General features: G+C 50.8%; 4 protein-coding genes and 2 non-coding genes across 8 annotated transcripts; 3 read left to right on the plus strand and 3 right to left on the minus strand.

The window, feature by feature from the left end:
• The first annotated feature begins 5,148 nt into the window (after positions 1-5,148).
• On the plus strand, positions 5,149-5,222 carry TRNAI-AAU. The gene has a single exon. It is a non-coding gene; the product is annotated as a tRNA-Ile (tRNA).
• Positions 5,223-14,139: 8,917 nt separating this feature from the next.
• On the plus strand, positions 14,140-22,356 carry ZNF839 (zinc finger protein 839). The gene is made up of 7 exons (XM_036244879.1): positions 14,140-14,969; positions 15,367-15,552; positions 18,073-18,165; positions 18,788-18,937; positions 20,161-20,298; positions 20,445-20,574; positions 21,329-22,356. The coding sequence occupies exons 1-7, from the start codon at positions 14,169-14,171 to the stop codon at positions 22,225-22,227; spliced, it is 2,397 nt and encodes a 798-aa protein (XP_036100772.1). The 5' UTR covers positions 14,140-14,168; the 3' UTR covers positions 22,228-22,356.
• Positions 22,357-28,763: 6,407 nt separating this feature from the next.
• LOC118636923 (cyclin dependent kinase 2 interacting protein) lies at positions 28,764-45,139 on the minus strand. 2 transcript variants are annotated; one of them, XM_036271878.1, is made up of 5 exons: positions 45,114-45,139; positions 38,366-38,534; positions 35,942-36,071; positions 30,929-31,058; positions 28,764-29,733 (listed from the first exon to the last, which is right to left on the minus strand). In XM_036271878.1, the coding sequence occupies exons 1-5, from the start codon at positions 45,118-45,120 to the stop codon at positions 29,531-29,533; spliced, it is 639 nt and encodes a 212-aa protein (XP_036127771.1). In that variant the 5' UTR covers positions 45,121-45,139; the 3' UTR covers positions 28,764-29,530. The 2 variants fall into 2 exon arrangements, with proteins under 2 accessions (XP_036127771.1, XP_036127761.1); XM_036271868.1 differs by having other exon boundaries at positions 35,942-36,116.
• A 190-nt stretch (positions 45,140-45,329) lies between these two features.
• TECPR2 (tectonin beta-propeller repeat containing 2) lies at positions 45,330-139,767 on the plus strand. The gene is made up of 20 exons (XM_036264929.1): positions 45,330-45,374; positions 51,398-51,638; positions 75,681-75,809; positions 76,121-76,252; positions 80,227-80,384; positions 86,330-86,642; positions 88,452-88,584; positions 91,222-91,539; positions 93,557-94,539; positions 96,726-96,909; positions 98,631-98,804; positions 102,313-102,493; positions 103,888-104,029; positions 106,131-106,371; positions 107,316-107,405; positions 108,870-109,103; positions 116,816-116,964; positions 136,767-136,908; positions 137,394-137,543; positions 137,883-139,767. The coding sequence occupies exons 2-20, from the start codon at positions 51,420-51,422 to the stop codon at positions 138,032-138,034; spliced, it is 4,224 nt and encodes a 1,407-aa protein (XP_036120822.1). The 5' UTR covers positions 45,330-45,374; positions 51,398-51,419; the 3' UTR covers positions 138,035-139,767.
• On the minus strand, positions 69,039-69,145 carry LOC118621349. Its single transcript, XR_004957677.1, has one exon. It is a non-coding gene; the product is annotated as a U6 spliceosomal RNA (small nuclear RNA).
• Positions 139,768-146,017: 6,250 nt separating the features above from the next.
• Positions 146,018-148,816, minus strand: ANKRD9 (ankyrin repeat domain 9). 2 transcript variants are annotated; one of them, XM_036276789.1, is made up of 3 exons: positions 148,697-148,816; positions 147,680-147,755; positions 146,018-147,103 (listed from the first exon to the last, which is right to left on the minus strand). In XM_036276789.1, the coding sequence occupies exon 3, from the start codon at positions 147,048-147,050 to the stop codon at positions 146,103-146,105; it is 948 nt and encodes a 315-aa protein (XP_036132682.1). In that variant the 5' UTR covers positions 147,051-147,103; positions 147,680-147,755; positions 148,697-148,816; the 3' UTR covers positions 146,018-146,102. The 2 variants fall into 2 exon arrangements, with proteins under 2 accessions (XP_036132682.1, XP_036132691.1); XM_036276798.1 differs by having other exon boundaries at positions 146,018-147,164.
• Between the last annotated feature and the right edge of the window lie 65,105 nt (positions 148,817-213,921).

The raw sequence follows: 213,921 nt of genomic DNA on the forward strand, positions 1-213,921 counted from the left end.
TTCCCAGCCCTGGTTGGGTCGTGTGGGTGGCAACCACTCGGTGTGTCCCTTTCACATCAATGTTTCTCTCTCTCTCTCTCCTTCCCACTCTATCTGAACAAAAAAAAAAAGGAAAAATGTCCTCGGGTGAGGATAAAAAAAAGAACAAAAACAAACAAACTGCTGCATAATATTCCATAGTATGGATATACTCTGAATTTTTAGCCACTTCCCTATTATATTTCCTATTTTTACTCTTACTAACAATGCGTTACAAAATATCTGTGTGCAGGTTTTTGAACACACATGTGACTGTTTCTGTAGGAAATGATAGGCTAAAAGGCATCTACAATATAAATGTGGACTGATCTTAAATCACTCTCCAAAAAAAGTTTATCAGGACACATAGAGATTTACATATTAATTCTCTTCTCCCCACGTTGCTTGGATGCTAGATATTATTTCCTAAGACTGAGAAGCCATTCAGGAGATGACTGGAACATGAAATTTTATTTCATTACAGTTCCCAACCCCCTCTCTTGTCCTCCTTCCAGAACACCATTCATCTTTCCTCCTCTTATGGAAGCTTCCTCCTTTCTAAACCCAGAACAATTCTCTCCCCTACAACTGTTAATAAGGCTTAACACTTCCAAAGCTGACTTCACCATTTTTCACCCAGACCTGACTTCCTGGGATCCCTTCTCAGCTAACAGCAAAACCACTACCCAGGTGCACCCTACCCCCCTCACCCCCTATAAACCCCTCAGTTTCTGGCAGACCTCTTCTTTTTCTATCCACTTCACCTCTTGCTGGTCCCAGCCTCCTTCTTCCAGCTCCACAGCAACCAAGTCTCCCCAAGGGCCTGTGACAGATAAATCCAGATTCCTCACCCCATATACAATCTCCTTCCACCTGAAATCTTCAGGCCTTAACCCTCAGCCTACCCCATCTTCTCACCTTCCTCTTTCTCTCACACCTTGGTGCCAAATTGATTTTGGTTTAGAAGGTTATTTTTTCCTCCTCAAACAATGCCAGCAGCCAGATGCTTAGTCCATGCTCGAGATGCTTGTAAAATGGAACCGCCTTGCATCTTAGATGCTCAGCTTTTAAACTCTGCAGAAACACTAAGTATAGCCACTCAAGCTTTTTTTTTTTTAATAAATGACTTATTTAATTTTTTCCTTTATTGATTTTACAGAGAGAAAGTGAGAGGGAGACAGAGATAGGAACATCGATGAGAGAGAACATCCATTGGCCGCCCCCTGCATGCTCCCCACTGGGGATTTCACCTACAACCCGGGCATGTGTCCTTACCGGAATCCAACCGGCGACCTCTTGGTGCATGGGTCAATGCTCAACCACTGAGCCACACCGGCAGAATGCCACTTGAGCTTTTGACTCATTCTAAAACTTCCTCAGATAGTTCATCATCAGCTTTTCCCTATTTTCCAGTGTCAAGGGATTCAGACATTAGGCTCTGTTTAGCAGACAATCTGTTTCCTTCCAAGCTAGGGGATGATCTGTTAACTTAGACATCATTCAACTAACCTTGATCACCACCTACTATGTCTTTATTTTCATACAGGTTCCAATCTATAAACAGAATGACAAATTTTATAAGTTGCGGTAAAACCACTTAAAATCCAAGGTTGCTTCAGGCACAAAAGTCCCCCTCTCGAACATTTAAAAACCCCAGTAATAACACTCTGTACCGTTTAATTCTGCTCATGTATGCTTCTGTTTTCTTAGCTCAAAGAATGAAAACTAGGACTTGTTTGTCTTGGAAGAGCTAGCTGTAAGACAGAGTGAGAACTGGCGGCAGAGGTCGGAGGAGTTAGGAGAACATCAGTGCCTGGCAAGCGCCGGGTGCTCCATCGGTGCGGCCAGGGAGGAGCCCGGGCATCCAGATGCGGAGCAGACCTTGCAGGTCTCGGGCGCCCCCTGCCGTCTATCTTGAGTCGCTGCGTCTCCCAGACCAAGGGTCCCCGCCTCGCCGCCTCGCCACCTCCCCGCCTCCCCGCGGCGTAGGCCTGGCGCGCCCCCCGGCTCAGGAAACGCAGCTGGAACTCCGGCTGGCGTGTGTCAGGGCTAGACCTCTAACGAATGATCCACCGACTTAGCTTCACTGAACAAGCCTCGATCGCCACATCACTGTTCTATATACCAGTCACTGTTCCAGGTGCTGGTGATGCCAAGTAGAGATTGGTGTCCCCCACCTCTCTCAGTTCACGAAATTAGCAAATCCTGGAGGAAATAAAGCAGGAACGGCAGGGTTCTGAGTGTGAGTTGCGATGGTAAATACAGGGGTCAGGGAAATTCTCTGAATAAGTGACATTTAAGCAAAGACCTAGAGATGAGGGAGGCGACCTTGGCAGTGTCTGGAGGAAGAGGGGCCAGGAAGCAGGAACAGAAGCCCAAGGCAGCTGCGTGGCCCGGAGAGCAAGGATCAGGAAAAAGGGTGGAGGGGCTGTTGAGAGGGAATAGGGGAAAAGTGCAGGTTAATGGGTCTTTCCAAGGCTGCTCCTCTGGATGTAGGGTTGCCAGATACAGTACAGGACTCCCAGTTTAAGCTGAATTACCAGTTTAGTATAAGCATGTACCAAGTATTATTATATAACACATATGAAATGATTTGCTAAATCTGGCAATCCTATCAGGGCCCGGCCGGAAGGGGAGAGTTTAACAGAGAAGTTACTTTGTTTGAAAATGTAAGATGATTTTGGAATTAGCTGATTCATCCATCTGACTCCTATTATTAACCACATACTATTCCATACAGTGTGCTAGGCTCTGGGCATTCAGGTGTAAGCAAATGGACAGGATGCCTGCCATCACCGGCAATTCCCACTGCCCAGAGGGCTCTACCCACTTTGGTCTACACTTATCCACCCTTGACCTTCAGAACACTGTCAGGTGTCCCAGTCCCAGGAACCTGCCCAACGCTACATGACCAGTATGCTTTACATGAACCCAGCACACCTGAGCCTCTCCACTCACTCTTTTTTTTTTTCTTTATTGATTTTAGAGAGAGAAGAAGGGGGAGAGAGAGAGAGAGAGAGAGAGAGAGAGATAGAATCAATGAGAGAGAACATCTACTGGCTGCTTCCTGCATGCTCCCCACTGGGGATTGGGTCCTCAACCTGGGCATGTGCCCTGCCTGGGAATGGAACCAGCGACCTCTTGGTGCATGGGTGGATGCTCAGCCACTGAGCCACACCAGCCGGGCTCCACTCACTCTTAACACCTATCTTTGGGCCTGGCCGGTTTGCTCAGCAGTTAGAGTGTCAGCCTGCGGTCCAGAGAAACCTGGGTTTGGTTCCCACTAGGGGCATGTGTACCTTGGTTGCAATTTGTGCCGGCCCTGGTTGGTTGTGCGGATGGCAGCCACTCGATGTGTCCCTTTCATGTCAATGTTTCTTTCTCTCTCTCTCTCTCTCTCTCTCCCCCCACTCTATCTGAACAAAAAATGGACAAACACCTGTCTTTGCTAAACTGGGAGCTCCCAGTGGACAGGATTAGGTCTGTTTTACTCACAGCTGGTTCCCTGGGGTTAGGGCACTATCAGTCTTAATGGCTTTTTTTTTTTAAATCCTCACCCAGGACATTTTTGTTCAGATAGAGTGGGAGGGAGAGAGAGGAAGAGAAACATCGACGTGAAAGGGACACATCAAGTGACCGCCACCGGAACGACCAACCAGGGCGGGGGGGGGGGGGGAGGGAATGCAACCCAGGAGCGTGCCCCCAGCGAGAACCGAACCCGGATCTCTCTGGACCGTAGGTCGACGCTCTAACCGCTGAGCCAACCCGGCCAGGGCTCAATGGCTATTTTTGACTGAGCGGCTGTTGTCTAAACATGGGTCTCTAGCCCGCTGGTGTAGCTCAGTGGATTGAGCCACGTCCCATGGACGGAGAGGTCCCGAGTTGATTCTGGGTCAGGGCACAAATCCGGGCTTGGGGCTCGACCCCCCACCCCCCAGTAGGGGACGTGCAGGAGGCAGGAGGCCGCTGATTTATGTATCTTTCTCACATCGAGGTTTCTCTCTCTCTCTCTCTCTCCTCTCTTTCTAAAAATGTCAATAAAAGCATATTTTAAAAAATCTTTAAACCTAGGTCTCCAGCCTTCCTGGTGGTGGGGTGCACTACCTAACTAACACCCTTTCAACTAAATCTGTTGTTGAGATGAAACATGGCTTTTTCTGCCTGCAGCAGGGAACCCTGATGATACACTGGCTGGGGAGCAGTTTTCTGGAGCATTCAGACAAGAGGAGTGGACGGTGTGGAAAGCGGGTTGTTCCCCTCTCCTGGAGCACCTGCCACAGCAGGCAGGTGGTCAGGGCCTCTCAGAGATGGTGCCCTCTGGGACATACAGGTTGGGGAACCGACATGTTTGAGTTTTGTCTTCCCAACATTTCTTTCTCCTTTATTTTATTGCATACAGACCCTTAGGGTGAATACTACCGATTGCCCATCCAGCAGCTAGTTCATGATTAATTCATGTGCAAGTTAACAGAAGGCAAAATGAAGACATTTTCCAGACATTAAAAAAGGAGGAAGAGACACGGAAGAACCATTTAAAATGACATTTGCAATTATTTAGGGATAGGCTTATGATACAATATTAAGTACAAAAAGCAAGATTAAAAATTATATTCTTTTAAACAAGGTTACATTGAACTATATATACCTGTACAGTGAAAAAAAAAAAAATTGTCAGGAAGGATGCCAAGACCCCAGCGGCGGTTGTTATTGAGCGGTGGTTAATTCGGTGGTTCTGTTGTCCTTTCTCCGGTTTTCTGATATTTAATAATAAGCTTTATTTAGCCATACCCAAAGTGCTGGGTACATGAAGTTTCCAAGCTGCAAAGGTTCTGAGATAAAAATAGCACTGAGTTGCAATATTTGAAAATCTTTCTCCCCAGTTAAGGCTCCAAAGTTCAACTTTCACTGGCCCCGTGGAAGACTCCTATTTGTTCTAAGAAACCGCTTCCTTTCTTCTTGAAAACCCCAGCGTCTTAAGTTTTTCAGCCGGCCAAAGGGAGTGATGACAGCGCTGCGGGAGCCCGGTGGAAACCTGCGTTGCAGAATCAGCCTGGTAACGTTTGGCCAGCTTGCGGCCGTGCGCAGGCGTAAAATCCTCATAGATGCAGTGGCGGCGATCAAACGCCGGGTGGCCGGTTAGCTCAGTTGGTTAGAGCGTGGTGCTAATAACGCCAAGGTCGCGGGTTCGATCCCCGTACGGGCCAGAGGCTCTTTTTCTTTCTCCACTTTTTTTTTTTTTTTTAAATGCCATTACTAATTCTTTTTAGAATTATTTTAAAATAGGCTTTCCAAGAGCTGTAAGCTGCGTGCAAACAGAAGAAAGTCGTAGAATCATTCCGGACTCCGCCTCAAAGTTGTCGCAGGCGGCCTGTGGGGACAGAAGGCAGGATCCCGCGCACGTGCGGGCCGTGACTGGTTATCCCAACTCCCCGGGCCGCACCCCGCAGCCTCCCTTGGGGTCTCTCTTAGGATGCTCTCAGAGGTTACCGACTTTTACTTCCCAATGCAGATCTTCTGAGGGCCCTCGGTGGAGAGCACAGTTTTTTGGAGTTCTTAGACTTGAAATCCAGGCTTGGAATTAATTCATTCCGCAGATATTTGTGGAGAGAGCCTAGGGCGTGCCCCGCACTGTCTAGATCTGGAGCAACACAGTAAGTAAAAGGCACAAATGCCAACCCACCTTGGAGACAGTGACCCGACACTGACTGCCATGTTTTTAGTGAGGTGATCTGGATGTGGAAGCCTCGGAAACCTCTTGCTTTTTTTTTTCAAAATTTTTATTTATTGAGTTTTAGAGAGCCTGTATTGGGGAATCGAACCCTTAACCTTGGTGTATCAGGATGATGCTCCAACCAACTGAACTGCAGGGCCAGGGCCTCTCGCTCTGTTTTTGCTTTTCAAGAAGATCTTAGGCTTCACATTTCTTCTTCTTGGTTCTGCAGTTTGGAGCCAGACGGCAGTTGAATTAATTTCTCACTCATGCTTCAAGTCTGCAGGTGTAGGCAGGCGTGTTTAGCTTAACAAAAGCCAGCTTTTTAAGGTCAGTGTTGTTTTATATCCGGGTCCAGCAAGGGCTTCAGCCGTCTTTGAAAAATCTCCAGTGAGAACATGTACTAAATTATTCTTTTCTCAAATATGTGTTAAACTCCGACTTAAGTTACAGCTCAAGCCCACAGGCCACAGGCAAAGCCTTGACCAGTGATCAGCGTGTAGTACAGCTGCTCACTAAATGCCAGTGATGGGCCTGTCGTTACTATGAGCAGTTAGAAGGAGAACCTGGGGCTGCTGACACCCAGAAGAGATCCCTACACACCAGCCACATGTCACATTGTGGATGTCTGTGTCAGACTCCTTGTCAGATGCAGGGACACCACGGAGGAGGAGATAGCGAGACTGCTGCCCTCAGAGTGCACATTTTCCTGAACAAGGCCTTGAATGGGTCCACAATATGCCTCTGTGACATAAATATTTTTAGCAGAGGGCATTTGAGTTCCTGTGACATAAATATTTTTAGCAGAGGGCATTTGAGTTCCTGAACATCTTTTCTGCCTAAAAGCAGAGCCTTCCAAAAGAACTCAAAAGAATTCAGTTGTCATAAATTGCCTTGCCTGGGAGCAATCAGGGAAAACATTCATCACGGGAGAGAAGCTACCATCACACCTAAACAGGCATTGTCACAAAACGATCACAGCCCTCATCTACTCTAGGTAAGAGCCTATTTATCTTTCCTCAGTTATTTGTTTTCCCCTATGTGCCCCCTCTCCTCCCCTTCCCTTGTTAAGATAGTATATAAGCCCCACATTCTAACTGCCTTTTTTTCTTTTCCAATCCTCACCCCAGATGTGCTTTTTATTGACTTTAGAGAGAGGAAGGGAGGAGACAGAGAGAGAGGGAGAGAGAGGGAGGGAGAGAGAGAGAGAGAGAGAGAGAGAGAGAGAGAGAGAGACATTGATCAGTTGCCTCCCATATGCACCCCAAACCCACAACCTAAGCGTGTGCCTTGACCAGGAATAGAACTTGCCACCTTTTGGTGTACAGGAGGATGGTCCAACCAACGGAGCCACATGGGCCAGGCCTCTAACTGCCTCTCTGAGCCACATTTTTCTGTGAACTCTGGCAGGTACCTTAATAAAAGCACATGATTAAAATTAGTCTTTTATCTTGTTAATCTGTCTTTTGTGAGTTTAAAACCCCCCAAACCGAATATAAATGGTAGAGAAAAAATTTTTCCTCCCCAATAGGTTTGGAAAGATGACAAAATGGGGTCCTGGATGAAGGGGGAAATTCTTGGCTTAGGGGTCAGAGGAAAACTTTCTGACATCTGAGGATGGGAGGATGAGAAGAGCTTAAACAATTGAAACAAATTTCACAAATCTGACCTCCCTCCTGACCAATAGTTAGTGAGGATCCTACTGAATTAAGGTAGAGCACTGCAGAGAGCACAGTAAATGCAACACGAATATTGACAATGGTGAAGATGATGATGGTGATGATGATGGTCCTGTGGAGAGAAAAATGATCAGAAAGTCTTCCAGAACGTTCTCTGCCACTAGCCTGGCCCCCAGCCTCTCCCTTTAGGAGCATGACGGCACTCATCATTTTATACTGTAAATGCCTGTTTCCTTTTTCTGATTCCTGCTTAAACTGATATAGGGAGGGCAGGACACCCAACAGATGCTTAATAAGTGTTTGTTGACTTATGGCCCTACTGCTATCCTTAGGAAGAGGAGCTGAGGTCGGTGCACGCAGAGGCAGCTACAGGACACAGAGCCAGGAGAGCAAAGTAGGAGAGGAGAGAAGGAAATGCTGGGCTGAAGGAGAGGAGGCGGTAGGGCTGAGGACCCAATGTGAAGAGGGGTGAGAAGCCTCCTTAGTTTGTTCGCTTATTCATTCCTATTCATCCATCCATCCATCATTCATTCATTCCCTGAGCGTGCACTCTGGGTTGGGGCCTGCGTTGGGCACTAAATTACTAAACTGTCACCTTCACCCTGAAGGTGTGCCTAATTTGGGTGAGTGGGTGGGTGGGTGGGGGTCTTTCTGGGAACAGTTTGGGGAGTGGGATCACAGTTGTTAAAAATGCACATTTTGACCGCCCACCTGTGTGGCTCACTGGGCCAGTGTGGCTCAGTGGATTGAGCATCAGCCCACGGACTGAGAGGTCCTGGTTCGATTCCCTGATACCCACCTGGTTTGCGGGCTCGATCTTAGTGGGGGTTGTGCAGGAGGTAGCTGATCAATGTTTCTCTCTCACATTGATGTTCTTTTCATCTCTTCCTCTCTAAAAAAAAAAAAAAATTTTTTTTAAAGAAAAATGAAACTCCTCCCAGACACCTATTAACTCAGAACGTCTGGAGGTGGGGAGCAGGAATCTACAAGTCCAGACTCGATCCTCAGGTGACAGGTGAGCATTTGGATAGTGTGATGACAGGCCTGAGGCTCTGCAACCCCGAAGATCTCCGCCCAGGAGACCCTGGACAGCTCCTGGAGCAGGTGACGTACTTCAAGTCCACGACTGGCATTTCTCGGTTGGCTGATTCTGTCTTTGGTGAAGCGGTGGTGGGGCGGGACCAGCCGAAGTCCCGCCCACCGATCCCGCTCAACCTGCGGTCGCCTTCAGGGGTCTCTTGGCCTGCCGGGCACCCGTAGCCGCCCCTTTCCCAGGTGACGCGCATTTGAGCCGCCGTCGCTCGGCGGCAGCGGTTCGAGTCCCGCCTCGGCTGCCATGGCGGGCGCAGAGCCGGAGGCTGAGGACGGCAGCGAGGACGGCGGCGGCGCCCGGGCTCCCCCCGGCCGGAGCGGCAGCGCCGTGCGCGTGGCTCCGCTGGGCCCCGAGCAGCTGCGGCGGGTCCTGGAGCAGGTGACAAAGGCGCAGGCGCCCTCCGAGCCGCCGCCGCCCTTCGTGCTGCAGGACGCGGTGCGGCGGCTGCGGGATGCGGCCCGGCAGGCCTCCCTGCAGCGGGGCCCGGGCGCCGAGCCCCCGCGCCCGCCGCGCCTGCTGCCGCCCCAGGTGAGGCGCCGGGAGGGACTGGGGAAACCGAGGCCGGCCGCGCCTCAGCGTCACCGCATCGGCCCGAGAGGCCAGTCCGCCCCGTTCAAACTCCATGTCCCCCCACACTGCTCTCGAGGGGCGGCACGCCAGCCCCGCCGCCACCGCGCGTTGCAGCTCCTCCAGCGCGCCTCGCCTAGGAGCCCTGCCCTCGCTGGCCCTCGGCCTGGGGCCCTCCTGCCGCCGCTGCGCTCGCGGCCCCTCCTTGCAGGCCCTTGCCGTCCGTTCCGCACTTCTGGGCACTTAACCGTGTGCACACCATCAGTGAGGAACACGGGTTCAGGGAGCGACCAGGGGCCGCTGTCGAGTGAGCCGCCCTAGGCCGGACACTGGAGCTGAGACTGGATGGATTGAAAGGAACCAACGCGGAGAACTTTTCAGGTGGCAGGTGCTGCGACTCGGGGCAGAATTAAGTCCGTTCTGATCACCGTCAGGACACCGCGCCTGCCATGCACTTCATGAATAGGGAAAGCGTTCTGCGTACCACAAAACCTCATTTCTCAGCGCCACTATTTCCAGTGCCACACAGCTCTTGGTTACTAGGAGGTTGGGAATTAAACAGGGTCTCCCTCTGGGCCCAGTGTAGCGCCCGAAGCCCAGGTCCCCTTTCAGCGCTGGGGTTGAAACGACCTGATGCTTCTCACCCCAGCTTGCCAGACTGGAAGAGCTAGGCAGACAATAGACTCAACAATCATCATTGTACCCCTGCCCCCACTGGGTGAGGTTGGCTCCTCACATTTGTACCCAGTTGATCATCAAGACTGGAAAGGTGTCTTATTAAAGTCTGAGAAGACAACTACTTCCTAAAGGTGTGACCTTGGGTAGCTCAGCCTCTTTGGCCTTTGGCTTCCTTGTTTGCAGGAGGATGGCTCATTGTATGCGTTTTCTGGCTCTTACTCTGCTGAGGAGACATGCCTCCCGCATAAGCCGAGCACAGCAAGTCTTGAAGTCAGAAGGGGGACGGTGGCCGCTTTGCAGAGACACTGCCCCTCACCTGGTACTGTGCTGGGTACGGTGTAGTTCTCAGCAGCCACACAGAAGTTTTGTACCAGCACTTTACAGATGAGGAACAAGCTCAGAGAGGTCGACTGACTTTGCCCAGGGTGCTCCAGGGCCTGTTGAAGGTGGCCACGGCTTTTTGGGTTTGGTGTGGCAACTTAGGAAGAAGTCCAAAAGTAAAATTTTCCATCAAATGAAAGCAAACGATTAGAGTTAGGGGGTACGATTGTGTTCTATAGCTAATTTAATTGGGATGATGTAAATTCTACCTGAATTCACAATAATGGAATCGTGCGGCCTATTCAGCTAATACTCTCTGAGCCCCAGCTGTGCCTCGGAGGCCACAAAGGCAAACCAGATGTGTACTTTGCCCCTAAGGAGGTTATAATCTAACCAGGGAGGTAAAACAGGACTCAGATAAAGTCTGAGTGCGGTCAGAAAGCTGGAGACACCGGTGAAGAACTAAATGCATTTAGAGAAAGAGGTTATTTCTGGCTGAGGGGATCAGAAGCAACTGTGGAAGAGGCCACATCTGAACTAGATTTGGAAGGGTGGGTCCCAGTTGAAAATGCGGAAAAAGAGAGGCATTGTTGGGGATGGGGTGGGGGTGCATTTAGAGAATGTGGTACTCTGTGGGGGTGGCATGGATCAGAAGGCACAGACCAAGTGGACACCCACTCCCACTAGTCAGATTTTGGTTCCCATCCTTCCTGTTCCTGCCCCACAGAAACATTTCTGGTTTTCTCTAATATGTCGTGCTCTGTTGTTTTTCATTACACCTAGAATACCTTTCCACCTGGCAAAAATTCTACTCAGCCCCCCAGGCCCCATCGGAGGCCACCTCTTCTGGGAAGCCCACCCCTCCTGGGCTGTCCCTGCCTCCTGCCTCTCACTGCACCTGTTGCACCACGGTGGCACTTCCTGTATGCACTCCTTAGGGAATCTAGTGTGCCTTCAGAATCTGCAGCCGAGCTTTGAAAGTGCAGATTTCCCAGATTTCGGGGCCGGAGGTCCTGATTCAGCAGGTCTGCAGGTGACTGAGGCAGGGCAGGGGAAACTACCCACCTCCTTAAGGGCGAGGCAAGGACTTTGCTTTTGTTTCTGTGTTGGCACCCAGAGATACTTAATGAAAGTCTGCTAACTGAGGATGTAACAAAGTATCGAGTATAATACCCATGTGGTAAACTAGTGTCCATAGATTGAAATCTTGCCATTTTTGCCACTGTGGTAACCCTACACAATAAGGTTTGGTGCATGCACATTAGTGTGTTTGTTTGTGCTTGTGTGTGTGTGTGCATTCCTGAGTTTAAAGGCATTATCAGGCAATATCCCAAGACCTTAGAGAAATATAAGTAACTGATAGTAAAATGAAACAAATATGATTCTTATTTATTTTTTAATATTTAATTTATTATTATTTTTTTTATTATAGATGTTCCTCCTTTTTCCCCATCTGATACTCTCCTCCCTGCTCCCGCCCCCCACTTTATCACACTGATGTCTGTTGTGCATATATGCATATAAATTCTTTGGTTTATCTCTTCCCTCTGAGGTTTGTTCCGTACTTCCATGTCTCTGGATCTGTTTTATTCATCAGCTTATTTTGTTCATTATATTCCACAAATAAGTGAGATCATGTGGTATTTATCTTTCTCTGATTGGCTTATTTCACTTAGCATAATACTCTCCAGGTCCCTCCTTGTAGTCTCAAAGGGTAAGAGATCTTTCTTTCAAATGTGATTCTTAAAAGATATGTAAAGTTGCCCTGGCCGGTTTGGCTCAGCGGTTAGAGTGTCGGCCTGCGGTCCAGAGAGACCTGGGTTCGGTTCCCGCTAAGGACATGTACCTCGGTTGCAGTTTTTCCCCGGCCTTGGTTGGTCGTGCGGGTGGCAGCCACTCGATGTGTCCCTTTCACATCGATGTTTCTCTCTCTCTCTCTGTTCCTCTCTCTCCCTCCCACTCTACCTGAACAAAAAATGGAAAAATGTCCTCGGGTGAGGATAATAATAATAAAAAAAAGATATGTAAAGTAAATCAAATTGTAATTTGTATTGACCCTCCATTTGGTAAAAGATTGAGTCTAAAAAGGGCCTGTTGTTGGTGGCCCCAAATCAGTGGTTTTCAATTGGGAGTGATTTTGCCCCACAAGAGACATGAGACATTTGGCAGTGTTTTTATTGTTGCAATGTGGGGGGTGCTACTGGCATCTCGTGGATAGAGGCAGGGGTGCCACTTAACATCCTGGAGTGCACAGGACAGCCCCATGACAAAGAGTCACTGGTCCGACATGTCAGTCATGCTGGGGTTGAGGAAGCCTACTCAGGTTGGTGAGCTTGTTTCTCTTCTGTCCCTGGAGAGAGATGCTCTTTATTTCTGCTCTGTGAGGGCAGGAACTTACGTTGTTGAAGATATGTAGCCCCACTCCTAGGTGTGTGCCCTGGAGAAACACATGTGCATACACGCACATCTGTGAAGTTTCAGAGTGGATTGGAGAGCAGAGGATTGGAGACCATCTGTCCATCAGTGGGAGTGTTGTCATACTGCAGAGAAAATGAACCCCCGAGAGCTACACACCTCAATATTCATGCATTTCACAAGCAACAGAGCCATTAAAGTCTCACCAAGTTGTAGAAGATGATAGGCACTTATATAAAGATTAAAAACATGTCAAAACCGAACTACATGTTTTTAGGGATATCTACATACATAATATAAAAAGTGCCTGAGGCCAGGCCAGTGTGGCTCAGTGGTTGAGCGTTGACCCATGCACCAAGAGGTCGCCTGTTTGATTCCTAGTCAGGGCATATACCCAGGTTGTGGGCCAAATCCCCATTGGGGGGCATGCAGGAGGCGGCCAATTGATGTTCTCTTTCATCGATGTTTCTCTCTCTCTCTCTCCCTCTCTCCCCCTCCCTCCCCCCCTCTCCCTCCCTCTCTCTCTCCCTTCCTCTCTCGCTAAAATCAGTAAAGGAAAAAAAAAAAGTGCCTGAGAATGGTAAACAGCATATTGGGGCAGAATGAAAAAAAGGGCGTGCGGATTGGGAGAACTGCAAAGGGCTAGCCTGTACTAGTGATGTGGTGTGTCTCAAGGTAGGCGGCAGGGACCTGGGGTACATTGTTCTCACCCGAGGACACTTTTGCATTTATCTTCAGATAGAGTGGGAGGGAGAGGGGGGAAGAGAGAAACATCGATGTGAGAGAGACACATCGACTGGTTGCCACCCACATGACCCCAACTGGGGCTGTGGCCAAACTACAACCGAGGTACGTGCCCTTAGCAGAAACTGAACCCAGGACTGGTCACGGGGCGACGCTCCAACTGCCGAACCAAACCAGCCAGGGCGGTACATTGTTCTTTATGGCTTTTCTGATTTCCAGAATTTCATTAAAAACTTAAAAAGTGAGCCTACATACTGAATTGAGTCCACTTGGGCGGCTGCTTTTTTTTTTTTTTTTTTTATCCTTACACAAGGATATTTTTCCATTTATCTTTATATAGAGTGGGAGGGAGAGAGAAAGAGAAACATGGATGTGAGAGAGACACATCGATTGGTTGCCTTCTGCACAACCCCGACCAGGGCCAGGGACTGAACTGCAACCGAGGTACATGCCTTGACTGGAATCGAACCCACCACTCTTAAGAGGGCTGGTGCTCTAACCATTGAGCCCCCGGCCAGGGCAGGAAGGCTATTTCTTAACAGGTCATGAAATCAATGGATTATGACTAGTCTTTTCTGAAAAGGAATGTGAAATAGATACTCTCAGAAGACACTAATGTAGGAATGCTAAGTAGTTTCATGAACTTTTAATATTTATGTAAGCAAATGTTTCCATACTAACCTATGGATATGATGTAAAATATATCACTGTGGTCTGGTCAGAAAGGTTCAGAAACATCACTATAAACAGTGTAGATACATTACACAGGCTTTTATATATGTGGGATGCGTTTTATAATTTAGGAAAAAATCCAATAGTGGATTTAAGATGAGAGCAGAATTGCAGAAACACTGATGAGCTAAATGCTTCTTTTTCTTTTAAGCAACTGGAAACCATCTGTGTCAAGGTAACACCTGGAGAAACGAAAGGCCAGGAAAGGCCGATGCCCCCACTGGCCGCCATCCAGCCCAGGACAGCCAGGCGGAGCCAGCCGCTCGGGAGGTGCTGCAGCATGTTGGGGCTCAGCATCGCCAGCCCTCAGCTGCTCAGGGCACAGCCCCTCCTGAGCACCCAGCCGCAGCCGAGTGTCCGGAGTAACTCCCCACAGCCCCCTGGTCAGGTGCTGGTACAGAGGCCGCTGCCCGCCCTCCGACCAGTCCCTGCGAAGAGAGCCATCGCTCCCCAGGCTCGGAACGGACTGGCCACCACCTTGGCCCCTGGGTCAGCCTCTGCCCTGCCGGCAGTCACATCCGTTTCATCCAGTTCAGCAAATTTATTTATTTCCAACGTGCATACAGAGCACACTGAGAAACTAAAAAAGTCTTTAAAAGTGAAAACACGCTCCGGGCGGATATCTCGACCTCCCAAGTATAAAGCCAAACATTATAAATTCATAAAAATGGAGGATCTGGCCGACAGTCACCTGTCCGACTCTGACGATTACTCAGAACTGAGTGTGGAAGAAGACGAGGAGCAGAGGGAGCAGCTGGCGCTCTTCGACTTGGCGAGCTGCTCCCTGAGGCCCAAAACCTTTAAGTGTGAGACGTGTGAGAAGTCATACATAGGAAAGGGGGGACTGGCCCGGCATTTTAAACTTAATCCGGGCCACGGCCAACCGGAGCCCGAGATGTCGCTGTCTGAGAAAGCCAATGGGAGCGTGACCCAGGGCCTGCCATCCCCAGGGCTGGCCACACCAGCTCTGCCAAGTGAGGACGGGGCCTGGTCAGCACGGGGTGGCCTGCAGGTAACGTTTCTATCTGGTGGCGATGTCCTTGTTGCTGCTCATCGTCCTTAAAGTAGCCTGTGTGGTGTTTGAGGGGGTTCAGGCAAAGGCTCGAGCAGAACGCAAGTCATCGTGTTGGGGGAGCTGAGACCCCACCTTGTTGGCCCCACTGCCAGCTAAACGAGGGGTGTCTTCTGTCCCGGGCAGCATGGCTCAGGGAGCATGTTCACTGGGAACACGGCCAGTGCTTCAGCTCTGGTCAGTAAGCTGCTCGCAGTGTACCCTGGGCTGACGTGACAGTGGGTCTCGGTAAAGGTCGGGTTTGGGGGCAGCCGTCCACAGGGGTGCTTCCTGGGGCACTGGCAGTGACACTCTGGGCATGTTCTCTCCCCGTTTTGCCCCTTCCGACACCATCTAGAATGGTCAGTCTGTAGAAGCTGAAGAGGCGTTGGTATCCGAACCAGCAGGTGGAAGTTATTCAGCCCTCATGGAATCAGAGAGACACCCAGGACCTAAAAGGGGCTGTTCCACGACCCCCGCGGAGCCCAGCGCAGCCCATCTGGAGCAGAGCCGAGTGGCCAGGAGCAGAGCCAGGCTCACGGAGGTACGTCGCTCTTAGACCCTGTTCTGGAAACCTGTTCGGCATGGTACGTGGCCATTCGCGACTCGGCTTCTGAATTTACCCAGATAACTAGATAGAGTTCACCTGGAATGTAATTGGCTGAAGTATGCAGTAAATTCAAGGGTAGTATTACCTGAAGTCATTTCAGGTTTACGTACAAAATGACCAGAGTGCCTTACCTATAGCAAGAGCTGCTTGCCTTGATAAGTTTTGGAAAAATTATAACCTCTGTTTTCTTGGAAGCCATTAGAAAACAGCAGAAATAGTTTTTGTGTTTTTTATTTATTTATTTATTTATTTATTTATTTATTTATTTAATCCTCACCCGAGGACATTTTTCCATTTTTTGTACAGACAGAGTGGGAGGGAGAGAGAGGAAGAGAGAGAGAGAGAGAAACATCAATGTGAAAGGGACACATCGAGTGGCTGCCACCCGCACGACCAACCAGGGCCGGGGACAAACTGCAACCAAGGTACATGCCCTTGGTGGGAACCGAACCCGGGTCTCTCCGGACCGCAGGTGGGCGCTCTAACCGCTGAGCCAAACCGGCCAGGGCAGTTTTTGTGTTTTGTAAAAAGTTTCAAGGTATAAGAGCATGTTTCAGGTTTTGAGCCCAGGAATCTCCACTGCAGCCCCTTGAAAGTAGGTGTACTGAACTTAGTGGGATTGACTTGGGAAAGTGGGACTTGCTGCGGTTGCCCTTGGCCAGGACGCGTTTGTTTGCCTGGCAGTGGCCGGGTGGACGTCTACGCGGGAGAAGTGAAAGCTGGCAGAGAGCGCGAGGTCAGTTAGTGAGTCGACCGGCCCCGAGAGCGCCATCGGGCCAGGTCCTGCGAACTACACACAAGGGGAAGTGGGTTTCTTGGAAAGCTCCATGAGGTTACGGGTTCTAGCTTTGGGTCGTGTTAATTAGGAACAGAAGGTGAGGTGGTCCTTGGCTCGACTCACTCATCAGCATCAAATCAGCCGCCATCTGTTGGGGTTCTCCCCGTGGCATCTCAGCCCCCAGCCCTGCGCCTCATGCTAAGGAGCACCTCATTTCACTGGTTCCATGATAATTACTATCTCGACTTAATGGCCCGAGAACCTGAAACTCAGGCTGATAACTTGCACAAGGTCACCCTGCAGGTGGCAGATCCAGCATCCGAATCCTGGGTGTTGGTGTCTGTGTGTGATGGAGCACCTGAGACCAGTCTGCTCGGTATAACAGTGACTCGAACACGACGACCCACTGGCTGGTTTAGTTGTATCTGGCACCCGGAGAGCTGAGGGCTGTTCTGAACAGCACCGTGCTGACTCAGGAGAACCCCCAGAAGCGGGCGTTAACGTATGCACCAAATGTCCGTCAAGTATCAGGCTCCGTCCTGGGTGTGGAGGGGACCGTGTGCACAAGACAGACACGGCCCACCCTGGGGGAAAGATGACAGCCAAACCAGTCAGTGACAGCAGTCGGGCGGGCATGAGTGTGAAGCAGAGAACTGAGGAGGTGCCCTATCTGCTGCAGGCCAGGGCCTGGGGAGGTAACACCCACATTCTGACCTCCCACACGTCATGGAGCTTGGTCATTTTTCTCTAAGGGCTTTTGCAAGTCATAGTTAAACACCTTGTCTTGCAAATGAAAGGTCTTCCTTTGGCTTTTCTGTTTCCTCACCATCTGCTGCTCTTTGAACCCCTTCCAGCCCTTGCGGCTCCTCAGTGATTGCTCCTCCAACGTCCCTGAGCCCCATCTCCCTGAGCCTTGTGCACCTTTCAGTTTAGGGGCTGTCTGCGTCCCCTTACCTTGCTGTCCTGGATGATCTCATCCATCCTTCTGATTTCTCAACCCATCTTCCCTCTCCTGACTCCCACGTTCATACATCCTGTTCAGACCCCTCCGGAGCTGCAGCTCCGAGTTCAGACATTCCCCACAGCTGGCTGCCTGACCCACCCTACCTTGTCAAGGGTCTGCCTGGAGATCAGCTGGGAACTCACAGCATCCCTGGCTCCCCTTTCCCTTTCACACCCCCTTCTCCATATCCAGCGGTCACTAAGCCTCGAGGACTATGCCCTCCGTGTCCCTCTCGCTGATACCCACCCAGCCCTGCTGTCACCTGTCACTTGGGTCCTCCTCTTCTCCCACCTGTACTTTGGCCCTGGTGTCCTGACTGTGGCTGCCTCGGGACTTGTTTGCATTTTTGTCTCTGGCCCTGGCTGGTGAGCCCTGGAGCCCCGGAGAGAAGGGAGCGCGTTTCCCCAACGCTGCGTCCTTATCCAGAACCTGGTATCCGCTGCGTGCTCAGGGCTGTCACGGGGGAGTCAGACTCGAGTCCAGATCTATCACAGGACTTGGTTAACGGTGAACAATTGAGATATTTAATGCAGCAGAACGATTCGAGTTTAGAGTTGCCTCATCGCTGAGATTTTGGGGGACTTTGTCTTTCATGTTCTTTGTTGAACCTACTTATTAGCTAATGGGAGATTCTTGGGGGCTTCCAAAGATGTAAAACACTTTCTTCTGGTAGTTTCTTCACCAGTGTGACCGGGAGGATCTGGTGGAATTGGTTCTGCCTCAGCTGGCTCAGGTTGTAACCGTATATGAATTTCTTCTGATGAAGGTGAGTCTTCTTCATGCTTCTCAATGATCTAGGGATGATGAGAAGTTATTTCGAAAGGCAGCCTTCATTTAGAAAGAGGTGGGCCTTCTGGAATCATTTCCCTTTAGGACAGAGCTGAAGGGAGGTCCTGCCAGAGGCCTGGGCGTCTCAGAAAGGCCCCTCATGGACTACCCTGACAGCTTGAACTTGACCTGCCCACGGCCTCGGCATCCACGCACTCACCTACCCTTGATGGGCTCTCCCACGCCGGGCTCTGCTCCCCGGTGAGCCCACTGTGATGATGCAGCCCAGGCTACCTGTGCCCACATGTCACACTTCCAGCTGGTGCCCGCACCGCTGCCCGTGGTGGGAAGGCCCGGCCCTCCTCCCACACACAGGCCTGGGAACGTGCCTGACCTCAGGCCTTTCTGCCATCCCCCCTCCCCAGGCCCATTCTGGTGCTGCTCACCAAGCACAGTCTGGGCACACACTGGGCTCTCCCCAGGGACTGAAGGACACGCCTGCCATTGGCAGGCCTAGGCTGCAGCCCCAGGGACGTTTCCTTCCCTCCTTTAAATGTCTCACTGTTTTCCACCTTGTTGCCTCGGGCTTAAACATTTCTGTCATCTTTATCTTCACTAAGGTTGAAAAAGGTCATCTAGCAAAGCCTTTGTTCCCAGCCGTATACAAGGAGTTTGAAGAGTTGCATAAAATGGTTAAGAAAATGTGTCAAGATTACCTCCGTAGTCCTGGCCCGGGTTCTCAGGAGCCCCTGGAAATAAACGATTACGAGGTAATAGTTCCACGGAAGGAGTCTGCTCATAGAGCTGCCCCCGAAGGGCGTCCGATCACAAGGAGGATGTGTATTTCTGTAGTGACATCTTCATTTTCAGCCGCTTTTCAGCTCTCTTCCCGCCAAGGGCAGGTGTTTCTCTGCAGGTGAGGGTGGGGAACGCTTTCTTCAGGGAACTCAGAAATGCAGATAAGCTAAATGAAAGTCGACACCTCCCCCTCACTGATGATCAGAGTCAGTGCCTCAGTTAATAGGGTTCCCTTCATTATGTAGGTTTTGGGGGCATGGGCTACACAGAGACCAGCAGTTACTGTTTGTGGTTGTTTTGACAAATTTCTCATTTCAGTGTCATTGTCATCATCAAATTGCCTTTAGCTATATTGGGTCCTTGATAGAAATGTTTTAAAAAAGACACGGTTTGACTTATATGGATAAACTCCTTTGCTGGGCGTAGCATGTGCCACACTGTTGGATCACGCAGGGGCCCCTCTCTGTGCCCAGCCGAGACTCGGGTCCTCATCCCCACTGTCCATGCAGTGAGCATTTCACTGACTCTGACAGAGTCCCCACTTAGTTTGCAAGGGGACGCTCTCTGGTTGGTAGGTGCTAAACGTGCCAACCCCCATTCTCTCCTCTGACCTTGATCTGCACTGGCTTCCCTGCCCTGCCCCTCAGCTCTTGGTGCTGTCTCCATGGTGTCCCTGCATGAATCCGACAGCTGCCACATATGACCTTTACACCTGCTGCTTCGCATATGGAATCTGACGTAACCTGCACAAAGGCTGGAGCCCCAGATGGGGGCTGCCAAGGTCACCCAGGAGTGAGCAGAGAAGCTGGGAGCTAGCTGGGGCTCCCGGACTCCCCAACCCATGTCCTGCCCACCGACTGGGGAAGGAGATGTGGCTCCGGAATAGGCAGGGTTATGTTTCTGAAGGTACCAGAGAGAATTCAGACCAGGAGGCATCGTGGGCAGGAAGGCGACCTTGGTGTCGGACTGACATTGTTGAGCTTGTGCTGACAGTGGAGGGAGCATTTAGACTGTAAACCTGTCCAGTGTCCCCCACAGACACAGCCTGCCCAGCTTGACCACGAGCTGTTTCGCCACCTGCTCTCCATCGAGCTTTGTCCTGCTGGTCATGTCTCTCAGTGTGAGGCACCGCCTCACTGTACGGAGGGTTCCGAGCCCACCGCAGGCCTCGCGTTCTCTCCCGTGCCCTCCTCAGGTCGCCGAGTCATTAGGAATCACAGAGTTCCTGGGGGAAACAGCAGCACACACGGATCGCCTTCCACACGCGTGCACCTGCCGAGACATGGACGGGGAGGAGCTAGAGGCAGCCGGCCCGAGGAAGAGGGAGAACGAGGTGGGCATGGCGCAGGCGTGCCGGTCACTGCCGCTCAGTGCCCATTATTGCGGTTTGACTTTGGCTCTCAACACCTCTTCAGGAGGAAGAGGCGCCAGTCCGCCTGCTTCTTCCTGGTCTTAGCTGATTGGGTCCTCTCTTCCTAGACAGCAGACGAGGGGCTGGCCTCAGTGAAAAGGACCAGAAGGGCCCCTGTGCCCGAGGAGCCCCCTGAATCTTCTGCCTGCAGTGGAGGCCTGCAGAAGCCAGCCGGGTGTGCCCCAGCGGCCAGTGAGGGTAAATGCGTGTCATGGTGGCGCCCCCTGGCTCAGAGCCCTCTGGTTTCTCAAGAGTGTTGTCCCAGCTTCCCCACGTTCTACTGTTCCATGTTCACCCCCGGGAATCTTAGGTCTTTGAGGTTCTCTTGGGTTCCATATTGAAATGAAGAGCCGCTGCGTGGCGATGGGTGGTGGGTGAGAAGGGGCCCGAGAAATTGGGCAGAGCTGAGCAGGGCTTCGCCGCAGGACGCCTCGGGTCTATGGTTTGGCTTTCATGAGACTCGTGTCTAAGTGCCAGCTAAGCCTTAATGTATGAAAACAACACACATTCTGGCTTTTATCCCTGCTCTAAACAGAGCCTGTCGATTAGACACTTTGAACATAGGGCATATTGAGAATGATAAACTTTCTAAAACTTATGACGGCCTCCTGAGCCTGATGCCCTCCCTGGCGCGAAGGTCTCTGACTAAAGAGGCATTCTCCACTTTCAAATTATGACTGAATTCTGTTTGGGGACCAGGTTTATTCGTGAGAACAGTGGAGACTCGGACTTGTGCGAACCCAGCTCCCCTCGCCCGCGGGTCTGGACTCCCTCTTGTAGCTTCATTGCACCGGGACGCTCTCAGTCCAGATAGCAGGGGGAGTTTATGCTGTCCCTTTTCTTGGCTTTTCTTGCAGGGAGATTAATTTGGACAGCTTGTTTTGGGTAGTGAGTGCAGTGCACAGGTCATACCGCAGCACACACGTGATTACCTTTTTCCCACGCCATTCAGGTTTTGCCCCTCGAGTAAATGGGAACACCTGTCAGCATCCTGAAGAAAGCTACGCGGTGCTGGGTTCTGATAGCGACACATGTGCAGTGCAGGCGGGTCGGCAGCTGGAAGCACTTGGTGACTTAGCAGCCAGGAGTGGATCTGCAGAACCTGCCCTCTCCTGTCGGGGTGTCCATGGACCCAGTCTTTGCACTCAGCAGGGACAGCCCAGGAGGCTGGCCCAGGAGCAGGTGGCGGCCTTACCCACAGAGGATGCTCAGGGACACTGTTCAGACCTGAATGCCGGGGGCAGCCTATGGAGCCCGGGACTCTGCAGCAGCTCGATGTCCTTGGGAGGAGTGGCATCCCCGCTGCCTGGTGGGTCTGGAAACGCCGAGACGGGAGAGCTCCACCAGGTGCCCGGCTCGCACGTGAGCGGCCAGCCGTCCAGCTCCGGCGAGGCCCTGCTTCCAGGGCCTGCAGCCCCTCCGCTGGAGAAAGTCCTGTCCCTGCACACTGCATCAATGCACCGTGCCCGCGGCACCGTGTCCGAGCCGGGGCCTGAGCTTGGCCTGCGTGGATCGCTGTCTGCGGAAGGGGGTCTTGGGAGCCATGCGGGGGGCTTGGACCAGTTTCCATGTGGGACCGGGACACACGCTGACCAGAGAGACCTGGAGAGCGTCGTTGCTGTGGGTGAAGCCGTGGCTTTCGAAATCACCAACGGGTGCCATGAGCTATTGTCTCAGGGACAGGAGCAGATATTTATTCAGACTTCCGATGGGCTTATCTTGTCCCATCCAGGTTCCATCATGTCCGGGGAGGACATCGTCATCCTGACCGAAGCGGAGGGCACTGCCCTGCAGACCGGCCCACTGAAAGGGGTTCCTCTCGAAACCATGGAGGCAGAGCCCTCACAGTGAGATGGAGTCAGAACCGCAGCCCTAGATTTGTATTTATTTTATCCAAAGAGGGCCTATGTCACATAGTGTATATTTTTCTAATGTGAATACTGACACAGGTGAACATTTTATTTATAAAGAATAATGTCTCTTCCCACCCCCACGATCTGCCTTTTTCTGTCTTCTCATTGCCGTATCGGCCAAGGGTTACCTGGGGTGAATCCCTCCTGGACGTCCGCTCTCAAGCTGCGGACGACTGCAGTTAGTGCCATCACCGTTACTGTCTCCCTGCTCCCAAATGACTGTCCCCTTTCTCCTCGGCGATGAGCTGCTTTTTCACCAGACTTGGTCCATACTAGAAGCTTCTGGGTTCAGTAAAACAGTAAATAAGCCAGCCATCTTGAGCAGCACTTTATTGGGAAGTAGGAAAGCAAGTTGTCTTCACTTGCATTGTATGAATGAAGAAAGTGAGGCATAAAGATAGAGCTCCAGTCCCTTGGTGACCTCTGTTGGTCAACTAGCATAACAAGCCAGGTCAGAGCTGAGGCCTGCTGAATACACTTATTTTCCATTTATAGGACATCACTCAATTGACTACCCAGCGCATCTTAATTCCACCCTTGTGTTTGTGCCGCAGTAAATGGGTAGCGAATTTAACGATGGAATAAACAATACCCTTGCTGACCCAAAGATAGTTGAAAACGCAGGGGGCTCTGACAGCAGCAACCACAGACGAGCTGGACATGTGCTAGCGGCCTGCTGGGCACAGGCAGGTCTGACAGCGCCTCTGAGCCCTGTGCTGGTGGGGAGGGCCCGTGCCTGGGGAGCCCATGCCTGGGGGCTTATGCCCGAGGAGCCTGTGCAGGAAGGGGGGGGGCAGGGGCTTATGTCTGGGGAGCCTGTGCCTGGGGGGCTGTGCCTGTTGGGGGGGCCTGTGCCTGGGGTGGGTGGCTGTGCCTGGGGGGCCTGTGCCTGAGGAACCTGTGCCTGGGGTGGGTGGCTGTGCCTGGGGGGCCTGTGCTGTACCCACCAAGGCAGTGTTTGCAGGGCCTTGAATTCTGAGACCAGTCTGTAGCACGGCTTTGTCATCATAGCACCACACTGACAGACATGCCCTTGTTACGCAGAAAGCAAGTGGACGTTCCCCTCACCTCAAGAACGTTCTCGTCTACCTCGTACTTACAACTGAGATACTGAGTGAAGTGGCCTCGGAGTACACGCTGGGATACATGCCACCCGGATGACTCCACAGGGTGGCCGCTGTGGCCCTCAGTAAGGACCTGTTTTCAGCACTGATCACGGCACCCAGTCCGTGTTCAGCAGCTGCACCCCCATCGGGCTCCCGAGGCACCAGGTCCATCCACATCTATCTCCCCACGTCCACCAGGTTTTGGGGGTGGAAACAGCTGAACAGGAAGAGGAGGGCCCTGGAAGTCGGTCTTTAATGTCCTCTGAGGTCCATTAAAAAAAAAGTTTTTACTGATTTTTAGAGAGGAAGGGAAAGGGAAAGAGACACATCAGTGAGAGAGAAACATTGATCAGCTGGCTCCTGCATGCCCCCAACTGGGGATTGAGCTTAAACCCTGGGCATGTGTCCTGACTGGGAATCGAACCAGTGGCCTCTTAGTGCATGGGTTGATGCTCAAACACTGAGCCACATTAGCCGGGCTGAGGTCCTTTTTTTTAAAAAAAATTTATCTTTATTGTTGAATGTATTACAGATGTCCCACCCCACCCCCTTTTCTCCATTGACCCCTCCTCCCCAATCCCACCCTCCTCCTGCCTTCCCCACACTCTTGTCTATGTCCATTGGTTATGCATATATGCATAGAAGTTATTTGGTTTATCTCATCCTGCCCTCCCTTCCCCTTTCCCTTTGAGGTTCATCAGTCTGACAACCAATTTGTTCTTAATTCCCTCATCTTTTCACCCAGCCCCCCAGCCTCCTCCCATCTGGCAAGCAACAAAAAGTTCTCTGTATCTATGAGTCTGTTTCTGTTCTGCTTGCTCATTTTGTTTGTAGATTCAATTGTTGATAGATATGTATTTATTGCCATATTATTGTTCATATTTTTGATGTTCTCCTTCAAGAAGACCTGTCAACATTTCATATAATATTGGTTTGGTAGTGATGAACTTCTTTAAAAGCTTTTTCTTGTGTGGGAAACTATATGTCCATCAATTGTAAATGATAACTTTGCAGGATAGAGTAATCTTGGTTGTAGGTTCTTGCTTTTCATTACTTTGAATATTTCTTGCCACCACTCCCTTCTGGCCTGCAAAGTTTCTTCTTCTTCTTCTTCTTCTTCTTTTTTTTTTTTTGGTATGTGCCCCTAGTGGGAACTGAACCCGAGACTCTTTGGTCCACATGCCAACGCTCTAATCGCTAAGCCAAACCGGCCAGGGCTGGCCTGCAAAGTTTCTTTTGAGAAATAGGCTGATAGTCTTATGGGAGCTCCCTTGTAGGTAACTAACAGCCTTTCTCTTGCTGCTTTTAAGACTCTCTCTGTCTTTAACCTTCTGCATTTTGATGATGATGTGTCTTAGTGTGGGCCTCTTGGAGTTCATCTGTTTGGGACTCTCTGTGCTTCCTGGACTTGTAGCTCTGTTTCCTTTACCAACTTAGGGGAGTGTTCTGTCATTATTGTTTCAAATAGGTTTTCAATTTCTTGGTCTCTCTCTTCTCCTTCTGGCACCCCCATGATGCAAATGTTGGCATGCTTGAAGTTGTCCCAGAGGCTCCTTACACTGACCTCATTTTTTTTTTTTTATTCTGTTTTCTTTTTGATGTTCTGATTGGCTGTATTTTCCTTCCTTATATTCCAAATCGATGATCTGCTTCTTGGCTTTACCTATTCTACTTATTCCCTGTAAATTATTTTTTATTTTAGTTAGTGCATCCTGCATTTCTGACTTGTCCTTTTTTAGGTTGTTGATGTTCTCACTAAGTTCCTTAGAGATCTCCTTAAGTTCCTTGAAGTTCTCACTAAGTTCCTTGAGCATCCTTATAACCAGTGTTTTGAACTTTGCATCTGATTGATGGTTTATCTCCATTTGTTTAGTTCTTTTCTTGGAGTTTTGTTCTGTTCTTTCATTTGGGACATATTTGTCTCCTTATTTTGGCTGCCTCCCTGTGTTTGTTTCTATGTATTAGGTAGAACTTCTATGTCTCCTAGGCTTTCCAGGGTGGCCTATTGTTGGAGGTGTCTTATAGGATCCAGTGGCACAGACTCCCTGATCACACTAGCTGGGCCCTTGAGGTACACCCCTTGTGTGGACTTTATACCCTTCTGTTGTAATTGAGTCTTGATTGCTGTTGGCACTTCAACGGGAGAGATTTACTCAGGCTGATCAGCTCCAAGGACTGGCTGTGCCCACTGACCACTGGCCTCTGACTACCTTGGAGAATCAGCTATGTAGGGGCCCATCACACAGAGCAAGACTTACTTCATCAGGGCTCTGGTACCCACTGAGTGCACTCCTTGAGTGTGTTGCTTATGGAGGTGGTTGGGTGGTGGTGCTTCACTGTGGTCTGAAGCTGTCCACTGGGTGAGTTAGCTCTGGGTCAAGGTCAGCCACTGCCTGTGTTCTACCTGGGGCCACCAGGCATAAGCTACAAAGTGATCTGCAGATGGCTGCTGCTTTTGCTGGGCTTAGGGGTGCCTAGGCAAAGCCAAGTTGTGAACCAAGGCTGGCAGCTTCTACTGCCAGGCCGGGGGCCACTTAATGAGCACTTAATGAGAGTTATGGGGCTTGCTGAGACCAGATGCTGCTTGTTTGAGAGAGGAAGCAGGATCTAAGACAGGCCAATCCTATGGTAAAGCCACTGGCATTGCTTGGGTGGGGCGGGGCCTCAGGGAGTCACCAGGGCGGGGCAAACAGTGTGAGCCAGGTTGCTGCAGTCCCAGACATGGCAGCTGTCTGCAGCCCCGGGGAAGGGCTCACCAAAGGATCAATGACCTCTGACAGCAAGTCTATCCAGGAGAAAGCTGCCTTCCAGCTCTCGCCCCAATGCCAAACAACTCAGTTCTTCCCCATATGTCTCTAGTGTCTTTCAAGCTTTCTCCCTCGTGCTGGAGCCTGGAGAGGGTGAGTCGAGTACGTCTGTGCATGGGCCCTTTAAGAGGTACTGCCTGGGCTCCAGAAGCCTCCGCCTCCCTCAGCCTCAGTTCCCACTGGTTTTTACAGCCAGAAGTGATGGGGACTTCTTTTCCTGGCACTGGAACCGAGCTTGGGGGCCTGGTGTGGGATGGGGACCCCTCACTTCTCAGGGAGAACCTTCACAGCTGAGGTGTCCTCCTGATTTTTGTCTACCACACATGGGTGTAGGACTAGCCCATCCACCTCTGCCCCTGCTACCAGTCTCCATGTGGCTTAATTCTGTAGTTGTAGGACTTCCATTCTGCTCAACTCCAGGCAGTTCTGTTTTTGTTTGTTTTGATATTTTGTTCAGATAGAGTGGGAGGGAGAGAGAGAAACATCGACGTGAAAGGGACACATGGAGTGGTTGCCACCCGCACAACCCAGCCAGGGCCGGGGACAAACTGCAACCGAAGTATGTGCCCTTATCCAGGCAGTTCTGAATGATGGTTGTCCAGTAGTTCGGCTGTAATTTTGATGTGGTTGTGGAGGAGGTGATACCGCATTTACCTATACCACCATCTTGACTGGAAGTCCCAGATCATCTGAGGTCCATATTTTTAAGATCAATTTTTATTTTCATCTAGGGAACAGCATGCCCATAGATTAAAATGTCAAGTGCTACCAAAAGGCCTCAATGAGCAGTGACAGCCCCAAACTCAGCCCTCGATTCCCTTCAGCCAAGGACCACCTTTCTCTATCTCCACGTGTCCAAACCCCAGCTATCTTGCTACGTCCTTGATTTGTTCATATTAGGTGTTACCCACGGGCAGACACTGAGATGCGGGGACCTGGCGCACATGCCTTCCCTCTGCACTGCTGTCCGAGACGGTGCAGCACATCGGTGTTGTCAGTACTTGCTTCGTACACTGAAGTGTAAAGATTGTTCACGGTGAGCCTGTGCACGATGACATTTTCTTGTACTCTTGTTTTTCCTAGAGACAATTGTCAGGGTTTTCTTTCATTTGCTTAGTTTTTTCTTTTTTGCTAGTTTTTATTTTTAACAAAATCATACATTCATATAAAGTATCAATTTTCTAAGACTTAACTTTTAAAAAGCAGCCCTCCCTCCTTATGACATGCAGATGTCCACAGCTGAACTTTGTGTGGTATGTTGTGATTACTTTCATGCTTTTGTCAAAGCTTTTGTTTCCTGGAATTTTATGTTTTTAGTGTTAATTAAGGGTACTTATTATGAATTCATCCCCAAACTCTTCCCCAATCCCATTCTGTTTTGTTGGTACTTTTATATTCCTTTACTGTCTATTGAGCAAGATTTCTGGAGGCAGAGAACTGTGGTTAAGCCACTATGGTGAGAAGTCCAATGCCGGTTCTCTTACGACGTCGCTTCTTTCAGATAGAAATTGTCCTGCAGATTATTTCTACAGTTGTGTTATGATTGGAACTCAGCAAAGTCAACAAGCAGAGATCATTTCCACTAATTTGACCCCTCTTCTGTTTTGTGACAGATCTCTGGGCAAATGCCACTGGATTTGTTCCTCACTTAGCTCTTTTACTTGTTTGTCCTTTGCAGTATTGAACCTTTCCGTTAATTCTCCAGGGCAACTTGGGTGTCCAGGATGAGGCATCAAGAACATGAAATGTCCTAAAAAGGCCTGGAAATCATTCAGTGTCTCCTCTGAAGAGCATTTATTTTCCAAATGCCTCCCAAACATAAAAATGACTGCTTCCCTGGCCAGTTTGGCTCAGCGGTTAGAGTGTTGGCCTGCGGACCAAGGAGTCGCAGGTTTGATTCCTGGTCAAGGGCATGTACCTGTTACAGGTTCGATCCCCGGGCCTGGTCGGGGTTATACAGGAGGTGACCAACAGATGTGTCTATCTCACATCAATGTCTCTCTCTGTCTCCCTCCCAATCTCTCTAAAAATCAATGGAAAAATATCTTCAAGTGAGGATTAAAAACAAGAAAACTGACTGCTGATGACCCGTGCCTCCAGGGGCCCTGGGCTCATGACAGCGCTTACTTCCTGAATGAGCAGGGGATTGCGCAGCAGGACATCATTCCCGCCAAACACCAACCTTGCAGTTTCCAGTCTGCTTTAATGTGGTTACATTTGAGCAAATACGGCCAAGGCAGAGGCACGAGAAATTCTAAAAATTGTTGCCTTTAAATGCTTTAGATAGGTTAACTTGCACAGTGAGAGAGCCCAGCTTTTTCTCAAAATAATTCCTGTCATTTATGAAGCCTTTTATTTTTATTTCTTTATCCTCACCCGAGGACATTTTTCTACTTTTTGTTCAGACAGAGCTGAAGGGAGAGAGAGGAAGAGAGAGAGAGAGAGAGACACATCGACGTGAAAGGGATACATCGAGTGGCTGCCACCTGCACGACCAACCAGGGCCGGGGACAAACTGCAACTGAATCACACCCGGGTCTCTCTGGACCACGGGCCGATGCTCTAACTGCTGAGCCAAACCGGCCAGGGCTGAAGCCTTTTATTTTTGCTGTATTTTCTTTCCTTCCCTGGGCAGCACTTGTTCCTGGGATGCTAGAACTTCAGTTTCATGAGGTGACACCCCATATTCCAAAGCACAAAGTTCTTAGACTTCTGTTCCTGGGGAGTATGGCAGAATTGATCCCCCTGATGTCCGGAGGCAAAGACCACCGGACTATAAGATTTATGCTAGAAGAATGACATGGAAGAAACAACACCTGGCCGGTCACATCCTCGGCATGCAAACAGGCAATATTTTGCTAGGGAGTTTCATTTCCATGATGCCATCTTTGCCCAGTTAACTCTATGGTATTTTAAAATAGCTGTAATCACAAAACTGATAGTCTCAAAAATTCAAACAATACAGCTAAGTATAGATTTCCTACGCAGATGTAACCATGTAAAATACATCTGATGCACACAAACAGGACCATGCCAGCATTCTGTTGAGGATCACTTATTTCACGCTGAGGTCCCCATGGATGACAGGTTCACAATGATGTGGATGACACTGAGTGGCACGAAGCAGTTAACGAGTGTGTCTGGAGAGGCTGCAGGGAGCTGGTGAGATGGTCCAGTCTGGACAACCCTAAGAAGGTCAGCATGTGGCCTGCCAGAGTCCGAGGCATGACGCTAGGGTGCGGCCCTGGGTCCCACATGCAAGACTGTCCACTGTGGGCACTGTGGAAGCCCGTGGAGCAGACAAGGCCGAGCTAAGCCGTTGGAGGAGTCACAGTGCTCGGTGCCCCGTTTCGAGCAGCATGCTTTCCAGAAGCAGTTTGCTGTTGCTCTGCACATAGGGCTGGTGCAGCCACAGAGACAAGTAGGTCAGGGTGAGGTCGTGGTCCGTGGTGTGCGCCAGCTCCTCCACGATGGTGCGCTTCAGGAGGAGCTCCGCCCCGTACATGTCCGAGAGCTGGCGGGAAGCCTCGTCTGTAAGAAATGCGGGTCTCCCTTTAATGGCAGTGACTCAAGGAAGCACCCTGACTGGGAAAGACTGCCACCCTGAAAAGCTCCTTGCTGAACACCAGAATCAGCAACAGAGCTGAGACCAAGGATCGATGGGTGTGCACACACCCTAGCTGGTGCCCATTAGCAGGAGGTAACACGATGCATCCCATGAAATGAAAAAGTAACTAACCTTTCTCAACTAAGAACCTGCAACGATTACAAATGGTAGGTTAACCTCAAACTGACATTTCGATACACATCACATTAGCTGATTTCACCCTCTTCTCCCTCACTTAGAAGTGAGATCTCAAATTAATATCAAATAGCTTAGCCTTTATTTTGAACTAAGAAAGCTAAAAATAACCTCATCTTCCCTGGCCGGTTTGGCTCAGCGGTAAGAGCATCAACCTGCAGACAGAAGGGTCATGGGTTCAATTCCAGTCAAGAGCATGTACCTGGGTTGCAGGTTCCATTCCCCGGCCCTGGTCAGAGTAGTGTGGGAGGCAACCAACTGATGCTTGCCCCCCCTACTCTCTTTAAAATAAGTAAAACAAATAGCCTTATTTCATAGAGCTTATTAAAGTAATGGGTTCCATTTCCTAAGCAGTCTTCTTCCGTGAGGTTCACTGAAGTTTTATTAAACAAAACAAAACAGCCCTGGCGGTGTTTCCCAGTGGTTAGAGCACTGGCCTGCACACCAAAGGGTCACAGGTTTGATTCCCTGGCCCTGGTCAGGGTGTGTACAGGAAGCAACCAATCAATGTGTCTCACATCAATGTTTCTCTTTCTCTCTCTCTCTCCCTTCCTTCCACTCTTTCTAAATCAATGGAAAAAATGTCGTTGGTGAAGACTGACAAAACAAAACAAAGAAACAAAACATCTTTCTTAAAAAAAAAAAAAAAAAAAAAGAGAGAGAGATTTCTTCATTCTACCCACTGGTTTTAAAGGGACAAAAATGGCAACCGTTTCATGGGTCTCTAATTACATTTTTCATATACTTTGCTGATTAGGTGATTAAAGCCAAGAATAAATGCTCTATTTAAGATGCTCCATCTCCTTTCCTCCGATGAATGCTCCTGAATTAAATTTCAAAGCCCGCCAGCTTCTTAGCATACCAGACCTTAATGGTATCAAAGGCCCTTCTAACCTCCCCTTGAACCAATGAAGGAGTACTTACAAAAATGGGCTGTGGGCCACGTGTGAAACAGGAGGGGCCTCTTGCTGTCCTGCCCATAATGGTAATTTTCCAGTTCACAAACTCCCTTGGTAGTTGAAGACAGCTTTTCCATTTTCACCTGTATTTTGGTCTAAAAAGATATTTATTTTGAATATGAGAATAAGATTTAAAATCTATTTCAGTCCCAGATTCAATAACTCTAAGATTTCAAAGCTAAGAAATGTTAATCTGTCGAGACCAAAAGTCCAGTAATTCAACACTGTTAACTGTGTACAGCAACCTCCCAGGCAGATGGAGGTAGACAGTCGCTATGATTTCATTAATCTGGATTACTTCAGTAGTCAACCGGATTCCCAGTCCCGAAGACAAAGTCTGCTGTGTCCCACCTCACTAAGACTTCCCAATGGCACTCATTTTTAGCACGAAAGACCAGGAGGAATCAATTGCAAGGCAAACTCCTGCTTTTGTGGAAGGAAAGATGGGAGAGTCATTAAATGAGCTCATTTCTGATGCTTTTATTAACTGCCTGAGTTTGCTGAAACCTCTGCAATTCTGTGGTCTTTCTCTGAAAAACCCACAACCCCAGTCAAATCATGAGAAAAACATTGGGCAAATCCCAACTGAGGCACAATCTACAAAAGACCTGCCCAGTCCTCCAAACTGTCAAAGTCATCAAAACAAGGAAAGTCTGCCCTGGCTGGTTTGGCTCAGCGGTTAGAGCGTCGGCCTGTGGTCCGAAGAGACCCGGGTTCGGTTTCCGCTAAGGGCATGTACCTCGGTTGCAGTTTGTCCCCAGCCCTGGTTGGTTGTGCGGGTGGCAGCCACTCGATGTGTCCCTTCACGTCGATGTTTCTCTCTCTCTCTCCCTTCCTCTCTCTCTCCCTCCCACTCTATCTGTACAAAAAAATGGAAAATATCCTCGGGTGAGGATAAAAAAACAAACAAACAAGGAAAGTCTGGGAAAGTGTCCCAGCCAAGAGGAGCCTAGCGCGGCGTGAAGACCATGGACTGTGCTGTCCTGGATGGAGCCTGGCACTGAGTGAGGACTTCAGGGCAAGGTGAAGAATCTGGGTGAACCCCAGCCTGAGTTCCTAGCCACATGCCCATGTTGGGTCCTCACCTATGACACGTGGAGCACAGTGAAGTGAGACAGACTGGGCAATGCAGGGAACGGGTGGGTTGCAAGCCTGGGACTCTGAACCATCTGCTCCACCTTTCTGTGAACCTGAGTGTCCTGAAAAAAATACATGAGTTCACTGGAGCGGGCACTTGGGTTAGGGAGACCGTGGAGACCATGGGGTGACCTTACCCCCAAGTGTGGGAACACAGCAGGCAGGGCACGACTAGCCGAGGCATTAACAAGCTGAGCCAGGTGAGGCTGCTTCCTGCTGCATTCCCCTTTCCACTCTGGCTGCCGGTTTGCCTCTGCACCTCACCAGTACTCGCCTTTTTAAGAAAGTGCTCCTGCTGGCACCGGGGGTCTTCCTCTCTCCGAGGCCTCATGAAACCAGTGGACTGGTACCTTTCCCCCGGACAGCCTGCCGACTGTGATGGCAGCTGTGATGTCTACCGCTCCCTTTCCTGGGCTAACGCTCCAGTTCCTCCAGTTACTTCTCTGTGCCATGTCCTGGCCCCCTTCGGGTACCCATCAGTCCCTGCTAACATGTACCCATGCTGTCTCTGTCCATGTCAACGAGGGTGGGAGGGGCATCACTCCTCGGCTCTCATGGACGCAGCCCAGGCTTTATCTGAAGAGCTCACCATGAGCAGCAGTCACCTAAAACTCAGCGGCCACTTTCAGCTGGCCTGCCAGGTCACGTGCCCTCACCCTGGGCCTGTGCCGTGGGCTGGGGGGACCAAGGGCGGGCGCTCCACAGTTCATCTGGTACGGCTCCGGCCATCGGGTCTGCCGCGGGCCCTTCACTCGACCTCCTGACACCTCCAGGCTGTCCCTCCTCAGTGCGGGTCAGTGGGGCTGAGGAAGGAGTCCCATGGGACCAGACCGCCACTTAACGGGGAGAACCAAAGATGGCCAAGCAAAAGCAAGCCATCAGTCGCTCCTGACAAGCCTGACCTCACCTCTTCCCCATCAGCCTTCCGAATGGGGCCAGCACAGGGCAGTCATAAATGAGAAGGTGTGAGCTAAAGAAATGCCAAACGGCATCAAATAAGATTCCTTCCCAAGGTTTTTTATATTTTATTTTAAATGTTTTTTATTAATTTTTTAGAGAGAAACACTGATGAGAGAGAAACATGGATCAGCTGCCTCCTGCACGTCCCCTACTGGGGATCATGCCCACAACCCAGGCATGTGCCCTGACCAGGAATTGAACCGGGACCTCTCAGTTCATGGGACGGAGCTCAATCCACTGAGCCACAATGGCCAGGTGGTTTTCTACATTTTATAAAAGTCACATTAGCCTGGGGCGGGGAGAGGAGGGATCGGGAGGAAGGTGTCTGGGGGGGAAAAAGAAACATCTGTAACAAAATAAATAAATTAATAATAATTTAAAAAGTCACATTAGGCCCTGGCCGGTTTGGCTCAGCGGTTAGAGCGTTGGCCTGCAGTCCAGAGAGACCCAGGTTCGGTTCCTACTAACGGCACCTACCTTGGTTGCAGTTTGTCCCTGGCCCTGGTTGGGTTGTGTGTGCAGGAGGCAGCGACTCGATGTGTCCCTTTCACATTGATGTTTCTCTCTCTTTCTTTCTCTCCCTCCCGCTCTATCTGAACAAAAAATGAAAAAATGTTCTCGGGTGAGGATTAAAAAAAAAAAAAAGTCACATTAGTGTATATCAGAAATGTTTCTCATTCTAACATGGCTTTGGGATTCTGTGAAGCATTTTGTACCAGAAAGAAACACAGCAGGTCAAGGGTGAAGTGTTTCCGGTGGGACCTGTGACACATGGGAATGACAGACGACCAGGCAGTCAGTGCCTCACTGTACCTGACCTCAGTAGTGGGTATTCAGCCCTGCTGGCTGTTTAGATGAGTCCAATACAGGAACTTAGCCACCCAGTTCCTTCTCTTTCAGGAGCAATACGTACACCTGCTTTTTTGTCCAAACAAAAACACTTGCCATAATGGAATGGGTTAATTTAGGAAAAAACAAACAAAACAACACAAGTGGCCAGTTTTCAGTAGCTTACGACTATGTAAATTTCAATGACTTATCCTATCTATGTTAATCCCCATTGGTCCAGAGTCCATGTCCAGAACTCGCCTGCCAGAGACCCAGTGTGGATGTGGAGGTAAAGCAAAGACAACAGCTATCACAAAGCCCACACACTTTGTCCAAAGTACTGATGACATGCCTTGGTACCTGCTCGGGGCAAGTGTCTCCTAACACAGCACAACCTCCTGGGTGAGAGGGAAGGCAGAGTCACCAGACAGACAGGACAATTACCAAAACCAATCATTTAGAGGACACAAACCATGGCCATCAAAAAAAGCCCAAATGCCTGGCAGGCTCAGTGGTTGAGCATCAACCCACGCACCAAGAGGTCGCTGGTTGGATTCCCGGTCAGGGCACATGCCCAGGTTGTGGGTCTGGTCCCCAGTGGGGGGGCATGCAGGAGGTGGCCAATCAATGTTCTCTCGTCGATGTTTCTCTCTCCCCCTCTCCCTTCCTCTCTCCCTAAAATCAATAAAGAAAAAAAAATTTAAATAGCCCAAAGTCAGTATTACATTTCAATGTGAAAGAAAAGGCTAAATTACTGAGACGTCCCCAATGCACCATTTATTTACTGATTTCAGTGTTTCTGAAAACATTCTGCATCTTACAAGTGATGTGCTATTGAAAAGGGTTAGTGCTGTAATCTGAAAAACTTTCTTTTTTTTATCCTCACCCGAGGACATTTTTCCATTTTTTGTTCAGATAGAGCGGGAGGGAGAGAGAGAGAGAAACATCGATGTGAAAGGGACACATCGAGTGGCTGCCACCCGCATGACCAACCAGGGCCGGGGACAAACTGCAACCGAGGTACGTGCCCTTAGCGGGAACCGAACCCGGGTCTCTCAGGACCGCAGGTCGACGCTTCAACCACTGAGCCAAACCGGCCAGGGCTGAAAAACTTTTTCAAACCCAGTTAAGCCTATGAAGTCTGCCTTATAGCAGATGGAATCCTACATCTGAATGAGTGGTATCCTGAAGAAATGTAACAATATTCAACATATTCTGTTTAAAATGACAAGGAAGCCCTGGCCAGTTTGGCTCAGCTGTTGGAACATCAGCCGATAGACCAGGGAGTCCCAGGTTCGGTTCCCGCTAAGGGCACATACCTCGGCTGCGGTTCATCCCTAGCCCGGTTGGGGTCGTGTGGGTGGCAACCAGTCACTGTGTCTCTCTCACATTGATGTTTCTCTCTTTTTAGAGAGAGATAGAAGCATTGATGTGAGGGAGAAACATCAATTGGCTGTCTCCTGCACTCCCCCTACTGGGCATGGAGCCCGCAACCCAGCATGTGCCCTGACAGGGAACGGAACCAGGACCACTCAGTCCGCGGGACGACGCTCAGTCCACTGAGCCACACTGGCTGGGCGGGTTTTACATTTTTAAATGGTTGAAAAAATAATCAAAAGAATATATTGTGACATGTGAAAATTATATAAAATGCACATTTCAGTGTCTGTAAATCAATTTTGGTTGGAACACAGCCACAGCCATTCGCCTACATATTGTCTCCGGCTGCTTCGGCGACACCTGGCAGAACTGAGTGGTGACAAGAGAGGCTGGAGGGCCACAAGGCCTTAAAATATTTACTGTGGAGCCCTGCAAGGGGAGAAATTGCCCCGACAACACACAGAACAAAGGTCTAGGACAGCATCGTGGGGACATGAAGTCTTACGGGACAGGTAGAGGAGAGAGACCAACAGAGGAAGCTGAGGAGGAAAAACCAGTGTCTGGGCAGGGAAGACATGCACGGTGTTGAACGCTGCAGAGAGCCGGCCAAGCTCCACAGACGCCCCTGGGAGTCAGGGCCGTGAGCACAGGCGGCTGGGCCTCTGGACCTTACCAAGCCATCTAAGGTGGCCTGCAGCTCCTCGCACAGCGCCTCCAGTTCCTTACTATATTCCCGAGGCCTCTGTTCGGCATTTTCATCGAAAGCCGGGCTGCTGCTCTCTAACTCTATCTTGTCGTCACTCCTGGATGAAACGGGAGTGGGAACAAAATACATTCCGTAAGCTCGCCTGGGTGGGTTAGGATAAACAAGAAAACACAGTATCCACGTAATTTTGCAAAAGTATTGTTTCGTGTTGGTAAACGTGTTGACTCATTTATACATACAGTGAATATATCTGTTGGTTACTCAATTTTGCACTAGAATAAGCCAGTTACCTTCAGCCCTGTGGCATCCTTGGTGGAGGGTGCAGTGCTGGGTGACATGACATAGACATGGAGCACTCCCGAGTTCACAAGCTACAAATGCATGTTGTAAATGGAAGGTTGTGACCCATGGGGAAGAAACTGATCTAGTGGGGTCACAGTCAACACTTAAGGAGAAAATTCCACATGAAAGTAGAGCATGCTGGGCCTCTCGTGGGACTGGTTGAGCAGGGTTCCACCAGGAAAAGGCAGCGGAGGCCCAGAGCACTGATGGGTTTGAAGTAAGTGGTGCCAGCGGACAGGCCAGGAATTAAGTCTCTAGACTCTGGCCTGTAGACATAGGTCAGCTGGAGGGTATATGTGTATAATTCTAACTCTGAGAAATTGAAGAAAAAAAATATATAAATGGGATCTAACCTGGAGACAGCATGAGATCCCACAGGTGAAGGGCTCAGTCCCCAAGAGTGACTCTCTCAGGAGTCCAAGCTGTTACCTGTACTTCTGACAGGCTATAAATCAGAGTGCCACAACCCCATCTCCGGGTTCAATTAATTTACTAGAGTGACTCACAGAACTGAGGACACCAGCTTACCAATTAGGTTACTGGTTATGACAAAAAGTATTAAGGAATGTGGAAGAACAGCCTGATGGAGAGGTACGTGGGGCAAGGTCCAGAAGGGGCCCAAACAGGAGCTGCTGTCCTGATGGGGTGTGGGGACACCCTCCCAGCACATCAAGTTGTTTACCAACTTAGAAGCTCTCCAAACCCATCCTTTGGGTTTTTATGGAGGTTGCATTATACAGGTGTAATGAACTGAACCACTGGCTCCTGGTGATTGATTCAACCCCTCCCCCTCTCGCCTCCCATTGGGGTGATGCTGAAGGGGTGGTGCTGAAAGTTCCCTCTAATGGCTTGGCTGGTTCCCCTGGCAACTGGCCGTCATCCTTAGAGACTTTGTAAAAGTCACCTTGTTAATATAAATGCAGGCATGGTTGAAAGGGACTTGTTATGAGTAAGAAGCTCCTTTAACCTTTACCACTCTGGAGCTATTCAGGAACTGGAACTATTAGAGGACAAAAGACTAAACATTATAACCAGAGATTCTCCCATTGCTCTTATGAATTAGGAAATTATAAGGATTTTAGGAGCTGTGCATCAGGAACAGGGAGAAAGACCAAATAGATATTTCTTTTTTTCTTTTTTTACCCTTACCCGAGGACATTGTTGCATTCATCTTCAGATAGAGCGGAAGGGAGAGAGGAAGGAAGAGAGAGAGAGAGGAACATGGATGTGAGAGAGACACATCGACTGGCTGCCGCCCACACAACCCCAAATGGGGCTGGGGACAAACTGCAAATGAGGTATGTGCCCTTAGCGTGGATCCGAACCTGGGACTCTCTGGTCCGTGGGCCGACACTCTAACCGCTGAGCCAAACTGGCCAGGGCTAGATGTTTCTTTCTTTTTTTTTTTTTTTTTATCCTCACCCGAGGACATTTTTCCATTTTTTGTACAGATAGAGTGGGAGGGAGACAGAGGAAGAGATAGAGAGAGAGAAACATCGATGCGAAAGGGACACATCGAGTGGCTGCCACCGCACGACCAACCAGGGTCAGGACAAACTGCAACCGAAGTACGTCAGGACAAACTGCAACCGAAGTACGTGCCCTTAGCGGGAACCGAACCCGGGTCTCTCCGGACCGCAGGCCGACGCTCTAACCGCTGAGCCAAACCGGCCAGGGCTAGATGTTTCTTATTATTAAATCACAATAGCATAAGATAAAATGCAACCTTATGAAGATAAAGTCCCATTTACCTACCACTCCAATACTCATTCTCCCTGGAAGAGACGTGTATCATGAACTAAGCCTGTATCCTTCCAGTCTAGTTTATAATTTCATACAGACATAACCACGAAGAATTTGTAGTGCAATATGTATTTAAATGTACATAAACAGTTCATACTTGCATACATCATTTTACCACTTGCTTTTTTGCTTAATATAACTTAATTTATTTATGTACACAGAGACCACCCTTCCCCACTAAAAGACTCCCGGGAAACTCGTGCTCAGCCAGGGTAAAGTGCTCAGAGGAGCTCCAGCTGTACTTACAATAAACTGATTTTCGTGTTGGCAATATTATTGGCAGTAGCAAATCCTGCGTCATTGAGGGTTTCCCACTTCAGAATTAAATTATGCCAATCGGCTGCATTGTCCTTAATTTTTCTCGCACTGACAGATAAAACAGGTTTTCTGGGCGTTGCACTTCCAAGAGTCTTTGCTGAGAGGTAGTAAAACAAACAGAATTATTATGGAATTCATGATCATAGTTGGAAGGTAAATATGTCCTTATAACTCTCAACAGTAAAATAATCTGAAATGCTACATCTATTGGACAAATAAGTGATGTGGAAACTAAGAAGAATGGATGATTGGGCAACTTCCCAGAACAAGAGAAAAAAATTTGTTTTTATATTTTAAGATTCACCAGAGATGCTGGATCCTTTCCCAGCTTAATGGTTCCATGAATTTTACCTTAAGCACTCTGACCACTTTCAATGAATGTCTTTACTTTTTATTATTATTACTGTTTTTTTGTTTTGATTTTTAGAGAGGGAGAGGGAGGGAGGGAGGGGGGAGAGAAAGAGAAAGACACACACAGACAGACATCAATGTGTGAGACAAACATTGATCAGTTGCCTCCCACATACACCACAACTGGGGATCAAACCTGCAACCTAGGTATGTGTCCTGACCAGGAATCGAACCCACCACCTTTTGGTATATGAGGCAACGACATTTCAACCAACTTAGCCACCAAGCCAGGGCACTTTGACTACTTTCTTTCATTCTTTTTTTTTTTTTGTACGTGCCCCTAGTGGGAAGCGAACCCGGGACTCTCTGGTCCCCAGGCCGACACTCCAACCGCTGAGCCAAACTGGCCAGGGCTTTTAAAAAAATTTCTCTTTATTATTGAATGTATTACAGCTGTCCTTCCTTTTTCCCCTATTGACCACCTCCTCCCTGCTCCCGCTCACTCCTGCCTGCCCCATACTTTTATCTGTGTCCATTGGTTATGCATCTAAGTTCTTTGGTTTATCTCTTCCTGTTCCCCTACCCCTTCCCTTTGAGGTTTGTCAGTCTTAACAACCAATTTGTACTTCTTAACACCTTCACCTTTTTTCACCCACCCACCCCCATCTGGCAACCAACAAAAAGTTCTCTGTATCTATGGGTGTGTTTCTGTTCTGCTTATTCATTTTGTTTGTAGATTCAATTGTTGATTTATTGCTGTTTGATTGTTCATATTTTTGTTGTTCTCCTTCAGGAAGACCCGTCAACATTTCATATAATACAGGTTTGGTGGTAATAAATTCCTTTAGCTTTTTCTTGTCTGGGAAACTCTTTATATGTCCATCAATTCTAAACGATAGCTTTGCAGGATAGAGTAATCTTGGTTGTAGGTTCTTGCTTTTCATCACTCTGAATATCTCTTGCCACTCCCTTCTGGCCTGCAAAGTTTCTTTTGAGAAATCGACTGACAGTCTTTTTTTTTTTTTTTAATTCCTCACCTGAGGACATTCTTGCATTCATCTTCAGATAGAGTGGGAGGGAGGGCAGGAGAGAGAAAGACAGAGAGAAACATCGACGTGATAGAGCCACATCGACTGGTTGCCTCCTCCATGACCAGATCAGGGCCCGGGGAAGAACTGCAACCAAGGAACGTGCCCTTGACTGGACTCGAACGCGACTCATAGGTCCACGGGCTGATGCTCTAACCACTGAACCAAAACGGCCAGTGCTCAGCTGACAGTCTTATGGGAGCTCCCTTGTAGGTAACTAACTGCTTTTCTCTCGCTGCTTTGAAGATTCTCTGTCTTTAACCTTTTGCATTTTGATGATGATGTGTCTTGGTGTGGGCCTCTTGGATTCATCTTGTTTGGAATTCTCTGTGCTTCCTGGACATGTAGGTCTGTTTCCTTCGCCAAGTTAGGCAAGTGTTCTGTTATTATTTTTTCAAATAGATTTTCAATTCTTGGTCTCTCTCCTGCTTTTGGCACCCCATGATGCGAATGTTGGTATGCTTGATGTTGTCTCAGAGGCTCCTTACACTATCATTTTTTTAAATTCTTTTTCTTTTATCTGTTCTGATTGAATGTGTTTTGCTTCCTTATATTCCAAATTGATAGTTTGCTTCTTGGCTTTACTTACTCTACTATTGATTTTCTGTAAATTATTCCTTATTTCAGTTAGTGCCTCCTTCATTTCTGACTGTGTTTCCCATTTCTGACTGGTCCTTTTTTATGCTCTTGAGGTTCTCACTAAGTTCACTGAGCATCCTTATAACCAGTGTTTTGAACTGCATCTGTTAAGATTGCTTATCTCTGTTTTGTTTAGTTCTTTTCCTGGAGTTTTGTTCTGTTCTTTAATTTGGGACATGTTTCTTCGTCTCCTCATTTTGGCTGCCTCCCTGTATTTGTTTCTATGTATTAGGTAGAGTTGTTTCCTAGGATGGCCTATTGTAGTAGTTGTCCTGCAGGGTCCAGTGGCACAGCCTCCCTGGTCACCCCAGCTAGGCCTTGAGGGGCACCCCATCATGTGGACTGTACACCCGTCTGTTGTAATTGAGTCTTGATTGCTGTTGGCACTTCAGTGGGAGAGATTTACTCAGGCTGATCAGCTCCAAGGACTGGCTGTGCCCACTGACCACTGACTTGACTACCCTGGAGGATCAGCTGTGCGGGGGCCACCACACAGAGCAAGACTTACTTCAGCAGGGCTCTGGTACCCACTGAGTGCACTCCTTGAGTGTGTCGCTTATGGAGGTGGTTGGGTGGTGGTGCTTCACTGTGGTCTGAAGCTGTCCACTGGGTGTGCTGGCTCTGGGGCAAGGTCAGCCACTGCCTGTGTTCTACCCAGGGCCATCAGGCATAAGCTACAAAGTGATTTGCAGATGGCTGCTTCTTGTGCTGGGCTTGGAGATACCTAGGCAAAGCCAAGCTGTGAACCAGGCTGGCTGCTCCTAGTGCCAGGACTGAGGCCACTTAGTGAGAGGTACAGGACTCACTGAGGCCAGATGCTGCTTTTTTGAAAGAATTGAAGAAAATCTGAAACAGGAGCCAAGAAAAGCCATTCCTATGATAAAGCCACTGGGAACAGCTTGGGTGGGCCTGATAGTTGGGTGGGCGGGGCCTCAGGGAATCACCAGGGCGAGGCAAACAGTACGAGCCAGGTTGCTGGAGTCCCAGATATGGCGCCTATCTGCCTGCCCTGTGGGGGAAGGGCTCACCAAAGGAACAATGGCCTATGCCAGCATATCTGTCCAGGAGAAAGTTGCCTCTCCAGCTCTCGCCCTGATGCCAAACAACTCAGTTCTTCCCCGTATGTCTCTGGTGCCTTTCAAATTGCCTCCCTACAAGCTATGGCCTGGAGGGTGCAAGCCCAAGTAAGTCTGTGCTCAGGCCCTTTAACAGGAACTACCAGGGGCTCCAGCAGCCTCAGCCTGAATTCTCGCTGGTTTTTACAGCCAGAAGTTATGGGGACGTCTCTTCCTGGCACTGGAACCCTGAGCTCAGGGCCTCGTGTCGGGCTGGGACCCCTCACTCCTCAGGGAGGACTTTCACAGCTAAAGTATCCTTCCTGATTTTTATCCCACAAAGATGGGTGTGAGACCAGCCATCCACACCTCCACTCCTCCTACCAGTCTCCATGTGGCTTCTTTAATTTCACAGTTGTAAGGCTTCCATTTAGCTTGATTTCAGGTGGTTTTGAATGATGGTTGTTCTGTAGTTTAGTTGTCATTTTGATGTGGTTGTGGGAGGAGATACGCGTTTACCTATGCTGCCATCTTGACCGGAAATCCTCTGACCATTTTCAAAGGTTAGGAATAAGGTCAAGTTGTGACTTCCTGCTAAAACCCTCTCACGCCCCAAGCCCAAGCACTCTCATCACCTGGTCTCAGGCACGCTGGTGCCTCACATTTGTTCAGAGCTTTGTGACTCACAAGTGCTTTGTGGTTCTCCGGGCACTAGCAAGGCTGGGCCTAGAGATGCAGAGATGACCTCCATGCTTAGGACACAGGAGTAAGTCCAAAGTCCTCCAGGACCTGGCTTCCTCTCCACCTCAACAGTCATGTCAACCCTCACCTCCTGGAATCCTCTTAATCTGCAGCTAAAATGAACTACTGGAGCTCCTGAAAAGTGGAGCCAGCTCTGGCCAGTTTTGCTCAGCGGTTAGAGCACTGGCCCATGGACCAGAGAAGTCTGGGTTCGGTTCCTGCTAAGGGCACGTACCTTGGTTACAGTTTGTCCCTGGCCCTGGTTGGGGTCATGTGGGTGGCAGCCACTCGATGTGTCTCTTTCACATTGATGTTTCTCTCTCTCTTCCTCCCTCCCTCCCGTTCTATCTGAAGATAAATGCAAAAATGTCCTCAGATGAGGATAAAAAAAAAAGTGGAGTTGCCTGCAGCCTTTGCACATGCAGGTCTTTCTGCTAAAACGTTCTTTCCTTTCCTGAGCTAGTTCTACCCATGCTCCAAGATTCACAAAGATCCCAGCTCCTGTGGGAAGCAACCCCCAGACCACCAAAAGCCAACTCAGGCTGTTTGGGCTCTTTCAGCCCCCCTGTGCCCTCTCTCCTTCCCTGCTTAGAACCCTTCAAAGGCTTCTCAGGGTACACAAGATAAAGTCCAAATTCTGTGAGAGGCCCCTTCAGGAGTCCAGCACACACACAGTTGTGCAGTCTTGGGCAAGTTAATTCACCTCTCAGAGCCTCAACGTTCTCATCTGTAAAACAGGGATGCGATGTATCTACTTCAGAGTTGATGTAACAATTAGACAATACATGTAAAGCTGAGAGGGCCTGGCACATGGCAAGTATCGAACACAGTGTCTGTTATCACAAGGACTTCTCCAATGTGTGTTGTTTTCATCACCACCAAGCAGTGGACTAAATTCTGACACTGTTACCTGAAGAGAGCATCGGATCCCACAGGTTAAGGGCTCAGTCCTACATGCCCTTCCACTTCAGATGCCAAGGGAAAGTCCAGGAAAACATTTTACTTTCTGGGTTACTGGCTTATTATTACAGGATGTAACCCAGGGAACAGCCAGATGAAAAAGATGCATGGGCAAGGTACATGGGAAGGGTGCTCTGTTTTCTCTGAGCGCTCCATTCTCCCTGAAATCTCACCAACCTAGTTCTCCAAACCTTGTCCTTTTGCTTTTAAGTTTTTAAGGACCCTTCATTACATAGGCATGAGTGATTAGATAACTGGCCATTGATTCAACCTCCAGCACCTCTCCCTTTCCAGGAGGTGGAGGTTAGGGGGTGGGACTGAAAGTTCCAACCCTCTAATCACAAGGTTGGTTCCCAGACAACCAGCCCCCATCCTTAGGTGACTCAGAGCCACTCCAAAAATCACATTAACATAACAAAAGATACCTTAACTACTCTCATCACTTAGGAAATCCCCATGTTATCAGAGAACCCCTGAGAAGGCGTCATTTAGGCTGAGACCTGAATGAATGGTCAACCGCATGGGCCCTAATGTGAGAATAAGCTTGGTGAGTTTGAAAAAAAATAATAACCAGTGTGGCTAGACTGAAAGAGAGAGAGGGAGGGTGTAGAAGGTGGGAGGTAGTCAGGCAACTAGAACCTTACAGGCCAAGATAAGTCTGGATTTATTCCAAGTCAATGGAAAGTGAGCAGTAAGCTTTGTGTAGGAAAGTGACATCATCTGATTTAGGTTTTTAGAAAGTCACTTCCACAGAAAGTTTTCCTGGATCTCCAAGTTGGGTTAGGACTCATTGCACTAGATATCTGGTACACCCTGTATTTCAGTCATTATGACACTTCCCAGTGTAGTATATTTGCTTGTTTAATGTCTATATTACCCATTAGACTATAAATGCCAGCAGATTGGGGATGATGTTGGTCTGGTTCCCTCTCATGACCTCAGCACATAGTAGGTGGCGAATAAAACGTGTTAAATGGAGAAATAGCTCTTACCACCTGTACTGCATAATCTTCTCGCAGTGGTTCTCAACCTTCTTAATGCTGCAACCCTTTAATACAGTTCCTCATGTTGTGGTGACTTCCAATCATGAAATTATTTTCGTAGCTACTTCATGACTGTAATTTTGCTACTGTTATGTCTTAGGCGACCCCTGTGAAAGGGTCGTTCAATCCCCGAAGGGGTCGCGACCCACAGGTTGAGAACCGTGTAAGGGGTTCTCTTTCCCAGTAGGGGCTCCTTAAGGACGAGGACCGCATCTGATTCATCATCTGTCTGCCCCACCCCCAGCACATACTTAGGAACCAAAACCAGTTCTGACTTCAAGACAGTCCCGGGATTAGTAGGAACAAACAGTAACAGAGTCGGAGGACAGGGCAGAGGTGAAGGATGGGCCTCCCTCCCCAGCTGTTGATATTAACTACTTCAAGGGACCGCTGCGAGGCCCAAGAGAGCCGAGCCCCGCAAAGTACTACGAACACTGCTCGGCACACCACGAGCCCTCGCTGAGTGACAGCTTTCAGTCCAAGCGGGAAGGACGGTGCCCGGCAATCCCGACAGAGGGGAGTTCAGGGACAGTGCTCCGCTAATGCGAACTTGCAATGACAGGTGCAATCTGCCTGCCGGGATCTGCTGACACTTTTTGGCGGATATCATCTCGTTCTACACATGCAAACAGGGACGCTCGGCCAACCTGGCTCCCCGGCCGACCGCAGAGCCCGCGCGGGCCAGCGGGCGGGGCTGGGGCCACGCGCGGACCCCACTCGATGCGGGAGGCTCCCGGCCTGGGGCCAGCACGCACCACTCACCACCCCGCCGCCCGGGAAACCGGGCCGTCTCACGCACCTTCCATATGGTCTGCCCGCTGATATCCCAGGAAAGAGACCCGAGGCCCCACCCACACCGCCGGAAGTTACGTCACTTCCGTCGCCCCTCCCGCCGCCACTTGTGGCGCTGCCGCTCTAGCCCCTGGAGGAGCCGGCTGTGGCTCGGCGGGGCGGGCCGGTGGCCCAGGGAACGGACTCCCGGCAGCCCCCGCGGCCCGGCCTCCGTCCCCGCCTCCTCCGGCCGGTGGGGCCGACGAGTCCCGAGGGGCTGCCGCGGGAGGTGAGTCCGGCGACGCGGCGGGCGGCGCCGCGCCCCTTCTTCGGCCTCCCGGGCCGGCGTCCCCTCGCCTGAGCGTCTCACGGTCGCCCTGCCCGATCCGCCCGTTTCCCGCTCCTGTCTTCGCTAACACGAAGCGCTCGCCTGGCAGAAAGCAGCGGCCCGCCGAGCGCAGCAGCTGTCGCCCTCCCTCCTCGGCTGCACGGGTCCACGACCCGGTCCTCGGACCCCGCCTCGCGCGCCCGGCTCCCCTGGCTCCGCCCACCCTGCGCCCCTCCCCCCGCCGCCCCGGGCTCCGGAGCCCCCGGGCGCCGCAGCCTGGCCCCGACCTGACGCTGCGCTCTGTCCCCGACCCTCGTCGCCCACCAGACCTTGGCACGTACCCAGTGGGTGCCCAGTAAGTGGTGGTTCAGTGCGCACACGAACGACGCCCCTCTCAGTCCCGTTTTGAGGCGTGGGAGGCGGACGGGGTCGTGCAGGTTAAAGAATGGGCTCAGGTCAGAGCGCGGCGGCCCCTTCCTCAGCTCTGCGCCGGCGAGGGCATCGCCGCTCTGAGCTCCGGTTTCATCAGCAGGAAACGGGAGGCGGCCGTAGTTTCTGCCTCTGTCTTGGGAGGATTAAATGGGTCAGTGCAGGAAAAGTGCAAAACCCGGTGCCCGGCGGGTGGTGCGTTTCCACGAAGGACGGCGCTACTTCCATGTCTCTTCCCTGCTCTTTGTTCGTCCCACTTTTCTCGCCGACATTCGGGAGTGTTTTTCTGTTCCATCTGTTGGTGGAATGTGGGGTACCAGCTGGAGTGCACACACTTACCTTATCTGCTGGAGTGAATAGTTGCACTTGGAGTGGACATCCTTGTAGCCAAGGTCTGTAAACTTGAAGGAAAGGAGTTGTGGGAGATCCCCGTACCCAGACCCCAGCATGTAGCCCCTTGTCTCCAGTGACTCCTGGGGTGCCCTGAGCTGCAAGGGTTTCCACACTTCTGCACTCCCAACTACAGTGCACCTCGATAAGCCTCTGACCTTCTGGGTTTTGGTAACCCGACTTACATCCCATGTTTGTTCATTCAGCAGGTAGTTATTTGGGGTCCACTGTATGCAGCCACTGTCCCAGGCTCTAGGGATGCTGTGGTGGACCAGACAGCCCCAGACCCCACCCTCAGGAGCTTCCAGCCCGGAGAATCAGCAGGTACAGGCAATAGAGGATGCTCTCCTTAAGTTCTCTGGCTTGGAGAGGGGTGGGAGATGGGATAAGGATAGTCCTCTTCTGAAGCAGTGACTAGGAAGTAGCTTTTGTGGGGTTTAAGTTGTTTTGTAGCCACGTTGTCTTTAGGTAGAAAATTGGCTCCTGCTGGATTTGCAGTCTTCTCTTAGAGAAGTTACACTTGGAGTTTGAGGAAGGTGGCTCCTGTGTAGTTGGACAGGCGGCTTCTGGAACTTTGTGGGAAAAGGAAGGAAACACATCACGCGGCACTGGATTGGTCTTGGAAAAGGGAAGAGCAGGTCAGGAAACAGTCACACACCTAATGAAAACCAGCTTTGGGGTCAAGCATGGGAGATAGATACAGCAGAGCACATGGAGCTCAATGGAGTCGGGGGAGGGGTTGATGACTGAACTGCTCAGGTAGAAGTGAGCTGTTGTTCAGAGTGCGTGTCCACTTGTGAATGATGGGTACTTTGGATCTGGACATAGGACCAATGAATTTTTGCTTAATGATGGCTGCATCTGAGGTAGAGTGGTCTTGTATCTTTGGCTATTGTATTTGGGGAATTCTGGCAGTGTTTTGAGAGAGAATAATTCAACAAAAACGTGTTGAGCGTTGGTTGTACCACACTCTCTCTTGGTCTTTTGAAGCCCCACAGACTATACAGACTGGAAGGATGTGGGCAGAGACTGGAAGAGGTCCATGGAAGGCGATAGAAACAAGCGGTGATGGTGCTGTTGGTAACTGCCCTCAGCGTTCTGTAAATGCAGAGACCAGCCACCTGACAGAGGGAGTCTGAAGGCTTCCTGCTGGAGAGCTAGTTCTTGTAGGGGGTGGGGGATGGGAAGGGTCATGCGTGCTCAGGGACAGGTGGAAGCTCACGGGGCTGCAGAGTGGAGTGTGGGAAGCAAGAGCGGCCTGAGATGAAGCTAGGTCCAGAGCACTGGCTGGCCCACAGGCATGGGGCCGGGAAGTGATGTGGTCTCATCTGGAAGAGAGATGACTGCCTTAGTCTCATTATGTTCAGCCATAAGATTTTAACACTGAAAAATACAGTAGATGTTAGGACCCCAGCCGGGAAGCTCAGTTGGTTAGAGCATTATTCCGATTCACCAAGGTTGTGGGTTTGATCCCCAGTCAGGGCACATCCCGGTCAGGGCACATACAGGAATCAACCAATGATTACATAGATGGGTGAAATAACAAACCGATGTTAAAATATAATAGATGTAGCCAGAGTTTAAAAATAGATCGTACAGTAGGAATACTAATTGTCACTTCCTAGAGATTTTGGGGGGAATCCTTAAACCATTAGAGTTGTCAGATTGTTCTGTCGACTTATGGTCACTGTTCAGATAAGGGAATGATTTAGACTAGATACTATTATTCTTAGCTCCACTTTTGAAAAACTGCACACCAAGGTGGCATTAGGGTGCTGTTAGCCCCTTCTGGTGTATGGGGTTGATGGTACGAATGAGGGAGGGGAGCATCCTGACCAGAGGAGGAATGCTGTGAATGGGATTTTGTGGTATTTTTGTTGTTGTTGTTTATTGATTTTTAGAGAGAGAGAACGGGAGGAGAGAGAGATAGAAACATCGATGAGAGAGAACATCGATTGGCCGCCTTCTGCATGCCCCCCCACTGGGGATTTGGCCCACAATCTGGGCATGTACCCTGACCAGGAATCGAACCAGCAACCTCTTGGTGCATGGGTCAATACTTAAGCATTGAGCCACGCCAGCTGGGCAGGGTTTGTTTGTTTGTTTGTTTGTTTTATCCTCACCTGAGGACATTTTTTTCCATTTTTTGTTCAGATAGAGTGGGAGGGAGAGAGAGAGAGAAACATTGACGTGAAGTGACACATCAAGTGGCTGCCACCTGCATGACCAACCAGGGCCGGGGACAAATGGCAATCGAGGTACGTGCTCTTAGTAGGAACCAAACCCGGGACTCTCTGGTCCGCAGGCCAATGCTCTAACCGCTGAGCCAAACCAGCCAGGGCAGGGTTTGTGTTTTTAATGGAAGTATTTGTGACCAAGGCAGCATTATTGACTGTAAAGGTTGGGTTGATTGTTGAAATGGGAACAGTTTCCTCATCTGTAAAATGGAGGTGGCAGTGGCGCCTACCTCACAGCTGTTTTGTAAGGATTTAATAACTGTGCTAAGACAGCTTCTGTTAGTAACAGTGGGAGCTGTTACTGCTGTTGCTATTGTTACTGCTGTTATTTTGGTTCTCGTGTTCAGCGTCCTTAATGATCTGCATGCTTTCCCCTGGTGTCTGTCAGAAACCTTCTCATTGGAGTTTGCTTCCATTTGATTTTTGGGTCACGTGGGGCTTGCCCACCTTTCTGGAGCACTTGCACAAACCCAGACTTGGTCTTGCCCTTAAAAAGTTATAAAGCCCTGGGCGGCTTGGCTCAGCAGTTAGAGCGTTGGCCTGCGGACCAGAGTCCCAGGTTCGGTTCCGACTAAGGGCATGTGCCTCAGTTGCAGTTTGTCCCCGGCGCTGGTTGGGGTTATGTGGGTGGCAACCAGTTGATGTGTCTCTCTCACATAGATGTTTCTCTCTCTCTCTTCCGTCCTCTCTCCCTCCCGCTCTATCTGAAGATAAATGCAAAAATGTCCTTGAGTGAGGATAAAAAAAACAAAAACCAGCATACATCGGCCTGGTTACTATCGCACTAAACACTTAAAACTGTGTGGCCTTGGGCAAATTTCGAAACCTGCCCAAGCTTCAACTTCTGCTAAAAGAGGGTGGTCAGTGTTCTCAACCATCACGGAGGGATAGGGTGATTATTATTACCCTTAGGAAACTTCTCTGAAGTTACCCTGCTTACCTGCCTGTATTGGCCATTGTGATTATAAGCAACATAGGAATCTGAAGCTTGGAAAACTGGATATGCGACACAGATCTGGGGGACTGCTATTCCGGCACTGAATCGTGACCGTATTGGAGAAAAGACAATATTTTGCTGTTCTTCCCCTCTTGTCACTCATTCCTTCCTTGGAAATTTTCCTTTTTTACAACTCATTCATTCAGTCAGTACTTACTGAGTGCACCAGATGTGCCCCACCCTCTTGTAGGTGCCGGGCTGGAGGGATGAGTGAGGCAGATGGGTCTGCTCCTGTGGGGCTTACAGACTGGTGGTGCTGGAGGGGTCCACGCAGAGCCGGCAAAGAAAGCGGGAGTGTGAAGGGAGGAAAGGGTAGAGAGGATGTGATGCAGGGTGCTCAGTGAGCCACTGTCGGGGGTGATCAGGTGAGGCCTCGGGAAGGACGGGGGACATTCTAGCAGAGACTGCCTGTTGAGAAGAAGCAAAAACTGAGTGACACCAGGAGAAAGAGCATTCCAGGTAGAAGGAGCAACCAATGCAAGGACCTCTGGCTGGGTTTCACTAGAAGAAGGCTTAGAAGTCAGTCAGTCAGATCTATAGAAATAGAAAACCCACAGTTGAAACAGGCTATAAATCCAGCATGCTAAGAAGTTTCTCCTAGAGGGGCTTGAAAATCTCCATGGACCTAAAGGGCTGAAATGTCCCTCAAGGCCTAATCAGGTACAAAGCATCCACCTGTTGCTGGTCTGTCAGCTGTGACTGTGGGCTTGGAAAAGGCCCAGAACTTGGAGTACATAGACCTAGATTCAAGTCTCAGCCTTGTGGTCTTGGGCAAGTCTTGTGAGCCTCTGGCCTTCAGGACCTTCATCTAAAATTTGGGGACAGCCCTGACCGGTTTGACTCAGCAGTTGGTGTGTCGGCCTGCGGTCCAGGTTGACCCAGGTTCGGTTCTCTAAGGGCACTTATCTCAATTGCAATTTGTCCCCAGCCCTGGATGAGTCGTGCGGATGGCAGCCACTCTATGTGTACCTTCCACATCGATTTTTTTCTCTCCCTCCCACTCTGAACAAAAAATGGAAAAATGTCCTCGAGTGAGGATAAAAATAAATACATAAATAAAATTTGGGAACAATGGAGGAGCAGAGCGTTGGGAAGGGGAGGAGGGTGTCAATGGAGGAAAAAGGAGAAACACCCGTAACAAAAATATATTAATTAAATAAAAAAATAGATGTTGGGGACGATGCCACCCCCTGTCCTATAGAGTAGGATAAGGATTAAATGAGCGACTGAGCACTTGGTAAATTATGATGTGCTATGTATGGATTATCTATTGAGGGAGGCTTTGGATCCAAAATGCCAAGAGGTATGGGTCTCAGGGAGGAACGGGCAAGAGGCGCTGTGTAGCTGAGGCTCCGAGCACTGAGCAGGCTGCAGCCTCCAGCCGGGGACCATCTCAGTGCAGCATGTTGCTGCGCCTGGGGTCCTCCTAGCACAGTGTCTTTCCTGTTTCTTTCACATTCCATCCTTCCTGGCGGGCTTCATAGTTCAGAGTGTTTCCAGCAAAGCCTTTCCCACACTGTAATCCACAGTGCTCTCTACCTCTCCTCATCAAGACCCACAGATTCACCTAATCCCATGTGGTTTTGGATATTTTCAGTTCCTTTTGCCTCCCTGGCTAGTTCATAAGCTAATTGAGAATAAGAACTGTTTTTAATATTCTTTCCGCCCCTCCATAGTATTTATCATAATATAAATTACAGGGGCCAATACATAATTAAGTGCATTTTGAATTAAAATGCTAAAAGAAAGTGGTCTGAATAACAGCTGGTTTACTTTCTCTGTTTAAGCTCCAGCTATAATTTTTACCCACTTGAAAGTTCCCATTTACACTATCAAACATGACTCCTCTTTGGCATGACCAGATAGGGGAAGAATTGTAGCCCCCGTTTCCCTCGATGCCTGCCAATCGACATTCCTTTTCCTTCCTGAAGGTCATCCGTGGGGACCGTGGCCATGGCATCCACGTCAGAGCCTGTTACATTCAGGGAGTTCTGCCCTTTGCACTATCTCCTCAACGCCATCCCCACAAAGATCCAGAAGGGTTTCCGCTCTGTGGCGGTCTACCTGACAGCCCTGGACACCAGTGGGGACTACATTGCCGTGGGCAGCAGCACCGGTATGCTCTACCTGTACTGCCGGCACCTCCACCGGATGAGGAAGTACAACTTCGAGGTGAGTCCTGCTGCCCTCTGTGCCTTGGCATGCTGGGCCCGGGGTGATGCTTAACGTGCTTGTGAGTCCCACCGTGGGACAGTTTCTTCTACTGATTTACCAGAATATGGCCTTAGATTCTCACCCAGATAATACTTTAAAACCATCTTTAATTGAGGTGGCATATAAAAAAATCGGTGTTTAAAACTTTTTTTTTCCTGCCTCAACAAAAATCTAGCATCACTCTAAAAGAGAATATTTTGGTGTTTAATACTTAGCAGACCCCTGGCCGGTTTGGCTCAGCGGTTAGAGCGTCGGCCTACGGTCCAGAGAGACCCGGGTTCAGTTCCCGCTAAGGGCACGTAACCTCGGTTGCAGTTTGTCCCTGGCCCTGGTTGGGTCGTGTGGGTGGCAACCCCTCGATGTGTCCCTTCCACGTCAGTGTTTCTCTCCCTCCCTTCCTCCCACTCTATCTGACCAAAATATGGAAAAATGTCCTTGAGTGAGGATTAAAAAGAAAACTTTGGAAGTAGGTATTTTTTCTGCATGTTGTGTTTCTCAAAGTACTTTGACAGACTTACTCAAATAATCTTTAATTATTCTGTTTTGTTTATTATGAAAAAAGGACTAGTGTCACTCTAGGCTAGCTACCTGAACATGCACACCTTAGATAAGATCACTGCCTTAGAGCTTCGCTGTGGGCCCCAACCAGCCTCTGTTCTGTGTTGGTTGACTTGAGCATGTCTGTGTATTGTAGATGGGGAGCACCGAGTATCAGTGGACCGTCAGTTAATATACCCATTTAGTTAGTATCTGTGGCTGTTTGTTTGTTTTTTTTGAGAAAGACTCAAGCATGACTGAGTTGTGGCTTCTACCTTGTGGCCTTGTGGACTCGACTCTGTCTGTGGTTGGTGGGCTTTTATTGACTAAGAAAAGGCTTTTGTGTTTAAGACAAATGTTTCCAAATATCTGTATTTTAATCAAAATTCAACTTATTAAAGTCTTACTTTAAAAAGTTAGTTTTTCTTAAGCTTCTGTACTTAATTTTAAAATAAAAATGGGTCGCATGCATGTAGGAGCTCTTACTATATGCTAGTAGCTCTTACTTATTTAACCTTTACATATATGTATTAACTCATTTGTGCTCACAAAAACTGTGTGTAGTGGTGTTATCCTTGTTTTACCAGGGAGACAACTGAGGCACAGAGAAGATTAGGGAATTCCCCAAGGTCAGGAGTTAGTAAGTGGTGGCAACACTATCCGAACTTGGACAGATTGGCTCTAGAGTTTATAGTAGTATTTTTGTATAAAAATTAAAGCTACTTGCCCTGGCCGGTGTGGCTCAACAGTGAGAGCATTGGCCTGTGGACCAAAGAGTCCTGGGTTCGATTCCAGCCAAGGGCACGTACCTCAGTTGCGGTTCATCCCCGGCCCTGGTTGGGGTTGTGCAGGTGGCAACCAGTTGATGTGTCTCTCACATTGATGTTTCTCTCTCTCTTCCTCCCATTCTGTCTGAAGATAAATGTAAAAATATCCTCAGGTGAAGATTAAAAAAAATTCAAAGCTACTGCTATTTCTTTTCTTTGATTAATAGCTTATGAATTTGACTTGTCAAATTCCCCAAGTATTTAAGACCATTACATAGTTAATCTTTACAACTATAGTTTTGCATTAATTTATCTGAAATCTCTCAAATACTTCAAACACTTAACAAGCAAGACTTATTAATCTGACAGCGAACCCCTAACGGGATAAACCAAAGAAATCCGTGCCCAGACACATCATGATTAAACTACTAAAATGTAAAGACAAAGAACAATCTTAAAAGTAGCCAGAGAAAAATGACAGATTATCTGTAGGGAGGGTTATTGAAATGACTGCAGATTTCTCATCAGAAACCATGGAGGCCGGGAGACAGTGGTACAGCATTCTAAAGTCTATGAGGAATTCTTTACCCCATGAAAGCTGATCTGTCAGGGAAGAAGGTGAAATACGAGTATTCTTAGATAAAGGAAAACTAAGCAATCTGTTTCCAGCAGACCTGTTCTCAAATCATTGCTGCAGGAAGTGACACCAGAAGGAAACTTGGAGCATCAGTAATGAAGGAAGAATAGTAAATACCTGGATAATTACAGTAGGCGATTTCTCTTCTCTTGAGTTCTTTAAAATATTTAACAGCAAAAATTAAAAGACACATTGTCTGGTCAGGTTTTTAATGTGTGTGGTTGTAGTAACACGTAGACAACGTTAGCATAAGAGGAGAGAGAGTAAGGGAACTCTATGGTGGTAAGATTTCTACAGTCTACTTGAAAAGGTGATATTGTAATCCCTAGAGCAACCACTAAGAGCCTGTACGACATGGTGCAGTAAAAATGACTATAGACTTAGCAAGTGGAGTTTTAAAATTGTACACACTAGCCCTGGCCGGTTTGGCTCAGCGGTTGGAGCGTCAGCCTGCAGACCAGAGAGTCCTGGGTTCTGTTCCCGCTAGGGGCACGTACCTCGGTTGCAGTTTGTCCCCACCCTGGTTGGGGTCGTGTGGGTGGCGACCAGTCGATGTGTCTCTCTCATATCAATCTTTCTCCTCCCTCTCCCACTCTATCCGAAGATAAATGCAAAAATATCCTCTGGTGAGGATTAAAAAAAAAAATGTACATACTAGTCACAGGAGCGCAAGAGAGTGGAAAAAGAAGGAAAAACAGAAAACAAAGGCAGTGTTAAACCTAAATCAAAATGTACCAGTAATTATATTAAATGGAAGTTATCTTACATATCAACTGAAAGAAATTATTCGAATGGAGAAAAATCACCTTGTCTATAAGAAATTCAGTTTAGCCCTGGCCGGTTTGGCTCAGCGGTTAGAGCGTCGGCCTGCGGTCCGGAGAGACCCGGGTTCGGTTCCCGCTAAGGGCACGTACTTCGGTTGCAGTTTGTCCCCGGCCCTGGTTGGTCGTGCGGGTGGCAGCCACTCGATGTGTCCCTTCACGTCGATGTTTCTCACTCTCTCTCCCTTCCTCTCTCTCCCTCCCACTCTATCTGTACAAAAAATGGAAAAATATCCTCGGGTGAGGATAAAAAAAAAAAAAAAAAAAAAAAAAAAAAAAAAAAAAAGAAATTCAGTTTAGCCAGACCGGTGTGGCCTAGTGGATTGAGCATCGTCCCATGGACTGAGAGGTCCCAGTTCGATTCCCAGTCAGGGCACATGCCCGGGTACCAATCCCCAGTAGGAGGCATGCAGGAGGCAGCCAGTCGATGGTTCTCTCTCTAAAAAAATGCCCTGGCCGGTTTGGCTCAGCAGTTAGAGCATCGGCCTGTGGTCCGAGAGACCCGGGTTCGGTTTCCGCTAAGGGCGCGTACCTTGGTTGCAGTTTGTCCCCGGCCCTGGTTGGTTGTGCGGGTGGCAATCACTCGATGTGTCCATTTCACGTCATTGTTTCTCTCTCTCTCTCTCTTCTTCTTTCTCCCTCCCTCCCACTCTACCTGAACAAAAAATGGAAAAATGTCCTTGGGTGAGGATAAAAACATACATACATACATACATACATACATGTGGCTGAGTGCTGGAACCTATCCCTGGGCGGGTCAGCTCAGGACCCTGTTGGGGCCATGTGGTAAAGGGCCTGGGGGCCCCTTAGTGTGTTCTATGGAATTTATAATCGCTTTCTTTTATAAAACGTGTCTCATTAATCACCACTTTATTTTCCTTTTTAAAAAAGTAATTGATTCTTTCACATTTTTTAAATATATATATATATTTTAATAATATGTATTTATTTATTTACTCATTTATTTATTTAGTCCTCACCCGAGGACATTTTTTTTTATATATATTTTGTTCAGATAGAGTGGGAGGGAGAGAGAGAGAGAAACATTGACGTGAAAGGGACACATCGAGTGGTTGCCACCCACACGACCCAACCAGGGCCGGGGACAAACTGCAACCGAGGTATGCGCCCTTAGTGGGAACTGAACCCGGGTCTCTCCGGACCGCAGCCCGACACTCTAACCACTGAGCCAAAATGGCCAGGGCTATTTATTTATTTTTTATCCTCACCCGAGGACCTTATGTTTTTGTTTTTTGTTTTTTTGATATTTTTTTGTTCAGATAAAGTGGGAGAGAGAGAGAGAGAGAGAGAAACATCAACATGAAAGGGGCACATCGAGTGGTTGCTACCCACACGACCCAACCAGGGCCAGGGACAAACCGCAACCGAGGTACGTGCCCTTAGCGGGAACCGAACCCAGGCCTCTCCAGACTGCAAGCCAACGCTCTAACCGCTGAGCAAAACTGGCCAGGGCTATATATTTTTTAACTTTTTTTTTTTTATCCTCACCTAAGGACATTTTTGCATTTATCTTCAGATAGAGCAGGAGGGAGAAAGGGAGGAAGAGAGAGAGAGAGACACATCTAGTGGTTGCCACCCACATGATCCCAACCAGGGTGGGGACAAACTGCAACCAAGGTACATGCCCTTAGCAGGAACCAAACCCAGGACTCTCCGGTCCGCGGGCCGACGCTCCAACCACTGAGCCAAAACGGCCAAGGCTTTAATATATTTTTATTGATTTTTGTGTGTGTATGTGAGAGAGAGAAACCTCGATTGGCTGCCTCCCACATTCTCCCCATAGGGATTGAGCCCGCAACCTGGGCATGTGTGCTGCTTGGGAATTGAATCTGGACCTCTTAGTTTATGAGACGACGCTCAGTCCACTGAGCCACACTGGCCAGGCTTATTGTCCTTTTTTAAATATAACTATATTTTTAATTTTTTGTTATGCCTCACCTGAGGATATTTTTCCATTGATTTCTAGAAATAGTGGTAGGGGAAGAGGGAGAGAGAAAGAAACATTGATGTGAGAGAAACTCATAGATTGGTTGCCTCCTTGACTGGGGCCAGGGATCGAACCCACAACCCAGGTACATGTCCTTGGCCAGGAATTGAACCTACAACCCAGATATGTGCTCTTGGCCAGGAGTCAAATCCAAGACCTTTTGGTCCACAGGCTGATGCTCTAACTGCTGAGCCAAATAGGCCAGGGCTATATAACTATTTTAAAAAATTAGGCATTAAACTAAAAAAAAATACTTAAGGAGCCCTGGCCAGTGTGGCTCAGTTCGTTGGAGCATCGTCTCCCATACACTGAAAGGTGGTGGGTTCAGGTTTGATCCCTGGTCAGGGTGCATACAAGAGGCAACCTATTGATGTTTCTTTCTCACATTGATGTTTGCCCCCCCTCTCCTCTCTCTCTCTGCCCCCCTCTTCCTCTCTCTGAAGTCAGTTTTTTAAAAAGTTTAGGAAACAAGAGTTTAGTGCTCCCCAGAATATAATTACAAATGACATCTGACTGCTAGTTTTGTAGTTTTACCAAGAATTAGTTTTGTATTTATCATGTGATGCACCCTTTTGGCTCTGAAGGGATGTGATAGGTTAGGACGGCCTCTGCGGGGACCACAGAGTTTAGAGGAAATTAGTACAGATACCTGGACCCGGCAGACTAGAAGGGGACTCCAGGAAAAAAATCCCATGTATATGTTCTTACTTGGGGCCCAAATCCACACTTGGCAGCCCAGAGTATCAAAAACAGTTGTTTGAGCCCTGGCCAGTTTGGCTCAGCGGTTAGAGCATTGGCCTGCGGTCCAGAGAGTCCTGGGTTCGGTTCCTGCTAAGGGCACATACCTCAGTTGCGATTCATCCCTGGCCTTGGTTGGGTCGTGTGGGAGCAGCAACTCAATGTGTCCCTTTCACGTCGATGTCTCTCTTTCTCTCTCTCTCCCTCTCTCTCTCCCTCTCTCTCCCTCCCACTCTATCTGAATAAAAAATGGGAAAATGTCCTCAGGTGAGGATAAAAAATAAAAATTAAAAAAAAAGCAAAACAGTTGTTTGAACATCCACTGAGTATAAAGTACACACTTATAATTGTGGAAAATCACAAAGAAAGGAAATAAAAATTCTGTTTTAGAAAGAACATAGAATTTGAAGTTAGAATCTTAGGGTTTTCTTTTTAAAAATAAATTTACTTATTTTAGAGAGGAAGAGAGAGAAAAAAACATTATTTGTTCCACTTATTTCTGCATTCATTTGTGAGGGATTAAACCTGCAACCTTGGTGTATCAGGATGATGCTCTAACCAACTGGGCTACTAGGTTTGAAAACAAAGCTGTATGTAAAACACATCGGCTCTCTGGAGGAACACTCCCAAACTATTCCTCATGATTACCTAACCCTAAGAGGGGGTTGAGAATGGGGGAAGGTGCAGAAGGGGTACGAAGGGGAAGTTGTTTTTTTTTGTTTTTACTTTAACACTGTGGAACTATTAGCATTTTTTGGTAATAAGAACATATTCATATATTACTTTTATGAACAAAACAACACAAGGACAACGCTGCCAGCCTTAGTGTGCGATCCTATAGGTGAATTAAATATTTATGTTGTCATTATTGTCAGTTTCATCTTCAGAGCTGGCTGAGTCTCAGAATCATTTGGTACAATCCCCATGTAAACAGTAAGTAAGACTCCTGCTCCAGGCCACATAGCTGGCCACCTGACCATGGTGTTCAACCCGGCGAGGGAGGGCGGGGCCTTACAAAAGTCTCCATATGGAGCACAATAGAAGCCAGGTTCAAGGTCTCTGGAATTTCCAAGGGAAGAGTGAGAGATGTATGAACTGGTTTAATTTAGGGAAAATCTAAGACTTTATGGAAAGGTAAATAAAAAAAGTTAATTCACCCTCTAAGAAATCCGGTGTGGCACTGAGAGAGCATGTGTTTCAGTGAAGTGTGTTCCTGAAGAAGAAGCAGAACTTCTACATGATAAAGAGCCTGGCATGTGTTTTCAAGAGTAATGCTTTTGGAAACCTTTTCTTTTTCTACACAAGTTAGGAGAGAGCAGATGGCGACGCAAGAAATTCTTCCTAGGGAGTGCCAAGAGCACGAAGAAATGTTGTGAGGAGCTATTAATAAGTACACAAATGTTATAGACTTGTTCAACATACAGTTTGACATATGTAAGAATAGAGGAGAAAGATGACCTGAGTTTCTCATTTTCTGTTTTGAAATTAAATGTATGATCTTGCTTGTTAACACTCAGCAAGTTGTTGAAATTCCATGGCTTTGCTTTCGGAACTCTTTGCCCCAACCACAGCCATGCTGGTCCTCATTTATGCCCCTTTGCCACACTCGCTGTCCCAGTGTGCTCATCCAGCAAGCATTTGTCCAGTGCTCACTGTGTGCCAGGCTCATCTGAGGTCCCGGAGATATATTAGAAAGTGCAACGGGCCAAGTTCCTGCCCGCACGGAGCTGGATCTAAGGCGGAGAGTCAGAAACAATACAGACAGGTGGGCACGTGCTGAGGGGAGGGTGGACCAAAGACGGACAAGGAGTGCCAGCAGTTTTAAATAGGAACTTCAGGGAAGGGCTGACGGAGAAGTGACAGCCGAACAAGACCTGGAGAGAGTGATCAACACACCATGCTGCTGTATCTGTTAGAAAGCTCATGCTGCAGAATGTTGTGAATGTTCTAACGTACACCCAGTGTATTTTTTTTTTGTTTTGTTTTTATCCTCACTCGAGGATATTTTTCCATTTTTTGTTCAGATAGAGTGGGAGGGAGAGAGAGACAGAAACATCGATGTAAAGGGACACATCGAGTGGCTGCCACCCGCACGACCAACCAGGGCCGGGGACAAACTGCAACCGAAGTACGTGCACTTAGCGGGAACCGAACCCGGGTCTCTCCGGACCACAGGCCGACGCTCTAACCGCTGAGCCAAACCGGCCAGGGCCACCCAGTGTATTTTTTAAAGTGATGCAGAAATGGGAGTTTTTGTCTCACCATATCAGCCAAAGGTGCATTTCCTAATGCTTCCTTTGTCTTTCCTGTGGAAGGCACCCTGAAGTCCATTGACTAGCATCCTGAGATCTAAATTCTGGTGTGTCAATGGCATCACAATACAGGGTTTCACAATACAGGGTGCCCTTCTCTGCGTGGATCGCTTCCGATCATTCGTCGCAGAGTTTAGCTTTCAACTGTTTTTTGCAGTAAAAATTATATCTCATTACATGTCCATTCTCCCTAAATTGACCTAAGTTCAATTTAATTCCAACAAGTTTTTCTTAATGGTGATTGATGGTGATTTAAAATATATATGAAACAGCCCTGGCCAGTTTGGCTCAGCGGTTAGAGCGTCGGCCTGCGGTCCGGAGAGACCCGGGTTCGGTTCCCGCTAAGGGCACGTACTTTGGTTGCAGTTTGTCCCCGGCCCTGGTTGGTCGTGCGGGTGGCAGCCACTCGATGTGTCCCTTCACATCGATGTTTCTCTCTCTCTTTCCCTCCCACTCTATCTGTACGAAAAATGGAAAAATATCCTCGAGTGAGGATAAAAAAAAAATAAAAATAAAATATATATGAAATTGTAATGAGTCAAACAAGAGATACTAGTGGAAAAAGAAGAACAAGATGGGAGAAGTTGCTCTCCTGGGTAATAAGATCTATCAAGCTTCAGTAATTAAGGCAATGTGGTATTAGCACAAGAATGCATAAATAGGTCATTGGACAGAATAGGGAAGTCAGAAGATCCACATGTCTGTATGAACGCTTAAGTAACTGCAGACATGTTTGTCTGAAGAGTGACATGTGACAGTGGATATGAATATAGAGGAAAAATGAAACTGGATCCCTCCCTCACTTCATGGTTATTCTGTCTCAGCACTTCAAAGCTGTTACTCCATTGTCTCTTGACTGCTGAGACTTCTGCTGGCTGTCTGTTTTCCTTTATGAGTGATCTGCCCTCTGTCTCGTCACTAGTGATAGAGTCCCCGGCCCCAGGGACTTCCTTCCAGTGCACTGGACAGTCCCTGCTCCACTGTGTACTGTGAAGTTAAGGACATTAGTCCAGAAAAGCAGGTGCCTTTATGTAACTTTAGATCATTAAAAGTTGTATAAATATCCTGTCTGATGTGGCTAAATTGGTTGAGCATTGTCTTGTGCACTAAAAGGTCACCAGTTCGATTCCCAGTCAGGGCACATGCCCAGGTTGCTGCTGGTTCAGTTCCTGGTTAGGGTGTTTGCAAGATCCAACCAATCAATGTTTCTCTCTCACATCAATGTTTCTTTCTCTTTCTCCCTCCTCCTCCCTTTCTCCCTTCCTTCTTTCCGCTCTCTAAAATCTATAAAAACATATTTTTAAAAAAAGTTGTATAAATATTCAAACTTTAAACTGTGGTTCTTTGTTAGTAAAAGAAGGAAATAGTAAACAATTCTTGTAAATTTAATGAATTAATATCTTATTTGAGTCTTCTTAAATATTTCAAAATATTCAGATCTGTTGATTATTTGACAAGCCGAAAGTTTCTACTGAAGGCTGACCTTGCTACATCAGAAGAGGCTCATGAAGAAAGCTTGTCAGACCTCCCAGTTTGCATGATCCTGTGTACAGAGAGCACTCCACCCCCCTGCACTTTTGTCCCCTGCTGCACTTTTGTCTTGTGCATAAAGGGAAAGCTGCCTGCCCAGAGCCTAAGAAGGTGGGCTGCATGCTATCCCGGTGGTGACATGTTTGTCCAGGAAACCATCCCCAGCTCCTTTCAAATTAAACATTTTCTCTTAAGTGTTTTGTTTATTGGCTTTCTGTTTGAGGAAGTTAAGTTGCCACAATGAAGCAACAAGAAGTGCCCCCAAGGAAGTTGGGAATGAGGGAAACAGAAGAGCCGATCACACAATAGATGAGGTCTGAGATGGACAGAGTCTCCTGACAGACAGAAGAGCGGCTCCCAGGCCAGAATGAGACTGAACTGTCCCTTTATCAAAAGAAAAGAGGATGTAACGGAAGGAAGTGGGTAGTCTGCTGTGGAACAAGCTGAATTCCCTGTGCAGCTGGGTCTAGGGGTCCCTGTGGGAGCCGTGACCTTGGGATACTGGCTCTAACGCTCCAGTGGTCTCATCAGAAATTGCTCCCTGCTTGTCAAGCAGCGTTTTGACTAAAACTTGCTGCCCATGTACATTGGCTGTGGAGGAGGGATGTATAGTTTGTACCTACATGAGCATTCTGGTTTGTTCGACTGCTTATTCACTCTAAAATAATAAGTTGGCTTTTTGGCTTAAACTTCCATTTCTTGTGCATTAGATGATTGAGAGACAGACTCCTTGGGCTGATCAACAACAGACACTAAAGAGATTGAGTATCTGAGGCAGGGAGGTTGGGGGCTACACTTCCATGTGCTGATGGACCACATCCTTCTGGGACCACCTGCATGTGTGTCAGTGCCCATAATCTCGGTCCCTGCTGATGGGTCTTGTGCCTTTTCCCAGGTGGAGACCCCCTGAAAGTGACCCAGTTGTTTGTGTCCCCTGCACTAGGCACAGCAAAGCCGTCAGTAAATACTTCCTGCTTAACCCCGCTTCATTGTCCACCCAATTTGAAACCAGCAATTATTTGATATTAGTGAGGTCCATCTCTATTTGTAGACTTGTGTGAAAAACAATACTAGATTGGGGTTTTAATGAAGTTAGTGCAGTAAAATTCCCATTTTAAGGTAATGCGTTAAATGAGGAACTGGTTTTATGAAATAGAAATTGCTAAAAGAGATATTAAGAGTAGATTTTAGCCTTGAGTGTTTGAATATCCTAAAAGAGGTTTTGTGCATGAAAAGTAACCTTCAAATATTTGATCTCTTTAAATAAAATAGAATATTTGTCGATGTCTTTTTTTCTCTGTATCACTTGGTAAAAACCTGATCTCAATTACTCACCTGCTCTGGGGACCATAGTTGATGGGCAGTCAGTCCATCACCATGCATGTTCCAAGACCACATTTCCTATTGGATGCTCCCAGCCCATGATTGAGTGCTGCTGGAATCCTGGGCAAATTAGGCCTGTGAAACAGATCGCTCCTCTGACAAGTGACTTTAGCTTGGGTGTTCCCGTTGGCTTGACGAGAACTTCCGTAAACCACGCTGCAGTCTGAGATTGACCTTTCAGTCCCTCCTCCCTGCCATCTCCCTCCCAGCTTGCAGACCCCACATTGTGATCTGACAGTTCTTCTTGCCTCCTCCAGGAGCTGTCCCTTTTCCCTCACAGGTGTTTCCCCAAGTAAATGTGTTACATGTAGATTCCAGCCTCCAGGCCTGCTTTTCTGTGGACACAAACGGATGCAGCAGTACAGTCAAAACTCCTGTAGCCTTGCTGGTTTCCTTGTTGATTGTTACCTGAAGATATTCTCCCATTGATTCTTAGAGAGAATGGAAGGAAGGGAGGGAGAGAGAGAGAGAGAGAGAGAGAGAGAGAGAGAGAGAGAGAGAGACAGACATTGACATGAGAGAGACACATCAATTGGTTGCCTCCTGCATGACCCCACCCTGGGCCAGGGATCAAACCTGCAACCCTTGACCGAGAATCGAACCCATGACCCTTTGGTCTGCAGGCTGACACTCTAACCACTGAGCAAAATCAGCCAGGGCAAGTATGTTCTCTTGGTTATTGTTTTCTTTTCTTTCTTTTTTTTTTATCCTCACCCAAGGATATTTTTCCATTTTTGTTCAGGTAGAGTGGGAGGAGAGAGAGGAAGAGAGAGGGAGAAACATCAAGGTGAAAGGGACACATCAAGTGGCCGCCTCTTGCATGACCCCAACTGGGGCTGGGGACAAACTGCAACCAAGGTATGTGCCCTTAGCGGGAACCAAACCCGGGTCTTTCTGGACTGCAGGCCGACACTTAAACCGCTGAGCCAAACCGGCCAGGGCTTTATTTAATTAAATTTTTTTTTATCCTCACCCAAGGACTTTTTTTTTTGCATTTATCTTCAGATAGAGTGGGAGGGGGGAGGAGAGAGAGAAACATCGATGTGAGAGAGACACACCAAGTGGCTGCCACCCACACGACTCCAACCAGGGTCCGGGATGAATCGCAACCGAGGTATGTGCCCTTGATCGGAATCAAATCTGCAACTCATTGGTCCACGGGCCGATGCTCTAACTGCTGAGCCAAACCGGCCAGGACCCTACTTATTTTTTATACCTGTTTTGTTTTTTCTTTTTCTACTGCCTTGTGGATTATTTTTGCATATTTCTTAATTTTTTTTAATATGTTTTATTAGGCTCTGTTTTATTTTTATAGTAGTTTTTCTAGCATTTGCAATATGTGTCCTTTAAGTTATCTGCGTTGTGAAATACTAAGAAAAAGTATGTATACACACACACACACACCCACACATACATATATCTGCTGCTGCTTCATGGCACAGAGTTCCTAAAGCCCTCATACATTTCTAAGTGATAAGAGCACCAGGAGCATCTCTTTTTCTACCATTTGGTCTTTGACCCCATTCCTCACACAGGGCTTCTAAAACTCTTGTAAGTTCCCAAGTGATAAGAGCACTGGGAACATCTTTTGTTCTTTGAGGTGAGTCTGAACAGGCTCCTGGGAAAGGACTAGTCACCAGAAAGACCAAGCCGTGATTAGAAACTTGGAAGTAAGTGTTACCCTGAGGTCTGTGAGCCACTCTAGCAAATTAATCAAACCCGAGGAACCTCCAATCTGTATGTCAGTTAGAAGCACTGGCACCCGAACGCGGGGCACTGTGCTGTGGGGACTGAGCCCTTGACCTGTGGGATAATATGCTATATCCAGGTAGGTGTTGTCAGAATTGAGTTAGATTGTAGGGCACCCAACTGGTATCAGACTTGCTTGCTACTGTGGGGAAAACCCCACACACATTTGGTGACCAAAAGTGTCAGAAATGAAGTGCCTGTGGAAGTGAAGACTCACAGGTGGAAAGCATCAGTCCGCTGTCAATTATCCTGTCACTGCACAGGTAATACAAGAACTATACACCGGACTTCCGGTCAGGATGGCGGGTAGGTAAACACGGTATCCGTCCTCCCACAACCACATCAAAGTTACAACTAAACTACAGAACAACCATCATTCAAAGCCACCTGACACCGAGCTGAAGGGAAGTCCTACAACTACACAATTAAAGAAGAAGCTGCATTGAGACTGGTAGGGGCAGAGGTGTGACGGGCTGGCCCCACACCCACGTGTGGCAGATAAAAATTAGTATACCTGTGAAGGTCCTCCCTGAGGACAAAGGGGGTCCCTGTCCCACACCAGGTGCCCCGCTCAGGGTTCCAGTGCCAGGAAGAGAAGTTCCCATAACTTCTGGCTATAAAACCAGCGGGAACTGAGGCTCAGGCAGCTGGAGCCCAAGGCAGCTCCTCTTAAAGGGCCCGCGCATGGACTTATGGGACTCACTCCCTCTGAGTTCAGAGGGGAGGCAGCTAGAGGGGCGCCAGAAGAACTGAGCTGTTTGGCATTGGAGCGAGGGCTGGAGAGGGGGCTTTCTCCTGGACAGACATGCTGTCAGAGGCCTTTGTTCCTTTGGCGAACCCTTCCCTGGGGCAGCAGACAGCCGCCACATCTGGGACCGCAGCAACCTCACTCACACTGTTTGCCCCGCCCTGATGATTCCCGGAGGCCCAGCCCCACCCAACTTTGGGGCCCACCCAAGCTGTTGCCAGTTGCTTTACCATAGGATTGGTTTGTCTTGGATCCTGCTTCAGGTTTTCCTAAAATTTTTCAAACAAGCAGCATTTGGTCTCAGCTAGCCCCATACCTCTCGTTAAGTAATACACAGAAACAAACACAGGGAGGCAGCCAAAATGAGAAGACAAAGAAATAGTCCCAAATGAAAGAACAGAACAAAACTTCAGGAAAAGAACTAAGCGAAATGGAGATAAGCAACCTAACATATGCTGAGTTCAAAATGCTGCTTATAAGGATGCTCAATGAACTTAGTGAGAACCTCAGCGAACTTAGTGAGGGCCTCAAGAGCATAAAAAAGGACCAGTAAGAAATGAAGGAGGCACTAACTGAAATAAAGAATAATTTACACAGATTCAATAGTAGAGTAGGCAAAGCCAAGAAGCAAACCATCGATTTGGAATATAAGGAAGCAAAACATGGCCAATCAGAACAGCAAAAAGAAAAAAGAATCCAAAAAAGTGAGGATGGTGTAAGGAGCCTCTGGGGCAACTTCAAACATGCCAACATTCACATCTTGGGGGTGCCAGAGGGAGAAGAGAGAGAACAAGAAATCAAAAACTATTGGAAACAATAATGGCAGAAAACTTCCCTAACTTGGTGAAGGAAACAGACATACAAGTCCAGGAAGCACAGAGAGTCCCAAACAAATGAACCCCAAGAGGCCCACACCAGGACACATCATCATCAAAATGCAAAAGGTTCAAGACAAAAAAAATTTTTTTTTTATCCTCACCCAAGGACATTTTTCCATTTTTTTGTTCATATAGAGCAGGAGGGAGAGAGAAGAAGAGAAAGAGAGAGAAACATCGACATGAAAGAAACACATTGAGTGGCTGCCATCTGCACTACCCAACCAGGGCCAGGGGCTGCAACCGAGGTACATGCCCTTAGCGGGAACCAAACCCAGATCTCTGGACCTCAGGCCAACACTCTTAACTACTGAGCCAAACCGACCAGGGCGTTCATGAGGGATATTGGTCTGTGAAGTTGACCGTTGAACAACATGGGTTTGAACTGCCTGGGTCCACTAATACACAGATTTATTTTCCCCAAAAAATATGTATAGCACTGGAAATATATTTTCTCTTATGAGTTTTTTAGTAACATTTTTCTCTAGCTTTGTTTTAAGAATACAGTATATGATACATAAAACATACACAATATGTTAATCAACTCTTTGTTATTGGAAAGGCTTCTGGTCAGTAGTAGACTATTAATAGTTAAGTTTTTGGGTAGTCAGATGTTCTGCATGGATTTTTGACTGCATGGGGGAAGGGGGGGGCGACACTCCTAACCTCCAAGTTGTTAAGGGTTAACTACAGTTTGTTTGTTTTTTTTACAGTGTCTCTATCTGGACTTTCTCATCATACATGTAACTGTGTAGTATTTTAATTATATTTCTAACTACTGAAATTGAACATAATTGTATTTTATAGTCATTGTTTAAATTCCCTTGTGTTTTTAACAACTTCTTTTTTTTCTTTTTTTCCCTTACCCGAGGACATTTTTCCATTTTTTTGTTCAGGTAGAGTGGGAGGGAGAGAGAGGAACAGAGAGAGAGAAACATCGATGTGAAAGGAACACATCGAGTGGCTGCCACCCGCACAACCGACCAGGGCCGGGGACAAACTGCAATCGAGGCACATGCCCCTAGCAGGAACCAAACCCGGGTCTCTCAGGACCGCAGGCCAACACTCTAACTGCTGAGCCAAACCGGCCAGGGCTGTTTTTAACAACTTCTTCACTCATCATTCCTTGTTACATCTCAGTTCTTCCCTTTGCAATCATTTTCCTTCTTTCTGGAATACATTCTTTAAGAGTTCTTGTGTTGAGGTCTTTTGGTGGTAAGTACTCTTGATTTCTGTTTGTTTGAATATCTTTCTGTTTTTGAATTCTGTAGACAGGTATACCATACAGGCTGACAGTTTTTTCTCTTAGTGCTTTGAAGATGATATTCCACCGTCTTCTGGACTGCATTGTTGCTATTGCGAAGTCTGTTTTTTAAATAATTATTCATCTTTGCTCATTTGCTTTTTTTCTGACATATTAATATCTTCTCCTTGTCTTTAAGTTTTTACTGTCTCACTACAAGGTATATATGTGTGTATTTTTTTTATGAATCTTGTTTGGGCTTTTGCTCCTGAGGATACAAGCCTTTCATCATTCTTGGATCATTTTTAGTTCTTTTTTTTTTTATCCTCACCCGAGGACACTTTTTCATTCTTTGTTCAGATAGAGCAGGAGGGGGAGAGAGAGAGAGAGAGAAACATCGATGTGAAAGGGACACATCGAGTGGCTGCCACCCGCACGACCAACCAGGGCTGGGGACAAACTGCAACCGAGGTACATGCCCTTAGCGGGAACCGAACCTGGGTCTCTCCGGACCGCAGGCCGACGCTTTAACCGCTGAGCCAAACCGGCCAGGGCCATTTTTAGTTCTTATTTCTGAAGATACTGCCTTCTCTTTTTCTCTCTTTTCTTGCTGCTGGCATCCTGATTAGATATAGGTTGGACCTTCTTATTATATCCTCTGTGTCTTTTCTGTGTCCTTTTAAACTTATCTTTATTGTTAAATATATTACAGATGCCCCCCATCTCTCCCATTGACCCCCTCCTTCTCACTCCTGCCCCCCTCTTGCTTTCCCCACACTATTGTCTGTGTCCATTGATAATACGTATATGCATAGAAGTTTTTTGGTTTATCTCTTCCCACTCCCCCACCCCCTTCCCTTTGAGGTTTGTCAGTCTAACAACCAATTTGTACTTTTTTTTTTCTTTTTTATTCCTCACCCGAGGGTACTTTTCTGTTTATCATCAGATAGAGTGGGAGGGAGGGAGAGAGAGAGAGACAGAGAAAAACATCGATGTGATAGAGCCACATCCACTAGTTGCCTCCTGCATGACCTGACCAGGGCCAGGGACAAACCGCAACCGAGGTATGTGCCCTTGGCCAGAATCAAACCTGTGACTCATTGGTCTGCGGGCTGATGCTCTAACTGCTGTGCCAGACCTGCCAGGACCAATTTGTACTTCTTTTTTTTTTTTTTTTTTTTTTATCCTCACCCGAGGACATTTTTTGCACAGATAGAGTGGGAGGGAGAGAGAGAGAGAGAAACATCGACGTGAAAGGGACACATCGAGTGGCTGCCACCCGCACGACCAACCAGGGCGGGGGACAAACTGCAACCGAGGTACATGCCCTTAGCGGGAACCGAACCTGGGTCTCTCCGGACCGCAGGCCGACGCTTTAACCGCTGAGCCAAACCGGCCAGGGCTGTACTTCTTTTTTGTCATTCTTTTTTTTTTTAATCCTCACCTGAGGACATTTTTTCCATTTTTTGTTCAGATAGAGTGGGGGAGAGAGAGAGAAACATCGACGTGAAAGGGACACATCAAGTGGCTGCCTCCCGCACGACCCAACCAGAGCCAGGAACAAACTGCAACCAAGGTACATGCCCCTAGCGGGAACCGAACCCGGGTCTCTCTGGATCGCAGGTCGATGCTCTAACTGCTGACCCAAACGGGCCAGGGCCCAATTTGTACTTCTTAATCCCTTCACCTTTTTCACCCATCCCCCCAGTCCCCCTCCTATCTGGCAACCAACAAAAAGTTCTCTGTATCTATGAGTCTGTTTCTGTTCTGCTTGCTTATTTTGTTTGTAGATTCAATTGTTGATAGATGTATATCTATTGCCATATTATTATTCGTATTTTTGTTCTTTTACTTCAAGAAGACCCTTCAACAATTCTGGTTTAGTGGTGATGATCTCCTTTAGCTTTTTCTTGTCTGGGGAACTCTTTATATGTCCATCCATACTAAACAATAGCTTTGCAGGATAGAGTAATCTTAGTTGTAGGTTCTTGATTTTCTTTTTTATTTATTTTTAATATGGAACACTTCATGAATTTGCCTGTCATCCTTGTGCAGGGGCCATGCTCATCTTCTCTGTGTTGTTCCAATTTTAGTATATGTGCTGCCAAAGCGAGCATGGCCCTTGCTTTTCATCACTTCAAATTTTCTTACCACTCCCTTCTGGCCTGCAAAGTTTCTTTTGAGAAATAGGCTGATAGTCTTATGGGAGCTCCCTTGTAGGTAACTAACTAACTGCTTTTCTCTTGCTGCTTTTAACATTCTCTTTGTCTTTAACCTTTTGCATTTTGATTATGATGTGTCTTGCTTTGGACCTCTTTGAGTTTATCTTGTTTGGGACTCGCTGTGCTTCCTGGACTTGTATGTCTGTTTCCTTCAGCAAGTTAGGAAAGTGTTCTGTCATTACTTTTTCAAATAGGTTTTCAATTTCTTGCTCTCTCTCTTCTCCTTCTGGCACCCACGTGATGCAAATATTGGTACGCTTGAAGTTGTCCCAGAGGCCCCTTATACTATCCTCATTATATTGGATTCTTTTTCTTTTATCTGTTCTGTTTGGGTGTGTTTTGCTTCCTTATATTCCAAATCGATGGTTTGCTTCTTGTCTTTACCTACTCTAGTATTGATTCCCTGTAAAAAAAAATTTTTATTTCAGTTAGTGCATCATTCATTTCTGTCTGGTCCTTTTTTTATTCTCTTGAGGTCCTCACTAAGTTCCTTGAAATTTTCACTCAAGTCCTTGAGCATCCTTATAACTAGTGTTTTGAACTCTGCATCTGGTTGATTACTCATCTCCATTTCATTTAGTTCTTTTCCTGCAGTTTTGTTCTCTTCTTTAATTTGGGACATATTTCTTTGTCTCCTCATTTTGGCTGCCTCCGTGTGTTCGCCTCTATGTATTAGGAAGAGCTGCTATGTCTCCTAGGCTTTCTAGCATGGCCTGTTGTATTAGGTGTCCTGTAGGGTCCAGTGGCACAGCCTCCCTGATCACCCCAGCTGGGCTCTCAAGGTGCACCCCTCGTGTGAACGATATATACACCCTTCTGTTGTAATTGAGTCTTGATTGCTGTTGGCACTTTAATGGGAAGGATTTACTCAGGCTGATGAGCTGCAAGGACTGGCTGTGCCCACTGACCACTGACCTTTGACTACCTTGGAGGATCAGCTGTGCAGGGGCCCACCATACAGAGCAAGACTTACTTCAGCAGGGCTCTGGTATCCACTGAGTGCACTCCTTGAGTGTGTTGCTTATGGAGGTGGTTGGGTGGTGGTGCTTCACTGTGGCCTGAAGCTGTCCACTGAGTGAGTTAGCTCTGGGGCAAGGTCAGCCACTGTCTGTGTTCTATTTGGGGCCACCAGGCATAAGCTACAAAGTGATCTGCAAATGGCTGCTGCTTGTGCTGGGCTTGGAGGTGCCCAGGCAAAGCCAAGCTGTGAACCAAGGCTGGCAGCCTCTAGTTCCAGGACTGGGGTTATTTAGTGAGAGGTATGGGGTTTTCTGAGGCCAGATGCACTTTGAGAGAATTCAGGAAAATCTGAAACAGAAGCCAAGACAGGCCAATCCTATGGTAAAGCCACTGGAAACAGCTTGGGTGGGCCTGAAAGTTGGGTGGGGCGGGGCCTCAGGGAGTCACCAGGGCGGGGCAAACAGTGTGAGCCAGGTTGCTGCAGTCCCAGATATGGCAGTCTCTGCCAGCCCTGTGGGGGAAGGGCTCACTAAAGAAACAATGGCCTCTGCCAGCCCATCTGTCCAGGAGAAAGTTGCCTCTCCAACTCTCGCCCTCATGGCAAACAACTCAGTTCTTCCCTGAATGTCTCTGGTGCCTTTTGAGCTGCCTCCCTATCCTGGAGCCTGGAGGGAGCGAGTCTGAGTAAGTCCATGTGCGGGCCCTTTAAGAGGAACTGCTTGGGACTCCAGCCTCCCTCAACTTTGACTCCCACTGGTTTTTACAGCAAGAAGTTATGGGGACTTCTCTTCCTGGTGCTAGAACCCTGAGCTGGGGGCCAGGTGTGTGGCTGGGACCCCTCACTCCTCAGGGAGGGCTTTCCCAGCCGAAGTACCCTCCTGATTTTTATCCGCCACACATGAGTGTGGGACCCAGCTGTCTGTGCTTCCGCCCCTCCTACCAGTCTTAATGTGGCTTCTTTAATTTCATAAGACTTCTATTCAGCTCTATTTGAAGCAGTTCTGAGTGATGGTTCTAATTTTTTTTTTTTTTTTTTTTTTTTTTTTTTTTTTTTTTTTTTTTTTTTTTATCCTCACCCGAGGACATTTTTCCATTTTTTGTACAGATAGAGTGGGAGGGAGAGAGAGGAAGGGAGAGAGAGAGAGAAACATCGATGTGAAGGGACACATCGAGTGGCTGCCACCCGCACGACCAACCAGGGCCGGGGACAAACTGCAACCGAAGTACGTGCCCTTAGCGGGAACCGAACCCGGGTCTCTGCGGACCGCAGGCCGACGCTCTAACCGCTGAGCCAAACTGGCCAGGGCTCTAATTTTTTTTTTTAAATCCTTACCTGAGGATATTTTTCTATTTATCTGCAGGGAGAGAGAGAGAGAGAGAGAGAGAGAGAGAGAGAGAGAGAGAGAGAGAAACATCAACGTGAGAGAGGCACATTGACTGGTTGCCTCCCGCACGACCCCAACCAGGGCTGGGGATGAACTGCAACAGAGGTATGTGCCCTTGGCTGGAATCGAACCCAGGACTCACTAGTCTGCGGGCCGATGCTCTACTGCTGAGCCAAACTGGCCAGGGCTGTAGTTGTAATTTTGACGTGGTTGTGGGAGAGGCCATATCACGTTTACCTATGCCACCTTCTTGACTGGAAGTCCTCTGTGACTTTTTAAATTCTCTTTCATATTTGTATGTCATCTAGTTCAATATTTTCTTTCAGCTATGACTAATCTGCTTGTTAACCCACCACTAAGATTTTAAGTTCTTTTGGTTCTTTTTCATTTCTGACTATTTCTGGTAGTAGCTTGCTCTTGTGTTTTAGATTCCTTTTATACTTTAAAAATGTGAAACATATTTCTTTTATGTTCTGTATCTCCTTAATCTAAACCAAATACTTGGATGAGGGTGAAGGTGTATCCAGTTCAATTATTGTTTTTTCTAGTTGATTCTTCTTCTTCTCCTATTTCCCTATGGTTATTTCTAATTATTTAGCTGTGTGGTTATTTCTAATTATTTAGCTGTGTGGCTGATCCTAATGTGTGCAGATGCTGAGGGACCTGGGTCGAGACACAGATGGGATTTATGTTCACTCTGCCAGCAACTTGGTGTGCTACTCACAGGGAAGCACTACAGCTAAATTGCCTGGCACGGGGCTTCTTTTGAGTGGAAAGGAAGAAAAATTCAGACTGATGCTGAGTAGGGTAGGCTCATGACTGCAGATTCTTAGGAAAGATTCTTTCTTTATTCAGTCTCATCAGTGTCTGAGATAAGACAGAGTTCCTTGTCAGCTCCATTTGCCAGCAAATCCATTCCCCTCCTAGTTCACCCTTCTGAGATCTGGGTATCGATTCCAGCTCTCCACCTCCTCTGGCCTGAAGCCTTGTCCTCATTTCCTGCATCTCCAGGTGCTGGCTAGGTAGTCCCAGGGAAGCCTGCAGCTTCAGGGTGGCTTTTTCTGTTCTGTTTGGCAACATTCTCTTTGTTTTTAGCTCCTGTAGATGTTTATTTTCTAGACATCAGCTGTGCATTTCTTTTTTTCTTTTTTTTAAATGTATTCCTCACCCGAGAATATTTTTCTACTTATCATTAGATAGAGTGGGAGGGAGGGAAAGAGAGACAGAGAGAAACATTGATGTGATAGAGCCACATTGACTAGTTGCTTCCTGCACGACCCCACCAGGGCTGGGGATGAACCGCAACTGAGGTATGTGCCCTTGACGGGAATCAAACCCGCGATTCGTTGGTCCGCGGGCCAACACTCTAACCATGGAGCCAAACCGGCCAGGGCTCAGCTGTGCATTTAGGATGTTTTTTGTTTGTTTGTTTTTATCCTTACCAGAGGACATTTTTCCATTTTTTGTTCAGATAGAGTGGGAGGGAAGGAGGAAGAGAGAGAAAGAGACAGAGAGAGAGAGAAACATTGACGTGAAAGGGACACATCAAGTGGTCGCCACCTGCACGACCCAACCAGGACCAGGGACAAACCGCAACCAAGGTACATGCCCTTAGTGGGAACCGAACCCGGGTCTCTCTGGACCGTAGGCCAGTGTTCTAACCGCTGAGCCAAACCAGCCAGGGCTAAGTTGTTTTTTGTATCTTGGTGTTTCTAGGTGTTTGGAGAGAAATGATTTTCAGAATAGCTACATTGATATTATCAGAAATTGAAGCCTCATATTTTGTTTCTATATGAAGTGTAGTTAAATGTGAATAATATGATTCTTGGGATGTTTTGGTTCTTAAGTCAAGAACTGTAACACACAGACCTGGACAAAAAAATGGAAGAATGTCCTCGGGTGAAGATAAAAAAATAAAAGAGCCGTAACACTATTATTAATCATATTAAATAACATTAACTCACACTTAGTACATTGGTTTGTTTAAGAGTATGTGTATAGCCCTGGCTGGTGTAGTTCAGTGGGTTGAACATCATCCCGTGCACCGAGAGGTCGCTGATTTGATTTGTGTTCAGGGCACTTGCCCAGGTTTTGGGCTTGATCCCCGGTCAGGGGTATGCAGGAGGTGGCCAGTTGTTCTTTCTCACATCAATATTTCTCTCTCTCCCTTTTTCTTCCTCTCTCTCAAAAATTAATGAAAACATATTTTTAAAGAAGAGCATGTGTATAAGCACTGCACACAGATATTCAGGCTTCAGCCCATCTGAGTGATGAGTTGTATTTTGAAACTATTCATTCAGAAAAGTTACACACTGTTGTAAATTTGTGCTATGATGTGGCGAGATTTCCAATAAATGATTTTAATTACTGATGTGGTGGCAGTGTTTTTATTTTACTTTTTTAATGATTTTATAGAGAGGAAGGGAGAGGGAGAGGGAGAGAGAAACATCAATCAGTTGCCTTCTATATGCGCCCCAATCAGGAATCGAACCTGTGACCCTTTAGTCCCCAGGCTGACCCTCTAACCACTTAGCCACACCAGCCAGGGCTGATTAATAGTTTTGTAAATTACAATAAATTACTAGATGGATGAAAAATAAAAGACTATTATGTCTAAAACCTGTTCTGTCACTTTCTCCCCTCAAAGCAGCACCAACAAATTCTGCTAATGGAACATCACTCGTGTTACCTGCGTTCCAGGTGGTCAAGTCCTTTCCTCTTTTTCCTGTCCACAGCCTCCCTGGCCTTCCATCTGCCTGGCCTGTAGACTCACTCACAGAGAAAGCACAGGGCAGCAAGGCTGAGCACGGCCTCTGGAGAGGCACGCTGGGCCGTGGGACCTTAGACAAGTCCCTTACTCTTTGTACAGTGAGCACGACCACGGACTGACCCACGTGGTTGTTTGAGGACTCCCGGAGGCAACACTTGTAAAGTGCTTAACCAGCTGCACAGCGCTGGGGCACGCTCAGCACACGAGAGGGTCTGTGCAGTTCTCGCTGCTGCTGCCGCCACTCTGACCAGGTCTTCCTCTGGTGTACTGCCTTCGCCCGTTCCGTTTGCCACTTCTTGGGGTGGGTCCATACTACCTCCGACCTGGTGATCAAAAAGGGCCACTGGTCTTCCTGCCTGGCCCTTTCCCCCTCTGCACCCCATTTCAAATCACCTCTGACTGACACACTGGCAAAGTCGGGACTCTTCAAGGGCTCCTCCTTTCCTTCCTACATCTTCAGAGCCAAGTCCCTTACCCTGCGTCACGACCTGGCACCAGAGATAGTTCTAGCCCCTGAGAATGCCCTGAAAGCGCTGAAGTACCAGATGAAAGGGAGCTTAGTCATTAGCATCCCTGCCAGCTGTGGGCAGCTTTTCACATGGCCCCAGCTAAGCTTTGGGGTGACTGAGATCTACTCTAGTTTATGTTACCTTAGCAGCTGACTCAGTACCCTGAGTGGAGGGTATTCTTACCTGTTTGCCAGATTGACTACCACCTAAATGACCACAGCAGGGAACAGAGTGGCTCGTTGGCGATCTTGCCCAATGTCAGCAAGGTCAAAATGGTTGTGTCACTTTTCTGAATGAATGGTTTCAAAATCAAAAATGGTCACTTATATGGGCTGGAAGCCTGCATAGATACAGTGCTCGTACATGTTAAGCTTGAGTTGGTATTATTTATTGATTATTGATCTAAGAACCAAACGTACCAGGAATCATTTATAAAGTACTTCCCACGGTACTGTCTCGCTGACCCTGCAGCCAGCCTGTGTGCAGGGCTGTGGACCCACCGCAGTGGTTGAGGGATTGGTCCATGTCGAGAAGAAAGCAGAGCTGGGTCTGGGGCGGCTCTTCTCACCCCTGACTCCTATCTGGGGAAAGACCTCTCGTCCAGGCTCCTTTGTCATTTCAAAGATTAAAAATCTAAAAAGAAAATGAAGTATTTTAACAGATTCTGTTATCTTCCAGAATTGTGTGTGTCTTCTCTCAGGATTATGAATAGGCTGCAGCCAGTGAAGTGTACTCTCCACTGGGAATGTTCTTCCTTTGCAAGCCGCCTGCTTACAGGGTTTGCTTTTGGATATTTTCTCTTTCAGGGAAAAACGGAATCCATCACGGTGGTCAAGCTGCTGAGCTGCTTCGATGACCTGGTGGCTGCAGGCACAGCCTCTGGGAGGGTCGCGGTTTTCCAACTTGTGTCTTCATTGCCCGGGAGAAATAAGCAGGTCAGCACTAAACATTTTAGGATTTTAAAATGAGAAATCCTCATCTGCCTAGATATATATATAAATATATGCTTAGAAAAGCTTAACACTGTGTTCTTTATAATCAGGTAGCATTTTTGTGCCTGGTAGGACATTTGGCAAAGAGCACATGTGGGTAATTTAGTAATCTCTGGATTTTGAAGGTAAATAGGCAGATAGAACCCAGCTCCTCCATAAATAGGAGGGTTCCTTCCCACCTTGTCCACAAGACTCCATCTCCCAATGCTTATCCTTTTCTGTCTCCTGTGTGTATTTTTATCACTTATTCATAGCTTCGGAGATTTGATGTCACTGGTATTCACAAAAATAGCATCACAGCTCTGGCTTGGAGCCCCAATGGGATGAAATTGTTCTCTGGAGATGACAAAGGGAAAATTGTCTATTCTTCTCTGGATCTAGACCAGGTAAAATTATTTTCAGAAATTATTGATCTTATATTTGCAGAAATGATATTCATAATTGTATTTTTAGTTAGCTTGTATTTTCTATTGTCGTCCTATTACAATCTCAATTGTTATTTGTAGCATTTTCTTTCAAGGACTTTTCTAATATTTCATAAGCTTCTACTTCTGTGATTAATGCTCCGGCCTTTGTTTCTACTGGAGTGTGTTCACTTTTTTCATTCTCCTGTTGTCTCTTCTACTACTTAGAAGAGAAGCCACTGTCATACCTAATTCCTTTAAGGGTTTGTGGGAGCAAGGTGACGTTCTTCAGGGTCATAACTGGACAGAGGTCAGCGCTTTCAATGGCGGACAGCTCACCCCTCTCCAAGCCCTGCCGCTGTGAGATGACCTCGTGTGGGACAAGAGTGGCCAGCAGGGGGGAGGTTTGGTGTCAGCACAGGTCCAGCCCCACGTTTATGTATGCTACTTTACTTGATCCTCCCAGAGTGCCCCAGCTGTGTTCTCACCCCAGGCAATGAAGGAAACAGCTCTAAGAGATGCAGTCACTAGGCCGATGTCAAAAGCTAATACCTGGCAGAGCTCAGCTGCAGACTGAACTTCCGCAAAGCCCGTCTTTCCCACTGCATGCTGACCTCGTGCCTGCCTGTGCCCAGCTAGACTGAGCTTCTCGGTGGCACAGCCCTTCTGTTTTCTTATCTGTAGCCTTCATTCCAAACATGTGGCAGGAGTTCAGCAACTACTAGCTGAGTGGCTCTTGTCCCTCGGACCCAAGACTAACTTACTGTTGAGTCTCTATAGCAGTAGCTCAAACTGTCTGGTCTCAGGACCCCTTCACAATCCTAAAAAGAGGACCCTACAGCGCTGTTTTCTGTGTGAGTTCTGTCTACTGAGTACACTGTGTTGGAAGTCAAAACTGAGAAAGTAAAAAATATGTATTAATTTCATTTTTAAATAATGATAAATCTATTATATGTTAAATAACATTTTTTTAAAAATAACTATTTTCAAAACAAGTGGAAAGAGTGGCATTGCTTTATGTTTGTGCAAATCTCTTTCATGTCTGGCTTGATGGAAGACAGCCTGATTCTATATTCAGTCTGTCACAGATACATTGTTTCAGTTGGAAGATATAAAGAAACTCCAGCCTTGCACAGAGTTGCCCTGGCTGATGTGCTCAATGGTTAGAGCATCGGCCTGGGACCAAAGGGTCTTGGGTTCGGATTCCCAGCCCTGGTTGGGGTGCATGCAGGAGGCATCAGATTGGTGTCTGTCTCTCACATTGATATTTATTTCTCTCCCTTCCTCCCTCCCTTCCATTCTCTCTAAAAATTAGTATAAAAAATATCCTCGGGTGAGGATTAACCAAAAAAATGAAGAAGAAGAAGAAAAAACTGGGAGGAGTGTTTTAATAGCCTTTTAATATTCTTCTTTAGTTCTGTCCCCAAGTTGATTAATGGCAGTGTCATTAAAGGTTAGTTACAGTATGGCATTGAAACCATGTAGATGAATTTTTCATGCTCTATTACCATCAAGTCCACTGGTCCATCTTATACTCAGAATGGCTCTTTGACCCATATGCGATTTTGTGACATCATGTATCAGTCACTTCGAACACGTTGAGTCAGAGTGAGGCACATCTTCCAAATGCTGACAGTTTAGTTATATAATATTGAAGAAAGCAGCTTTGTTAGTATCTCCATCATTCTGATCAGAAAAGTCTTGAGCTCTGGGAATCTCTCAGGTTCATAAAGGTGGATACATTGCTTTAAATTCTAACCTTCATTTGAAAACTTGAATTTTATCATCAGCAACAAATATGGTCACTTGTTGCCCTTGCAGTACAGGGTCACTTTGTTCTTTCTGGGCTAGTGTCTATCGAAGGCCCTGTTTGGAATCATTACAGCATTCCAAGTGAACAAGGTATCTGAAAACGCAGCTGCCTCAGCCCGCAGCGGTGCTGACCGTCACTCAGATGCTTGTTGATTTGGGAGAACAGGATGCTCAGTTCCAGTGGACAGAACACACAGATAGACGTGCCCAATGGCCAAAACCAAATGAAGTTGTCATTTCCTCCATCAAAAACATTCTTGCCCTGGCTCATTTGGCTCAGCGATTAGAGCGTTGGCCCGAGGACCAAAGGGTCGAGGGTTTGATTCCTGGTCAAGGGCATGTAGCTGGGTTGTAGGTTTGATACCCGGCCCAGGTTGGAGTCATTTGGGAGGCAACCAATCAATGTGTCTCTCTCACTTCAGTGTTTCTCTCTCTCCCCCTCCCTCCCTCCTTTCCATTTTCTTTTTTTAAAATGTTTTTATTGATTTTTTTAGAGAGAGAGGTAGGGAGCGAGGGAGAGAGAAATATTGATGTGAGAGAAACATTGATCAGCTGCCTCCTGCATGCCTCTTACTGGGGATTGAGCTTACAACCCAGGTATGTGCCCTGACTGGAAATCAAACCAAGACCTCTCAGTCCATGGGACGACGCTCAATCCACTGAGCCACACCAGCCAGGCTCCATTCTATCTTTAAAAATCAATGGAAAAGTATCCTCTAGTAAGGATGAAAGAAACAAAAAACCCCAAATGTTCTTAAGTGCTGAAACACGTGTTTTTAATGTGAGTATATGGTGGTGAGGGCCCAGGGACAACAAGTGGAATTGGGTTTCCTGCTCAGATTGGTCACCTCGGAGGCTCCCTCAACTCCACCCTGTGTGGCTTTTGTACCATGAGTACAAGTGCCCACTGTGAACAAGGCTGATACAACCTAGCACTGTAATGAATTGTGACCTCACAAATCCCTTTGAAAGGGTCCTGAGGACCTTCAGGGACAGCGGGCATCCTTGGAGAACCACTACTGTGCAGGACGATGTTCTGTGACATTGCTAAGGACCCCCTGCGTGTGTCCTTTCCTGCTGCCACGCCCTGCCCGGCTGTGGGCAACACAGAACACTACTCATGCAGGGAGCAGTGTCCTTAGCAGGCTGATAATTTCTTCCCCAGCTTTATTGAGGTTCTGATAATTTTTTAAAATACACAAGTACTCTGTGAGGTTTTCAAATAAAAGGACATGGGAGGATGCATGTTTTTGCAAAATTTAATACAGTAAATTTTATTGCATTACAAGGTAAGTAAAAAACTAAACTGCTACTGTTTGCATAACTCCAAATGTGGGCAGCAAATCTATCTAAAAAGTCCTCAGTGTTTGAGGGGAATGGGGTTCTGTATCTTCTCCGTGGCGGTGGTTACACCGTTGTGTGTACTTGTCACAATTCATAGAACTGTGTATACAAAAGGGTGAATTGTACTTTATTGAACTTCACCAGTAAGTCTGAGAGCTGCTTCCTCTTCCCCTCAGACGACAGCACATCAGTACTTCTTACTGAAGAACTGGTCCAGGAGAAGAGTGGCCTGTGCAGGCAGATCTCTGCCATCAGGAGGGCAGCAGAACGCCTTCTGGACTTTTACTTTTGTTCTCTAATATATTTAATACCATTTTAATGTATTTCTAACCTCCTATTTTCTCTGACCCTTTCCAGCGACAGGGATAAAATGTCCCCAGAATTGCTTTGAACTCTTTGTGGAGGGAAGGTACAATATGAGCTTAGCTGGTCATTGTCATGGTGATTTTATAGAAAGTCCCATGTGTCCTGTTATAATAGAATAAATAATACACCTGGTACAACATGTTTTTGCTTAGATCTTTATGAATTCTTCTTTGAATTAACTTTTGAGACATTTAAAAGAAATTATACAGAATTTTTAATGTTTCCTGTCAAGCTTGAGGTAGCCTGAGATAGATACTTTTCCAAATAATTTCATTGCCATGGGTTGACAGTGAATCCAATGAGAGTAAAAGCGTGCATTTTAAGGTGTAATTCGACCTAAATAAAAGTAACTGAAAGGGTGTTTCCCATCACGGAGGAGGGCGGGTTACTGTGGCCCCACCTGGCGTTGGCTTTAACCGGACCACCTCCCCCAGGGCGTCTGTAACTCCCAGCTGGTGCTGGAGGAGCCGGCTTCCATCGTGCAGCTGGACTACAGCCAGAAAGTGCTGCTCGTGTCCACGTTACAGAGAAGCCTGCTCTTCTACACCGAAGAGCAGTCTGTCCAGCAAATCGGAACACAGCCAAGGAAAAGGTAAGTGCCCACATGTCCCAGCCTGCTGGTCACAGAGGGGCTTTAAGGTTTGACACATGCAAGCCCACAGTGGCTCTAAGCCTGGGGTTCCTGGTGGGTCCCCAGCCTGCCCAGGACGCCTCGTCCCAGTGTCTGAGAAAGTTTGTACCTCTGCAGTGCACCACTCTGCCAACAGTGCCAGGGGTGAGGTCAAGGAGGGTCGAAGGGGTGAAGGGTTCTAGGCTGAGAGATTGTCCCTCCTTTGACCGGATGCCTGAGAGAAAACAGTGACAAGGAGGGTTAGGCCAAGTCTACCTGCCTGCCAGTCATGTGGGAATAGGCAGCAGCAGCAGCAGCAGCAGCACGTGGGTGGCCAAGCACCCTAGTAGGACTCTGTGCGCGTGTTTTCAGGCTGGGGAAGTGAGGAGGGTTGGGTAGGGGGCAGTGGGAGACGGTGGGCAGGAGCTGGAGGAGTTCCCAGGAGAGGGACACTGGCGGGGGCCAGGAGGAAGGAAGAGAGAGGGTTGGGGGGTGTGGAGAGTGGACAGCAAGCTGGGTTGGAAACGTGGTGGGCCGGCAGGCACTGCTGAGGGCCAGAGGAGGCTGGCAGTGCCGTCGGGGAAGGGTGGCTGAGGTCAGCCGGGGGGGCCGGCATCATTCTGTGTGCTGTCCTCCCGGCTGCACAGTGGAAGTTTATTCTCTGTTCTGTGTGGCAGCCCTGAGCTATGAAAAGACACTGCCGTGCTGCCGCTCAGCTTCTCCCCTGCTGAACAGCCCTCGGTTCCAGCAACACTTTGGCCTGTTTACAGCACCAATCTCCTGCCAGCCTCTGGAAAATGCAGTGGAATTTGTAGCTTGGGCTTACTGTCCTGATTTCCTTTGGCTAGGGTCGCACTTCTGCCTGACGTCTGTCCGGGTTTGTCGGTCATTTGTCTTACTGTGCTGTGTCTCTTTGGAAGGCAGGAGGAATGTAAAGATTAGCAAGCCAGTTACCTTTCACCTGGGCCGCATACCCAGCAGTCTGCTCCTCACACCTGGCCTTCTAGGCTTTTGTGTGAAACCTGAGCAACTTTCTGTGAGCCTCGCCTGGTCGTCTGGGGTCGGGTCCTGGCGCGGTGATTAAAGGCGTGCCGTGTGCCACGCTGTGCGCAGAAACAAATCAGTCTCTGAGGGACATGGTTTCATTGAGCCTTTGGGAAGTGGGGATGACACCAAATACATGTCTTAAGGCTCTCTCTGTTGCGTGCTGTGTGGGCTTGTGGTTAGGAGGGCATCGGCCACCACCCTGGACGTGGTGCTTCACTGAGCACCGTCGGGTGAATGCCTGCTGCGCAGCAGCCCTCAGGTGGGACAGGTGTCGCCCTCAAGCAAGACGAGTGTTGGGCTGCAGTGAGTGCCGGGCGGAGCCGGGGGTGAGGCACTGGGGGTGGGGGGAGCAGGAGGCTTCTCTCAGAACGTGGGGAAGGCCTCCGCAGGGAGTGATACTTGAGCTGAAGTATGGGCAGAGCATTCTGGTTTCAGGGAACATCCAAGGCCAAGGCTGGGGATCAGGCCAGGGCTTGGAGTGTTCCCGGACCCAGAGGGGGCCTGCGGCTATGGAGAAGTGGGGCAGGGCAGGTGTGGGTTCGTGGAGGACTCCGTGGCAGATGAGGTGGGCTCTTCTGATCAAGTCTGAACCTTCTCAGGTTGGACAAACAGTATGTGTTGCTCCCAGAAAGTCTCAGGCCTAGCCATTCCCAAACATGTCATATGTTTGTTCTCTGTGTCTCTGTGGCATTATTTATTTATTTTTTTTTTATCCTCACCCGAGGACATTTTTGCATTTTTTGTTCAGACAGAGCGGGAGGGAGCGAGAGGAAGAGAGAGAGAGAGAAACATCGATGTGAAGGGACACATCGAGTGGTTGCCACCCGCACGACCAACCAGGGCCGGGGACAAACTGCAACCGAGGTACGTGCCCTTAGCGGGAACCGAACCCGGGTCTCTCTGTACCGCAGGCCAATGCTCTAACCGCTGAGCCAAACCGGCCAGGGCTCTGTGGCATTATTTTATGTAAGGACCTCTCCAAGCCTACTGCCATGTGTCCCACAGTCCAGGCACTAGGGATGCCCTGTGTCAGCAGCACCGCCCAGAGCAGTGGGTGCTGGCTGCGGCGGTGTGGAGCTGCACCCAGGCAGAGCCAGCGTCGAGTTCTGGGCCGGCGCTCCCGTCATGCCCTTTCTGTTCATGCTCAGCAGTTCAGGTCTGCAGTACTATAAATTATTGTAGACAATTAGAAAAAACTATTTTATGGCTAGAATTTGCTAACCAAAAAGCACTCCTTTCATATTAGTGTGGCTCATAAAGGGAATAAAGTGTTTTTTGAACTTCATCAGTGATTTTTCCTGGAAATCATCTCCACCAAAATTAAGAAACTAGGTTAGTTTACTTATGATTTTAGAACTTCATTGCTTAGACGTTAAAACTAGTGTTCTTGTGTCGGTTCTGAATGACACCAGCAAGCGCTGCAGAGTCACCGCAGGTGGGTGGAGGGGCCAAGTCGGGCTTCAGGACTGTTGCACCTGGCTGTAGCTAGTCACCCCGAGTTCTCACCTCCTCCTGACCAGGCACCCGCCAGCACCCTGCTCAACATGCCCCCGCCTTTTGAATGCCTGTTCCCCTCTTCTCCACCTGGTAATTGTCCACTCAGTGTCCTGGATCCGGTCTTCTTATGCTGCTGTCACATGTCCCCTTTGCTGTATTCCTCTTTGAACAGGTCTTTGACCCATGTGTGGCCCCTCCTGGATGGCGTTGTAGTTGTTCACGCACATGTCTGCCACTGGGCATGGTGAGACGGGTCCAGGATCTCGTCGTACTGATCTTTTATGTTGCCCACAGCACCGAGCAGTGTCCTACATAGTGCAGGAACTCACTACATGTTTGTTAATGTGAACACTTGAGTGACCTAAGGTGAACAAAGAAAACGGAAGTGACAGGAGACTTTTAAGGAAACAGATTGACACACCGGGTCACCAAACAAATTGGTTTGACAGGAAAGGCAGGAGAAAGAGGTCGCTGCTGCCCTGCTAGAATTCCTTCGGGTCCCTCTGTTAGCAAACCTCCCCAGAACAAGTCCACCAAAGGCAGTGATGAAACACGATGCTGGTTAGAGCGTTGTCTGTGGACATTCTCAGTTAGTCTAACGATCTTTGTTTCAAAGTGAATTTGAAATTAGATATCCTCCTTGGACCCTGTCCAGAGGGATGTAGTTACTGAGGTGCCATAGGGACCTGGTGAGACACTGAAGTGCAGAGAAACGCTCACATAACTTTATCTGCGTCTTCGTGGCTGTGTGGGGTGGTCACTGGGGGCCACCTCTCGGGGTTGGGCATGGTGCTGTGTGCAATGACAGTGGAGAGAGACACAGCACACAGGATGAACACTCAATGGTGACGTGGGTAGAGTTAGGCAGATCCCAGCTGTAAGCCTCTGCAGCCTCATGCATGGCAGTTGAGTTTGTGGGGACTTTAATCCTCACTTCAGCCTTGGGGGTGGGAGTTATTATCCCTGGTTTACAGAGTAGATAACAGTTCTAAAAGGTTACACACGCCCTGGCTGGTTTGGCTCAGCAGTTAAGAGTGTCATCCCATGGACCAAAGGGTCTTGGGTGTGATTTCTGGTCAAGGGCACATACCTGGGTTGCAGGCTTGATCCCAGCCCCGGTCAGGACTGTGTGGGAGGCAACCAATTGATGTGTCTCTCTCACATCGATGTGTCTCTCTCTCTGTCTCTCTCCCTCTCTCCCTCCCTCCCTTCTTCCTTCCCTTCCACTCTATCGAAAAATCAATGAAAAAATATCCTCTAGTGAGGCTTAACAAATAAATAAACAAATAGGTTACACACCACATAGCTATTAGATGTCAAGGCTGCATTTGAGCCCAGGTGTCAGTGTAAAGCCAGGACTCTTTCTACTGTCCAAAATCAGAGAGACTCAGCAGGACTTAGGGTTGAACTGAGCCTCTTAACATATGAATTCGGTGGAAGTGTGAGATTTGCAAAGATGTGGAGCCGTGAAAACGCAGAGACTGCTGGAGGGAGTGTCGTTGGGATGGTCACACTGAGATAAGTTTCAAGTGGTCTCCAAACTTGAATTTGCTCTTAGCAACCCAACAGTTCCACTTCTGCAATCTTGACAGATTCTTACACCTGTGTACTAGGAGGTGGGGCACAAAAATGCTTGTAGCACTGTTGTCCAAAACGGAAAAGTGGAAATGATTCAAATCAACAATAGAGCGAGTAAATACTTGTGGGATACTGTATAGCAGTGAAATTGAATGAGCCACAGCTTTGTTATCAACAAGGATAAATCTCAGAAATATAGTCAAACCTCGGTTCTCAAACATCTCCCATCTCGAACAATTCGCTTCTCCATTCGACAACCCTTTCATGCTGATGCCTGTATGATCAATCACATCTCTCAGGCGACAAAGGAGACAATGCACAGTATGAGTTTACCGCTAAACCTCATGTTGTTAACATCTCAGGAAATTGTACTGTGAATATTTTCGTCTTTTGGCTTTTGTTGCTGCTTATTACTATTAAAACATTTTTTTGTTAATCATCACCCAAGAATATTTTTTCCATTGATTTTTAGAGTGAATGGGAGGGAGGGAGGGAGAAGAAGAGAGAGAAACATCAGTGTGAGAGAGACACAGTGATTGGTTGCCCCACATGCACCCCAGCCAGAGCTGAGGATTGAACCTGCAACCCTGGTACGTGCCCTTGACTAGGAATCAAACCCGCGATCCTTTTGTGTGCAGGCTAACACTTTAGCCACTACGCATACCAACCAGGGCTTAAATTTTCTTTTTTTCTATAATTTTCCTTTCCTTTTTTTTAAGTTTTCATTTATATTTCATGTCTTTTGTGTTTTTAAAGTGTTTAGTTATAGATTAAGCAGTACATTAGACATGTACTGTATATAAGAATGATTAAAATAGAGAATCATTTGGGGGTCTGGAACAGGTTCATTCAATTTACATTATTTCTAATGGGGAGAAATTATTAGGTTTTTGAACAGCCTTCTGGAATGAATTAAGTTTGAAAACTGAGGTTCCGCTGTATAATGTTAAGTTAAAAGCAAGTTTCCAAGGCATGCAAAGAGCAGCATATTGTTTTTTAATACAAATGAAAGACAAACAATACTAAACTAGGATTGCATGGATTTGTGGCTAAACTATCAATGAAAGCAAGGGAACAGTAAACACAAAATTCAGTCTAGTGGTTACACCTGGAAATGAATGGCGACAGCAGGAACTTTTAGGCGCATGAGAACATTAGGATGTTGCCCGCCGATGGTGTATTTCCGAAGTTGAAGCATGGGTTCCTGGGTATACATTTGATCACCAGCCTTCATAATTTATGTATATAATGCATGTTCGTTAGTTTGTATTGGCTGTTTTGCAATTTCAGAAGGGAAATCTGGTCCCTCTTAGAGAAGTTCTGAAAGGACTGTCTGGATCCCAGAGAGCAAGCTCATTTATGGGGATGTGGGGGTGAACACGGTGATGAGGAGAATTTTGGAGCAGTGGGAGGCGGGCAGACTTGGATTTGTCACCTCCTGCCTCAGTTTTCTTTTCTCTAGAACGGGAGTAGTAGTGTCGGCCCCACGGGGTCGAGAGGACTGAACAAGAGAGTGCAGATAAAGCAGTGGGTGCAGCGCCCGTGGCAGGGATTCCCAGGAAGTGTGCCCTGGAAACCAGACAGGTGCTCATGGTGCACCCTCCTTGCGGTGTTGTAAGAAATGTGAGGCAGACACCTCGTCCTCTGGGCACAGGGGTGACAGTGTGGTTCAGTTCACAAGAGGAACAGAGAAAACAGTTCTAAAAAAATCAATCTTTTTTAGGCCTAGCCAGAAATGTCCTGTTGTAGTTAATAACAGCCATCACTTTAAATCAGTTTGTGTCTGTTTTTTCTTTTAATTCCAGCACTGGAAAATTTGGTGCTTGTTTTATACCAGGACTTTGTAAGCAAAGCGATCTAACCTTGTACGCATCACGGCCGGGGCTCCGGCTGTGGAAGGCTGACATCCATGGGACTGTTCAAGCCACGTTTATCTTAAAGGATGTCTTTGCTGGAGGAGTCAAGCCTTTCGAACTGTATCCGCGTCTGGAATCCTGCGACAGGGCAAGTGGCAGCTTACCTGAGAAGCACCTGGGGCTCGTTTCATGTTTCTTCCAGGAAGGCTGGGTGCTGAGTTGGAATGAATATAGTATTTACCTTCTAGACACCATCAACCAGGTGAGTGATATGCTCGCACCACATCTCAGCGTCTGAAGGCTTAGCTGGGGCTGCCTCCCAGAACGATGGAGGGCACAGTACAGGCTCTAATGCTTTCCTCTCTCCCCTGGGCCAGTCAAGGAAATCAGATGAAGTTTGGTTATTTTTATAGATTTGAAAAAATATTTGATTTGCTTGCTATTCATAGTCCTGCCCCCTGCCAAGAAATTGTGGAGTATTTTTGCATATAAGCACAAAATTAAACTTGTTCTTTATAGTCTATTTGGGTCGTGTTTCTTCTGACTACCAAATGGCGGTGAGTGTATTAAGTGAAGACCAAGCTTCTGAGGCCTCCCCGGGGTGACGCTGAGCCAGACAGGGCTCTGTCCAGCTTTCTTTCCACCCTGTTCTTACCCTTGTTCCCTCTGCCCAAACGGAGACACATTATTTTGCCATTTCTGTTTAAATCAGGGTGATAATTGATTATTACCATTAGAGTCAGATATAGGAACTTAAAAAAAACTTTCATTTTAGTTTCTCCTTGTCTTAAGGGCAGAGCTGCGTGAGGCCCACAGGCAAGTCCCACCAGGGAGGAGGCACTCCATGTCATAGGAAGTGGGGAGCAGGTGAGGACAAGGTCCAAAGAGTGGCCAAGAGGTGGGGAGACTGTTCCTCAGTCACGTGAATTTACTGTTGAGGAGTAAGACTCCAAGTCTCCGAGTCATACATCTGTCAGGTATAGTGAAACCTTGGTTCTCGAGCTTAATTCGTCCCAGAAGGCTGTTCGAAAATGGAATCATTCTTTGCCATTAGAGATAATATAAATTGAATTAATTTGTTCCAGACCCCCAAATGAGTTCCTGACTTAATATACTGTTTAATCTATAAATAAACACTTTTTATTTTATTTATTTTTTGTTAATCCTCACCCAAGGATATTTTTCCATTGATTTTTTTAGATAGAGTGGAAGGGGGGCAGAGAGAGAAATATTGATGTGAGAGAGACACATTGATTGGTTGCCTCTTGCATACACCCCAACCAGGGCCAGGGATCAAACCTGCAACCCAGGTATATGCCCTTGACCAAGCACTGAACCCGTAACCCTTTAGTCTGTGGACCACCACTCTTAACTGCTGAGCCAAACAGGCCAGGGCTATAAATAAACACTTTATTTATTTATTTAATATATATTTATTTATTCTAGAGAGAGAAGAAGAGAGAGGGAGAAACGTCAATCAGTTGCCTCTGGTATATACCCAAACCAGGGACCAAACCCACAACCTGGGTATGTGCTCTGACCAGGAATCAAACCAGCAACTTTTCGGTGCACGGGATGGCACTCAACCAACAGAGCCACACTGGCCAGGGCTAAATAAACACTTTAAAAACAAAAAGGACATGAAATGTAACTAGAAATTTAACAAAAATGAAATAAAATCTACAGTAAAAATGAAAATTAAATAATAATCAGCGAAAAAACATGAAAATATTCACAGCACAATTTCCTGAGATGTTAACGTGAGGTTTAACAGGTGACTCATCCTCTTGAATTCTCTCCTTTGTTTGTCACCTGAGAGACGCATGATTGATCAATCATACAGGTAGCATGAAAGGGTTGTCAGGTTGAGAAGCAAACTGCTCGAGATAGGGAACATTCGAGAACCGAGCATTACCATTACCCTAGGGATTGAATTACCCTAAGAACTTCCATGAAGTTGTCATAATAAAGGGTAGTTCCAGGCTGACTTATTTGGGTTCCTACGCATGGTTGTGTGCTCTGATCTAGTTCTATTGCCCAGCTTTGTAATTTTGTTTTTGTTTTTGAACAGGCCACAGTTGCTGGTTTGGAAGGATCAGGTGATATTGTGTCTGTTTCCTGCACAGAAAATGAAATATTTCTCTTGAAGGGAGATAGGAACATTATAAGAATTTCGAGCAGGCCGGAAGGACTAGCATCCATAGGTTTGTATTTGTAATAAGGGTACTGCATGTGTACAGTTGCAGTTTTCATTTATAACACTTACCATTTTGCTAGTAAATGACTATAGCTTTATCTAAACAAGGAAGGCATTGGAGGGTTTCTTATGATTCTTAAAACATTGTTTATAGTACTTTCCTTGAAGGTGACCTACTTTATGACCTGCATCAGACAGGCTCTCCTACTTGGTAGAGTTACTTCCATGGGTCTGGAAGGTGGGAGTCAGGTGAGTGGGAACGAGAACTCAGCACCCACTTAACTGATCTCTGGTACTCTGGACAGCATGAGGGATTAATGCACCAAAAGACCTAGATTTGCATAAGATTTTACAACATTTAAATGTCATCTCAGACATAACTTTTACCCTTAATACAGTTCTTCCTTGTAGAATTACTATGCTCTGTGCCTTTGACTTTTTTTTGGTAATTCATATAAGTTCAAATTCTAATAAGCAGAGAATCTTACTGTGGATTCTCGTGCACACATCTACCGTCCTTAACGTGCTTGGGGCTGCTCAGTGAACTTGTTCCTGCTGGTAACCAGGGCCCCACCCCTGCCCCTCACTCTCTCTCACTTGTGCTCACTGGGTTCCAGAGATTGTGTTAAGTACTTAACATTCTCGCTCTCATAAAACCCTCATAACCACCCCCTGTGGAAGGTACTGAGATTCTAGCTGAGGCTCAGCAAGGTGCTGTGCCATTCGGTCCCAAAGACATCACTGCTGTGATGTGTGAGTGGCACAGCTGGCCTCAGCCCCTGCCTTGGTGGGGCCTCTGAGGTTCACAGAGCAGTTTCACAGGTGTTCTCTTTGACTCTAGCAACCCTGTGGGAAATGGGAGACCTGTCTCCTGCCACCCACTGCCTTCCTCCGCCTTCTTCCCTGGGGTTGGAGTACCTTGTCCCTTCCTTGCTCTGTATCTACACTGTCTGGTAGGTGGCCACTCTCCACACATGGCTGCTGAGTGCTTGAAATGCGGCAAGTACACCCGAGGAACTGAATTTTAAATTTTGTTTCATGTTAATTAATCTGAATTGAAACAGCTACATGGCTAGTGGCTTTTGTACTAGACCCTGCAGCTCTAGACCAAGACCAGCCATTTGCTGTGTGGTCTTGCACAGGCCACTTCCCTGTCCTGTGCTTCACTTAGCAGAGTCTGCTCTTTAACCCCCAGTGTGTGCTCCAGAGCCACAGTGCGCCCTTGACAACCGGAGAGGAGGAATTCCATGTGCCCAGGTGATGTTGTGTCTCAGCACCTGGAATGGTGACTGACACTCAGTAGATCAAGTGGTCCACGGTCCTGTGTGGAGGGGATTGTGACTGGAGCCATTCTGGCCCTGGTGTCCTGGTGGTGTGTTAAGAGGATGAGTCCAGGGAAGTGGGAAACTTGCTGGCTCTTAGTCACGGGGACAGAACTGGGGCTGGGACATTCCGTGCCCGCTCCTCTCTCTGCCTTCTTCCTGGATCAGGCTCTGACTGTTTTAATGCACATCTGTCTTAAATTTGTTCTAGTGGAAAATTACCTTTCCTCCTTGAATTTTGAGAAATTTAATTACAGATATATATATATAAATAATCTGAAAAAACAGGGCAATGAACAAAATGTTATTTTATGATGCTTGCTTTTCTGAAGGCCTTTAGACAATGAAATGGCAAAGAACACAAAACAAGTTAAATACAATAGGCAAACTTTTGTTTTAAAGCTGTTAAGGTTCAAACAAACAAAAATCACGCATCACAGAGCACTGAATCTTCCAGATTAAATCACACCCAAATCGTGATGAGTTCTCACTGACATCACTGACATCACAGGTGAGCAAGTGGTCTGGAAGGCCATTGATGGCGCCCTGCACTGCCGGCACATGCGGGGCCAAGGTGAAGGCTGCACCGGCCAGAGTCTGGCCTGCCTGTTTTCCTCCTCAGGGCCTGCTGCAGTCACACTGAATGAGTTTTCTTTGCCAGTTGTGGACAGAGTGCTGCACCAGTGCCTCCTGGAAGGGTCTGGATTCAGCGGTGCTGCATGCACTCCAGCATCTAGCTTCTAGCCCTTGGCTGGAGTGCACTGTTACAGTCTCCATGGAGGCTCTGCCCTCTGGCGGCAGGGTGAGCGCCAGGCCGTAGCTGCTGCTGGCATGCTGAGAGCAGTTGATTGCCTTCTACTTCTGAGGTTTTACCTCTTGCTGTCCCTCTTTGCTCATCTGTTGTATCTCCTCTTACTTGCCTTCTTTCTCTCTGGCCATTTGTTCTCAGTCTCCTTCACCGGTATACATATATTTTTTAAATGCCCTTTGACATTAAAGTATATTAGTATGAGATAGTACTAAGCCCTTTTTCAGACAGGCCTCTCTATATATTGCTTGTGAATCAGAATGAGAGATGCTCTATACTTAGTGGTTTTCCCTTCCTATGGAGTTCTTTACAAGGCAGCTGTGGAGACTTAGCTTACTGATTCTGATATATGAGCTTCCTGGAGAACAAAACCATTGATTGGAATCTTTTGTACAGTTATTGAGTTCTGTTAGTTTCTCTGACTTCAGCAGGCTGGTATGTAGGGCAGATTAACATAGAGCATGTCAACTTTCTCTTGGATAAGCAGTAATAAAACTGGACTCTCCTTTCTCAGTGCGAGACAGTCTGGAGACGCCAGGATGCCCAGAGCAGGTCCCCGTGCAGCATGCAGAGAGGCCCCTGGGGGCCGCGGTCTCCGAGACGAGGCACAGAGGCGCCTCTGTGGCCAGCTCTGTGGCCAGCGAGCCAAGGAGCAGGAGCAGCTCGCTCAACTCCACTGACAGCGGCTCGGGGCCCCAGGCAACCCTGGAGCTGGGCAAGAGCAGCCAGCCTGCCTCGCAGAGGTTCAGTGTCATTAGCTCGGAAGACTTTGACCAGGAGCTTGTGGTGAAGCCTCTCAAAGTGAAGAAGAAGAAGAGGAAGAAGAAGGCAGGTACGTCTACCCGGAGCCTGGGGAGCGCTGCTGCGCACTGAACCTGCACGTGCCCTTCACGGCACAGCAGAGAGGGTCCTCAAGAAAGAATGTGTTTCTTCCTCCCAGGAGTTGCAATGTGAAGTAGTCTCAACCATATATGCACACACACATGAAGCATCTCTATAAGATTTAAATGATAGCATGCACCTGTGAGCTGAGCACCCTGCCTAACGGGTGTGGGTTTTATACTTCTCAATATTTAGATGAAAATGTTGTTTATTCATGTATACCATTTGCTAGACAGAGATATTGTGAACCTAAATGGAAAGTCATGGTAACAAGATTGACAGCAGTGTCTAGAGGGATCATTTATGTTGTTGGTTGGCTGTGTTTGCTACCAGATAGGGATTTCGCAAGGAACCTCCTTACTCCATGGTGGCGATCAAGCCTCTTAGCTAAAGATCACTGCAGTATTGAAGGAAAATGTTATCACATTCATTAGCATTTTAATAATTTTTAAAAGTTGGTCTATGATTCCTTTCCTTTCCTTTCTTTTCCCTTTTCCCTTTTCCTTTCCTTTCCTCTCCTCTGTTAATCCTCACCCGAGGATATTTTTTCCATTAATTTTTAGATAGATTGGAAGGGAGTGGGTAGAGACAGCGATGTGAGAGAGACTCATCGACTGGTTGCCTCCCACATGACCCCAACCAGGGCTGAGGATTGAACCCACAACCTAGGTACGTGCCCTTGACTGGAAATTGAACCGACGACCCTTCAGTCCTCAGGCTGATGCTCTAATCACTGAGCCAAAGCTGCCAGGGCTCTTTATTTTTTAAAAATCCTCACCCAAGGATATGCCTTTTTAACAAATTGATTTTAGAAAGAGAGGAAGGGAGAGGGAGAGAGAGAAAAAACATGGATGAAAGAGATGTGAGAGAAACATCGATTGGCTACCCCTCCCCCTGCTCCCCTAGACCCAGTCAGGGATTGAACCCAAAACCTGGGTATGTGCCCTGATTGGGAATGGAATCTGCCACCTTTTGGTGCATGGGACAGTGCTCCAACCAACTCAGCCACACGGGTCAGAGCTTGTTTGTTTTTTTATTTTTCTTAGTAAACATTTCTTGAGTGAGGCCTTAGAGCCCATATATATAGAATGTTTGCATCCATTTAAAACATTCCCATGTTGGCATAATTTGTACTTAAAGAGGTTTATTCTTCACCAGTTTACAATATATTTTTAATTTATTTAAAATTTATTTATCTTCACTTATTTATTTTTAAATATGTTTTTATTGATTTCTTAGAGAGGAAGGGAGACAGAGATAGAAACATTGATCAGCTGCCTCCTGCACGCCCCCTATAGGGATCGAGCCCACAACCCAGGCATGTGCCCTGTCTGGGAATCGAACTGGGACCTCTCAGTCCATGAGACGATGCTCAATCCACTGAGCCACACCAGCTGGGCTATTTTTTGTTCACTTAAAATGTATTTTTCTTTTAAGCCAAATATGTTTTTGTTGTTGTTTTTTAAATTATTTATTGATTTTAGGGGTGCGGGGAGAGAAACATTGATTTGTTGTTCTATTTATGCATTCATTGGTTGATTCTTGTATGTGCTCTGACCGGGAATCGAACCTGTAACCTTGGTGTATCGGGATGATGCTCTAACCAATTGAGCTGCACAACCAAGGCCTCTAATTTTTGGTTGTCTTTTTTTTTAATCCTCACCTAAGGACATTTTTGCATTCATCTTCAGGTGGGGTGGGGGAGAGAAGGAGGGAGAGAGATAGAGAGAGAAACATTAATGTGAGAGAGACACATCAACTGGCTGCCACCCACACGACCCCAACCGGGGCTGGGACAAACTGCAACCGAGGTACATGCCCTTAGCGGGAACCGAACCCAGGAATCTCTGGTTCGCGGGCTGACGCTCTAACCACTGAGCAAAACTGTCCAGGGCAAACTTTTGGTTTTTAATTAATGTCTCTATGTACCTCCATACCTCATTTTAAATGTTCTTATTTTAAATTAGAAGGTGGAAACAGGAATGCCTGGCACAGTTCCCTTGAATCGACTCCCTGCTGTGAGTTTCCTGGTAACAGTCCTCAGTCCTTGAACACAGACCTGCTGTCCATGACCTCAAGTTTGGGCAGCATCGTGGATCAATTGAGCACGGAGTCTCCTGACTGGGAGAGCAACCTCAGTAGTGAGGTGAATGGTGTCCTGCAGGAAAACAATGACTCGGAAGCATTTAGTATCCTGGAGGTGCCTGAGCCCGCCCCTGACTTTGTAAATGAAAAAGACGACAATAGCACAGAAACCCCACCATGGAACCAGGCAGGCAAGATGGAGCTGCACAGTGGGGTGCCGGGTTCACTCCTGCAACCCAGGGGAGAGGTGGAAAGTGGGGATGTGCAGGGGGAGCCTTGTCCTGTAGACCTTGGACTCAGTAACAGACAGTCACCTTGCCACGAACAGGACAGCTCTCCTGAGGCCCAGGAGTTGGGGGGCTTGGAGCCTGAGGACCCCCAGAGCACATTGTCTGAGGCCCCTCTCCTGGACTTGCCCCCAGTGCCTTCCCGCCTCAGCCGGGCCCCCAGTGTCGAGGGGTGGCTGCTGGAGACCAGAGCTGACAAAGGCGCCACCGAGGAGACCAGCAAAGAGCAGGTCTTCCTAGCACAAATGGAGGCTCCCAGCTACCTCCTCTCGAATCCCTGGCACTCTGTCACTGATGACACAGGCCAGAAAGCAGTGGGGACTTCCAAATGTGACTTGAGTGTGGGCGGACGGCTGACTCCTCCATGCTCTGCCTTGGCGGACAGCGCCCATGAGCCTCGCCTCAAGCATTCCTCACAGGACCAGGTGTTGACATCCAGTGACGAGGAGGACATCTACGCCCACGGGCTGCCCTCTTCATCCTCGGAGACGAGTGTGGCAGAGCTCGGAAGCAGTTGCTCCCTGCTGGACTCCAGTCAGCCAGCCACAGATGACATTGGGCTGCTGAAGTCAGATCAGGTATGTGAGCTTCTTCCTTAAGAGAAATCATTGGCAATCTGGTTACTTTCCTTCCTATGGAAAGAAATTACATTTCTACTGCAAAACCTGCAGGCCAAATGTTCTGAGGTCTGAGTTGGGGGGATTTCCAGGGCAGGGCCCATGAAGGGCCTGGATCCATGCTGACCTGCATCCCTGCTCAGTAACCCGCCTCTCCAGCAGAAGCAGTGCCCGCCAGCCTACGGTTGCCTGGGGGAAGGGCTGAATCGGCCGGCGGCCATTCCAGAACACAGTGGCCAGAGGACCAGTGCTCGTGGCGGAGAAGGCTCTGAGCTGGTGGGGGGCAGGGACTGTCTTCGCCTCCTCTCTAGGCATGTGCACAGAACCCGTAGCAAGAACCTGCCCTTTCCTGGTTGTGCGCTCGGCCTGCAGAATTGGTGCCAAGGCTCCCGCAGGCTGTGCAGAAACCAGGCCTGGGGTACAGTGAGCTGCGGGTTCTTGCAGCCCAAGCAGCTAGGAGACGACTATTAGCTATCCTTGGTCATTTTACATAAAAAAGTGATTTTTAATTAGTGCTACTTTCCTTAGCAGGTTATTACTAGAGAGGTATTTGGTTCAAAACGAACCGTGTGTTGTAACTTTTCCTACTAAGTAGATGTGAGGTGTGGGTTACGAGTGTGAACGACAGCACCTGTGCTTTCCCCGCTTGTCTCACTGGGTTCTCAGCGCCAATAATGGGTGACATTTGGGCGGCTCTCCCCTATACCAGGCACCATGCCAAGCATTTCACAAGTTTAACTCATTACTTCTCTAAAAACAATAAGCCAGGAAGTAGGTCCTATTTCTGTCCCTGATTTACAGAGAAGGAAATTGAGATTCGGGATAGCTGAATGGCATACATGTAGCAAGTGAAGGGCAAGGCTGGCCCCAGAGCCCCTCCCAGCCTATGCTGTCCTGTCCCCAAAGTGAAACATGTGGCTTACTTGCTTTGAGATGAAGAGCCAAAAGGCCTGACCTTCATCAGTCTCTTGTGTGCTCATCTGTTGTTTTTTTTTAATATTTTTTCTTTATTGATTTTAGAGAGAGAGGATAGGAGAGAGAGAGAGACAGAAACATCGATGAGAGAGAACATCAACTGCCCGCCTCCTGCATGTCCCTCACTGGGGATCGGACCCACAACCTGGGCATGTGCCCTGACCAGGAATCAAACAGGCGACCTCTTGGTGCGTGGGTCACGCTCAACCACTGAGCCACACCAGCTGGGGCTCGTCTGTTCTGGAGTGCCTCCACTGCCAGGCCGTTTGATGCTAGGGATGCCACAGTGTACGTGACAGCTGTCATGGATGGCTGTGAGCAGGACGCAGGACTGGCAGCATTGCCCAGCCGATGAGGTCTGTGGGGTGGGCTCTGGGGAGTGTAGGCCAGAAGTTTAGAAAAACTCCTCCCCAAGAGAAAGGGAGCCTGGTACTTTGAGGACTTCTCCCCTGCCTTCATGCCCTCGCCAACTCCCCTGCCTCTCGAAGTAGCTGGAGAGCCAAAAAATCATGTGGGTTTTGGGGGGTGGGTAAGGCTCATCATGATGAGCAGAGCCAGATTGAGAAGGGTGGGGCACCATTCTCTTTGAAGCAGTTAACTTCTACATGTGCGTAATTGTGCAAATACATTGATTAATTTTGCAGAAGTACAAACTTTAGCTTTGATTTTTAATAGAATCCTAGCAAGTAAACCTCAGTCTGCAAAATTCAGCTCAGCAGAGTGTCTTGGCCAGATTTCCATGAGCCACATGCTATGCCCTGTGCATGATGATTTGAACTGTTTGAAAATGTGGTTTCAAAACAAAGATAGTCAGAGCTGCTTCTCCTAACACATCTATAGTGATTTGACATGTAGAACAAGTCTCTGTAAAGTGAGCTATACCTGTGGAACAAAGCCAGGTCCTTTCGATGTAAGCATTACGTTAGGAAGGGTGTCATAACGTGACAGTGCTATCCAGAGATGCTGTGGGGCCTTTCGAGGGGCAGCAGCTCCCAAGTCAGAATGCTTCTGTGTACTATGCTCCAAACATAGCGAGAGCGGGTCTCTGCACGGCTTCTCAAAGATCCTCGCAGCTCTGATTTTAATGATACCTGCATACTTTTTTTGTTGACAAGAGTAGGGCAAACGCAGTCATGTGGTCTGCCACAGAACTCACCGGGCTCTGTCCTTAGTTTGCAGAAAGCTGGATGGGCTACTCTGGCCCTGGCTACGGCATTCTCAGCCTGGGGGTCTCCGAGAAGTACATCTGGTGCCTGGACTACAAAGGCGGCCTGTTCTGCAGTGCTTTGCCGGGCGCTGGGCTGCGCTGGCAGAAGTTTGAAGATGGCGTCCAGCAGGTGGCAGTCTCACCCTCAGGTTTGCCTGTGCCCTGCTTCCCACCCCAGGGGTCACTGCCCTAGCTTGAGGTCCCTGCAGCCCATTCGACAGACTGGCTTTTCCCGCAGGTGTGAGGGATTTTCTCCAAACAATGTGAATTACTTCATTTGATATCAATTAAATAGTGTAAGTGGATGTTCAGTTTGAGTTTTGGGTTTTTTATTAATCACAGTGGTGACATATGAATGGTTTTAGTAGGCTATACAAACAGCTTGAATTTTGAGGATTTGGGTGGGGCGGGGAGATACATATTCTTTATAAAAATAAAATGTTTCTTAGTGTTACTTTAAAGCAGCTGAACTAAGGAAGATGGACCCATGCATATGTTAGATATGTTCAAGCTATTTAATTTCCTTTTTATAAATTATTTTTAAATGAGCTATCGATATATTCTTTGGGTGAATAATCTACTCCCTGACTGAAAAGAAAAAGCATTTGTTCTCTGACGCCACAATTGGGCCATTCTTACCGAATGGGAGCAAGTGTTTCCTGAATAAGGTGCTGCTGGGCTGAAATTCCTGCTCGTCTGTTCTGTCGTGACTTTTGCCCACTTCACCTGTTTGGGGGATGGTCAAATAGAACAGAAGGGTTCTGGGTATCTGCCGTGGAGTACCTGGTTTATCCTTAGGACATTGGAAGGGAGTCAGACAAAACTGTCTGTGGCCTTGGAATCATCCTCTGATTTTACAATGGGTTTTCCTTAACTCTCCCTGGTCTCTGTCATGATTTAAAATACTAGTTTGTCAGGGTTGCTTTGTTTTATCTCTTTGCCCGTTTGGAAAATATTTTTCCTCAGAAACAGATGCTAATCGACTTCTTTAGCTGGCATTATATAATTGTATGTTTTAATTGTCTTTCTGCCATTTACCTTTGGGTTCATCTCCACAGCCATTTAGAAACTTTGGTTCTTCCCTGGTTATATTAATTACCTTGTGTTTCCAAACCATTCAGTCCCTCATTGCTCTAGTAAGAGCTCTGTCTCCACCTGCTTGGTTCTTGGCTGAGATGGGCTCAGGGCCTAGTCTTCAGTGAGCATCAGAACCCTGCGTCCATGGCCTTCAGAGCTTGCGGGCGTGGTGTCTGCCTTGCTTCCCCTCCTCAGTCTGACCCTCTAGTCCAGCCCAGCTGTGCTCTCGGCTATTCCCAGGCGGCTTCTTTTGCTTTGGTGCCTGGCCTGTGCCACACCTCCACCTACAGAGTACCCTCTGTCTTTCCTTCCTCCCACTCCCCTTCTTCGCTATTTATCAGAATCCTGTTGTGAATGAACAAAAGCACAGTGCAGTTCAAATGTTTCCTTTTCTCGAATCTTGTCCATTTGGCTGGTCCAGAGCGACTCACCCTTTGAGTCCTGTGAACTTTCAGCCTGTCTCAAGACACAGTTGTGCCCCCAAGTGTTCACCTAGGATCCCTCTTGGCAAATCTGAGGGTGTCAGCCTGTTCCTGCTCAGTGAGAGGAGTGCCTGTGAGGTGCCAGCTCTGCACCGTGTCATTGGTCGTCCTGCGTCCCCTCCACAGAGGAGTGACAGCATGCCCGAAGCCACACAGCTGCCAGGTGGTGGCCAAAGGGTCAGACCTGGCACTGCGGGCTCTTTCCCCAGTGAGGGGTGAAGCAGAGGGGGTGTTTTAGAAATATGACTCCCCACAGCATCCAGAATGGAGGTTTTTCTGCATAATTCTGAATAGAATTGTCATTTGTACAGGAGCCCTTCTCTGGAAGATTGAACAGAAGTCTAACCGAGCTTTTGCTTGTGGCAAAGTGACCATCAAGGGCAAGCGGCACTGGTACGAGGCACTGCCCCAGGCTGTGTTTGTGGCGCTGAGCGAGGACACCGCCTGGGTCATCAGGACAAATGGGGACTTGTACCTGCAGACAGGTAACAGTGGGCGGTGCTCAGGTGTGATTGCTTCTTACTGCACCTTGCTTTCTTAGAACAATCAGATGACTAAGAGGCTAAAAAGTAATTTAAATTAACATACTTCTAGAAAGAGAGGATTTGCCTATGGAATATATTAGCAGTTTACTACTACTGATTTAGATTCAACCCAGGACAAAGTGAGGGCAAGAATGAGCAGAGTTTTTAGTGAGGTACAGAAACGTGTCACCCTGCAGTGTCAGGCTGAAGAGGAAAGAATACCAAAGAGGTGCCACTGGAATCCTTCCCCTGTGGCTGTGGCTGGATTTCTCAGCCAGGTCACAGCCCCGGCTCTCTATGTGTATTTACATGGGAGTCAGGAAAAAACAATGAGAAATAATTTGCTCTAAATAGCAGTTCAAGGAAACTGCCCTGAAGAGAACATGTTGCTGCTGGAAGACACAGTGGGACTTGTTTATTAAAAGTTTATTAAAAGTAAACTGTGGCCCTGGCCGGTTTGGCTCAGCAGTTAGAGCATCAGCCCGCGGACCAATGAGTCACGGGTTTGATTCTGGTCAAGGGCACGTTCCTCGATTGCGGTTTGTCCCCAGCCCCGGTTGGGGTCATGCGGGAGGCAGCCACTCGATGTGTCCCTTTCACATCGGTATTTCTCTCTCTCTCTCTTCCTCTCTCTCCTTCCCACTCTATCTGAACAAAAGTGGAAGAAATGTCTTCAGGTGAGGATTTTTTTTAAAAGTGAGCTGTGATGAGAATCGGTGTCTCTGTGCTGTCAGCACAGCGGGACATGAGATTCCCACAGCAGTGCAATTCGTCAGGATCTGGGGAGGATTATGGGCAGGAGCTCTTTTTGGTGGTCAAGAGACCATACTGGATTCACTTAAAGATCAACCTTCTAACCAGTTCATATTTCTGATGCCGATGTTGTCACCTGTCATGAACTGTCAGGGTTGCTTCCCTGTGGTCAGAGCCCTGGCACAGCCGCCTCGGCCGCAGCTCTGGGAGGGCCATGCCGCGCAGGGGCTGCAGCCTGAGTGCTGCGCCAGGGGCCGGCCCTGGTCCCTCCAGCCCAATTCCTGTGTCTCTCTTCAAGGGAAAATGGTTCTGGGGCTTTTGAATTTTGTTCCTGGTGGGAAAACGGTGCTTCTGGCCTGGGGGTGAGGAGCGGGTGACCTCCTCACCAGCAGTGCTTTAGGAATCACCAGAACAGTAGTTTTAGACAAGCCCGGTTCCACCTAGACCTACTAGGTTAGAGTCTTGGGTTGGCCCAAGGATTTGTAGTATAAAAAGTCTTGCAGGTGCCCTGACTGGTTTGGCTCAGCAGTTAGAACATTGGCCTGCGGTCCAGAGAGACCTGGGTTCGGTTCCCACTAGGGGCACGTACCTCAGTTGCAGTTTGTCCCTGGCCCTGGTTGGGTCGTGCCGGAGGCAGCTACTCGATGTGTCCCTTTCACATCGAATGTTTCTCTCTCTCTCTCTCTTTCTCTCTTTCCCTCCCACTCTATTTGAACAAAAAATGGAAAAATGTCCTTGGGTAAGGATAAAAAAATTTTTTTAAATAAATAAATAAAAAGTCATGCAGGTGATTCCCACCCATTTGGTGGGTGGAACTGTACCCCAAGGCCTGCGATTCAGTAGGATGTGTGTGTGGTCAGTTGGGACCACATTTGAGGCCACAGAATATACGGGTTTTAGGTAACAGCTGTTAGCTGGCTCCCCTGGAGTGGCCTTCTAGCTCATTGGACAGAGGCTGCCAGGAGGCAGGGCAAGAGCCCTGGATGGGGAATCAGGGGTCCTAAGGGATGGCCCTGCCATAGCCTTGAGTGTGACAGACCATGCTGTTTATCTAGGAAATTCAGGGTTTTCATTTTAGCAGTGGAACACCCCACACACACACACACACACTGGAGCTACTCTGAGACGGTGGCTGGAGGCCTCAGATGCTTGCCAGCCTATTGAAACTATAGCCCCTCTGCTCATCCTGAGACTCCAAGGGGCACAGCTGTCCCGTAGGGAAGGATATCTCTGAGTGCTGGGTGCTCTGAGCCTGGGCCCTGTGGTTCGGGTCTAGCTGCTCTATTACTCTGGATGTTAATGGTCCAAAGTCCATGTGCCCAAAGCTTCAAAAGGGCAAAACTCAAAATGTCAGAATTTGGAGTAAGGAAAGGTTTATTGATGGAGAAGGTACCAACCTAGAAGATGGAAGACTTAGTGGTGGCTCAAATCCCTCTTAAGAAAATAGAGTTCAGGCTTCTTTTATGTCGAGGGAAGGGAAAGTGGGAGGGGCAAGAGGGGAATGAGGACCAAAGACATCTGGGTGCCAGCAGGGGTCTGAGGAAGATTGTACTAATTGATGTGAGTCTGATCATGAGGTTCCTGCAAACCTTTGATAAATAACCCATGCTTCCCTTATCTCCTTAGGAGAGGTACTTCCTGGGGGATATTTTTTTTAAAACTCAAGTTGCAAGCAGAATTCCTCTAATATGCAAGAAGCATTAACCTAAAGGCCATGGGAACAAAGTAGACCTGAATGAGATAATCATTGAGGCTGAGCATTTCACTCTGGTACATGAGCTTTAGACTTCTTTCAGGACATCTTAAGATACCAGGTTCTGAATTGTTAGTCCTTGGGTTTTCAAAGGGCTTTTTTTTTTATCCTCACCCGAAGACATTGTTCCATATTTTGTTCAGATAGAGTGAGAGGGGGGAGAGAGAGAGAGAAACATTGACATGAAAGGGACACATCGAGGGGTTGCCACCCACACAACCCAACCAGGGCCGGGGACAAACTGCAACTGAGGTACGTGCCCTTAGCAGGAACCGAACCCGGGTCTCTCTGGACCGCAAGCCAATGCTCTAACTGCTGAGCCAAACCGGCCAGGGCTCAAAGGGCATTTGAAAATGCTTCACTTAAATGTTATATTTAAGCACAATTTAACCATTGTATGTTGACTACACCTTTTTTCCCCCTTTTTATTGAATTTATTGGGTTGTCATTGGTTAATAAAATTATATCATTTTTAGGGGTACAGTTCTGTAATATATCATCTATCTGTATGTTGTATTGTGCTTTCATCATCTAAAGTCAAGTCTCCTTCCATCACCATTTATCCCCCCTTCACCCTCTTCTACCTGTCCCCATCCCCACTCCCTCTGGTAATTGACTAGACCTTTCATTTTATTTTATTTATTTAGTTAGTTTTAATCCTTACCTGAGGATATGTTTTTTATTGATTTTAGAGAGAGAAACATGGATGTGAGAGAGAAACCAATCGGTTACCTCCCGTATGTACCCCAGACCGGGGATCAAACCTGCAACCTTTCGGTGTATGGAATGATGCTCCAACCAACTGAGCCACACCAACCAGCGGCTGACTAGACCTTTTAAAAAAGCACTTATTACAAAAGAATATAGCAATACCAGAAGAGAAAAATAAGTAAACAGAATAAAAATGAAGTGTGAAATCCTGATTGTGTGTCTTTGGGGGCTTCCTGTCCATCTCCCTGGCAGGTCTCAGCGTGGATCGCCCCTGTGCCAGAGCCATAAAGGTCGACTGCCCATACCCACTGTCCCAGGTGACAGCCCGAAACTGTGTGGTGTGGGCGCTGACAGAACAGAGAGCCCTCCTGTACCGCGAGGGCGTGAGCAGCCTCTGTCCCGAAGGGGAGCAGTGGAAGTGTGACATTGTCAGGTATCCTCAGCGTCGTCTTCATCCCACCCCTGCCCTCTGTCAGCTGAACTCCCCTTACGGCACCCAGGGGAGCCTTTCCTGGGCAGAGCTGCTTCCCCGGAGGTTTCCGTGATGATGGTGTTCTCTACAGCTGTCAGAGCCAGTGTGAGCAGCCTGTCTCTCTCACTGGTAGATTGGACGTCGGGGTCAGAGCTCAGCTTTTTAAAATGCTGCTGCCTTTTTTTTCTTTTTTATCCTCATCCAAGGACATTTTTTGCATCTATCTTGAGGGAGGGAGGAAGAGAGAGAGAGGGAAAGAGAAACATCGACATGAGAGAGACCCATCAACTGGTTGCCACCCACACGACCCCAACCGGGGCCAGGGACAAACTGCAACCGAGGTACGTGCCCTTAGCGGGAACCAAACCTGGGACTCTCTGGTCCCTGGGCCAGCGCTCTAACCGCCGAGCCACACTGGCCAGGGCGCTGCTGCCTCTTGTGTAACGTCGAGCCTCACACGGCCACAAGGCTCTCATCACAGTGTTCAGAACTGCCCAGTGCGAGGTAGTTTCTGTTTAGAATCTCGGATGCTTTAGGGCCAAATAGTTTTCTTATTATTATCTTAGTCAACTGAAATTGACCTCTGAATTGTAATTTATTTGGTTATATTGTACCATTCGAAATTTTAATGACCGAATTACTGTCAAATCATTTTGCTAATGTGATATTCTTGATAGTCCTTAGAAAAATTAGATTAGGTTATTGGTTTGCATTTAGCAACCCAGGAAATTTGAGCAAGTACCTATGGTAAGCCAGAACTACTGGGCTGGGGGTGCAAAGATGACTGAGCCACGGCCCTGCCCTCACGGAGCTCCCAGACTGAGGAACCATGTAAACTGAGCGATTCGGTGAGTGCAGATGGTCCTGAACCAGCGAGCAGAGCGCACAGCACTGAGGGCACCTCGGCTCCACCTGCAGAGTGGACCCGCAGCTGAGCCTGGAGGCTGGTGAGGATGGCACCAGCTGGGGGCAGGGCACAGCCCAGAGAGAGTGTCTGCCCAGCTGCAGCTGCCTAGCCCAGCCTGGCACCCTGATGAAGGAGGCTGTAGTGAGATGGAGGCGCTTCAGGGCCTGAATTCCTTCTGTGTCTGCTCACTTCTTTCTTAGGTTATTTTCTCCCAAGAGCTTTTTCCATCGTTCTGGGTCTTCAGTGTGTCTTTCAGAATTCTAATACATTTGAACAAATTATGTTGCATAGTAATTTAACTCGAAATTCAGGCTTCCTTCCTTGGACCTTGTGGGCGGGGCATCTCTTCTCCCAGGCCGAACCCCCCAGGACACACCTGCTGCCGGCATTCCTAGGCCCACTGGGGCCTTGACTAGGTGCTGACTCCCACATCCTCCTCTGTTTCCAGTGAAAGACAAGCTCTGGAACCTGTCTGCATAACCCTCGGGGACCAGCAGACTCTGTGGGCCCTGGACATCCATGGAAACCTGTGGTTCAGAACGGGCGTCGTCTCCAACAAGCCCCAAGGAGATGACGACCACTGGTGGCAAGTAGGTGTTCAGCTCCAGGCCGCGTGCGGGGTCTCCCTGGGATCGGGGTTCTGCTCCCCATTTGTTGCCCCTCTCTTTTCCTTCAAGAGATTGGGGAGGTTGCATTAAATTGACAGTATTCCGTTTTCCTGTGTGATGAGTTGGACTTTGCTGTATCCCAGCACATTAGAAACATGAAGGGCTTTCCATCTCGCAAGAGCTTGTAAAGCCTGCTGTGCTTCAGTGCGCAGGCTGTGTGTCTAGCTGGGTGTTGTCCGGAGATCTAGTGTGTGTGAGACAAACCCTCGACATCCATTCGAAGACCTGGGTGATGATGGTGTTAAATTCTGAACACAGCAAAGACAAGAGACTGGGCAGTAGGTTTAGAAAGCCCAACCCACAATTAAAATTCACCTATCTCTGCTTGTTCGAAAGTCCTCTAAGTAAGTGATATTTCAACAGAGAAAGAATTTTTCCATATGCTTCCAGGAAAGAAAGGTCTTTGGGAAACAGGAGGGTATAATCAAGCTACCTTTTTGTGACTTGGTACCAACCCAAGTGGCTAGAATGGGTTTTCCAAGGAGTGTCTGCTTTTCCCTTTGGTCCCAGTGTCTCCCACGGCAGAGCTACGCCTGTACCGACCCTCGGCAGCTGTGAAACACGCAGCGTCCCTTCAGTGTTATGGCTCCATTGGCTCAGGTTTCATTGTCACCTCAGACTGGCCTTGGTGCTTGTAGGTCACTTGGGTGAGAATGTGGCAAAAGCAGGTGTGTTTGTTCCATATGATCATATGTATGTGTACATATGTCTCTAATTCAGTATGCCAGGTACCACTCAAAAAGTCATACGAGTGACTTTAAAATACCTTCTCTGTACTTGTAACCATATTATATGGTTTTATATACATATAAAGCACACACACTCACTTGCATATGTGCACTAAGTTCTGTTTTTAAATAGCCTAAAGAAAACTAGATAACATTTTGTCATAACATTCAGAACATCATCTTTAGAGAGATTTAATGACAGAACCATCTTGGAGGTATTGGAAAGCAGTTATTATAATCACTGTAAGACTGATTCTTTGTAGCACAAGAGCCAGCATTATGTTTGGTTGCTAAACCTTTCTTTGTATAAATTTGCATTCTGCTTATCTGCAAATCTTGGGTGCTGGGACTGAGTCTGCCCTAGACCTCAGTGTGGCCTTAGCGGTGCACACACACCGGCGGGCGAGCTCCCTGAGCGGTCACAGCCCAGGCTCCAGGCTCCACGTGGGGAAACCTCTGCCCCACCGTCATTCAGGAGAGCAGTGCACACGCACAAAGGGCAGTGTTCGTGCACTGATTTTTACAGGGGTCTCCTTTTGTTTTTGTTTTATAAAGTAAGGTCTCTATAATAAACGATGTCTCCTTCACTCAGCACTTCACTCTATGTGACCTGGGCATGTGACCTGCACAAGGTTGTCCTAGGAATAGGGCAGTGACGTTCCCTATGGTCAAACCCAGCAGGACAGCCATGTGCGTGAAAGCCAGAGGAATCAGATTTTGAGTCGCCTTTTAGAAAGAACGGAGAGGTTTCCTCGGGGAGGCACCCTGGAGAAGCATCTTTCAGGAACATTAGAGAATCCAGTGATCCTACGTCCAAGCCAGGGCACCGCCTGCGGTCCCGCTGTAGGCTGCTGGCCTGGCATAGTTATTAACAGTCCTGGTTTAGATCGTAAATTACTTATTATACCTTTTTCATCCATATTATGAGTCTAACTGTTGTACACTGTTGTCCATGGTAAATACCTAAATTTGAAAGCAAAATAATTCTTTCTCACTGATTAGGACAAAAGACTTAAGAGAGTGAGGGGTGATGTTCAATCACATGCTTGTAACAGATCCATGTGATATAAAACTGTATAGAAGAAAAGGTGAACGTTTTCTTGCACCTCTAAAGCCAGCTCTCGGAGTGATTACAGTTAGTAGTGTGGTGGTGTCCTGCTAGATTTTCCTCCGCCCTCACACTGACACACATGTGCCATGTGTTGGGGTGTTTGGTGGACCTGGGCGGAACCTCCCTGTCTGGCAGGGAGCACCAGGACGCACTATAACACCATGTCTGCCCATGTCCCCTCCAGGTGAGCATCACAGACTACGTGGTGTTCGACCAGTGCAGCTTATTCCAGACCATAATGCATGCCACGCACTCAGTGGCTACAGCAGCACAAGTGCCCGTGGAAAAGGTGGCAGATAAACTGCGCATGGCATTTTGGTCTCAGCAACTTCAGTGCCAGCCAAGCCTTCTGGGGGTCAACAACAGTGGCGTTTGGATCTCCTCGGGCAAGAACGAACTCCACGTCGCCAAGGGAAATCTCATCGGTGGGTGGATTACTTAGACTTTCACGTTGGCTTGGTGGCAGCTTTATGTTAAAGCCAACATTTTTTTTTTCTCCTCACCTAAGGATATTTTTCCATTGATTTGTAGATAGAATGGGAGGGACAAAGGGAGGAAGAGAGAGAGAGAGAGAGAGAGAGAAACATTGGTGTGGGAGAAACCCATCTGTTGGTTGCCTCCCTCATGACCCTAACTGAGGCTGGGGATCGAACCTGCGACTCTTTAGTCAGAGGGCCAATACTCTAACCGCTAAGCCAAACCAGAAGCCAGCATTTAAAGGAAAGCTTGAAGCTCTCGGCCTGAGAAGCTGGTATAGTGCTGGTGGTAGAAGTGTTTGTGATGGAGGCATTCTTCATGCTCAATACACGTCTTCTTTCTTAATTTGTCACTGCTGCAACTTGGATCTCGGTGTCTGATGGTGTGCGATCAGTTTCCACTGGGAACCTGTTATGATACAAAGCAAATGGAGCTGTTTTCTATTAATAATTTCACATTTAAAATTTTAAAAGCCACCCAAACCTGAAGAGCCCAGGAGGAGAGAATAGTCCATTTCCTAGAGGGAAAATTATCATGCTGTTGGAAATGCAGGGCTCTGGCCAGGTCTGTAAACATAGGTGTAAGTCCACACGCACGGACCTGGCTTCCTTTCTGTGAATGAACCCGTGCTTTGTGAATTTTCTCTAGCTCTCCTCCCACAGAAAATTCTCCTGGGCCTCCCCCAGCTCTGGGCAAGATTGTGGCTCTGCCTGTCCATGTCCACAGAGAAACAAGGGGCGGGCTCTCACGGTGCTGGCTTAGACCTCCCAGTTTAAGGCCACACTCGAACCAGCTGTGAGGTTCTGAAGGCCAATTATAATCTAGAACTAATGCTCTGAATGTGGGTTTTTTCTTCTTTCTTTAACATGCTCTTTTTGTTTCTTTTTTCTAGGCACTTACTGGAGCAATGTTGTTCCCCGGGGGACAGCTTCTGCCACAAAATGGGCCTTTGTGTTGGCCTCCACTGCCCCCTCAAGGGAAGGTTGGTGGAGAAGCCCAGTGCGCAGCTTGGCAGTGGCTCAGTTAAAGCCATGGTCCACCTGTGGCCTCGTTGGGATGGGGGCGAGGCTGTGTGGACCTCGGAGGCAATGTGGGGTGGTGTCACAGGAAGTAGCCTTATTGGCTGAGCTGAGGGCCCCTGAGGCTGTACACTCCTGACCAGGAGAGAAGGATCCAGAGCAGTGAAGCTGGGGAGTCTAAAGGCAGAGTGTCCTGAAGGAGGGGACACACTGTAGCCTCGAGGGCCGGCAGCCGGTAACTTCCAGTGACATGTCGCTGGGCCAAAGCACAGCAGCCAGGAGGACACCCCACTTCTTGGGCGCCTCCTCATTTCCTCTTGTAAATTCTGTCACTTCCCAGCAGCCTCTTCCCACCTGCTTTACAGTCTCTGGCTGGCTGAAGTCCCACGGTTGGGACCTACCAGGGCAGACCCCTACAGGGGCAGGCCTCCTCTCTCCCATCAGAACCCAGCCCTCCTAGAGCACGGGGCTTGGAGCCAGGAGTGGCAGTGCAGGGGGCCTGCACAGTCAGTGCCCCCCTGGGAAGGAGCTGGGGCCATCTCCCCAAACTGCACTGAAAGGCAGCTGAGAGGACGCCGTGCAGTCTGTGGTTCAGGGGCAGCGGTGGGTTCGTTCAAGCATCAGCACCACTAGGAAGTGGATAACGTGGTCAGAGCAATAAGATGCTTTCTCGCCAGGTTGTTCTGACCACAGTTCTGAAATCAGTAAGCTCTGAAAACCGTAGGTTAGTTCCTGAGTTTGGCACAAATTCATTTGGCAGCCAAACCTGACCTGAGCTGCTGCCAGGCTGTCCCGCTGCTGATCGTGACTGCGCTTCACAGGTGCTGCCCAGCTCCCCGGGGCTGGGACGTCAGTGTAAGGCGTGCCCATTGCCATGGGTTTCAAAATACAAAGAAACTGAATTACAAAACAGACATGGCTACAAGTTTTAGGTAATAATTTAGATAATACATTGTGGCCAAGGTTTTAACTTCCCTGAGGGTTATTTACATTTTAAGCTGAATCTACTGAACCTAAGGACTCAAAAAATGGCGCAGGGATGAGAAGAGAAGGCTCTCCAGCTTTGGGAGCCTCCTCCAGCAGCATCCTCCCACGCAGGCCTGCCCCTCAGCCCACTGCAGCAGCACAGGTGAGCTCCGGGGTGCTGTGCTTCGGGGTCCTGCTGACCCCACTTCTTCCGGAGCACTGATGGAGCACCGAGTCAGGCCACATCATAGCTCCGTGGAATCTCATTGGCCCTGCTTCTTTCATTTCTTTAAACTGTCCTCGGCTTGTTTCTTGCTGAGTCACAGGTGCCCCTCTGACTCTAACGTAAAGCAATCTTCCGTCACGTGGTGAGCAAATGGGGGAGCCATCAGGTGTCAGCTGCCCAAAGGCAAAGACTGCCTGGTGCTGTCTTCAGTGACACATGTGAACCTTTTCCGCAGGAAGCTCCTTGTGGCTGTGCCAGGGCAGCAAAGACCTGTACAGCGTCGGCGCCCAGCACGCCCAGTCCCGCCTGTCCACAGTGCAGCTGCCTCCCGACACCGAGATGAGGGCCTACGCCGCCTGCCAAGACGCTCTGTGGGCGCTGGACAGCCTGGGCCAGGTGTTCATCAGGACGCTTTCCCAGAGCTGCCCCACCGGCATGCACTGGACGCGGCTGGACCTTTCCCAGCTAGGTATGCGTTTTGTGTGGCACACCTGCCTTAAGCTGCACTGACTGTGCCGCTGACAGGTTCCCTGGGCTCGGCGTGCGCAAGTGCTTGTATGACGTTTTGTAAGTTGCTGGATATCAGGAGGTCGATTAGCCCCTCTTGCAGAGTAAGTGGGCCTCTTCATTTTGTAGGAGTTTGGCTCCCCACTTCGGTCTGCAGGGTTTCCAGAAGCAGGAGGAGCACAGACCCAGAGGCAGCTCCCCACAGAGAACTGCTTCAAGTAATCCTGTGGGTGCCACTGCCTCTGCCGGTGTCTGAGTGTGGCACGCTGCCTCCTGCCTTTTAGTCTGGAAGGATGGGCGTGTCCTACGCCAGGATCAGCGTCCTGTTTACCTGTCTCCTCCCAGCGCAGAATAGCCGCTCAGCAAGCAAGGGTCGGTTCTCAATCAGACTGGAGAGATGCTGTGGGTGTCCAGCTAATCTCTGAATCTCCCCCCACCCCGGGGTTACAGAGCAGGCCAAGTAGCCTGGTGCTGTTTATAAATAATTGATTCATGTTCCAAGAAATAAGATAATAGAATGAGCCCATAACATTAGGTTGTTCTCCCGGCGAGTTCTTGATTGAAGAGCAGGTTGGGCGTGGCTGGTCTGAAGGCAGAAAGCATGCCAGGGCTCCAGAGGGCCCTCATGAGCCTCAGAGATGTTCAGTCATTCTGTCCCCCGTGCTGGCAAACTGATAGCCAGTAGTTTTGTTTGTATAAGCACTTGATTTTGTTTGTTTATTTGTTTGTTTGTTTAATTTAATTAAGCACTTGATGTTTAAGAATTGAGTCACACGTACTCACACACAGAAGGAGAGAGAGAAAGCAAGAAGGGAGCAAGGAGGATGTGCTGTCTGCTTCTCCAGCTGCCGGGGCCGCTCACCACCCATACAGCTGGTCTCAGCCCATGTGGCTCAAGGGCACCATGCACACCTGTCTTCATTCTGTTGTCTAGTAAGACCCCCAAACATGGTACACTTAACTAAAGAAGCAGGTTGATTCTCAACTAGACAAGCGCGCTCTGTCCAAAGCTGGGACCTTTTGACTCTTCATGCTTTTGGCCTGACACACTGTCTTTGGACCTAATCCCAGCACCAGGACCAGACACCTTCCTGCTTTTGAGAGCATTTGCCAGCTGTTGTTACTGACAGTGACTGACCCAGCGAGGCTGTGGCTGGCCGTGGCCCTTCACCTGTCCCAGGGAGCCTTTTGTGTATTCAGAGAGCCCACCAGCCCAAGCCTGTCTCCATGGCCCCAGCCAGACCATGGGAGATGCCGCAGGTTCCTTATAGAGGTACGAAGCCCAGGCATGGTTGTGTGCTCCCTCTGCTGAGAGCTTAGATGCAGTGAGTGGGTGTTGTGCCTGGCTGCACCCAGTGGCACCAGCTCTGCCCGAGGCCTCTAGGCTCCAGCCCACAGCGCTGCCTCCCTTCATGTTCAGCCTGGTCCTCCTGGTGCCAGCTGGCAGGCTGGACCAGGGCAGGTCTCGGAGGTGCCCTTGGGCTTCATTGGGGTGGTGGCCATTCTTTCTGGGGAGAAACTCAGCTTTGGTAGGATAGAGTCTTCATTTGAGAGTGGAGGGAAGCCATACCAAGGCCATTCTGAGTCCAGGATGTGCTTGGCCGTTTAAAGCACAGGCAGGAAGTGCTTGCTGCAGGCGCAGTGCAGGAGCAGAGGGACTGAGCCGCCCTGCCTCCTGCCTGCACATTCGCTGTTAGCAAATCAGTGCCAGGATCCAGCCAAACCTGGAACGAGTCACACAGAGAGCAGGTGGCAAGTGGCAGACCCAGAGGCAGTGCTGGCCCGATGCAGAGCTGGCCCCGGGCGTGCTGCTGGTTTCCCTGTCAACCCCAGCTCCTCACCTTTCTAATGGGGACAGTAGTGCCCGCCCCAGAGAGGTGCGAGTAAGCATCCGGTGTAAATGTGGACTGTCTGGGGCAGGTGCGACATGCCACGTGAGATCACTCTCAAGCCATCATCAGCTACACAACACGGCAGGCTGGGGGGGGTTCACGGTGGTGGGGGCAATTCCAGGAAGCACGGCTCATATTCTAGGTTCTGTGGATTTGTCTGGGTGACTGGCTGATACTGACGTGATGCAGAAAGACTGCTTTCCCCATTTCTGACGTCCCTGGGGGAATGCAGCAAGTCCAGAGTTGTAGGTTTTATGTTGGGACCTCAAGGTGGGCAGGGTGCAGTGTCGGGGGTGCTGGCCTTTCACAGTGCCACGGCTGGGCCACCGTGTATTCCATTATTGGGTTCTCGCCAAGTGTGGTCTGTGTAGTCTGGGACAAACAGGTAAATGAGGGTTTTTAATTATTATTTAAATTAGGGGTCCTGGCCAGCCTTAGAGCATTGGCTCAGGACCAAAAGAGTTGCAGGTTCGATTTCAGTTAGGGACACGTACCTCGATAGCAGTTCGATCCCCGGCCCTGGTTGGGGTCATGCAGGCAACCAGTTAGTGTGTCTCTTTCACATCAATGTTTCTCTCTCTTTCTCTTTCCCTCCTTCCCACTTAGCTGAAAATCAGTGGAAAAATATTCATGTGTGAGGATTAAAAAATAATTAGGGAGTGCAGGATGTGAGTTGTGTGTGCTCACTGCCCAGCACCCCACTGCGTGCTGTGGCAGGCTGTCATCAGGCAGCGCATCGGGTGGCCAGCAGGGTGCAGTCTAGGGAACGCTTTGCTGGCCTGACCAGCCTGCTCGCTCCCGTGAAAGTGGGCGTGGAGGGTGCTCACAGCAGCGGCAGGTGCACAGCCTTCTCAGGGCTCGGCTCTCCGTGAGGAGCCTGCTCAGTGTCAACCTCTCCCAGCCACACTCTTCCTGGCTCCACTCTGCTGCCACTGACTCCCGCCGGCCCAGGCTGCCTGCTGTGCTTCTCTCCCGGCCGCTGCGGTCAGGGCGTCTCTTCCCCCTGCCCTGGGAGCTCTCTGGGCCGTCTCGTCCTGGCTTCCCTCGCGTCACGGCTGGGGCAGAGCCCCACTCACCACCTGCACTGCCACAGCAACCGCCCACGGCTCCCGGCGTGCCCGCCCTCCTGAAGCACAGCCCTGGTGGTTTCCGGCAGCATCGCCACAAGAATCAAGTTCCGGCCCTCAGGTGGCACCAGGGCGCTGGCAGCCTGGCCCAGCCTGCGCCCGCAGCTCCGCTCTGCCTGCTCCTCCCTGGGGCCTGGGATGTCCTCTCTGCTCTTTCCTTTCTTCAGCTCTGCTCCCGCAGACCTCAGGCGAGACGTCCGTGCCCTCAGCTCTCCCCAGCAGTACTGCGTCATGACACCTTGCCCACTGTGTCCCCTGAACATGGCTCCTGCTCTGTCTCAGGAGCCCTGTCAGTCTGATCCTGAGGCGTCCACACACGGAGTGGGGTGCTCTGTGGGCAGGGACCACATCCGGCCTGTCAGGAAATTAAACTGTCAGGGAAAGTTGTCATGGTGTGTAGCTCCATTTCTAAGTGATTCTGGGATACGAGTTTCATTCCTTACTAATACCCACACATAAAACTGCCTAAGATGCAGATACACGGTGCTGCCACAACGCGTTCGTTAGTTGCCACCTGCCTGCCCGGGGCACGAGGCAGGTGATGCTGGGTTCATCAGAGCTGTGCAGAGGTGTGCTTAGCTCCTTTCTTCTCTGAGTCCTGGCCTTTCTGTGCCTGACCTCAAGACGTTAAAGTGGTAACCTGTCTTCTCGGCGCTGACAGCGTGAGCTAGACTACTTCATGCCAGCATTGACTTTGGGTAGTGCCAGGTCGTTGTAAGGTCTGGAATGTCACTGGTCTGCTCCACATTGCAAACGGAAGTTGCAGTTTCAAGGATGACATTAGCAAGTGTCAAATCACAAACACAATTTCTACCTTTAATTTCTTCTTGAAGATGTAGCCTCCCTCTTCTGTACCCCCGTACAAGCCACCAAGTCCTTTGCTGCTCTGAGGTGTCATGAAGGGAGTCCTTATACTAAATGTCTAGCTGTTGAACCCAGTGATAAAGACAGTGTGGACTGTGGTGTTGTGCAGCCCTAGTGTCCAGAAGCAGGTTTGCATCATTTGGCAGGTGTTTAAATGCTCTGGTGTGCACGTGAGCAGTGTGTCAGTCACCCCAGGAGGTTAGCACAGTGATGCAGTTTGTAATTGTAATCCATCCGGCCTCCGCACTGGACGAGCAAGTACTCCGTGTCGGGTCATGCCTTTAGTGACTTAGGCAGAAAATTGTTTTATAAGTAGGAAAACACCAAATAGACAACACTTTTTGTTAAGGGGAGTTGTCTGATAACGATGAATAAAGTAAATAAAACTTTTTGTTTAATGGGAGAGAAAAACAAAACAGAAAGAAGCAGGAGAATTGCTGTGTGTCTCTCAGGGCTATGTAGTGACAAGCCCCAGTATCAGCGACTTCACGGTGAGCACTGCCTTCCTCTCCCACAAGCGCGGCTTTCAGCCTGTCAGTGTCATGGATGGTCATCCCCTGGGTGGCAGCTTACTGATCCCACTAGGGTGCTCTGGCACCAGCATCTTGGTCACCGCAGCAGGGTCAGCCGCGATGCCCAGTGCCAGCTCTCATGGTTCAGTTCAGAAGTAACATCACTTCTACTCACAGCCCACTGGCCGGGGAGCCATGGAGTGTGGAGGGCAGTCGTGTCTGCCACCTGTCTCACCTGTCTCCTCTGTGGACTGACAGCAGCCTGGGAGACCCTCTGTGAGGCAGGACATGGCAGAGTAGCTCTCATGGAACATCTGTAACCTGTCTCCTTGATCCAGAATAAGCTGGTTTGCATACTGCAGTTTACATTCTAGCAGCCCTTTGAATTTGTTCTAAGGGAATGTCCTCCTTGTCAGGTGAACCCCGTGTTCTGCCAGTGGTGGTGTTCCCTGTACACTCTGAAAGGCCGACCGGGGTGCTGCTGCGACCACGTGAGTTCCTGGAGCAGCCACTGCCCGGAATTCCTCAGGGCCAGCTGAAGACGCCAGCACAGAATTACCTTTCAGTTAGCATTTCTCCTCCGCTATTTCTGGGGTTTACTGCTGAAGCTACTTTATTGTGATCGGTACAGATCTTTTCATATATAATTTAGTACCCTAGGGAGTCTGATTGAACTCCCTGGTAAGACATTCTATAAAAGATTAAGGGAGGAAAAAATATAGTTCATTTCAGTGTAAGAGAAATCATCATCTGGGAAATGCACAAAGGAGTACTGAGAACTTTTTGTGTAATGGAGTCAATACTTTTAGGTTTGTCACATGCCAAAGGCACGTGACAGGATTGCCACATAGCAGGACCCGAGCCTGTTCTGCAGACACATGGCTGTCACCTGATGCCAGCGACAACTGTGGGAGGTGGCCAAGAGCCTTGTGCCAGCGAATGCAACTGCAGCACCTTTTCCCCAGTTGTAAAGTCCAAACGACATCCTCCGACCTAGTTCAGCTTGAAAAATGGGTGAAAGACTGGAATGGACACTTCTCAAGAGAAGTCACACAAGTGCCCTTGAGCACAGAGATCCCCAACACCGCAGGTCAAAACCCCGGTAGGATTCCACTTCACACCTACTAGGATGGCTGGTGAAAAGGTGCCACCGGGGTGCTGGGAGCAGTATGGTCAGCTGGGGACACAGGGGGGTTCTTTAAAAGGTGAACATCTGCCCTGTGGCCCAGCAGTTCCACTTCTAGGTATGATTCAAGAAAAACAGTCCTGCTGGTGTGACTCAGTGGACTGAGCATCATTCGATTCCTGGTCAGGGCACATGCCGGATTGCAGGCTCAATCCCCAGTAGAGGTCGTGTCGGAGGCAGCTGAGAGATGCTTCTCTCTCACATTGATGTTTCTATCTCTCTCCCTCTAAAAAGTCAATAAAAACATGTATTAAAAAAAAAAAAATGGGAAACAGCACATGTTCCCAAAAAATCTGCACGAATCATAAGAGCAGCTTTACTCCTAATTGCAAAAAGTGGAACTGGCCCAAATGTGCATCTTCAGGTGAATGGACCGGATAACTGGTGGTCAGTGCAATGGAATAATCCTCAGCCGTGAAGGAAGTGACACTGAGTGAAAGAAGCCACACCCAGAGTGTGTACCTGTGATGCCGTGGACATCTAGACCAGGCTGGACTCGTCTACGGGGATAGAAGTCCGAGGAGCAGTTGCCTGGGGCAGAGGGAGTGACCGGAAGGGGCCTGAGGGAATTCTCGGGGGTGTTGAAATGTTCCATGACTTGGCAGGATGTGGGTTACCCAGATATGTCCATTTGTCAAAGCTGATTGAACTGAACCATGAGGTCTGCTCCCTGGACATGGCGTCCCAGAGGACAGTTAGCTGGTGTGGAGAAGCCAGGCTAGCCTCAGCTCACCTTCAGCCTCCTGGCTTAGCCACGCCCTCGCCGTGGGACCTTGAACAAGTCTTCGTGTCTGAGTCCCGAAGGCCTCGTGTGGACTGGGGTGCTGTGGTGAGGTTCGAAGTGAGGCTGTGAAAACGGCTGCGAGCCTGTCCTGCAATGGCCAGTCGGTGATGGCTGCCGCTGTGGCTCTTCTGCCAATAGACTGTCAGTCAAATGCAGCTTCTCTTTAAAGGCTCCATCCTCTTCAAATCAGCTTCCTCAGCAAGGAGAGAGAGAAACGGAAGAGGGAAGATTCAGGGAGTCTTTGTTAGTTCACTTTAATTCTAGTTAGCATCAAGATTACCTGTAAAGCCCGGCTGGTGTGGCTCAGTGGTTGAGCACCAACCCATGAACCAAGAGGTCACCGGTTCAATTCCTGGTCAGGGCACATGCCCAGGTCATGGGCCTGATCCCCAGTGCGGAGCATGCAGGAGGCGGCCAATCGATGTTCTCTCTCATCAATGTTTCTATCTCCCTCTCCTTTCCTCTCTCTCTAAAATCAATAAAGAAAAAAAATTAAAAAAAAAAAAAAAAAAAAGGTTACCTGTAAAGATGAGTTCCTTTTCCCTAATCCAGAATTTGCTGGTAATAGTCACATTATCTGGTGGCACTAACCATGCACCCATGTGGAGATGCCAGTCCCATGCTTGGTGGCTCAGGGCACCATGCTGCGGCTTCTGGGCTGCCTCGCCTTGCCACAGAAGGGCTGCTGTGTGGCCTCTGGCAGGTGGCAGAGCAGCCAGAGGCCTTAGTCACGCTCCTTGTAAATTCCTTTGCAGTACAAAAATCAAAGTTGATAGCCAGCCTGTGTGGCTCAGTGGTTGCGCGTCGACCAGTGTACCAAAAGTTCACCAGTTCAATTTCTGATCGGGGAACATGCCCAAGTTGTGGGCCTGATCCCCAGTGGGCGGCATACAAGAGGCGGCCAGTCATTGTTCTCTCTCATCAATGTTTCTATCTCTCCCTCTCCCTTCCTCTCTCGCTAACATCAATAAAGAAAAATTTTTTTGTTTTAATCAAAGTTGATAGATTCAATAAAAGATTAGTCATTTTACAAAAGTAATTCGTGCCCTGGCCGGTTTGGCTTAGTGGTTAGAGCATCGGCCTGCAGACCAATGAGTCACGGGTTCAATTTCGGTCTAGGGCACGTACCTCGGTTGCGGTTTGTCCCCGGCCCTGGTTGGGGGAGGCAAACAGTAGATGTATCCCTCTCATGTTGATGTTTCTCTCTCTCTCCCTCCCACTCTATCTGAAAAATAATGGAAAAATATCCTCAGATGAGGATTAAAAAAAAAGTAATTCGTGTTTGTGTGTTTCCTTTCCTTGTCTCCAGGAGCTATAAAACTGACGAGCTTGGCATGTGGAAATCAGCACGTGTGGGCTTGTGATTCCCGGGGAGGCGTGTACTTCCGTGTGGGAACCCAGCCTCTGAACCCCAGTCTGATGCTTCCGGCCTGGATAATGATTGAGCCACCTGTCCAGGTAAGCTCGAGTTAACGGATTGCCAAGTTACTTCTCTGTGGGACAGAAGCTGTTAGGATGCTTTTGTTGGAACCAGCGCCTCGGCTGCATAGGTGGGCCTCCCAGCAAAGAGGGGCAGAGGCGTGTGTCCAGGAACAAGGTGGGCCCCATTCATTGGCCTCCCAAACTTGGAATTTTAAGTTTGTGGAATTTAGAGCTGAACAGATTGTTAAAATCTCAGCCAACACTGAATTTTTTCTCCCCCCAAATAAAAATATTTTGTTTCTAACTTTTTACAAAATGAGCATTAATTTTTAAAATCAATATCCGAAATTGTAAAGAAGAAAGTAAAAGTCACTTAAAATTTTGTCATGGAGATAATCTATTAGTATCAGCATTTTGTGAGTGCCTTTCCTGGTTTATTCGAGAAATTCTAGCTCCCACTGTTCCCAGTGCCCAGTATCTCAATTCACAATGTATTCTAAATGATTTTCTCTTGCTGTTGACTGTTCCGCCGCTGAATCAGAAGCAGGAGTCTGACTCCAGTGAACAGTTCCCTGAAAGATCTAATGGCCTTGGTTGCTATGCTGAGTACATTTCTGTTGAAATTTGTAATAAGGGGGCTGTTGGTCCCCATTGTGTGACTTGTTTGGAAAGAAAAACATAAGTTGTCATGCAGAGGCCGCAGAGGGGCAGGAGTGGTTCATCTTTGAACAAAAGAAATGCTTGAATGTCACAGGAAGGAAGCCCAGGGCTTGGGTAAAGCCCCGTGTTCATAACGTCTACATTTTGGGCGTCATAACTCAGGGATGGGGTGACAGAGTCGAGGGGCAAGGTGCAGGGCCAGACATGAGGACCATCAGTCCTGCCCCTCGGACCTGGGGCGTGTGCTGGGCGGCCCGACAATGGAACAGGAGTCGGTCTGGAGTTCTTTCAGGTCACTGGTTAGCGGTCACGGCCACAGGGAGGCTCCGTGTGGCTCTTCCTCCTTCACAGGGCTCCGGGGAGAGTGAGTGCAGCACTGTGCACGTGGCACTTTGTGGCTTAGAAAGCGCTGTGCAGACACGAGGGTGCAGAACAGCGGCCAGTGAGAAGATGTTGGGCACTGTGGGTGCCCAGTGGTAATGGCAGGCAGGCTGACTGCTTAGTTTCATCACTGCTCTCAAAGTCTCTTTAGAGAAGGCACCTCTTGTTACCTGACTCCTTTGGTCAGCACCTTTCTTCGTTTTTCTTCTGACAGTTTTATATTATTTTGTTAGAGTTATAATTTCCCCTTTTACAGTATACAGCCCAGTGGTTTTTAGTGTATCGACAGAGTTGTGCAACAATTATTACTCTCAAATTCCAGCACTTTCCATTGCCCCAAAAAGAAGCCCTGAGTAGTGACTCCCTTTTCTCCCAGAACCCCCACACCCTCAGCCTCTGGCAGCCACTGATCTTTCCATATCTGTGCGTTTGCTCCTTCCATACAAATGGAATCGTACAATAGGTGGCCTTTTCTGCTACCTTTCACTGAGCATCATGTTTTCTAAGTTTACAGTTAAAGGGGTAGCATTATCAGTACTTCATTCTTTGTATGACTGAATGACATCCGCTGGATGGATATATTACATTTTGTTTATCTGTTCATCAGCTGATGGACACTGGGGATGTTCCTGCTTTCTGGCTTTTGTGAGTAACGCTGCTGTGGACATCCACGCCAAGTCTTCGTGGGGGCATGCATTTCAGTTCTGCTGGGCACGCTGCTTTAAGTGGAATTTCAGGTCACATGGTGATGGCACGTTTAACTTTTTAAGGAACTGCCAAACTGTTTCCACAGCGGCTGCACCATTTCACGTTCTACCAGCATGCATGAGGGTTCCAATTTCTTCACCAAAAAATTTTCCTTACCCAGTTTTTCTTTTTTTATTCTGATCATCCTGGTAGGTGTAAAGTGGTATCTTATTGTGGGTTTGTTTTTGTTTACAGGGTAAAAAATGTGTTGAAACAAGAAAGGTTAATTTGTGTATTATATAGGTTGCTGAATGTTTCAATTTCTATTAGAACAGTATCTGATCCAGATTGGCACTTTTTATTATAATTCAACTGTTTTTTCAATTGAGATGTAATTGACATATATTACTTTCAGGTATATAGCATAATAATAATTCAATTTGGATATATTGCAAACTGATCACCACAGTAAGTCTGGTGAACATTTATCATGATACGTAGTTATAGTTTTTTTTTCTTGTAATGAGAACTTTTATGGTCTACTCTTAGCAATTTTCAAATACATAACACAGTATTATTAACTATAGTTACCATGCTGTTCATTAGATCCCATGCCACTGTGGTTTCGAGTTGATTTCCCTAATGACTAATGATGTTGAGTATGTTTTCATGTTCATATTGGTCATTTGTGTAACTTCTTTGGATAATTGTACATTCACATACTTTGCTCATTTTTGGATTGGGTTATTCATCTTTTTTGTTGAGTTGTAAGACTCTTTTATGTATTCTGGATACCAGATCTTTAATAGATAGGTGATTTTTTTTTTCTTTATTGATTTGAGAGAGAGGGAGAGGAAGAGAGAGATAGAAACATCAATGAGAGAGAACATCAATTGGCTGCCTCCTGCATGCCCCCCACTGGGGATTTAGCCACAACCTGGGCATGTGCTGTGACCAGGAAATGAACCGGTGACCTCTTGGTGCATGGGTCGATGCTCAACCACTGATCTATGCCAGCCAGGCTCAGATAGACGATTTACAAATATTTTCTCCCATTGTCTTTTCACTTTCTTTATGATGTCCTTTGCACAAAGGTTCCTTATTTTGATGAAGTCTAATTTATATATGTTTTTATTTAGTTGTAGTGCTTTTGGTGTACTAAGAACCATTGCCTAATCCTAGGTTAAGAAGATTTATGCTGCCCTGGCCGGTTTGACTCAGCAGTTAGAATGTCAGCCTGTGGTCCAGAGAGACCCCAGTTCGGTTCCCACTAAGGGCACGTACCTCAGTTGCAGTTTGTCCCCAGCCCTGGTTGGGTCGTGTGGGTGGCAACCACTCGATGTGTCCCTTTCACGTCGATGTTTCTCTCTCTCTCTCTCTTCCTCCCACTCTATCTGAGCAAAATATCGAAAAATGTCCTTGGGTGAGGATAAAAAATAATAATAATAATAATAAAAGAAGATCTATGCTTATGTTTTCTTCTAGAAGATTTGTAGGTTTTTTTGGTTTTTTTCAATCCTCACCCGAGGACATTTTTCCATTTTTTGTTCAGATAGAGTGGGAGGGAGAGAGAGGAAGAGAGAGAGAAACATTGACATGAAAGGGACACATCGAGTGGCTGCCATCCACACAACCAACCAGGGCCGGGGACAAACTGCAACCGAGGTACATGCCCTTAGCGGGAACTGAGCCCAGGTCTCTCTGGACCACAGGCCGACACTCTAACCACTGAGCCAAACCGGCCAGGGCTATTTAGATATTCTTAAATCTCTTTCAATAGTTTTATGGTTTTCAGAGTATACGTTTTATACTACTTTTTTTTTTTTTTAATCCTCACCCGAGGATGTTTTTGCATTTATCTTCAGATACAGCAGGAGGGAGAGAGGGAAGAAGAGAGAGAGAGAAACATCGATGTGAGAGAGACACATTAATTGGTTGCCACCTGCACAACCCCAACCCGGGTGGGGGATGAACTGCAACCGAGGTACACACTGTTCGTGGGAACTGAACCCAGGACTCCCTGGCCTGTGGGCCGACACTCTAACCGCTGAGCCAAACCAGCCAGGGCCATTTTATACTATTTTTGTTCAATGTATTCCTAAGTTTTTTATTTTTTTGTATGTACATGGAATTATTTTCTTAATTTTATTTTCAGATTGTTCATTGCTAGTGTAAGTTTTCATGTATTGATCATGTATCTGGAAACCTTGATAAACTTGTTTATTAGTTCTAATAACTTTTTTGTAGATTCTTTAGGATTTTCTGTATACAAGGTCATGTCATCTACAAATGAGATCATTTTACTTTTTCCTTTCCTATTTGGATGTCTTTTATTTCATTGTCTTGCCTAATTGCCCTGGCTGGAACCTCCTGTACAATGATGAATAGCACTGGCAAGAGTGCACATCCCTGTCTTGTTCCTGATCTCAGGAGAAAGCATCCTGTTTTCACCATTAAGTACGCTGTTTGCTGTGAACTTTTCTATAGATGCCCTTTTGCAAATTGAGGAAGTTCCCTTCTATTCCTAGTTTGTTGAATGTTTTTATCATGAGAGAGTGTTGGATTTTGTCAAGTACTTTTTTTTTATATCTATTGAAATGATCATGTGGGTTTTTCCTTTATTAATATGATGCATGAACATGATTGACTTTGTATGTTGGACCACCTTTTATTTCTGGGATAAATCCTACAGGTCATGGTCACCGTCCTTTGTGTGTATTACTAGATTTGGTTTGCTAGCTTTTTGTTTAAGATTTTTGTGTCCATATTCATGAAGGCACTTGGTCTTTGATATTCTTTTCTTGTCGTGGTGTCTGGTTTGGGTTTCAGTGCTGGCCTTTTAGATGACTTGAGAAGTGTTTTTTTCTCTTACATTTTTTGGAAGAGTTTCTGAAGGATGAATATTAATCATCCTTTAAGCATTTGTTAGAATTTATCAATGTAGCCTGGGTTTTTCTTTGCAGGATTTAAAAAAAAATTACTGACTCTGTCTCTTTACTTGTTATAGGATTGTTCAGAATTTTCTGTTTTTTATTGATTCCGTGTGAATAGTTTGTCTTTCTAGGAATTTGTTCGCTTCGTCTGTGTTGTCTGATTTACTGGCACCCAGTTGTTCAGTTTCCCTTGCAATCCTCCTTATTTCAGTGAGGTGGTAGTTATAGCTCCTCTTTCCTTTCTGATTTTAGTAATTTGAGTTTCCTCTTTTTTTTTTCCTAGTTAATCTAGCTAAAGGTTTGTCCATTTTAATGATATGTTAAAAAATGACCTTTTGGTTTTGTTGACTTTTCTCTTTTTTTTCTATTCTCTAGTTCATCTATTTCTACTTCAGTCTTTTCCTTCCACACTTTCTTGTGCACAGTATTTTGCTTGCCGTTGATCCTCTGATAGCTCCTAGCAGCATTTGTCACATTAACCACGCACCGTCGATGAACTAGGGTAACCTTGGACTGGAACGTGCGCAGGGTCCCAGCACGGAGCCATGCCTGGGTCACAAAGGGCTGCTGGGTGGACCAGCGTGGGTGGTGGTGAAGGATGCTGCTGAGTGGGTCGGAGTGACCGGGCAGTGAGCCCAGGGCATCAGGGCCCATCAGCCTGCCTGTATTCCTACCCCTCTGCCGCCACTCAGGTCCCTGCTGCCCAAGGCTCAGCCATAGGGCTGTGTGGGAGACCATGAAACCGCAAACTCCTCTTCCTTCCTCCATTTAGAGTCTAGAATAACCTTTCAGAAACAGCTAAAATTAGGGGGAGAAAGCTGTAGTTGGAGTGCCCTGTTGACTGCAGTGATGAACAGTTTTGCCCGATGGAATAGTCACAGTGGAACAAGTTCCCATGAGAGGCCGGAGGCTGCAACCGCTCACCGTGAGTTCGACAGTGACGGGCTGTGGCAGTCTGCTGGGGAGCCGCCCCTCCCTGGGGAGCTCTGCGCACGCTGGGCAGAGTCCTCTGTGCTGTGGGTGTGGGCACACACTGCTTTCCAGATTGGTTCCTGGGGGAGAGTCAGGCTTCCCGCTGGCACAGGCCTCCTGCGGTGCTTCCCCGCACTGCTCCGTCTGTTTTCTCCTGGGTAGGGGTCGCCCGGAGGGATTCTCCACAGGTGACAGTGGAAGCATGTTACTGGAGACAGCCAGGTGACTGTCCCGCACCACAGCCTAGCCTGCGGCCAGGCCTGCCCACCCAGCACGGTCTGCACAGGGCCTGCCTTTCCTGGGCACCAGGGGCTGACCGCGTCCTTGCTGAGATCCACAGTGACCATGGGCACCACTGCTGGGCACTCACCTTGTGCCAGGCTGAGCGCTTCAAGCACATTTTCCCATCTAGTCCTCAAAATATCCCAGTAAATGGTTATTCCTGCCCCCACTTGAGAAAACCCCACTCAGAGAGGATCAGAAAGAAAGTTGCCGGAGGCCTCGTGGGTAGTAGGTGGTGGGACTGGACTCCATGTGTGTGTCACCCAGCTGGGTCTGAGGACCAGTCCTGGGCCAAAACACTGGCTGCATCCCCGCGGCACGCCACCGGCGCATGACCTCCCATGTGATGTCTTAGGATAAAGCTGTCCGAACCTTGAGATGGCAGGGTCCTTCCTGAGGAGATGAGTCGGGCGGGGGGGGGTTCATGAAAAGGCACCCCTTGTTTGAGGACGACTTGTTTGAATCCAGGTGTTCGAATGTAAGTGGAGTTGACATGTTTCTGTCATGATCTACCTCTTTCTGCCTCATTTTGTTTATTCTTTGCCTGAGCTTCCTGTTTGTGTTTGGAACAAACGGAAGAGGCGACGGAGGCTGAAGGGCACATCAGAACTCTAGAACTAGGCTCTCCTGTTCTCGTCTCTGCTAAAACTCCCTCCTGTAGTACTTTTGGGGTGAAGTTTTAACAAAGCACTCAAAACAAATGACTCAGTTTCAGACTTGCTAACATGTAGAAGGATTTGGAGAAAATATTTATAGTTGTGTTTAGCATCTTTTTTTGGAGTTCGCTGAGTCAGTTGGATAATTTTCTGTCCACATTAAAATTAGCTCTAAAGCTAATACCACAGTTGACGTGATTTCCTGGTGCTGCTGGCACTGAGTGCAGGGTACAGGAAGGGGATCTAGCAGGGGTCCAGCTCCTGCACCCCAGCGGGACCCCACCTCTTCTTTCACACGGACCTGCTTTGCCCCTTGTGCTCCCCTCCGCCTCCGCAGCAGACCCTGCTCTGCCCTGGGCCTGGTGCCGACTCTTCCATGTGGACTGGCTCTGTCGGTTTCTCTGGGGCCCTTTACTCTACCTGGATTACAGCTTTCCGGAAAAGACAGAAACTTGGGAAACCAAGACATATATGACTGCAAATGGACAAAATGACACTTTAAAAAGTCATTTTAAATTCAACTGCTTTAGTTATATTTAGCTATATGAACAACAAATAAGACAGCAGGCTGGAGTGGCTCAGTGGATTGAGCATCATCCTGTGGACTGAGAGGTCCCAGTTTGATTCCTGATCCAGGGCACATGCCCAGGTTTCGGGCTCCATTCCCAGTGTGGGGCGTGCAGGAGGCAGCCAGTCGGTTTCTCTCTCACATCACTGTTTCTATTTCTCTCTCTCTTTCTCCCTAAAAAAAATCAATAAAAACATATTTTAGAAAAACAAAATAAGACCAATATACCAACATGACATACATAATGTCCCTGAGAATGCCATGTTCACCGAGGCTGCCGGTGGGAATGGGGCAGAGCTTGATGTGACTTCACACATCAAGATCTTTAGAGAAGTTCAGCCCTGATGACAGGGAGGCTTTTGTTGGAGAAGCATTAGTGTTAGAGAGGACCCCTCTTCTCGCCCCAAGCTGGGCCTTCCATTGATTCATCAGAATGAAATGTCATCTCCGGACACCAGAACGGAACACTTACAGGACTTTTCACTCTTTGCTCCTGATCTGAGGCAGTGCTACGTAGCCCTTGGTGTCACTCCACTCCTACCCCTCAGGGACCCACTGAGCTGACAGAGCTCACTCCCACCAGGGTACAGTGACAGTGGGAGGAGAGGAGAGCCCACAGCCCACAGCCCACAGCCAGGCTCTGGGTGCAACCGAGGGCCTGCTTCTGAGAGTTCTGGAGTATTTCCTCCTGCAGTTAAAACACTAGGCCTTGGGGGTGATGCAGCCAGCTCTCTGACCTCATTTGTGTTGTCAGGGGTTAACTCCCTCTCTGAGTCCTCAGGAGCAGCACTAAGCAGCAAGTCAGCCTCAGCCCTGGATGGGACCTTCCTGACACAGCACGTCCTTCCTGAGGCGTAGGAGTGACCGTGTTCTGGGGCCAGGAGCAGAAGGCTTCAGTGCCAGGGTAGCAGACAGAATTGCCCTGGGAGTCTCTGGGTTTTTGGGTTTTTTTTTCTTTTTTCTTTTATTGATTTTAACGAGGTTTTAATGAGAGAGAGAAGTACTGCTGGTTACATGGCTGTGCCTAGGAGGCCTCTGCTCCTTCAGGGGATGTGTCTGAGAGAGGAAGTGAGAGGGAGAGAGAGAAACATTGATGAGACAGAACATCAATTGGCCGTCTCCAGCATGCCCTCCACTGGGGATCGGGCCCAAAACCTGGGCATGTGTCCTGACCAGGAATCGGACCAGTGACCTCTTGGTGCACAACCAGGGAGCCACGCTGGCTGGACAGTCCCTGGGTTTTAATGAGAGAGAGAAGTACTACTGGTTACATGGTCATGCCTGGGAGGCCTCCGCTCCTTCAGGGGATGTGTCCAAGGCCTTGGTGAGGGATGATGCATTCACAGTGACACTGGCATGACCGTGACATAGCCTCGAGGAAGTGTTTGTATTCCCAGAGAAATGCTCACAGTAGTTACTGAGTAAAAGCACCAGTTACAAAACATGTCTGATGAGTCTGTTTTTGTATTTTAAAAAAAGTATACATTGAAAAAGTCTGTAGAGATATACAGCAAGCTCTGGCTGGTTTGGCTCAGCGGTTAGAGCGTCGGACTTCAGACCAAAGAGACCCGGGTTCGGTTCCCGCTAAGGGCGTGTACCACGGTTGCAGTTTGTCCCCTGCCCGGTTGGGGTCTTGTGGGTGGCAACTACTCCAATGTTTCTCTCTCTCTCTTCCTCCCTCTTTCCCTCCCGCTCTGTCTCAAGATAAATGAAAAAAAAAAAAAAAGATATACAGCAAAATGCTAATTGGAGCTCTCTGGGTGGTGCTGTTGTGACTGATGTTCTTCTCCCTGTAGTTGACCACTCTTTTCTGAATAGCTTGCAATTAATATACTAGTTATGGAAAGAGTAGTTCATAGCTCTGAACAACCTAATAAGAACCAGTCCTAGGAAACCAGAAATGTTCTTGAAGCTATTTGTCATCACTGTATAAACAGGGACAATGTGACAGTGTGATCTAGCGTGGTGCATGCAGCTGTGGCCCCATCCTGGTGGTGAGGAGTTAGTTCACTTAGCAAGTTATTACAACAGCTGTTATAAATAATTGAGGATGTACTTTTTCAAATTGTGGTCTGGCAAGTATAGATAAGGAGGACTGTTCTGAGTAGAGTAGGACTTTAGTGGCTTTGGAGCTGGCCTTTGCCACTTACCAGAAGCAGTCCAGGCTTCTTGTGCAGCCACAGCGTGACCTGCCCTCCAGCGGTCGCCAGGATGAAGGGTCACGTGCACACACCCCGAAAATGGCATCTGTTCTTACTGTGCTCACAGTTGACTCGGAAAGGCAGTGTGATGTGGTTCCAATTTTGTAAAAAACAGAAAGCAAAACAAGAAAATCCCCCTAAATACCTAGAAAAATCTACAACAAAGTTACTATTTTTGGTCAAGGGATTAGGAGCAATTACAATACTCATTTCTGTTTCCCATACTTACCTATCATGGTCAGGACAGGACATTTTTTATAATCAGAGAGAAAAACAGGTGCATTCGACAAAGAACCCAGACTTCGTGGGTCAGGTGCACCCTTCTGCTCTGGGACACTCCTCTGACCCCAGCCCGTGTAACTCCAGATCCCTGTCGGCCTTCCCTCCGCAACCCTACCACACGGAGGATTTTAGCCTTGGGAAGACACAGGGCCCAGTGCTCACTCTAGGTGAGGTGAGTGTGGCCTGGAGAAAGCAAGGATTCTGATTCCGGCCGGTCAGCGGCTGGGCCAGACCTCAGCCCTGGCCCTCGAAGCCCATGTAGCGCAGGCGGCCCCATCCAAGGGTGCTCGTGCTGGTGCAGCCACACACGCACCCCTGGCTCTTAGAGCAGAATTCCAGCCCTGTGCTAGGGAGCCGTGGGAACAAGCTCAGAAGGGAGGGTTCGAGGTGTCCAGAGCTTTCACAGGCCGTGGTGGTGCCAGAATGTGGAAGGTGAGCAGGATGGTGGCAGGCAGATGGGACGGCAGGGTGTCCCAAGCCAAAGGAACCGTGACTCGTGAGCAATGACTAGAGAGGCGCCATCCTGCTGGAACAGAGGGAGCCTCCCAGACAGGCTGGGCCAGGGCCGCTTGTCACCAGTGCGGGGCCACTGCAAAGCTTGAAGCCAGGCCAAGTAGCCTGGTCAGCTGACTTTAGGAAGATAGCCTGCTCAGGCGCTGTGACACAGTTCCTCACGGGGCAGTGAGAGGAGGGACAGGTGCTGAGGGAAGGCTCCCGAGACGGGCTGGGCCGCACTTCAAGTCTCCAGGAGCCACACACGGCGCATGGCCGCCGTTCTGCACAGCACAGCCCCGGGCTTGGGCATCAGCAGCAGGGGCGAGGGTGCCGGCTGGAGGGCTGTGGTGTGTGGGCACCCTGTAATTACTGTGGTCATCCCAGTGGACAGGCAGGGGCACAGTGCACTGCTGACCTCAGGGCTCTGGAGCTTTGCTCTCCGACCCTGCCTTTATTGGCCTCGTTTTCCTGACCCAGTGCAGCCGAAGCAGAAGTGCCCATGCCCCAGCGAGTCAGTGACAGCCACCAGCCTCTGCCCCAGGGCCTTGCGTGAGGGTCAGCACAGGGACCACACTCAGCACTGGTGTCCAGGGGCCACCAGGTCCCACCAGCCATATGACAGTACTGGCCCCAACCCCAGGACTCGGGCTTCTTCACTTGGGAAGCAGGCTACATGTTCCTAAAACTTCCACCAAACGTCTCTGCTCCTGGAAGGAGAGATTTCGCGTGTGAGTCCGGCCATGCCCAGGGCAGGGTGGCGGGAAGCTGCATGGGAGACCAGGTCCCAGGCAGGCAGCGCCCGACAGACCCTGAAGGGAGAGGCAGTGGAGGTGGAGACAGACCCTGAAGGGAGAGGCAGTGGAGGTGGAGACAGACCCTGAAGGGAGAGGCAGTGGAGGTGGAGACAGACCCTGAAGGGAGAGGCAGTGGAGGTGGAGACAGACCCTGAAGGGAGAGGCAGTGGAGGTGGAGACAGACCCTGAAGGGAGAGGCAGTGGAGGTGGAGACAGACCCTGAAGGGAGAGGCAGTGGAGGTGGAGACAGACCCTGAAGGGAGAGGCAGTGGAGGTGGAGACAGACCCTGAAGGGAGAGGCAGTGGAGGTGGAGACAGACCCTGAAGGGAGAGGCAGTGGAGGTGGAGACAGACCCTGAAGGGAGAGGCAGTGGAGGTGGAGACTGCGCCGGCGCAGCACCGGCACTGGCCTGAGGCGGCGCCTCCAGGACGCTCGGCCTCCAGCTCTGCTGCAGGGGTGGCGACGGGACCACGGCACAGTAACGAACGTGCATAAACATGGAAGGGACTCCTGCGGTCGCCACGCTGACAAGGAGGACAGCCAGCAGCGGTCCCCTGTGAGACTCCACTGACAGGACATTGTAGCAGGTCAGGTCACACAGAAGGGTCTGGCGGCAGAAATCAGACCCATGGCCGCCTGGGTCAGGGGGATGGCCGGCAAGGGGCACAGGCTGCTTCCTGGGGTGACCGTTTGTCAGAACTCAGGAGTGGCATGCCTACGATGTGTCACTTACTGTATGTAAACTTCGCCTCAAGAAAAAGCGGAAACAGGGTGGGAGCGGGAAGGAGGGTCGGGGGAAGGGGGAAAATAAATACATAAAATCTGAAAAGAAACAGAAAAAGGGAAAAAGTAAAAATAAATTAAAATTTATTTGTAAACAAATATTGAGCTTGAGTTAGTGATTTACATGCGGAAGTGCTGAGGGGAGTCTCTGGTGTCGCTGCTAACTTTGAGGTGTCGCCAGAAGTGAGATGGGCGGGTGGCGGACAGAAATGTAAGCGAAGTCCTGGGGGGAGAGTGAAAGGAAGGGCCGACGCGAAGAGACCTGAAGAAGTACGGCCGAATGTTCCAGATCCGATGAAGTAGTGATGTTGAGTGAAGTTGCCAGACAAAGAAAGAACCCACCCTGTTCTCAGCAGCCTCACATGTACACGCAGGTTAACACCAGTGAGCTCTACACGGTGCGCTGGAGGTCCCTCCCCTCCCCCTCCGGGGAACAGCTTGCTTTTAGCTCCATGCCCTGAACAGCTGCTCGGGGAGCCGTTTCCCGGTCCTCTAGCTCTGGGTGACCCTGCTGGAAGGGAAGGTGCGGAGCCCCATCATGGCCGTGCGCCCGCCTCCCTGCCTCCAGCCTCCCACGGGAGCCCCGCCCAGCGCTCCAGGACTGGTGGGGTGTGCTCGCCCCTGCGCCAGGGAGCAGGCTGCACCGGATCTCCCTGTCTGTACGGCTGTTTCCCTGGACCTGATCTTGTCTTCCGCCTAGCTCTCTCCATGGTTTCACACATTCAGTCTCATCTCTCTGCAGTTGTCTGTTTCCTCTCCATATGCTTGGACACATCGGGTCATCTTGGGGGAATCCCTCCTGGACATTTTGGCCGCTCGGGTCTGGCCTGACCGGCCTGGCCACCTGGGATGGTTGTGGCCTCCCTCACTCCCTGTTTATCCTCCCTTCAGTTCCTCAGAAGGGGGAGTGGTAGGTGACTTCTGGAGATGCATGTCTGAAGCCTTTCACCCATGTTCACCCTCGACCTTGGCTGGATGCAGCCGTCTTAAGTTGGAGACCGTTTCCCTTAGCAGTTTGAGGGTCCTCCTCCATCACCTCCTGGCGCAGACAGTGCAGCTGCGGAGCCCGCGCCGTTCCCATAGCTGGCCTCGGCACTCGGCCCGTGTTTCCGCTGGAAGTTTGTGAGGTAGGTCTCTTGGTCCCCAGTGTTCTGAGAGCAGAGGCGAGGTGGCTGGCGGAGGCCTGTCTCGTCCTTTGTGCTGGGCAGCCAGTGGCCTTGTCCTGGGCTGGGTCCTGGTACCCTGTCGGCAGCTCCTTTCTGCCTCGCCCTCCTGTTGTTCTGGGGGTCGTGCCTTTGTCCCGTGGACTTCTTAAACTGGCCTCCACTTTTATCTCTCCTCTCCTGTTTTCTCTCTCTGCTTTTATTCTGCTTTCTAGAAGATTCCTCGGGTTGGTTGGGCTGTTTTGTGACCAGGGAGCTCCTGTTGCCGTTTTCCAGGTGTCAGGTCTGCTGCCAGAGCGTGCTGCTCAGCGTCCTCCTGCGTGGCGCGTGTCCCGAGTTGCCTGCCCTCTCTCCTCTGCTCTCCATGCCAGAGGCTTTCCTGAGGTGGTGGCAGTCTCGGGTGTCAGCGTGGGCGTCAGCACAGAGCCTGGGGGAGCCCCGAGAGCCTGCCGAGCTGTGGACGTGTCTCTGATGGGCCCCCACCCCCAGCTGCGGGCTGCTTCCCTGGGGATAAGCACCTCGGCCACTTGCCTCTGCGCCCAGGCCCTCCTCCAGCCTGCCCTGCCCACCGCCCTCCAGCTTCCACGGCTGTGTGGCGTTTTCTCCTCTGATCCTGTCTTTGTGAGATTCGAACCTCTGTCAGCTCTGCCCCTTGGAGTGTCGTGTTGTTTCAGGAGGGAGCTAAAGGGCAGGTGCATGTGTTGGTTCTGGAGTCATTTCCCAGGCGGTGCTGGGGTTTCAGAGTTCGCAGGAGACTGAGACAAACCGAACGCTGAGAGCATGGTGTAGGTCGTGCCCCAGCCCACACCTCTGGGTCACAGACGCTCAGAAGACGCCCACTTCTGCCCCCTTCCTCCGATCCTCGGAGCAGCTCTGGGCGGGGGTGGGGGGGCTCCCAGAGCACCTTGGCTGTTTGAGGACCAGGGCGCTGCCTCCAGGTGAAGAGCCGAGACCCACTATGGTGTCTGATGCTTGACGGCACAGCCCTGTTTGGAGAAAAATTAAATTGGCTTTTTGCCACTTCCTTGATTTTTTCCTCCATGTTGCCTCTTTTCTTGTAGCACCGTTTAAACACCATTGTTTTGGGGCCCTCCTCTCAAACCCTGTTCCTAAGAAATAGGACCCTTCCCAGGTATGTGTTCCTAACCTTTCTCTCCTGCTCTGGAAGGGTGTGGTTCCCAGTAACGACAGCGGGGCGTCCGTCGATGGGCTGCCTGGGCCCCGCAGAGGTCCCCTTGCCATCGGTGACCCAGTGGTTAAAACAGACCCAGTGCCCCCCCAAAACTGCTAGCACCAGGGAGGGTCTGCATGCAGCCCCAGAGGGGTGAAGCCCAAAGTTCAACTCTAGGGACCGCCCACCTGGGGGCCATCCCAGACCTGCATGGGCAGCCACCGGCCAGCAGCCTCGGCACGGGCGTTCGTCGTAGCGGCTGCCACGTGACAAGCTGTTGAGGACACCAGGGCCAGTGCGGGGGATAAAGTTTCTGCAGGGTGTGTCACAGCAGCGCCAGCGCCCGTGCTGGAGTCCTTGGCGGTCTCCAGTGCTGGACAGAAAGGCTGTCACAGGCCTTGTGACCGCTGCCCAGGAAACCTGTTCCTGAGCGTTTCTCTTTAGCGTGAGCAGGTGCTGGGTCTCTGAAGTCACACCTCAGACCAGACTCGGAGGTTTCGGAAGTCACTGGAACCGGGCAGCAGTCACCAGGGCAGAGGACCTCTGGCTTTGCAGTCAGCCGAGAACTCTGCAGCCCGGGTAGGATAGTGCGGCGTGGGGACACCAGCGAGCCCACAGCAGGGCTGAGTCCAGACATTCGTCCTGTTCTCATGGAGCTGCTGTCTCATCAAATCAGATCAAAACGACCCAAGTGAAAGTCCCTGGGTGAGGGGTGGAGGCTTCCACAGCAGAGGTGCGGCGACCAGAGGCCAGAACCACGGGCCTCAGTTACCACAGTCACTGCTCCTAGGAGCATGTGGCCGGAGTGGGAGTTCTGGGGGGAATGTACTAGATGATAACCCCGGGATCCGAAACAGAAACAAGCGCGTCTCGTCCAGGACACAGACCGTGTCCCATCTCGAACTCACGTCATCTGAGCTGAGCAGCGTTTCCACACCTGGCAGCTAAGATGAGTTCTCCCCCCGAGGACGCACTGTGGGCCCCGGGCAGGCGGGCGGCCCGTGTGCACAGCAGCAGGGCCTCGGGAAGTTTAGAAATAGTCCGTCACGTGAAAACGTCATTCCTTAACTTGTCTAGTCAACATCTCAGTGTATAAAGTAAATGCTGTTGTCCTGGCCATTTTGCTAAGTGGTTAGAGCATCAGCTCACAGACAGAAGAATCACGGGTCCAATTCTGGTCAAAGGCATGTGCCTGGGTTGTGGTTCAGTCCACAGCCTCGGTTGGGGTCACATGGGAGGCAGCCAATTTGTGTGTGTGTGTGTGTGTGTGTGTGTGTGTGTGTGTCTTTCCTCCTCCCACTCTATCTGAAGATAAATGGAAAAATGTCCTTAGTGAGGATAAAAAAAATTAAATGCTATCTGGAAAGGCTCTTTTTTAAAAGTTTTTTTCTTTATTTATTTTAGAGAGATAGATAGAAATATGGATGAGAGAGAACATTGATTGGCTGCCTCCTACACGCCCCCCACTGGGGATCGAGCCCACAACCTGGGCATGTGCCCTGACCAGGAATCGAACCAGCGACCTCTTGGTGCCTAGGTCGCCGCTCAGCCACTGAGCCACACCGGCCAGGCTGGAGGGGCTCTTGACTGCTGGGAAGGAGGAATGGTTTATCCTGTAATGCTGGTGGCCTGGACTCCACAAACGTGCTCTTCCCTGTTCACAATAAGTGGTAGTGGGCGTCTGTCTGTGGAGAACAGGAGGCGGCAGCTTGGTCTTTTTTACCCCCGGGAGGTCTTGTTTGAGGGAAACTTACAGCTGAGAGCACCCCTTTGATTTGTGAAGATCAAAGCATGTTGGTGGCTGTAATTAAATTGCTGGGCATTTCTGCAAACAGGTGTGGCTCCCTTCCCATCACCTTCCCTGTGACTCTTTAAAGGGCACTTAATAAGCAGGAGCAGGTGCAGCCACACACCCACACACACGTACAGGCATGCACACACACGCAGTCTTCAGAAGCACACCCGACTATACATAATTTTTTACCATTTCCAACTGATTTTTATTTATTTATTTTTTTTTAATCCTCACCCGAGGACATTTTTCCATTTTTTGTTCAGATAGAGCGGGAGGGAGAGAGAGGAAGAGAGAGAGAGAGAAACATCGTCGTGAAAGGGACACATCGAGTGGCTGCCACCCTCACGACCAACCAGGGCCGGGGACAAACTGCAACCGAGGTACGTGCACTTAGCGGGAACCAAACCCGGGTCTCTCTGTACCGCAGGCCGACGCTCCAACCGCTGAGCCAAACCGGCCAAGGCTCCAACTGATTTTTAAATCATAAGTTCCTTATTGACTTCATTTTGTAAGTGCCATCCTTCATTCTTTTAAGTTTTTATGAAGTTTTGAGTATGAATAAGCCAAAAAAATTAAATTATTTAATCCTTACCTGAGGATATTTTTCTATTTATCTGCAGGTAGAAAGGGAGGGAGAGAAAGTGAGAGAGAGAGAGAGAGAGAGAGAAACATCGATGTGAGAGGGACACATCGACTGGTTGCTTCCCGTACAACTCCGACCAGGGCTGGGGATGAACTGCAACCGAGGTGCGTGCCCTTGGTCGGAATCGAACCCACGACTCATTGATCCACAGGCTGAGGCTCTAACTGCTGAGCAAAACTGGCCAGGGCTGAATAAGCCAAAAATTTAGGCTGCTGACCTGTTTGGTAATTGAAATTTTTATAGAGTTAATTGTTGATTCCCTTGTTAAGAAATAATAGAGTCCCATGCACACTTGGCCCAGCCCCCCGCCCCCATGATGACATCTTGCAGAGCAGTAGGACAGGGTAAGACAGTGCTCATACACCTTAATGGAACAAGGCACATCAGCTTTCTCTTTGTTAAAAAACTGTGGTAAAATACACATAACATAAAATTCCCAGTAGTGGCACTAGTCTGTTCACACTGTTGTGCAGCATTTATCACCATCTAGTTTCAGAACATTCTCATCACCCCCCAAAGGAAGCCCTGCACCCAACGGTCACTCCCCATGCTCCTCCCATCCCCCCAACTCCCTGGGCAACCACTGACCTGCTTCCTCGCCATGGGTTTCCTGCTGCGCGTGTCAGGTAAATGGAGTCACAGAACCTGTGGCTTCCAGGACCAGCTGCGCTCACGTCGCCATGTTTCCGAGGCTCGCCCTGCTGCCAGGCCAGTCCTGCCTCCTTCCTGTGGCTGAGCGACACCCCCTGCAGGCAGAACTCACTGCGCTTGCTCTCCGTGCACGTCGAGCGAGGCCCTCCCCCCGCCGCACTGACCACCGCTGAAGGCTCAGGCTGTGGTTAGCATTTTTTAACAAAGTATTTTTTCATGAAGGTATATGAACATTGTCTTTTTTCAATAGACATAATGCTGTTGCATACCTAATAGGCTACAGTGAAGTATAAACAACATTTCTATGCCCTAGAACACCAAAAATTTCATGTGACTCCCTTTATTGTCACATTTGCTTTGTGAGGTCTCTGGGTCGGACCTGGGATGTGTCCAAGGTGAGTCTGTACACTGATATGCCACACTTTGTGTATTCATGCGTCCGTGGATGGGCATTTGGGTTGCTCCCACCTTTTGGCTATCGTGAAGAATGTTACTGCTGTGAACTTGCGTGCAGTTTTTGTTTGAACATCCGTTCCAGTTCTTCTGGTGTATGTCCAGGAGTGGGATGGCTGGTCACATGGCAACTCTGTTGAACCTTTGGGGACCCGCAGACTGTTGTCCACGCTGCACCCTTTCACTTTCCCACCAGCAGTGGATGAGGGTTCCTGTTTCTCCCCATCCTCTCCCACGCTCGTTTCCATTCTCTCTTTGCAGACATCCTAGTGGGTGCGAGGAGGTGGTGCTCTGTGCTTCTGATTTGCGTTTCCGAAGGGCAGTGAAGGACGATGCGCACCTTCCCCTGTGCTTGTTGGCGTGGCACGTCTTTGGACAAATGTCTCTTCAAGTCCTCTGCCCTTTAAAAATGCGGTTGTTTTCTTTTTTGTTGTTGGATTTTAAAGTTTTTATTTATTCAGGATACTAGACCCTTATTGAATACATGGTTTGGAAATATTTTCTCCCGTTCTAAGGGTTGTCTCTTTGCTTTTCTTTATGGGTGTCCTTTGAGGTGCAAGTTACTTATTTTGATGAAGTGCAGTTTATCTTTTTCTTTGTGTTACTTATGCCTTTGGTTTTATATCTAAGAAAGCATTGTCAGATTCAGCTCTTGCATTTATTTTTGATCCATTTTGAGTTAATTTGGTATGTGATGTGAAGTAGGGGCCTCATCTTCTGCAGGTGGGTGTCCAGTTGTCCCAGCACCATTTGTTGAAGAGACTGTTCTCTTCTCACTGAATGATGTTGGCAGCCTTGTCAAAAACCACTTGACTGCGTTTATTTATGGGCTCCCCGTTCCCTTCCATTGACTTACGTGTCTATCCTTAGTCCAGGCCACACTGTTTGATCACCGTAGCTACAAAATAGTTTTTTTGTTTTTGTTAATCCTCACTCGAGGATATTTTTTCCATTGAATTTTAGAGAGTGGAAGGGAGAGGGGAAGAGGAAGAGAGAGAAACATTAATGTGAGAGAGACATATCAATCAGTTGGTTGCCTCCCACACACACTGACGGGCCGGGATTGAACCTGCCACTCCTTGGTACGTGGTCAATGCTCTAACCACTGAGCAACTCTGGCAAAATCAGGAAATGTGAGGCTTCCAGATTTGTTCCTTTTCAAGATTGTTTTGGCAATTCCGTGTGAATTTTAGGATCAGCTTTCCCATTCCTGCCGCAGTACCAGCTGGGGTGGTGTGGAGACGCACTGAGATCCATGGCCGCTGTGTGGTCCGCCTCACCTGCTTCTTGACACAGTGCACAGCCTAGCTCCTGTCTGAATCAGAGCCACTCGGGGTGCTTGTCTGGATCATTTCTGGGCCCCAGCCCCAAAGGCTGATGCGTGAGGACTGGCTCCAGCCCCAGACGGGCCGTGGAGCAGCTGCTCCATGAGTCCCAGGATCCAGGGTTCGAGCACTGCTAGGCTGCTCTTACTCAGGGGGCTGGGGTTCAGCAAGAGCGAGGGTCCTAGTTTGAAAACGGCCGTGTGGGTGCAGAGCATCCTCCACAGACTGCGGCTGCTCAGCCCATTCGGCCCTGCTTGACCACTGGAGCGAGGTCACTGGGACTGTTCCGGTTGACGTCTGTGAAGCAGCGCTCCTGGGGCCGTGTTCAGGAGCTCTGGGGCGGGCGGGAGGGTGGGTGACATTTGTGAAATCCTCTGCTGCCTTGTCACCCTAGTGCCTCCAGCTTAACCCTGTGGACCTCCAAAGCCAGGGTGCTGTGCCCGTCCGCCCTCCACCAAGTCCTCAGTTCAGCCGGGAAGCCTTCCGCATGTTCCATGCGACTTCCCTGACCTCTGGGTCTGACCCCAGTTGTGTGGTCTCAGTGCCTCGTCCACCTGTGTCCTCTGGTGTCCTGGTATTTCTTTGTGTGTCTATTTGATTAAGGGCCTGTCACCAGACTTTAAAATACAGGAGCCAAGAAAATTGATTCCCAGTTCCCGGCACAGTGCCTGGCATGTGGTAGATGCTCAAGTAAATGTCTGTTGGGTGGGTGGGTGGGCAGTGGATAGAAGGTGGAGGCATGAGCGGGTGTGTGGGTGGTGACATGTGGGCCGGCACTGGGTAGATGAGGGGTGGCTAAGTGGCTGGTAGGCTAGCAAGCAGGAGTCAGTGGAAGTTTCTAGAATCTCTTGTTGCTGTGTCACTGACCTCAGTTCTCCCTACCCCTCAACCTTGTTCTGTCCAAAAATAATGCACCCACCACTCCTTCCCCTCTGCCTCCAGCCTGCCGGGGTCACCTTGGTCAGCGTGCACTCGAACCCCAATGACCAGATGCTGTGGGCCCTCGACAGCAGGTGCAACGTGCACGTGCGCGTGGGAATCACCGAGGAGATGCCAGTGGGCACCGACTGGGACCACGTGCCAGGTAGAGGTGGGCAGGCCACAGGGGACTCTGTCGAGGCACACAGCCACAGTTGTCACACTCAGGGCTGTCTGCTTCTGCTGCCCTCCTGGGGCAGGGACGGGCATGACTAAGTCCTCGTTCGAGGGGCCCAGCCCACGTGCTGGAGCCCTCTGTGGCGTGGTCGTGGCTTTTTGTTTGTTTCTCACGTTGCCGCTGCAGCCTGACCCCGGCGCCACGCGCAGGGCAGGGGAGGCTCAGGCACTGCGCGGTCTCCGTGTCTACCCTGTCTGGGCCTCTGTCCTTCAGTCCCGACTCTCCGCAATTTGGGAGCCCTGCTGACGGGCCTCCTTCCCCTCCGCTCCGAGCCTAGCCCAGTAAGGGCACTGTCACCATGGGGACACTGGTTGGCAGGCGCAGTGTCAGGAGAGAGCAGGCTCTTGGGAAGGGGTGGTCATTCCCACCGCAGCTGGGATCTGAGGACAGATGGACACCCTTTTCGCCCTCAGGCTTGCAGGCCTGCCAGCTGGCGCTCAGCGCCCGGACCGTGTGGGCCCGCTGCCCCAACGGCGACCTGGCCCGGCGGTACGGCGTCAGCGACAAGAACCCCGCGGGAGACTACTGGAAGAGGGTCCCGGGCAGCGCCATGTGCCTCACAGGCAGGTGTCAGCTCTGCGCCGCGCAGGCCTCCCGCCTCTCAGCCCCGGCCCGTCAGTGGGGCTGTCACAGAGGCTGCTCCCACGGGTTCCCTCCCCGGAGGAGCCGCCTTGGGTCACACCTGCGGGAGGGACTCTGGCGCCCCAGCTCTGTCGGGCTCCTAGGAAGGGGACAGGGCCCTGGGCCGCCGGCTTTAAAGCCAAGGAGACTGAGGCACAGATGGGTGTGTCGGGCCCCCACCGCTAGGAAGGGCCACGTCTGCACGTGGACCAGCTCCTGACTCCCTCCCGCCCCCCCAGCGGGGTGACTGACGAGTGTGTGGCTGGCTCTTGTCCCTGCAGTGACCTCGTCAGATGAGCTGTGGGCAGTGGGCCCCCCCGGCTACCTCCTCCAGCGGCTGACAAGGACTTTCAGCCACTCGCACGGCGCCCAGAGCAGCCAGGCCGCGCCCCCGCACCCCGAGGACCTGGAGGACGAGTGGGAGGTCATCTGAAGGAGCCCGCGGTCGCTCGGGAGGGGGAAGCTGCGGCGTGCGGTGGACAGTCGGTGTCGGAATCGCTCCCTCTTGGACACGCCTCATCAGCTCTTGTGCAGACAGGTCTGGTCACGTTGACCGCCCCACACTTGCTTTCACCCGTGTTTGTTTCTGTCTTGTTCCAGAACCCACAGCCTCGGCCGAGTGACCGGAGCCGTTGCTAGAGCAGCAGCGCCTCTGACCCCTGTGCGGTCGTCTCCGTGTAGGGCGGTGCTGCTGCCAGGTCACGCACTGTTACCATGTGCTGCGTCACGTTCTCACCACCGTGCGCCCACTGCGGGGACGGTGCGGGGGCCCCCCGTGGGCAGGACGAGGCAGAGCCAGGTCAGGGGACACACCTGTGAGCCACCGCAGGCCGCCACGTTAGTGCCCAAGGTCAGTGCTCTCCAGCCACTGAATGTTCCCACGGTGGCTTCGCCTCCATCCCAGGGTCCCATCGCCTCTCGGAGGGACACAGGTTCCAGCACACATTCCACACCAGACGTCCAGACGGGACCCACGCCGTGATTGAGAGTGGGTGCTGGGCCGTGCCAGGGTGGAGAACATGCCCAGACATGCCACAGCACCCAGGCCGGGGCACGCTGCTGCCTGGAGAGAGCCTGTCAGCCTCAACACTGAAGGCCAGTGCATGACACGGAGGCCGCGCACGCGCCCCAGGCAGGTGGCGCAGGGCGTCCGACGGGAGCGTGGTGTGTTGGCCGTTGGGGAGGTGTCTTCGGAGCGGTGTCTAGCCCATGCTGCTGGTGCACGTTGTGAGGCCAGAGCATCCTCAGAGGACGGATCTCCTAATTATTGCCTTGTTTTGTTTGTTGTGTTACAAACCTGCATAAGATACCTCATTTGAAATCAAATGTTACAAATTTGGGAGAGAAATGTATTTCCTGAAACCAGGGGAAGGCCTTTCATTCCTTCCCACGGTCTATCCCAGGCTTGCGTGTCCTCAGCTGCAGCTTCCGACAGGGTGGCTGTCACCCCTGTGTGCGGGGCAGTCCTGGGGCCTGCCAGCGGGCATTTGGGTTGGTCCCCAGAAGGTCGAAGCCGTGCCTGCTGTGGTCAGTTGCTATGACCACATCAGCCAGTCCCTGGGGTCAGCCTGTGGCCCAATCACCTCGCTGGCATCAGAGCCGGAGGGCTCGCAGCCCTCCCTCCCGGACGCTGCCCCGTAGGACGGACGCTGCCTCACAGCAGTGTTAGCCTCCTTCGGCCCAGGGCCCAGGACTCGGGCCTGTTTTCTACTAGGTGAGTGTACCAGGCCCCCGGCCACAGGCGGAGAGCGGTCCCTGTCCTCTGACAGGGCCACCAGCTGTGCAGGGGGCAGGATGCTGATCCCAGGTCTTACTCCACACTTCCTTTTTATGGCACCCTTCTCTTAAAGTTGGGTGCCAGCGACTCCTCAACTTCAAAAGCCGTGCCCTGCCCACCTCCTCGGACAGCAGAGCCTCCCCGACCCTCAGACGTCACTGCGGTTACACCCAAGCCTCACTCCGTCGTCTCAGCCGCTCCACTCCAGTGAGTGCCGGTGCGCTGTCCTCCGGCCTCATGCTCCGTGTGCTTTGAGGCAGTGCAATAAACGAGACTTTTCCCAAGCCTGGTTGAGTCTGACGTGTGACCCGTGACAAGGGGCCCTCCGTGGGAGACCCTGCCCACCAGCCCCACTGCCTGGAGAGTTTGGGGGGACATGATTTCGTGACCCCTCCACATTTATATGCACCAGTCTGGGATTGGCACTCAGCTCTGGAGCTCCGGGCCTGAGCTGTCCAATGCCCTCGCTGACCTGGGGAGAGGAAGGGCAGGGAATCGAACAGCCGCACGGCCCACCAGGAGGTTGCCCACTGCAAGCAGCATCAGAGCCGAGGGGACGGGAGCCCGACTGCACAGCCGAGCACCACTGCTTGGTTATGTGCAGCTGAGGGTGGCGGCCCTGCCATCCTGGTCGCCCCGAAGGTGGGGCGCCGGGCCGTCTCCGTGGAGGCCCACTGAGGCTGAAGCTCCATCCACGAAACAAAACCAAGTATCCAAAGCGCCCTCTGGCCCTGACCGGTTTGGCTCCACAGTTAGAGCATTGGCCTGCGGACCAGTGAGTCACAGGTTTCGTTCTGGTCCAGGGCACGTACTTTAGTTTCAGTTCGGCCCCGGCCCCAGCCCCGGTCCGGTCGTACAGGAGGCAACCAGTCGATGTGGCTCTATCACATCAATGTTTCTCTGTCTCTCTCTCTCTCTCCCTCCATCTGATAATAAGTAGAAAAATATCCTCAGGTGAGGAATAAAAAAAGTGCCCTCTGGAACCCACCGTGTGGGGAAAAACCACATCCGTGACAGCAGGACCCCTGTGCCTGGAGCGGCTGGACTGGAAGGATCTCACGCGTGTCAAGAAATGGCCAAGCTCTCCAAAGACATCAAGGAGTCAAGGAAGGGTGTTGGCCATTCCTGATGGAGGAGTAAATGCACTGTGCAGACACCGTCCTTTCCAAGGGATTTATGTGTTTAACTCAGTGTGTCAGAGTCCCCTCTGGGATGTGTTGGGGGGAGGCAGGGAGGGATCTGCAAAATAATGTTCGTCCCACAAACGTGGCCTTGACGGTGCCGGACGTGCTCACAGGCTCACACGCACAGCCTCGCCCTCACTGGGCCCTGCAGGGTCACACTGTTTGTCCCAGTGACACTCAGGTCAAGGAACTTGCTCAAGGTGACAGGGATCGCTGGGATTGGCACTCAGCTCTGGAGCTCCGGGCCTGAGCTGTCCAGTGCCCTTGCTGACCTGGGGAGAGGAGGGACAACAGGCCAGCGTGGTGGAAGGGCATGGAATCGAACAGCCGCACGGCCCACCGGGAGGTTGCACACTGCAAGCAGCATCAGAGCCGAGGGGACGGAAGCCCGACTGCATAGCTGAGCACCACTGCTTGGTTATGTGCACAGAGTAAACATTAAACAGACTGAAGAGGTCCTGGCCAAGCAGCTCAGTTGGTTAGAGCATCATCCAGATATGCTAAGGTTGTGGATTCGATCCCCAGTCAGGGCACATGTAAGAAACAACCAATGAATGCATCAATAAGTGGGACAAGAAATCAGTATTTCTCTCTCTCTCCCCTCCCACTCTCTAAAATTAATAAATTTTTAAAACAGTAAAGAATCTTAAAACAGGGCAGGAAGGTAAAATGGTATCTGATTTCCGGATGGCAAGGGCTGTCTAAAAAAGTGGTGGGAAAGCCAGAGGAAAATAGATTTTATTTCTTCAAAGTGTAAAAATACTGTAAGTTAAAAACTCATAAAACTAAAAGGGGAAATAATTGCAACAAATGGGATGTGATGTTGCACATACACCCTCAGCACTAATTTGCACCAGGAGGTGGAACGCCTCAGACATGATAGACAGAGGAGGGGGAAGGGCCAGGGCCAGGCAGCAGGTGGGGAAGCCCCTGGCAGCCCAGCAGCAGCCTTGAAAGCTTCAAACCCATGACTCCACCCTGGACACCTGAGAAGAAATCCTGAGTCATCACACACACAGCCTTGTTTCTAATTGTGAAACACTAAAACACGGGGCGTGGGTCTTTGGTGGAATAGTATGCAGCTGTGAAAAAGCATACTCCAGGCCAAAACACCGTAGGCAGCCTGTCACCTAACTCCGTGTTACGAATGTTGGGTTTCTCGGGTGCAGCAACGATTGTGTGGTTTTGGAGGAGATCTTAGAAAGAGAAGGGAAGGAGATGCTTTACAGATGTACTCACTGCACTCCTACGTGGGCAGGTTTGAAACGTGTCATAATTCCAGGGGCCACACCAGGTGTGGAAAGAAACGAGTTCACCAGACATGCAGCCAGTCCAGTCACAGTGGTTGTCTGGAGTACATACCTTTTTGTATCTTGAATTTTGAGCCGTGTAAATGTATTATTTATTCCAAAAATAAATAAAATTCACATTTTAAAAACTCAGTCATTAACTTTGTGGTATCAACACTAATTCAGTCAGCTATCATAGAATAATTACGAAAGACTTCCTAAAAATCACATTCACAGCCCTAGCTGATTTAGTTCAGTGCTTAGAGTGTCAGCCTATGGACCAAGGGATTGCAGGTTCGATCCCTGGCCCGAGTCCTGTGTGAGGCAACCAGTCGATGTGTCTTACATCAATGTCTCTCCATCCCTTCCTCTTTCCCTACCACACTGTCTAAAAATCAATGAAAAAATATCCTCAGATGAGAATTAACAAAAAACCCAAAACAATCACATTCACTTACAATATAGGGAGATGCTTTTACAGTAAGTTTGAAAATACTAATATAAATGACCTGATGTCATGTATGTAAAAAAAAAAATGTATAGAAAAAAATATATGTATATATGCGCAGAGAGAAAACAGGAAGAAAATATACCAGAATGCTAACAGTGTGTGTCTGGGTGGTGGGATGTGGGCAGCCAGTCAGCCTCTTCACTGGGAGCCGCACAGTGGGTGACAAGCAGGACAGTTGTTATTTCCAGGGCCAGGCCTCGCCACACCCTGACCTCAACTTCTCTGCACAGTCTAAGGGTTCTACCATGAGCATGAGTTCTGTAAGCTGAAATCCTTTTTAAAATCACCAAAGGTACAAATCTCTCTCTTCACCTCTGCCTTGAATCAGATGGTTACATAACCCCTCCAAGTCGGTCAACTGCACCTCCATTTTAAAATGTAGCCCAGCCCTGGCCGGTTTGGCTCAGCGGTTGGAGCGTCGGCCTGCAGACCAGAGAGTCCCAGGTTCGGTTCCCGCTAGGGGCATGTACCAAAAAAAAAAAAAAAATGTAGCCCAAACCAATCACTGAAGCAGGGCTTCGTCAGTCGCTCATTTGCTTCTCCTGAAACAGGCCCAGACACTGCAGCCTCCCCTGGCTACGCTGTTTCCCCTTCCTGGCTTCCAGGAAGCATGGTTCTGAACAGGATTTGCAGTAACTTAGGAAACCGCTCAATACATTATTTGAAAGTTGAAGAAATTGGGAGGAAAGGAAATCAAGGTAGGAAAACCTGAGGCAGCCTCGGAACGACGTTAGCCTGCAAAGGAGGCAGTGAGGCCAGGCTCATGTGCCTGGGGCCAGAGGAGGGGCAGTCCGGGGCTTTCCTCCCCTGCCCTCTTGGCCGTCTCCCCCAGGCCACCCCTGTAGCACACCATGTCCTGCGGTGTCCCTTTCAGGCTCTGGGCACGAGGCCACAATACCAACAGACATCTAGGGTACACATTCTGGCCTCTGAGTCCTAATGAACCGGGGTTCACTGGGCCCCTGGGTGGGCGTGGGGGTGACCTGTAATGGCTGCATTCAGGTTTTCTTTTGAAAGACTGCAGAAATGAATGAACTGAGCAAATGAACCAGCACACTTCACAGGAGAAAAATGAGCCTGTTGTGGGCGGAGCAATTTCCTTTAAGAAGCCATCAAGATCACCTGCCAGTGGCCAAGAGCTGAGCTGCTGTCTGCCAAGGGACCCCTGGGCTGGGCCTAGCCGACTGGAGTCCTCCATGCTCATGGCTGGGGTGATAATGGTGACGGGGTGGTGCCACGGTGCTTGCTACCCTTCCTGGGGCTGGAGGGCCCAGGGCACTGATAAGCCTAACATGGGCCAGCCCTCCCTCCCCCGGGCCAGCAACAGCCACCAGATACCCTTATCCACCCACACCTTTCCTCTAGGTCCTTTGTGTCACCCAGCCAGGCTTCAGTCCCCAGCGGGAGCCATGCCAGGACTCGGGCCCGGCTCGGCTGTCACGGGGCTGTGATGTTGGCCGGGCCTCAGCTCCCTCTGCCTCCCCTCAGCTCTGAGCAGTAGCCTCCCCTCCCCGTCCCACCCACCCACAGCGAGGACAGCAGGGGCTAGTGCCCTGGCTGCCTGCCTCCTGCCCTCCCACTCTCCAAGCAATCCTCAGATGGGCCCCAACATCACCCAAAGAATGATGGTGCACTTCCCTGCTCACCCCAAAGCAAACCACCCCACTTGGACCCTGACCTTCCCCACTTCTGTGGTGCCCACAATTCCTCCTGCTGGGATCCTGTCTCTAACCCCCAGACCAGTCCAGGTGTCACCTCCTGCTTTCCTGACAATGCTTGTGACGTCCCCCTTCCAGGGCTTCAGGGAACCCTGAGACAGGGCAGCTCCCCTACCCCTGCATCACCCTATCCCCAGCCCAAGGGGCTCAAAGGAGGTTGTCACCAAAGGGGCAGCTGTAGGTCTTGAGAAGTGAAAGGGGACCGAGCCCTGGGCCTTGGGCCAGCCCCACAGAGGACAGAGCTGGGGCTGGGGAGACATGAGAGAAAGTCTGCAGACCCAGGTCCCCAGCCAGGTGCCCATGACTTGCTGCTCTCCACTTTTCCTCTCTATGGGAAATGTACCCTCCCCCACAGTGGCATCCCTGGTATGAGAACCTGGGACCTCACAGAGGGCTCAGGGGCTCCTGATGCCAGGTTCAGGGAAGCTATTTAACTGGCCCAGGACACACAGCAGGAGGGGAGAAGCCCTCATTCCCACTTGGAATCTAGGATCAGCCACTGGGTGGTGCACCCTTCCTCCTCCCTCCTTCTCAACAGGGCTGTGCACCCACCCACCCACCCCACACTTCCCAGGAACTGGGGTCACATCTTTTTCAGGGCAGATAGCTTGGAGATGATCCAAAACCCTTTGAAAACATGGGGACACAGAAGCCCGGGGTGTAGGGATTTGTCTCAGGTCACCCTAAGTAGGCAGCAGGTGCAGGCTAGAAGCAGGCCCCCTCCTCAAGCAAGACCTTCCTGCTACCCAGGCCCCTTCCGTACCCTCCCTCCTATGGCCCACCACCCAAAGCCTCTTCACCCCTCGGAGTGCCTCCCTCAGGGACACTGGGGGCAGGGTGGGAAGTGGGTACCCTCACCAGGCTGGTCACTGCATCATGCACACCTTTAGCCCTCTGCTCCTGGCAGGACATTGTGGCCTTCCAGCCCATGCAGTCATGGGTTGAATTTCATGGCCCAGCAGAATTCCTGGGCAGTACAGCCTGGCTGTTATCCCTCGTGCCAAGGCTCCTTGGGGCATGGACCCTGCTTTTTTGGCCAGGGTCCCTTTTCCTGAAGGGCTGGGATGTATCTGCTAGCAAGTCTACACCTTCAGAATCTTCCTGCAGAACAGCTCTCCTGGCTGGACAGGAGGACTTTTCATTGGGTGATGCAGCCAGCCCATCGCCCATGGGCACCACCTAACACCCACTGGGGGCTGGGCCAGGGGACACAGAGAACTCCACACCCTGGGCAGACTGAGGGCAGGCCTAAGACACATCTAACCCCACCTGAGGAGGGGAGGGGGGGAATTGGGGCCAGAAGCCCCAGGGCTAGGTGCCTGCTCATCCTCAGGGAGAAAAAAAGTATGACACGGACAAAGCCAGGCCTGGGTAGACCAGTTTTGGTGGGGCAGTCACAGTGACCCCTAAGGAGGGGTGGGTGCTAGTGTGGGAGGACCAGGAGGGCCAGCCTGGGCTGTGCCTCCCCCTGCAGCACAGTAGCCCTCCTGCCCTCCTGTGCCCTCAGGATCCAGTCCTGGTGCCACAGAGGAGTTACAAGGTACTAGTGCTGACTATGCCAAGGGCCTCCCACAGCCCCCACAGGGCTTATTCTTGGCCTCCATGCCTTTTCAACGCTATTGGTCCAGCTTGGACACGTCAGTCCACAGCCCCTGATTCCTTCTGCTCAGTTCAGATGTCACTCCCTCTGGGATAACCTTCCAGGAGGCTCTAGATGGAGGTAGAAGGCTGGCCCTCACCTTCCTCGGGCAGGGCAATGAGCTCATGTCAAGGCCTGACTCTTGGGAGCCACATGCCTCCTCAACCCCGCTCTGCACAGGTGGAGCACGCAGCTCAGCCAGACTCAGAAAACCTGTAGCTTGGAGCCCACCTGCCCATCCTGGCCCAGCCCGGCCCAGCCCCCATGCACGGGACAGATGAGGCAGAGATTCTAATGTAGAGTTCAATATATGTAAAGTGCTAGGTACAACGTTCTGAAAAATAGTATTCTCCAAAAATCCAGTGCCCAGGGTGCCCCGTGGGCTAGCTCTTGCCAGTGAGGTCCAGTGGCTGCAGGAAAGGAGGCAGCGGCAGCTCGTCCAGGGCCTCGGGGAAGCGGCAGGGCGAGATGGCGGTGACCAGCACCTGCATGGCGCGCACAAAGAGCGAGGGTGGCGCCAGACCCGCCAGCCACTGGAACTTGTCTTCGCCCAGCAGCCGCTGCCAGCGCAGCGGTTCAGCCAGCAGCTCGCAACGGGCCCGGCTGGCGACATCCGCGGGCGTGTACAGTACCAACAGGTCAAGCAGCAGCAGGCGGCGCTGACGCAGCTCCCCAGGTACAGCGGGCGTTGCGGCAGCAGGGGTGGCCCCGGAGTCGAGGCCCAGCTGACGCAGCAGCAGCTCAAGCGGCGTGAGGCCACCACCATCACGCAGGCCGGGCAAGGCGCCGTGGCCAAGCAGCAGGAAGAGGCACTCCGGGCGTGCCAGCTCGCAGGCCACGTGCAGCGACGTGCCGCCACCCTCAACACGGCTGCAGCCACGTCGGTCTAGCAGGCGCGCGCGGTCCTCGGCCGGAAAGTCACGGATGGTGCACAGGATGCGGCGCAGGATGCCCACCCGGTTATAGCGCACCGCCAGGGCCACGTGCGGCGCAGGTGCGGCGCAGCAACGGAAGCCGGCGCTGGGCAGCGCGAGCGCGCGCCTTGGGAACGTGGCCAGCAGGTAGTGCGCATAGGCCTGGTGGTCGTGCACGAGCGCGTAGAGCAGCGCCTCGGACGGCGAGTAGGCAGTGGCGCGCCCGCGCTCGTCCCAGTGGAAAGCCTCGCTGGCGCGCATGTCCTCGAGCAGCCAGACGGGTAGCAGGTCTCGCACAGCTTGGTAGAAGGCGAAGGAAGACTTCCGGCACTGCTTCTGGGCCCGGGAGCGGGCTGCGCTCGCACCGTCAGGCCCACTGTCCGCACCGCCCCCGGGCCGCTGAGCATCCCACGGCATGCTGGCAGAGGGGTGACTCCTGGCCTCACGGCATGGGCTCTGCGGCCAACCACCTACACCCGGAGGGGACCATGGTGAGAGGTCTGGGCTCCTGTCCCCACTGCTGGACTCAACCTGAGAAACCGAAGGGCCTCAGTGGGGATTCCTGAACACGCCTCACAGGGCCGACTCTGTACCTACCTCCAGCATCAGGCGGGCCCTTCCAGTTAATAGCTTCCTTCTCTTCCAGACCTTCAACCGCACGCCCATATCCTTGATCTAGCTGTACCTGACTTCCCTCCCTGAAATCTCGTTCTCTGGCATCTCTAGTAGACATGCCCTTCCCTGCCTCTGTCCCCACAGTTCCACCCACTGTCAAGACCACAATGAAACCTCACACACCCTTCCAGCCCAGGGACCCCATTGGAAGAGTTCCTGCTCCCACTCCCAAAGAGAGAAAAGGCCCGGTAGGGGGAAGGAAAGCTGAGCCCACATCTCAAGCCAAGCCGAATCCTTTCTGCAGCCCAGTCCGCCCTGTCCCAGCCCCACCTAACCTTGACCCTGTCCTCTAGCCCCTGACCCCGGGTGAGGAAGCCTAGAGTCCTCCCCTCCCAGGCAGGACAAGGGCAGAGCTCTAGATTCAGTCCTACCTGGTTCCTACACGGTGATCACCTAGTTGTGCAAACGCGTGTCTCACTTTCCTTCTCTGAGCCTCAGCTTCATCATCTGAAAGAGAGGGGAATGCAGGCTGTGAACCCCAGCACGGTGAATTTGGGGGGTGAGGATGGGACTCTAGCCTTCCACCCAAACATGGTATTTACTGGATGGCCACACCCCTAGCTCCTGGGAGGAGGCCGGAGGGTGAAGTCAACCTAGAGACTGGTGTGCACCACCCTTCACAGTTTGCAAACTCCAAATCGACTACCTCTCTTGATCTTCCCAACTACTAGAGGAAACAGGTACTGTCATCCCATTTTCCAGCAAGGGACAAGCCTGTCAAAGATCAGTCAGCAAGTCATGGTAGAGCCAGGCCTACAACCCAGATTTCCTGCCTCCCATTTTGGGCTCATTCCACACGTGGGGGTGTCCCAACCCACAGGGAGCCCAGCTTGAGGTCTGATCTTGCCCTCTAAGTCCCAGCTTCAACCTGAGCCCTGGCCTCTTGGCCCCTGTCCAAGGTACTCATTGCTTTCTCTCACGGCTAAGTCCTTGGTCACAAAGGGTCCGGATAACTAAGTTAAAGAGATGGGCACGGTGGGGGTGGACTGCAGCCACAGCGCCCTTTTGGGGGGCACTATGACTACAGCAACCCCCCACGCCTGGGCCTCTGCGCCCCAGGTGTACCCTTGTGTGGACACCATGGGGCGCCGGGCGGGTTACGTAAAGTTGGGCCGCCCCACGTCACTGGGCATTGAGTCACGGCCGCGGCTCGGTGAGTGGGGGTTGGGCTGACGAGAGCTGGGTGGCGCGTCCCGGGCCGCCCGCCAGCTCCTCCCGGCAGCACGGTGGACCCCGGGTCGCCGGCGGCGAGGCCAGGGTGCTTGCGGGCGGGTGGCCGGCATAGCGACAGCTGCACCTGCGTGTGCGTGTGTCCACGGAGTGTGAGGGGGCGGCTGCCGGAGGGGAGTGCCCGGGGCGGGGGCTGCGAGCTGGGCATGGGGACTCACCGTCGGGGGCGGTGGGGCCGCGAGCCCAGCGTCCCCGCCCCCGCTGCAGGCAGGAGCGCGTTGTCCCTCCGCGGGTAGTGCGAGCGGAGGTAAAGGTCCCAGGACGGAAGGACAGAGGGGAGGAAGCCGCCGCGCCCGCCGCAGCCGCGCTCTGAGCCGCCGCCGTACGGTCGCCGGGCGGCGGTGCGGGCGCCGGCGGGCGGGCAGGCAGGCAGGCGGGTGGCGGGCGGCGGGCGGCGCAGTGCGGCCCCGGCCGGGCAGGACCGCGGAACCGTCCGCCGCCGCCATTGGCCCGCGCTGCCGGCCCCCTCCGCCGCCCATAGGCCGTCGCGCTGCACCATTGTTACGTCACCAGCCTGGGGGCGGGGCGCCCAGCGGGACCGGCTGAAAAGTTCGGAGAAACTTGAGGGCGCGGTAGGGGGGCGGGAACGGCGCTGGGTGGGGGCGAGGCGGGGCTTCGGGAAACCCGAGCGGCGGCGAGGGGAGGCTCCGGGCGGCGAGCGGCCGGGCCTAGGAGGGCGTCTGGTCCCCCAGTGCCGACGCTCGGTGAGCCTGGGCGCGCGCTGGACGCCCTGGGTCCCCAGACCGGACTTTCCTCCTCACCCCACAAGTGGTATTCCAGGTCCCCTTTGCAGTGACCCTTTGTGACCTTGGGGGAACCATCTGTACCTGGAGGGGTCAGAAGGCGGGAGCAGTGACCCCTAAGTGCCCTGATCCGCGTTCTGCCCGGCTGGGGTGGGGGCATTGGAACCCCCGCTCGAGGCTGACTCTCCCAGGGAATGGATGAAGGGATGCAGACAGCAGTTTATGGGCGCCTACTATGTGCCAATCTCTGTGCTAAGCATATGTGATTTCACTTCATTTTCACATTTGGTACTGCTGGGAATTATGACCCTGATTCACCTGCCAGGAAATAGGGGCTCACAGCGAGGTGGCCTCCAGGTAAGGAGCAGCCAGGGGGAAGCCAGGAACTTCCCCTGGTTATCTTCAATCATTTGTGGTGGATTGGTCCCAGCCTCCCCACAAGGGGTCCAAGGTTTGGGGCAGGGCACATGCACGCCAGAGGTCATGCTAATGAGACCCAACAATATACCTTCACCCAAAGCTCTGTGTCACCTCAGTGCAGTGTGGCCTCGCAGGCTCATACTGTACCTCTTAGGACCCATGACAACCACCAGATTACAAACCAGCTCATAGCCAGGGGTGGGGACCATGGGGAGCACTGGCCTGCAATGGGCTCCACTTCTGCTTAAGTATCCTCCGCTCTCTAGCTTCAGTTTCCCTAGTTTCTCCCACCTTTCCTGTTCTGAATGTCTCTGAGTATGATGGGGTCCAAATGAAAGGAGGTCCTGGGGTTGACATTTGTCCTTTGGGAGCCCCCAGGCCCTGGGAGACATCATAGGGAGGTGGTGTCTCAAGGCTGTAGCTGCCCTGCTCCCTTTCCCCCATGAAGACAAGGGCTGGAGTGGAGACCTCAAACATCTCCATGGCTACCAGCGGGATGAGGGTGAAAGGGCATCAGCTATAGGTGCCAGAGTGTGCAGCTGGCCTCAGGGTAGTTCTCTCTCTGCCCCCTCGATGTCCTCCTCCTCCCCCCTTCCATTTGCCCTCCTTGCTGGGGTTCCCAAAAACCTCTTTCTAAAAGTCAAACCTGACCCCATTTCTCTTACTGCTTAGAAGCTTGCTGTGGACATGGACCTAGAAAGACCAGCTGGGGAGGGGAGAGGCATTCTTGGCCTGGACACAGCTAGAGCAAAGGTCTGGGAGTGGCAGAGAGGCTGCAAATGTCCGTTGGGGCAAATCACATAGGGCAAGGAGCTTCCGTCTGTCCTGAGTTCCCAGAGGCAGAGGGGTTTGGAAATCAGTTAGAGAATTATTTCAGGCACAAAAAAATAATGATTGAGTAGGAGCTGTGATCCGGTTTAAGAGGTAACATGGAACCCAGCCAGTGTGGCTCAGTGATTGAGCGTCAACCCACGCACACAGAAATCTCCGGTTGGATTCCTTCCTGGTCGGGGCACATGCCCAGGTTGTATGCTTGATCCCCAGTGGGGGGCGTGCAGGAGGCCGCCAGTTGATGTTCTCTCTCACTGATGTTTCTCTCTCTCTCCCTCTCCCTTCCTCTCTAAAAATAAAGAAGAAAAAAATTTTTTTAAAAAAGAAAGAACGTGGAGAAATCTGAAGGTCCCTGTGCCTGTCCCTGCCCTGGGTCTTTCCCATGGTGGCAGCTGAAGTTGTCACACTTGCCATCATGGCTCCAGTCAACCCTCATTCTCAGTGGCTTGCCTTTTCCTCCCAAGGTCATTTTGGACTCATCCTCTGGAGCTCATGGCTCTGGGTCACGCATCACCACTGCTGAAATCTCCCACTGGCGGAAACTGTCACCTGGGCCCAGCAAGTGTGTGGCTCCCCATGCTGCTGTGAACATCCCTGCCCACACGTCCTTAGGGGCTGTGGGGGCTGTGCCCAGGTATGGGGGTGGGTACAGGGTGAGCTTCAGAGGCTGCCTAGGGCATGAAGGAGCAGCTTCCCTCAGGGAGGTAGGGTGGGGGCTGAAAAGCTGCTGGGGCAGTGGGGGAGTGGGCGGAGCATGGGGTGGAGGGCTCAATCCTTAGGGAGACTAACGAGGCCTTGGGAGTTGGGGGGGACTGCCCTGCCCAGGCCCTGATGCCCACATGGGCAGAGAGTTCTCGCTAGCTTGGCAGTCTAGATATGGGTTTGACCTTTGACCCTGTTATGCTCCTGCTGGGACCTGACCTAAGACACTCTCCTCTCTCCTGGGAGAGCTTGTCCCACAAGGGCAGGCATCTGTGTGAGCCCAGGTAGGGAGGTGTGCTCAGTGAGGTCAGAGCGCCGGAGGGGGTGGGATGCGGGGCTGGGGGTACGAATACAGAAGGGTCCCGCAGGGCAGTGTGAGGACTCCGGACAGCCAACGCGGGTTAGGGTAAGTTTTCCCTGGCGTCGTATGAAGGTCACTGGAGAGAAGCAGTTGAATTCTGTGTGGATTCTGACCACCTGGGGTGGGTGTGAGAGGGAGAGAACAGTCTAGAATGCCTTGCAGGTTAGGCTGAGCAAGTGGAAGGATGGGAGGAGCAGGGGGTGGGCATTTGTGAAGTTGCCTGTCAGCCACATTGGGGGAGGAGCTGGGCTGGTGACGCTTATCTGGGGCTCACAGAGGAAGAGGGCATTGGAAGCAGGACACCAGGAGACAGAAGTGAAGGTTGGAGCTGGGCCCTCTAGCACTAGGGGTCAGGAAGACGAGGGAGGAGGGCAGAGTGGGGAGCTGGGAGAGTCCGGGCAAGCCAAAGGGCCCAGGGTTTCTAGAAGCCACTGTGTCTCAAGGAGGAGGGAGTGGTCAGCTGGGACAAGAGCCACCAGTGGACCAAGAAGATTTGGCTGCTTGTAGGTTGCAGGGCCCTTTACAAAAGGTCATGGAATGCAGGGAAGCCTCTTGGGAAGGGTTCAGGAGAGGGGGGGCTGGAGAGAGCGTGGGGAGAACAGAGGAAAGTGGAGAGCTGGAGGGTAAGGGGTTACAGAATGCAGGAGTGGAACTAACACGTGTGTGCATGTGCATGTGCAGTTTGTGTGTCACATGTGCATGTGTGCATGCAGGCACGTGTGCATGTGCCCTGTGTTTGTGGGCATGTATATCTGTGTGCTGTGTGTGCACATGTGTATGTGTATCTGTGCAGCATGCTGCATGTGCACTTGTGTGCATGTGTGTGTGTGTATCTGTGTGCAGCATGCTTCATGTGCTCATGCATGTGGTCCACTGATGGATCAAAATGCTGATTATGGAGGAAAGACCTGTTGGAGCAATGACCTTGAGGAGGCCAGCAGGGATGAGGCCTGCCACATCTGGAGGAGAGGTCTAAGCCAGGGGCACGGACAGTTCTTCTTGCGGGGGCAGAGTGTTGGGCACGGATGCAGGAGAGGGCACAGTGGAAGGTGAGTCTGTAAAGTCTATTCTAATGGCTTCTATTTTCAAGGTCATCACAGAGTGAGAAGGGGTGGAGGACAGGGCTTGAGAAGGGGCATTCATTGACTGACCACATAGAGATCCTCCCTGACCTGAGCCCCAGCTGCCCCTGCAAGGCCCGCAGAACCTGTCATCAGAGCAGGGAGTGAAGCCGACTACTGAGCCTGGGAGCACAGTTCAGGTGTGCTGCAGGTAGAGGGGGGCAGAGGGGGGAGCTGCCTGGAGGAGGAGGCTGATAACAGACAGCTGCGTCCAATCAGCTGCTCACCTGCTGCGGAACTTAGGCTGTGTAATTCCACCTGCCTGAGCTCTAGCCTTTTATTTGTCAAATCAATCAGGTGGATTTTCAGATTTCCAAAGAAAGATGATTGGACAGGACTGGGCAAGGCCAGTATGGGAAGTAGGCAGAACCAGATGAGAGAGTAGGGACATCCTACCACCTGCCAGAGCCTCATTGGGGGCCTGCTCTTCCCCCACCTGGTTGGATCGGGCCAAAGCCCACCTGGCCTCCAAAGGCGTGCTCCTCACTCTTTCAGCTTCCCTCCCGGAGGGCGGGGCTTGTCCTCTCCTGCCCTTGGGCCCCAGCTCTCCCTCCAAAGTCTCCATCCCATCTGACTGGTCTTTCAAGGCTCAGCTTGAGATGCTGGTACAGACTAAAGCCAATAAAACTAGGTAAACATCATAACATCCTGGGAGCCAGAGTCCTTTTTAGCAAAGGAGTGGCATTCAGAATGTATAGGGAGTTCCTGCCACCCAGAAAGAAAGATTAACCAGAAAAAATGCAAGGAGTACCTAGAGGCAATTCACACGCTGGCCAGTAAACACAGGAAGATACTCAGCTTTGTGAAGAATCAGCGATACAACCTCTTGTTTTGCCTATTGGCCTGAACCGGGAGATTGAAACAGCCTGTGCCGCTGGGCAGGAGCCAGGCCCTCCCTCTCTCGCTGGAGGAGAGGAGGGCGCCTTGGACATAATCAGCATTTTGATCCATCAGTGGACCACATGCATGAGCACATGAAGCATGCTGCACACAGATATACACACACACATGCACACAAGTGCACGTGCAGCATGCTGCACAGATACAAATACACATGTGCACACACAGCACACAGATACACATACCCACAAGGCTGCCCACAATGAATGCCTCTTCTCAAGCCCTGTCCTCCACCCCTTCTCACTCTGTGATGACCTTGAAAATAGAAGCCATTAGAATAGACTTTACAGACTCACCTTCCACTGTGCCCTCTCCTGCATCCGTGCCCAACACTCTGCCCCCGCAAGAAGAACTGTCCCCCCAATAGGGACAGTGCTCATGCTCTTGGGTCCAGCAATTTCTTTTGTGAGCATCTTGTCCCAGACAAGGACTTGCCCACATACCAAGTTCCGTGTATGATGTTCACGGCTATATTTTTTTCATTTGCTAATTTTTTAATTTTATAAAAGAATTCAGCCTTGCCCTGACCGGTGTGGCTCAGTGGGCTGGGCATCATCCCGTGCACCAAGAGGTTGCCAGTACGAGACCAGGAATCAGGACACGGGGCCAGGTTGCAGGCTTGATCCCCGGCAGGAGGTGTGCAGGAGGCGGCCAGCAGATGTTTCTCTCTCACATTGATGTTTCTCTCTTCTCCCTTCCTCTCTCTAGAAATCAATAAATTATTCTAAAAAAAAAAAAAAAAATCAGCCTTGCTTTTATATTTTATTATTGACTATTTCATAGTTAAACCTTTGAAGAGAACACAGGTGACTACCAGGGTGTAGGGTCATGTTGTGTTTTTACTAATGAAAACTGGAAACCAGCTAGGTGACCATCCAAAGGGGAATGCCGAAAATAATGTGACTCTTGTCCCTCAGCAGCTGGCCCCTGCTCTTCTTCTGGGCTTTGGGAGAGGACCGTGTGCAAGCCCGGAGCCTCGGGGCCATCTCCCTCACCAGCCCTGACTGCAATCCTGCCCACCCCCCCACCTGTGACACCGTCTCCATGCCCCTTCTGGGTCTTTGTAGGATCCCCGGACCCAGCTGTGCCTGAGGACCTGGGCTGTCTCATTAAGGAGCTGGTAAATTCTATGAAAAAAGTCCTGACTCATTAGAGTATCTACCTGGGACAATCCCTGTCATCCCAGCAGAATTATAATGGCATCTTCTTCATGCCCTTCATGCTCAAGAGGTCCTGGGTTACGAGGTGAAGCACATGGCTGCCATGTGACATGCACATTCCAGGTGTTATGCAGCCACAGTCAAGAACAAAGCCGGAGCTTCCCCTTCTGGCCAGCGCAGGTAAGAATAGCACCTGCGCCCCGGCCAGTTTGGCTCCGTGGTTAGAGCATCTGCCCATGGACCGGAGAGTCTCAGGTTTGATTCTGGTCGAGGGCACGTAACTGGGTCATCGATGTTTCTCTCTCTCTTTTCTTCCCTTCCATTCTATCAAAATATAAATGGGAAAATATCCTTGGGAGAGGATTTAAAAAAAAATAAAAGAATGGCACCTACCCCAGAGAGCTGCCCTCAGAGTTGTCGAGGGACACTGCTGTGCCTAGCACTGAGCTAGCCTTAGTGCCTGAGCTGTTAGGATTTTTAAATATTTCAACATGAAAATATTAAAAGAAAAAGCATACATGTTGTTTAAAAAATACTGCAAGCCACCCACTAACCTGTTGATGGCAGCACCCCCCTGGGGAGAGAGTCACCAAGGAGGGGGAAGGGACCCTTTGAGTTTTTATTCTGTACCTTCTAGTGGTTTGAATCTTTCACAAGGGACATATATTCAAATGTTATTTGTGTAACCGAGGTGGGTTTTTATTTTATTTTCAATGTTTGTTTGTTTTTTAATTTATTGATTTTAGAGAGAGGGGAAGGGAGAGGGAGAGAGAGCTAGAAACATCCATGAGGGAGAACATCAATTTGCCACCGAGGTAGGTTTTTATTTTTTTATTATTATATATTTTTTTTAATCCTCACCCAAGGACATTTTTCCATTTTTTTGTTCAGATAGAGTGAGAGAGAGAGAGAGAGAGAGAGAGAGAGAGAGAGAGAGAAACATCAACGTGAAAGGGACACATCGAGTGGCTGCCACCGCACGACCAACCAGGGCCGGGGACAAGCTGCAACCGAGGTACACGCCCTTAGCAGGAACTGAACCCGGGTCTCTGTGGACCACAGGCCGACACTCTAACCGCTGAGCCAAACCGGCCAGGGCCGAGGTAGGTTTTTAAAGAGGCAGGTCCCATTGGCAAAATGCTGTCTCATGGCCATTACTTCATTGACTTGCCGAGTGAGGTAGGTCAGATTGTCAGCTTACTTTCCAAGTAGGGAAACTGAGACTCAGAAAAGAGATGGCTTTGCCCACAGAGGTGGGACCTATAAGCTTCGCCCTGTCCTAAGAAGGGGAGGCTTCGGTTTCCTGAGTTCCTACTCCGGTGAGGTTTCAGACCACCGTGTGCAAGCTGACGAAAGCTGTGGTTCCTCCCCTAGAAGTCCCTGCCACTCACAAGACGGCTCACATGCAGGTTGGGATGGTGGGTCCCTCCATCCCTGGACAGGGAGTCAGGTGGTCAGCCAGCACTTCTGAGCAGCATCATTCATTAACTTACTCAACAACAAGCCCCTGGAGCCTGTTCTGAGGACCAGAGGTGAGTGGGCAGGAGACATTTCCTGGAGGAGGAAGCTCCCGCAGATGAGGAGTCACCTGCACCCCTTGAATCCTCTGTCAAGTCCCAAAGACTCTGTTTCCAGATGCCCTGAGCCCACCTGTCCTCACTGCTCCATCCCACCTCCCAGGCCCAGGCTGCCCTGGACTCTCCCAGCCTCCTGCGGCCTGAGGGATCCTGTCAAAACTATGCCAGCTTGGCCTGTCTGTCCAGAGTCCTGGCTGCCCACCCCAGACTAAAGACCCTGTTCTGCCTTCACATCCCACTGGGAACCTTGGCCTTAGTCCCCAGGGCCTCTGGATCCTTGAGCATGTTGCTCCTCTGCCTGGCCACCAGTCCCCAGAAGTCTGCATGGCCTCATTTCAGGTGTCACCTGGCTAAACGAGCTCCCCCAGCCTCTCTGGGTCCCTAGCACAGTGTCCTGTGTCCTGAGGGTTTCTCCTGGGTCAGCCCACCAGGTGCGGCCCCCCTGTCTCTAAGGGAGAATAGTAGGTGCCCCATGAAAGCTGATGACTAAGTGAAGAAGGATTTAATCAGGCTGGGTGGGTGGGGTCAGGGCTTGCTGGGGTATCGGGAGCAGACAGGGGTAGGTGCCTGGCAGGCCTGGTCAGCCTGGGAGTGTGGGCAGGTACTGAAGCCAGGGTGCCTCCAGGGCACAGGAGACACATGATTCACCCTGGCTGTATCAGAGGCCCGCCACCGAGAGTCCTGAACGCAAAGGCAAGGGACTCCGCGGAGGCCCAGCCCAGGCCCTGCCCGCCACCGCCTCCGGCGCGCAGGAGCCTCTGGACCCAGGCCTGGCGCTCGTGGAAGCCCGCTCCGGCGGCCTGGGGGCCTTGGCGGCAGGAGAGGAAGCTGGCAGCCTCCAAGGACACTCCACCTTCCCGAGACGCCCGAGCCGGGGCTGGGTCCCTGCGTCCTCACAACCATTTCCTCCCAGGTGACAGGAGGGGAAGCAGGTTCAGGGAGGCGGAATACTCCACAAGGGGCCCGAGCAGGTGGGATGAGTGCGCACAGTGACTCGGTTATGGGACCCGCTGGGCCCACGGCTTGGAGTGGAAGGGTCCCTTTATCAGAACCCGCCAAGTGACCCGGGGAGCAGAGGGCAAGACCCTGGCCAGAGCCAATGTGGCGTCGGCCTCAGTTTCCCCACTGGCGCAGAAGTCCGGTCCCGCCCCAAGCGGCTCCTGCTGTCCAGCGCGGGCCGGCACCGCCCCCTGGCGGCCGCGCGTGGCCGCGCAGCCCGCAGCCAAGTCACGTGGCCCAGTGAGGGGGCGGGGCCGGGACGACCCAGGTCCTCCGGGAGCTGGGGACGTCTGGGCACCCTTGCCCGGCGCCGGGGACCCCCGCTTGGGTGTCCACCCCGGGACACCCCCCACGCTGTTCGCCACGCCCCAGGCGGCCTCCGCAGGCCCCTCCCACTCTGGGCCCCCGTCGCCACGCCCTCTCCGCCGTGGAATAGCTACAGTCCTGAGCCCCCAGACCTACAGCCACTCGGCCACCTGGGGATGCTCCAACCCAGCTCCTCTCTCCCCGGGCTTAGTAGACCCTACCTTTCCTCGTGGGCGGGGCCAGGCCGCCATCGGCCAATCAGAAGTGCCGGGCCTCGAAGGGCACAGTGAAGAGGGCGGCTCTCCCGGGGCGGAAGAGGCCCAGGGGAGGTTCAGTTTCCTTATCTTCGAAGTGGGGGACGATCGCTGCCCCCTGCCCTCATCGCGAGACAGCTGCAAGGCCACCAACCCTGCCTCTGCCCTCTCACAGCCTGCAGGCCCAGTGGCCCCCGCTCACATGGTCCCCCACCCCAGCTCTCTGCACAGCCCTACCTCCCCCCAAGGAACAGACATTCGCACTGGCTGTTCTCTCCGCCTGGAATACCGTCCACCCAGCAGAGCCTGTTCGTGCAAGCGGCCTAAGTGCACCTCCCAGGGCCTTCCCTGACCTCCGGCGCCTTTCCTCCGCCTCCCCAGGTGCACATTTATGAGGCTCTTAAGTGCCAGCCAGACCCAGGGTGCAACATACTGACCCATTTTACAAATGCAGACACTGAGACCAAAGCGGTCTGAGGAGCTTGCCAAGGTGGGGGAGGGGGGGGGCTAGCCTTCCGTTGTGACCCGCTGCTGCCCCACCCCCTAGTGTCACTGTGTCCCAAGCCTGTATTCTGCTCCCGCTGCAGGAACAACCCCACCACCACCACCCAGGACATGCCCGGTGGAGCCCACTGAGGATCCAGTGCTGTCTGGATGGGGGGATCAGGACTCCCTGGGGAGCCCCCCTTACTCTACCACTCCTTGTCCAATGGGCAGCTGAGGTCCTGGAGGTGCCAGGAGGGTGCTGCCAGGCATCACTAAAGCCCTGAGCCTCCTGATGCCCACTGGAGGTAGCTCTGGACTAGAGAGGAGCCAGACGGGCCTGGGAGGGGCTTGTTGGCCCCAAGGAGGTGGAGGATTGGGCAAACTGCCCACTTTCAAAGCCATGGACAGGAAGGGGGAAGGGGGGTGGGTGGCTGCAGTTATGCCAGTGATCTGTCTACTGATGTGAGACAGCGAAGATGTCTTATTTCCGACCATTCTCTGGATTGACTGCACAGCTCTGCTTCAAGTCACTGCCCCACTGCCGAGATCATTTCCACAGCTGCACTTAGCTGGAGGCTAAGCTGGGTGAAACGTCCAAGGTGGCTTCACCCACATGGCTGTCATTGATGCCAGCTGAGAGCTCAGCTGGCTGCCGCGTGGGTTGTCATCCCAGGTATGCGTCCTTTCCACACGGCTGACTGGGCTTCCTCCCAGCGTGGCAGCCAGGTTCCAAGGAGAACAAGGCCCAATATTCAAGAGCGAGTCAAATCTCCACTGCCATTACACTTGCTAGTGTTTCATTGGCCAGAAGAAGTAGCATGGCCAACCCCAGAGTCACTGGAATGAGACCTCGCAAGTGCATGACTACCAGGAAGCATAATTCGCTGGGGGCCACCAAAGTTCCAGTTCACCACAGTGGGAAGGAATGACGACAGGGGACAGGGGACCTTCAGGGGCATCATAACCAAGGAAATTTCCTGAAGGAGGAAAGACTTGGCCAAGAGTTCCCCTCCTGTTTCACATGGAGCCGTGGAGGCTGCAGGGAAATGTCTGATTGGAGATGAGCGCTCTGTGGACCATGAAAACAGGGTGACGTGAAAGTGTGATGAGACGTGCGGGTTTCGGCAGCTGCTCTAGATGAGGTGTTCAGGGAAGACTTCTCAGAGGAGGTGCCATGTAGGCTAAGCTCTGATCGACAGAAGGAGCCTTGGGGAGAGCAGAGGAAAGTGAATTAACTGCAGGCAGAGGGACCAGCTGAAGTAAAGGCCCTGAGATGGGAATGAACTTAACACATGTGAGGGCGAGCGAGAAGCGGGGGGCAGATCATGGTGGGCCTCATCGGCCTAGACGGCGAGGTTGGACTTTGGTCCGATGCCGGGCAGAAACACCCAGGAACAGTGTGACCTAGCTGCACACATGCCCAGCCAACCTGTCGTACAGCAGGCACTGTTGGAGGCCCTCAGGCTCGGTGAACAAAACAGAAATGCCCTTGACCTTGCGGAGTGTGAGCTGACTTGGAATTAAAGAAACAAATACTGTGAAAGAGACAAACTGGGGTACCTGAGTAGGAGGAGAAAAAACTGCGGCGTGGAACTGTGAGGCCTAGGAAGTGTGGGTTCAGGGGGCAACGGGTAAGTTCAAGATAAGCTGGGGGACACGCTTCATGACCTTGGGTTAGGAAGGAGGCCTTAGATATGTTTTCATTAAAGGTAAAAAATTGATAAACTGGACTTTATCAAAATTTAAAACATTTACATTTCAAAAGACACTATTTGTAAAATGAAAAGATAAGCCACTGAGGTAAAATATTTGTAAATCCCGTACCCGGTATATATCAAGACGTCTGAACTAATAAGAAGACACACAACCCAATTTTTAAAAGGGCAAAATATCTGAACAGACACTTCAACAAAGGAGGTATACAGATGGCCGGTGAACACATGAAAAGGTGCTCAGCTTCATTAGTCATTAGGGAAATGCAAGTTTAAACAATGAAATACCACTTCACACCCACCAGAATGTCAGAATTAAAAGGACACCACACAGCCTGGCCAGTGTGGCTCAGTGGTTGAGCATCGAACCATGCACCAAGAGGTCACTGGTTCGATTCCTGGTCAGGACACATGCCCAGGCTGTGGGCCTGATCCCCAGGGGAAGCATGCAGGAGGCAACCAATCTATGTTCTCTCTCATCGATGTTTCTATCTTTCTCCCTCTCTCTCTAAAACCAATAGAGAAAAAAAAAAGCAACATCAATGAGAGAGAATATCAATTGTCCCCCCCCCCCCCCCCCCGGTATTGGGCCCACAACCTGGGCATGTGTCCTTACCAGGAATCGAACACCTCTTGGTGCAGGGGTCGACACTCAGCCACTGAGCCACACAGGCCAGGAGCAATAAAACTTTTTTAAAAAGAAAAACCAAACACAAAAGACTCCAATTTGCCTGATTCCATTTACAGGAAGTGAACAGAAAAATCCCCAGATAAGGAGAGCAGATGGGTGGAGACAAGGGCTGGGATGGTGGCACATCTCTGTAAAGTTATGAAAGGCATTGAGTCATGTCCTTATAACAGGGAATGGCATGGTGTGTCAATTATATAGCGATAAAGCCTGAAGAGAGAGAGGAAGGAGAGCTGGCCCGTGCTGGGCAGCCCCGCGCCTCCGCTTTCAGCGCAAACCCTGGGGTTGTGTGGTTGGAGGGTCCCTCAGGTCAGGAGACCCAGGCGGGCTGGGGCTCAGATGATGGGGGGTGCCTGTGAGTTGTTACAGAAAACTGTGAGGGAGCTAGGTGTGTTCTGAATGATAAATGCTCCAAACCACAAGCTCAACCCACAGTCTGAATTCTCCCAAACTGGGGAACCGAGGTTCCTTCCAATAACAAGCTTCAGGCCCAGGGGAACCCCGCCCAGCTGCAGGGAGAAACAGGTAATTAGGGACCTCCTCTGCTGGCGGGGAGCCTGGCCCCAAGACACTTCAGGGAGGGAAGTTCCCCTGGGAGAAGCAGACAGAGTGAGTGCATGCCTGGCAGGGGGCACACACATCCCACCCCTCCCCTCACCGATGGGGACAGGGCTGCACTGACTTGGGCCTGGAACCAAAGGGCAGAAGTCCCCACAGAGCCCAGTGCTCAGAGACCAGCTGTAGAGCCGGTGCAGAGGGTCCCAAACTCCAAACAGGACGAAAGGTCAGAAAAGGCGCCGGAGCTGAAGTCCTCCCTGTCGGGGTCCCTGCGTGATGAGGGGGCACTGGCAGGAGCACACAGGCTGCTTAGGAGAGAAGGGCAGCATCCAGGGAGCTCCTGGGCCCCCCCTGCACACACCCCCACACCAACCCTCTCCCCAAGCACCAAGACCCAGGAGAAGAGGTGCTGGCAGGTCTCAGCCCAGGGGGTTGGGGTGAGGCAGGACTGTTCCCCCAACACACCTCCCACCCTTCCTTATCATCAAGCTGGGGTTCAGAGGGCAGTCAACTCAGACTTTGACCTTCACCCTTAGGCCTGGCTGGGGTCCTCCAGGCCCCCTCCCTGCAGCCCCCATCAGACCACCAGAGGGTGTTATTAAACATTAAACCCGGGGGATGGATGAGATGAACCAAAGAACTTATATGCATGTATACATAACCAGTGGACATAGACAACAAGGCTGGGGGTGGGGGGACGGGATGGGGAGAAGGGTGTCTGGGGGGGGGACATCTGTAACAAAAATAAATTAATAAAAATTGGGAAAAAAAAAAACAAAACAAAACATTAAACCTGCAGATGTCCAGGCTCCACCCTGGAGGAGCCACAGGAGGGCAGTGCGGAGCACTGGGAGAACTGCCCCCGCCCCAGCCCCTGATTGGACCAGGCATGGACAGCTGACCAAGGAGAGCCCACCCACAACTGACCAGTTACTCCTCGGGTGTGGCCAGTGAGAGCAGAGCAATCAGATGTCTCCCTGGGATCTGGACCCAAACCATACTCAGAGGGACACATGGGACTGAGCCCTGGGTCACCCTGGGTCGCAGTCAGCTGAGGCTGAGGGCCTTGGGGAGGGAGGGCAGGGAGAGAGGCCTGGCTCCGCCTCCCCTTGACCCAGCTCAGACTTTCTCAAACCGTCTTACCAGCGCTGGTGGTGCATTCTCACCCCATTGGCACACCCTTCCAACCTGGCTGTTTGTGGTTAAATCACCCTTATCGCTTCAGCCATACCCTAAGCAATCGTGTGTGCGAGCTGTGGTGTGTTACTAGTTCGCTCTAATGTGTATTAAAGTGAATTCACCACCACCAACATGGTGTTCCTTGTCTACACACCCATGTTCACAGCAACATCATCCTCAACTGTCAAAAGGTAGGGGAGCCCTGGCCGGTTTGGCTCAGCAGTTAGAGCGCCTGCCTGCGGTCCGGAGAGACCCGGGTTCGGTTCCCGCTAAGGGCATGTACCTTGGTTGCAGTTTGTCCCCGGCCCTGGTTGGTCGTGCGGGTGGCAGCCACTCGATGTGTCCCTTTCACGTCGATGTTTCTCTCTCTCTCTCTTCCTCTCTCTCCCTCCCACTCTGTCTGTACAAAAAGTGGAAAAATGTCCTCGGGTGAGGATAAAAAAAAAAAAAAAAAAGGTAGGGGAAATACCCTTGTCTATCAACAGAAAAATGAATTGTTCACACGGTGGAATATTACTCAGCCTTAAAAAGGAAGGGATTCTGGCACCTGCTACAACGTGGCCAGACCTCGAGGACATCATGCTAAGTGAAATCAGCCAGTCACAAGAAGACAATTTTGGTATGATTCCACTTATTTGAGGTACCCACAGTAGTCAAGTTCATAGAGACAGACAGGAGAACGGTGGGTGCCAGGGGCTGGAGGGCAGGGCATGGGGAATTGTTTAACAGGGACAGAGTTTCAGTTTTATAAGATGAAGAGTTTCAAAGACAGATGTGAGGCTGCAGAACAATGCGAGTGTATTTAATACACTGAACTGTACACTTAGAGGGGTCAACATGGTAGGTTTCATGTTATGTGTATTTTACCACATTTCATTTTAAAAAATGAAACTCCTTGGCACCGGCCGGGCACTCAGGTTAGAGCATCCCAACACACCAAGGTTTCGGGGTCCATCCCGGGTTGGGGCACATACAAGAATCAACCAGTGAATGCATGAATAAGTGGAACAACAAATCTGTTTCTCTCTCTCTCTCTCTCTCTCTCTCTCTCTCTCTCTCTCTCTCTCTCCCTTCCTTCCTCTTTCTCTCTAAAATTCAATAAATAACCCTGGCCAGTTTGGCTCAGCGGTTAGAGCATCGGCCCACGGACCGAAGAGTCCCGGGTTCAGTTCCCGCTAAAGGCACGTGCCTTGGTTGCAGTTTGTCCTGGCCCCTGTTGGGGTCGTGTGGGTGGCAGCCACTGAATGTGTCTCTCTCAAGTCGATGTTTCTTTCTTCTTCCTCCTCTCTCCTTCCTGCTCTATCTGAAGATAAATGCAAAAAAGTCCTCAGGTGAGGATAAAAAAATAATAAAAAATAAAAATACGAAATTCCTCCTGATACCCAAGAGCTCGTTGTGCACCAGGATCCAGGCATGGAGTGCAACTGGAGGGCCTTTGCACATACGACCAGAGCATCTGACCCCGGCCAAGGAGGAGGCGCCAGGCCAAGACAGCCTCACCTAGCGGGCCCTCCATTCACCTGCAAGGGGATGTCCCGTTGCCAGTGGGAAAACTCAGGATTCGAATGGCCAGGCGGGCTCGGAAGCTGGGCCCACCAGTGCTGCGCAGAGGACCTCGGGAGCCTGAAGTCAGGGCACCGGGCTGGGAGAGGACCCAAGGTTGCAGGGTAGGCTGGATCTGCGCACGTGCCCTCCTGGGAGGCTCCTCTCCCAGAAGCTGAGTGGAGGGCGGGCACTGTGACCCTGCTTCTTGCTCCTCAGCTGGGTGTGTGAGTTCATGGGGTGGGGGAGTAGCTACGGTGTAGACACAGAGCAGCTTCCAGGGGTCAGCTCTGGCATTTGGGGTGCCAGGGGGGAGCTAGGTGAATGCCTGAAAGCTCACTTCTGTGTGCCTCACGCATCCCCGTGCTAAAGGAAGGAGCACGACCCCCGATGGATGTCCCCATGAACTGAGGGACGTTGTGAACAGCAGGTCCGGGGTCTGAGCTCACTGGCCTCCACAAGTCAAGGAACCGGTGGTGGGAAAGTTTGAGAAGGTTGTGTTCCATCTGCCACTTGGGGACAAAGCACCACTGTAGTTTGTGACATACCTCCTGATGGCTCCCTGAACGGAAGGATGGGTCCCCTGGAATGGCTCAGCAAGGGAGTCGTTTGGGGCTGCCTCCCAGGCCCCCAGGCCCCAGCTTGGCAACTTGAATGCCAGCCCCTCCCGGCAGAGTCCTGCTCATCTGTTAGCTCTGCAGTCACAGAGCAGTGTGGGAGGGGAGCAGGCAGGACGCCAGGTGCCTGCTGCCCATACAGCACGAAGGAAAGGTGGAGAGGTGGGGGGGCCTGGCGGGGACTGTGCCCCAGCCCCTGGCTCCTCTGGACTTGACCCTGATTCCACCTGCCCAGCCTTTGCCAGGTAGCATCTTGGAAAGATGGGGGGCCTTCTGCTTCTTCACCTGCCCCCCAGAGTGAGGAGGGCTTGGGAAGGGGTGCAGTTACGCCCTGGGTCCCTGGAGCCTGGGATGCCCAGGATGACAAAGATGCTGCCCCCGTCCCAGGGGCTGATGGTTGTTTGTGCCTCCCAGGCTGAGTCACTACAACCTTCTGTCCGTCTGTCTGTCTGACACCCAGGGCGCTGGGCGGGCCATGCCAGTGGCAGGGAGGGGCAAGAAGGTGCTTCTGAGAACACAGCCCTGGCAGAGGCTCTGTGCACGCAGGGGCTCGGGGACCTACCGGGGTCCCGCCCCTTCCTTCCACCTGCAGCTCCTCTACATGAAGACAGGACTTGCTGCTGTCGCGCCTCTGCACCAAGACCCCCTGGTCCCCGGTCGGGCCTCCTTGCAGAAGACACCCTGGGAAGAGTGGGAGGAACACTGGATGAGTCAGACAGACCAGTGGGAACCCAAGTGGCAGCGGCTGGGACAGGATGGGTGTTTAGTCTCCTCTCACACTCAGATGTTCGGAGGTGGCCAGGGTGGTACGGGAGCACTGTGTCACAGTCGCTCTGGGGCCTGCGGTGCACAGACTCATTTCCAAGATCACCTGTGGTCCAAGACGGCTGCTGAGGGTCCTGCCATGGCGTCTGATTTACTGGCAGCAGGAGGGGGACAGGAGAGGGAGTGCCTTGCCTGTAACGGACCCTTGCTGATATCAAACATTCTGTTTACATCCAGGTCAAAATTGAGTGACATGGCCACACCTCCACCTCAGTGTAAGGGAGGCTGGGAAGTGTCTTAGTTCCAAGCAGCCAATGCCCAGATGAACAGGGTGCTATTCCCTTGAACCCCTGGGTGGGGCAGGGCAGGAATCTGCAGGGTGCTGAGAGGTCTCTGCTGAAGCTACTGAGGAGCTGTGTGCGTCTGGACAAGCCGGCCCCTCTCTGAGCTCCTGCCTGTTCAGGGAGACTGTCTCCAAGGCCCCTCCCTGCCCTGACATGTTGTGACCCTGCAGTGGGGAGCCCAGGGAGGCCATGAGCCAGGACAGAAACCGCTCCTCTCTCAAAGTTTCCTGTTCCAAGTTTACAGATTCACAAGAGCACAACACAGATCTTTGATTTTTACCCCAAACCGATCAACACAGCCTGGAAGACGGTTGGGGGCCAGTCGGACTGTGCCTGGAATGTAACCAAGAGGAAGAGGGAAGAGCGACAGTCTTGAAGACAGACAGACAGACAGACGGTGTACAGGGGACAAGGTGGGGGAGGGGAGAAGGAGGCGGGGGAACCGCCTACATTCTCCAGAGAGGGGAGGGAGCTGAGGGGACAGACACCTCTATTAGGGTCAGCAAGGTGGCAGGGGGAGAGGACCCAACCTGGGATGGATGCGGGCGGAGGGACCCAGGGGCCTGGTGAAGAGGGTCAGTGGGCAGGGCTGTCACCACCAGGAGCTGAGAGGGCTCTTGGGACAGGGCGGGGAGGAAATGGATGGCCATTGCCTTTCCTCACAAGCCCTTCTATAGGCTTCTTTTGTCGGTCTTGTTTTACGTTGTTTTGTTCTTCTTTTTCATTTACTTGTTTATTTTTTTCCCCCTGTGGGTTTCTTTTCCTAACCTCATCCCAAGCATTATCGTGATAACGGAACACTGAGGAGCTCTAAGGGAGCCAGTACTGCACCGGGAGGGGCAGGGGCTCTGGGGAACTGTGGGGGTCTGGCCATGACCCAGGCCTGGGCACTGGCTAGCAAGGTGTGTGCGTGACCAAGGGGTGATACCCAGGGAGCCAGGCACTTGGAGAGGTCCCTCCTCCTTCCTTCCTGTCCCCTTGGCCCCACCTCTGCTCAGTCTTTCTCCAGGCCTGAGCTGGCCCAGGAGTGCCCGGACTTATGTGGGATGGGGTGAGGGGCCTAGGGGGGAAGAAGCCTTGGCACCTGCACCAGCCACCCCCCCCCAGGGGCCCACTGAGCCTTCTTGGACTGGGGGTGGGAGGGCTAGATCCCAGACCCCACCTGGACCCCGGTTTTGTAGAAAGTTCCATGTGTTGGACCACCAGCCTCCAACTCCACCTCTTGGAAGACCTGGGGGCCACACTGCCAAGGCTACCAGCCTGATGGGGCAGGGAGGGCAGGTGGACGAGGCCTGGGGCAGGCCACACACTAGGCTGGCACTGCCCAGGGTTATGTGGTTCCCACATAGTCCAGGTGGGTGGCTCCCGTTCCACAGACTGGAGACAGGCCTTGGGGCGGGAGGAGGGGGAAACTGTGTGACGCCAGGGCGTGGCCAGTCCCCCAGTGTCCTGGAGCAGAGCTGTGCCAGGGGCACAGCTGGCCACGCCCACCCGTGGGGGCTCAGATCCCCTCCTCAGGCCTGGTTTCTGCCACAGTTTGGGCTCACTGAGGCTCTGTGCTGTCTGGATCCGATGAGGACGTCACCACAGCTGTCAGAGAGCTCCTCCCATAGCTTCCGAGCCCCGGGGCTGCAGTCCCCACCTGGCCGGGTGGGCCCCAGTGTGTCCATGGCCATGGCAGTCCTCAGGCTGGGCATATGCCAACTCCATGGCCGCCCAAGCAGGGCTGTACGGGGTCCCTGGCCTGGCTTCCCACACAGGCTGACGGGCGGGTCGGGATGTCTGTTCCATCAGCCACTGAGCCTGGGGCGCTGCAGCAGAGCGCAAATTGGGAACTGGGCAGGAGAAGGCTCCCAGGACCCCTGTGGGTTGCTAGGGTCCTGCTGCCCCGAAAGATGCTTGGTCCCCCAGGGAATGCAGTCCTGTTTTGAGATGGCAGGGTGGGTGGGTAGGTGAGCTTCGTGCCCCCTCCCCCACCCAGGTAAAGCTCTAGCCCGCCCCCCCCCCTCCCGTGGTGGGACTCACTAACCAGGGTTGGAAATGCCCAGATTCCAGAGAAGCCCCAAGACTTGGGGAACATGCTCCATTCCGCCCAGCTTCGCTCTGGGCTGAGGGCCTGGGACATTGAGTGACGACGGCTAAGTCCTGGGAGGACAGGGGACAGTTACACAGGACCCCCGAAAGCCTTGCTCCAGGGAGGCATTGCTCCAGCGTTCCCCGTTCTGGGCTTCTGGAGTCTAGGATCCCAGGAACCGGGTTTGAGGCCCTGGGTCCTGGCGTTGGGGTCTGCAGCCTGCGAGGGAGGTGGAAGAGCTGGCGGAGGAAGCAGCCTGCAGAGTCCACCGTGACCCAAGACAACCCCGCCCCTCCTCCACCAGCGAGAGCCTGGAGGAGCCTGGCTCCAGTAGGCGGCTGCTGGCTGCCCCGCAGGTCAGGCCTCTCCGCTGGGGAGGATGGAGGCCCTTCCTAGGGAGCCCAGGCTGTTCTCCTCCCCCAGAGCTGGCTGCCTCCTGCCGCTTCGGTCTCCTCCAGCGCTGGGACTGGCTGGCTCGGGCCCAGAACGCCCACAGCCTGCCAGGCGGGTGGGGGAGCGGACATGCCTGACCCCACCCCCATCTTCAAGGGTTCCTCTTGGTTCTCGCCCATCTTCCTGGGAGAAACTGAGGCCAGGGGGACACAGGGCCCCCCAGGCCCCTAAGGGCTTGCAGGAATTTTCAGACACACCTGGAGGCTGCATTTCAGTGGGGTCTCCCCAGCTTTTTTCCAACTGTGCGCGGTGAAGGGAGGCTGCCAGGCCTGGAGTCAGGGCGGGAGGTGGAAGGGGAATTGGCAGGGGTCCCAGCAGGAGGCCAGGCTGGGAGAGTCGAGGGCGCCCCATTCCTCAGCAGCCTCATCTGTACCATGATTCTCCCTGCAGGCTGCCCAGCAGGCTAAGGCAGGGCCCTGGGGCCCTTGGACATGTGTCCAGCGCACACCCAGGCTTGCACAGAGGAGGCTCCTCGGACACAGGGCCTGGCCTCTTAGGAAGGGTGAGCTCTGGTTCTGCAGCTTTGTCCCAGGGTGTCAGCTACAGTATCTGACATCAGGATGAAGAAGGCCAGACATGCTCCAAATGCTATGGACGGTGGTGTGTGTGCATGTGCGTGTGTGTGTGCACTGAGTGTACAATGTGTGTGGGTTGAGTGTGTTGAGTGCTGACTGCATAGGGGCATATGTATGTATGTGGTGGGTGGGTGTGGACTGGGGCTGTTTCCTTAGGTGACAAATCTCCCTCTGTCATGCACATGCTCTGGGTATTGGGATACCCAGGGCAAACTTCCTGTCCCATCCCCCTGCCCCTCCATCAGCTTGTCTGAAATTTCTCCATTTGAGCATCTTCTGGGCAGAGCAATGCATTCCCTGCCCAAGCCTGGAGACGGCTCCCTGGACAGACCCTGTGTCCACTGCTTCACCTCTGGGTGGCAGGTGAGTTAACTGCTCCCAACCCCAGGGACTCAGTGCAAGCACAGATGCACTCAGCCGGGGCTGTGGCTTCGATTTAGGGAGGTTCCTATCTGTCCCCTACTCTGCTCCTTCCTTGGGAGGTGCGCTCCCCAGCTCTCAAGCACCTGGGGTTGGGGGTGCTCTGTCCAGCCGGCTCCAGCTCCCTGTGCCCTGTTTCACCAGCTGGAGGAGGAGGAAAGGGTTTGTTCAGGCCTGCTTGTCCTCTCCAAAGGTCTCCTTGTTTTTTTTCCTCCTTGTATCTGGTTCATTCTGCTCCCTCTTCCTTTCTTTCCTTTCATGCCTTTTTGTTGTTGTTGTTTGTTTTAATCTTCATCCCATGATATGTTTTTTTTTTTTTCATTGATTCTATAGAGAGGAAAGGAGAAAGAGAGAGTGAGAGAGAAAGAAACATCGATTGGTTGCTATGTGCCCTGACAGGGAATCGTACCCATGACCCTTTGGTGCATAGGACAGTGCCCTAACCATTGAGCAACACCAGCCAGAGCCTTTCCTGCCTTCTGAATCTTAACCCCTTTAAGCCTCACAAGGCCTGGATCTTGTCTGCATCTCTTAAGCCGTGTCCCAAGTGCCGGAGCAGCGATCGGAGGTCCCCACTGGGCAGTGGATGGAGGAGCTCCAAGCCCAGCCCTCTCAGTACCAGCTCCTTATTCTCGAGTGGTTCACAGAATCACACCCATTCTAGAGGTGACAAAACTGAGGTTTACCATATGAAACCCCACCCAGGACCCATTTGACTTTCATACACCCAAGGGTCCTTGCCTGCCTGGCTCCTTCCTCCATGAAAAATACGAAAGTTCTATTTTATGACTATATTGGTTTAAAGAGTAGTACATCAATCATGTATGTTAAAACATTTTCTGTACCCTAACAGCTCTTTTTTCTTTTAAACAAAATTGAAAGATATTGTGGGTCCCTAAAAGTATTGTGGCCCTGGGCGCTGAGTCCCTGTGTCTGAGGAGGGAGAGTCTGCCCGGCCGGCATGTTCCCTCAGAAGCTGACTGACTGGGTCTCGAACCCAGGTCTTCTGCACCCTGCCCCCTCCCCACACCTGCCATTCTGGGAAGGGCAGGTGAGTTTTTGCTGATTTTTGGCATTTCTTAATAGCCAGTCTATGGCTTTGACCGTCTTGTTTCTGAACGCTTCTAACCACGATGATGATGATGATGATGATGATGATGATGATGATAGTCCTTCAAATACCCTGACACTTTCAAGCTCTTTCACTGCAGTTATCTGATCCCTCAAGAATCTAGGAAGGGCTAGATCAGCCACTGTTATGACCTTCTTGCAGCTGGGACAGCTAGGACTCAGAGGATTGGTCTCAGCTGGCAGGACCAGAGCCCAGGCTCCTCGCTCACCCTCTGCCTGCAGTCTGGGTGAGTGGATGGCGAGGAGGGAGACGCACCTGGAGGTTGGAGGTGGGAAGCCCTAGGGGAGGTGGACAGGTTGGAGCTCAAAGCACAGGAGGGGGCACCAAGGGGGGCAGAGGGATAGATGGAGGGGAAGGGCAGAGCAGATGAAGGGGTGGGGCAGTAGGGTGTAAGCAGAGGAGGGAGAGACGCCTATGGCTGCCTGTGGGAGCCGGAAGAGCCCACTGCAGCCTCTAGAAGGAGCTGAACTGGGGGGCGGGGTGTGGGACAGAGATGTTCCCTAGATTTAAACGGGAAAGACCATAGCACCTGTAGGCAATTGAACAACGAAGTCGAAGCTTTCCTATTCCAGTTGCACTTAACCAGCTCAGTGCTCTGAGCCATTCCACACCCTCTGGAAGGCACACGGGCAAAAAGCCCTTGGATGCTACTAGCCTGTCCCAAAACCCACACATACCCCACACGCCAATGAAGTGGTACGCTTTCAAGGAGCTCCGAAACCTTAAAGTCCACCTTCCCAGCCCGCCCCAGGTTAGGACCCCCGACAGGGGCTGCTCTGCCCCTTCCCCAAGCTTCACACAGCCCATTAGGAGCCGTGTGCTTTGCCCCCAACCTCTTCACATCTGTCGGAAGTGTCAGTGTGAGTCTGCTCACCGAGCAGTGCATGAGCTGCCAAAACAGCAGCACAAGTCGATGTTCTGGAAAGACTTGTTGAAAGTAATTGAACTTAAAAAAACAACAAACTGTTATCGAATTAGGTATAGATGAGACAGTTATAGAGACTGGGAGGCAAACATAAACTCCCAGAAGGATCCTGAGCACAGATCTGCTTCCAAGCGCACCCACCTGGCCGCGTGGACCTCTCCACAGGGCTGCTGGGGTCATGGCCGCTGACTCCGCCAGAGAGGGAGAGACCGAGAGCCAGCACCCAAACAGGAGTCAGTCTTTTTATACCCTAACCCAGAGTGACAAACCCATCACTTCTGCTCTTTTCTGTTCACTAGAAGCAGTTACCTCCTGCCCACACTGAGGGGTGGGGGGGCGACTGCACCAGGGTGTGACTGTGGGAGCTGGCATCATTGGGGGCCTCGACGGCACCTACCACAGTCTCCCAATGCCAGTCTCCACTGAGTAGGATGAGGGTCTTCTCAGACTCAAACATACTGGTAACTGAACACTCACTCTGTGCCAGGTACTGTTCCAAGAACTTTCCATCCACCCCTTCTGCCACCCTGAAGTTGGCCCTATCACTGTCCCCATTCTCTGGGACACATAGAGGGCAGTAGCTTGGCTGGAGCTGGCTGAGATTCACAGCCACAAGGAGAAAGTGGCATTGGGCATGGTGTGTTGGAGGACCTACAAGATGGGGCAGTGAATCCCCCAGGAGCAAATTTTGGTTCTAAAGTTCAGGAAGAGGCAGGTTGGACCTGGCACTATGGGCACCCTTAGCTGGGGAAGGCACAGGGAACAGGGCAGCGGTTAAGGGGTGTGGGGCCAAGGGCTGAGGGGGGTTGGCGTTGGCCTGGCTGTGGCCACACCCTCTGCCCTCTCAGCAGGGCCAGGGTTGCCCAGACGACGCCCAGGTTACCAGCCCCAAGGCATCCAGTCAGCAGTGTGTCACGGATGCTTCACCCAGAGCTCAGAGACGGTGCCCCCTCCCCAGCCAGTCCAACCCGTTCACCCTGCTGGCTGGCTTCAGCCCCTGCTGCCTTGGGAGCTACCGCCTTTCATGGAGAAACCCACCCCCTCCTATTGGGCCATCGCCCTCCTCTCTGCGGGTGCCTCCTCCTCCAGGGGGCACACCACACCTCCTAACCATGCCCCGACCTTCTGAGAGTGCAGACGAGGTATCTGCACAGAGAGCTAGCTGCAAGAACCAGCCCCCACCCCGCCCCAGCTGATTCCCAGCACTCCCAAGGTGCCGCCACGGGTCCTCCCAGCCCCTCCTGGCCAGCCTCAAAATCTCTCCAGCAAACACTGCACAGCCACCTCCCTGCTCCCCAGGTGCCCAGCTCGACCCCACTGCCCTTGGGCAGATGGAATCCAGTATACTGGGCACTCGCCACCTGCCTGGCCTCCTCCTGTAACCCCTGCGTCCGGCCGCCTTGGCCCCAGCGCCCCCCCCTAACACACAACCCTCCTTCAGACGTCCGGGTCTTTCGCAGCCCTCTGGGCTCAACTCAAAGCCTGCTTGCTGAGCTGGAATAGGCGACCTAGCCGCCCTGTGCCTCAGTTTCCCCGGCTGTAACGGGAAGTGAATTGTCCTCTGTTGCAGGGGGAGCCAGGAGTAGGGAAGAAGGCTCGGCCCTCGGCCTCGGCGGGCCTGGCACACAGGAGGGCCCCTGAGCGTCGCGGCCCCGGCCCATCGGCCCGCGCTCGGCCCCCCGTCCTGGCCAGGTGCCCGCTAAGCCTTGCCAGGTGGTGCCGGCGCCGCGGCGCATTCCCGCCCCCAGGAACCGGCCCGGGGCCCCTGAAACGCGGCCCGGGAGGCCCCGCGGGAGAACATCTGTGCGGAGCTGCCGGGAACGGGCGGGATGAAATCCGAGAGGCCAGGGCTCCCCACCCCAAGCGGCTCCCCCGCCCCGGGCACGCGGGCGGAGGCGCGCACAGCTGTCGGGGGCCAGGTGGGGGCAGTTCTGGTGGCTCAGCCCCGCGGGCCCCGCCCCGGCCCGGCCTCGCTTCCGCTTCTGTGAAATGGGACGAGGGCGGGCCCCAGGCCTGCTGCGCCCCCCCCCCCCGCCCCCGGCCTCCTGCCGGCCCCCCAGGGCGTTTTCCTGCCGGACCTGCGCAGTCGCCCAGGCTCGGGAAGCACCACACACACGTCTGTTTCTGTGGCCTGACTGCTGCCCGAGCCTCGTGGGAGCGCAGGGAAGGGGGGGGGTCGCGGGGGCCACAGGTATTCGTGTCACTCGTGTCTCAGGTGAGGGAAAGGAGGCGCAGAGGGGCTCGGTGGCCTCTACGACTCAGGAGGGTGGAGGGTAGTCACGATTTGCCCCCAGACCTGATGGTCCACGTTCAGCCGCCACCCCACCCAGGGCTGCACCGTGTTCCTCGGTAAGGATGTCACCTGCCCCAGCTCGGCCTGGGGAGTCACACCGCGCGCCACCGCACAGCCCGGGACCGAGCAGAGCAGCCATTTAGACCCCCACCCAGGGCTTGCGGATGGGGTGTCGGGTGTGGACGCGCAATCTGTGGATTTGGGGCTCCACGCAGACCCCAGCCCACTGCGCTTGCGCCCCTCCTCATCCCACCCGCGGAGATTACGTGGAAACTTGGAACCCTTTCCAGAGCTCTGACCAGGAGTATTAATCCGATTGCTTTTCAAACTCTGGCCTCACCTTGCAAACTCCCCCCTGCAGCCGCACTGCCTGCCCCTCGAAGGCTGGTCTCTATCTCTTTACTCTAACCACCTTGGCCATATGGGGTGAGGGACTGTGGACCCATCTTAGGGGCCGCAAATGGGGTTGGGCAGTGCCTTGACAGGGAAACCTGACCCTTCCAGTGTTCTTTCTGCTCTTTCCTGTGCATGTGGACCCCTTCCAGGTGTTGGAGCCCCAGCTCTGGGGGCCACCTTATTCCTGGAGGCTTCTCTCCCCTGGGTGACTCACTACCCAGTTGGGAGTGGGTCCTTTATTTAGAGCACTGGGCACCTGACAGTTTTTCTCCACCTCCCCAGTCCTGCTGCCCGAACTAGACCACCACGAAGCATGGAGCACGGCCCCCTGCAACCTCCATGCCTCCACCTGCAGGGGCACTGGGCTCAGTGACCAGTGAGAACTCTCCTAGCTGGATATCCTGGGGCCTGAGGGCTGTTCCCACGCGTGTTGATCATCTTGTGAGGTCTTCTGCCAGCCTCCACTGCCTCCTTCTTTAGATAAGATTGCCCTGCTTTTCCAGGAGGGACCCCACCCAGCCACCCTACAGGCATGTGGATTGGTGGGTGACACTCCACCCTCCCAGTTCTGAGCCTGACAATCAGCATGCCTCCTACTGGCTTGGAGGTCACTCAGCCCAGCAGGTGGGAAGAGGGGCTGGTCACTTGGTGCAGCCAGGGCCACCTCAGGCAGGGATCTCACCCAAGGGAGCAGAAGAACATGGTCCTGATGTCAAAGAGCTCTGGGCTCCACGGGTCTGAGGCTGGGCCCACACTGGACTTGTCCAGTTGAACTTTTGGCTTCAGGCTGCTTAGAGTCTTCAAGTCCCCACCTGACCCTGGTACTCTCCAGACTTGGTTTTTATCTGTTTACCCTAGGCCAGCAAAGTAGGTCTCACTGCCTCTTTTCCATACCCTTCCTTCAGCACCTACTCTCTGAGATAGCCTGGGGGCATGTCCTGGGTGACACAGACACAGCCCTGCCTCCAGCGCCTTCAGCTTAAGGACACATCAGAGTTACAAAGGTTATCTGAGCCACAGAACTAATGGGAGAGGGCAGATCACCTGGAGGAGACAAACTCAGATATGCAGGGTGAGTTTGGACAGGACTAGTTCAGGGGCCGAGGTGGAGGGGAAACACGTGCTCCAAGCCAGTTGGCCCTGACACTGGCAAGGGCTCCTGGGCTCTCTTGAAAGAACAATGAGGTGGGGGCAGGGAGCAGAGAGGGCCGCGGTGCATTGTGGGCCTCACACAGGCCTTTGGATTTCAGCCCAGCCGCCCCGAGGAGCCACGGAGGGGTTTCCAGCAGGGAAGTAGTGCCGCTGATTATGATTTTAGTAGATCCCTCTGGCCTCCATGCGTTTCCAGGGCTCTCCCAGCTGGGGAAGGAAAGAATTCCCTGCTTCATGCAACACTGCCAGGATGCCTCCTCACCCTGGTGTGGCCGTGTGGGCGGCCCAGGGAGATGATGCCATGCCTGTTTGGCAGATGTTTGTAGATTGCAGTAAGAGTCTGACTGTGATGGGTTGGACAGGACAGTTAGAGAAGGCTTCCCAGGAGAGGGGCCCCAGGCTGCAGATGAGTAGGAATCCGGAGAAAATATTCCAGGAGGCATAGTGGGGTGGAAGAGGTCCAGAGAGAGGGAACAGCATATGCAAAGACACAGGGGCAGGAAAGAGCACAGTGTGCCCGGGACACGGAATCGGATATGAGTGTAAAGAATTTAGTCTGTCTGCCCATCTGTCAGTGTCTCCGAGGCTGTTAAGGTGCAGGAAAGAAGCAGACAGAAGCTTCTGGGTTTGGGTGGACTTGGTGGTTGCAGGAGGTGGGTGGTGGAGGATGGGCAGGGGAGGGGGCAGGGAAGACCACATCAAAGCTTCACTGTCGGGTGGGGGAGGGTTAGCTGGTGGACAGAAGAGGAGGTTGAGTGTGCTTATCTCCACTTCCTCTGGAAACCTCGTAAAAATGATGGCAAAGAATTTCAAAAAGCATAAACACATGAGAGGAGACGACCTTGGATGAGGGGGTCCAACACATTTTAGGAAGATGGAAACTGATTGGACACAGAAGAGGAAACAGCCACCAATGTACCTCCCTGGGGTGCCCACGAAAAGTACCCAAGTACCTGAAGAAACTGGTGGGGCTAGGTCTGGGCACTGGGAGGCAGGGGTGACAGTCCCCTGATGGTCTCACCCTCTGTCATCCCTTCCCCTGGAGTGTAGGAGGGGCCTGTGATTTGCTTCTAGCCAGTAAAATATGGCACAGATGATGGAATGTCACCCTTGTCTAAGCTGACTGGAGGGAGAGACTCTCCTTGGGTGGATGAAGTAAACTACCACACTGAGGAAGCCCATGTGGTAGGGGACAGCAAGAAGCCAGGGGCCTTGGCCACACAACCACATGGATGGAAGTCCTACCAGCAACCTGATGAGCTTGGCAGCAGACTTTTCCCCAGCAGATGAGCGCGGAGCACGCAGTGGGGGCACCTCAGTGGCAGCTGTTTGAGACCCCGAGCAGAGGGCCAGCTCAGCCAGACTTCTAACCCCTGGGAACTGAAATAATCAACGTGTATTGCGTTGAGCTGCTGCGTCTGTGGTCATTTGTTACACAGCACAGAAAACTAACACACTCCCAAATCTTCCACAGGTCTCAGCTGAGCCAGTCCACGCACTGTCCTGTCTCCACCCCCACCCCCACCCCACTTCCCTGCAGGAGACCGGATGCATAATCTCTGCAGCCTCCCAGACCTTCCCTGCCCTGCTCCCAGGAGGCTAGGGTCTGAGGCTGTACCCCCAGGCAGAATGTTGGAGGGCTCTTCTCTGGAGACTGATAGCACGGCCTCTGGAGGGCCCCCCATTGCTCGCTGCTCCTTGCTGTACGGGCCATGCGACTTGCTTTGGCAAAGGAAAGAGTAGGAGTGAGACAGACTAGTAAACCAGGACATGCGGAATAGGGAAACCGAGGCAGGTCATTAACCGGCCAAGCAGTTTACAGCCATTTGGTAAATTGAAAAATCCTATCTTCCCTAAACCAAGGACACTTAAGAGTAAATGGTTTAAACTTCTCCCCAGCCAGAGGGTAAATAGCGTAAATCTCCCTACTCAGGGAGACAGACCGCAGAGATCCAATTAGTGCCATTTACCAACCACACCCAAGGACAGATGAAGTTAAGGGAATACATCTCATTTTGGTACATCAGCATAAAGCTGATGAACATTCTATTGATCCTGAGACCTCACCTGAACTCCCGGCCTTTAAACGCTCAAGACAAGGACCAGCTAAGCTCTCCCTCCCAGGAGCAGCCCCATGCCTTTCCCTGCCCTTCCCCCACAGGCATGCATCTCCCAGACTCCAAGGGACTCCTGAGACTTGCAATCAGGGAGCAGTGGGCAGCGGCAGTTCATCCCAGGCAACCCCCCGGAACCTGTCCCAAGGCCCCTTTTCTCTGACTTCTTAGTGAGCCCAAGCAGCCCAACCTGGGCTCCTTTTCCCACCCAGTCTCTCTCCTGCTGCTTCTATCCTAGGCCCTTTCTTGTTTCCCTGTCCCCAGCTTCAGTAACTGTCCTCTAAAAATCAACTGGACATGTGTTGTGAAATCTCCTGCACAAAGTCAAGAACCCACACACTACCGGCCGGCCCTAGGCAGACCCGCTCAGGGCCAGGTCCCCTTTCCGGTAACAGAAGTAACATGTCGCACTTTCTGAAAACTTGAAGAGTCATCTTGTGGTCCAACCATTGCTCTTTCCCCTCTGCCACCAGAAGAGCCTGTCCCGGGGTGCAGCTCCTTCAGTCTTGGTCCCAGAATGAAAAGGACACAGAGCAGAACTGCAGCGACCTGCGGGCGTCATGTAACGTGAATGAGTCATAACCCTTTGTATGCCCCTGAGGTCTGGGGGTTGTTTGTTACTGCAGTAAGCCTAGCAAAGCTGACAGATACACCCAACAGAAAGCTGCCTGGGTGGGAGGGACGGTGTGGGGCAGTGGCGAGGAGTCTCTGTGATGGGTGGGAAGCAGCACCGAGTGGCTGTTGGAGCACTGAGAAGACTCAGAGCTGAGTTCTCCATTGCTGCAAATCACCACAGATTTATTTCATAGTTTCTGTGGTCAACAGTCTGGGCATGACTTATCTGGGTCCTCTCTTAGGATCTCAAGGCTGCATTCAAGGTGCCTGCTGGGACCCACAGTCCTATCTGAGGCTCGACTGGGGAAGGGGCACTTCCAAGCTTCCTGACGTTTCTGAAATTCAGTTTCTTGCTGTGTAGAACTGAGGGTTTGTGTTTCTTGCTGCCTGTTGACCAGAGGCTGCCCTCCTTGCCACGTGGGCCTCCCCACACAGGCAGCCCACACAGGGCAGCTACCTTCCCCCAAGCCAAGAAGGGAGCAGGAGACTCCAGCAAGATGAGCGTTATGATCTGTCATTTAATGGCATATAGTTGTCCTGTTCTACTGGTTAGAGTGAATCACAGGTCATGCCTCACTCAAGGGGAGGGGCTACAGAAGGGCATGAATGTGTGGGCGGGGGGATCTTTGGGAGCCATTTTTTATTGAAACATAATTGACATCTAACATATTAGCTTCAGGTGTACAGCATCATGATTTGATATTTGTATAATTTGTGAAATGATCACCACAGTGAGTCTAGTTAATAGTAAACATCCATCACTATACAGTTACAATTTTCCTTATGATGACAGGAGCCATTCTTTTAGTATTATAATTTTTTAAATGAAAAGATGAATTAAATGGTGTTCTAATTCCACATTCTTTTTCTTAATTGATTTTTTAGAGAGAGAGAGAAACATCGATTTGTTATTCCACCCACCCGTGCATTCATTGGTTGACTCCTGTATATGCCCTGACCAGGGATCGAACCTGCTACCTTGGCACATTGGCAGGATGCTCCAACCAACTGAGCTACCTGGCCAGGATAGAAGTCATTCTTTTTTTTTTTTTTTTAATCCTCACCGGAGGATATTTTTCCATATATCTTCAGACAGAGTGGGAGCAAGAGAGAGAGGAAGAGAGAAAAATCGATGTGAGAGAGATACATCAACTGGTCCCACTTGACCCTGACTAGGGTCAGGGATGAACAAAAACGAGGTACATGCCCTTGACCGGAATCGAACCCTCAACTCTTTGGTTGGTCCGCCAGCGGATGCCCTAACCGCTGAGCCAAATCAGCCTGGGCAGGAGCCATTCTTGAAGCAGCTTAAACAAAAGTAATTATTAACTCCATGAAAAACTAAAAGGAATACCATACTTATATGGGTATGGTACCTGGCTCAGTGGGAAACAATGTTTATAGAACCATTGGATGAAATAACTGATTATTGGTTTGACTGAAAACTGTTACATGTGGGTAAAGTAAGGGGTGACTGGAGGAGTGTGTTGCAGGGAGGGGTGTGAGAAAGCTAAACCCTCATCTTCCCTAAGAGGAAGTTTGGTAAATGTAGTAACTGCAGTAGGAGCATGTTATTTACAAACATGGAGATAAAATCCAGAAGAGGCCAAAGGAGTTGCCTGTGGTTGTCTCTGGGGAGCGTTGGGGGTGGCAGGTGGGAGGGGCTGCTGCTTTTCCTTATAGGCCTATTAAGCGTTTAAAATTCTGTGCATATCATGTGGGTATCCTTTAAAGTACTGCATTACTTGGATAAAAACGCACATTAATAAAGAAAAATAAGGGGGAGGAGAAACGTCCTCAAGAGTGACAAGCAAAGTCCTCAGGGATCCTGAGCAAGCAGGAGCTTCTCTCTGGGGGGAGGGGCAGGAAGGGCGGGGGACGAGTGGTAGCCTCTGGGAACACCGGATGGCACATACACGAGGGAATACGGTAACCAGAGCTTCCACGGGGAGAATACGGTAACTTCGTGGGGACGGGAAGCCGGCGTTCCAGGGCTGTAGGATTTGGGAGGATAGTGGTGGGGAGAAAAGAGATCCCTCCGCAAAATGGGGAGGGGCCCAGCGTGAGATGCCCCCAGGCCTGGGAGTACTATCTCCGTAGATGCTTGTTGGGAAGTCTCTGAAGGCTCCGATCTGGTTTTTTGTTTTTAATTCAGTAGATCTTGAATAGTTTGTTTTTATCTAAGTAATACATGCTTACACACACACACACACACACACACACACACACACGGCCCTTCTCACTCAGCTCCATCTGAGCCCTGCTTACACACACACACACACACACACACACACACGGCCCTTCTCACTCAGCTCCATCTGAGCCATGCTTACACACACACACACACACATGGCCCTTCTCACTCAGCTCCATCTGAGCCATGCTTACACACACACACACACACACACACGGCCCTTCTCACTCAGCTCCATCTGAGCCATGCTTACACACACACACACACACACACACACACGGCCCTTCTCACTCAGCTCCTTCTGAGCCATGCTTACACACACACACACACACACACACGGCCCTTCTCACTCAGCTCCATCTGAGCCATGCTTACACACACACACACACACACACACACACACACCCCTTCTCACTCAGCTCCATCGGAGCCCTGCTGCATTCACGTAGCCGCAGGTCCAGGCCCAGGGTGGTGTAGGCTGGGCGCAGGGGGCTGCAGTGCAAACAGCGGCCGAAAGGACTCCTCTGCACCCCATGGGAGTCTGGGTCTGGCTGGCCACACTCGTCCCAGGCTGGAGTCCCAGGCCCAGCAGGCCTATGGCCTGAATATTTGAGGAGGCTTAGGTGGAAAGGAGAGGGGGAAAGGAATGATGGGCAGGGGTTGGGGAGAAAGGGAGTCCTGGGAGTGCTTCCGTGCCTGGCAACTGCTAAGGGCCAGGGCCAGGTCTGGGGCTGCCCATGGCCACTGCTGGGCACTGGCTGAGACACTGCCTGCCCAGAGAATAGTGGCTGGAGGGTGGTCTGTCTTTACTTACTCCCTGCACGTACTTCAAGTGACCTTGGGCAACTCGTTTAACCTCTCTGGGCCTCAGTTTCCTCACCAGGAAAAGGGGATGCCAACACACCTGTCATCAGTGAGGAAGCAGGAGCCCTGGGGAGAGTGGTGGCCCTCAGAGGAGGCCTAGCTAGATGGGCCATGAGGAAAATTCACCGGAACTGAACTGGGAGGGGAGGTGGCAGGACTTTGGCCTGAGCTGCCCACTCCTGTGGCTCCAGCCTCCTGTGGTAGGGCTGGCACACCTGGCCTCCAAGCCTCAGTTTCCTGCACCAAATAGTAGGGTTACGGTTGTCACCTAAAAGCGACTGATCCCAGCCCTGAAAGCTGGGGAGCCCCTGTAGCCCTGGGTTGGCCAAACCCAGTTGCCCCTCACTTCTTCCTGGGGATACTTTGGCCAAATCCCACTTGCTGTTCTGCTGGGGACCCAGAAACAGAGTCACCAAGCAGGAGGCCCCGGGAGTGTCCGGACTAATTCCTAGAGCCAGCCCTGGTCTCCCAGTCATGGCTTGGGACCCAGCAGGAGAAAAGTTTTGGCCATGGGGACAGGCGTCCTGAGGGAAGGGCTGTTGAATAATGCTGGTGGGTCTCCAGGCTGTTTCTGGCCCAGAAAGAATGTGAGAATCAGAGACAGAGTGGGGGCTGTCACTGGAAGCGATGACAGAAGACACCCACCCAGGGACCTTTAGGGGGTCCCATCACCTGGTCCCAGGTCTCTAGGGAAAAGCAGATGTTTCTTTCTAGGCACAAACCACCCTCCTCACTCCTATTCTTGCCCAGAGCAAGGCCCGCTGAGTGGTAATCTGGACCCCACGTGCCCTGGACCAGACATGGTGGCCAGGCCTCCCGAGCACATCCCTGGGCACTGCTCCGCCGGCTGCAGGAGCTGTTCCAGTCTCTCCAGTGCCCTCTACACACTCAGTTACTGAAATTAAACAGCTGATGGAGCGAGCTTCCCTTACACAGATTGGCTATGTCTTTAAAATGTGGGTTGCTTTACCCTGGCCGGTTTGGCTCAGCAGTTAGAGCAGGAGCCCACAGACCAATGAGTCCCGGGTTCCATTCCAGCCAAAGGCATGATTTCAGTTCGTCCCCAGCCCCAGTTGGGGTCTTGTGGGTGGCAACCAATGTTTCTCTCTCTGTCTCTCTTCCTCCCTTCCTCCCTCCTTCCCTATCTGAAGATAAATGGAAAAATATCCTTGGGTGAGGATTAAAAATAAAATGCGGGTTGCTTTATTCATAATTGCCCCAAATGGAAACAACCCAGTTATCCATCCACTGGTGAACAGATAAATAAATGTGATATATTTGTAAAAAGGTTTTGCCCTGAAAATAAATAAACTACTAAACACCCCCACCCCCACCCCAAAGACGAGTTTCACAGCCCCTGCGGTGAGTAAAGGAGCCCTCGTATAAGGACTATGTACCGTGTGAGTCCATTTATGTGAAGTCCTAGAACTTCAAGTTAATCTATGGTGACAGAAAGTAGACCAGTGGTTGCCTAGGGCGGGGGTTGGTGGGGGAAGGCAGTGTGGAACACTTTGGGGCATGGAAATGTTCTCCATGACTGGTGTATACACTGGTCAGGACTCACAGAACTGGATACTTTTAAATGGGTGCATTGCGCTACGTGACAGTTTGGCATCCAAGAAACAAAATACTGGTTTTTCTATAAATGTATGTCATGACCCAGTGGTCCACACTCGGGCTGTGCTTAGTATCCGTACAAATGTGGATGTGTACACAGGGCCCCCGTGCTGCAGTGGTGGCTTTGGGAAAGGAGAGAGGTTAACCCCCAGAGGTGAGGGCACGGGTCTGTGCAGACCTGAGGTGGCGGGCGTGGAGCCTTCCCAGAGGCTGCGTCCTCTCCCTTTCCCTGGGGGGGCCTGCCTCTGGAGGCAGGGCTTTGTCCTTTTCTCTGATGTAACCCCAGTGCCTGACACAATAGATTTTTAAAAAAATTATACTACACTTTATTTACATTATTATCATTATTATTAGTTTGTAATCCTTGCCTGAGTATATTTTTCCACTGATTTCCACATAGAGTGGAAGGGAGGGAGAGAGGGGGAGAGAGAGAGAGAGAGAGAGAGAGAGAGAGAGAGAGAGAGAGAGAGAAACATCTATGTGAGAGAGACACCAATTGATTGCCTTTCGCATGACCCCAACCAGGCCGGCGATCGAACCTGCAACCCAAATAGGTGCCCCTGACGAGGAATTGGACCCACAACCTTTTGGCCCGTGGGCTGATGCTCTAACTGCTGTGCCAAATCATCCAGGGCTACATTCAGTATTATTTTATATTAGTCTCAGGTGTACAGCATAGTGGTTAGACAATCATGTACTCTATGAACTGTTCCCCCTGATTTTTCCAGTATCTACCTGGCCCCATACATAGTTATTATATTTATTGACTATATTCCCTGTGCAGTACTTTATATATAGTAGACTTTTTTTGGGAATGAATGCATGAGAAAAGCATGAATGCTGAGAATGAGGGAGAGTAGTGTCAGATGAAGCTGGGGCTGGGCTGGTGTGACTATGAGCGGCTCCAGGCCATGGGGAGCCCATGGCTTTATCCTTAGGGTATAGGAAGCTGCTCCTCAGTGAGCCTGGCACAATCCAGCTGACCTAGAAAAGCTCTGGGCAGTCACTTGCCCCTTCTGATCCAATCACTGTGCTCAGAAATGCCTCACACTGATTGGCTGACATCTGGTTCTTCATTAGTTCTATGAAGACCTGCCACTCTGGAGCTGGAGACACTCCCAATCCCACTTGTGCAAGTGCCACTGCTGCCCTTACCCCACCTTGAGTGCAGTGAACATTGTGAATGGCTGTGAGGTCCTCCACATGTAGAAAGCAGAGGTGAAGCAAATAACACTCACCAGTTCAGCTCTGCATTCTTCATGACATCCACCCGCCCCCCTCCCCAGGCCTGTTACTTTGTATCCACAGCTTTGCTTTCTGGTTCTGTATCATGGGCCCATGCAGTACCCACCAAACTGCCACTCTGTTTTTGTATAAGCCACGTTCCCACCAGCTTTTCATGACCAGCTCTGGCCAGGGTTGATGGAGTTCTGGCAGGTCCCCCCAGTTTTGAACTTAGGGTATTCACATGGGCTGGAGAAAAAGCCCCATACCTCCATCCCAAGTCTGCACTGCACCTGGCCTCTTTCCATGCGAGAGCTGCAGGTGTGCCTAGACTCCTCCAGGTGGAGGACCTGCCAGCAGCCCTTTCTTTCCCATTCCCCACTTCCCCGGGCCCCAGCTTCTCTCTCCCAAAGGCCCCTCTCCAGAAGTAACAATGCCGATGATTGCAGTTGCGCTATCTGACTGCCCTACATTTTGGCACACAGTAACTCATTTAATCTCCTAAAACAGAAGGTTCTAGTACAGTCATCCTACTTACACGTGAAGACACCCAGGACAGAGTGATGATTCCCCAGTAGAGAGCCAACACATGACAAGACTGAATTAACACCTAGACTCATGTCTCCAGGCCATGCTTCAACCACCAGACTGTCAGTCTCCTACCATCAATTTGCCACCCAGCCAATGAGCGTCTTGATGGCCCCATCTGACCACAGAACTCTGCTGAGAACCCTCCCTTGGTTAGAAATACCATGTGATCCAGCAGTTCCACTTCTAGACATACACCCCAAAGAACTGAAGGCAGTTTATAGCAGCGTTATTATACCTGTGTTCATTGCAGCATTATTCACAATACCCAAAAGGTGGGAAAAAAACCCAAATGTCTATTGACATTTGAATGAATGAGCATATCCATACAATGGAATAAGTTCAGCCTTAAAAAGGAACAAGATTCTGACAGATGCTACAACATGGATGAACCTTGAGAACATTATGCTAAGTGGAATACGCTAGACACAAAAGGACAAACTCTGTGTTCTTCTATGAGGGACCTAGGGGAATCAAATTCTTAGAGACAGAAAGTAGAATGGTGGCTGCCAGGGAGGGGGGTGGTGGAAGGGCGGGTAGGGGAGGTAGTGTTTACTGGGGACAGAGTTTCAGTTTTACAAGATGAAAAGAGTTCTGTGGATGGATGGTGGTGATGGTTACACAACAATGTGAATTACTTAATGTCACTGAACTGTACACTCAAAATAGTAAATGTTATGTATATTTTTGCCACAACAAATAAATAAACAAGAACAAACCCTCCCTTGGTTCTGCATTTCCCCCCCCCACCAACCCCCACCCCAGGCCTACATAATTTGTGGGGCCCAGTGTAAAATTGAACTGTGGAGCTCTTGTTCAAAAATTTAGAATTACAAGAACCAAAAATTAAGAATTTCATGATGCAACAGCACAGCATTAAACCCAAAGTGGTCTGTTCTGGGCGCAGGACCCTCAGGGATCGCACAGGTCGCAGCCCAAGCAGCAGCCCCATCCTGGTCCTGGGCCGCTCTTCTGGGGTCCCCTTGCAACAGGACTTTCCCCCTGGTGCAGGGCTCCAGACTTCTGGCCCCTGGGACTTTGTGTCGTTCGTTCTCTCGGGGTGAAATGCCCTTCCGGGCAGCTTCCTACATTTTCAGATCCCGGCTGGTGTCGCCTTAAACCCGGATGGGGTAGTCAGTGCAGACTGCTCAGCTCGGGTGGGGCCATGGGGTGTCGGCTGCCGCAGCCGCACCAGCCCGACCTGCCCTCACCCCGCTCCTGGGGCGGTAGATGAATGAATCAAATGAGCCCAAGTCACCACGTTTGATTCAGAATAAGGACAGTCGCTTCCAAGAACTCAGCACCTGCCGCGTCCCAAGGCTCCGGTGACCTTCCCGCACCACGTGGAATCGCACCCATGTGACCTGGGCAGGACAGAGAGGCCAGGGACTGCCCAAGGACACTCGGCCCGCGGGCACGCGGGGGCCGGGCTGGGGGTCCTGCGGGCTTCCCGGCCGGGCCTCCCCTCCCGAGGGCAGTGTGGGTCTCCGCCTCCTGCGCGCTCGCAGGCCGGTTCCGGTACAGGGCGCCCATTTGCCTGGTGAGGAGACTGAGGCCCGGCCTGCGGGAGGCAGGGGTGCTCCGGATGGGGGCTGCCAGCCTGGCTGGTCCCGCTCGCCAGGTCCGCGCTGTGTGGCTCGGACCCGCCGCGGCCTCTCGCAGGGACGTCCCGCGCTCTGGGCGGCGCCGAGGCGGCTTCCCACCCGGGCCGGGTCCTCGCTGCCCACGCGGAGGAGAAATCCCGCGGGCGGCCGGAGGAGGAGGCGCGGCCGGCAGCCGCCGGGAACCGTAGTCATGGTGACCGCGGGAGACAAAGAACAGGCGGCGCCGGCGCAGGGTTGGCGGAGGAGGCGCGGAGACCCGGGGGGAGCCTGGGGCCCAGCTGCGGCCCAGCCCTGGCCTTCGGGTGGCCTTGGGCTAGTCTCGCTCTCTGGGCTGCTTCCTATCTGGACGACTGCGGCCGGTCCCAGCAGCTCCTCTGAGTTCTCGCTGAGTTCGGCTGTTCTTTTCTTTGGCCTCCTCCCTCGGCAAAAATAAATCTGGCAGGTCCTTGCAGGGGGGATCTGGGGTGTGTGTGCTGAGTTCTGAAGGGCCAGGGCTCCTCCCTCCATCACACAGAGGGGGAGACTAAGGCTTGGGATTGGGGGGTGTCACCTGGCACCTGTTGAGACCCAGGGCAGCCCCTCCCAGCTTAGGGCCAGACTGGGAGGCAGGGGGCTGACACAGGGGATCCCCCTGTCTAGGCCTGGCCTTCTCCCAGCACCTGCCACAGCCCAAGGGCCCTGACAGGACCAGGCAAGTCACTCCACCTCCAAGACACCTGTGCCCTCCTAGTGGGTAGGCAAGGAAGGCCCTGCCCGCACCCTTTGCTGCTGCTGCTGCTGCTGCTGCTTTTTTTTTCTTTTTCTGTTGTTGCAAACAGATTTATTGTTTCCATTTGGTCCCTGGCATGGGAGAGGGCTCCAGGGTGGTTAAAAGAATGGCTAGCGAATGGCTCAGGCAAAAGCCAGACACCAGGGGGATACAGGGGCCCCTCAAAGGCCTCTGGGCTTCAAAGGCTCCTAATCCTGCTTGAGGGGGAGTCTTTGGACGCCCAGCCTAGCGGGGGGACTCACCAGTCTTGGAGGTGGGTCAGGTGTTCCCCATCTTCTCGATGAGTTTCACCTCCAGGAAGTGGTTCTCCAGGAAGTCACAGAGCTGAGGGTCTGCGCGAGTAGAACCCAGGGCACGTAGATCTAGAGGAGCCTGGTTCAGGTTCCTCTTCATGACCATGGCAGCTTCCACGGCATCCTGAGTTTTGCCCCACTCGTCTTGGGAAGGCTTCAACACATCCTGGAAGAGAACATGGCCATGGTGCTGGCTTTGCATCTTTTAAGAGACGCTGGGCTGCCTGGCCGGTGTGGATCTATGGTTGAGCGTCGACCCATGCACCAAGCGGTCGCCGGTTCGATTCCCGGTCAGGACACAGGCCCAGGTTGTGGGCCCAATCCCCAGTGGGGGGCATGCAGGAGGCGGCCAATCAATGTTCTCTCTCATCGATGTTTCCATCTCTCTCTCCCTCTCCCTTCCTCTCTCTCTAAAAATCAATAAAGAAAAAAGAGAGAGAGACGCCGGACACCCTGCAGTTTCTCCTTGGCCACTCGTGGAAGAAGTGGCCCATGCCCACCAGAGCCACAGTCTCAGTGGAAACAAGGCCAGAGAGAGGCGGGTGTAGGAGGCTGTAGATGCAGGCTGGCCTTGCGGTTGACGGGGCCTCCACCTCGGTGGGATAATTCGGACGCATTTGGGAGCTCGTGGTTGCTCAGCATTAGGAGTTAAGGTTCAAACACAGTGCTGGCTGGTCTCGGAGGCTGAGGATGCTGAGGTGATTCCTAGGTGGCGGCTGGAAAAGAGGTTGGAGGGTGGACGGAGTCCAGAAGAAGGGGCATCCCTGGGTGTGTGCTGTCAACACTTGAAGCAAGAGACAGATCGGGCCCTGGGCTGTTTGGCTCAACGGTAGGGCGTCAGCCCACGGACCAATGAGTCGCGAGTTCGATTCCGGTCAAGGGCACGACGGACTTCGGTTGCAGTTCGTCCCCGGCCCTGGTCGGGGTCGTGCGGGAGGCAACCAGTTGATGTGTCCCTCTCACGTCAGTGTTTCTCTCTCCCTCCCACTCTATCTGAAGATAAATGGAAAAATATCCTCAAGTGAGGATAAAAAAAAAGAGATGGGGGGACGACACTGAGGACACCCTCCCCTGGCTTCCTCCCAAACCCTGTTAGTCTGCAGCCACAGGCTGGGGACACTAGTCATCCCCTTTATCTCAAGCTGGACCTCAGTTTCCCCCCTGTAAAAGGGGACGAGGAGGTTGACTCCAGCCGCTCACGGCCCTGGACTCTCTAAGGCCTGTTCCAGTCGCCATTAGCTGGTCTGAGGTGCTCTGGTCCCCATGGGCACCTGAGGAGTGTCTGTGGTAGCAGGTGGTCTCCTCCCATGCCCAGCCCCCTTGTAAGGGGCCAGTGAAGGTTGGACCTGGTCCCTGCCTCCTGCCCCCCAGAACTCCCAGACTCAGGATCAAGCAGGGCAGGCCAGGTACGGGGTCAGCAGGCTCCCTAGCACCTGTGGGACCTGGGCTTGATGTCCTCAACTGACACTCTGGGTTGATCCCAGTTCCTCCTGGTGACGGGCTGTGGTGATTCTGACCAGTGGGGATGGAGATTCCTAAAGGGGCAGGAAACAGCGACAGATCACTTGTGGGGGATCATCAGCGAGGCCTAGTCAGCCCTGCTGGTCCAGCCTACCCTCAGGAGGCACATGGGCTCAGTGAGGCCACCGGGACCCACTGCCAGGTGTGATGTCCTCCGTTTTGTACAAGGAAGCAGGACCTGGCTGACTGTAGCAGCACTTGGTGTAGATAAACCGAGTCGGACGGTGAGTGTCCTTCTGCCCTGCTGTCTGTAGGCCTCCTGGATTCTGGCCCTGGGGCCTACTGTTCCTTTTCCATTCACACCCTGGCTCCTGAGCCCTGCTTTGAGTGTCCAAGGAGCTGTCCATGATGCCATGAGGGCCCCCATGGACCCCAGCACCCTTGCCCAGCCCAGGGGCAGGAGGCTTGGTGGGGCTTTGGTGGCAGCTGTGGCAGGGGTCAGTCAGCCAATCAACAAGCTGTAGGGCGAACATGGGGAGGCAAGGACAGACTCACAGATGGGGGAGGGCAGGCCTGCCATGCCCTCCAGCCAACTCCTTCCTGAAGTCCAGAGAGCCTCAGCCCATCCTCCCTGGGATGGGAGCTCCCTTCCCCATCAGGGGAGCCCTGGGCCCCCAAGCCCTGCCCCACCACTACGGCCGACCTCCCTGCACATGCCCAAGCTAACATCCCCGGTGCTTTGGTCCCAGCTGCCAAGATCTTACTTTGGGATCGCTTCTGTGGAGACTCAGGAAATGCTCACAATGAGGGCTGCCCACCCCACTCACACTGCAGTGGAGGGTCTAGCCCAGGTCACCTGGGCCCTGGTGGTCAGGGTGGGCTCCGCGGTGCAGAGTGCCCTCCAGCTGAGCCTGAAGACTAGACCAAGATAGACAAGAAGGAGCAGGGATGTCATTCAGGCAAGGGCACAGCCTGGGCAAAGGTGCCTTGACCTGTTGGTAGCAGCAGGGAGATGGGCCTGCTTGAAACAAAGACTTTTTATTGGGTACACTCAGGGCTGAGGCTGCAGGACGTGGTCGCCAACGGACAGTGGCAGGGGTTCTCCAGCAGCCCTTCTCCCTGCTCAGCTGTACAGTCCCAGAATTTATTCATAGGGGTCAAATTATATGCTGGGTTTTCCTGATGTATAATCTGTGATTCATACCATGGAGTATTCCAGAAAGAATAAGCAATGACCTACAGAAAGTCAGAAACGATCAACTCATAACAATAGTAATGGATAACACTGAACAATCAAGAATGTGGAAGACATGCCTTTACTCAATTCCAGGGCATTAGTGATTGATAATTGGGCATCAGATATAGCTATGAGTTTCCCGGCAGGCGGGCACAAAGGGAATGAGGAGGGGACGTCAGAACTTCACTATCTGATCAAGGCGAGCCTGTCAGGCAGTTAGGATGGCAATTCTATTTGGGGATTCAGCTGTCCCCTGCAAAGCAGCTGCCAGGCAGTCTCTCTAGGAAGCCACAGCTGTCCCCCAGGGTGGGACAGGTGGGGTATGGGGCTGCCCGTGCACACACTCAGGAGCTCTCCAGACCACAGGACCCAGGGCCCAGGGTCCACCAGGGTCGGAGTCTCCATTCCATTGCAGGTCAGGCAGCTAGTCCTGCTGCCCACTGGCTGTGAGGTCTGGGCAGGTCACTTCCTCTTTCTGACTCATGTCATACAGGATGGGCCAGGGTATGTGACAGTACCAAACAATCCAGATCTTTTTTTGACAGTCTACAGATAGTTACAAATGCTTCAAAATTGATTTTAGGGAGAGGGAGGTAGAGAGAAAAACATTGATTGTTGTCCCACTTATTTATGGATTCATTGGTTGATTCTTTTTTTAATATTTTTAAATTAATTTTTAGAGATAGAGGAAGAGACAGGGGGAGAGAGAGAGAGAGAGAGAGAGAGAGAGAGAGAAACATCGATTGGCTGCCTCCCACATGCCCCCTGACCAGGGATCAAACTCACAATATGGGCATGTGCCCTGACCAGGAATCAAACCGGCAACCTTTTGGTGCACCAGATGATGCTCCAACCACTGAGCCACACTGGCCAGGGCAATTGGTTGATTCTTATATGTGCTCTGACCAGGGATTGAACCCACAACCTAGGCGAATCGGGAATATACTCTAACCAACTGAGCTACTCAGCCAGGGTGAGATATTTTTATTTAACAGCTTTATTGAGATATAATTCACATGTCATAAAATTCACCCATTTAAAATGTGCAACTCTACGGCTGTCAGTACAGTTTCAGGGTTGTGCAACCGGCACAATTTTAGAGCACTGTCGTCACCCCAAAAGAAACCTTGTACCCATTAGAAATCATTATTTTCCCACTTCCATCAGCCTCTGGCAACCACTAATCTTTCTGCCTCTCCAGATTTGTCTCTTCTGGATATTTCATAAAAATAGAATGATAATACATGGCCTTTGTGACTAATTCTCTCACTTAGCATAGTGTTTCCAAGGTTCCTCATGTTGTACTTCATTTCTTTTAATGGCAGAATAACATTCCACCATGTGGATAGACCACACTGCTCATTCATTCATCAGTGGTTGCACATTAAGTCGTTTCTGCTTTTGTTGTTGTTGTTAATCCTAACCTGAGGATATTTTCCCATTGGTTATTTTTAGATAGAGTGGAAGGGAGGGAGGGAGGAAAGGAGAGAGAGAAATATCGATGGAGAGACACACTGATTGGCTGCCTCCCGCACGACCCCTGACTGGGGCCAGGGATCGAACCTTCAACCCAGGTACGTGCCCTTGATGGGAATCCAGCCCAAAACGCTTCTATCCCCAGGTCGATGCTCTAACCACTGAGCCATACCAGCCAGGGCAAGCCGTTTCCACTTTTTAGCTATTATGAACAATGCTGTTATGACCATTTGTGTACAAGTGTTTGTGTGGACAGATGTGTCCATATTTCTTGGGTGTATGCTGCGAAGTGGGATTTCTGGCTCTTACGGTAGCTCTGTTGAACTTTCTGAGGAACTGCCAGACTTTTCCCAAGTGGCGGCACCAATTTACATTCCCCCAGCAGTGCGTGAGGAGTCCAGTTTCTTCACGTCCTTGTCAGTGCTTGGTATAGTGTCTGTCTTCTTAATAACGGCTGTCTCACTGAACTGGTGTCTCACTGTGTGTGTGTGTCTGTTAATCCTCACCCGAGGATATTTTTCCATTGATTTTCAGGTAGAGTGGAGGCAAGAGAGAGAGAGAAACTTCGATGTAAGAGAGACACATTGTTTGGTTGCCTCCTGAATGACCCTGACCAGGGCCAGGGATCAAACTGCAACCAAGGCACATACCCTTGACCAGAATCAAACCTGAGACCCTTTGGTCCGCAGGCCGATGCTCTAACTGCTGAGCAAAACCTGTCAGGGCTGTTTTTGTTTTTAATTGATTTTAGAGAGAGAGGAAGGGAGAGGAGAAAAACATCATTTTGTTGTTTCACTTATTTATTATGCATTCACTGGTTGCTTCTTGTATGTGCCGTAACTGGGGTTCGAACCCACAACCTTGGCATATCGGGACAGCGCTCTAACCAAATGAGCTACACGGCCAGGGCTTCACGTGGTTTTGATTTACATTGTCTTGATGACTAATGCTGGTGAACATCTTTTAATGTGTTTATTGGCCGTCTACATATCTTCTTTGGAGAAATAGCCATTCAAATCCTCTGCCCATTAAAAAATTAGACTTTGTCCTGGCCAGTTTGTCAGCAGTAGAGCGTCGGCCCACAGACCAATGAGTCGTGGGTTTGATTCCAGCCAAGGGCATGTACCTCAGTTGCCTGGCCTTGGTCGGGGTCATGTGGGAGGCAACCAGTTGATGTGTCCCTCTCACGTCGATGTTTCTCTCTCTCTTTTTCTCTCCCTCTGTCTCCCTCCCACTGTATCTGAAGGTAAACAGAAAAATATCCTTGGATGAGGATTAAAAAAAATTAGACTTAATTTTTTAGAACAGTTTTAGGCTCACCACGAAGTTGAGTGGAAGGTAGAGCTTCCCTACATGCTCCCACCCCCAGCCTTGTTTAATGGCACAACGCAGCAAGGGTCATTTTTCTGACCCCCACTTCATGTCTGTCATGGACCAGCAGGATCTCTGCTCCAAGTCTCCTCACTCCAGGACCCAGGGAAATGGAGCTTCACTGGTCGCCGGGGCAGGGGGAGAGGCAGTGTGAGGTCACCCACTTGCTCTTTAAGCTTCCACCCAGAGATAATACATGTCACTTCTACTCCCATTTCAGTGGCAAAGTGAGTTCCCCAGCCATGCCCACCTCCAAGGAGACAGGCAGTCCGCCCATGTGCATTGAAGAAGAGGATCCAAATATTTGTGAAACACCTCTAATGATTCACAGAAGTTAAATACGATTCTTTCCTGCAGGACTTCTCAGTGCCTTTACTGTACTATCATTCACTGTTCCTCTCTGGAGGGAGCGGGATGCAGCAGGCAGAGCAGCCTGGACTCACCAGACTGGGGAACCTCTTGTCCAAGAGCATCTCACAGGATGAGTGTCGCTGGAGTCCCCTTTGGGAACCACTGCGTCGGCTGCCAGCCACCCCCAAAGCAGCGGTGGGCAAACTTTCTGGAAAGCTCTCCATAGTAAACGTTTTAGGATTTGGGGGCCCTATGACCAGCTACTCGACTCGGCAGTTGTAGAGCAAAAGCAGCCCATGGACTACATAAGCAAATGGTCATGGCTGTGTGCCAATAAAATGTTACTTATAGACACTAAGGTGAATTTCACATAATTTTCCTATGTTCAAGTGATTTTCTTTTCTTCTCTTTTTGTTGTTGTTGTTAATCCTCGCCTGAGGATATTTTTTCATTGATTTTTTTTAGAGAGAGTGGGAGGGAGGGAGGGAGGGAACATGGATGTGAAGAGAGAGAGGATGTGAAAGAGACACATCAATTGGTTGCCTCACACATGGCCAGGTCAGGGCCAGGAAAACCTGCAACCTAGGCACATGCCCTTGACCTGGAATCGAACCCATGACCCTTTGGTCCTCAGGTTGATGTTCGAACCATGGAACCAAACCAGTCAGGCCCAAATGTTTTTATTCTTTATTTTTTTCAACCATTAAGAAATGTAAAACCATTCTTAGCTCATGGGCTGTACAAAGGCAGGTAATGGGCCTTGGCTGGTATGACTCAGTGGTTGAGCATCATCCCATGCACCAAGAGGTTGCTGGTTCGATTCCCAGTCAGGGCACATGCCCAGGTTGTGGGCTAGATCCCTAGTAGTGGGCATTCAGGAGGCAGCCAATAAATGTTTTTCTCTCACATCAATGTTTCTTTCTTTTTCTTTCCCTCTCCCTTCCTCTCTGTCTAAAATCAATAAAAACACATTTAAAAAAAGTAGCAGGTTCCCTGGCCAATTTGGCTCAGCGGTTAGAGCATCAGCCTGCGGTCCAGAGAGACCCGGGTTCGGTTCCCGCTAAGGGCACGTACCTTGGTTGCAGTTTGTCCCCGGCCCTGGTTGGGCCGTGCGGGTGGCAGCCACTCGATGTGTTCCTTTCACGTCGATGTTTCTCTCTCCCCCACCCCACTCTATCTGAACAAAATATCGAAAAAAAATATCCTCAGGTGAGAATTAAAAAAAATAAAAATAAAGAAAGTAGCAGGTGATGGGCTAGATTTGGCTGTGGGCAGTGGTTTGCTCAGCCCATCCTGGAGGATCAAGCCACTCAGCACCTGCACCTGCTACTCGAGCTCCTTAGTGTTTCCTGCCTCATCTGCTACCACATCTGTACTCAGAGCCTGGGCTCCGGTCATCGTGGGTATTTTCCAGGAGCAAGTCCCATTCTCTCATTCCCCGGGGCCTTTGCACAACTGTTCCTCCTGCTGGGAGAGTGCTTCCAAAGCTGTTCTTGGTTTGGGAACCCTGAGGCCTCTCTTGACCTGGCTAGAATCAGGAGCTCCCATTACCATTGGCTCCTGCACTCCAGAGGTGATTTCCTCCTTATATTTTGATTAAAAACATTTTTTTCTTTATTGATTTTTTTAGAGAGAGAGGAAGGGAGAAGGAGAGAGAGCTAGAAACACCAATGAGAGAGAACATCGATTGGCCGCCTCTTACATGCCCCCACCAGGGATCGGGCCCACAACCTGGGCATGTGCCCTAACCAGGAATCGGACCGGTGACTTCTAGGTGCATGGGTGGACGCTCAATCACTGAGCCACACTGGCCGGGCTATATTTTGATTTTTTTTTTATCCTTACCCGAGGACCTCTTTTTTTTTTTTTTTTTTGAATTTATCTTCAGACAGAGTGGGATAGAGAGAGAGAGAAATATCAATGTGAGAGAGACACATCAAGTGGTTGCCACCCACACGGCCCCAACCAGGGCCGGGGACAAACTGCAACCGAGGTACATGCCCTTAGCTGCTAAAGCTTAGCAGGAACCGAACCCGGGCCTCTCTGGTCTGTGGGCCAACGCTCTAACCGCTGAGCCAATCTGGCCAGGGCTATATTTTGATTTTTAAAAATATTTAATTTATTTATTTTAGAGAGAGGGGAAGGGAAGGCAGGAGAGAGAGAGAGAGAGAGAGAGAGAGAGAGACATCGATGTGAGAGAGACATTTTTTTTTTTTTTTAATCCTCACCCGAGGACATTTTTCCATTTTTTGCACAGATAGAGTGGGAGGGAGAGAGAGGAAGAGAGAGAGAGAGAGAAACATCAACGTGAAAAAGACATATCGAGTGGCTGCCACCCACACGACCAACCAGGGCCGGGGACAAACTGCAACCGAGGTACATGCCCTTGGCGGGAACCAAACCCGGTCTCTCCGGACCGCAGGCTGATGCTCTAACCGCTGAGCCAAAACGGCCAGGGCGAGAGAGACATATTGAGTGGTTGCCTCCCGCCCGACCCCAACCACGGCCAGGGAACCAACCACAACCCAGGTACGTGCTCTTGACTGGTATCACATCTGCAAATCATTGGTCTGCAGGCCGACGCTCTACCACTGAGCCACACCGGACAGGGCTATGTTCTGGCCTTTTACAAACAGATTTATTTCCAGCTAGGCCATGAGCTTCTGAAAGGAGGGACCTTGACCTCCTAAATTCTGACCTCCAGGTCCAAGGAAGGGAGACCTGGCATGGAGTAAGGCTGCAGAAGACCCAAGGAAACGGGACAAGGTGAGGGGCATTCCGCAGAGGAAGGTGCCTGGGCGGAGGGGGAGGGGCCTGGAACACTGGAGGGCCCTGCAGACCAGTGTGTTGCAGCTGAGTCGAGGGTGAAAAGACACACACGGGGGTCTCAGAGTGACACGGGGGGAAGGTGGGCGTGGTGCAGCTCAGTAATAGGGAGCCATGGGAGGTTCTTTTTTTATATGTGCTGACTTTTTACAAAAAGTGTAAAGGGTTTTTTATTATTTGTAACATAGGCACAATTATTTAAAGTTGATACATTTTTATTCAAGGAATTTCACATGTTCTGAGTCCTTGCACACACTGCTTTAGTTTCTCCGGAGTTTGACTCTTTAATCTCTTTTCTTTGCTCCATCCAGCTGACATTTCAGTCAGTACTATATAACAGAAATAGAGATGATCATGTGGTCACCACATAAGATTAGTTAACACATCCATGGCCTCACACACTTAGCTATTTGGGTGGCTTTTCTTTAACTGACATGATATAGTGATTTCAGAGAACTGAAATGTAGATGTTTGGCATACGAATGTATCACAGATCTGTATCTGGTCCCTAGCGACCTAGAAGGGTTAGCTGGACCTCTGACTTCTGCAAGGCTCCGGGGATCTAAGGCAGCTATGTAAACATCTCACTGATTACCAATGGCTGTTGCAAAATCACATATAGCTTGTGTTATATTTATATTGGACAGTGCTAATCTAGATAATAAAAATAAGGGTTAAGAAATCCTGGGAGGTTCTTGAGCAGAGGAGTGACTTAATGAAATTGATGCTTGGGGTGAACTTGCTTCTACCTCTCTCTTGGCCCAGCACCTGGCCATCCTCTGATACCCTGAGCCTGGTGGAGTCTATGAACTGGGCTTGGTCCACCTGTCTGCTGAGAACAGAGGGCCCTTCCCGGCTCTCAAGGCCCTACCTTGGCGCTCCTCAGAGACGAGCAGATGAGAGTCCTGACCCGCCAGTCAGAAGGCCCGGGTGTGCGTTCTGGATCTGCTCATCTAGCTTTCTGTGGGTACTTGAACACGTCACTTTCTTTTTTTTTTTTTTAATCTTCACCCGAGGACATTTTTCCATTTTTTGTTCAGATAGAGTGGGAGGGAGAGAGAGGAAGAGAGAGAGAGAGAGAAACATCGACGCGAAGGGACACATCGAGTGGCTGCCACCCGCACGACCAACCAGGGTCGGGGACAAACTGCAACCGAGGTACGTGCCCTTAGCGGGAACCGAACCCGGGTCTCTCCGGACCGCAGGCCGACGCTCTAACCGCTGAGCCAAACCGGCCAAGGTGAACACGTCACTTTCGTTCTCAGGACCTCAATCTCCACATCTATCGAATGGGAGCAATAAGACTGAAACTGATATAATACTGAATGTCAACTGTAATTGAAAAAAAATTTTAAATGTAAATAAAAATCAAATAAAAGTTTAAAAATGGGATCAATAACCCTGGTATTGGAGGCCTCCAGAGGTTCCTCTGAGGGCAAATACAACCTGACTGTGAAGGGACTGTGACCCCCAGAGAGCTGCCCCGGGAGGATGGTGGCTGACACGGCCTGGCTGTCTTTAGCGGGCGCTGAAGCGCCAGGGCAGGGGACTGGGGCCCGGAGGGGAAGGGCACAAGCCTTGCGGAGGCCCGACCTCCACAGAATCCTGTCGCCGTGTCCCAGCACCTAGTGCAACGAGGAGCCCACGTGAAGAATGAAGGCCCGGAAGTGGTCTGAATGAAAGTGGCTCAGACTCTGAGATTGTTCTGGAAAACCACACGCTGTCCCCACCCCCCGGGGACTGGGTGTGATGCTTCCTGTGCCCAATAACCTTGGGACCTGCATCTGAGCCGAAAGCCCCTCATTTTACAAATGGGGAAACTGAGGCCAGAGAGGTTCCGGGATGGGCTCAAGGGCTCTCAGGCAGTCAGCTTCGAAGCCAGTCCTGGGGCACTGCCCACTCCCCTGGAGGTCCCACCCAGACGCCCTGGCAGCAGCCCCTGCACCAGGAGACACAGATGGCAGGACATGTGGGGGGTTGGTGTTGCTAATTAGTCATGTCATGTTTGGAGTCTCACCCAGCCTTGGGGAACTGGAGAATGTCACTGTCAAAGTATTTCTGAATATTTGCCTTCGTGCAGGAAGATGCTGTGAGAACATGCTGTCTCCCATAGGGTGGGTACCACCAAAAACAGGCCCCGCGAGCTGGAAGATCTGGGAGCTTCGGGAGAGGCCCGGAGGCAGCCCTGGTGCTGCTGGCCACGAAGGCTTCCCGCTGCCCCTCTGGGCCTCGGCGTCCTACCCGAGGACGGCCCACTTGTTTCTCTGCTGTTCGGAGGAGCCCACTGTGTGCCACACACTGCTCTGGGCTCTGCAGAAACAGCAGAGAGCAAAGCAGACGGGCTGCCCTCCTAAGGGGGAGCCAGACAGCTCCATCAGTAAGGTTGCTGGCTGGTGACATGTACTGAGGAGAAAATACAATGTGTGTGTGTAGGTGGCCTTTTTCAGGAGGGTGGTCAGGGACGGCTCGCTGAGGAGGTGAGACCTGAGTCAGGATCTGAAGGGGTGAGTGGTGAGCCCAGGGCACTTCTGGGGAAGAGTATCCTTAGCACAGAGAATAGTGCTAAGGCCCTGAGGTCTGGGCTTGGTTTGTTTGAGGACCAGCAGGAAGGTCATGGGGCTCGACCCGTGGTGACACGGGGAAGGACGATGACCAAACGGTCTAAAGTCACTGGGGCCTGCTGTCTAGGGCCTTGCACACCACTGGAAAGCTTGTTTTCACTCTGAGGAAGGTGGGAGCCATTGGAGGGGTGAGAGCAGGGCAGTGGTCTGTGTTCACCATATTCTTCTTGTGCCCATGGGTCCATGACAGAAGCAGAGTGGCCAGTTGCAATGAAGCAGGAGAGATGATAGGGCCACACCAGGGTGGGGACTGTAGAGGGACAAGAGGGGGCTGGTTTCCAGATGTGTGGAGGAGAGCAGCCAAGCACATGGGAATAGAGTGACATGTCCCCAGGTGGCGTGGGGTCAGGGGCTCAGTGTTGTGACATTCAGTCTCCATTGGACAACCCTGGGCAGACTGGAGCAGGTGGCTAGAATTGGGGGACGAGTGAGTCCAGGCTAGAGACAGATCTGGGAGCCAGTGGAGTAGCTGTGTTCCCTTTGGAGCCTGCCTGAGAACACTGCGGGGTGACTGAGCAAAGGGCCCCAGGCCGAGACTGCAAAAGCAGCCACTGGAGCACAGGGCAGCTGAGCGCTCCGAGGGGGGCCGCACCTGCGGGGGCGCTCAGCCTGCTTATGTTACTATTATTGCAACAGTGTCGCTCACCTCAGGCCTCTCTACCAGACATCGTTTCCTCCTCTGGGACCTGGGGCCGGGGCCCAGCATCCAGGGCTTGTCCCGTAGACAGAGCTGGGGTGGGAAGGCAGAGGAACAGAGTGCAGAATGTGCGGCTGTGTCTAGACACAGGGTGGCCCCCCACAGCCCCTGGCTTGTTTGCCCTCCCTCTGGCCCTGTAGGTAGGCCCTGATGTTGGATCTGAAGCCTGGGCTCCAGTTTTGGTCCCTCAGTTTTTCTTTCTTTCTTCTTCTTTCTTTTTCTTTCTTTCTTTCTTTCTTTCTTTCTTTCTTTCTTCTTTCTTTCGTTCTTTCTTCTTCTCTCTCTCTCTTTCTCTCCTTCCTTCCTTCCTTCCTTCCTTCCTTCCTTCCTTCCTTCCTTCCTTCCTTCCTTCCTTCCTTCCTTTCTTTATTGTTTAGAGAGAGAGGGAGGGGGGGAGAGAGAGATGGAAACATTGATGAGAGAGAACATCGACTGGCCGCATCCTGCATGCCCTGCACTGGGAATCGGGCCCACACCCTGGGCATGGGCCCTGTCCAGGAATTGAATCAGCGACCTCTTTTTTTTTATTTTTTATTTTTTTTTTCTTTATTGATTTTTAGAGAGAGAGGAAGGGAGAGGGAGAGAGAGATAGAAACATCGATTGGCCACCTCCTGCATGCCCCCCACTGGGGATTGCGCCCTGACCGGGAATCGAACCGGCGACCTCCTGGTGCATGGGTCAGTGCTCAACCACTGAGCCACACCGGCTGGGCGAATCAGCGACCTCTTGATGCAGGGTTGACATTCACCCACTGAGCCGCACCAGCTGAGCAGTCCCTCAGTTCTTATGTGTGTGTGTTCAAATACACATAATATACAATTTACAATTTTAGCCATTTTGAAATGCACAGTTCAGTGGCAGTAAGGGTGTTCACAATATTGTGCCACTGTCTGGACTGTCCAGTTGCAGAACTTTCCACCACCCAGACAGGAAACAGCCACTCCTCCCCCCACGCCAACAAGTACAGATCGACCTTCTGTCTCTCTGGATGCGTCTGTCCTGCACATTTCGTATAAAGGACCTTTTGGGGCTATTTCCCTCGCACAGCAGGTCATTTTCAAGTCTCCTCTGCGTTGCAGCTGTGTCTGTCCACAGTTGACTCCTCTCTGGGGCGCGGGCTCTCCACTCTTGGCCAGCGCTGTGACCCTGAGTGGCAGAGCCCCCCACCCTCCTTCGTGAGGTTGTCATGAGGACGCTTAAGCACCTCAGGAAGTAGCAAGTCCACTTGCCACTGGGCTGAGGGGCAGGGGTGTGAGTATCTGGGGGTCTGCCAGTTGGCCGTCCTTAGACCGGCTGGGAACCAGCTCTCCCCAGCTGGCCGTCAGCCAGGTCAGTGACCACTCACTCCTCTGATTCTCGGCTTCCAAGATTGTGTTGCTGTTGTCTGTCTTCTGGTGTGTTTGTTTTTTATTTTTATTTATTTTTTAAAGATTTTAAAATTGGCCCTGGCCGGTTTGGCTCAGCGGTTGGAGCGTCGGCCTACAGACCAGAGAGTCCTGGGTTTGGTTCCCGCTAGGGGCACGTACCAAAAAAAAAAAAAGATTAAAAAATTGTTTTTTAGGGAGAGAGAGGGAGAAAGAGAGATTCACGGGAGAGTGAAACATTGATCAGGCGCCTCCTGCATGCCCGCTCCTGGGGATTGAGCCTGAAACCCCGAGGCACGTGTCCTGACCAAGAATCGAACCAGTAACCTCCTAGTACGTGGGACGATGCTCAACCGAGCCACACCAGCCGGGCCTTCTGGTGTCTGTCCCTGTGTTTTCATTTGGTGGGGCTCTGAGCAGGCTGAAGATCAATGAATGGGCTCCCCCCATCTTTCCATTTCTGTGACTTTGGAAGTTCCCCTTTGGGTCAGGCTTCAGCCCCTCCTTGAAGGGGAAGCAGGGGCAGGGAGGCCCGAGCCTGCAGAGTCCATTCCCAGGGGTTGGAGCCACGGGCCCAGGTCTGCCTGTGTCCTCCACTGGCTTGAAAAATGGGCGTTTGGGCCCTGGCCGGTTTGGCTCAGCGGTTAGAGCGTCGACCTGCGGTCCGGAGAGACCCGCAGGTCCGGAGAGACCCGGGTTCGGTTCCCGCTAAGGGCACGTACTTCGGTTGCAGTTTGTCCCCGGCCCTGGTTGGTCGTGCGGGTGGCAGCCACTCGATGTGTCCCTTCACGTCGATGTTTCTCTCTCTCTCGCCCTTCCTCTCTCCCTCCCACTCTATCTGTACAAAAAATGGAAAAATATCCTCGGGTGAGGATAAAAAAAAAAAAAAGAAAAATGGGCGTTTGGTAAAAGGCCTTGATGTTATTTGTGTTGTCCCCCTACCTAAAAGGATGCCTCCCTCGTGGTCCACCAGAACCCCAAACCCTTCTTGAGGCCCACTGTGTGCTAGGCCAGTGGGGGGCAGATACCAACAAGTCAGATGCCAGGGCTGTAAGGGAGGGAGGCTGGGGGGACAGTGGAGGACTAAGAGGGCCTTGGGCCACAGTGGCCTTCACTAGACCACCTTCCCCTCCCACCATGGTCACTGTAAGGAGGACACTAAGATGTCTCCTCTCGGCTAGGCACGGGGCGGGGGGGGGGGGGCACAGGACAGACAGGCCCCTGTGCCAGGGTGGAGTCTAGTGGGGAGCCCGGATGAGAACAAAGAGAGCCTTGTCATTGAGATAAGGCTGGGGTGTGGCATGGGGAGCCCTGTGGGGTCTGCTGGGGGTTGGTGGCTGGGAAGGAGGTGCTCTCTGAAGGAGGGAGCAGCCTGTGACGATGGGAGAGGTGTCCCGGGCTGCGGGACAGCCTGTGCAAGGTCCCTGGGAGGTGAGGGAGAGGCAGAGAGTGGAGACCAAGGATGGAGGTGGGCCTGTGGCGGGGAGGGGACTGGAGCAAGCCGAGGGGACTTTGAATTTTCTCCTCCACAGGAAGCCCCTTGGGGGTTGTACACTGGGAAGGACGAGATCCCGTCCACGTTTCTAAGGTCTCTGTGGGGAAGGGATGGAGTGTGGGAGGGGACAGGGAACACGGTGTGGTTGCTAGGCTGCCGGCCCTGCCTGCCCTGCCCTCCTGGCTCCCCTGAGTCTGGCACCTATGGCTGACCTGTCCCCAGGACCAAATGTTAACAGACCTCTCAGCACCCCCCCCACACACACACTAGGCCACCAGTCCTTTCTGGGGGAGTTTCGTGACCTAAGTCCTGCAGGCGGAAGGGAGGGGGTTGTCACTCGTGGGGATGAGGGGTGGGTGGGTCCTCAGACAGGAAGGCGGTTTCCCAATGAGAAAAGGATCACTCTCTTTTTAAGGGACTAACTACATGTCTGTGCAGCCAGAGGGCCGCACCACCTAGGAGACCAGGGCCTGCTCAGCATGCATTTCCCTGCGACTCCTGTACGTTCCCGCTCGGCTCTGCTCACGAAGGACTTGAGACTCGAGTGGGCACAGTTCAGGTCACGTGGCTTGGTGGGAGCAGCTTGCCCTGAGTAACCCCGGAAGGAAAGAGTCCCCCAAACTGGGGCTGGAGGACCACCTTCCCTGGGCTGGGGTCTGTTTCAGTTGTCCTCACATGAGCCTGTGGCCCCTTGGGGGAGTCACCCTGGGAAGCCCCGCCGTTTCCCCAGTCCTGTGGCCAGCTCGCTAGTCCTGCTGGGAGGCTTCTCAGATAAAGAGTGAAACATTCCTGAAGGTATTTAGATAAAGAGTGGGGTGAACCGGGCAGGAAAGGGCCTAGGCCAGATGCTTCCCCTCTCGAGTCCTACCTTGATGACAGACCCCGGCTGGGACTCCCTCTCTCGTCTATGAAGTGAACCCTCTGAAACTGTACCTTTCAGCTGTTGTCAGCACAGACACAGCACTGTGCCACCATTGCTGCAATCAACGTTAGACGTGACCACTTCCTAAAGGAACCCTGTGCGCCCGCAGTCCCGCCCAGTCCCCTCTTCTCCAGCCCCTGGTGACCACAGTCTACCTTCCGTCTCTACACACGTGTCTGTCCTGGACATTTCACATAAGTAGAATCATATACTATACAGTCTTTTGTGACTGGCTTTTTTATTTTATTTTTTTTATCTTCACCCGAGGACAATTTTTCCATTTTTTGTTCAGATAGAGTGAGAGGGAGAGAGAAAAGAGAGAGAGAGAGAGAAACATCAACGTGAAAGGGACACATGGAGTGGCTGCCACCCGCACGACCCAACCAAGGGGACAAACTGCAACTAAGGTACACGCCCTTAGAAGGAACTGAACCCGGGTCTCTGGATCCCAGGCCTATACTCTAACCACTGAGCCAAACCGGCCAGGGCTTCTTTGTAATTTTTTTTCTTTATTGATTTTAGAGAGAGAAGGGAGAGGGAAAGAGAGAGAAACATCAATGAGAGGGAACATCGATTGGCCACCTTCTGCATGTCCCCCACTGAGGATTTGGTTCACGACCTGGGCATGTGCCCTGACTGGGAGTCGAACCAGGTCATGTGCCAGGGTGCATGACCTCAACCACAGAGCCACACTGGCCGGGTATGACTGGCTTCTTTAATTTAACATAACTTTTCAAAATTCATCCATGTTGCCCCAATAAATTAAATTTAAAAAATAAAATAGGCCCTTGCCGGATAGCTCAGTTGATTAAAGCATCATCCCAATAGGCCAAGATTGTGGGTTTGATACCAGTCAGGGCACATACAAGAATCAACCAATTAACGGGACAACAAATTAATGTTTCTCTCTCTCTCTCCTTCTCTCTCCCTCCCTCCCACTCTATCTGATGATAAATTAAAAAATATCCTTGGGTGAGAATAAAAAAATAAAATAAATCAACCAATGAAGGCATAAATAAGTGGAACAATAAATCGATATTTCTCTCTCCCTCTCTGAAATTAAATAAATAGCCCTAGCCGGTTTGGCTCAGCGGTTAGAGCATTGGCCTGTGGTCCTGAGAGACCCAGGTTCGGTTCCCACTGAGGGCAAGTACCTCGGTTGCAGTTGTCCCCGGCCTGGTTGGGTCGTGCGGGTGGCAGCCACTCGATGTGTCCCTTTCACGTCGATGTTTCTCTCTCTCTCTTCCTCTCTTTCCCTCCCGCTCTATCTGAACAAAGAATGTAAAAGTGTCCTCCGGTGAGGATAAAAAATAAATAAATAAATAAATAAATAAATAAAAAAAATAAATAGAATAAAATAAATAAATGACCTAAGTGGAAAAAAGATTCATTCATGTTGTAGCATGTGATAGTACTTCATTCTTTTTTTTTTTAAATCCTCACCCGAAGATATTTTTCCATTTATTTTCAGATAGAGTGGGAGGGGGGAGATAGATATCTATGTGAGAGAAATACATCGACTGGTTGCCTCCTGCACGACCCTGAACCAGGGCTGGGACTGAACCACAACTGAGGTATGTGCCCTTGACCAGAATTGAACCCACGACTCTTTGGTTCACTGGCCGACACTCTAACACTCTAAGCCACACCGGCCGGACTACTTCATTCTTTTTTATGGCTGAATAATATTTTACTGGCGACTGCATTTTATTTAATTTTTAAATTTTTTTTTAGCCTTCTGGAGACTACATTTTATGATATTTTGTTCAGATAGAGTGGGAGGGAGAGAGACAGAGAGAAACATCGACGTGAAAGGGACACATCGAGTGGCTGCCACCCACACAACCCAACCAGGGCCGGGGACAAACTGCAACCGAGGTACGTGCCCTTAGCGGGAACCGAACCTGAGTCTCTCCAGACCACAGGTTGACACTCTAACCGCTGAGCCAAACCAGCCAGGGCTGGAGACTACATTTTAAAATAAATTTTATTTATTTTATTTTTTGGTACATGCCCCTAGTGGGAACCGAACCCAGGACTCTCTGGTCCGCAGGCCGACTCTCCAACCGCTGAGCCAAACTGGCCAGGGCTATTTATTTTCTTTTAATCTTTTTATATTTTGTATTTTTGTTGTTGTTAATCCTCACCTGAGGATATATTTCTCCATTGATTTTTAGATAGAGGGGAAGGGAAGGAGGGTAGGAGAGAGAGAGGGAGAGACGGACCGAGGGAGAAAGGGAGAGAGAGAAACATCAATATGAGAAAGACATCAATTGGTTGCCTCCTACACGACCCCAACTGGGGCCAGGGATTGAACCTGCAATCCAGGTATGTGCCCTTGACCGAGAATCAAACTTGAGACCCCTCAGTCTAGGGCCTGATGCTCTAACCACTGAGAATAACTGGCCAGGGTTGTTCTTTTTTTAAAATCTTCACTGGAGGATATTTTTCCATTGATTTAAAAAAATTTTTTTTCTTTATTGATTTTAGAGAGAGAGGAAGAGAGAAGGAGAGATAGATAGAAATATCGATGCGAGAGAGCATTGACTGGCCACCTCCTGCATGCCTCCACTGGGGATCTGGCCCACAACCTGGGCATGTGCTCCTACCAGGAACCAAACCGGCAGCCTCTTGGTGCATGGGCTGATGTTCAACCACTGAGCCACACCGGCTGGGCTCCATTGATTTTTACAGTGAGTGGAAGGGAGCCCAGCCAGTGTGGCTCAGTGGTTGAGTGTTGACCCATGCACCAAGAGGTTGCTGGTCGGTTTGATTTCTGGTCGGGGCACATGCTCTGGTTACAGGCTATATCTCCAGTGGGGGGCGTGCAGGAGGCGGCCAATCAATGTTCTCTTTCACTGATGATTCTGTCTCTCTCTCCCCCTCTCCCTTTCTCTCTCTCTAAAAAAATCAATAAAACATTAAAAAAGAGAGAGAGAAAGAGAGTGGAAGAGAGGGAGGGAGGGAGAGAGAAAAACATTGATTTGATAGAGACACATCAACTGGTTGCCTCCTGCATGACCAAGACCAGGACCAGGGCTCTGTTTTTGTTTTTATATTTGTTTTTCACAGACTACATTTTGCTTATCTCTTCATCAGTTGAAGAACATTAAGTTGTTTCTACTCTTTGGTTATTGTGAATAACACTTCTATGAACATACTGTGCAAGTTTTTGTGTGGACATATGTTTTCAATTCTTTGTTATATATCTAAGAGTGAAATTGTTGGATTGTGTCGAAGTATTTTTTTAAATTGATTTTAGAGAGAGAAAGGAAAGAAAAGAGAGAAAGATTGATTTGTTGTTACACTTATTTATGAATTCATTGGTTGATTCTTTAAAACAAATTTTTCTTCTTTATTGATTTTATTTTATTTATTTATATTTTTAAATTTATTTTTATTCTCACCTGAGGACATTTTTCCATTTTTTGTTCAGATAGAGTGGGAGGGAGAGAGAGGAAGAGAGAGAGAGAAACATCGACGTGAAAGGGACACATCGAGTGGCTGCTATCCACACAACCAACCAGGGCCGGGGACAAACTGCAACCGAGGTACATGCCCTTAAGGGGAACCGAACCTGAGTCTCTCTGGACCTCAGGCCGACACTCCAACCGCTGAGCCAAACTAGCCAGGGCTATTTTTTTATTTTTTATTAAATACATTTTTTTCCTTTATTGATTGTAGAGAGAGAGAGGGAGGGAGAGGTAGAAACATTGATGACAGAGAACATCGATTGGCCGCCTCCTGCACGCCCCCCACTGGGGATCTGGCCCACAACCTGGGCATGTGTCCTGACTGGGAATTGAATCGGTGACCTTTTGGTGCAGGAGTCGACACTCAACCACTAAGCCATAGGGGCTAGACTCATTGGTTGATTCTTTTATGTGCCGTGGCCAGGGATGGAGCCTGAAACCTTGGCGTATCGGGATGATGGTCTAACCAACTGAGCTACCTGGCCAAGGCAACAGATTCAGGTTCAAATTTTTTAGGAACTTCGAGACTGTTTTTCACAGCAGCAGCACCCCTTCCCATTCCCACGTGCTCTTCCCATTCCCACAAGCACGAGAGCTCCAGCGTCTCCACTTCCTCTCCAACACGTATCTGAAGTGGTGTCTCATTGTAGTTCTGACTTCATTTCCCTGATGAGCATCTTTTCACTGGTTTATTGGCCATTTGTATGTCTTTCTTGGAGAAATGTCTCTTCAGATAGAATATACTTTATCCATTTTATGTATTTTTAAAATATGTTTTTTTTTATTGATTTTTTAGAGAGAAAGGAAGAAAGAGAGAGACATAAGAATCATCTGCCTCTTGCACAGCTCCTACTGGGGATGGAGCCCGCAACCCTGGGCATGTGCCCCGACCAGGAATCAAACCAGGACCTCTCAGTCCATGGGACAACTGCTCAATCCACTGAGCCACACCAGCCGGGTGATATACTTTATCCATTTTAAAATTGTGTTATTCGTCTTTTTATTACTGAGTAGTGAGTTCTTTATATTTTTTTCATCCTCAGGATATTTTTCCATTTATCTTCAGATAGAGCGGGAGGGAGAGATAGAGGGAGAGAGAGAGAGCGACAGAAACATCAATGTGAGAGGGACCCATTGACTGGTTGTCTCCTGCCAGTCAGGGCCGGGGATGAACTGCAACAGAGGTACGTGCCTTTTACCAGAATCGAACCCACGACTCTTTGGTCTGCAGGCCCACACTCTAACCACTGAGCCAAACCGGCCAGGGTATGAGTTTTTTATATATGCTGGATAAAGACCCTTACCAGGCATGATTTGTCAATATTGTTTCCTATTGTGTGGACTGATTGTACTTTCTTTTTTTTTGGTACATGCTCCTAGCAGGAACTGAACCCAGGACTCTCTGGTCCACAGGCTGACCAGCTCCAACCGCTGAGCCAAACCAGCCAAGGCTGATTGTACTTTCTTAATGGTATCATTGGAAACACAAAGGTTTTTAATTTTGATAAAGTCCAATTTATCTATACATATAGTTTTTGTTCCTTATGCTTTTGGAATCGTGTTTTAAAAGCCTTGCTTTGCCCTGGCCAGTTTGGCTCAGCGGTTGGAGTGTCAGCCTGTAGACCAGAGAGTCCCGGGTTCGGTTCCCACTAAGAGCACGTGCCTCAGTTGTGGTTTGTCCCTGGCCCTGGTTGGGGTCGTGCGGGTAGCAACCAGTCGATGTGTCTCTCTCACATCGATGTTTCTCTTTCTCTCTCTCCTTCCCACTGTGTCTGAAGATAAATGTAAAAATGTCCTCAGGTGAGGATTAAAAAAAAAAAAGCCTTTGCCTAACTCAAGGTCATGAAGACTTACTCCTGTGTTTTTTTCTAAGAGTTTCATAGTTTTAGCTCTTACAGTTAGGTTATGATCCATTTTGAGTTGTTTGTTAACACATTAAATAACAAGATCTGGCACAGGTCTAACATCTTCTGTGACTTCGGAGATGAGTGTACACACTGTTCTGAGGTCTCGCCAACACTGTAATGTGACGATACAGTCTCATGACTTCCACGGGTGACAGAGTTGCAGCCATTGTTAATATGGCCTGCATTTACAATTAAAGAAAATATTAAATTTCAGTTAAAGGTTAATTTAAAGAAAGCTGTAATTACCTTCCCAGGTTCATGGCCCCTCCAAATTCTATCCACAAACTTCAGGTTAAGAATTCCTGGGGTGCCCTGGCTGGTTTGGCTCAGTGGTTAGAGTGTAGGCCTGAGGACCAAAGGGTCTTGGGTTTGATTCCAGGTCAAGAGAACATACCTGGGTCGCAGGTTTGCACCCCCCCACCCCCCGTCCAGGTGGTGAGGGAGGCAACCAGTCAATGTGTCTCTCACATCGATGTTTTTCTCTCTTTTCTTCCTTCCACTCTATCTAAAAATCAATGGGAAAATATCCTCAGATGAGTATTAACAACAAAAAAAAGAACTCTTGGGATGATGAAAATTCCTGCCCAAAGTCTCTGTTTCTGAACTGTGTTTTGGGGGTTTGAACTTTCCAAGACTGGCTTCAGGGCTGTTTTCCTGGCACCTCCCCAGCTCAACTCAGCCCACTGCCCTCTGCCTGGCTCCAGCCGCAGGGAAGCTATTCCTTGCCTAGAAGAATTTTCTAAGAAGCCATCTAACAATACTGATACTAAAACTAAAAAAATTGCATCTTTAAGCATTATAAACACTACATGTACAATCAGGGCATTTGCGCACTCTCCCTTCTTGTCCTAAGAAGCTCCTAAGGGGTGAGGGGAGGCACACGGCTGCATACCTGTGGCTAGACCTGCCCTCTCTTCCACTTGCCAGCTGCTTAGTTTAGTCAGGTTACTTCTCCTCTAGCAGCCTCAGTTTCCTTTACTACAAGGTGTGGATGAGCTGGTCATAACGGTTCACCTGGTGGGATCGTCAAGTAGATTAAAAGAGCCCTAGCTGAGAGCAGAACCAGGCACAGTTACACCCTGAAGACATTAGCTGTTATCCCTAAGCCTTTTACAGGAGAGGCGAAGGTGCCATTTTCTTTGCCTGCATATTGCCTTGTTCTGCACCAGGTCAATGTCTAATACTTTGTATCATTCTGGATTCTCTTGAGTTGTAACAGAAACTCAAATTGCTCAATTTGAAAGGCCAGGATTTCAGGACTGGTTTACAGGGTGGGGGCATTGGGGAGGGTTCAAAGATCCTATCAGGACTCAAACATCTTTTCCCTACAGACTGGTAAGGTAGGTTGGGCTCCCTGGAGCAGGGCCCGGACTGGGGTGGGCAAGAGAGGGCCTGCTCTCAGGTGCCATGCAGCATGCCACAGAGCCTCCTCCACTTTCCAGCACTTGGCTTGCCTGCCTGCCCAGGCCCTGCCCTGGAGGCTCTAAGTCTTTCCAGTCCTTTGGTCCTGACTTGAGAAAGAAGCACTTCCTTGAGAGCTCCAGAAAAAGTTCCTGAAAGGGCCTTGATTGGTCAGGCTAAGTCATGTGCCCATGCCTGATCCAATTGCTGCAGCCAGAGGGCAGGGGAGCTCTCATTGGCCTGGGGCATGAGCTGGGGAAGCCCCAGCCAACCACCTGGAGGAGGCTGTTGAGGAGGCGCTTCCTCTAGGAAGATGGGGGGCTGGCAGAACCCCCCCCCCCATTATACAGCATATTTCACATCTTGGTCAGACCTTCCTTATTCCAGGAAGGATGACTTTTGCTCTGTGTGCCCACAACAGCCTGTATTCCTTATCATTCATTTCTCAACAAATATTTTTTTAAAAATTTATTTTTTTCTGTATTGATTTTAGAGAGACAGGAAGGGAGAGGGAGAGAAACACTGATGAGAAAGAACATCGATTGGCTGCTTCCTGCGTGCCCCCCACTGGGGATTTGGCCCACAACCTGGGCATGTGCCCTGACTGGGAATCGAACCGGCAACCTCTTGGTGCATGGGGCGACACTCAACTACTGAGCTACACTGGCTGGGCTCAACAAATATTTCATATGTACTAGGCACAGAGCAGAGGGTCCAGGAGGAACCCCAACAATCACAGGTTGGGGTGGAGGCAGCAAAGGGAACTGAGTGGGGGTGCTCTGTGAGGTAGGAGAAGGTCTTGAGAAGTGAGGGAGTTTCTGGGAGGAGTGGTGGACTCAGGTGGGACCAAGAAGTGACTACTGAATTGGGCAGCAGGAGATTGTGGTGACCTTAATAAGAGTTGAGATTGGGGACACAGCCCTGCTGCGGCGCAGTGAGGAGAGGCTGGGAAGGCAGGGAGTGGAGAAGGCAGGTATAGCTGCATCTTTGGAGTTTTTAGTGGGGGGAGTAGAGAAATGGGGAGGAGGCAGAAGGACATCTAGGAGCAAGAGAGAATTTCCCCACTTTTTATTTTTATTTAATTAATTTATTTAAAAAATTTTTTTCTTTATTGAGATTAGAGAGAGAGGAAGGGAGAGACATCAATGAGAGAGAACATCCACTGGTCGCATCCTGCATGCCCTCCACTGGGGATCAGACCCACAACCTGGGCATGTGCCCTGACCGGGAATTGAACCGGAGACCTCTTGGTGCATGGGTCGACGCTCAACCACTGAGCCACACTGGCTGGGCTTCCTCCACTTAAATAAAACAAAAACAAAAACAAAAACAAAAACTGACGAAGGGGACAGGCTGATGGCACAGGAGAGCATAGAGGGGAGGGCAGGAGGAGGGTGACTGAGATCAAGATCAGGATAGGAGAGCCTGCAGGGCAGGTGGGTGCCAGGCAGGGAGATATGTCAGTTTTGGGACTGGAAGGTGAGAGGGATCCTATCTGATCGCTTCAGTTTTTATCACTGAAGAGGGAGGAGAGGTGGAGGACTGGGTGTGAGGGCAGAAGGGGCTGTGGGAGATGAGAGGATGGGGGGAAGGGTGAAATCTGTCTCAGAGAGTGGGAGAGTGTCACCAAAAAACATGGTAGAGCTGCTGACTACAGAGTGCCAGTTTGAAGTCGGAGGTCAAAAATTCCCAATCAAGCCCTGGCCAGTTTGGTTCAGCGGTTAGAGCGTCGGCCTGCGGTCCAGAGAGACCTGGGTTCGGTTCCCACTAAGGGCATGTACCTCGGTTGCAGTTTGTTTCCCGGCCCCTGTTGGAGTAGTGCGGGAGGCAGCCACTTGATGTGTCCCTTTCACGTTGATGTTTTTCTCTCCTCTGGTGAGGATAAAAAAAAAATTCCCAATCAGAAGGGTTGGCCCTGGCTGGTTTGGCTCAGCAGTTGGAGCGTCGGCCTGCGGTACAGAGAGACCCGGGTTCGGTTCCCGCTAAGGGCACGTACCTCGGGGCCTGCGGTACAGAGAGACCCGGGTTCGGTTCCCGCTAAGGGCACGTACCTCGGTTGCAGTTTGTCCCCGGCCCTGGTTGGTCGTGCGGGTGGCAGCCACTCGATGTGTCCCTTCGCATCGATGTTTCTCTCTCTTCCTCTCTCTCCCTCCCGCTCTATCTGAACAAAAAATGGAAAAGTGTCCTCGGGTGAGGATAAAAAAAAAAAAGCGTTGACAGTATCCTCCTACCCAACCAACAAGCAGGGGCAGGAATGGAGGCTTTTCTTCAGTTTGGAGGGTTTCCTACGGTGGAATGTGTGGGGAGATGAACTCTAAAAATCCACCAGGCCAGGCCAGGAGGTACATACTATTATCTGTTTTTGTTTGTTAAACCTCACTCAAAGATATTTTTCCATTGATTTTTAGAGAGAGTAGAAGGGAGGGAGGGAAGGAGGGAGAGAGAAACATCAATTAGTTGCCTCCTGTACAACCCGACTGGGGCTGGGGTTTGAACCTGCAATCCAGGTACTTGCCCTTGATCTGGAACTGAATGTGGTCTCAGGGCTGATGCTCTCTAACAGCTGATCCAAACCAGCCAGAGCCTATTATCTGTTTTATTGATGAAGAAGTTGAGAGGTTCAAGCCCAATGTGGTATCCAAGTGGCCTTGGGCTCAAACTAATACAGGGCCTGGCACATGTTTGGTGTTAAAAAATATTTGGTGAAAATTGTGAATGGTTGCAGAGCCCAGTGATGCACCCACAGTGATCCAGACAGGAAGCGGCCCCAACCTTGGAGTTGGTGGGTGGGGCTGGTGACTCCCAGCCACGCCTGCTGCCCTAATCAATGACTCAATATTACCTTTGTGTCCTTTGTAGGCGAATCTTTCAAGTGTAGTGGTATAACACTGTAGACACCTATCCGGCAGGGCATCCTGCTCCTAACCTCATTTCTCAAGCAGGCTCACCTCCAGATAAGTCACAGGCCTTAGCCACATAGCCCAGGCCCTGGGGAATGCCACCTCAGGTACCTAACACTTGGCTTTGCTGTCTACACCCTACCCAGGCGAGCTGGTGGGGAGTATGCCAGGGGCACATACCTCCACTGCCTGGGGCTTTCCAAGGAGAGGGCTCTCCCTTTAAGGACAGTCCAGAAGCATGGACTCTAAACTTGGTGGGGGCAGGGCTCCTCCACGGGGAGGGAGGGCTCCTAGTCCCTTTTCGAAAAGGCCATTTAAGCAGAAATGAACACGGTCACTTTACTGAAGTTAATAATAATGGTTCATGATGCACAAAAATGTGGAAGCGAACACCCTGCTTATTTATTCGGGCTTAAAAACCATAAAACTCCAGATTTCTCCCTGTAGTTATTTATAACCTGAGCTGGTGTAAACTGTCCCCATATTAAGCTCATGTTTGAAGTAACTTAAAAGAAAAATAGCCATCACTGCATTTAAAAAATTCATTTATAGACCTCTCGTTTCCTAATTATGGACGGACAGCTTGTGGTTTGGGGTGGGGGTGGGGAAGGTACGGACCACCGAGCTATCAAGTCGCCCCTGGGCTGGCCGGTGGTCAGTTTGCAGAGCAGGGATGTCTCGGGCTGGGTCGTGCTCTCCCTCGCCCGGTGCCCAGGGTGGAGTGGGGGAGACCAGGCAGGCAGCAGATCCGGAAAAGTGGCTCTTGCCTTGGAGGAAGTTGACCCTCCTCCCCAGCAAGGGCTTGGGATGAAAATAGCTTCTTCCTCTTTACCCATCCGGGCCCCCAGCCCATTTCTCTAAGTCCCCCTCCCCATTTCTACAAGAGCTCCCCTCCCCCCGGGGCAGTTCGGCCCCGTCATTGATCTCTAGACGACCATCAGATGGCAGGGACCCTCCCGTCCGGCCTCGCAGGCGCTGCGCACCCCGCAGCTCGGGCAATTACGGCGACTTCCAACCTCCCCCCACCCAATTAGCAAAGCTCCACAAACCCCGCGAGCTCCCACACTGCTTCCTTTCCCTCCAGGGGAGACTGTCAGCTGGGAACCCTGTCCTCTGCACCTGGGCTCCCCCAGCCCTTCTACACGCCCAAACCTCTCGGGGAAAGTGGGGGCGCAATTAGTTTCTTTCAATTAGTTTCTCCTCTTTGTATAGACCCATTCAAACTGTGAAATGTAATCTTCCGCGCGAGGGGGAAAGTAGTCCCGACCTTCCATTCAATTTCTGTTCTCGTGTCGCCCATATTTTACTTTCTG

The sequence above is a fragment of the Molossus molossus genome, unplaced genomic scaffold (assembly GCF_014108415.1).
Source record: "Molossus molossus isolate mMolMol1 unplaced genomic scaffold, mMolMol1.p scaffold_m16_p_1, whole genome shotgun sequence".
Classification (NCBI taxonomy): domain Eukaryota; kingdom Metazoa; phylum Chordata; class Mammalia; order Chiroptera; family Molossidae; genus Molossus; species Molossus molossus.

Coding starts and splice junctions, on each gene's coding strand:
- LOC118636923 (XM_036271868.1), bottom strand. Junction 36,117..38,365: donor AACACGAAAATCAGTTTATT/GTAAGTACAGCT, acceptor TAACCCACCCAG/GCGAGCTTACGGAATGTATT. Junction 29,734..30,928: donor GTGGCCCACAGCCCATTTTT/GTAAGTACTCCT, acceptor CATTTCTTACAG/ACGAGGCTTCCCGCCAGCTC.
- TECPR2 (XM_036264929.1), top strand. CDS start 51,420: ATGGCATCCACGTCAGAGCCTGTTACATTCAGGGAGTTCTGCCCTTTG. Junction 98,805..102,312: donor GGACTTGTACCTGCAGACAG/GTAACAGTGGGC, acceptor TCTCCCTGGCAG/GTCTCAGCGTGGATCGCCCC. Junction 109,104..116,815: donor GCTGGACCTTTCCCAGCTAG/GTATGCGTTTTG, acceptor CCTTGTCTCCAG/GAGCTATAAAACTGACGAGC.
- ZNF839 (XM_036244879.1), top strand. CDS start 14,169: ATGCCCCCACTGGCCGCCATCCAGCCCAGGACAGCCAGGCGGAGCCAG. Junction 20,299..20,444: donor CGAGGAAGAGGGAGAACGAG/GTGGGCATGGCG, acceptor CTCTCTTCCTAG/ACAGCAGACGAGGGGCTGGC. Junction 20,575..21,328: donor TGCCCCAGCGGCCAGTGAGG/GTAAATGCGTGT, acceptor CACGCCATTCAG/GTTTTGCCCCTCGAGTAAAT.
- ANKRD9 (XM_036276789.1), bottom strand. CDS start 147,050: ATGCCGTGGGATGCTCAGCGGCCCGGGGGCGGTGCGGACAGTGGGCCT.